Source organism: Tripterygium wilfordii, chromosome 21, assembly GCF_013401445.1.
Source record: "Tripterygium wilfordii isolate XIE 37 chromosome 21, ASM1340144v1, whole genome shotgun sequence".
In the NCBI taxonomy this organism is placed as follows: Eukaryota; Viridiplantae; Streptophyta; class Magnoliopsida; order Celastrales; family Celastraceae; genus Tripterygium; species Tripterygium wilfordii.
In genome coordinates this window covers 5,878,105-6,107,885 of record NC_052252.1, presented here as the reverse complement: position 1 = coordinate 6,107,885, position 229,781 = coordinate 5,878,105, and the positions used below count along the sequence as shown (strand labels likewise).

Below are 229,781 nucleotides of genomic sequence, written 5' to 3'. Positions count from 1 at the left end.
CATTAGCAATGTTGAATCTGACTATGAAATAGACGAAGAAATTGAGATTTTTCCTGAGATATTAAGACAAGTCAATCAAGAAGAGAAAATAATACAGCCGCATCAAGAGTTAACTGAAGTCGTGAATTTGGGAACTGAAACGGAGAAAAAGGAAGTCAAGATAGGAGCTGCCTTTGAAGGAGAAAGCAAAAAGAAGTTGATAGATTTATTGCATAGTTACCAGGATGTCTTTGCATGGTCTTATCAGGACATGCCGGGTCTTGATACAAACATTGTTGTTCATAAGTTGCCATTAATTCCAGAATGTACCCCTGTGAAACAAAAATTGAGGAGAATGAAAGTAGACATGTTGTTGAAGATAAGAGATGAAGTGAAGAAGCAGTTTGATGCTGGTTTCTTGGCAGTGGCTCGATATCCAAAATGGGTGGCGAATATTGTACCTGTCCCCAAAAAAGATGGCAAAGTTCGGATGTGTGTCGACTATAGAGACCTTAATCGCGCAAGCCCAAAGGATAACTTCCCTCTTCCTCACATTGATGTTTTAGTGGATAATACAGCCAGACATTCTACCTTCTCTTTCATGGATGGATTTTCGGGTTACAATCAGATCAAGATGGCACCAGAAGATCGCGAGAAAACAACTTTTATTACTCTATGGGGAACCTTCTGTTATAAAGTCATGCCTTTTGGTTTGAAGAATGCCGGTGCCACTTATCAAAGGGCCATGGTCACTTTGTTTCATGATATGATGCATAAAGAAGTTGAAGTATATGTCGATGATATGATAGCAAAATCCAAAGAAGGTGAAGATCATATTGTGAATCTCCAGAAGTTGTTTGATCGATTAAGGAAGCATCAATTGAAGTTGAATCCAGCTAAGTGCATATTTGGGGCAACCTCGGGGAAGTTGTTAGGTTTCATTGTAAGCAGGAAAGGAATCGAAGTAGATCCTGATAAAGTGAAGGCGATCTTGGAGATGTCACCCCCTCGGACAGAAAAGGAGGTTAGGGGTTTCTTGGGAAGATTGAATTACATTGCCAGATTCATTTCACAGTTGACGGCTACTTGTGAACCTATCTTTAAATTGTTGCGTAAAAGTAACTCTACTGAGTGGAATGAAGATTGTCAGGTAGCCTTCGAAAAGATCAAGCAATACTTGAAAAGTCCTCCAGTGTTGATGCCTCATGTGGCTGGCAGGCCGCTTATTCTCTATTTGACTGTCTCAGATAGTTCGATGGGATGTGTGCTCGGACAACATGACTCATCAGGAAGGATAGAGCATGCCATTTATTACTTAAGCAAGAAGTTTACCAGTTGTGAAGCAAATTATTCGATGTTAGAGAAGACTTGTTGCTCGTTGGTTTGGGCTGCGCATCGACTTAGACAATACATGCTTTATCACACTACATGGTTGATTTCCAGGATGGATCCTATCAAGTACATTTTTGAGAAACCTTCTCTTTCAGGGAGGATAGCTAAATGGTAAATGTTATTATCAGAATATGATATTTTATATGTCACACAGAAGGCAACCAAGGGGAGTGCAATAGCAGATTATTTGGCAGAGGGAGCGATTGATGATACTCAAACTATGGATTTGAAATTTCCAGATATTGATGTCATGACTGTGTCGATAGAAGAAGAGAATCAAAAGAATTTGGCAAAATGGACTATGTTGTTTGATGGCGCTTCTAATATTATAGGATGCGGAATTGGTGCAGTGTTAATATCACCTGAAGAGAAGGTTATACCGTTTACAGCTAAGTTGTATTTCGAATGTACCAACAATGTGGCTGAGTATGAAGCATGTACGATGGGAATTCAAGCTGCCATTGATATGGGGATTAGGAGGCTACAGGTTTATGGTGATTCACAGTTGGTGATTAGGCAATTGAATGACGAATGGGAAACCAAAGATGACAAGCTTATTCCATACTACCAGCATATCAAAAAATTAATCAAGTTTTTTTGATTGGGTGGAGCTGGATTATATCCCAAGGGGAGAAAATCAAATAGCAGATGCTCTGGCAACTCTGGCAGCAATGTTTGATGTAGACCCAAAAGGGGAAGTGCAGGTGATTAAAATCGAGAAACGAGAAGTTCGAGGTTACTGTTTAAATTTGGAGGGAGAGCCTGATGGTAAACCGTGGTATCATGATATTCAACAGTACATTGAGAAGAAGGAATATCCATCAGGAGCATCAGAAAATGATAAGCGTACCATCAGGAGATTGGCGGGATCTTTCTTCTTGAGTGGAAATGTTCTTTATAAAAGGAATGATGGGATAGTTTTCTTACGATGTGTTGATATTGCTGAGGCTAAGCAAATCATGGAGGAAATTCATGAAGGGATATGTGGGACTCATTCTAGTGGATATGCAATGGCAAGGAAGATTATACGTGCAGGGTATTATTGGTTAACCATGGAGAGGGATTGTATAAGTTATGCAAATAGATGCCACAAGTGTCAGATTAATGCAGACAGGACACATGTTCCCGTTAATCCATTACATGTGTTGACGTCACCATGGCCTTTCTCTATGTGGGGATTAGATGTCATCGGTTCAATTGAGCCAAAGGCTTCTAATGGGCATCGTTTCATTTTGGTTGCCATTGATTATTTTACCAAATGGGTGGAGGCTGCTTCATATTCTAATGTGACGAGTAGCGTGGTTGTTCGATTTTTGAGGAAAGAGATTGTTTGTCGATATGGAGTCCCGGAAAGAATTATTACTGATAATGGCACGAATTTCAATAGCAAAATGGTGAAAGGTTTTTGTGACCAGTTCAAAATTCGTCATCATAATTCGACGCCATACCGACCAAAGATGAATGGGGCTGTTGAGGCGGCGAATAAGAATATCAAGAAGATCATCAGGAAGATGACAGAGAATTACAAAGATTGGCATGAGAAGCTCCCTTTTGCTCTATATGGTTATCGGACATCAATACGCACATCTACCGGGGAGACTCCTTTCTCTTTGGTGTATGGTATGGAAGCAGTTTTGCCTATCGAAGTGGAGATTCCATCCCTTCGAGTAGTTCTGGAGGCAGGTTTGGAAGAATCAGAATGGACTCGAACGAGATATGAGCAGTTGAATTTGATAGAAGAACGAAGATTAAGAGCAATTTGCAAAGGGCAATTGTATCAAAGAAGATTGATGAAAGCATATAATAAGAAAGTTCGGCCTCGCAGCTTCAGGGGGGGAGAGTTAGTGTTGAAGATGATTTTGCCACCTCAAAAGGATCACCGAGGGAAGTGGGCACCGAATTATGAGGGACCATATGTGGTGAAAAAAGCTTTTGAAGGAGGAGCATTAATATTGACAAGAATGGATGGAGAAGAATTGCCTAATCCGGTGAATGCAGACGCCATCAAAAAGTATTACCCCTAGCAAAAAAAAAAAAAAAAAAAAAAAAAAAACTCGCTAGATTGAAAACCCGAAAGGGCGATCTAGGCAAAAATTAGAGTAAAAAGCTCGCTAGATTGAAAACCCGAAAGGGCGGTCTAGGCAAAAATTAGAGCAATAAAAATCCCGCTGGAGTGAAAATCCCCCGTGGGCGCTTCAGGCAAAAATTAGGGAAAAAAGAAAAGTCTCTACTATAGTGAAAACCCTTCATGGGAGCTTCAAATAATATTGAGATCAGAAGGGTGTGGTGAAAGCAACTAAGGGGAATGAGGCAGAGGCCTTTCGAGGATTTGAGATGAATATAAGGAAATACAATGAATGACAGATGGCGAGGCTGTACACAGGTGAATTGGCTATGTTCAGGGGTATGCATGATGAGGCTGCGAAGGAGACGAGTGATATGAAAGTAGTCAGATTCAATAATTGCAAAATGGGGGCACACAAAACTGGGGCAGTTTTGTGCGGAATCGGAATTATTTCATTCATACCTTGCAAAGATTTCTGCTATTTCCTTTGTTTCTAACCTTCTGGAATCATATACGTACCTCGTCAGTTTCTCTTGTTATCTATCCATTTTAATAAAATGCTCTGAGGTCATTCATTTCTGAGTTCCTAATTCATTGATTGTTTTCATCAAAATTTTGATTGCTTGCGCAAAATTCTCATATAGTACAAGCATCGCCATGCTATTGAATTTATTTGAAATTGAGTAAAGTAATAAGAGAATTATGACAAGTGCATTAGGATATTGTTCTTCACAGGGACTTGAAAGATTTTGGTGTTCTTGGCTATGACGGAGCTAAAGGAAATTAAATGATGCTAAAAGGCATGGGGGAGTCGGAGAGATTGTGGTGTTCTTAACTCTAGGAGGGCTAAAAGAAATTAAATGGCGTTAAAAGGCATTAGTGGAGGCCAGGGAGATTTTGTTTAGCATTAAAGATACGTCGGATTTGATGGAAATCAGATGTAAACAGTAAATCGATGGGAAGATCAGACAAAAGAGAATGAAAGATACAAGAATAAGGGTAACATGGCAGATTGAAGATAGGATGGAATCAAAAGATGTAGTCTTCTCATGAGGGATAATGGCAGGATGATAGGGGTGATGGTGCTGACGACAATTAACCGAAGTCGAATTTTCAAAATGAAAAAATAAAATACAATTTCTCTTCATACATTCATACACTCATGGATATTTTCTTGCATAAAGTTCACACAAACATTTGGCCAAGCCGGGAATAGCCTCGTGATCCCGTGCCCTTTATTTTTCTGCACCAACATTTGGCCAAGCCGGGAATGGCCTCGTGATCCCGTGCCCTTTATTTTTCTACTACCAACATTTGGCCAAGCCGGGAATGGCCTCGTGATCCCGTGCCCTTTATTTTTCTGCACCAACATTTGGCCAAGCCGGGAATGGCCTCGTGATCCCGTGCCCTTTATTTTTCTGCACAAACATTTGGCCAAGCCGGGAATGGCCTCGTGATCCCGTGCCCTTTATTTTTCTGCACCAACATTTGGCCAAGCCGGGAATGGCCTTGTGATCCCGTGCCCCTTTATTTTCTTGCACAAACAGTTGGCCAAGCCGGGAATGGCCTCGTGATCCCGTGCCCCTTTATTTTCTTGAACAAACATTTGGCCAAACCAGGAATGGCCATAGTGATCCCGTGTATTTCAATTCTCGTACGAAACTCGGTTGACTACGCCTTTGTTTGCCTTTTATTTCATAAAGGACATACAAAGGGGGGCAGCTGTAGTAACCGGAGCCGAAAAAGAAAAAATAGGAAAAAGAACACAAAAAATGCAAAAGCTCATTTCTTTGACCTATAAGCACATAGATATTCATAATCCCTTTCTTGGATCCTTAAATACTCAAATCTTGACCCAATAAGATCAAATCTTAGAAAATATCTAAAAATAAGAGAATTGTTTTAATCTTTTTATTGTTTTTGCTAGAAGAATGGAAAAGTAAAAAATAAGAAAGAAAAAGCCAAGAATAAAAAGAAGGAGACAAAGAGAGAAATGTGGCACAAATTGGGGAAAGAATAAAAAGAAAGAGACAAAGAGAGAAATGTGGCACAAATTAGGGAAAGAAAAAGAATAAAAAGAAGGAGACAAAGAGAGAAATGTGGCACAAATTGGGGAAAGAAAAAGAATAAAAAGAAAGAGACAAAGAGAGAAATGTGGCACAAATTGGGGAAAGAAAAAGAATAAAAAGAAGGAGACAAAGAGAGAAATGTGGCACAAATTGGGGAAAGAAAAAGAATAAGAAGAGGGGAGAAGAGACTTTGGGCGGGGAGAAAAAACAAAAAAAGAAGAGAGGAAGAGAGGAGGCGTGAGAGAGAGGAAGAAAGGAGGAGACTTTGGTTTTTTGGTGAAGCAAAAACAAAAAAGAAGAGAAAGAAGAAAGGAGGAGATTTGGAGAAGCAACCGAGCAAAAGAAGAGAAGAAGTTTGGTTTTCTTTGTCTCCTTGAGAAGGTAATGACTCAAATTCCTTGATTCAAATTTGGTTTTATTCTATGTGTTTGTTCGGACTCGTTGCCAATATGTTTACGTTATTGTTCAAACCTTTTGCTCATAGATTTGGTTCATGATGTGGGTTTTTGTTTTGTTCGATATTGATGATGATTGACTAAGGTTATTCCTTGTTTTTACCCTGCTAGTTGTAATAGATTTGCTGGTTTTTGTGCCGGATTTGGTCTTGTAATTTTCAAGTTCTATATAGAATGATAATCGGTGGTATTGGTACGGGATTTGGACTTGGTTTTGCAATACTGGATTTGGATTTGACTCATTCATAATCAGTCAATATGGCATGCTAATATACTGAATATATTTGTTGTTTGTTTGAGTATATTTTGATGTCCGGTTTGAGTATAATTGATGTTTTGTATATATGTTTTTTTGTTCAAAACCCGGCAACATTAGGAATAAGTTGTATAGGTTTTTTTAGAGATTTATGTTTATATGTGTACGGTATGTGTGTATTTATACATGGTTTGGATGTGTGTATATGCATATATTGTATATATGTTTATATGTATATGTAAATCTTTAAGTATGTGTTTGGTTTGATATTATATTTGAATACCCATATTGACCCCCATTTTTGTGTTTATTTGTTGGGTTTGGATTGAGTTGAACATTATTTGGGCCGGGATCAAGGAGAACTTGAATAATTTTAGGATTTTGCTTAAGATATTCTTTATTCTTTGTTTAAGTATGTATATTTGGCCCTTATGTTGAGTATATCACCCCCATTAACATGTATAACTTGGACATTAATTATTTGGATTTTTATTTATTTATTATAAGTATATGAGTTTAAAATTGAATATAGGTCATTTCAATTAAGAAAATCATGAGTTGATTCCCTTTATTCGAATTATGGACCTTATTTGATTTCATTTATTAATTTGCCATAAGTTGGCAATAATAGATTAAGTTGATAGATGACACTTTTCCAAATAATCATTTATACTATAAGTTGGTGTTTAAAATTAAACCTACCAAAAGTTGGTAGGACATTTTATTAAATAAACCATAAGTTGGTATCTAAAATTAAACCTACCAAAAGTTGGTAGGACATTTTATCATTAACACCATAAGTTGGTGTTTAAAATTAAACCTACCAAAAGTTGGTAGGACATTTTATCATTTACACCATAAGTTGGTGTTTAAAATTAAACCTACCAAAAGTTGGTAGGACATTTTATCATTAACACCATAAGTTGGTGTTTAAAATTAAATCTAGCAAAAGTTGGTAGTGTGGCTCCAAATAAAAACTATCATAAGTTTTAGTAATATTACAATTTTTTTTTAATGCTATCATAAGTTGATAGTATTCTTACAAATCTTTTCCCAAAACTATCATAAGTTGATAGTGTTATTTCAAACCTATTTCCAAATAAAAATCATCATAAATTGATAGTAATATTCCAAGCTTTTTTTCAAACACTATCATAAGTTGATAAGTGTGTTGAAAGTAATAATTCAAACTTTAACAATTACACCTTGCAAAGAGCAAGTTTCCATAAGATAGCCATTAGATTAATCCGGGTAACCGTTTTCAAACGGGAGTTGTGGGGTGCCTAACACCTTCCCCACACTCAATCGATCCCCGTACCCTTTTCTCTGGTTCGCAGGTCTTTTCGGTGTCCAATTGCACCTTAAATCAATTGGTGGCGACTCTAAACATTTTTCATCCTCAAACGCCGGTCCGCGTCGTGACCCCGGTTGCGACACTTGTCATTTCACTTTTGAAAACACTTAAAAAGTATAGTGCGCAAGTTATTAACTTGTGGACATTCGCATAAGAGAATTTCTATATATATATATATAGAGGGATTCTCAAGTGCGGGATCCCACACTTTATTTAAAGTACGGGATCCATCTAACACCATTCATGCGTGGGCCCCATCACATGTGGGGACCACACTTACACATAATGAATGGTGTTAGATGGATCCCTTATTTTAAATAAAGTGAGGGATCCCTCACTTGAGAATTTTCATATATATATATATATATATATATATATATGTTAATCTCCTAATCTTGATACGGAAGCACTACGTATCCCTAATAAATTCAGTCATAATCGGCTATAACATGTAATTAGACAAAATAATAACGAAAGTTAATGTAATTAAATAATGTAATATTATTATGGGCGGTTATAGAAGAAATTGTTAGGGATATATAGAGTTTTCGATCTTGATAACTTGGGTAATTTTCTTCTGGAGCTTTGAGTGTCCCATTCACAAAGCCAATCTTGTGAGTTACTTGTGTGGGTGCCAATTTACATTGTGGCGCAACTGATTGGTTCGATACTGGCTAGCGAAACATTAATATTGGCACTGGACGTGACTCCTAAGGATTATTTTGGAACAATACCAGTTGGATCTAATGGACGGTCTCTGGTTATGGAAATCATCACCACCTTCTTGTCGTTTCTGCTGTTGCTACCGATAACAGAGTGGTTTGTATTTTTTGTCCCTTTTATATTATTCAAGTTCATTGCTCACTTCTGCCTTAGACTCTTTTGTACTTGGACATTTTGACTTGCTATGTATCGTTGCAAAATTATTATAATTTGAAGAATTTTCGAGAGAGAGGAGGTTTGAATCAACCACTTGACGATAACTTAGTCGATTATTTCTTGGATTTGAGGCGTAAGGAAGCTCGCCTGAGGTAAAGAGTTTGATCCAAAGCTGACGCAGTCTTTTACAAGTGGTTTGGACTACACTTTAGCCCAACTAACCCGTCGGACGAGTTATGCACGAGCATAACTCGATCAGAGTTTGGGTTTCATGGGCTATCCAAAGAACAGTACTCCTCTATTGAGTCTCGGTTTAAAAAAAAAAGAGTTTGAATCAATTTACTTGAGGTATTGTCCACGCTTTGGGTCCAATCCCGTGTGATTTTGTCTTTCAAAAGGTGCCTCAAGTGTTTAAGGTTGAGTTCACACCTATAAATCACATTGTTGGCTTACATCAAACCGATGTGCGATTTTTTTTTATTTTTTATAAATCTTAACATTTTCTCACACTTGTAGACTTGGTTATGATAAATCAAACAAGTGGATTATACGAAAGGTCATTAGGATCGAGTCTATACTCCTATACATACAATAATTATAATTTGAAGAATACAAGAGCAATGCAAAAAAAAAAAAAAAAAAAGAAGATGAAAGGTTTGCCAAAATCCACTTTAGTCATTGTCCACAACTTTGACCCAAGTCACACGTGATTTTGTCTTTCAAAAGGCATCTCAAGTATTTAAGATTGGATACATACTTATAAATCACATCATTGGATTACACTAAACCGATGTGACACCTTTTACGAGTCTTTTACAAAAATTAAACATACATAGTTCTTTGATTGGATTCCCTTCCAATTTTTACACAATTATGTTGACATGATTGTTGATTCTTTTTAAACTCACTTGTAATACCAAATACCAACAATCTTGTATTCGCTGCTACAAATAAATTTACTTTTCTTTGCAGGTAGGACACATGGGAGGGGTTGCTGTTGGAATGACTATAATGTTGGATGTCTTTGTTGCAGGGTAATTAAGTTATATATATATATATATGTTTTGAAGATGTTAGTAATAACAAATTGATTTAACAACATTAATTATCCTGCAAGGAGCATTGCACCAGCTTTGTTAAAGCATGTTTATACAGGACTATGGGTTTACATAGTAGGACCAATCGTTGGAGCAATAGCAGGAGCATTTGCCTATAACTTGATCAGATCCACTGATAAAACCACTCCGCGACTTCGCTAAGAATGGATCCTTTATCGCCTGCCCGAAGAACAGTCTTGAACGTTACAGTCATTTAGTTAATTGTTTCTATCAATTAGCAGACCTTTTTTTTTAAAACAAATAAAGCCTTTTGGATGGTGAATTGGTGATGGCTCTCTTCTTCTTCTTGTTTTTTTTTTTCTCTCTCTCTCTCTCTTACTTTCAATAGTCATATTTGCATTAATTGACAAGATAAAATCATTTGACCTTTTCATTGGTTGGTTATCACTTTGGATTTATGAAATTTGGGGGCTCCGCAATTTCTCAAAATCTAAAATTCAAATATAATGATGGAATAAACACATCCCAAACCATTAGATTTAAGGACAATGTTAAAGACTCCCAAAATTTGATCCCCTAAAGTCCCCCAAATTTATGTGGCATTAAAATAGTCATTAATTAAAAACACACGTCCACTTCACATCAAATAAGGGTCTTTTGGGGGTCACTTTTTGAGGGTCTCAAACATTATTCTAGATTTAAATTATAGACTCTACAATTAAATGAATTATGGAGCCCCCAAATTTGGATTTAGGACCTACGCGCTACAGTGCCCGAGGTTGAAAGTTGGAACTAACCAATTGAGATATTTTCTGGAGGAATTATGGTTTCATGGGCTTGTTCCACTTTCGGGACCCTATCTTTATGGACTTCGACTCAGTCTTACATGTCACCGACGTTGTATGAGCTATTCTAACGGTCCGAGGTTTGCCCACTCAACTATCTGAAAGGTATGCTGGATTGGATGATTCCTCGGTTAAAAAAAAAAGACAAGATAAGCATCATTCACAACTAGTTATATATAAAATTTAAAAAGAAAAAAACAGAAGATTAATTAAACTCAAAAACTGTCACAATCCTCAGCTGGTACTTCGAATCAAGAAGAATTAGATCACGAGAAAGAAAAGAAAAGAAAAAAAGCAAACCTCACAAACAAAACCAAGAATTGTGTCTATATATAGTTCTAAACCACAACAAGTAGTCCACTAGAATTCCTTTGCATCACTTGGGCTCAAAAGCTATTGTTCACTTGATGAGCTGCTGCCATACTTTGAAGTCCAATACTTCTCAATCTCTTCTGCACTTCTTCCTGGTATTCTCCCAGCAATCAAACCCCACCTATTAATCCATCCAACTCCATCAAAAAGAAAGCCCAACAAAGAAAAAAAAAGCAAACCTCACAAGCTGTCTGTGGATGAAAATATTAAGAAAAAAGGTGTTAGTCTTGTTTCAAAATGTGATTGCCGTATTAATTTTCCTCACGCTGAAACTGTGGAACATGTTCTAGTGGAAGGGTCCATTGCTTGTCAAGTATGGTCCTTCTTCTGTATTGAGACTTACAACTTGGTGGCAGCACAAAAACAAGACATCAGTCATTGGGGCTTTGGCCTGCATGATTCTTGCTTTTGTTTGTTGGAATTTATGGTATGCTCGCAATAAATGCAGGTTTGAACAAACTCAGCTTACTGGTGGGCAAATTATTGAGGAAATTATTGATCAAATCAGAGTGCAATTCCAGTGCAAAGCCAAGACTTCGAATATGGAACTCAAAGATTCAAATGTTAGTCAACTCTTCCGTATTCCTATGAGAGCCAGCAGCAAAGGTAAGGTTTATATTCTTTACTGGAACCCTCCTCCTCACAATGTTACCATAATTAATTGTGATGGCAGTGTCTTGAATAATCTTGGAGATTCAGGGGGTGGAGGTGTTATTAGAAGTAGCTCTGGCATTTTTGTGGCTGCTTTCTCTAATTTTTATGGCTCTAATTTCATTACCTTTGCTGAGATGATGGCTATATATGAGGGTATAAATCTTATTGCTTCCTTAGGGCTCTCAAACCTGCTTGTTGAATCTGATTCATTAATTGTTATTAACATTCTTTCTGAGAGCATGAGTTGCCCTTGGAATCTGATCTACTTGAAGAGAGCTATAGCCAAAAATTGTATGTCACTGGACATCAGCTTCAAACATGTAAACAGGGAGCTCAATGGTGCAGCAGATTCCTATCTTCCAAAGCTTCCAATAGTAAAGATTTTGTAGTCTATGACAGTTTTTGTAATCTCCCTCCGACTGTTAAAGGTCTGCTCCAGATGGATAGGTTGGGGATCCCAGCTTTTCGTATTAGAAGATAGGCTTCTTGTGGGTTTTCTCGCTTGTTGTTGTGTGGTTGGTTGTGCTTTTGTCGTGTTTTTTTCTTCTTGTTGCCGAGATCAGGTTCATGCCTCCCTCGTTTCTTGTAAACCATCGAAGAGAGACTTTTTCTCTTCCTTGATTAATAAAATTCCAGGCTAAGCCCTTTTCTTAAAAAAAAAATAAATTCACATTGATTAGTTACACAAAATTAAAAAAGAAAAAGAAGAAAAACCTGGCTACCTTTGTCCAACCAAGCTAAACATTCTCGCAATGAGATCTTCTTCATCTTTAGAGAACTTCAACTTGGATTCCTCTCCTTTTGAATCTAAAACAAAACAAACCCATCAATAAAGAAACCCAAACCTAGCTATCACGTAATACCCAATTCGAGTATCTGCTTTAACCACCTCTGTTGAGGGGTTGTTGGTCTTAATACGTAATCTACATACTGCCTATGCATAAAACTTAATACGCCCAACTCTTTCCATGGTTTGAACCTGTAAACATAAAACTTAATGCACCAAATTGTTTCCATGATTTGAACCTATAATGCTGGATTAAAAGAAGAAGGAAAAAAGAAAGCATATATAAGTAAGTACCTTTAGTATTATCTTTACTGGAGTCTTGGGATGTATCTTGCAAGTCACCCATTTTTTTCCCCTATGAGAAGCTCCTCTCTCTCTCTCTCGAATATTAAGAATGTGTGAGGGTCTCAGTAAGTAGTGTTGGAGTATTTGATAAGGGGATATATAGGTCGTTAAAGTGAGTGGTGGAGCTTAGACTGGTCTTTGATAAGTCAAAGAAGCCTTTCTATTGTGTTGAGTGGTGGTGTTTTATTCAGAAGTGATAGGGATCACAGTAAAAATTATATCAGTCATTCCAGTAGTAGATGTGTCACTCTCTGGTTCAATCATAATAATTTATAGACCCATATACTTATATCAATTAAGGGACAAGATCCACTATTAAAATAATTGAAATGCTTTTTATTGAGATCCTTAATATTTTTATTTGTAGTTGATTGGGATGTAAGCCTCTTGTAGGCTGTAGCTAAAAGAAAATCAGGCTTTATCCGTATCCACGTAAATAGATATCCATGACATTTTTGTGCTTTATTTGGAGTTGGTTGGGGTGTGAGCCTTTTATAGCTAAATGACTAATTAATAGATTTGCATGAACACCCTCACCGCACACTTTTCACTATTCATTAAAAGAGAAATCAGGCTTTATCCGTATCCACGTAAATAGATATCCATGACAATATGGCATAATTGAGCCTTGTCATGCACAAAGTTTTTAAAACCGGACCGGTCATCAAATCGGAAAAGTTTTCGGTTTACGGTTCGAAGGTTCAACCGGGGTTCAAACCGGGTTCGAAACGATTTTAAAGTAATGAATTATTTATATATATATATATCTATATTATATGCATGTAATATATAAGAAAACTTCATAAAAATACAATATATTCAAATAAAGTATCATTTTAAACAAAGAAAGTTTCATAGCCTAGTGGTTAAAGCTTTTTTTAATGAACAAAAGGTCATGAGTTCAAACCATACAAATAACAAAATTCAAAAATATTTTATTAACTTTAATAAATGAACCGAACCGGTCAAAACCGGACCGATTCTAACCAGTTCAACCGAAAATATCCCGGTTCAAAGATTACCGGTTCTGGCACCTCAACCGGACCGGACAAGTGCCAGTCACCGGTTGAACCGATCCGACCGGGTGGTCCGGTCTGGTTTTCAAAACTTTGGTCATGCATGGTAAATCACCGACACAATGAATTTCCGTCTCACCGACACAATGAATTTCCGTCTTACAGTATCATAAATCTACACTCCTGTATACGCTAATAATATAGTCTACTTTGGATTATTCGATTCCCGAAAATAAATCGGATCAGCATGACTTTATTCCTCCTTAGTTCAACTACTAATGGTTGAAACCCATGAATCAAAACCCAACTCAGTTGAGTTACGAAAAAGTCTTGTTTGGTTAGTAGGGGTGGGCTTGGTTTATTAACCCCCTTTGTTGGGCAAGTCCTAGTCGATGTGGGACTCTTTTTAACTTAAAACACTCCCCCGCACTTGTGGGCGGGGTTATGTCAGATCCAATAAATGAAGTAGAATTGCTCTAATAGCATATTAGAAATCTACATCCCCATATACGACAACAATATTGTCCGCTTTGGATTATCTGGTTTTCGAGGATACATCGAGCTCGCACGACTTTGTTCCTCTTTAGCCCAACTCACTTGAGCTAGGAAAAGGTCTTGTTTGGTTAGTAAGGGGGTAGACGTTGTTTATTAACCCATTGGTTGGGCAAGTCCCAGTCGATGTGGAAAAGTTAATGTCCGCTCTGGGCCTAAGATCCGCATAATTTTATCCTTAAAAGGACACTCTTGATTTAGAGGGATCAGATATTTACTTATAAATCACATTGATGGTTTACACCTAATTGATATGCAATACAAGTTGTAACACTCCTCCGCACTTGTGAGCTCAGTTATACGAGGCCCAACAAGTTGCCATGGGTAGAGTTCTTTTCAAGATCGAGTCTTTACTTCGATACCATTTTATAAATCGGATACTTGCGAGAGTACCACCATAAATTCAACCCAAATAACTCGAAGAGGTATTGTCCACTATGGGCCTAAAACCAGTATGATTTTGTCATTAAAAGTGTCATTGTGGTTGAGAGGGATTGAATATTTATTTATAAATCACATTGGTAACATCCACCTAACTGATGGGCAATGTCATAACATTAAACATTTTTCTCTTTCGTTTATCATTTTATCCTCAAATCTATGTGGCATGTGAATAATCGTTGATTATAAAAACACATGTATGACCCAGATCTACACACTTTCATATTGATTGGAATAAAATGATGATCATGTTTTGGGAGTACCAAACATTATTCTATTTGTCTGTCTTGGTTTTGTGAGGTTTAGTTCCTGTCCTGTTCTTCTTGGGCTAGCCTTGGCCTTTGGTTTGGGCTCTTCCTTTCTTAATTCTAATAAAATTTCAGATTTATCAAAAAAAAAAAGGGAAAATCACCGGCCGGTACCAGTTTAAAAACTCATGGACACTTAAGTCTAGCCCAAAACAGTTTATCCCTCTAAGATACCACTTCTTGCTCAAGTACATTCCTACCCCTCATCCAACTCCAAAACCACAAAAACATCATAATGGCTCTTCCATTCTCTACAACTGACGAAGATGAACACTACCTCCGATGTTATGCTAGCTTACCAATTCCATTGATAAACTGCTACAAATCCAAAACGTAAGATTGTTATACTTCTCTTGTTCGTATTTTATACCATCATGAGCGGTTCTTCTTGTATACAAAAGCTTGAAATCACACTCTTCAAATCACTACGAAAGTCAAAATCAATCTTTCAATCATTCCACTCTGTTCTTCGTGTAGATTTTGTGTTTTGAACAAGCTAGAACATCAACTTCAAAGATCTGCCCTTAACGTTTTTATATGAGTTGTCCTCGTTCAGGGTCCAATTTCAGAAAAATCACAATGATTCATGAAAAGTCTGCTTTGATTTTCTGGCAAGGTAATTGATTCAATTGCCCAACTACTAGTGTGGTCCACCAGTCGTTCATGAAAGAACGTAGGGCGTTTATTGTCGTCACGCCGGATGTGGGTTCAAATTGTTCGGTTGTCTACTAGTGTGGTCCACTAGTCGTTCATGAAAGACTGTAGCTCATAATTATTGCAACATATAATTATGTATGATTTGGCAAAAAAAATGTTAGGTGAGTATCATTAATTGTAACATATATGTGGTGTGAAAAACATGTTACAATTCAAAATCACGAGTAGCTCATATAATACTCATATTTATGGTATCTCATGGAGATCTCGAATTCGAGCCTCCTATCCTCTTCCATTGTAATAAAAAAGAAAAAGAAAAACATGTTACAATTAGACTTGTGGACACCAAAGATAGTTGGATTCAATTATGCCAATTTTTGGTCAAGTTTATGTGTGGAGATTGATCCAAAAGACACATAATCCTTGTCCTTGTTAGTAAATTGTTAATCATGCGCACATTTGTTTTAATATATAGTCTAATATTGATAACTTATGGTGTGTTTGGATTGAAAATTTTGGGGGAGGAGGAAAAATGAAAATGAGTTTCCTTTCAATTCTCTTGTTCAGTTGTTTGTATAGTTAGAAAAATATAAAGACATGGATTTGAAGAGAATTGAATGGAAGATTTCATCAAAATAATTTGTCCCTGAATTGGGTCATTTGAAGGAAAGGGAGAGCCGGGGAGAGTTATGTTATCTATAACTTAAAAACCTATTTTACCCTTACACATAACACTTTAACAAAAAAAAAAGGATAAATTCATAAATTAAATAAATTTCATCTCCTTTCTCTTCTTTTATAATGGCAATCCAAACAAGAGATATAATAAATCATTTCCTTTCTTTTTATCTATCCAAAAAATAGGAGAGGAAAAAATGTAAATCATTCTTTTCCATTCTCTTCTCTTCCCCTAAATTTCTTAATCGAAACACACCCTTAGTTACTACTTTAGAGAGTTTTTATTGGGTTGTTATCTATATTGCTTCCAAAAATCAGCTATAATGGAATAAGCAATCACTAATACAATAACTATAAAAGGTTACTCAAAAACCATGATCAGAAATTTGATTTATTATAAAGTCCTTTATTTCAATTTTGATTTACCACGTGCCAATGAAGTGAAGGGCACTAAAGGGCAATAATGTAATTTTGAAAATAGATATTTCTCTAGGGTTTATCTTTGGAAAGTTGTCTTTCTTTCTATGGAATGGTACTATGAAGCGTAAAGTGGGCGGCCCAAAGTCGGCCCGCGAATCTCAAAACATAAGGCCCGGCTTGTTAATCGTCCAGCTCGGCCCGGCCTTTTCTTAATTCTTTTATTTTCACTACGTTTCAGAGATTTTATACAAAGTTATAATATGCAGCTTATCTGCTTTTGTTCTCTCTTGTCAATCTCTCATTCTCTTGTATAGTTTTTACCTAAACATTGATATTTGAGTTTGAAAAACATAAAACCATCCCGCTTAGAACTATGTGAAGTGACTGATTCTTCCATAATTTTCGGAATGAACAGCGTAGGGCTGGTCTAACTGTTTTGGTACCCAAAACGGTACCATCAAATGATACCCTATCAAAAGATTCTTCAAAGTGAGATGGTACTCATGTGTCGTGTGCATGAGTGTTGAGGCATGAGGGAGAGGAGAGGGAAGATGAAACTAGTTAGAGTGTTTTTTTGACTGATTTTGGGTTGGGCCACTGGATTAATGAATTAAGTGTAAAAAAGTCAAAAAAATTGTTGTGCGCCCGGGGCTTGGACAAGCATTGATTGTAGTGCCCTAGGCTTAGACAAGCATTGATCATGGACAGTCTATTTGGGCTAGGATCAACCTTGGACAAGCATTGATTATGGGTAGTCTATTTGTTCCAGTGGGCTATTACATTGTGTATTCTAGTTGTGTATTTTCTCCCAGTAGTTATTACACTCTACAATTGGCAATATATTTAGCCCAATGGGTTATTACACTGTGATTTTGATAGTGTATTTATCTCAGTTGAGTATTACTCTGTGCAATTGACAGTGTATTTATGAAAACTTTATATATCCCTAACACTATTACCAAAGAAATCTTGTAGTTTATCCCATTTCACATTGTAATAAGGCACCATGATTAATTACATTGTCCCAACACTCTACTGTTACCAAAGACACTTGATAAAGGATTACTATTATTTCACCAAAATTATTATTACATTGTAAGTCCTAATAGTATAATAACACACTACAATGTTACACAACAAAAAGAAAGTCATAAAAATTTGAACAAAATAATGTTACACTACAATGTTATCGAAGAGCCAAAACGAAGGCCCAACCCAAACTCAACAACCTCAAGGAAAAACAAGAAAGAGAGGCACCAAAACCAAAACAACCATAACAGTTAGCACCCTCAGGCAGAGAAGCAAGATTAATCAAGACCTTCAAACAACTTTGCATTGCAAATCGTATTACATTGTAATGGAGATAGTGCCTAACTACATTGTCACATTTAGACAGTGTATTTAATTGCACGGTCCTGTTTTAATAGTGTAATTAGGTACTTTCTTCATAATTACATTTCGACCACCGCCACCTCCAAAAAAAATCCCTGTTGATTAGGAGTGGAACCCAATCGACCTCAGTCACCAACAACCGCTCAGTCAACCGGAATTACGTCGCAAAATTTTGGGTACCGTCGGAAAAACTAGCTCGATTAGACCGTTTTTTACGACAGTTCATCACAACGTTAGTGCCAAACAACTCATCGAATAGAGGGCTATAAAAAAAATTAAAGAGAGAGATTTGGATAGGTTATAAAAAATTAAGGAGAGAGATTTGGGAGGAAGATTTCATTAAATTTTTATCAAAGTTCTTTCTCCTAAAATGGAGACATTTGGAGGGAATGTATGACTAAATAAGTTATTTATAAGTTAAAAACTATTTTACCCTTATACATAATATTTTAACATAAAAATCGAAAGATAAATTAGTAAATTAAACCAATTTTTTTTTTTAACATTAGAGAAGGAAAATAATTATCTCTTCCCTTTACCCCATATATCCCTCAATCTAAACACACTTTTACGGACACTAAAATTATGTATGACTATCACTACTGATTATCTTTTTTTCTTTCACATCGTACATGAAGATTTGCTATAAAATCTAGTTTAACCTAAATATAAATGCTTCACCCTTCTATTTAACGTTTCGACATGAATATAAATTATTTTCCCCCTTTTCATCAAAATTTTAATCTCAAGAACCATAATATCATTGGTTCAAGCTTAAAAAGCTTGACATATTATTGAAGGGAACTATCATATGTAATGATTTTTTCCCTCCAAAATATAAACAAATATATATTTTTCTTTCACGAAAAAAGAGTAAGAAGAGAAATATGGAATAGCTCTAGATGACATTCATGTAGTTAGTATCTTATACAGAGGCCCTGAATTCCACTCTCCCTATTCACTTCCCATTCAAAAAAGAAGAAGAGAGTCGGCACACAAAGTTACGACTTACAGCATTCCTATTGGTTTCTGTAAAACCTCATTTGTCCATAAACTATCGCTTGACTCATACAGATTATATCCAAAACACACCTACATTGGTGTCTGTTACGAATACGTATAATACCGACAATCATTAATGACTCAACAACTCTAGCGATATTTTAGTTGAATTGAAACAAGAAATATTGATACTATATTCAGTTTTGGTGAGACTTGCAAAGACATGTGCTGAAATAATATCTTCAAAGTATTTGATTTTATCCATTAAAACTATCAAATATAATATTTAATCTTTATTAAAATATTAAAAATATATGCAATTGTTAAAATAGGAAATTATTAAATTAATAATATAATAATAAAATATAACTAATAAAAGACATGCTAATAACGTATAAATTATAAACTTACACACATACGAAAAATTTAATCGTACAACAATATTACGAGAAAATAAACGTATTGAACAAAAACGTTACCAAGCATTGTTATGAATGTTCCACAAATGCTCCACAAGGTCAGCTTGAAGTTGGGTATGTATTTCTCTGTCCTGGATGCCACTGCATTGGTTAACAAAGTCTCGAAACTCACAAGTTCGTAAGTGATCCAATACGCGGGTAGGAGGATCATCTTCAGCCTGATCATACATGCCTGTAATGTCAGGTTAAACGTGTAAATGCCGTTCATCTTCAACAATCATATCATATCCCATATATAAAACGGAAAGCATGAGAATGCTTCCCCGCATTTGTCGGTGCCACGTAGGAAAAAGCAAATAGTTTTGATAAAAAAAAGTCAAATACGGAACTAAATAAGATTCGCTATATCTCAGTCACGTGGATTTGAGTTTCAATCAAAATAAATTAAAAAAGAATTGAAAATAAACATAATTAAATTAAAACTAACCTACGCGACTCTTCAATCTTCCCCTCACAGAGATCCCACTCCCAGTTCATGCATCTGTATTGAAAAACTGGCGATCAATTAAATATAGGCTTTCAGTTTCTCACCTTCATGGAATCGATGGAGTTCATGTATCAAACAAATTTAATTATCCAGATGAAGGGTCCGACGATTCCGGCTTGATGAATTATCAGAAATACCCTTAATCCCTTGAAACAACATGGATTTTATTCAAAAGCTATCTTTCCCTTCCCGCGACATCTCCTTTCACCTCGTTGTGTAATATTATGCACGTCAACATTATATCATGAATTGTTGAAGGTTTGAAGTATCAAGCTAACCCGCGTACTATTGCAAACCTTGCTTGAAGAACACCGAAGACACGCTCGACATCCTTTCGACAAGATTCTTGCATTCTTTTGAAATGTCTAGCCTTATTGGTTTGTGGCATAAGAATTGTTTTTGACAAAAGTCACCCATGATGGGTAGATACCGTCAGCAAGATAGTAACCCATTGAGTAATGGTGACCATTGACATAATAGTGCATTGGCGGGAAACATCATTGAATTAGATCTGAAAACACAAACGAACAATCCAATACATTGATGTCATTATGAGAACCCGACAATCCGAAGAATGCATGCCAAACTCAAAGGATGCATACCAAATTCGAGGAATGTATGCTAAATCTATAGAGATACTGATGCACTAGTTGTTGAATAGAAAATTTATAAACTGTCAAAAAAATGATATTTTATAGATAAAATAAATAATTCGTTAAAAATATCAATGCGAATGCTCTTACAACACTTTGACACTCCAAAGTCCAAACGGCGTGAAACCCCAATTTCCATTTTACGACATCGTTTGTTTACATGGTCTGTCGCTTACATTCCGTCTTCGATTTGTGACAACGGAGGTTCCCCGTCTCTTCTTCCGCTCGAAGAAGCAATCCCCTCCGATAATCTGATCAACTGGTACGTGAACTCCCCTTTCGGATTTCGCTATTGTTTTCTCTTCAGATTTTGATTTTAGTTTTTACAATCAACGCTCCTTAATTCTATTGAAAAAACCTAAGGTACCATTTTTAAGATCTGCATTGTTGAAGCATCGACTGTTAATTCTATTGAAATCGATTTTTGAAGATGACGTTAAGATCGAATCCACCGTTGAGTGAAGGAATCGTGTTTGAAAATTGTCGAAACGATGTCCCTGATAGAATTAGGAAGGAGGATGGGAAAGAAAACGAGGAGGAAGATGAGGAGGAGGATGTTGATTTCAATCCCTTTTTAAAGGAAACAGCTTCACCGGAAGCTTCATCGAGCTTGAGCTCGGAAATTGAAGGTCTGGATGGTAATGTTGTTGGTAGCAATGCAAACCTAAATCCATGGAACCCAGCTGGTGAGGTGGATAGACGTGATGCTGCAGATTCTGAACATGGAGAGGAGGAGGTGGTGATGCAAACTGCCGATTCTCCGGAAGCTGGGCGTGAAAATAGTAGTAATCCAGGAAAAATGAATACGAGAAAGTCGGTTTCGTTATCTCATGCAGAAGTCGAAGCATCTAGCCAAGAAAATGATGCTGATGATGTTATGGTTAACGATTTGGGTGAGACTAATGTGACGGATACCGAGGGAAAGCTCATGACAGTGCATTCGGATGATGAGGATGCTATATGCAAGCGTACTAGGGCACGCTATTCTCTTGTTAGCATCACTCTTGACGAACTCGAGGCATTTCTTCAGGAAACTGATGACGAGGATGATTTTCAAAATGTTGATGATCAAGAGGAGTACAGGAAATTTCTTGCAGCAGTTTTACTTGTTAAAGATGGTGATGGCACATCAAGCCATGAAAATGAAACTGTTGATGATGATGAAGATGAGGATAATGATGCAGACTTTGAGATAGAACTTGAAGAGGCACTAGGGAGTGATGTTGATGAAGGTCCATCAAATAAGGCACAGAAAGAGGAGAGTGAAAGAAAAGGACGGCGGCCGGAGACCAGGTTGAATAGATGGCAAAAAGCCAGTGCTCCACATAAAAGGAAATTTTTAGGTCAGGAAAAGAGGCCATTGCGTCCCCTTATACCAGTCCCGCCCAGTGGTTCAGTTGCGCCTTTTCCTTCTCTTAATGGGAGAATTTTGATGCATGAGACTACTCCAACCAGTCTGGCTTCCACGGGGGAAAATGGTTGTATCAACGGATTCACTCCACATCAACTAGGGCAGTTGCATTGTCTGATTTATGAACATGTGCAGCTTCTTATTCAGATATTTTCCCTTTGTGCTCTTGATCCTTCTCGGAAAATTATTGCCTCCCATCTACAGGGCCTAATGCTTGAAATGCTTCAGAAACTTGATGAAGTAATGGCATGCAAAAGCGTGCCATATCCCAGTATTTGTTTTCGCCCTCAATACATGTTTTCATCAGTGCCAAATGAGGTAACCAAAATTTACCCTGCTCAATGCACCTTTGAATCATCTCATCTTGGAGTCCGCTCTTCTACAAACATTCAGAGGCCAGCATCGCAAAATATTTCCCCGTCTGAAGGAAGAAACGATTATTTTCATAATGGGCAAACTGTTGAGAGCTCTTTCTGGGTTCCTACTGTCCGTGGTCCAATATTATCCATCCTTGAAGTAGCTCCTCTTAATTTAGTTGGGAGGTATATGGATGATGTTTATACAGGTATGTATTATAGAATGTGTTTGAAATGATGTGCTTGTTCTGGGGTTTGAAGTGTGGAATTGTCTTGACAGCTGCACAGAAGAATCGGCAACTTTATATGAAGTCTAGTTGTGATACTCGTCTTGAGAAAGAACCTTTGTTCAACCTTCCTTGCTTGTCTTCATCCGCCTACTATAAACGAAGCAGCGATTCTCCAACTGCCAATGGGGTGCCACCCACACTTGGTCAACAACCTTTGAGGAAGACGTTGGCCGCTTCAATTGTTGAAAGTGCCAAGAAGCAGTCAATTGCTTTTGTCCCGAAGGAAATTGCGAAATTAGCACAGAGATTTTTTCCTCTCTTCAATCCAGCATTATATCCCCATAAACCACCCCCTGCTTCTGTTGCAAATCGGGTTCTGTTTACGGATGCAGAGGATGAGTGAGTGACATACATTCTCTTTTTTTTTTTTGTTAAAGTATTGTTAACTGTTTATATGCTTTTGTTGAACTGATTCTTGTAGTTTTTTCCTGCTTAGTACTTTTGGATTACTTAATATTTCTTCTCCATTTAGGTGCATTATGGCTTATAGTTTTAGCATATTCAATAGAAAAACATAAAGTTTCCATTGGGCTAGCGGCGAAGTGTTATCTTTTGGCTCATTATCGGAGCATGTCTAGGTTGGAGTAAATTTAATATGAATGCTAGTTCAGCGAATGTTCGGTGTTGGCATTATTTATGTTTCGTAATAGATGTATGAGCAATTTTCATAATTGCATACTCTTGCTGGACCTATCTGAAAGAGAATCCAATACTTCTTTGTCATTAATAGGAGGAATAGCCCCATCAAAAACAATTCTTGAATGAGGTATTGGATGAATCGAAAAAGAAATTTTTATTGGTTCTACCTCCTATTTTTATGAAGAGAATGAATCTTTTTATCGAAGGGGAAAAAATGGGTTCGGATCTCCTGCGGGAATGATTTGAAAGATCCAAAAGCAAAAAGAGTGGTGTTTGCTAGCAACAACATAATGGAGGCGGTTAATCATTATAGATTGATCCGAAATCTGATTCAAATCCAATATAGCACCTGGTTAGAATGTCAGAAAAGAATTATTAGAGTTGAAAGTTTCCAGGTTTTCAAGAAATGCATTAAAGTGTGCAAACTTCGAACCACAGAGCAAGCAAACATTTCAAATACATTCTAGAATAAGTACCTGTATAAGTATAAACATCATCCATATACCTCCCAACTAAATTAGGAGGAGCTAGATAAACGATAGATAATATTGAACCACTTACAGAAGGCACCCAGAAAGAGCTCTCAACAGTTCATCCATTATAAAAATACCTGTTTTTTCCTTTAAAAGGGGAAATATTTTGCAATTCTGGATCTGAATTTTTGAAAAAGAGCGGACTCCAACAGTTCATCCATTATAAAAATTCCTGTTTTTTTCTTTTTGTTGCAATGATTACATTCAAAAGCCAATATAAGTTTTCTTTGGTAGATTTATGAGACAATGCTTAGTGAGGTAAGTTTTGCTATATTTTGATTTGATGCAGATTATTAGCACTGGGAATGATGGAGTATAATACAGATTGGAAGGCTATTCAACAACGTTTTCTTCCTTGTAAATCTAAGCATCAGGTAATGCTCCCGACTTCCCTACTTTGTATTGGAACATGTATTCTCCTGATGACTAGCATTAGAGCTATTTATGCCATATTTGTGCCAAATTGTACATTTTCCGTGAAGAAATAAAAAAAAAATGTTTTGGCCCTCTTGAAGAGCTTATTTGTATATGGAACATTTGCAAGATATGGATGAAATAATTGTGTGATTTTCTTATGTTTGAATAGTGAGAACCATTCAATTTATAATTCAGTGACAGTTTGAGTTGGCATTGTGAAGCATGCGTTAACGTCTGACGTATTCTGCATTAGATGATAATGATAATGTTACATTAAGACATGGGAGATGCATAAAATTACTTGCAAAAGACTGGCAAGAGTATCAACTATAAGATGGCAATATTTGAAAATTATGTATTTTCTTTTAGTTGATTGATTCAGCTGCACGCTTGATAGATAGACTAGATGTAAAAGGAATGCATGAATAATTGGATTGTTCACTTCCTTTGTACTTGTTGCTAAGGAAATTGATATAGCCAGCATGTGTGAGGTATTATTTCTTAGCCATTCAGTTTTCACGCACAAATGAATACGTTTCATAGCCAGGGTGTTCTTAGTTGCCACCTGTACACCCTCTAGCGTGTCCTTGAACAATGATAGGAACTCCCACAACGGAAAGATGGAGGAGTTAAGTGTCCTTTTTAAGGAGGGCAAATGCCACTCCTTAACATATCCAATAGGTTTTCATAAGAGCCTATGAAACATTGGTATTATGGAGGCCTATTGGACTACAGTTGGTCCATGGGTGCGTGCGTCCATGGATGTGGGCTGGGTCTGTTGGACTATTAGAGGAGTTTGGGCTTGGACTCACCTGAGCCCATGAAACACTGGTATGGAGGGGTCCTTATCAATGGTATCGGAATTGTTCGGTCCTCCGTGTGTGAGTGTGCCTATCTCCCTTTGTCCGGGTGATCCTTGGACTGCGTTGGGCATGCCATGGGTGGTGCTACCTAAGGATACGGGTAGGGTAGGGAGTGCTTGTAAAGCCCGTGAAGGCTTGGTGGCCGCAGAGTGTACCAACGTGGGTGTTGGCTTAGTAAATCGGAGGGTATTGATAGGAACTCCCACATCGGAAAGATGGAGGAGTTAAGTGCCTTTTATAAGGAGGGCAAATGTCACTCCTTAACATGTCCAATAGGTTTCACAAGAGCCCATGAAACATTGGTATTGTGGAGACCCATTGGACTACAATCGGTTCATGGGCTCGTGCACCCATGGATGTGGGCTAGGCCTGTTGGCATGGGGGTTTGGGCCTGGACTCTCTAGAGCCCATGAAACACTGGTATGGGTCCTTATCAATGAAACACTGTGGGTGAAAGGATAATATATATAACTGAATTTTTTTTCCCTTGCTTGCCATTCACACTATAAATACACTGATCATCCAATACGTTCAGAATATGACATCTTGTTCTAGAATTCTTTGTTCTTGTAACTTTCTGGACTCTTTGATTTTCTCAGTTTTAAGGTACTTAGCAAGTTAGCATTCCAGTAGCTGTCCCTATGAACCTGCTGTGACTTGAACTATAATGTTTTAGTCTGGTGATTTACTTGTCGTTGTTCCAAAATATTATAACATAAAGGAACCTTGACATGCGTAAAGTTCTGTTTATTTATGCTGGTTAAGATAGTGAACTATTCTGCTTTACAGATAGTTTTCTCTTGATTTTGTAGATTTCATGAATTGCATGGTTGTTGTGATATGTTTTGTCCTTCTCGCTTACTTTATCCCCAAATAGTGAAGATAACGACATGAATACAATCTCCTTCATCAGCATTTGTTTGAATGACTATGAAAGAAATGAGCCATTTTTATTAGATTCTTGCTGACTACATTACAGATTTTTGTTAGGCAGAAAAACCGTTGTGCTTCTAAGGCGCCGGAAAATCCCATTAAGGTTTGTACTTTATCTGTACCCTGCTAGAGATAATTCCTTAAGACATTTTTTTTATGCTTAAGTATTGGTTTCAATCTTCATACCAAAGAAAACAAAACCAAATGATGAGTGGGTGCGTGCTACTGGAATTTCCCCTTTTCTCCTGATCAGATTGACAGATTGATCAGATAGAGAATAAATTACAACCAAAGGGTTTATTTATTTTTGGATACATCGATTATGATAGCATTGCCTTTGAATGCACTATCTTTAGTGATATCTTCCCTTTATGCAGGCAGTTCGAAGGATGAAAACCTCCCTGTTGACTGCGGAAGAGATAGAGCGTATTCAGGAGGTAAGTTTCCAGGACCTTTCAAAAATCATTCCTAATGATTACATTTGACTTAGTTATTTTTTAAATTTGACGTAACTCACTCCAGGGCCTCAAGTTGTTTAAACTTGATTGGATGTCAGTATGGAAATTTGTTGTCCCTTATAGAGATCCCAGCTTATTACCCCGACAGTGGCGTATTGCTCGTGGTGCGCAACGGTCCTATAAGCTAGATGCTGCTGGAAAGGAGAAACGGAGGTTGTATGAATCAAAAAGAAGAATATCCAAACCGGCTAAGTTGGCACTTTGGCAACAGTCTTCAGACATTGAGGTGGTTGTCATTTCATTGCTGATATATTCCCATGTTATTTGATGTCATTATGCATGACAATACCATGCTTTGGTAAGTTTTGGAGGATAAAACAACTTGAAATCTCTGAAAATTGCTCAAACATTCATCCTAAAACACTTAACTGCGCATTCCTTTTAAGTTGCAAGAGTTTGTGGGTCTTGGAGGCTTGTTTCATAGGCCCTGAAACTCAGCTTGGACTCATTTGTAGGCAAATTATATTTTTTTATTTTCAGTAATGTTACTATGTATATTAATTCACCGCAGGATAATTCAATTGAGAATGCTGTTGGGGAACATAATAGCGGAAACGCCTGTGTAGAGGAAGCCTATTTACATGAGGCATTTTTGGCAGATTGGAGGCCAGGTGGCTCAAGCCTCAGTTCTTCTGGTCATCCTTGCTCAAACTTTGCAAACAGAAACTTACCTGGTGATAGAGTGTCAGGAGATACTTCTTGTGTTAGTGAAGACCTAAATAATCATGGGTTTGCGGAAGCTCAACCACACAATCATAATATGCACAAGTTTCCATCTTCATCCAAGTATCCTCTACACACTTCATCTCATCCTGCTCATGTTAGATACTTTCCGTCTAATATCATGCGGCAGAACCATATGGTCTCCAACGTGTCACTAGATAAGCCTAAATCCCCAATACATATGCGGCCATATCGAACTCGTAATATTAAAGGTGCTCACTTGGTGAAGTTAGCACCAGACTTGCCTCCTGTGAACCTTCCACCATCTGTCCGTGTAATATCTCAGTCAGCCTTCAAAGGTAATCAATTTGCAGCATCTGCTAAGGTTTCTGCCTCTGGAGCTGATAGTAATAGTGCGGGATTACAAAATGCAGTTTCTCTATCCCATCATGCAAAGTCAGCAACTATCAACTCAGTAACACCTGATGGCGATAGAAACAGTACAGTGAAAGACATTGTTACAAATTCATTGCCTAGAAAACCTGGAGTTGTTACTGATGAGCGTGTGTTGGAAGAAAGAGGCAACATTTCAGATCTTCAGATGCATCCTTTACTGTTCCAAGCACCTGAAGTTGGACGCCTACCAGATTACTCATTGGCTTGTGGTGCCAGAACAACTAGTTCATTTGGTTTCTTTTCAGGAAATCAGCCTCAACTGAATTTGAATCTCTTTCATAGTCCTTTCCAAGCAATTCATGGTGCTACTTGTTCCAAAGATTATTTGAAGACAAAAGAGTATACTTCAGCAGCAGGTGGCATTGACTTCCATCCCCTATTGCAGGCAGCGGATGATGAAAATAGTGACTTAGTAACAACAATGTCAAATGTGCACCAGTCTGTTTGTTTCGAAGGCACAACTGTTCAACGTCAAAATCCTTCTGATACTGTGAAAATTAAACCATCAGTTCATGAAGGCGCATTTCGTGCCAACTGTAAACACTCTAGTCCTAATGAGAAGGCTAATGAACTAGACCTGGAGATCTATTTAAGCTTCAAGTCTGGGAAGGAACAACGCAGGAGAAGTGGAAATGTGGTTGCAAAAAAAAGAAAAATGTCTCCAATAAGTGCCTCTGATTCTGGAAATAGTTTGGAAACCCAAAAAACTGGCAGTTCACAGGATCAGTGGCAGTGCATTGAGAATTGCTCTACTGTGCAGAGAGATTCTGTTCCACATGTTCAAGCATCAGCTATAGCAAGCAATAACATCAGCAGATGCAATCGTGATGATGTAGGTGACTCGTCTCATCCAGGGATTGTGATGGAACAGGAAGAGCTGAGTGACTCAGATGAGGAAATGGATGGAAATGTGGAGTTTGAGTGCGAGGAAATGGCGGATTCTGATGGAGAGGAGGCTTCAGGATGTGATGGAATTGCTAAGTTGCCAGATAAGGTAAAGTTGCCTTTTCTTTCTGTTAGTGTTGAGTCCCCTCTGGGTTACAAGAGCCATTTTTACTTTTTCTCACCATGTCGGTCTTTCTTGTTCCACTTCAATCTAATTGTAGAAATAATCCGTTGCATTTCTGATTTCTCATGGTGAATTTCATAATGTTGAGCATATTCCCATGTACCATCAACGAAATTTTTTCCAACTGTAGCGAATGATTTCTTTAAGAATAACCATAGATCTTTTTCCAAAGCATAGCACAACATTACAGTTTGAATTTGCACTGACATTCTATCTGGGTTTTCCATTGATTCAACTTAAACTTTGGCATCATGCCATCAAGTTTGCTATTATTCGTCATATTTTTTCATTACCTCTCTAACTGAATTGGTTAATGTCCAGTTTTCTTGGGTATAATCTATTGTCATATTTTCCTATTGTTTCGATTCGACTATTAATGGCTGATATTTTTGAGCTAAATGTTGTGTGCTTTTGTCAATGTGCATGTATTTTTTTCTTTTAATATGCTATATAACTTCCCATTTCATTACTTCGTAATAGGGGGAGCCCAAATTTACGGCAGCAAGGGTTGCAATGGACGTGAATTATGATGATCAGGAATGTGAATTAGAGGGCCCTGTTTATTCTCAACGAAATAATTCTCTTCTAATTAAGAGCAGTCCTTCCTTAAAGTTGAGTTTGACAAGCCTGGGGATGGATCCTACAAAAAATGCATGGCTAAGTTTGGAGTCAGGGGCCCCTGGTCACCATGAGTGCAAGCATGAGAATATGATCAGGGAAGGATCCCATGCCAAAAATTTTACGGGCCTTTCCAATAGATCTTGTACGAAGACAACAGAAGGCACAAACAACGATGGTACCCAAAATCATTCTGAGGATATGACCCAACAACTCAGCTTGGGTCCAATTGTTTTTCCCTCTTTGAGGAAGCCCAGGAAGCGTTCTCGCCGAACAAATGCAAGTCTGAGTATGGAAATGACATTGGAAAGCACACAAAATGATCAGCTAAATAAGGCAAGTTGATTGTGCTTTTGTTGAGGTGATGGATTCTTGAAAATGGCCAAAAGTTGGATCTTGCCTGGCCAACCCAATTTTCAATCCCTGCAACTGATGGCAAATCATTTCGGAGGCACAAAAAAATGTTGATCTTGCATCATGGTCTCCTGTGCACTAGTAATTAGCACTTTTAACTCTGAACTCTTTGATTTGTACACATGCTGATGGGGTAAAGAAGTTGGCTATCGGTTTTGTACCTTGTGAATTCTTTTTTTTTATTGTGAATATCTGTTTAGGCAGTTTCTATACTTATTTCATGTTTTTTTCCTTAAATTATTTTCGTATGTGGCAAAGTCACAAGTACATGCTATTTTCCTTGTATATTTGGCGATGCTCCTACTGGAATGAAATGGCATAGAGATTGTTTTTCTCCCTTTGTTTATGTGTGGAGTGTCTTGTGATGAAGTAGTAGAACTCTTTTTTTTTTTTATCATTTCTTAAAGGTATTATGTTATTTTCTTTCTCCTTTGGCAAATGAAATGTTGCCAGAATGATCAATGAATTGAAGGAGCACATAACTAGCCAGGAGTTGCAGTAGCTCTAGTTATGGACTAAACCGCATTTTGAATGAGCAGAGATTCTTCTTGCATGATGCCACATCAGATTGGACCCCACTTTGATCAAAAATTCCTGCCCCCCAAGCAATCTCGAAGGGTAAAAATCCTATACCAAAACCTCATCCACTCCCTCCCTCTGTCTCCACTCATTCCTTCTCTTTTTCATCCAATTTACCAGAACTACTGCACAACACATGAAAAAGATAAGCCTCTACCAAGAACACATCTTTCTTCTCTTCTCCTACTCTCTGAGCAATTCAGTCCCTGAAAACCATGTCTTGCTCGAGTCTAACAATGTGGATTTCCTCAAAACCCTCCCTTTCTGACCCCTCCTCCCTCTCCTTCCGTTCATCTATCAGCCAGTTTCAACTTCCCAGCTACAATTCATTCCCCAGCAGCCCCTCCAGATCCTCCTCCTCCGCGACTCCGATTCAGTGCAGTCTTCGAGAGCTTCGTGATCGTATCGATTCAGTTAAGAATACCCAGAAGATCACTGAGGCCATGAAGCTTGTTGCCGCTGCCAAAGTGAGGAGAGCACAAGAAGCTGTTGTCAATGGAAGACCCTTCTCTGAGACCCTTGTAGAGGTTCTTTACAACATCAATGAGCAGCTCCAGACTGAGGATGTCGATACTCCCCTCACCAAAGTCAGGCCTGTCAAGAAAGTTGCGTTGGTGGTTGTCACCGGTGACCGTGGTCTCTGTGGTGGTTTCAATAATTATATCATCAAGAAAGCAGAAGCCAGGATTGCACAATTGAAGGATCTTGGTGTTCAATATACAGTAATAAGTGTTGGAAAGAAGGGTAATTCTTATTTTCTAAGGAGACCTTATATTCCTGTAGATAAGTTTCTTGAAGGAGGGTCATTGCCAACAGCTAAAGAAGCTCAGACAATTGCAGATGATGTTTTTTCACTCTTTGTTAGTGAAGAGGTTGATAAGGTTGAACTTTTGTATACAAAGTTTGTGTCATTGGTCAAGTCTGATCCAGTAATCCATACTTTGCTGCCATTATCACCAAAGGGAGAGATCTGCGATGTGAATGGAAACTGTGTTGATGCTGCTGAGGACGAGTTCTTTAGACTGACAACTAAAGAAGGGAAATTGACTGTTGAGAGGGAAGCAGTGAGGACTCAGACAGATAATTTCTCACCAATTCTGCAGTTTGAGCAGGACCCAGTTCAGATTCTTGATGCCTTATTGCCTTTGTACCTAAACAGCCAGATTTTGAGAGCATTGCAGGAATCATTAGCTAGTGAACTTGCTGCCAGGATGAGTGCAATGAGCAATGCTACTGATAATGCGACGGAACTGAAGAAGAACCTCTCACTCGTATACAATCGGCGGCGCCAGGCCAAGATTACAGGGGAGATATTGGAGATTGTTGCTGGTGCCAATGCTCAAGGCTAGGGAATTGTGGATCTCCACAGTCCTCACACCATGCAGGCCTCACAAGTTACTTACTCTGCTTCTTTAGTAGGTGATTTTGTGGATGCTTCCTTAATTCATTCAAAATATATGCTTTATTTAAGAACAACAGTATATATAGAATTAGATCAAGATAATTTTTGCATTGTAGCAGAGATGTTGTGAGCTTTGACATTTCATAAGAAGTTGTCTACTTAGCAGCACGATATGGTTCTAGGTTCTCTCATAATGGCTGGAAGTTAATCATGAATATAATAAGTTTTGCCCTTCATTTTGGTAATGTTTTGTCTGAACCGTTTGTGGTTGTGGATGCTTGTATAAGACCATCCAGGATTCTATATATATACTAATGAATTTTGCAATTGAATGGTTAAACCAATTCAACCAACTTAAGGCTTAAGGCTAAGTTTGGGAAGAAGGTTCACAGTGGTTGGACTTGGAAGGGTCCCCTCCTCAACCGCTGCAGGAACTCTTGAATTCGACAAAGATGTACTGATCCTCAGGCCATCCATACTGCTCGTTGTATATATCTGTTGTTTATAAAAAAAAAAAAAAAAATAGTGCAGAAAAAGTCTGAAGGTTTTAGAAGTAGAAAAATACAATTATGAAGTGATATGACACACTTCAAAAAAAATAAAATATTATATTGAAATCCCAGATTCCGTAGAATTGCAAAGCCCCCAAATCTCTAAATTTAGGTTAACTTGCATGAAAGATGAAATGTTGCTTGTATTTATACATTCATTGGATATTTAGGGTACACAAATTTGTGATGTTATACGGAATTATAATACACATATTTATAATTTTTTCTGATTTTTTTTTCTTAAAAAGATTTTGAGTCAATTTAACACACATAAAATGGTATGCAACTTTGCTAGATTAGTTTTGAGATATTGATGTAATTGTGTAAGTTAAAAAGGAGTAAAAAAAATCAAAATTTTTTTTTTTAATAGCAATTTTTTTTCTTTATATTCATAAATTATACTGTTTTTTTTTTGAAAGGATAAATTTTAAAAAATATTGAGATAAAAAAATAAAAGAATTGGAGGGGCTGATATTTTATAATAGCAAGCAGCATATCCAATCCCTCTTAATGTGTATAATTAATGCAAATGGAGGCCTATTTATGGTCAAATAAGACTAATGTGAACAAAGAATTACAATACAGTGAGACAACAAATAATGCTACAAGTTGAGAACCATGTAATTGAGATGACACTCATGTATGTAGTATCTCATAGAGGTCCCGAGGTCGATCCTTCCGTCCCCTTCCCCTATATTAAAAAAAATGATGCTACAACTTTTCCATTGCATGATTGCTTGCAACATGAAGAGCCCAGAAGTGTTCTTTGATTGTGGTAAAAGTAACCACATGGATCATATAAGAGTTTGTTGAAGCCCCAATCAACAATTTTGAAGATTTTCTTTTGAACCTTTTGAAGAAGAAGAATAAGGTAAAGTGAATTTGTAGTGGCTGCTCCTCCTTTCTCGTGCTTCAACTAATCCACTCTGGCTGTCAGAGTCACACCATCCAAATGAGTTCAGCATTTAAGATAAATAGATAATAGATTTCAAGAATGCATATGGACATATACGGATGGTTATGTGTATATGGGTCATATTTTTACAGCCTCAAATTGTGAAAATTTAGGATCTTATGTTGAAACAATTTTATTTATTTTTAACTGATATCAGTTAATTGTCCTAATATTCAACTTATGCATTTATGGAAAAACAAGCGTTTAATAAAAACTTAAGGAGGACGCGTTATGTAAATTAGAGTATTAATAGTGGCAGTTAAGGAACTCCATTTTTCTATTGTATGCACATCTCGCTTGCCCCCCAAAAGGAGGGAAAAGAAGTGAGCTTTGTGTCTTGCCCAGAATGTGGCAATTGTTGTCTTCCTCTTAAAGATCAAATCTTTAGTCTGGGTTTTTATAGGTTTGTCCTCTCGTTTAGTGAAACTTCTGTAATTGTGTTATCTTTAGGAGTCATTTCAGTGAGAGTGGAGAATAGAAGAAAATGACTGTGAAGAACAGAGTAGAGTTTACTTCAAGGAGTGTCATTTCAAGGAACTGGGCGCTTCTGTTTTGCCTTGCTAGCTTCTGTGCTGGAATGGTCTGTACTAACAGGTACTTCGGATTAATTGGTTTTGGTTTTTTTTTGGTTTTTTTTTTTAATTTTGCTAATTTTGATGGTTGTTTTCACTAAATTCTCTGTTATTGCAAATGGGTGTCAGTCATTTTCATGAGTAGGTGGGATTTTGCCCTCTTAGGAGAGACATTTGAAGAGGTTGTTGTGGCTGTATCTATTTATCTGGTTTTAATGGGTGTTTTTTTTTCTTTTTTGTTTGTTTGGGTGGTATCTGGTTGGTTTTACTTTTTAAAGAATGTTGATTCCAAATGGGGTTCTCTATTTTCAATTTTTTTCTTTCTTGGGTAACCGAGACCCGAAAGGTTAGTTGGGCGGAGACCTGGCGCAAACCACTATGAAATAACTGCGTTAGTGTATAATCGAACACTCGACCTCGGATGAGATTATTTATGCCCTAAGTTCAGATATATAACCGGGTAGGTTATCGCCAAGTGATTTTCTCTATTTGCCATGCTGTTGTGTGAGACAAAAAAAAATGTTGAAGTTGAATGTCAAGATGGTTCAATTTTACTACTTTCTGCATGCTTTGTTAATCAAGAAATTTTATGCAGGATGTGGACAGTCCCAGAAGCTAAACTTGATGGAAAATCATCTAGTATCAACATACAACAAATAAACTCAAAACCCGAATCCTGCAATCAAAAACATGTAAGTGCTGTGCATTTATCCTAATTCAACTTGATGAGTTTGTGAGCTGTAATTTAATTCGTAACTTCATTGAATTTAACTGCATCATGCCCTTGCATCAAAATCCAGGTCGTGCACTCTGTCGCCTCATATTACTGCTTCGCTTCATATTAGTTATGATCTTTACTTTCTTTCTCCTCCTTTTGAAGGTTTTACAGAGAAAATTGAATGAAAGTCTAGGAGAAGAAGCAAGTACCCAGCAAAACATTGAGTAAGTTCTGTTGATGCCTCTTTTCAGACCTGTAATATTTTGTCTTCTTTGAAATAAAACTGTATCTGCAACTCCATGCCATGTGTTTATACAGTGCACTGGAAAACAAGATTTCCAGTTTAGAGATGAAATTAGCTGCTGTCAGGACAAAGCATGAGATTAAGTCGAGTGCCTCTCCTGCCGAGGAAAATTCAAAAAGAAAATACTTCATGGTTATGGGTATTAACACAGCTTTTAGTAGCCGGAAAAGGAGAGACTCACTTCGTGCTACTTGGATGCCTCAAGGTGGTTTAACTGGTTCCATAGATATACAATTTTGCTTACATCCTTTGTGTTCCATTGGTAGAGTTGCAAGGGTGCAACCTAGAGGTCACAGGTTCAATTCCTGAAAACAACCTCTCCACATATTGTATGATAGTAATGTCTATGTACATCCTGCATGTCCTCGACCCACCAATTGCAGGAGCCTTGTGCATCAGAGTTGTTTATCTTTACATTTGTGTTCCATTCTAAGTCATTATTGTCTTAGATGTATGGTTATACATTCTCACTACCAACATTTGACTAGGTGAAAAAAGAAAGCAATTGGAAAAAGAAAAGGGAATAATCATTCGCTTTGTCATAGGTCACAGGTGATATTTTATATACCTTACTTATGTTAACTAGATTTGTTGATGCTGTCCTAATATATTATACTATGTTCTGCACCCACTAAGGTCATATAAATGTTTTGCCACTTTACTTGCTAAATGTGGAAATTTTGGATATGAACCTGAGTGAATAGTAACCATTGGCCTTTCTTATGCAGTTCTACATCTGGTGGAATTCTTGATAAAGCCGTTGAATCCGAGGAAGAAGTTCACGGAGACTTCTTGAGGCTGGTTATTCTTTTTTCCCGTCCCTTTGATGCTGTTACTCTAAAATTCATTATTAACTTTTGGATCACGTGAAAGTCGATCAAAAGAAACATTTAATTGGTATACACTTGTGACTTTTCTTTCCTTGTAAGCAGGAGCATGTTGAGGGTTACTTGGAATTGTCAGCCAAGACAAAGATTTATTTTGCTACTGCTGTCAAGTTATGGGATGCAGAGTATTACATCAAAGTTGATGATGATGTTCATGTAAATATAGGTATTTCACTTCCTTCTCCTTGCATTCCGAGCTCGTTAATAGTGTAGTTTCTTTTCAGATGAGTATCTATCCTTTTTTGAGGTTAAAGGAACATTTGTTGGTGATTATTTTCAGATTCCAAGAAATATCAATTAGCATATCTTTTTTCTTTTTTTTCCCTTCTTGAAATGATGAAGAATAGTGAAATAGCTAACAATCAAACTTAATTATTGGGTCGGTTCTTAAGAGGCTTGTGTTAAATCAGACAATTGTCTTTATCAAGGCGTTAATCGTAAGAATGATGCCTTATAGGCTATTTATCTTTTCTATTGCTTAGTATTTCAGCTTTGCTCATTGAGTTCATTTCCTTTGAATTGATGACAGCAACGCTTGTGAGGACTTTGGCTGAGCACCGTAATAAACCCCGGGTTTATATAGGTTGCATGAAGTCTGGACCAGTACTTGCTAGGGAGTGAGTTGTTTTCAAATTGCGATTCATTCTTTCGGCAGAATACTCGCAAGAGCTTATTTTGAAGAGTATTTTCCATGTAACAGGGGAGTAAAATACCACGAACCAGAATACTGGAAATTTGGTGAGGTGGGAAACAAGTATTTTCGTCATGCTACTGGACAATTATATGTGATATCGAAAGACTTGGCTACTTATATATCGATAAATCAGTAAGTTTCTACAAAAGTCTACTTTTTATGCTTAACATGAAGGAATTGAGTAAGCCTGTGATAATTGGATGAGCAGACAGTGACACATTCAGTTTTGAAGTTCAAGAGCTTGCAGAACTATTTAACCTTGCTCTCCAAGGTGTATCTATTAAGAATTTATCCGTAAATTTTTAAATTGGATTGCTTCTGATGGTAAGTTTACGTTACGATGTCACAGGAATCTGCTGCACAAATATGCCAATGAAGATGTTTCACTGGGATCTTGGTTTATTGGTTTAGATGTCGAACATGTGGACGACAAGAGTTTCTGTTGCACTACACAAGGAGGTAAGCGTAGAAACTTTTCCGGTGGTTATTAATACTGCTATAAGCCAGTTTTGTTTTTGAATAATGAATACACACCAATTTCATAACTTTCTCAGTCCAAGTTTTTATCTGGTTATTTATGTACGAGTACCGAAAGATATACTCAGTTGGGTGGGTTAGTTGATCCGTCAAAACCATTAAGATTCTAGATTTAGTAAACAAGCTGGATATGTCTATGAATCGTACATGAAAAGTATTCTTCATTAGGCTTGAATGAATTGTAACATCTGAGTAAACTCTAGCGCTTGTTTCTGTGCTTTTTTTTGCAATTGAAGTATTGAGTAAATTGTTGATTTGGACCCTAAGCTCATACATTATTAGTCCGCACTCAGATAACGTTCCATGGTATTTGCTCCTGCAGTGTGTGAAGGGAGGGCTCAGGCAGGCAACTATTGTGTTGCTTCATTTGACTGGAGATGCAGTGGGATTTGCCGGTCTGTCGAGAGGATTATGGACGTTCATGAGAACTGTGGTGAGGACAAGAATGCGCTATGGCATACCAGCTTCTAAGATACTCATGGACTTTTTTTCCCTTCACAATATCTATATGATATAGAGAATCAATGCAGTGCCAATATATATATGACTGTAATTTAGACGGGACTGAGAAGATAGAGACCTCGCCGCAGAAGGTATGTGAGAGAACAAGAAAGTCTGTTAACAATCCATTCTTTGAATGGTTGGAGCCTTGGAGGGCTGTATTGAAGGTTCTCTGGCCATGACCACTGATGCCATAATCACTACTGTATATATATATATATTTTTTAATTTTTGGTCTTGCTACTTAGATAATAATCTTGCAGCATAAATGTGTATTATGCTCTTATTATATGATCACAGAGAATTCTTCTTTTCTTTTCTTCATGGATGAGGTTCGCTTTGATTCCATTTGAATGTTACTGAAACCATAGTTTTTATTGCTCTATAGCTCCTACGGTTTGTTTACATGTATATAAGAGTGTTGAATTATAGGGATACAACATGAAGTTACACATCTTACCAAAAAGATGTCTTGATTTTTTTTGGTAACCGAGGAGTCATCATGCCCTTTCGGACAGTTAAGTGGATGTAAACCTCTTAGTATAGTTTGCATCACGTTGGCGACAAGTAAGATTAGGTCAAAAAGCCTATATGGCATACTCACGACCTTAGCAACATGCATCCGTCCTACGTCTAGAGACATAACCAACTGATCTATTGCTTCGTGCTCGAAAGATGTCTAGATGAGTCTAATCTTATGCTTCTTTTGGAAAGTGCTTTGATTTGAATTTGCAAACGAAGTTCTTAATAATGAGAAAAAAAGGAAGAAAACCGAATCTTGCACCTAATCATACCATTTTTGTCAAAGAAAAAGAAAAGAGAAAAGTAGTGGACCTTTATGTACAATACCAGCAACTAATCTACAGAAAGATCAGTTTATGCCCTTACCTGACCCACAAAACAGAGCACAAGGCTCTTGCTGCTATGGAGTTTGTATAGGAGCAAGGACAGATTATCCCTGCATTGCAACATGGGGGGTTGATATTAGCTGCAAATCATGTCACTGTTGAGACTTGGTGAACAATTGCCAAAGAGTATGGAGAACCTGCACACACCCAAAAAAAAAAAAAACACAAAATCTGATGCTTCCAATCAGAAGAAGAATGTCTAGCCAAACAAACTCTCAACTCCAATCAGAAGAGAAGAAGTTTTGATTATACTGTTCATCAGACACAATGAAAAGAAGTGATAAGCATCAGAAGCAATTGATAAAAAACGTGATATTGGCACGGCTCAATCAAATAATAGAACTTCAAATTAGAAGAAGCACTGCTCTCTGATTGAACCGCATCAATATCTCGTTCCTCTTGTATATATATGTAGATGAACGATATAAAATTGAACATAGAGCTACAAGATTGAAAAATGGACATAAACATATGCATGTATACACACAAAGGCAGTCAGTCAGGCAGATGATGAAGAAATGATCATAGGAAGACAGCAGAGATATAGAGAGGTGGAGGAATAAGAATTTTGTGAAGATATCAGAAATATCATTTGGGATTCTCATATTTGAATGAGAGTGATAGAGAGAGAGAGAAGAGGCCTTGAAGATGCTGGCATTGAATTAGCCACCAACCCATCAGCAAAAAGGAGGTGGGTATACTAAATTTAAAGCATAGAAACAATGGAAAAAGCCAAAGGTTCTCTGAGGCAAAACCCCTCAGAGGCCTCATGAGCTTTCAATTTTGTGTATTTATGAGGTTTCAGAGGGTATGTTGGTATGGTATGGTGCCTTCTGCCACCAACATTTCAATTTCTATAAAGTAGACAGAAAAAAGAAGAGAAGGTCCTCTCGTTGGTCGGTAAGACTTAAATTTGTAGCTGATATTCTACGAAACATATTTTTGTTGCAAATCTGGTTTGAAAAGCCCAAAATCATGAAAACTGTTCAGAAAGTTTATTTGCAATGAAAGCACTTCACAAAAAATTAGTTGCCCACAAAGCGTTTGCGCTAGCTTATAAGTTATAAGCCAACAGTTGCGCCAAACGAGGCCAATAGCATGTGGTATCGTTAGATTATAAGGGTTCATTTGGTAGAGCGGAAATATTGATTTTCAATGTTAACGGAAAACATGTGAGAAAAAAGTTTAGCTTAAAACTGTGTAATATGTTGTGTGATAAGTGTTTGGCGAACTAAAAGCTGACGTTAGCCGAAATACTGTTGAATTAAAGTATTATCTTAAACTTTATAATATCAGATTTTACGATTTTTATAATGAATTTTGTTATTAAATTTAATCTAATAAATATGATTTATTATTATAATTAATTTTAAGTATAAATTATAAAAAATTATAAATATTTTAAAATTTTGAATTAAAATTAAAATGACTAACATAAATAGTTAATAATACTATATTTTTATGTTTTTTAATTAATTTATGTTTTTTATAGATATTTTTATTATGTTATTGTTATTTTATATTAATAACAAAATATTAACTAGTGAGAGAATTGGAAAAAAAAGATGAAGAAATTATAAACCAAATTCGTTGCGTAAATGCCCTATTAATATCATATTACAATATTACAGAAGTGGGACCCGTGTTTTTGTGTTTTAAAAAATAAAAAATTGACAAATCTTGGAATCGATTAGTGGACCCATGTGTTTAAAAAAAAACTAAAACTCAAAAGAAGCTCCTACTACACTGAATTTCTTTTGAGCCAGCGGAATAATTGGCATATTTCTACCGTTTATTGGAGCAGCACCGCTAGCGGATCCGTTTTCCGCATCGCTCCGCCAAACATGCCATTAAATTGTGATACCGTTAGCTTAATACAAGCTTCTCAAGTTGAACTTATTTTAGAGAGTGTGTTGTTTTTTCTTTTCTTTTGCTTTTCATCTTTTTTTATACAAGATAATATTATATATAATATAATAAAAAATAAATATTAATTTCAATTTTATTTGTATAAAAATATCTTGTAATTATAAAATTAAACAACTTAAAATTAAATTTAATAATAAAAAAATTTACCAAAAAACTTAAAAAATCATAAAATAATAAACTACAGTCATTTGTAAAGTTGTTATATTTTTGTATAATTTTTATTCTATGTAAACATTTTGCATTAAATGCTCTTCCCAGTGTTCCCCAACCCTCCTGGAAGAGGAAAAACTGTTTGAAAACTAAAATGAATGCGACCCTCTCTGCCTTGAATCAATTCCTAAGTCACAAGAATTCAAAACTACTAGTTTCTTCAACAGAACAGGAGCTGCCCAGCCCACCTATGGCAATCAAAGCACAGGGCTTGTAAGGTATTAGTGGAGATGGAACCCACACAGGTAAGGCGACTACTATTTTTTGTACTCATCAATTATTGATTTTACTGCAGATTCCCCCAAAATTGTAACTAATATTTTATTTTTTTTGAAATATGCATTAGAGGGGAATCATCTATGGTCCTGTTGTATATTTAATTTAGAAATTTTGGAAAAATGAAAAAAGCAATTTGATAGGGTCAAATCCACGAAGTGAAACCAAGAATACTGTTGAATATTTAAATAGAAAATTTGGAAAGACCGAAAAAAGTAATTTGGAAAGGGTTGAGGCCACTAAGTGAAACAAAGATTCACATTGATACTAGTGTTATAAAACACCAATAGACTCTCTTATCCAATCTTGATTATCATTGTAAGACATCGTCTGTTTTTAAAAGTCTAAACTCATCCCATCAGAGGACTTATAGGACCTTTCAAGACTCACGAGTTTAAAATATGTGTTACTAAATTAAGGAATACACGGTCTTATATACTGCTCTTATCATATCTGGGCAAGCCTGGATTGTACGAAATTTTTGGTTTCCTTGAGACTGTAGAGGCGCAGTTTCGATATTATAGCATGTCCTTGTTGCTCTAAGAACTATTTATTCTAAATTACTTGAAACATCATTGTATCTCTTCTTTACATAGTGAAAACTGCGGCGACTCTCGTGGACGCAATATATATTGTCCCTGCTGATTTAACTGTTGGCCAGTTTGTTTAAGTTGACCGGAAACGGATCAAGCTCAGTGCTGAAAGGCTATCTTTGTCTTTGTGGACGCAATATATATTTATTTCTTGTTGTTTTTCTGATTTTCTTCTGTTGTTACAGCTGCATTGATGTCTGCAATTTATGGTGAAAAAACGAGGACGAAGATGGTATCCTTTACATTATGGTGCAAAATGAAAACTGATCCATCCGGACAGTGAAAACGATCGTCGAATGAAAATCACATTATGGATGATTATGCCAATTCACTTGGTTTGTTTGTGATGTGATGACATTTTAGCTAAAATTTTATTCTATGAAAGAAGTAGATGAAGATTGTAGATGATGGATGATGTGCATGAATGTAAGGTGCTTGTTCTGTTTAAGCTTCAATCTAAAAGGTACTTTTGCAGCAAACAACAGATAAAGACTATCTGAAGATCTTGATTCAGCATAATACATAAGAAAAGGATCTAATTCATCTATATATTCATTTGGAAGAACCTTTTTTCTGGCATAGATTCTTGACCCATTTGAAGACACTGGACGCCCCGCAGATGATCTTCTGTGCTCCTACTGATGCTGCTGCTTTGGCTTTTCCAAATCCCTTTTTAGAATCCGTCTTCTTGCTGTGTCCGTCTTGCTTGGTAGTAGTGTTGTCATCTTCCATGGCTCCAATGCCTCCAGCACCCCATTGATCAGCCCAGCTAGGTGCCTCAGCAGCCATGGTCTGTAATCTTTTTGAGGAACATATTCATAAACTTAATAACCCTGATAGCCCACATAAGTGAAAAACATCATAGATATGAACTGATGAACAATGATTTCATAATTAAAACAATAAGAGATCGAAAACTTGCCAAGACTTCATTTGATACTACTTCATCAGAAGCAGATAAAGATTAAGGCTTTTCAAGTAACCTATCAGACTTGAACAACAAATGCATGGGAAATTTTAATCCTTATGTGTGTGTTACAGAGGAAGATTACCTTGCGAGATGACTAGGCAGGGCTTAAATGGAGAATTGATGACCGAGTGAGAGGGGAACAAATGATCAAGAGATGGAAGAGATTTAAGCCAAATAAATAAAAAGGTCCAATCATGTGGGATGGGGCTGTCATTCACCCCATTTTTACACTTTTTAAAAAGGAACTTGCGAACTCATTTGTTCCTTCCCTGCTAAGTAAACTATTGTGTTTTACAAGGTTTCACTTTCATTACCTGATACTGCCCTTTATTTTGCAAAAGGAAATTGACCCATCTTCCAATGATTGTGGCAGAATATGAAGTCCAGTTGGAATTGGTACCAGTAAAGCTAGTAACATAAAAAACAGAAGAAGATTCAAGGAGAAAAAAAAATACTTGTTCTTGTCATTGGAATGGCAATCAGATGTTGGATTGCAACCTAAAATTTCATATTCAGACCATGGAAACAAAAGAAGGAACTTGAGAAAAAAATATGAGCAAAAATTGATGTCGATCAGTAGCAGAGCAAATGTTATCAAATCCCCACAAACAGAATTTCTTTAATTGACCAAATTGATTGAGAAATGGACAATATCTACACAGTATTTCCAAACTCAGATGTAAAACACTTGCAGCTTCATTCATGAACATTCCTTCTACTGTTCTACATTCCTACCATAAGTTTTTCACTTTCTCCTTTTTATATCCTCATTTTATGAATTTCGGTTCACTTGGATTTCCTGGTAGACTTGGATTTCTTCAGTTTGTTTGATTTGTCGTCAATGCTTGTCCACTTATATCCACTTGGTATAACAAAAGGATCCAACTGCTGCTGTTTGCTCCCAGACCCAGACTGGCTGTTGTTTCGCCATAGCCAAGCCGATGAAGAAGAAGAAGAAGACGACGAGGATGACGATGATGAATTGAATGATAAGTAATGGGTGTCTGATTTGTGTTGATCATCTTCTGAGTAGCTCTGTTTGATGGGGCTTGAGAGGGGAGTGTAGAATTGTTCAATTGGTTGTAGTTCTACAAACTTTGTGAATGTAACCACCACTCTCACTGTAGGAACCACCGGTATAGCCACCTGCCCCACCAAAAAAAACCTCAAAAGTCAATCACAACCGTTAATCGAACTTTTTGGAAAAATCAAAATCAATTGCATCAAGCGAGGGTCCCTCCCTCCGTCATATGAAATTCACAAAAAGCAAAGCTGAACCGTTGATTGGCCATCAAGCTTGTCCCTTCCACAGTTAAGTGGGACCAAGGGAAATTAATGGGACCCTCATATTAATCCTTGTTTGGAAACAAAAGGAAAACCTTGGATCATCCGGTCCCACAAGCCATCACCACAGGATTAGAGAGGACCAATCAAATCAATCCACATCATAAGCAACTTTGTTTGCTTCAGCATCAAAAGACCCAAAAGGGAAAAGAAAAGGTCAAGAAACCCCACAATTTTGAAAATTTTGCGAAATTACCCTTACCTTAATCGGAAATGTGCCCGGAGGAAACTTGGTGGTGAGCAGCTCTCGCATCCTCCGCACTGCCTTCACTTTGTTCGCCAAAATATCAAGTAACGGCAGCAACTCCTCTGTCTTTAACGGAAACTGCTCCGTTAACCAAACGGACGGCCGCAAACTTCTTATGTATTCCTTCTCCTTGCAATGCGGCGCCGGTGCCACAGCCACCGCAGCTCTTCGCGGCGGAACTGGAGCTGCAGAACAGGGGATTATATCGACACTCTTCCTCCCTACTGAAATCCACTCCCTGTCCTCCCTCACAAAGCTACTGTGCCTCCTCTTATCAGGAGCTTCGAAATTCAGATTCTCTGCGACCAGAAATCCATCATCATCTTCGTCAAGCTCCAAAGGAAGCACTTGCTCGCTCCCTGCGACGTCGTTTTCCCTGTTTGTTACTTTACGTGACCTAAAACTGAAAACCACATTGTGGATTTCATAGACCTTAGCTTTCCATTCGCCGACACTTTCCGTCTTCTCTTGCCTCCTCCAGTTAGTTCTAGATACCAGCTCTGCCTTTGTAACATCCATACCTGGCCGATACACGCTCGTCTGAGAACAAAATCCGGCGATGTCCGACTCGCTCATTGGAGCTCCGGCGTTTTCGAACGCGTCAAAAATCGTGCGATTGTCGTGATTGAGAACAAGTAGAGAGCCAGCGGGAACGTTATGGCTCAGGTCACCGTCTCCGAGGAAAAGGAAGCTCTGGTCGGCCCGCTGGATTTTCAAACCGTCAAAGCCCGCTAGTGAAGTGTCCGCACGAAGATTACCATCGCGTTTCCAGATCTTGTACGTGTCAGACGGTGCAATCTTGCCAACGAAGGGGATAACAGAGCTCTCGAAATGGAATGAAATCTCCATGTAGAAGTCACGCATCCTGCGTAGCACCGCAATCACCCGAGGAAGGCGGCGGCGCCACTTGGCCCAGGCTGAGCGGTGATGGAGCTGGAGGAGAATCAAGGCAATTTCGGAGTTTCTCCGACACAGAGCCTCCTGGAGAGGATTCCATCCGGAGGAGTTCTGGAGAGACGAGTCCGCTCCCGCAGTAGCTAGTGTGTTCACGGCGAAAGAGTCATTGAGTCGTACCGCCAGGTGGAGAGGTGTCTCCCTGTTGAGAACATCTCGTCGGTCAAAGACAGCAGAGATCTGGTCTGCCACTCTCTCCTGACTCAGTGATTCCGACTCCGTCTTAACCTGACCAGGATCGGCTAGTTTAGGCACGGTAGAGACAAGTCGTGACAGAGTAGTATGATCCCCCAATGCGACGGCGTAGTGGACAGGACTGTGGACGTAGTCACCAGGCTTTATCGACGGAAACGACGTCGTCACGGAAGCCGACGTCTTGGCCATTTTCGATGGAAGAATCAGTGCCGAGCACGCGTGTCGTATTCTATTCTTGATGTTTTTTTTTGTCCTCTGGACTGGTGAAGGAATCAGGAATGTTATGGGATTAAGGGAGAGAGACGGTACAGTAGGGGTAGATACGTCATTTCGTGCTCAAGATTTGGTTTTATCGGATAGCGTGCCATGAAGAGTGGGACGAGATACAAGCTATCTGGCGCGGCTTTTGCTGGATACTCACAAAGACCAGTCATGGATATTTCTATGGCAGGCAGGCAGGCAGGCAGCAGGTACTCTTTTGTCTTTTCATTTTGTTTTGCTTTTGCGACTAATAACAGGAGGGGAGCTTGTCCATGAAAACAGATTTTCATTCTTATTTCCTCTGTTTTTATACTCACTTCTTGCTTTGTTTTCAAGTATTACTTTCCTCCAAAGAAGCTTTCATTCCTTCCATAAATATTACACCATGTCTGTCGAAAATTCTTCTCAATTGAAGAAAACATCCAAGCTATACACTTCAAGGTCTGATTTGTATTGTATCTGTTCCAATTAGCCTTTTGATGCACCAAATGGTGTATAATCTACACACAAAAAAAGATGGTGTAGAAAGCCTACTTAGTACTTACTTACCTCTGCCCATTTATGGAAGTGGGCCTAGGCTGTTCTTTCTTTAACATGAGTTGTCAAATAATCTTTAGATATGCAGGATCTCATTGCCGCCCATACATCATAAACCAAGCATGAATTCTCAAAGAGTTGTTGTTCCAATCCCACGTTGTAGAGAAGCTGTTTCTGTGATTTGCAATTCTCACAAATACTCACCAAAACATATTTATGACCTGTATTGGTAATCACTCTCATTTCCAATAAGAACATGTTGTAGAGAATTGCGTGTACCCAAGTTCAAGCCCCCACTCCTATTTACCTACCAAAAAAAAAGCATACATAAATTATGTACATGATAATGCATAGAATTCATGGTGGAATAGGGATCAATCTGCATCCATGTCATGATATTGTGTTGGCTTTAATGCAAATTTTTTTTGACCAAAACGGTAAAGCAATAATCATAAAAAAGATTGGCTGTAGCAAGTAAAAATATTGCATTTGATTTATTTTTTCCCCTGTAGATGGAATGGCCAGCATACCATGAGTTCCCAATGTTTTAACAATTTATTTATCTCTGGTGCTAGGTACTTACACTCTCTTTTACATAGACTTTGAAGCTTCTATAGCAGAGCCTCGATGCCAAAATGCTTTAACACATTTGCAGGTCAGTCTTTCTTCAGTTCCATAATGGTGTAGGTAAACATGTTACTGACATACATTTTGATTGTCAGGTTTATTTTGTTCAGGGTTTAATTTTTGTTTGCTTGTTTGTTTCCACTCTGTTTCTTTTGTCTTGTCAATAAAACTCTTAAAATGTTATTTTCAACTATGATTTGTGTGCATGGTTACTTAACACCTTCAATAAAGAATTGGTTTGAGCATTTGCTCTATTGCAACAATCCCTCTGAATAAGTAGCCGGATTCCTCTTCTTCTTTTTCATTTATTGCAGGAGATTGCAACATTTATTCGAGTTAATGGTTGCTACCCGGTGGATAATACTACATAGATAAAGCCCTCCATCCAGTGTTAACGTTGTCATTTGGGTTTGGATTGCCGACAGCAACCATGTGGCATACATTGGTCATCAATTATGAAAATAATAGCTGTGCTCTTGCTCAATATGAACTTGTTCATATTACTAACTTGAGTATCATCTACAATCACCATATTTTGTAGGTTTGTGTTTTCTTTACATTCATGGCAGTTCACCATATCCTTTTCTGCTGTGTTTTAATATTCTTGTGTTTGAATGAGCGATGCCTTTGTGAAGCAAGAGGACAGGTGAATCCAGGGTTTCAAGGCCATAGATACAAACCTTTTTCACCTTCCAATTCAGATCTTGCCCAAGATGAAGAATCCCAGGTTCGCTCATTGAGTTTCACTAGCAAAGATAACGATTTGGATTCTTTAAAGGTACCTGTGAGAGAATTAGCTGCCGAAAGTTTTGGTGTCACAGTTGGTTTTGGCACTCCCAGGCAGGACTTTAACCTGTTTCTCGACACAGGCAGTGATATCACTTGGATAAAGCAATGTAAATCATGTTCCCAAAGTAACTGCAACAATTCCCAAATGTCCATTTTTGACACTTCTACATCCTCAACTTTCTCCAATCCTTGCAGTAATTCTTCTGCATCAGAATGTGAATACACCATGAAATACAACGACGGCTCATTGGTTCGTGATACCTTGACTTTTTCATCGTACTTTACGTTCATGACTTTGTCTTTGGTTGCAGTGTAAGTAGTGGTGGTGATTTTGATGGAGCAAATGGGTTGCTAGCCATTGGACCTAGAAGTGATTCTCTTATCTCACAAGCTACAAGTGCAAATTATAATGGGCTCTTATGTCACTGTCTCCCATCCTCAAAGAGCTCCACAGGTTTTATCATGTTTGGTGTTTTGGCATTTTCCGCCTTGCAAGTTTGACCCTACATATTTCATATCACTTTTGGGGAACCCTAATGGTGAAAATTCTCAAGTGAGGGATCCCTCACTTTATTTAAAATAAGGGATCCATCTAACACCATTCATTATGTGTAAGTGTGGTCCCCACACGTGATGGGGCCCACGCATGAATGGTGTTAGATGAATCCCGCACTTTAAATAAAGTGTGGGATCCCGCACTTGAGAATCCCTCCCCTAATGGAGAACTATCCCACTATTAAGTAAACCTTGTTGGTATCACTATTGGCCAAACAAGATTGGATATGAAAGCCTACATGGGTTCTTCACTACTAAGTATTAGAGTTGATTCTGGCACAACGATCAGTCGTCTACCTGGATCAGTCCATGAAGCTCTTAAATCAGAGTTCAAGAAACTTATGTCAGGATACTCTGAGGCTCCACCATTGTCAGAGAAGTTGGACACATGCTATAACCTTACAGAACAGAACAGTGTGCCAGTTCCAAATATGGTACTGCATTTCGAAGGCTCCCAGGATGTGCAACTAGATTCATCAGCTGTTCTCTGGCGAGAGATAGAGTCTCAATCTTGCTTGGCCTTTGCAGGAAACAAGCATGATACAGACTTGAACATTATTGGTGGCCATCAACAACGTTCACTGAATGTTTACTATGATGTTTTGAACAAGCACATATCGTTTGGGAAAGGTAGTTGCTGATACGGACAAGTGCTTTGTCTTCCTCTGTATTCCTGTGCAAGATGGGTGAATTTGTTTATGTAAAATTTCATATTCTATGAGAACTAATTGTTGTCTGTTTATGTCGATTGATCCACAAGGAAAACCAAGCTTGTTGAATAATATCACAGTAGCCTCTGAAAGCATTGTCTTGGCAAGGATTCTGGTCATAGTTTTGCCAGAAACGTCACTCCCCGTACTCAAGTTGTGAATTATGATTGGAACTGAGAAGACTAGGGCTTTGTAATACAAGTCAAAGTCTTCTCTCTTTTACTGAAACATCATTGTCAAATAATTTTTTCTCGAGAACAAGTGTTGTGTCCTTTGGACAACTCACTAAACACAAACTTGGATCGGACTAGACACGTGTAAACCCGTTCGATAATAGGTTAATAGTTAGCTTTTTAATTCTTTTGGACCCATAATGTCACAATTATCAAGTGTACAAAAAATAGAATTTTGGGCCCTCAAAAATATGGGGCTCTAGGCGGCAGCCTTAGTGGCCTAGGGGTTAAGCTGCGATGATTTTCGATCGCGATGATTTGTGTATCGAACAAAGAATATACCGCTAGATATGTCATTCACAATACTACACATTTATGAATTTTTCAAAAAATTTCTAGTGTACCAGTACTAAGCACTGGTCCTAACCCTAATCCGAATATCCCAGTAGCCTCTCTAAAAGCACAAAGTCTTGGCAAGTAAAGTGGTCATAATTTTGCCAGAAACGTTACTCCCCGTAATCAAGTTATGATAGCAACTAAGAAGACTTGGGGTTTGTAATACAAGTCAAAGTCTTCTCTCTTATCCTGAAAAATCTTTGCTAATTTTGGAAACTCGAGTTCGCATTGTACTAATGCAGAAAAGAGAGATGCTCTCGGATGTTCAAGCAGTGGAACAGAGTTCTGATCTCAAGGCCATTACCATATCCATAGGGTCCATAACCATATTACACAAACATACTGGGTGCAATCTGCATCTTTTGTCTTGTCAGTAAAACTCTTAAAAATGTTATTTTCGATTATGATTTGAGCATGTGGTTACTTAAACACCTGCAATAAAGAATCGGTTTGAGAATTTGTTCTATTGCAACAATCCCTCTGAATAAGTAGCCGGACTCCTCTTCTTTTGTGTTATGGTGTGCATGAGTGTTGAGGCCTAATCGAGAGCAGAGGGATGAGGAAACTTATTAGAATTTTTTTTGGCTAATTTTGGGCTGGACCGTTGAACTAATGTGTTAGGTGTAAAAAAAAATTTAAAAATTGTGATGCGCTAAGCCGATTAGTGCTTAAAGCCCTAGCTTGGGTTGCTTTGAGCAAGGGCCGACCCTGGTTACTATTGTCAATTGGGATCGGATTGCTGAAAACAAGTGACAGTTTAATCTTCATTCTTGTTACATGCGATCCAATCCAGTTGAAGCCAGAGATGGAAGAGTTGGCATTGATCAGTTCGAGTTTCTTCATGCAACTTGCACACTAACGCTAGTAGACAAAACAAGACTTGCTAAGTAGACTTCATAACAACGTAAACTTTGTGTTGCACCTTCTTATAAGTTTTCTTTATCTTTTGCACCTTCCAAGCATCTTCCTAAAACGTAAAACTAATCATAGATTACTTCTTAACATACATTAAACACCTTCTATTAGAAGATCAAAAATGTTAGGGATTCTAGTAAATGGGATCTCAGTCATCCCAATAATTCATCTTATCCCTTGATTGATGTAAGTGTAGGGATCTACAAAATCTAGTGATTGAACCAGAAAGTGATAGATCAATCATTGAGATGATTGACTGCGATCCCTAAGGGCATACCTCTTTTTTTATGAAACATGGACCCTTCATTAACTGCGATATGGTCATCAATTATGAAAATAATAGCTGTAAGCAATTGTTTGCTAGTGAAGACTTTTGACAAGAGACTTTAGATGAGTCAACACGTCTTTGGCATTTTTATTGAAAAGATGCTGAGCTCTTGCTCTATATCAACTAGTTCATACTACTAAGTTGAGTACCATCATCTGCAATTAATCATCACATTTTAAAGTTTGTGTTTTCTTTACATTCATGGCAGTTCACCATATCCTGTTCTGCTGCGTTTTAATGTTCTTGTGTTTGAATGAGCGATGCGTTTGTGAAGCAAGAGGACAGGTGGGGTTTCAAGGCCATAGATACAGACCCTTCTCACCTTCCAATTCTCATCAAGATCTCCCGCAAGATGGAGAATCCCGGGTTCGCTCATTGAGTTCCGCTGGCGATGAGGATGGGGAAGGGCTAAACGTGCCTGTGAAAGAACTAGGTCCCGGAAGTTTTGGTGTTACGGTTGGTTTTGGCACTCCTATACAGGACTTGAACCTGTTTCTGGACACAGGCAGTGATTTGAGTTGGATAAAGCAATGCCAATCATGTTCTCAAAATAACTGCCACAATTCCCAAACATCCATTTTTGACACTTCTGCATCCTCAACTTTCTCCAATCCTTGCAGTAATTCTTCTACATTAAACTGTGATTACTCCATACAATACAACGACGACTCCTCCTCGGACGGCTCGTTGGTTCGTGATACCTTGACCTTTACATCCTCCTTTGCGTACGCTAACTTTGTATTTGGTTGCAGTGTGAGTACTAGTGGAGATTTTGATGGAGCAGGTGGGTTGCTAGGCATTGGACCTGGAAGTGATTCTCTTCTCGCACAAGCTGGAAATTACTATGGACTCTTCTGTTACTGTCTCCCATCCTCAAAGAGCTCCACAGGTTATATCATGTTTGGAGTATTGGCAATTAATACCTGCAATCTTGACATTGAAAATTTCATACCACTTCTGGAGAACCCTAATGGAGGACCATCCCACTATTCAGTAAACCTTGTTGGTATCACTATTGGCCAAAAAAGGTTGGACATTGAAGCCTACATGGGTTATTCACTAAATATTATAGTTGATACTGGCACAACGATCACTCGTCTACCTGGATCAGTCCATGAAGCCCTTAAATCAGAGTTCAGGGAACTTATGTCAGGATACTCTCAGACTCCACCATTGTCACATTTGTTGGACACATGCTATGACCTTACAGGACATAACAATGTGACTGTACCAAAAATGGTACTGCATTTCGAAGGCTCCAACGATGTGGAACTGGATTCATCAGCTGTTCTCTGGCGAGAAAACGAGTCTCAAGCTTGCTTGGCTTTTGCAGGAAACGAGAATGATGGAGACTTGAACATTATTGGTGGCCATCAACAACGATCATTGAATGTTTACTATGATGTTCGGGGCAAGAAATTAGCGTTTGGGAAAGGTGGTTGCTGATACTGACAAGCGCTTTGTTTTCCTCTGTGTTCTTGTGGAAGATGGGTGAATTTATTCATGTAATATTTCAGCCGCTAAGGCTATGAGTACTAATTGTTGCCTGTTTATGTCATATGATGAAGGAAAAGAAATTGTTGCCTGTTTATGTCATATGATGAAAGGAAAAGATCTTTTAGATTACTAAATAGTCCTAAACTAAGCTAGTAGAATGTCACAGTAGCCTCTTCAAAACCAGGGTCTTGGCAAGGAGAGTGGTCATCTTTTTGCCAGAAACGTTACTCCCCGGTAATCAAGTTATGATAGCAACTGCGAAGACTTGGGATTTGTAATGCAAGTCAAAGTATTCTCCCTTGTCCTGAAACATCAGTGTCAAATTTTGAAACTTTTTTGTTTTATAACCGAAAACAATTCAACAGACGTGTACTTTGGATAGTCCACTAACTCATAATTGTCAAATTTTCAAACTTCTTTGTTTTATAACCGAAAACCATTCAATAGACGTGTCCTTTGAATAGTCCGCTAACTCAGGCGAGACTATGCATGCACAAAACCCAACCAACAACCCAAACCACTTAAAAGTAGCTGCTAGGTGAGATTCCTTAAACTTTAAATCTAGAGAAATAACCAACTAGGCTATCATCATGCGATTCAATTTTTGAAACTCGAGTTAGCATTATACCTTACTTAATCTATTGATAGAAACTACTACTACTTATGCAGAAAAGAGAGAGACTCTCGGGTGTTCAAGCAGTAGAACAGAGTTTCTAATCACAAGGCCATTACCATAGGGTCCATAACCATATTACACACATACTGGGTGCTGTAAACCCAAAGCTCTAATTTATTCATGCGTGTAGTAGCAAACTCCCCGCTAAAGATAGCCACAATATTTCCCTTCATGCAATCACTCCTGCTTGTGCAGTTCGTTCAGAAAATCTTCATTGTCAACCAGGACCTGCAATAACAAGCACGCAGACCGAACCATTTAACTTGTACACTAAGAATATAAGAATTAGTCGCATATACTGAAAAAATCTATTAATGTTACGAAAATATCCTAATTGCCTAGTTGAGACAGTAGCATGAGGCAATTAGTAAGAAGAGATTAAAACCAACAAATAAACATCAGAGAAGCACAACAGGCTACATGCTACATTCAATTCAATTGGCTCAATGTTGCAAGTTAATTATTTCTGTGATGATCAATGGAATCAAATAATTTAGAAGTTGGTCCGTTTGGTCTGTTTTCTATTTCTATTTCTGTTTTTCATTTTTCATTTTCTGTTTTTAGAAACAAAACAGAAAACATGTTTGGTTTGAAATATTCAAAAGATTTCTATTTTCTATCAATCATATTATTTTTTAACTCAATATAATAAAATAAAATAAAAATATGGAGTTTTTTCCTCTTTGACACTTCATACAATATAAGCATTGTTTTATAATACAAGACTGATATCTATAGATGTTTAACATTTTTTTTTTGATAAGCATATGTTTTAACATATGACTAATATTTATTTACCACCATACTAAAACAACATATTAATTTTAAAACACCCATAATGCTATTTATGTTACATCATGGATTTCCCCCATTTGTCCTCCCTAACTTCCTCCACTCTAGAGAAAAAGCCAAATAAAGCTCCGGCCTTTGATTTCGTTTGATGATACCAAATCAGACAAAAAAAAATGGAGAAAAATTACAAATTGTGGGACCCAACAAACGACAAGGCTAGAAAAGAATGTGACCCACCATAGTGGAAGTCACATAATGGTGCTGTTTGGGAGTGCTGTGAGGTGCGGTGAGGTGTGGTGCGGTGCTGTGAGTTATAAAATTGTGGTGCTGTGTGGTGAGTTGAAACGCAAAAGCTGTTTGGCGCATCACTTTCAAAACTGTGGTGAGGTGCTGTCAACCGTAGTTTTGCGTTTTGTGTATATAATTCATTAATAATATTAATATAAATTAATAATATGAGATAATTAATAATATTAATATTATTATAGATTAATAATATTAATTTAAATGTTTCAGTAGATAATTAATGGTATTAATAATATTAACATAAATGTTTCACTAGATAATTAATAATATTGATATAAATTAACAAATGTTTACATTGCATAGTAGTTTAACACAAAGTACTTTACATAATTTGATGACGTTGGACAATTAAGGAAAAAATGTAATCTAATACGATGCAAAAACTTCAGCCGCAATCATATCGCGGATAGCTGACATCTGTATGTCCTCACTGATAAATGGTTGGTACTCCGAAGTACTCGCTCCAACTCCGCTGGTACTGGCTTCCATGCCTGAGACATGAACAATGTCGTCATCCTCACTATATGCAGTGAAGTCCGGGTCATCCAATACGCGCAATCGTATGAAATTATGTAAAACTGCGCAGGCAACCACGATCTTCACTTAAGTGCGAAATGAGTAAGGAGGCATTGTTGATAAAATGTGTCACTTATTTTTTAGCACACCAAATGTGCGCTCAATAACCGAGCGGAGAGATGAGTGAGCATGATTGAAGGCTTCCCGTGGCGTCGATACATCTGGACCATTTCGGAATACCTCTAGATGATATCTCTGTCCCCTATACGGTGCTAGATATCCACTTTGATTCGGATATCCTGAATCAACCAAGTAATATTTTCCTATAACATATTGAGACAATTAATGTTACTTACTAACGAAATTTGAATTAACAAAGTAGTTTATGATAAATATTTTCATATGCGTTACCTAGTGGAGGGTGGGGAAACTTTGAGTTCCCATTAGAGCGAACCGTATTAAAAATTCTCGAATCATGCGCCGATCCCTCCCAACCCGCACACACATATGTGAATATCATATCGAAGTCACATGCCGCCATCACATTCTGCGTGGTCACACCTTTTCGCCCAATGAATCTTGTTCGATCATCATTCAGGACTGAGGCATGAATATGCGTACCATCAATTGCCCCGATGCAATCCCTAAAGTAGGGAAAATATCTGTCTTTTCTTCTATGTACTTCGGGACTATAGAATATGTTGGATCCCTTGGTCTAATAATATCGTCTGACATCCGAATCAAACTGCTTAATACATTATGAAACTGGCGATGAACTGTTTCCCCAGAATGTTGGAATCTATCCTGCACATTCCGATTGCCGACACCATTTCCTACAGTGTAAACAAACATCCCGACTATCTCTTTTACACTTAGTTGACGAGATGGTTCGAGGCTATACCTCGTGCTCAATTCACTGCACAATTCCCTGAACACCCTCCTATCCATCCTCAACACAGACAAACATTTTTTTCTATTACCACGTAACAAGTCCGTCATATATATATGGCCTGTGTAACATGATGTCCAACAAGGTGTACGTGAAATATGCAACATTGCCTCACCAGCCGCAACAATTGCCATCCCCGTAATAGCCGCTAGTTCTTCCATAATAAACTCATCATTTTCATCGACATAGATATCCATATCCTGTTAAAGCAAATCAAATTAACTTCTTGTTAAAAACTACTCATAATATATTGACAATATAGAGATTATAGCAGAAGCTTGCCCAAACCATTATAGGTAAGGCCAAACCTTAAAAAACTTAAGTACAATCCCAAATAAACATAACAACTACAATTAAAATCATCCTTGTTATCAATAATGTCCCGAATTTAAATCATATAACAGTCTAAACTTATACTAAGTGAAAATGATAAAAAAAAATTTTAAAATTCTTCAGGTGCTGCCTCCTGCCCCACCCCCCGTTGCATCCGCGTACACCATCTTCAACCACGCAAGCTGCCAGTCCCTGCGTAACATTGCAGTGAAGTACTCACGATGATCTTTGTTCTGAAACAACTTGAGAGCAAACAATAGTAAATCTCCCATCTCGGCAGTCTCAGGAATTTCCTCCAAAATTCTCATACACTCAGCTATTTCAGCTTTTACAGATGAAATAGGGGGACTGGCAATTGCATTTGTCCAGCTGCTCACTGCTGACACAAGATTGCCTAAGGACTTGCTAATGTCTTCGTGATAATCAGACGCGGATGCCCTACGCTTCTTCTTCCCACGTGTCCCTGATTTGCTTGACCTCCTCTTAACTTGACGAGGTGTCAGTGTGGGGGAGCTAGTCACTTCATTACTCTGCTCAATGTTTACTTCAAACTCTTGATCACTGGAAGAATCAGAGCCGAGATGGATAGAATGCACATTTTCACCAGTGCTGGTCTTTAGCAATTCTTCATTAGTTTGGACTGGATTTTGGTGTGATGCACCTACAAACATTGCAAATTCACCAGTGGCAAATTGACCATCAAATAGTGCCTCCAATTGCTCAAGGTTTTCTGGTCCTTGGATTCGAAACTTTGCAACCTTCTTGTCTTCCTAAAATGTATTAGAATGATATTATTTATTATAATGCTTATTAAAGTGCAAGTGTTGAATCCAGTATTGATATACATATGTGTATGCATAAGCAGAAACATTGAAATAAAAGTCATAAAGTGTCCTACTAAAAGGTCCAGTTAATGCATATCAGTTTGATTATAAGAACATAAGGTATAGTCTGGATACATAAACATCAGACAGTGTACCTTTCACATGCTTAATAGATTGTATAAATTGACTACCACTTCACACAGCAACTTATATACATTCAAAGCATCCTAAACAATGATAAAACTTTAAGATAATTGACCTATTTTTGAGATAGTGGCATTAAAATTAACATATAGCAAGAAATTGATAAAATTGATAGATTTACCTTAATTCTTCTCTCCCACCAGTCATTGTCAGCAAGAATGGTGTTACGGACATTGTCCCATCCAGTCCCAGTGTCATGAAGGCGCAATTTCTTCCACAATTTGTAATCCTTCTTCAAATTGTCCCATTTGTTCTTGAATTGTGGCTGATCATATCGCTTCCCTGTTTTCTCAAAAAATCCAGCAGCTATCTTCTGCCAGCCTTCTTTGGTGAAGTGTGAACCAGGTCTACGTCCTTCATTTACTTGTTCGACACAAAGATCAACAAACACTTTGGTTTGGGCAGAGTCCCAATTGGCCTTGTCTGGTACAGGGGTTGATGGTGCAGGAGGTGTGGTATGACTCATACTACGTGGCAAGACCCATTTTTTAAACTTAGACAGAAATTTATATGCTAAGGCACACAAAGGTATAATAATCGAACCATAAAAAGACTAATTATATTGACACACAAAGGTTCCTAAATATAATCTTTAAGAACATAATAGAACAATTAAAAGAGATACATATCAAGCTAACACAAGCCATACACTCAAGCTAACAGAGGCAACAGGGAATATAAAAACATATCAAATGATAAAATAATTTGTCTATTCTGTAACATCATTCTACTGCAAGGATGATAAAATCAGGAAAAAAAAAACAACAACAACATAGGTTATCCATTAGATTCGACAATGGGGTAAAGGTAAAGTTTAAGAGCTATTCCTCCTGTAATGTGTACTCTTTTAATTATTCTAGTAAATGTTTTTCAAATGCTTCCACTGAATACATATATCTGAATACATATATCTGCACATATATGGAGTGGAGGAGGTAAGGCCAAGGATAGATTTCTAGGTGGAGGAGATGCCAAAGTCATGGAATAAACCTTCCTCTCACATTGTAGTGTGTGCGCAAACCAAAACAGTAAATCCCAAGTAGACATGAGGGTAAATTGTCTTGAACTTTGATAAAGCAAAAAACACCCTCCCTATTTAATTCATGTAACAAAATGAGTCCATCACCATATACAGTAAGAACCCCTCACCCACCAAACACTAGTAAAAACTCTCTAGTCCCAAATCCACACAAAAAAACAAATAAGTCTTTGAAACCAACCAACGATCACCACTGCACCTCAAAAAACAGCACTCACACTGAAACAAAGGAGAGGGTTAGAAAAGAAGTAGAAAAAACACACACACCCAAGGAAAGAAAGACAGAAGGTCTTTTAAACTCAGACAAGGAACAACACAACAAACAAGAAGACATTGTATTCAGAACTTATTTCACACGGAACAGCAAGTGATGCTAGATAGAGTCTGAATTTCACTCGGATACAGAATAATATTAGCACCAAGTTGCATTAAAAAAATCATAAATTTCTTCACGCATCTGTTTCTGAATGTTAAAGCAGCAAAAAAGATGCCTTAACGAAGTCATCAAAGTCTTGTAGCTTTTAGAATACATGATGCATATTCTTTGTTTTCATGTACAGAAACAGGGAATGGTGAAGGAAGGACAGGAGGTGGCCCTTGTTCAAAGTGGCAAACAGCCCATCTGGAGGTTTCAATCCACTCACAACATCTGGGTCAGGAAAATCTAGGCACAATGAAGTATAAATACCCATTTGTCCAAGGCATCAGTCCTCCCTCCTAACAAGCTACTAGGATTCTTCAGGCTTCTGTTATGGATATGGCATAAGGTTTGCACTGTAGGTTGCTAAATACATTTGCTTCTTAGGTTTTATTTATTATCATTTGTACTTTTGTTTGGGATATGCATAAGCTCATGTCCTTGTGCTTCATCTTATTATATTTGCAAATGGGTCGAGCAAAACCTCACTTGTTCCCAGCCCCATTGGAAGATATTTGGCAGATAAATATCACCATTGGAAAATTAGTGGGAATCCATATAAAGGATGGTTCACAGAAGGTGGAAACATCTACTTTTTGCCAAACAAGTAAACAAGTCAAGGTCTTTAACTGCATCACTCTGGAAAGTTGCCTAAGTACAATAAAAGAAAAAAAAAGCTCAATGGATCCACTTAATTTCACAAACTAAGATGACAATATAGAGTTCTTAGTGAAAATACAAGTAAATCTCAGCTGCAAACATGCTGGATTATTCACTAAATTTAATTATGGCAATGATCACTCAAATACTTGCAATAATCAAGCTAATCAAACACTTGTATACTGAATTCAAATATCCACCACTGAACAATAACTTTAAAGGTAAAAGGATCCTTGCTGATCAGCGACGAATCAAGCATCACAGATTAAACAAGAACATACCAAGGAAATCATAACTCACACACTTGCATAAAAAAGGCATAGATCGAAGTAAAACCTAAGAGTGACTAGATCTCCTATCAGTTACAATAAATGAGTATAACTATAAGAGCACAAAGGGAAAGAGAAGTTACTTCTCCTATTCCAGCCTAATGGCGGAGACTGAAGAAGGAGCGGACCGTAACCCGGATATGTGAGGAGAGTGAGGAACAGAGGGTGACGGAGAGTAAGCCATACCTGATTTTAGTTGAGTTGGTCGCGAATCCCATAGTGGTGCTCAGTCGTAGCAGCGGATGCCGTGGAGGTCGCGAGGGGAGATCGTCTTCGTCGAGTCACGAGAATGGAGATTCACGAGTGAACGAGATCGGCGTTGTGGGCTAGAACGTGGGTTGGAACGTGGTTATGAACTCTGTTGGCTGAAACACAATGGGCTGCACAACCAAACACTTATTTGGCCCAACGGGTGTAACCGTGACACAAACGTAGTGTTAATACGCACTACCAAACCGAGTCATTGTCGATAGAACAACTGCGTTCAAGGTAGCTGTATTTCAAAACCCAAGAATATTTTTTTTTTCAAATATATTGTCTTTTGGAAATTTTTGACCAAGCGGCATACCCTCCGCGTTTTCAGATTTTTGAAAACGTCTATGTTTTCTATATTTTCAAAAAATAGGGTTTCATTTTTGAAAAATAAAATTGAAAATGATAAACCAAACACCATTTCTAAATTTTCAGAAAAGAAAAATAGAAAATACTCAAACCAAACCGCCCCTAAGCTATCAGCACACAATTGGAAGTTAAAACCTTAATATGTTTCTACAAGTAGTAGCTAGCGACCATTTCTACCAATTAAACCCAAATATTTCCAATCACGAAAGACAACTTACAGTTTTCCAGCCATCAGGATGTGCAACAAGATTCATCAGCTGTTCTCTGGCGAGAGATAGAGTCTCAAGCTTGCTTGGCCTTTGCAGGAAACAAGCATGATACAGACTTGAACATTATTGGTGGCCATCAACAACGTTCACTGAATGTTTACTATGATGTTTTGAACAAGCAAATATCGTTTGGGAAAGGTAGTTGCTGATACGGACAAGTGCTTTGTCTTCCTCTGTATTCCTGTGCAAGATGGGTGAATTTGTTTATGTAAAATTTCAGATTCTATGAGAACTAATTGTTGTCTGTTTATGTCATATGATCCACAAGGAAAACCAAGCTTGTAGAATACTATCACTGAAAAGCAGTGTCTTGGCAAGGATAGTGGTCAAGTTTTGCCAGAAACGTTACTCCCCGTAATCAAGTTTTTTTTTTTTTTAGTACAAATACAATATACGACACACCATCAAATCAAACCTATAAAAGTACAGGTGTCAATAGGCTCCACGCACGCAAAAGGCACAAATCAAGCCCACCAGGGGCAGACTATCAAGCCCACGCAGAGGCAGACTAAGCCCACACACCTCCTTATAAATATTCGGAGGAGGTGAGACTAGAACCCATGACCTGAAGTCAAGGATATACAAAGTCATTGTCACTCAACCAATAGCTCATTTGCCCCCGTAATGAAGTTATGATAGCAACTGAGAAGACTCGGGCTTTGTAATACAAGTGAAACATCTTTGTCAAATAACTCTTTTTTTTTTTTGGTATCCAATAACAAGTGTAATTTGGATAGCTCACTAAGCCCAAACTTGGATCGGACTAGATACGTGTAAACCCATCGACAGATTAAGAGTTTAGAGATTTCTTTAACTAAAAGACAACTTAGATCATAGGTTAATAGCTATCTTTTTAATTATTTTGCACCCACAATGTCACAATTATCAAGTGTACAATAAAAAAGAATTTTGGGCCCTCAAAAATATGGAGCCCTGGGCAGCAACAACCTTAGTGGCCTAGGGGTTGAGCCACCCCTGCTAATCGCAATGCCATTACTATAGGGTCCATAACCATATTATAGTCACATACATATTAAGTGTTGTCAACTCAAAATCAAAAGATAGTTGATGTTCTAAACCGTCAGATATAAACTCAAAACATCTAATTTTTTATCGCGATAATTTTTGTATCGAAAAAAAAAAATACCGTTGGATATGTCATTCAAAATACTACACATTTATGAATTTTCAAAAATTTTCTGGTGCACCGATTGTAAGACCAGTGCTAATTGCACTGGTCCTAACCCCAATCCGAATATCCCAGTAGCCTCTCTAAAAGCACAAAGTCTTGGCAAGTAAAGTGGTCATAATTTTGGCAGAAACGTTACTCCCCGTAATCAAGTTATGATAGCAACTAAGAAGACTTGGGGGTTTGTAATACACGTCAAAGTCTTCTCTCTTATCCTGAAAAATCTTTGTTAATTTTGGAAACTCGAGTTAGCATTGTACTAATGCAGAAAAGAGAGATACTCTCGAATGTTCAAGCAGTGGAACAGAGTTCTAATCTCAAGGCCATTACCATATTACACAAACATACTGGGTGCATTCTGCATCTTTTGTCTTGTCAGTAAAACTCTTAAAAATGCTATTTGTTCTATTGCAACAATCCCTCTGAATAAGTAGCCGGACTCCTCTTCTTGTGTGTTATGGTGTGCATGAGTGTTGAGGCCTAATGGAGAGGAGAGGGATGAGGAAACTTATTAGAGTTTTTTTTTACTAATTTTGGGCTGGACCGTTGAACTAATGTGTTAGGTGTAAAAAAAAATTTAAAAATTGTGGTGCCCTAAGTCGATTAGTGCTCAAAACCCTAGCTTGGGTTGCTTTGAGCAAGGGCCGACCCTGGTTACTATTGTCATTTGGGGTCGGATTGCTGACAACAAGTGACAGTTTAATCTTCATTCTTGTTACATGCGATCCAATCCAGTTGAAGCCAGAGATGGAAGAGTTGGCATTGATCAGTTCGAGTTTCTTCATGCAACTTGCACACTAACGCTAGTAGACAAACGAGACTTGCTAAGTAGACTTCATAACAACGTAAACTTTGTGTTGCACTTTCTTATAAGTTTTCTTGTCTTTTGCACCTTCGAAGCATCTACCTAAAACGTAAAACTAATCATAAGACTTGCTAAGTAGACTTCATAACAACGTAAACTTTGTGTTGCACCTTCTTATGAGTTTTCTTGTCTTTTGCACCCTCCAAGCATCTTCCTAAAACGTAAAACTAATTATAGAACATCAAAAATGTTAGGGATTTTAGTAAATGGGATCTCAGTCATCCCAGTAATTATACATGTGTAGTATTAGGTCTAACGAATCTAACGATATATTTCTTGTTGAAAACAAAAATCAAATTCATCAGGAAAAAGACACAGAAAGTTTTAAGTTTATATCCAACGGTTCAGAATTATTATATCTTTTTTATGTTGAATTTGATTTTTGTTTCGGACAAATGATATATCGTTGGATTCGTATAAACGATCAAAATACAAAAATAATTTTTTTGAAATTTTTTAAAAATTTACTCTAGGTTATTTTGCAATTACAGCAGGGGCTGCTGTAAAAAGACTACAGCAGCCCCTCAAAACCTTTCATTAGAAGATCAAAAACGTTAGGGATTCTAATAGATGGGATCTCAGTCATCCCAATAATTCATCTCGTTCCTCGATTGATGTAAATGTAAGAACTCATAAAACTAGTGATTAAACCAGTGAGTGAGATATCAATCATTAAGATGATTGAGATTTTATTTACTGGGATCCCTAAGAGCATACCTCCTTTTTTTTGTGAAACATGGACCCTTCATTAACGGCGATATAGTCATCAATTATGAAAATAATAGCGGTAAGCAGTTGTTTGCTAGCGAAGACTTGGTCAAGAGACTTTAGTTGAGTCAAAGTCTTTGGCATTCTTAGTGAAAAGATGCTGAGCTCTTGCTCTATATCAACTAGTTCATACTACTAAGTTGAGTACCATCATCTGCAATTAATCATCACATTTTAAAGTTTGTGTTTTCTTTACATTCATGGCAGTTCACCGTACCCTGTTCTGCTGCGTTTTAATTTTCTTGTGTTTGAATGAGCGATGCGTTTGTGAAGCAAGAGGACCGGTGGGGTTTCAAGGCCATAGATACAGACCCTTCTCACCTTCCAATTCTCATCAACATATCCCGCAAGATGAAGAATCCCGGGTTCGCTCGTTGAGTTTTGCTGGCGATGAGGATGGGGAAGGGCTTAACGTGCCTGTGAAAGAACTAGGTCCCGGAAGCTTTTGTGTTACGGTTGGTTTTGGCACTCCCAGACAGGACTTGAACCTGTTTCTGGACACAGGCAGTGATATCAGTTGGATAAAGCAATGCCAATCATGTTCTCAAAGTAACTGCCACAATTCCCAAACATCCATTTTTGACACTTCTGCATCCTCAACTTTCTCCAATCCTTGCAGTAATTCTTCTGCAAAAAATTGTCATTACTCCATAAAATACAACGACGGCTCCTCCTCGGACGGCTTGTGGGTTCGTGATAACTTGACCTTTACATCCTCCTTTGCGTACGCTAACTTTGTATTTGGTTGCAGTGTGAATAGTAGTGGTGATTTTGATGGAGCAGATGGGTTGCTAGGCATTGGACCTGGAAGAAATTCTCTTCTCGGACAAGCTGGAAATTACTATGGACTCTTCTGTTACTGTCTCCCATCCTCAAAGAGCTCCACAGGTTATATCATGTTTGGAGTATTGGCAATTAATACCTGCAATCTTGACATTGAAAATTTCATACCACTTCTGGAGAACCCTAATGGAGGACCACCCCACTATTCAGTAAACCTTGTTGGTATCACTATTGGCCAAAAAAGGTTGGACATTGAAGCCTACATGGGTTCTTCACTAAATATTAGAGTTGATACTGGCACAACGATCACTCGTCTACCTGGATCATTCCATGAAGCCCTTAAATCAGAGTTCAAGGAACTTATGTCAGGATACTCTCAGACTTCACCATTGCCACCTTTGTTGGACACATGCTATGACCTTACAGGACATAACAATGTGACTGTACCAAAAATGGTACTGCATTTCGAAGGCTCCAACGATGTGGAACTGGATTCATCAGCTGTTCTCTGGCGAGAAAACGAGTCTCAAGCTTGCTTGGCTTTTGCAGGAAACGAGAATGATGGAGACTTGAACATTATTGGTGGCCATCAACAACGATCATTGAATGTTTACTATGATGTTCGTGGCAAGAAATTAGCGTTTAGGAAAGGTGGTTGCTGATACTGACAAGCGCTTTGTTTTCCTCTGTGTTCTTGTGCAAGATGGGTGAATTTATTTATGTAATATTTCAGCTGCTATGCCTATGAGTACTAATTGTTGCCTGTTTATGTCATATGACGAAAGGAAAAGATTTTTGTGAATGTAGCCTGGTTGGTCAGGTTGTTTGCTCAGGACCTTGAGGTCCAGGGTTTTATTCTCACCAGGGGGCTTGGGATTTGGGTAGTTTTCCATCCGCAGTGGTGGCCTTCATGCCCCTCGGGCATGGCTTAGCGTGTGTGTGGCATGTGGGCCTTTCAAAAAAAAAAAAAAAAGAATGTCACAGTAGCCTCTCCAAAAGCAGTCTTGGCAACCATCAGATCTAATAACCTGTTCATTGGTCAACCATCAGATCTAGAAAGATCTAAGAGTGTCCCTTAATTTGACTTTTTTCACCTTCAAGTTAAAAATTGGGGAAACCTTCACTCCTTCCCTATCCCACAATTAACACCGCATCTTCGTCAGAGCAAGGCAAGTACTGGCGACACAGAGGTTTTCATATATGGCAACAGCCAAGAGGGCTGTCTCTAGAGGGAAGAAGAGCTCAACAGCATCTCCGGTGCCGTCAAATGTGTTGTCCTAAGGCTGTCTTTGCAGGTTATGCTAGCCTAGTGATCAGGGAGATCTACTGGGAGATGCTGATATGTGTCCCAAAATCGAGATTTCCGACCCATCTCCGGCGCCGTCAAGGGAGCCATCCATTATAGTGCAATCAAAGTGCATGCAACCATCTCTAAATGCATGGAGGCCTGCTTCACTTAATGCCCAATATAGCTTATAGTGACATCAAGATGTTGTTTCACAAGTAAATTAAAAATGGGTTGCAGGTTTGGGTTTGTTTTCAATTGGATTTCTACTTGATTTCCTGTATTTACTACTTGATATGTCCGGCTTTGTCTGTGTGGGTCTATACAAGAAAAGCATCAATGATTGCAGTTCCTAATTTTTGTCTATTCAAGGGAAGAATGGAGGTTTGCCTTTGGTTACTGATTTGGTATTGTATTTCAAAGAGTAGATGAATGTGAAAATGCAGATATGGTTGTTTAATCCAGGTTTTTGAAAAAAAAAACCGTTAAAAAGGTTAAAAAAAAAGAAGATGAAATTAGGGGACACCGTCAGATCTTGCTCCCCAAGATCTGACGGTGCACAACTGAACAGGTTATTAACCTGCTCAGTTGTGCACCGGCAGACCCCCGGAATCATCCAAGGAGAGTGGTCATCTTTTCGCCGGAAATGTTACGCCCCGGTAATCAAGTTATGATAGCAACTGCGAAGACTTGGGATTTGTAATACAAGACAAAGTCTTCTCGCTTGTCCTGATTCAAATTTTGAAACTTTCTTTTTATAACCGAAAACAATTGAACAGAAGTGTCCTTTACATGTCCTTTGGATGGTCCACTAACTCAGGCGAGACTATGCATGCACAAACCCACCCAACATACCAATACAAACCACTTAAAAATAGTTACTACGTGAGATTCTTTAAACTTTAAATCCATAGAGATAACCAGCTAGGTTATTGCCAAGCAATTCAATTTTTGGAACTCGAGTTAGCATTATACCTTACTTAATCCATTGATAGAAATTACTACTAATGCATAAAAGAGAGACTCTCGGGTGTTCAAGCAGTAGAACAGAGTTCTAATCACTAGGCCATTACCATAGGGTCCATAACCATATTACACACATAGTCACATACTGGGTGCTGTAAACCCAAAGCTCTAATTTATTCATGCGTGTAGTAGCAAACTCCCCGCTAAAGATAGCCACAATATTTCCCTTCATGCAATCACTCCTGCTTGTGCAGTTCGTTCAGAAAATCTTCATTGTCAACCAGGACCTGCAATAACAAGCACGCAGACCGAACCATTTAGCTTGTACACTAAGAATATAAGAATCGCATATACTGGAAAAATCTATTAATGTTACGAAAATATCCTAATTGCCTAATTGAGAAAGTAGCATGAGGCAATCAGTAAGAGATTAAAGCCAACAAATAAACATCAGAGAAGCACAACAGGCTACATTCAATTCAATTGGCTCAACATTGCAAGTTAATTATTTCTGTGATGATCAATGGAATCAAATAATTTAGAAGTTGGTCCGTTTGGTTTTGTTTGTTTTTTATTTTCTATTTCTGTTTTTCATTTTTCATTTTCTGTTTTTAGAAACGAAACAGAAAACATGTTCGGTTTGAAATGTTCAAAAGATTTCTATTTCTATCAATCATATTATTTTTTAAAACACCCATAATGCTATTTATGTTACATCATGGATTTCCCCCATTTATCCTCCCTAACTTCCTCCACTCTAGAGAAAAAGCCAAATAAAGCTCCGGCCTTTGATTTCGTTTGATGATACCAAATCAGACAAAAAGATGGAGAAAGATTACAAATTGTGGGACCCAACAAATGAAAAGGCTAGAAAAGAATGTGACCCACCAAAGTGGAAGGTGCAAGTGAAGATGCGTCACATTGTCAATAGAACAACCACGTTCAAGGTAGCTGTATTTCAAAACCCGCGAATATTTTTTTTTTTCAAATATATTGTCTTTTGGAAATTTTTGACTGAGTGGCATACCCTCCGCGTTTTCAGATTTTTGAAAACATCTATGTTTTCTATATTTTCAAAAAATAGGGGTTCATTTTTGAAAAATAAAATTGAAAATGATAAACCAAACACCATTTCTAAATTTTCAGAAAAGAAAAATAGAAAATACTCAAACCAAACCGCCTCTAAGCTATCAGCACACAATTAGAAGTTAAAACCTCAGTATATGTTTCTACAAGTAGTAGCGACCATTTCTACCTATTAAACCCAAATATTTCCAATCACGAAAGACAACTTACAGTTTTCCAGCCATCAGGATCAAGAAAAGAGACGATTTTTGTATTAATTCCAGGAATTAGTCCAGCTTGCCGAGTAATCTTTCCTCCAAGCTCTTGCGTGACCACGTTAACCACCTCACCACTTTTGTACACATCATCAGTACTGATAGCAATCTGTAATAGATACCACAATAAGATTAAAAGGAAAGATATGTCTGTTAAATGGAGAAAAGTATCATTTGAAATTGTACAAGGATGGGGATGGAGCTGACCTGTGCATATGCATTTCCTTTGGTGTAATCAGTCACACCATGGTTGTAAGTAAACTGAATAACAGTGGACTCAAGCTCCTCTCCATAGCCCAGCATGGCCATTGTGTACTATGAATTACATGCAACAAAATGAGGAAACTAGTTAGACTTCTTCAACCCTCAACTAAGAGAAAGTGTGGTTGTCACTTGTAACTAATATATTAAATGAAATCTTAACAATAAAAAAAAGATTAAATGAAACTACGGAGAGGAAAAAGTAAACCTTGTATTCAGGTCTATCGGTCTTCTTTATTAGCTTCATCCCCAAGGCCTGAAAAGAAAGAATAACAGAAAACAACAAAATCATATGAAGAATCTTTGGGTTGAGTTGGTAAGGCAATCCCTCCCCTGCCAAATATTGGGCGTTACAACAGAAAAATAAAATAAAAATATTTCTTCCGTTCAGTTTATGGAAAAAGATAAATTTATCATGCAAGGTTTCTTCGATTACTATTAGATAAGAATATTATTAAAGCAGCATGATGTTCTAATCTAGGAAACAAAAGAAATACTTGACAGTACAACTGTACAAGACACCCATTCATAGCACAATCTCAATCAAATTAACCATCAAATTTGTCCGCTAGTTTGTGGGCATGACGGAAATCATTTGCAATTTTATCAGCTCTAGAGCAGGTTTTCTAGAAACTTGGAAACAAGACAAACAATAAGAATCCAAACAAAACACTTCAACATCGTATTACCTTCTCGTAGAATTTGGTTGACCGTTCCAGATCCCCAACACGAAGCATTATTTGGCATAGAGGCTCAGGTGTGCTACCTCTTTGGACGAGCTCAAAAGTATAACCATCAGGATCCTTCACATAGGCAATAACAGTTGATCCACCTTTAACTGGACCAGGCTCCCTAGTGATATTGCCACCCTTAGCACGGATGTTCTCAACCATTTTGTAAATCTGGAAGCCAAATATTTGTAGTTCATTTCAAGCATCAAGACAAATCCAGACTCTAACTCAGTAGAGCGAAACTTACATCTTCGGTTGCAATCGCAAAATACCCAAAACCAGTTCCAATATCATATGAGGTTACCCCATAATCTGCACAATTGAAATAAAAAAAAAAAATTCTCAGGACATCAAACAGTGAATGCATCATACTCCCAAGAGTAAAATGGCAACCTTCTTGTGAAGATTGACAACTACAGCATCAATGCCGTAGAACTTTTTGCCAAATTTGAACTTACCTTAAAGTAAAGCAATGACCCACAAAAAAAAACAGAAATAATTGCATGTTCACCAACTGGTCAATTTCTCACAAGCTGATGCTACTAGTGTTCTAGATATAATACAATGAGATACATCTCTACGTGCCAAGGCAGTCCATCTAGAAGTAACAGTAAAGAAAGTACACAAAGCATGTTACTACTTACTAGAGAATGGTCAACTAATCAATGATGTAATAGAAACAAGAAACTATAAGGAGAAATCATGTATGCAACGATAAAGTCTGAGTAGCATACTGTATGTTAGCTCAACAACAAAATGAGATTCTTCTGGGCCAAACCCAAGAAAAGCGTTGGAGTACTTTTCCTCTGGAACATCTCTTTTCCTCAAAAGCTTCATTCCAAAACATTCAGTATAAAACCTGACACCGAATTGCGATAGAAGCATCAGAAAATCCAGGCATTGAAACTAAAACTTCTGTTGATAATTTGACAAGCAAAAAGTGGATGCATACTTGATTGTGCGATCAAGATCACCAACACGGTATACAGCATGAAGGAACCGACGCTTATCTTTCTTTACCCATTTCAACAATTCGGCATTAACTGGTGCAGCCTCAGCCATGTTCAGTCAAATTCTTTACTCTGCTTGCAATAACGAGCAGATTATCGGTCACAAGGCATTATTAATTAATAGCAAATACCCACAGTTTTTTCCCCCAAAACCCCCCGCACTTACAAAAGGGTTTGTTCATTTTTCGAAATCAAATTTGTAGTCACTGTGGATTCGTGCCAATTCGGCCCAAGTAAGACCTTAAAAAAACTATTTTGCATCAAAAATTCTTTTAAGCCAAAAAAAATTGAATTTCATGCCCCCTAATTGACCAGGTGATACTTTAAACAAGCAGGGTTTAAATTAGGCAGCACACAATTTCCTCAGCAATCAATAAGACCACCTAAACATTTTTATACCCTTAAAACTAAAAGATAATACGGCAAAGTTAGCAACTTTCGACTCCATTAACAATCACACTCAAGTCACACCCACTATCTCAAGTTTTGAGTTGAACTAATCCATCAACAAGAAAATTAATGTCATCAGCTGCATAATTATCTACACAGAATCACAATAAATCAAAAAAAAATCAACCTTCAGTATCTAAAGTAAACTCACACAAGAAAAGGTACATGACACCATAAAATCACCCAAATTTCAACACGATTTCAGTCGATCTGAAGCTAATAACATGCAAATGCTTGCAGAAAACTCATACTACTCATTGTCGAATTTGAGAAAAACCAATAGAATGACAAAAACTAAAGCCTCGAATTCGAAACCCTGGCTTATTACCAACAGAAAATGAGGTTTCCACTTACCAGATAAAAGGTAGCGAAGTGTGAGTGAGAGTAATGGCAGAGGCTGAGGCGATCATAGCATCCTTGTTAACTTTTTATATAATATTTATTTAATAAATAAAATTATGCCGTGACAGCCTGTCACACAATGTCCTCATTATACATACCCTCTCGAAAAACGTGGTGATATATCATACGTCTGTTTTGTTAAAGTAAACGAAACGCCTGTCATGAGCCTCTTTTTGAAAGTAGTGCGAGCACGTTTACCTCCTGAGTAAATTTAAGGGCCTATTGAGTAATGAGGCCCATCAAATCTTCGTGGGCTATTAGCCCACAAGTTGCAACTGCCCCGCGTTTGAATCTTTGATACTTGATAGTGCTCTCACTCTATAAGCCCACAAGTAACAACGGCCCCGATTGGGCCTGATTATTGAAGCCGATCAAGGTCTTGGTGGACATAAAAGCCCGCAAGGTGCAATTATGCTTCAAGTGGCAAAACCCTGTCAAATCCGGATGATCAAATTTGTCCAACTCGGATTAAATCAATTTTGCATATTAATTATATGTTTGAAATTAAATTCGGGTCTAAATACAAAAGTCTTGTCCGATTTAAAATCATGTCCAAATTTAGTAATTTGGACAAACGATACATTACATGTGAGTGTAAAAAAGCAAAAGTTCATTCTATAGGCCAACCCACATATATTCCACAGGCCTCAAGCCCTTATCAAATGCTATTTGACATTTGTTTTTTTCTCCTCTCCAAGAGAAAAAATTTAATCATCATCCACTACTCGTCTGCCAAGGGTGGAAGTAGGATTTTATGTTAGAATGGACAAAGCTAAGCAGTGGTTCAGGGGAGCGCCTACGATATTTTTTTTTGTTATCTATTAATTATACATTTGAACATACAAAAATAACACTAAAAATCAAAATTTTATAAAATATGATAAATAATAATTGTCACATATATTCTTTTTTTCAACCATTTGAGCATAATTTTTTGCAAAGGGGTCTAAAGTGAAAATTCATGGAGTCTTTTGTATAATTCACTATATATTTAAGCTTAATTAAAAAAATTTAAAGGGAGTCGGCTGACCCCCTCACCATCAAGAGGCTTCGCCTTTGGTTAATTGTTATTCTTTATGTTAGACATTTTATATTTACAAGAACCACCGATGGATAGTAATAAAGACATGAAAAACCTAGAAATTTTGAAGTCTGTGTTAAACCTGGTTTGTTGGTTTCTGGTTTCACGTTTTACCAGTTTCTGGTTTGCCTTGGTTGAAGGGATGAAGTGTACGAGTTTGAGCTTATTTGCCTTAGTCTTTTGGCTTCCATTATTGGGTTTCGTTTTGGGCCTTACTGGACCTAAGATGAACCAGTCTTTAACTTGCTCAGCCCATGTTGCATCTTTATGTTACTAAATCTTGTACAATAACATTTGTACTATTTTCCTGTTCATCTGCTACTGTCAAATCATGACAGTAGCCGTTGCTTGTTTTTCAAACTTGTTTATGTATAGGCTATCTCAGCCATTGTAAGATAACTTGAACATATGAATAAAAACATATTTCAGGTTTCTCTCTACTGTCTTTTTCTTCTATCTTTCTTCATCTTCCATCTCTAATTCTTCTATTCCGCTATTATATCGAAATTCTTCATGGTATCGGAGCAAGTTCCTGGTGTGGGTCAAATAAACCCATTACCTTCTTCAGCTGGTGGAGTTCCACCAATGGATGTGACAACAGGCACTGGAAGTTCCGGCCTGCAATCACAAACAAACATATCAGCAAATGATATGGCAGTCTTAATGAGGACTGTTCAAGAGCTATCAGCAAGAATAGCAAGTCCAACTACAAGTTATGGACCTTCAGTTCCAGTAATCATGCCTGGAATTTCAGGAACATCAACTGCTTACAATCCCAGAAATCAACCTCCATTATTGCCTAACCCTACACTACCTAATCCAATATATTCCCAACCACCAACATTTCCTACTACTTCCTTGCACCATATGCATCAAACAAACCCAATCACTCCAATAAATCAAAACAACCAAAGTTTTTTTATGAACCCATACAGTCTGGTCTCTAATGATTTGTCTATTACCAAACTGATTTCATTGGAACTGACTAGCAACAACTACCACATGTGGAGTGCACACTTCACTAATGCATTGGAGGCAAGGAACAAAGTAGGTTTTGTTGATGGAACTCTTCCCATACCAGAGGTAACAGACCCAAATTTTGTATTGTGGAAGCAAGCAAATGGGATGATAAAAACTTGGATCAACAACTCAGTTTCAGCTGCAGTCCTAAAAAGCATTTCAAATTGGAAGACAGCAAGGGAATTGTGGATTGATCTCAAGGACAGGTATTCAGTGATGAATGAAACAAGGGTTTTCGAAATTATCAGAGAAATATGCAATATGAGGCAAGGTGGTGATTCTGTGACTGACTACTATGCAAAGTTAAAGAGTCTTTGGGATGAATTAGAAGACTATGATCAGCTGCCTTCATGCAGTTGTGGAGGACTAGATCAAGTCAAATTAAAAATGGAGAAACAAAAGGTTATGCAATTCCTAATGGGATTGAATGATTGTTTCAGTGCTGTGAGCAGTCAAATACTTATCAAAGAGCCATTTCCAGACTTGAACAAGGCTTATAATATAGTGAATCAAGAGGAGAGAAAGCAGAAAATGGGAGACAACACTGCAAGTGTTCCACAGGAGGCAATGGCAATGGCAGTGAATAAAGGAAACCTCAGTTCAAACAACAATTCCTCAAAACCCTACTACAAGAATAATCAAGGGAAAAGGGAAAGTGACAATTCCAGATCACAACAAGGAAGCAAAGAAAATTTATTCTGCACACACTGTAAATTGACCAACCACACGGTGGATAGGTGCTTCAGGATTCATGGATATCCTAATCCTAAACCACCTTACAAAAAGCAGAGACAAAACAGTTCAAACAATAAGTCTCATGCAGTCAATCAAGTCAGTGGAAATGCAAGTGATCAAGCTGGAGCAGGAATAACTAGTGCTCAATATCAGCAACTCATGGCTTTACTTCAAAACAAGAACAACCAAGAAGATCAAGCTTCCACAAAACATTTTCAGCTTGGAAATGTGGCTTCAATAGTATCTACAACAGGTAATTTTTTAAATAAAAGCAAAAAGGATTTACAAAAATGGATTATTGATAGTGGAGCTACTGATCATGTCATATGTCATCCATCCATATTTACATCATGTCAAATTGTGCATCATTCATATGTTTATCTTCCGAATGGTGATAAGCATGCTATATCTCACATTGGAGAGGTCAATTTAACTGAAGGAATACTGTTAAAAAATGTCTTGTGTGTGCCTAGTTTTACTTACAATCTTATTTCAGTTAGTAAGTTAACTAGACAAGGAAATTGTTCATTAATATTTACAAGAGGAAAATGTGCCATGCAGGACATGGTCACTATGAAGAAGATTGGGCTGGGGATAGAGCATAAAGACCTATATCACTTTGACAGAGAAAAGAAAGCTGAAATGAAGATTGAAAATTTTGTTAACTCTACTATTAGTTCAAATATATGGCACAGAAGGCTAGGACATCCTTCTAAGAATGTATCTAAGCTCATTAAGAGCAATTTTAATAGTGTTTTGGAAAATTGTAAGGAATGTTCTTTGGGAAAAATGAATAGAAAGTCTTTTGGTATTAGTGAAACTTCTACCACTGAATGTTTTGAGCTGGTTCACATGGATATATGGGGACCAAACTCCACTACATCCATAGATGGTCACAGATACTTCTTGACTGTAGTGGATGACTATACTAGAATGACTTGGGTGTATCTTATGCACTCCAAGTCACAAACCAGGACCTTTATACAAAGTTTTATTCAATATGTCAGGAATCAATTTGAAAAAGGAGTCAAAACAATCAGGACAGACAATGGTTTGGAATTTAAAATGGGAGAATTTTTCTTACAACAAGGAATACAACATCAAACTTCCTGTCCATATACTCCACAGCAAAATGGAGTAGTGGAAAGGAAGCATCAACACATCATGAATGTGGCTAGAACTATTAAAATACAAAGTGGCTTATCTGAAATGTATTGGTCATTTTGTATTCAAACAGCAATATTTATCATAAACAGACTTCCTAGTAGAATTCTAGATGGTAGGTCACCCTATCAGCTTTTATACAATAAGTCAGTGGACTATACAAAATTCAAAGCCTTTGGTTGTTATTGCATTGGAAAAACAAACAGGCCTGCAGGTTCAAAATTTGAACCTAAGGCTAGACCTTGTATTTTTTTGGGATACCCATTGGGAACCAAAGGATACAAACTTCTTAATATACAAACTCAAGAAATATTCATTTCTAGAGATGTTAAATTTTATGAAGATGAATATCCCCATAACACAGAAAAGAATTATGCTATTCCTGAAGAAAATCACACAGCAGATACACATAATGAATCTGAAAACAACACAGAACCTGAGAAAGAACAAACAGAGAATAAGAAAAGTAGAATAAGGAAAGCACCTGGTTACTTGCAAGATTATGTTTGTGACACTGCATCAATTCATGGCCATGCATCTCACAACAACATCATATCCTCTCATGCACATTTCCTTGCTAATATATCTGTGCATCAAGAACCTAGGAATTATACAGAGGCTTTGAAAGATGAAAATTGGAAAAATGCCATGAATTTAGAAATGGAAGCTTTAGAAAAGAATAAAACTTGGCATTTGACCACTTTACCTAAGGGAAGAAGGGCCATTGGGTGTAAATGGATATTTAAAATAAAATACAACACAGATGGATCAGTTGAAAGGTATAAAGCTAGGTTGGTTGCACAGGGTTTCAACCAAACTGAAGGATTTGACTATAAAGAAACTTTTGCTCCTGTGGCTAAGATTACTACAGTGAGGGTTTTCTTAGCTTTGGTTAGTATGCATAAATGGCATGTACATCACTTAGATGTACATAATGCCTTCTTAAATGGGGATTTGAAAGAGGAAGTATATATGAAAATTCCTCCTGGATATGATACAAACAATAAAAAATTAGTGTGTAAACTAGATAAATCTCTTTATGGCTTGAAGCAAGCTTCTAGGCAATGGAATGAGAAATGCAAAAAAGCACTACTAAATTTTGGATTCACACAAAGCAAATCTGACTATTCTCTTTTCTATTATCATAAAGGACATAACATTGTTATGCTTCTCCTTTATGTAGATGATATGGCCTTAGGTGGCAATAATTTGAGTTTAATTAACAATGTTAAGGATTACATTTCTAGCTGTTTTAAGATCAAGGATTTAGGAGGACTTAAATACTTCCTAGGTCTTGAAATACATAGAAACAGAGAAGGATTAATTCTTTGTCAGAGAAAGTACACTTTAGATCTAATAAAGGATACAAAATTAACAGATGCTAAAATAAGCACATCTCCTACAGATACTACTGTCAAGTTATCAAAGGATTCTGGTAAACCTATAGCAGAACCCTTGCAATATAGAAGACTTTTAGGAAAATTGATGTACCTAACAATCACAAGACCAGACATTACCTTTGCTGTTAATACCTTAAGTCAATTTATGACAAGTCCTACTGAACAACATCTTAATGCTGCTAACAAAATAGTAAGGTATCTCAAAGGTACACCAAACAAAGGTCTTTTCTACTCCAGCACAAATCATTTGCAGGTTCAAGCCTATTGTGATGCTGATTGGGCTTCATGCATCAACTCAAGAAGATCAGTTACTGGTTATTGCGTGAAGCTAGTTCAATCACTCATTTCATGGAAATCAAAGAAACAACATACAGTTTCAAAATCATCTGCAGAGGCAGAGTACAGAGCAGTCGCAAATACTATTAGTGAACTCATATGGTTGCGCAGCCTATTCACAGAACTAAAGTTTCAAATTGGTCTTCCTATGGTTCTTCACTGCGACAATCAAGCGGCGATACATATTGCTAATAATCCGGTGTTTCACGAAAGAACCAAACACATAGAAATAGACCTTTATTTCACACGAGACAAGATCGAGGAAGGATTACTGAAATTGTCTTACCTCAGAATGGATGAGCAACTGGGCGACATCTTCACCAAAGCAGTCTCTCCACGTCGTCTCCAGAATATTTCCTCCAAGTTGAACATGATCAATCAAGTCGATTATGCTCAACTTGAGGGGGGATGTTAAACCTGGTTTGCTGGTTTCTGGTTTCACGTTTTACCAGTTTCTGGTTTGCCTTGGTTGAAGGGATGAAGTGTACGAGTTTGAGCTTATTTGCCCTAGTCTTTTGGCTTCCATTATTGGGTTTCGTTTTGGGCCTTATTGGACCTAAGATGAATCAGTCTTTAACTTGCTCAGCCCATGTTGCATCTTTATGTTACTAAATCTTGTACAATAACATTTGTACTATTTTCCTGTTCATCTGCTACTGTCAAATCATGACAGTAGCCGTTGCTTGTTTTTCAAACTTGTTTATGTATAGGCTATCTCAGCCATTGTAAGATAACTTGAACATATGAATAAAAACATATTTCAGGTTTCTCTCTACTGTCTTCTTCTTCTCTCTTTCTTCATCTTCCATCTCTAATTCTTCTATTCCGCTATTATATCGAAATTCTTCAGTCTGTTCAGTTTCGATGTCCACAACTTGTTGCTATGGCACACGACTTATTGAGTATTCTCATTTCAAGTGTTGTCTCAGAACAAGTATTTAGTGTTGGAGGTCGAGTACGCACACCAACTTGCAATTCTCTTGCTTATGATAGTATGGAAGTTATAATATATATGCATAATAAATTGGGTGTTAGGGAATTCAGGTAATAGCTTTGTATTATTTTAGTTTATGGATATTACATATTATTTGTAATTTATAGTTAATATTTTTTAAGCAAGAGTGAACTATTTCAATTTTGTAGAGAGAACCAATGAGATAGTGGATGAGATAGAAGTACCTTTCATAATTATTGATATGGGTCTTTTAAATGTATCTTCTCATGATTCAAACCCTATAGAGGTTGATTGATATTTGGTAGCATATGATGATTTCTACGGGGCAATCTGGTTTGTAATTTATGATCATTTGATGTCATTGATTTACTGTAATTTTCTTTTCTTCTCAACTTGAATGTTGTGTCATTATTATTTATTTATTTTTTGATAAGCAATGTTCTGTCATTGTTAACTTGTTTTGTATTTGGAAGTCTATAACTACTTGTTTTGTATTTTATTTTATTTTAAGGTTATATGGATTGTTTTAATTAATTGTAATTTTATTTTAAAAATAAAAAAAAAAACTGTATATCGGTCATCCACATAAATATCACACAAAGGGGATTGACACTTGGACAAATTAAACGGGATTTAAATAAAACTTAGTTTGGTCAATTAAATATGTTTGAATTTCAATCTAAATTAGGGTTTGGACATATAAATATTTCGTAAATTATTGATACTCTTCAATTCAGAACCGACTCGAAACCCTTTTGTTATCTTTTCTTGCAACCCCAAAATTTATGCATAGTATGCTTGTGGAAGTCAGTGGAATAAGGTAATATTTTTTTTAAGCCCAACTTGCATTAAAGGGTTTGGGACTTTAAAGTATTATAATGGGGTTGGTGGGCATAAAGAATCAACTAGGGAGAGACCTTCTAGTCTTTTGTTGTGTCTTATTAGATTCAAACTTGTCACTCCGCAACTAACTTATTCGATAATTATTCAAATCTAGCTATTTCATCCCTTCTTAACTCTAAAAGGTCACAAATCAATCTCATACCCATTTCTTTTTCTCACAAAATTTGTGTGCCACTTGATTTATCAATTAATTCATTAAGCAATTTTGTGTGTCCACAAACAATCCTCATTTAGTTTTGAGGCCTAGAGAGACTGGATTATCATGATCTCACTTGCCCATTTATCTTCTTGGAATAAATAAATGGCCAATACTATCCTAGCAATCCATTTTCAATTACAAACGAAATTAAAGTTTATTAGGACCACAACAAAGATAGGTCACAAATTCATAATACAAAAATTTTGAACAAATATTAATTTCAATTATGATTTGATTTTTGTTCTAATTTCGATTTTTTCAGTTTAAATTACTAGAATGACAATATCTGGGAGAGTACCAAGTGATGTGGTTTATAAGTCAAATTCAACATATGATCAATACTTGAGACCATTTTAATAAGGACAAAGTCGTGTGGGCCTTAGGCTCTAAGAGAAAAATACCTCGAGTGATGTGGGTCAACTTCTATCTCACCTCCTACTTTATTCTCCTAATTCTCCCTACTTTCTTTAAATTATAACATGGTATCGGAGTATATGCTCGATCCTAAAAAGATCTCCATCCATTTGGGTCAACTATTGGCCCTTTCAAATGTTTTTATGCATAGACCACTCATAAGGCGAGAGTTACCACATGGAACCTAACTCATATAGTTCACTTGTTAGATCTTACATAACTGAGTTCACAAGTATCATATGTTGAGTCTTTCAAATGTTCTTATGAATAGATCACCCACAAGGTGAATAGTACTACAAGAATCCTAACTCGAATAGTCTACTTGTTGGGCCTCGTTTAACCGAGCTCACAAGTATGAATGAGTGTTAGATTGATAGTGTTAGGAAACAAAAATGGACTCACTAGCCCAAACTTGACTATCATTGTAAGATACTATCCGTTTTTTGAAGACCAAGTCCAAGTCCAAATCCAAATCCAACCCATCACAGGGATTCCAGGGCCTTCAGGACCTTCCATAGCCTTTTAGGACTCACGACTTTAAAATGTGTTTTATTAAGTCAAGGAAATCATGGGCTTATAACATGTCCATTATATCTTTATTTTAACGACGTGAGACTTTTTTCTCCACAATCTCCCCCTCACTTGTGGGCCGGGCTCAAGCCCCATTAAGTGAAACTAGGAGTCACACATGTACACACCCACATTCAATCTAAACAACCTCCCTTTGATACCACTTGTTGAAAAATTTGTCATGATCTTCCTTAACAAAAATATCACACGACAATAGAGAAAATTGAAATAGAAAAGTGCAACAATCTCAACACAAGAATATATGTGAAAAACTCCAAAACTAGAGAAAAAATCATGGGTTTTGTCAAAAGACACTCAAGAGAAATTTTCACTATGTAGAAAATTTGTATAACCACACACTTATAGTTTTCTCTCACCAAGAAATCTAGGCAAACCTCAAAAATAAAACCCCTTACTCTCTTTCAATGCTCACCACACACAATCTTTGTTTCTCTACCAAAAACACTAATGAACCACTAGTATTTATAATAGAACAAAATCTTAGAGTTTAATATCTAGGAATCCCTCTTCAAGATGTTTTCAGTTACAAATATGATAACAATCACGTTCCTAACTGAAGACCAACTTGAAAACTAGTTTCGTCAAAACAGAGCCTCTTTTTAGCACAAAGAACTCATCCAGAATCGAAGTTGTCCAAACAATCATGCCTCTGTGTGCCTGCTATAGCTGCTATCTACACCAGCCTTCAGGACAGTTTAACACTAGTCCAGACTCCAGATTCTTCTGTCTTTTACACTAATTTTTGATCAAAATTCAACAATTCTCCACATTGATCAAAAAATTCATAGCCTTCGCTATACCATTATCTTCACCAACAGTTATACTTCACCATAAAGAATATACCCACTCAGAATTCACCATTCCAAGATTTTTCTTTGGCTCATGTCGAAAAGGAAAAACTTGCTGAAAATTATGGTGCAACCCCCACGCTGGGCTTTCCCGGGAGTTCCTCAGCCCTCGACATATCTGTTCCACCACACACTCTGCATCACCGCCAAGCCAATGCTCGTGTGCAAACCCTTGAACCTGCTATCAGTAACACATCCTCTTCCATGTTACTAGTGGCATGCCATGAGGATGTACATGCCCTTTTAGATGACATCACATGCGTCTTCTTCTGAAAATGAACTGTAACTTCACCAAAGCTACTTCTCGAATCAGCTCCTTCTTTTTGACAATCCTTGTGTAACCCATATTGATCCTTGACTTGCACTTAACACAAGCCAAAATTGATTCTCTTATCAAACCTCTCGATGTCGATTTTAACACCTAACATGTCTGTCCGTTTTCTCAAGTCCAAGCCCAACCCATCACAGGGCTTCCAAGGCTTATAATTAACATGTCCATTAGACCTTTATTTTAGCAATGTGAAATTTTTTTTTCTCACCAGTTAGAATGATAATATCTCACATCGTTTGGACCATACCAGGTGAATTTTAACAAAAATAAAATCGTGCGAGCCTTAAGTCCAACATAAATAATACCTTAAAAGTTTGGGCTAACTTCTAACTGACCTTCTATTTTATACTTCTCATCCCTCTCAAAATTTTCAAATTATAATATAACTAAAATTTTATGATTTGATAAGATTTATCTCTTAATGGTTGGAAATCACAGCAGATCCTGGAAATTACCTAGAAAGAATCAAACTAAAATTTGACATTTCTTTACTTTTCTTTTTCGGCTTTGACACAAATTCATGTCCTGGCAATCCACGTCTCGAGTCGCATGGACGGCACATGACGAAAGCAGTGATAAAAGGAAATAAAAACTCAGCCAACTATTTGAGCCACGTAAGCAAATGTAGGACCACCTAACACAAACCAAATCACGTCCAGGTTCAATGAACCAAGTAGGGCTCCGTTTCACGGGGCCTTATTTATAACCTTTTAGATTTCCTCAAGAAGCAGAGAGGAAGAAGAAAAACAGAGTAATCGTATTAGTTTGCGAGAGACAAGGCAGAGACTTTGAGAGAATTTCGATAATGGCGTTAGCTTTTACCTCATCTTCTTCAACTGCGATTTCTGGTTCCAATTTTGCACGTTCTGGTGCCTCGCACGAGCTTAAAGGTTTGAGTTTTTTTTGCTCAAATCGTTTTTTTTATGGGTTTTTGGGAATGTTTGTTTGATTTTGAGTCTGATTTTTTGTGGGTTTTTTGCAGTTTTGCAGATTGGTTCGTTCCGGGTATCGGACCGGCCGCGTGCTTCGAATCCGTCTCATCGACGGTTGTCTGTGAAGGCGGTGAATGCAGAGCCCAAACGGAGCGATTCGGTTGCTTCTCTTGCAGCGATCGCCCTTGCTGCATCTGCTGGTGAGTTATACGGATAATAATTAGTATTGTTAATTCAGTTTCGAAAATTTAAACGAAGAGTTTTGATGGGATTATGGTTTAATTGTGTGTTAATATGTGCTGAATTTACAGAATTGGAAGAAAGAGTAGAGGTGGAGGACTATGGTCAATTGGCCAAGGAGCTCGACAACGCATCTCCCCTCGAAATCATGGATAAAGCCTTAGAAAAATTCGGCAACGACATTGCTATTGCTTTCAGGTAATCCGTTAGTTCATGATCTTATCAAAATTTAAGGAGTATATTTGTGTGTGGTTACGTGTTTGCATAATTGTAAACAAGTTTGAATGGGAATTTTTGAATGTAAGTGTCAAAGTGGTACTTCCATCAAGTATATTCCTTACTTGATGAGAATATAATTTGGCATATGCTATTACCTGATTAATCATTGAATTGCATGATTGGTGGTTATTTTAGTTGAAAAGATAAGGAAAACTGTAGTTTTCAATGGGCGAATAGTGTTGACCTGCAAATTGTGTTTTACAAAACACATAGGGTTATATGATCAGAGTATTTGTTTCTCAAATTTTGATGATCCAATGTGAGATTTGAAGGCTCCATTCTTTCAATATTGGTAGGATGGATTGATCATAGATTGTTGTTTATTGTGTCCATTTAAAGTCTGGATTTGGTTAGTAATCAATATTGTCATGTTTCGCTGCAGTGGTGCTGAAGATGTTGCTCTGATAGAGTATGCACATTTAACTGGTCGGCCTTTTAGAGTGTTCAGCCTGGATACTGGTAGGCTGAACCCAGAAACTTATCAATTCTTCGACAAAGTTGAGAAGCACTATGGCATCCGCATTGAGTACATGTTCCCTGATGCCGTGGAAGTTCAAGCCTTAGTAAGGAACAAGGGCCTGTTCTCTTTCTATGAGGATGGACACCAGGAGTGCTGCCGTGTGAGGAAGGTGAGGCCTCTTAGGAGGGCTCTTAAGGGGCTTCGAGCCTGGATCACTGGCCAGAGGAAGGATCAGTCCCCTGGTACCCGGTCTGAAATTCCCGTTGTCCAGGTTGACCCAGTGTTTGAAGGTCTGGATGGTGGAGTTGGCAGCCTAGTGAAGTGGAACCCGGTGGCAAATGTTGATGGCAAAGACATCTGGAACTTCCTTCGAGCCATGAACATTCCTGTGAATTCATTGCACTTACAAGGATATGTCTCAATTGGTTGTGAACCATGCACAAGACCAGTCCTTCCAGGGCAGCCTGAGAGAGAAGGACGATGGTGGTGGGAGGATGCCAAGGCGAAGGAGTGCGGACTTCACAAAGGAAACCTTAAACAGGATGATGCAGCCCAACTTAATGGCAATGGAAATGGAGCTGTCAAAGCCAACGGAACTGCCACAGTTCCTGATATTTTCAACTCACAGAACTTGATCACCTTGAGCAGGACTGGAATTGAAAATTTGGCGAAGCTTGAAGACAGAAAAGAACCATGGATTGTTGTGCTCTATGCACCATGGTGCCAATTCTGCCAAGCAATGGAAGGATCATATGTTGATTTGGCTGAGAAGTTGGCAGGCTCAGGGGTTAAAGTAGGGAAATTCAGAGCTGATGGTGAACAGAAGGAGTTTGCTAAGCAAGAGTTGCAGCTTGGAAGCTTCCCCACCATACTGTTTTTCCCTAAACACTCTTCTAGCCCAATCAAATACCCCTCTGAGAAAAGGGATGTTGATTCATTGATGGCTTTTGTAAACGCCCTCCGATGATTGAATCCTGCACCAAGCGCTCAGTTGATCATATGATGATAGGATCCCATTCATTATCATGAATGAGGGTGCAATTGATAATAAGATTACAGGATCCCATTCATTATCATGAATGAGGATGCAGCAACCTCGATGGAATATAGATGAAAGGTGGTTAGGCTTCATCAGATTTGGTGTCTGTAGTTTTTGTTTCTACTCAGTTAAGCAAGAATCTTTGTTTTGCTAGAGTTTTTGTCCATTGTAGCAAATGAAGGGTCATATTTTGTCTTTGTGGTCTTAATATCAAAAGTTAGGTTGCTACCAGTTTCTTCACCAGCAATTCTATGCTCCTTTTATAGCTTAAGGAAATTCAAGTACTTGGTTGCAACAATGGCAAGGCTCTATCTGTTTGGAATACTATGCTGGTATTATTGTTGACTTTCATGTGTGGGTGTGGCTAGAACCAAGGGTAAAACAAGCAACCCAACCTTTTACCTGCAAAGCAGACCATGAAGTTGCTTGCCACATGAAGTTGCTTGCCACAATATAAGACTTGTAGGCCATATTCAATAATTCTAATTTCTAACATGATATCTCTGGATATCCCAATAAACTTGTCATGGTTACATCAGTTCTTTTGTGTTAGTAGGGATTGGGGATGCGGGAGTTTTCCGTGTTAGTAGGGACTGGGGGGCGGGGGCGGAGCTTCGGTGGTATGGTATAGTATTATTGATGAGTATCGGTTATTTTAGTATATAGGTATAATTATATTTTTTTGGTACAACTGCCAGGGTAACTTGCTATAAATTACTATAAAAGGAGAAATTCTAACTCAATCGTATTATTAGAATTCTCATAGTGAAAACAGCCATGGACTCTGTGGACATATGCACTCTTGTCAAATCACGTAAATCTTGTGTTCTTTTTTTCTTTACTGTTTCGATTACTCTGTCTTTTATTGCTTTAGCATATGTTGTCTTCGAAGGACAATTTATTTGGGCTTTAACAATACTTGTTGACTGGGTCAAGACTTGATGATGCATTGCACCCAACAGTAGTGACAATGGTGAACTCCCTACATTTTAAGAGCTCTCTATCCTTAATGGAGATCAATTATGTTGATTACTTACGAACACTGTAACTCAATTCTCCCTCGTAATGGAGATCAATTATGTTGATTACTCTCATGTCACGGTTGTGTTTCATGATCAATATCACTGTTATATGTGGCAATTGTCATATATACAAGCCTAAGTTTGTCCACCTAAGTGATATCGGATAAAGAATCATGAGGTTCTCACACTCCCCGCACGATTGAGGTGGAAGTGACATTCAACAACTCTACACGTGGAGGATAATGTACCTCATCTAAACTTTGGACTCACTCCGATTCCATGTGAGCCCAAGCGATGTGTGGTAAAGAAGCATGAGGTTTTCACAGCAATGGCAAATGGACATCACCAAATTTCGCCGGTGTAAGCCGTGTCAGTCGCCGAGTTTTGAACAAGTCACTACAACGACTTCCAACAATTGTGGAATGAACCCAAACATGGATTTTGTTCTTTGAACAGCATCCAATGGTCAAAAGTCAAAACATTTTCAAACAACCAAAGCCGTTCAAATCAAGACTTTTTTCTTGCGCCGCCAAGACTGCCTCCACCATCTGCATTCTTAACAACAATAATCAAGATCTTGAACAAGCTTTTGCAGTTTAGAAATCCAATAACTTGGAAGAGTAATACATCAAAGAGAAGTGAACAGATTCTTTTGGAATAAAAGAGTTAATATTGTTTCTAATGTTTCCATTACATGAATATATAAAAGAATTTCTAGTCAAAACTATACAAAGAATGAATAATTTTCACAAAATCTACAATCAAAACAGCTTGCTGCCAAATTCATCTACCGGAATTCCCTCCATATGCGAAAATCTTGATTTCATGGCAAGTTCTCTGAGCTGTGACAAGCTTCTCCCCAACTTCGTAGCCACTTTCATCTCAAACAACTCCCCATTTTCTCTCTTCTCCAAATCTTCCTCTTCGAGCGCAGACTCAATTGATTCCTCCATCAACTTGAAGAAACCAGCAGAGTTTCTGTACATCTCAACCACCATACCGACTTGCCCACCATGCTCGAAAGTGCTAACAACACTAGCCAGAGCACCGGCTGTTGCGGCTGCTGTCGCTCCCCATGAACCACCAAAGGCAGACCCAACAGCTGCAATGCCAGTGAGTAATGGCCCTGAAATGGCTAAAACCCTGTTCAACCTCAATGCCAAGTTACCAAGTCTCATGTAATCTTCACTGTCTTTTGTCTTTAACACTTCGAGGACCTCTCTCATTTCCTCTTCCAGCTCTTCGCTCCATCCATTGTTTCTTGTTTGAGTCTTCTTTTTGCTTTGTTGTTTGTGTTTAGGCCACCAAACAGCAGACTCAAAAGTTTCAGGGAACTTTTCAAGCATGGATCCTAGTAAAGGCAGAGGATATGCTCTGTCAATTGACAATACTTTCTCCATTTCATCCATCACATCTTCTCGAGTCGGATTACTTTTAATGGCAAGTGCTGTTTGTAATTCTGAATGAAGCTGCTTGAACAATCTTGTAGCATTTCTTTGCTCCTCTGTGAGCTGTGAAGGCTGAATCTTGTTCATCACAAGCAGCAGCCCAGTAGCTGCAGAGAACAATAGAGTGGAAGATAACTTCAGAGACAAAACAGGGGCCCCTGCACCACTGGTGGCTAAAACACCAGCCATTGTTGCTGCTGTTAGGACGATCATGTTGATGGAATTTAAGAGAAGAGTGTTCCAGTTGTCGCGTTGGTCCCCGATGTTTTTGTGCATTTCTACTCTATCTGCTACGGCTTCCATAATCGCGCAAAGCTGAAAAATCTCCATAGAAGTGGTGGGATTGTGGGGTTCCTCCTCTACATTTTTCTTTATTGGTTCTGTCTTTGTGAACCCATTAATATTTCTCAAGTTCAGTTCGTCAACCAAGTTTGTTCTTGGTTTTAGTTTTGGAACGGAGACTTGGATTTTGGGGAGTTTAGGGAGATATATAGCAGCATCGATTCTCCTTGAAGAAGAACAACATGAAGAAGAAGAAAAGTTGAGACTTAAAGATTGTAAAGAAGCCATTTGAATGGAGAAGATGAATGATTTCTAAGTTGTCTGTGTGTTTGTTGATAATGGAAGAGAGAAGCCTACTCTGTGCTTTTTATAGCAATATAATTGAAGGGGTGTGTTGAAAATATTGGCTGTTGAATAGAGGGTTGACTTGGCATAATTGGATTGACTGGACCTATTCCTTTCTTTGATTCTTTTATAGTTTTCAAGTTCAAAATTTCCACTCTTTTAAATTTTTAGTGGCCTGGGTCTCTAATATCTACTTTGATGCAGTAAAACTTGATTAGTTTAGTGACATGGGCCTACTTAAGATTTGCTAGCCATTAACGGGCCGGCAGCCCATGGTCCAAATGCAGCTCATCATAATGTTTTCAAATATTTGGACGGGGCTCTTAGCCCAAAATGGATACAAGGACCTGAGTAGAGACTTTACAGTCGTCAAATGTATACCACGTGAATATATCTTCAGCTAGAAGACAAAATCAGAATCTATCACTTGAGTTCGCCGCTAGGCCCGCTACCCGTGAACTCAAGTTAAATGTCAGCATCCCATCGACCATAGATCCTCATGACACGATAAATATGTGCGCTCCTCTTTACACTTAAAGGCAACTGAAATTGATATTACCAAATTGACAACACAGTCATACGTCGACACGTGGTGCTCCCTTGTCAACAAAGGAATAGTAAGGAAGTACCTCAGGATCGACCGAGTTACATCATCATCACCAATCCGATCAAGATAGGTTCCTTCACAACCCTGAGGGGTAGCTCAGCTGGTAAGACCTGGACAGTTATACTGACAGGTCCAAGGTTCGAGCCCCCAAAGGGTCACTGGAGGCTTACATGGTCGTTAATTTCAGGGCTCGTGGGATTAGTCGAGGTGCGCGTAAAGCTGGCCCGGACACCCACGATAATCAAAAAAAAAAAAAAAAAAAAAAAAAAGATAGGTTCCTTCACCCAACTGAGATGGGTCATCTTCTACCGATCAAGATAAACTATACTTGTTCGACAGAAGTGAAGTAGTACGGCTTCCATAAATTAATCGCTCTAAAATAAGCTATGTTTTCATCTAGTTATGTATTCGACTTAAATATGTTTAGATTGAATGAAATGTGAACCATTAGATGCAGAAATTGCACAAAATTGTAAGATTAAAAAGTCTAGGGATCTGAATCTCATGAATATAAATTACCAAAAATATTAATGATTGAATACCATATGCATTTAAAGGTCTAGATATAAAAAGTAGTAAGAAACAGCAAAAAGTTATCTGGTAGATTTTTTTGATTATTGACTGGACAGAGTAGGACTGTAGAATGACTGAATGAGTGACCCACGAAGCCGATGCGTGGAATTACAAAACACAGGAGCATCTGTAAAAGTAAAATTGATTCTCTTGAGAAATCATTGAATAAACCGACCCAGTTGGATATAGGATTCTTGGAATTGAATTGGGGGTATTGCCCTATGGAGTACGGTCCCCTAATAAATACCCATGTTTATGTTACCTTGTTAATTTTTGTACCTACTTCTGATATATTTTATAAAGAACAAATCGAGGAGACAGACATTTATACTGAATCAAAAAGCACCTTAGTTAGAAGAAAGGTACTGACTTTCTCTCTGTCTCTCAGATTTCGGAAGGAATTGTGGACAAGGAAACAATGGGATCGATTGCAAAGCAAGGATTGAAGAAGTTCATGTTGCAACTTCAGCAACATCCCCTGAGAACAAAGGTCTCTTCTTTCGATTTGGGGTTTTGTGCTGTTTGTGTTTGTGTTTGTGTTTTTCTTTTTCTTTTTATTTTTTTGTGTTTGGTTGCTGAGAAAGTGAAGGAATGGGAATAAAATTAGTGTTTCGCATAGAAAAAGAAAATGGTGGGCGTTTGAGTCCCTCTCTCAATTTTAGCTTCACTAACATTTTCTTATTTTAACTTAAACAACAATATATTATTATGAATTGGGTACTTCATCTTGATTCGTCTTCTTGAAAGGAATTTCAGCAGTTTATATATATGATAAGTTTTCTTGGGATTCAATCAGGCGATTATGGCAGCTGTGTTAACAGCGATCAGTGACATAGTTTCACAGAAGCTCTCTGGCATACAGAAGCTTCAACTGAGACGTTTGCTACTCAAAGTGGTAAAGATTCTTGGATCTTTTTTGTTGATCGTGTATGTATATGTCAATATATCAGTTTGAAGGTTGAAATCTATGCACATATTTCTGGCATTCATGTTTCAAACAATTCGTCCTAACATAGATAATGCAGATTTTAGGTTTTGCTTATTTTGGACCTTTCGGGCATTTCCTGCATATGCAACTGGAGAAAATTTTCAAGGAGAAGAAGGACCCTAAAACGGTAGCCAAGAAGGTATATCCTACAACCAATATATGTTCAATTAAATTCTTACTTCTTTCTTTCCCTTTTCGTAATACTTCATCAATGGATAGATTTTGCAATGATAAGCTTTCTGCAGATTTTTGCTGTGTTCAATTAGTCAGATGGGCATGAATTGAAGTAATTTTTGCATACAATTGGTCATAAAATCAGTGACACTGCTGTTATTTTCCTTGATGAAAATATGAAGGAAATGCCATAACGAGACTTTGAATCGATCTTTTTCAGGTTCTTGTGGAGCAATTGACATCTGCTCCTTTGAACACCCTGCTTTTCATGATTTACCTTGGTGTGGTTATTGAAAGTAAGTACTTGGTAGAACTCAAAACAACAGTTTGCCTGACTATCTATACATTGATTCTTTTACGATACAAGTGAAGCGCGCATGATTAAATCCTTAACAATATCTGGCGACTAACCAAAATCTGGATCTTTATTGTTTATATGATTTTAGGACATTTTTTTTTTCTCAAAATAAGACAGTAAAGAAACATAGGTAAAGTCGTAAGTTCCAGTCATTCATTGTAAAAATTTTCCTCATAATCTTACATGGTCAAACATAGTCGGCTCAAGAAAGAGCTCATGTGCAACATATGAACATAATATAGCCGGTATCCTGCAGATAATATTGTAAAATGAATTGTAGACAGTGCAACAGACAAGAAGATAACGTTGTCTTAATCTTATGAAATCATGGAATGCAGGAAGGCCTTGGGTGGATGTGAAAGCTAAAATCAAGAAGGAATACCCTACAGTGATGTTTACATCATGGACGGTATTTCCTTTCTTCCCACCTCAATCATGTTATGTTAATGCATAACATGAATCCCTAATTTTAATTTATTTGAAATGTAGTTCTGGCCAGTTGTGGGTTATATAAACCATATGTACATGCCGCTGCAATTCCGTGTTGTTTTCCAGATTGCTGTGTCATTATTCTGGTATGCATTCTGTCTTCTTTTGATATACTTCTCTCTTGCTCTTCGCTGTATCTAATACCCCGTCGCGAGTTTTACAAACAAGAGAATACAATCAAACATATATTTCTGATCTTTTGATATACTTCTCTCTTGCTCTTCGCTGTATCTAATATCCCGTTGCGAGTTTTACAAACAAGAGAATACAATCATACATATATTTCTGATCTTTTTTTTGCAGGGGAATATTTCTGAATCTGCGAGCGAGATCAACGAGACTGACTAATTCATCAAAGACTAAATAAACTAGAGATATGTAGAGTATGATCTCCAGTGATTGATTGCACCCATTTTGGGCTTGTCTTTATTGGTGTTATATCATGGAATAACATTTTAAGTCTTGGATCTGTTTATCATGTACACTTGAATTGATCAATGAAAGTTGTTTTATCTACAGTTCTGCGCGCTATCAAGACTTTTTGGACCGGATTTGTTTCTTCAATGGTGAAAAATATCAAGACTTTTTTGTTCTTGCACTGAACAAAATTACGCGTGAGGAATATAGCTGCTCAAAGATCAGTTCTTTTGGACCAGATTTGTTTCTTCAATGGTGCATGTGAATCATGGATTTAGATTTGTTAAGTTTGGTTATCTTTTGTTCTATTCACCACCTTTTTTACATTTATAGATAAACTGTCTTGGTTTGAACACTAAAAAAGGCGAAGATAATGGCTTGGTTTCTGGAGAGTAGTTTGAAGAGGGTAGGACGGTGGGTTGGTAAACTCCAAAAACTACCTAAAAATTGGAGAATAAAGTTGAGCTTCAATAATAATAATAAAAAAAAAACTGTTTATAATTTTGTTTTGATAAGTATAAAAAAATATTTTTGCTTAGTTTAGCTGATTATCTCTCCGGTCTTAGAGCATAAAGGAAAGGATATTGTCCGACGTCAGAAGTTCCATTCTAAATTGATGTCACTATTTCTAAGTGATTTGTGTTGGGTCTTGACCCAACTAATCTGTTAAACGTGTTTGCTCATATCTAGCCTAGCTCGACTTTGGATTTAGTAGGCAACATGTTCAAAGGACACGCCTAACGAGTTGTATTCAGTTACAAAAAAATATGAAAACTTAAAAGATTATTAAATAGATGGTTGTTGCAATGACATGCGAATCTCTTGCACAAAAAATACGTTATAAATCAGATAAGGTTAATAATTTCATAAATGCTAGTATAATATTCTGAATGGTCAGATGAGCTGACCTGTACACACAGAAAATTACAAACACAGGATCATCTACAGATCTTGAGAGACGCAAGGGCAAGGATTCTTTTCTTTCCTAATTCAATAAATAAAACAATTTCAATAATTTTTACATGTCAAATTGCCATTTTCAAATATTTGTTTAGAAACACATGAGCTGTGAAGACAATAACCAGGACAAAAAGATTATGTGTCCATGGGACCAAGGCCTTTGAAAAGTCAAAGAAATGAAACTCTCACACTGTATTAAGTAAAACCCCAAGAACAAGAACAAGTTTGTATTTAATTCCTTATTCACACTTTCAACCATTCAAAATTGACTATTTCCATCATTTTTTATATCTATACATACATAATACAATACATCAAGTTACATTAATCTTCCAAACTAATTTTCTCTCAAAATCCTGAAGCCATTCACAGAAATAACAATGGCTGCCTTACAAGCTTCTTCTGTGTTACTTTCTTCTTCTTCCACTAAGAGTCACAAATCAGGGATTGTTCAAGCAACAATGAATGCCAATCTATATCTTCCAAAGCTTCAAAACAGGTCTTTTGTACTGGAGGAGCTAAACATGGGAGAGGATTGCATTATTGCTACTAAAGAATTATCCAAACCATGTATTGATGGTGATAATCAGCTGGTGATTATAGAGAAGCTTCATGTGATCATGGAAGCTGTGGCAGATAGAGTGGAGATGCATAGAAATATTGGAGAACAAAGAAATAACTGGAACCGACTCTTGTTGAATTCGATCAATGCTATAACTCTCACTGCTGCAACCATGACTGGTTTTGCTGGTGCAGTTACAGGAGGAGGATCATCTGAGGCTCTCAAGGTTTCATCTACAATACTTTATGCAGCAGCTACTGGAATGCTAATTATCATGAACAAGATCCAACCTTCACAGCTTGCAGAAGAGCAAAGAAATTCCGCTAGGCTATTCAGGCAACTTCATTCACAGATTCAAACAATGATATCTATTGGAAATCCTACAATGAATGATGTGAATGAAACAATGGAGAAAGTCTTGGCACTTGACAGGGCATACCCACTTCCTTTGTTAGGAACTATGTTGGAGAAATTCCCAGCATCTGTAGAGCCTGCAGTTTGGTGGCCGCGACAGCCGAGACAACGACAAAGGTCTTTTTCCAAATTTGGAAACAATGGCTGGAATGGGAAGATGGAGAATGAAATGAGACAAGTTGTTGGTGTTTTGAAGAGGAATGACAAGGAAGATTACTTGAGAATGGCAGAGAAAGCTCTGAAACTCAACAGGGTATTAGCCATTTCTGGTCCATTGTTGACAGGGCTAGCCACTTTAGGGTCTGCATTTGTGGGTCATGGTTTATGGGCTGTGATTGTGGGGGTTGTGGGAGGAGCATTGGCTAGTGTTGTGAATGCTATAGAGCATGGTGGACAGGTTGGGATGGTGGTTGAAATGTACAGAAGCAGTGCTGGTTTCTTCAAGCTCATGGAGGAGACAATAGAGTCAAACCTAATTGAAAAAGATGTTGAAAGAAGAGAAAATGGAGATCTGTTGGAGTTACAGTTGGCTCTGCAGTTAGGGAGAAGCCTAACAGAACTCAGAGACCTTGCAACATCTTCTTCTATGGAGACAACTCAAGAATTTGCAAGCAAACTCTTCTAATTCTTTCTAGTTTGATAATTATCCTTAAAGTAATTAACCTTCTTAATTGTATATAAACTAATGTAGTTTAAATTTGTTCATTCTTCATTCATAGATGATAGATCTAGCTTCCAACTCTAATTATTATTAGCTCAACTAAAGCTAATGTCTCTACATTTAATCCTATCTCCATAAAATAATGCTACTTTATACTAACAAGACCCAAAATGAGGTTTACTTTTAGCTTTCTTTAAAACAAGAATTTTTAGAGCAGCTCCAGCAGCTTCTCTTAACAGAATCTCTAAAATACAGTAAAATGAGTCATTTTACAGTTTTACAGAATTACAATTTAACAACACTCCACATCAGCTCCTTTAAAACCATCCTCTATAACTTAAAATAATCATTTATCCAATCAGTTTTTTATATATTTTCTCTTTAATTTTTACCTATTGTATTTTAGATGAAAAAATATATTTTTTGACAACATCATTTCTAATAAAATACTAATATCAAATAAATATTTAAAATATAATGATGTATACAATTAGTTATCAACTAAAAGTTGTTATTTGGCTTGTATACACATTACACTTAATTATCAAAAAATAAAAATACAATATTAGAATTTTAGACCGAACGGACCTAGAAGCACATGAGCTCAAAATCCCTAAAAGAAACTGATTGAGGGACAAAAAAAATTTAAACTTAAATGAATTTAAGTCAAATAAATGGCTGCCATTAAAAAAAAAAAATAATTGGATATCATAAAGTCAGGTCTTGTACGTCTCTGTCATTTAAATATTAAAAAATGTTTAGAAGAGCTACAGTGCTTCGCTAGATGTAGCGGAGCACTGTAGCATCACTGTAATTTAGAGGGCCACGTCCTGTATTATACAGGGACCACTGTGGCTTGTTTTTATGACTTTTTTTATGTTTGCTCTTGTAAAATGGCAGACAGTAGCAGTTTACAAGAGCTGTTGTGGGTGCTCTTAGCAAGTTAATTTAGTCATTCGCTAATCTAACATTAGCTAGTCATGGTATGGGACTAACCAAAAAGAAATAAATTTTTTTTATGGGAATAACTAAAAAAAACATGTGACTCAGTGGTAGAATTGTAGAAGTGTAACTTGGAAATCATTACTTCAATTCTTAAAAATAACCTCTAGACATATATGATTGAGGGTTTAGAAAGCCTATCTCCATTGATTTGAGGGCCAATGGTGTGCCTACTAAAACACTATTACATTGAAGTTGCTATATATAAGTTTTCACTTTTGGACTAAATTATATTTGAGGAAGTAAAAGGTAGAAGTTAGGTTAACATGCGACACCTTTTAAACTTCTCTCGTGTCTCATTTTCATCTTGCAATAAAAGTGGAAACATTAGGGAAAAAATGTGAGCTAATATGTTAGAAATATATTACTTTTTGAAACATTATGGTAATTGGTATTTTTTTTTTTGGGAGGGGGGGGGGGGCTGGGGAAGATGGTGGACTCAATGCAAAGTAATCATAAAAGTAGGAAAATTTTAGAAATAACTATACAAAGGGGTTATCCATGCAAAATCTTCTTTCTAATAATTACGATGACTAGAATAGAAACTTCTAGTCAACTTTGAACAAAATATTTGAATATTGGACAAAATAAGACGGCTTGAATTTATGATAAAAACTTTCAAATGGCATTATAGGTCAAAGATATTATTACTTTTTCAATATAATGTGATATGTTGGAACCATTAAAAACATATGATATATTGGAGGTTAATTTTTTGGAATTTTAACTTCATTCAAAACTGAATGAATTTTTTTTAACCGAGAATGATACCACACAAATTTGTTCTTTGAATATCATATATGAGCCTAAATTGGGACAGTGAAACCCGCGTGTACATAAATTTCTCACATGACAACAAAATAGGTTGGGTTAAAGTCTTAACACGTGAACACAAAGAGTATTGCTCCAATAAAAATCAAACTCAAAATATCTTAAGTTCATACGGTTTGACTCAGATAGATTCTCCAAACTCAATGAGACATTAAATCACAAATTAGAGCTACATCTTATAATAAGTACACATGCTCATTAACAGCCATCATATTGCTTCTATAATCAAATTAACATGAAAGTTTGTGCTTTACTATAAAAGTACCCCTCAAAAGGACCCAAATCTTAATGTTTGATAAATTAGGTGCTTTTCATATCAAAATAACCCAAACTCAAGTGCCCATCAAAAATTTTGACAAATACTTTGAAGAAGACTCGCATATTAATATATTAAGCATTAATGAAGTCCCAATCTTTCTTTCTTCTTCGACGACTCTCAAATCTCAATTCACTTCTCCTTATTTACACACACCAATCTCCTTGCTTAGAAAGAACCTTATAACTCTGGTGTTTTTCTTTTTCTTTTTCTTTTTCTTTCACTCTCATTGAGGAAGATGATTCAGCTTTTGTTTACAGTGATATTCTCTGAGATGGTACTGGTATTGTTGCTGCTGTTCAAGACCCCATTGAGGAAGCTAGCGATCATGGGCTTGGATCGCTCGAAGCGCGGTCGCGGGCCGGTCGTGGTCACGACCGTCGCTGGAACGGTATCTGTGGTGCTAATGTCCAGTGTGTATAGTATGGTGAAGATCCAGGAGAGATGGATCGATGAAGGTTCCATCAGTAATCCGACGGACCAGGTCCTCATGGCCAAACACCAACTCGAGGCCACTCTCATGGGTAATTTCTTGATTTCTATGCATTCTGTTGTGTTTTGTTTCCTTGATTTGTAAATTCTTAGTGGATATTGTTTCCTTGAGAATCTCAATTGTCTTTGTGTCTTAAAGTATCGTACTTTCTGAGATTGGTGTTCTCTCTTTTTGTATGTTGATTATAATGTGTTTTGCCTCGATATTTTGGGAAGTGGGTTTTGTTGAATTTAGTGTTTGGTTCTGTTTTACTGCTTATGGTGATTGACAAGTGGATAACTCTGTGTCTGAGTTATTGCGATTGGCGGTTTCATGAAACTTCTCCATGAGAAATCACAATGACTTCAATGATCTGAAATTCCAAGATCTAATAGCCTCATGCTCATGAGCAAGCATTTTGAGAGACCATGAAGTTTTATGGTCTTGATACTCACGATGTCCTGTCTCAAAGGGAGAAGATTTATATAAAAGGAACTTCTATTCGGCTGAAAGAGCTATTAATTGCTGGTGGTGCAGGTTTTATTTTTGGATTTTGATATTCAATAGTTCTTGTGATGATATGTTTGTATGGTATTTGACATGAGGATAATTTGAAGACTTCATCTGTTACCTATTCCCACTTTTATCCAGACTCCATAAAGACATTTATCACTTGTCATGTGTGATAAATCTATTCATTTGTTCCATCAACTCTTTGTTCAGCCCTGCTCTTCCACATTCTGCAGCTAAAACTTATAGCTGTGTTTCTGACTGTTCGGGCTACTAATGTCCTTACCAGCACTTATCTTGTTAACTCAGGCTCTTAATGTGCGACGTTTCTTCTTTTCTCCCTGAGTTGTTTGGAAATTTCAACTTTGTCCTTGTTATGCATCTGGTGGGCTGTTTTGATCATGGAGGTTTTAACCTCAATATCGTTATAAAAAACCTCCGCTCAATTACTTAATGTTGGGTTAGAGTATTGTTTGCATGTCTTCTCCAATGTTGGTAGCGACAACAAGGATAACATAATTTTCTTTCTTTGACAATGTTGTTCTCCCTTTCAAGCAACTCATTTGAGTAAGATAGTTTTAGGCTACATTGATCTATATGTGAGCTTTGACTCAGAAGTCTCCTTTCCTGTTGACATCTCGAATACGGAATAATTCTGTTGGCCTTCATACCTATGCTAATGTCGTGTATCTGTTTGCAGGTTCAATACTATTTCTTGCACTAATGGTAGATAGATTACACCATTACATTAGAGAACTCCACATTCGAAGGAAAAGCATGGAAGCCATAAAGAAACAAGCTCGAGGTTTTGAAGATGGGAAATCTATCAGTTCAGAGGAAATGAAAGTTTTGGGGGAAGAAAGGACTGCAATGCAGGAGAAACTTAAAAATCTAGAGTCTGAGTTGGAAACAAAGACAAGAGAGGTGAATGCTGCAGAAGCTAATCAGGTTGCTTTAAGAAATCAATCTGAAGGATTCCTGCTTGAGCATGATCGGTTGCTCTCAGAGAACCAACAACTACGAAGTCAGCTGCAGTCTTTAGACTAGAAATTGTCACATTTTTGAAGATGGACTGACATTTTCCCTGAACTGTTCATTCTATATCCGTTCCAGTGTAAATCATCTCGCTCTGGATTCCCGTGGTGAATTTGTCAGTTTCGCCCAAGTTCTCATCTATGGCATCTTTGTTTTGAAGTTGCTAAATGAAAGGATGGGGAAGAGAAAATAGGATTTTACGTTGGTCTTCAATTTAACTCTTTTTTTTTTCTTTTTTTTTCTTTTGGCGGTGAATATGCTGATTTTTTTGGTCTTATCTTTAGGCGTAAGCATATCAAGTAATATGCAATAAATTATGGTGATAGGGAATCATGGCTAAAAAGGAAAACAGTCACTCTTTCATGGAAAATGATTCCCTTTGAGGGTCTATAGTATCATTTGGGTTTTTAGAGCACTTGCAATGGTGTTATTTTGTCTGGACCAACAAATATGTATGGGGTTTTGTGTTTTGCTGATGTGGTTGTATTGGGTTTTGTGTTTTGCTGATGTGGCTATATTGGAAGATGTGTTTTATATTGAAAGATTGTGTTTTGGTATAGTTTTATTGGGGACAACATGGAGGGCATGGGAATTTGTTGTCCACCATGTTGGGTGGGAAGGAAAATGTATAGGAATTTGTGTTTTGTTGATGTGGTTATATTGGGAGATGTGTTTTGTTGATGTGGTTGTATTGAGAGACGTGTTTGCCTTGACTTTTTATGTAATAGAAGTGGGACCCAATATAAATTTTTGCTGGGCTAACAAATTAACACTACTGAAGTTGCTCTTATAATTCTGTTATCTGTTGTGGGGTTTATGTTTACTTAGCCTCATAAGTCATAATGCGAGACAAAGTTACGGCTTTTTTTTTATTTTTTTTTATCTTCTTCTTCTTCTTCTTCGCTTGTGTCTTGAGGCTTTTCCAAGTTGTTAAGTTGAACTTTGTGTTTGAGGATAACTTGAATACCAGAAACAAACCAAACTGGGTAGCTAGCTGGTTATTGGCTTCAGCCAAAGGTATATGTATGCGGGGTTTCCGTGGCTCAGTTTTCAGTGAGATCTATCATCATTTGATTTTGCGTTGGGTCTCGGCCCAACTTATTTATCTATAGGTTGTCCTCGTGGCCTGTTCGGCCCGAGCTTAGGTCAAATTTGGCTGTCCAAAATAGACAGTCCAGTGGAGTCGCTCTCTGCTCCAAAACAAAGAATAGAAACAGAGAAAAAGGGGGGCTTTTTAGAAAAGCAGCAGTGCAACATAGCTTTTACAAGCCTGTTTTGAGACAGTGGTTTGCAAAAGCGGGTTGGGCCAGCCTAACCCAGGGCTGATCTGGAGCCCTGGTCGAGGATGACTAGGAAGAAGATGGATTTTGCAAATAAAAGACAAGTGGCACAGAACTTGGTGAAGAACTGCATAAAATGTAGAAAACAGAGTATTCTCTTCCAAAAATGTACATTCCTGCATAAAACATCTTTCACACTTTGAAAAGCCATCACTGATTTGATCTTATGCCTACCTTTACCATCACAAATTGTAGCTTGGCTCATACATTTACATGAAAAAACATCAACAACATTAGCCATTTTGGGTTCATTGAGTATAACCAGGTTATCCTCATGGTACTGGCTGTTAGGGCACAAATCTGCTTCTTTACTGCCATTGTTTCTCACTGTGACCCAAGTTTTATCCAGTGACCAATTTGGAATCTTTGAAGACAATTCACTCAACTTCTTGATTCTGTCCATTGGAGAATTTGAAGATCTTTTCTGGGTTGGATTCCAAGTTGTGTCCAACTCATCCTCTGATTCCCAATACTGTTGATCCAATACACTTGTGGGAGTTACCATATTGAAAGTACTCATCATCTCCTCTGAAGCAGACTCTGTTTCCACTAGAAAAGCATGATTGAGAAGTTCACTAGCTGACCACCTCTCTTTTGGTTCTCTCTTCAAACACTTGCTCAAAAAGTCCTTAGCTTGCTCAGACAAGAAGGTTGGAATTTCTGGCACATCGCCGGAGAACCCGATTCGATAAAGGGCCAAAACCGGGTCCAAAACACCCACCCACGGTGCCCGCCCGGTTGCCATCTCAATGACGGTGCAACCAAGAGCCCATATGTCAGCGGGGAAGCCCTGTTGTTCTCCACGCGCCACCTCAGGTGCCATGTAGGCAGGCGTGCCGGCCAAGGGTGTCACCGTGGACCTATCCTCGCCGGACACCTCATCGACGTGCCTGGCACACCCCAAATCGGCAATCTTTACCCCATCACTAGTGAGCAAGACATTTGGACCCTTAATGTCACAATGTACTATTCTATTACCATGGAGGTAATCTAGGCCAAGCAGAATCTTGTGCACATAATTTCTGATCATGTCCTCTCTTAGACAACCACCATGCTTCCGGACAGCATCGGAAATCGAGCCTCCGGGCGCGTATTCCAAGCAAAGATTGTACAGGACCGTACCATTTTCAGATGTAATACAACATCCCTTGTATGCAATCACATAGGGACTACTTAGACCAGCCAGAATTTCTTGCTCCCTATTGAGAAATTGTGATTGTGAAAGCTCCGCAGACTTGACGGCCAAGACGTCGCCGGATCGGCTAGCCGTGGCGATGGAGACCGTGGCGGAGGAGCCACGACCAATGGTTTTTCCCCGGATCCAATTCATTTTTGAATAACTGAGAGATAGAAGAGTGTGGTGGCTTGGTATGTTAGGGTGAACCGGGTGGTTGTTAAGAAGAGCATATTTATATATGGAGGAAAAAAAGGGTCTTAACAGGTTGGTTTGTCTTGGTATGTTTGGCTTTAATGCTGTTGTCATTTTTAAATATTCTTTTTGGCCAATGGACGGCCGCCGGTACACTCTCTCCCTAAATGGGAGGGTGACAAGTGGCAAAAGATGGGGCTTTGTGGAAACTTTGGCCGACAGTTTTGCTTTGCTTTGCTTTGCTTAGCTATGAATTATATGAGATAGGATTACAATATTTAGTAACAATTAAAATCTAAACCCTAAACTTTTTTGGGTAAGTATCTAAACCCTAAAAAATATAACATAAACTCTAAACTCTAAACACTAATTCCTAATTACAAAACTCTAATATGTCATTTTCAAACAAACTAAATCGTGATTTAACATAATTTCGTAAAGAATTGTAGCTACAATTGTAAAAAAAAAATGGAGCACCTCTCACACCTCAAATTATATATCCCACAGCCACATGGTAGCACGTGCTCACGTGGCTGATGAGCATAGGGTTCAATGCATACAATCATTGGTTATGTGGGTTAAGTGTTGTTTATGTATAGTATTTAGTTAAAGTTTAAACTAGATCTATTGACTTCTTAGAATAACCACAATTATCGATTGACATGTAACTATGTAAAAGATAGAGTAAAGAAAAGAATGTGCACATAGAATTCATGCTTTGACGGATTTGTTAAAACTTGTATCTCACACAATCAGGTATAAGTTAATGAAGTCATTGATGTGCGATATGATTAATAAGTAAAGATCAAATCCCTTACAATTAAGAGGATCATTTAAGGACAAAGGATTTTAAGCACAGAGTAGACAATACCCTCTTCGTTTAGATTTTGTCTTCACTTTAATTGAGATATTAGGGCATCTTTTCAATATGTTTATTTTCTTTTAATTATTCATTTTAAAACAAAATTAAAATTGATGATGAACTGTCTATGCTTGTACATTTGTACTAGAACAATGACACTCACTAAGCAATATTAATTCTCCAAAATGAAGGAATGAATAAAATGTTTACATTTCTTAGATTGTATGAGAAGATTACAAGAGACATCATTCATCATCATTCATCACAAGACAAAAACAAAAAAAACTCAAAGTAAAAGATGAGCTAGCACCTTACAAGACTTTGTAACCAACACACAAGAAGAACAAAGGAATCACTTAGAATTTAGAAGTTAAGACAGTTGGAATTTGGTTGTTAAAGGAGCAAAAGGCATCTTTTTTTCTTTGTTTTTTCCAGTGCCACACACATATCTCATTCAAGTTTATTACCTATGGCTTATACTTGCTTTTTAAAAATGTTATAAAACCGGACCGATTATTAAACTGGAAAATTTATCAATTTATAGATAGTTCAATTGGAATCAGACCGGATTGAACCGGCTCAATATAATAAATTATAAATATAGACTTTTTACATATAAATAACAATTAGAACATTTACATATTTCATAATACTTATAATAAATATAGATTTTTTTCCTGATTTATATACAACCGGCCAATCGGTTCGATTTTTGCAAACTTGGTTTGGACTGACTTCGATAGTACCTTTCTGCGGAGAATGATATGGTACATTTTGATGCTTCTCATTCAAGTAAACTCAAAAATCATTAGGAGTTTGCTTCCTTCATGTGCTAACCCCCAATGGATGTATTCATGGATTCCTTCGAGCTTTTGCCTTTCGGTAAAAGCTTATAAGATCACATACAAAGTATACTGAACATTGCATATACTATTCTTTGTTGTGTAATTATAACTTTCCACACTTGAAGACAAAAAAGAAAAAAAAAGAAGAAGAGGGTTTTGATGGCCGGGCCTGATCAATAGCCCAACAAGGCATAAGGCTGAAGGTTCCTGCTTGGGCCTAGTCCAAATAGGCTGTAGCTTGAAAATATTGGGCTATGAAGTCTAAATAATGTGGGCCAAGGCCCACAGACAATATGTATGGAGAAGCCGAGGCCGAAACTTAGAGATCGGCAGATCGCTCTCAAATCAAACACTTCCACTGCTAACAGGACTGCCTTGCTTGTCCATCGTTTTTGTGAAGACTAGTTTCTTCTGTGTGTCAATTGGGTTGTGGGGATTTGATCGGAAAGATGATGGACGGTGGACTCTCAAGCATAAAGAAGTGGGTAGTACTGTACCCGGTCTACATCAATTCCAAGAAGACTGTAGCTGAAGGGAGGCGAATCGGTGTCGCGAAAGCTTGTGAGAATCCGACCTGTGCCGAGATCGCCGATTGCTGTAGTCACCTCAAAATTCCTTTTGCTATCGAGGTTAGTTTGTTCATCCGAATTCGTTTGGTTTTATTGTGGGTGTGAATTTAGTTTATTGACCTGTTCTTGGTTTGTGTTAATGTTGCAGATTGATAAGGCATATCCACGCGATTTCATGCAAATTGGGAGGGTGAGGGTTCTGTTGAAACGGGAAGATGGAACATTTTTCAATCCTGCCATTACTTCAAGTAAGTTTGTTTCTTACCATTCATATTTTTTTTTTCCAATTCTGAATTCTTGCTGTTGTTTCTGTTGCCTTCTCTTAGATCTTTCTTCATTCTGTATGAGTAGAGAAACGGTTGTGTAAGTCAGTTCTAAACACGCAAAACTCATAGAATTATGCAAAGGGCGAGGATGACCCATGGCCATATTGTGCCTGTTACTTGATTGTTGTCTGTTGATATGAACTGGTTACTTGTGGAATCTCCTTACAATTTGTGTGCATCAGTGTAGCCTGTATCAGCATTTTTGAGTACCCGAGTTGCACCCAAGTAGGAATCCTTTCATATCCATACTAATGAGAGCATAGGGTTCATGACGATCTTCTGGTAAAATAGAAGGGAAAAATCATGTTGTGCACTAGCTCAAAATGTTGACGGTGTCCCATCTAATTGTTGTTGTTTTTGAGAGGTTATAAGGTCACCCTGGTTTCTCATCCCAGCAGGATATCTATATGAAGATGCAGTCACTGCACCATGGTGATTTAAATTACATTTTCTGTGTAGTAGGGATGTTTCGATTCCCTCCATGATCCCATTACATGTACCACAATTTAAAAACTAAAATTTTGTTTTCCATTGATGTTCAGTATTCTCTCTAGACTTTTCTCTCTCTCTGTTACTGATGTTTGCTGTTCTTCCACTACACTGAAAAGGATTTGTTTCCACACTCATTTCTTTGCTGGCTCAAATCTTGCATTAAGGGGAAAAAAACTCATTAGGATTGATTTGATTACGGTATTCTCACGTCTTTTGATCGTTTTCATTTGTATAGAAGAGTTTAAAATCTGGTGTATAACTCATTGACTGTACTTCGAGCGCGCATGATAATGTAATTTTTACATCTGCTTATTCCTGGCCCATATTATGTCATAGAGATTAGAAACATGAGAAAAAGGAAAAAAAGGTATTCTTGTATCTCAATTTTTCTTTTCTATTCTCAAATCTTATATGATCGTCAAACAAAAGATTTGAGATCTGGTTGCCTGCATACTTATGTTGCTGGTAGTTCCTGATCCTAATTTGCTATAACATTTACCTGTTAACTTCACCAAGTGTTTGGGACTCCCCCTTTCTTTTTTCCTCTCCATTTTTCCTCTGCATATGAATCATGAAGGGAAGTGAGCTGACAGCTAATAGTTACTGGGAAGTATCAACTTTATTTTACGATTATTTATTTGTTACTGTGACTTTGCAGGAAAACAGCTGATGCTCCATGTTGCCGAGTTGGTTCCTAAACATCCCGGTAGGACTAAGAAACAGGAATCTGTATCCACATCAGCTGCTGGTACATCCAAGTCAGGCAAGGGTGGAAAGAAGAAGAGATGATAATGAACCTTTCAAATTCGTAGGACATACCCATTTTTAGGTTCCAATATCATCTTTTTGAGTTTTCAATTGTAACCTTTATCAAGCACAAGCTTCCTTCCATCGGGCATTGAGTTTCTCAACAAAAATTCAGATGTAAAATTTTGTGGATTTACCCTTTACTGTTTGTGGGGTAGTGTTATGACTTTCAATTTGGAATGGTTTTCTTAAGTTTGTGCTGCATTTGCATGGAGATCTAAAAGGAGGAAATACAGTATATCTAAATCAATGACATCAAATGCAAGAGCAACACCACCTTCATGCATAAATCTCAAAAATCACATTTGCGCAACAAAAGAGAAGATTAATGAAATAAATTATTCATTCGTAACTCCGTCGCAATTTTCTTGCAGAATCACAGTTCGACTCTGTTTGCTAAGTGGTAACAAAATCAAGGATTAAGACCAAAAATTGATGGAAAGCTTTATGAGAATCTCTATAAGCATATCTAAATGTACTGCAGTCAAACATGGTAACCAGTAATTGTAAAACCTCGACCAACGATCTCCCCAGCACAGAACCAGGCATAGCACTCCAGTCCGAACAGCGCAGCAATGCCAGTATTCTCAATCCTCAACTGCTGCCGGTTCTTCCACAGCTGCTTCACAGAATTGACTTCCTTCTGAAGTGCTTCATAACGGCTTGGAATACTGTACATGCAAGCAGGTAATACGAACAAAAAATGCAAAATGCATGTTAATAGACCATACAATTCAATCGAATTTATACACAAACTTTCTATGCTGCCGTGACTAAGAAATTTTCAAGAACCATAAATCATACTATCAAATCTTTAAACATGTCTCCAGGTTTCAAAACGAGCCAACATACAGGAAACTCTCTTCTTCGATGATGACAACGCTAAAGTGCATAGTGATGATAACATGAAACGAGATGCTCAAAGAAAGGTGCTCCTAAGTCCTAACACGCAGCCAAATTTTAGCTAGCCGAATGTTCCAACAACCCTAGCGTTGGAGATACTAAAACCTAAACAAAAGGCTTCATGGTTTAACTAGCCAAAATAGTCAAAGATGGAAGTAACTGATATGCATATACCGTGCAATTCAATCCAGTTACGGCCTCGGGATAATTCATCTCAAAATTAATGAGTTAATGAGTTTCTCCTCAATACTTCTACCTTCTAAAAATAATATGCACAGCCAAACAAATTCTGCTTCAGATATAGTGATATCATACCATTGAGTTCATTCATAAAAGTGCTAAACCACAAATTGTTACGCACTCATGATTCGGAGGACATGTAATCCAGATGTGAACAACCGAATCAATAGATTCAAACTAAGACAAAACACATAAAGTTCAGACCATCAAACGTAAAGGGGGAAAAGAGCTAATATCAAAATTTCACGAAACCAAGGCAATTTTTAGTTGAGTAGCAGGAGTAAGAATGAATTGGATGCAATTGACGAACCTTGCCAAACGAGTATAAAGCAATTGGTTTGCCAAAAGTTGACATTTATCAACAGAGGTTGGCTCCTGAATGTATTGCTTGTTCTGTTCTAGCATCTGCTTGTAGTAGGTACATCCATGCTTTGCCACAAACTGTGAGGCCTGGGTGACCTTGGATTGCAACCGAGCCAGCATCGATGCCATTAATTTCTACACCGATTGCAAGCACACAAGTTGAAAAAGTCAGGCATCACCATCAAACTAGAAATCAAAGCCAAAATACAAAGACTGAGCCTTTTTCCATATGGATCTCCCTAAATTCTATCAAATAATCACAACCAAAACTATTTTCTGAAACAAATTTGAAAAAGCATTATGGTTCATAAAGTACCCCGATGTATTGCAACTAAATCACAATTGTGACAACTCGAAAAAAAACCTAATTAAAAAAGGAATCTTTGCCATCATTTGTTGAAGAAACCTTTTCCATACACAAAATTCTGATTGTAATAATCGATCACACTCAAAAGGCAAAGATTATTTCATTGAATTTCGATTACAAGAACTGCAGATTAACTGCATACTATCAGAAACACCATTGCGAGACCCAAGCACATAAAAACCCTAAGCCCTAATCAATAGGGATTCGTGATCGATCTTTGTTTATGAAACATAGTGTGAAAACATTCCATAAAATTAACAAAACCTTACATTATAGACACAGGAAACCAAAACCTAAAATCGATTACGCACCAAAGAGGGCATGGGGAAGTACATTCATTAACCTGAATTTGACTGGGTTTGGCATCACGTTCCTAAACCACGTTCTGTGTTTAGTCTAGACGCAACGGGCCAGAACTGTTTGGTGCAGCCCAATCACGCGTGTCACGTTGGACCACGTTCCCCAGCCCACGTTTTGTCTCGTTTCAGCCCACGTTCATTCTTCATCTCCGTTCTCACGATTGTTGAGACGAATATCGTACACATCTTCTTAGCAGAGCTCCCACCTCGCGACCTCCACTGTAAATCTGCTGCTACGATCAGCTACCAAGACAGGATTCGCCACAAGCTGAACTCAAATCAGGTATGAGCTCGATTTGGCCATTAATTTCTTTTATCTTCTTGCTGTTCGCGATGTTAGGGTTAGAGATTTCGCAAACCATGTATGCCTTTAGAGTTTAGGTTGCTAGATTCTCACTTCTCTTATCATGTATGAGTTTTTTTCTCAGTTCTCTTATCGTTCGTTTCTCACATCTGGTTCAATTTTCATGTCAAATCTGATCAATCTCTCCTTATTATCACGAACTGTGCTTGCCTGCGAATTGATTCAATAGTGTTTGGTCCAGTACTAGAATTGACAATCTCGGTTTCATTGTAAGAAAAAAACGTACATGATGCAACTATAAGGGGGAGAAAAAAAGAGGTGAGGGGAGTGCGGGAACTGCCCTCACATGAACTACCAAATAAAGTTCTATTGCTGATTGAGATAATATAAGATTTCAAAGTACGAAAAATGATGGAACCTCTCATCTGATCTCCCCAAATCAAGGGACCATTCGATGTGAATAAGAAACTCCATTAGAAAATATGCTTCTATGGCATCTAAGTGAATTTTCAATTTTAGAAATGTGAGGGAAAAAATAGAATCTTCAAAGGCAGCTTTGCAAATATGCAGCATAAACCGAGTGTGAATATCATTGAGAGATTGGTTTGCTGATTGTAAACAGTTTGTCTATTGCCACTTTTTGTGAATTGTCAGGTTGTGAATTAATAAAATATAATAAGGTGATGATGCTCTTGCAACTCACTTGTGAACAAAGGACAGTGTCTGAACTTGCTTGTTTTATACTTGACATTAGGGAGTTTAGGGTCCCTTTTAAAGCAGACCTTATTATCACGAACTGTGCTTGCCTGCGAATTGATTCAATAGTGTTTGGTCCAGTACTAGAATTGACAATCTGGGTTTCATTGTAAGAAAAAAACGTACATGATGCAACCTTTTTGTGAATTGTCAGGTTGTGAATTAATAAAATATAATAAGGTGATGTTGCTCTTGCAACTCACTTGTGAACAAAGGACAATGTCTGAACTTGCTTGGGATTTATTACTTACCCTGTTGAGTTCTATGTTCCTCTTTCTGAATAATATGATATTTTTTAATTGGATAACATGAGTTGTATGTTTTTCTTTGTGCATTAGACAGCTGATATGATATGTGCTTCATGTTTGTAACCTTATTTTTTGTGCTGCAACCTTACTTGGATCTGGTTTAGAGTAGCAATTTTTGGATTATTGGTTCTGAACTCTTTAATATGTGCTATAGTATTTATTACTTCAAAATCTATTGATAGTTCCTTTCATTAACTTAAGATAATATGATGCATGTACAGTTATGATTTCCTTAATTATTAAATTGTGTTTAGAATAGTATATACAAGTTATAAATATTGGATTATTGCATTGTGTTGACAACATTTGCATGATTCTATTGTTTACTGTTAATAATATTTGTTAGCAAACTTGAGCTTGCATTTGTCAGGTGATTATTGTAATTTGTGTGGCAATAGAAGTAGGGGTTATTTTCGGTTATTGTACAGTTGTGTCACTTAACATATATCTTCAATTATAAGTTATAAACATCGCCCTTGTGACGTAGTATGAGTAATACCACCACACCTCATGCACCATCAACCCAAGCTGCAGACAAGGCCAATTGGGACTCAGCCCAAACTAAAGTGTTTGTGGAACTGTGTGTCGAACAAGTAAAGGAAGGACGTAGGCCTGGTTCGCACTTCACCAAAGAAGGTTGGCAGAAGATAGTTATTGGCTTTTTCGATAAAACAGGGAAGCGATATGATCAACCACAATTCAAGAACAAGTGGGACAATCTGAAGAAAGAGTACAAATTGTGGAAGAAACTGCGTATGCATGACACTGGGACTGGATGGGACTGTGTTCGGAACACAATTCTTGCTGACAATGACTGGTGGGAGAAAAGAATTCAGGTAAATCTGTTTGTTATGTACATGTATTATAATCTGTTAATTGTAATTGCTAAGATCTCAAACATATGTCAATTTTGATAAAGTTTTATCAATGTTTAGGGTTGCTGTGAATGTCCATAGGTTGCTGTGTGAATTTATTGTCATTGAAATTGACATTCTTGCAATTTTATACAATAATATGTGAATGAGGATGCAATTTTTGAATGTCTATAGGACACTGTCTGCATTTTATTTCAATATTATGGACTTTATTTGAATTTAGGGCAATCTGTTATGCATATAGGACATATGCAGCAAGTGTAATGTTGGAATGCATATAGGACAATGTTTCAAGTTATGTTAACGATGTTTGAGATTATTGAATGTATCTATTCCACTGTCAATTGTTGATGTCTACTTTAGGAAATTTTGTAAATATTTGGCAGCATAAACTAAATGTATAGATGCTTTGTCTGAGTGTTGATTATGAGTTGCTTCAAGTGAATGCATATGTTTTCCATACTTGATTCAGCTGTTGTATTTTATATGCATTATAATAAATAAAATTATTCTAAAATATTTCAGGAAGACAAAAAAGTTGCAAAGTTTCGAATCCAAGGTCCAGAAAACCTTGAGCAGTTGGAGGAACTATTTGATGGGATGATGGCCACCGGTGAATTTACAATGTTTGCAGGTGCATCTAAACAACATGATGGCAGCACTAATGAAAAACTGCTAAGGACTAGCACCGATGACAATGTGGATGCTATCCATCTCGGCTCTGATGGTTCCAGTGATCCAGAGTTTGACATAAACATTGAGCAAAGTAATGAAATAACTAGCTCCCCCACTCCGCCACTTCGTCAAGGTAGGAGGAGATCAGACGCATCAGGGACTCGTGGGAAAAAGAAGCGTAGGGCATCCGCTTCAGATTATCGCGAAGACATTAGCAAGTCCTTGGGCAATCTTGTATCCGCTCTGAGCAGCCGGGCAACTGCAGTTGCCAGTGCCCCTATTTCATCAGCAAAAGCTGAAATCGCGGAATGTATGAGAATTTTGGAGGAAATTCCAGAGACTGCCGAGATGGGAGATTTGCTCTTGTTTGCTCTCAAGCTGTTTCAGAACAAGGATCATCGTGAGTACTTCACTGCCATGTTACGCAGGGACTGGCAACTTGCGTGGTTGAAAATGATGTACGCAGACGCAAATGGGGGTGGCACAGGAGGCAGAACTTGAAGAATATTATTGATCAAATTTGAATTTTCATTTGTTATATGTTTAGACTTTTATATGTTTTAAATTTCGGAGTTGTTAAAATCCGTAGAGGTTGACATTTGTTTTCCATTTCATAATTGCAGTGTTAATGTTTATTTGGGATTGAAATTCAGTTGTAACTCTGTTTTATAGTTACTTATAATGGTTTAGGGCAATATTGTGCTATAATCGGAATATATTATAAGAATTTTTCTAAACATGTTAATTTCATTTGATTTAACAGGATATGGATATCTATTCCGATGTAAATGAGCAGCTCATTTTTGAAGAACTAGCGGCTATTACGGGGGTGGCAATTGTTGCGGCCGGTGAGGCAATGTATGATATTCAACGTACAGGTTGTTGGACATCATGGTACACAGGACATATGTACATGACGGACTTGCTACGAGGTAATAGGAACAAATGTTTGGCAGTGTTGAGGATGGACAGGCGGGTGTTTAGGGACTTATGCAATGATTTGAGCACGCGGTATGGCCTCGAACCATCTCGTGAACTAAGTGTGAAAGAGATAGTCGGGATGTTTGTTTACACCGTAGGAAATGGTGTAGGCAATCGGACTGTTCAGGATAGATTCCAGCATTCTGGAGAAACAGTCCATCGCCAGTTTCATAATGTATTGAGCAGTTTGATTCGGATGTCAGACGATATTATCCGACCAAGGGATCCAACATATTCGACAGTCCCGAAGTACATAGAAGAAGACGAAAGATATTTTCCATACTTTAGGGATTGCATCGGGGCAATTGATGGTACGCACATTCATGCATCAGTCCCTCATGATGATCGGACAAGATTCATTGGGCGCAAAGGCGTGACCACGCAGAATGTGATGGCAGCATGTGACTTCGATATGTTATTCACGTATGTGTGTGCGGGTTGGGAGGGATCGGCGCATGATTCTCGAATTTTTAGTACGGTTCTCTCTAATGCAAACTCAAAGTTTCCCCACCCTCCCTTTGGTAAGGCATTGAACATATTTATTATAAACTGGTATTTTAATTCAAAATTCGTTAGTAAGTAACATTAACTGTCCAATATGTTACAGGAAAATATTACTTGGTTGATTCAGGATATGCGAATCAAAGTGGATATCTAGCACCATATAGGGGACAGAGATACCATTTAGAGGTATTCCGAAATGGTCCAGATATATCGACACCACGGGAAGCCTTCAATCATGCACACTCATCTCTCAGTTTGGTTATTGAGCGCACATTTGGTGTGCTAAAAAATAAGTGGCACATTTTATCAACAATGCCCCCTTACTCATTTCGCACTCAAGTGAAGATCGTGGTTGCCTGCGCAGTTTTACATAATTTCATACGATTGCGCACATTGGATGACCCGGACTTCATTGCATATAGTGATGATAACTGTACTCCTCATGTCTCAGGCACGGAAGCCAGTACCAGCCAAGTTGGAGCGAGCACTTCGGAGCACCAACCATTCATTGGTGAGGAACTAGAGATGGCAGCTCTCCGCGATATGATTGCGGCTGAAGTGTTTACATCGTACTAGATTATTATTATTTTTATTTACCAACGTCATCAAATGATGTAAACTATTATGTAATATAAACATTTTGTTAATTTATATTAATATGATTAATTATATTAATTTATATTAATATTAATAATTTATATTAATATGATTAATTATATTAATAGGATTACTTATATTAATATGATTAATCATATTAATATTAATTAATCATATTAATATAAATTATTAATATTAATATAAAATAATAATAAAAATATAAAATATTAATATTAATATAAATAATAATATTAATATAAAATATTAATATTAATATAAATAATAATATTAATATAAATTAATAATGTTAATATATTTAATAATGTTAATATAAATTATTAATATTAATATTATTAATTTATATTAATATTATTAATTATTTTTATACGTAAAACGTGAAATTACGGTTGACAGCACCGCACCACAGTTTTAAAAGTTATGCGCCAAACAGCTTTTTGCGTTCCAACACACCACACAGCACCACAGTTTTATAACTCACAGCACCGCACCACACCTCACAACAGTTGACAGCACTTCCAAACAAACCCTTTATCTTTCTCCCCGTCAATGATACGGCGGCCGCCTCGCTGTAAATTTGGGTTTTATTTTTTTCACTTTTATGCAGTCTTTTAGTTATATATAATAATTTAATTTTTACTTGAATTTTTTTTAAATGCCACATACCGAATTGTATTCATTTACCCAATAATTTAGACAAGAGAATTTGAGGCCCCATAAACACTCGAGCCACTATAAAAATTGATTACATATGAGAATTTCAAATAAAGATCCGACTACACCAACAAAACATCATATTACAAACGATACCTGAATATGTCCGAGTAGACTAAACAAATAAATAAGAAAATTACTAAAGCACACCGAATATCGTAGATAAATGTATTTTCTAATAAATTTTGATTATAAGAATGTATATCCGTGATTCAAATAGGAAGTGCATTTAATGATAACTCACAAATTTGTAGAATATAAATTTATTTTTCTCATTATAAAAACTAATTATTAATACAAATGGAATGAAAAGAATGAGTAATCAATATGAGAGATAAAATCAATTCTAATATGTTAGGGGATCGCAAAAAAATAAAAAAAAAGAATGATAGATAGTAAATTCCAACCCATATATATCCCTTATAAAATCTCACATATTAAAATGCACATCCTCACAATTACACAGTAAAATAAATACACCCTATAACGATTTTAACAATATATCCAAATCAAATCCTCGCTGAAATAAAGAAATAAATAGCTCTATTAATTGTTAATGCCAATGCAATATTCATGCATGCAAAATCAAAAATAATATCCATGAAGAAAAGGAAAAATATTATCTAAATTTAATGAGTAAACAGTATAAGTAGAGGACATACACATATGCTACATTCCTCACATTAGCAACAAATCTTGATAGATAGACCAAAACATTTGTAAGAGTTTGTGAGAATTAATGCCAAACCAGACGATGGCTCGATCAATCTGCATTGTCTTTTTAGTGATTTTTGGCATGAGGGCAGCAAACGTGGTGCAGGCTATCAGTTGCACCCAATCTTTGCTTAGTCTGTTGCCTTGCCTACCTTTCTTCACCACTCCCATCCCAATGCCTAGTGTTCAGTGTTGTGTAGCGGTAGCAAGCTTGAACTTAGAGGCGAATACTAAAGAGATACGTCAAGAGCTTTGTAATTGTTTCAAAAGTGCTTTTACGAGTTATGGTGTGTTGCCTGAGAAAGCTAAACAAGTCCCGCAGTTATGCAATGTCCCCGTTCCTGTGCCAATCGATCCAAACATTGATTGCAACACGTAAGCTCTCCCCCTCCCTCTCCTCCTGCTTTCTTATATTTATATATAATATGTGTGTATATGTTGATCAATTGTCACTGACAATTTCTTTTCACTATGATATGCAGGATTAACTAATTAATTCAGTTTCAAATGGGATTAGCTTAATTATGAGGAATGAAGAGTTTTACTTTTATAGAATAAACTTAAGTTTGTAAAGAATAAATGACAAAAATTAATAAAAGTCTATATATTTTTGCTCTTCAAATTATTTGGTTATTTGTTAAACCACTCATATTTTAACCAATCAATTAACCGTAAACTTGCATAATTAACCAAATGCTGGGTTAATTGGTCTTCAAATTATTTGGTTATTGGTTAAACCACTCATATTTTAAGCAATCAAGTAGCCCATCAATTCTATCTCTAGAGTTTGGAATGGTATTGTGATGGTTTTTGCTTCCATTTGTGTGGATCTATTTATAGGCTGAACCAGTTTGATTATTCAAAAACAAATGGAAACCCAAAAATTAGCTCCACGGGAGATTAATCAATCAAATATTGCACGGAAAGTCAAAACAAATTAATAGTTTCTTATATTGAACATATAATATAGTATTCAATTTGGGTTTCCCAAGTCACGCGTAGTTGCCTCCAAGTCTAATTTCTTTGTCTGAGTCAACCATTTCTGGTCTCCTCATTACGTGTCAAACTGTGATAGCCGAACTTGTTGACTTTGATCTGAAGAATATGACTTCGGAAAAAAGAAGACTATTTTTTTGTTTTCTTTCTCGACATTGTTTTCAAGTTTGTTAGAAAGATTGAAAGATAAAACCATCAGAACAAATAATAACATAGCCAAATAGACATAGACGGTGAATTAAGATCATCATGATGAACAGGTAAATAGTTTTATGAAAATTCTTCAGTGAGGGAAAATAAAGTGAGAGATCCATCTGATACCATTCAAATGGTGTAAACATGGCCCCCATACGTGATGGGGTGTTCGCACGTGAATGGTGTTAGATAGAACCTACACTTTATCCCGCAACTGAGAAACCTCTATTTAGCATTTACTAGGATAAAATATTATTCAAAATTAAAAAGGAAGAATGAAACTTTTTTTGCTCTCTCTAAACCTATCAACATGTAATTCTCATTCTGGTCCTCCAAAGAAATTAAAAGAAACCCATAATAAAAGGCAATTAATTTCCAGGGAAACTACTGATTTTGTTGTTGTTGCTTGTGTTGGGGGAGATGTTAGCATTGGTTGCATTGTTGCTAGAACCATTACCTCCATTGATAATAGAGGTAATGGCAGCTGCTAGTGCTGCTGTGAAATTAGGATCAGCAGTGATGGCGGCGGCGGCACTACTCATGGAGTCAGCAAACGGTGAAGGCGGCGCTTGAGGTGCCATAGCTGGTGGCATTGGAGCTAATTGGGAAGTACTCAGGTCTTGAGAGAGTTGGAGTCCGGAGAATTTGGATTGGTTGTTGTAAACTGTTTGACCAAATGCCTGAGACAACTGTGGGTTAACAAAATTGTTGGGTTGCCCAGGAAATGGGACCTGGAATTGTGCAGGAGGTCTTTGGAAGTGTAATGGGTTAGTAGGGGAGTGAGTGAGGTCTAATGTCACAGTAGGAAATGGTGCAGAAGCTGAAATGGTTGCCATGCTTGGTGAACAAGGAAGAACTGCTCTTGCTAGTAAGTTTGGGTTCATTATTCCATCTGGACTTGACATTGAGCCTGATAGTAACATTGTAGCTGCTGCTGTTGTGGTTGATGCCATTGTCATTGCCGCGGGGGGAAGCGGATGGTTATGGTTGCCTTCATAAGTTGTTATCAAAATTGTTCTGTCCTCCGCACATCTTTGAACCTGTAATTAAATTGCACATTTCGACATTAGATATTGAATCGAATACAAATTACTCGATATTCAAATTAGATTGAATTGTTAATGTAACACGAAAATGAGAGATCGACATACTTGTTTGCGAACCGGGCAACCAACTGACATGGTGCAACGATAATAAGCTCGTGGACATGGGTTTCCCTTTGCCATCTTTTGTCCATATTTTCTCCATTGACATCCATCAGAGATCTGCAAATTAAAGACCAAACCCAATGAATTTCATATTGCACTTTTCTGAACTAATGATCAAACTAAACTTTCATAGAAGCTAATCTATCAAACTATGTCGTACCATGGGAGCTTCTGATCGAGCACGAACTGAGACACGAGCTTTCCTCATCGTGGCATCAGAAGTGTACTGATCAACACTACCAGAACTCTTAGCAGAATTGTTCAATTTCTGAGCCTTGTTAGCAGTATTCCACTCCGATTCGGGGCTGTCTTCCCTGCCAACTCTCTTGCCATTATCTTGAACACTAGTTTTAGATGCAACTTCAATGTTATTTCGAGGAGAGCCAGAACGAGTTCTCTCATCAGACGATGAATTAGATACGTTCTCATCAGTCTCAGCTGCTGGTGAAGGTCTTAGATCCATGAACTGCCTTGGAACCATCATTTCAACCTTCTTATCCCCAGATTTTCCTTCAACAACCTGTGTATTCACAAGAACACACGTGTACACAAACATCAAAAACATGTCCACCTACAAATTAACAAAAATGACAAAAATCTCAGCAATTGATGTCCCAGCTACTGAGTCAGATGCACAAGATCTAAGAAAGATCTAAGTGAATTCGTGGACTCTATATGTCTCATACATGATTTATATGAAATCATGGGCATACAATTCTGCAGTTGGGATAACTGAGATACCAACTGTTGGAATCCCTATCATTGTTGAAAACTGACAAATTAAAGTATGATTTAAGGTATAAATGAATAGAATTGCATCGCTTACCGGGTGATCTTGTGTGGATTCATGTTGTCGTTGTTGCATAAGTGCTGCAAGGTGCATCTCTAAAGCATGGTAATTGGTACTCACTTGACCAAGCATATCTCTCAACCTTTGATTCTCTAAATTCATCCTATGAAGGTTTGTTTGCAACTGTGCCAACTAATCATAACAAATGAGAATGAAAATTCCTTAATTGGGTAACCCTAAAAAATCAATCAAAACAAGAAAGTTTTCAACTTTACACTAAATATATATGTATGTATTATATTGATTCTTTACTTCATTCTTGGCTCTCTTATCATCGACATCTGATGATACTCCATCATCCACCGTTGATTGATCACTTCCAGTATTAGCAGTCAGAAGATGCAACCCAGTCTATATTCAGATTAAAAATCAATGAATAAATTCAAAATCGGTTTTCAAAGAAAACCCAGATAAAAAGATTCATCAAGAACAAAACTTTCTTACATTTACATCCAAATTGGATTGAGAATTATCCTTCTTGACGTTAAAACCAACTGTTCTTGCATCATCACCATCATCATCTCGATCTTCATGTTCATGATCAACAATCATGTTCTTTCTATCAAAAAAGTCAACCTCTCCGACCACCATCCGATTCTCATCGGCCGGAGCGCCAAGACTGACCGGAAACTGAGACATCCCGAGCTTGTTATGAAACGAACTACTACCGGAATTCTGATTTGCAGAAAAGAAATAGAAGGGTTCAGAATCAAGGGTTAGACCCCATCCATTGTCCATATAAATCTAACCAATAATCAAGACTGTGTAAATACGTGAAGAGGAGAAGATATATGGATAGACAGATGCAGTAAAGAGTTGAAGAGAGAGAGAGGTCTTATGTGTGAGAGAAGAATGCGTAGTCTTCTTCAACAGGTGCAATTTCTCGGCTATAAAAAGGGTTTGGAACAAAGACCAAAAAGGGTAGGTTGAGTAGCCGTGTGTAGATAGTAAGAGAACAGATAAACAACTGATGTTATTTCTTTCTTGATTTGTGTTTAGCGTCAGACGGTGCGTCAGCTACCAGCTGGCACGTGGACCCACTGAAAGAAATCTGGTAGAGTGGGGGAGAGATTATTTTTGGAATTAAATAACTCCACAATTCCCTAAAATCTATTATTCACAAAAATAAAAATATTATGTAATATGGCATATCTCCTAAACTATATTGGATTCAAGATTCAAATTGCAAACTTTACAATTTTAAATGAATTGTAGAGTTTCCAGATTCATTTTTGGGATGATGGGATAGGGAACTGTAATTACTTTAGCTGTAATTATCCCTAAATTCCCCTCAAATTATGCATTTTTTTTTAGTTTTTTAAGCGTTGTGTATGTTGGTCATTATAATGTTAGAAATATAGATGATTTTGAAAAAAATAATCCTAAATCTTAAACTCCAAATCCTAAGTTCTACACTAACCCTTAAATCGTAAACCCTAAACAATAATCATAACTCCTAAATCTTAATAACATAAACAAACTTAAAAAAATTATTTAGAGGGATTTGGGGCTGTAATTACAGCCCCACTTTTTCCTTTTGGGATTGGGAGAGGACCAATGAAGTGATTCTCGAACCAATGCACCATTTTTGGTGCACCAAAAAAATTTGGAAAAATTTTAAAATATTATAAATGGGTAGTATTTCATATAATGAATTCAACGATATATATTTTGTTTGAAAAAAAAAATCAAATTAATCACATTCGAATATGACAATTTTATACCGTGTGTTATAAATTTAAAATATTCAATGTTTCAATCATGCTGAATTTAGTATTTATTTTGAACAAAAAATATATATTATTATATTTATTATACTAAATACTACACATTATTCCAATATTTTTCACATTTTTTGATACACCAACTAAGAACCAGCAGGGCATAGTGCACTGCCACTGGTTCTCCCCGGATCCCCCGTTTGTGTGGATCCGGATGATGTTTCGTCTCCATTTCGTCAAGGAAGAGATTGACTCATTCGCCAAATCAAAAGTCAACGACTTTGACGGCCCGGCTCTAGTGGGTGACTGGAGACCGGGTGTTAGCCATGGAAAGTGTATGACGAGACACCCACGTTTCAGATCTTGTTGACTGGTTTACCGGTGGGACCGGGTCTCTTGGTGGGATTTCTTGTTACATCCATACATACATACATACATACCCGTATATATACAAATACAAGTGTCTTTCTTTGTGTTGTTTCTCACTAGTACGTGCAATTTCTACGTACATAACATGTACACAAAAGGGCATGAAGGCTTTAGTAAACTTTGACCTTGGCTTTGTTTTATTTGGGATTTTCAACATGTAATTACTTTAACTAATCTCATTCAATATGTCTCACAAGGGTTTGAGACAAAAGGGCATGAAGGCTTTATATTGTATCCCAACATAGAAAAAGCAATCAATAAGAAAAGAAAAGAAAAGAAAACATGTTGTGTACTGATTTTCTTTACCTTGACTAGCTAGCCATAAAGCACCATTTGCTTAATTAGAATGGTAGATATATATATATATATATATATATATGTCGGCGTCGCATTGACTGACCATTTCGATATGATCAAAAATTGTCTAAAAAAGACATATGGCAGGGATACAGATGCATGTGTCTTTACAAAGTCATTGTTGATTCCATTCACTTTGGCCGAACTCATTGGTTCGTGGGCTGGACTATTATCCAACTGATATTGGAATTTTTGACATGTGATTTGCATGGTCTTATGCATGTATATGTTCTCACTGCGAAATTCTTAGATACAAAGAAGAACAACGTATGAAGATGCGAAGAAAAAGGTTGTGTCTTGTTCACAATTTCAACACGTACAATATATTCTCAACAGGATATGCATGCATGTATATATTTGCACCTCCGTAGGTATATTTATCTGTCTGTCGTTCTCTATATGTATATATAGCTTCAATAATACGAAGTTTCTTGTAAGGATTGTTTTTAGGATTGAACCTAAATCTAGCATTGAAGTAGATATCCTACATAATTTGCTATATATCGCCCCAAATTAATATCGAAACTAGCTACTCTTATTGTTTTTATATGTACATGCATATTAATCAAATTGATAGAATAATTTGGGAGCAATACTCTTGTGGCCACTCATATTTTGGTCAAACTTATCTTATCGTCAGGTGAAAAACTCCTGTGTATGGGATTTGACTATTCAAGTTTAGGTTTATATTGAATTTTTAAAGAACAAACTTCTATGGTATCGTTTTCGATTAAAAAAATCAAATTAATAGTGATTCAAATATAAATATATCTTTTGTGAAAGGATGAAATTGTGCACTAATTGGCATGCAATATGACATCAATCAAAGCGATGGGCGCCTACAAGACCTACAAATGTATCCATTAAAGAAAACCACCGACTTTCATTGGGGGGGAATTTATTCAAACTACACAAAACTTCAAAGGAAATTAATACATTCTCAAAAAATCTCAGCTTTGACTACATTTAATTTGGATTGAATTATGGTGTAGTCTAAACCCATTTTTCTCAAATGTAACAGAATTCATTAATAATTTGAAATTTTATTAATTTTAGAGTGACGTACCAAACTCGTTAAATATTAAAACATAAAAAATTGATATATGAGCTTAATTTGCATTGTAGTCAATAGCTGCAAGTAATATTCTCTCAAATATATTTATATATATAGAAAAAAAATTCTCTTATGAGGTCCTAAAATGAAATCTTACAATGAGGTTCTAACTTTTAAGATTCACTTTTAGGGTTCAAAATATTTTTTAAAAATTTGAAAAAAATACTTTTGTAATTTGATCGGTTTTATTAAACCAACGATATTTTTTTGTTCGAAACAAAAATCAAAAGCAACCAAAAAAGTGCAAGAAATATTTTTTGTTTTATATGTAACGATCCAAAATTATCATGCATTTTTCATGTTGAATCTGTTTTTTGATTCTAACAAAAAAATATGTCGTTGGGTTCGTAAAACCGACCAAAATATAAATATATTTGTTCCAAAATTTTTAAAAAAGTTTTGAACCCTAAAAGTCATGATCTCATTTTAGGACCTCATATGAGAATTGCTCATACATACATATATATAGACACACACACACACATATTATTCACACTCCTCATAGTTCAAAGGAGTCGAAATTGACTTGAGGTTCATCTTTCACTATCAAAAATTATGACTACTACTCTCTTGGTCTTCCATTGCAGCCACTGAAATAGGACCATCGATCACCTGTTTCTTGTGGTATGCATCTTTTTCATTCCTTCAAGATAGACTTTAATGGTTTTTATTTTTTTTAAGTAAAGAAGAAGAAGACGGCAACTATATAAGCCATTAATATTTGGTGATCATTGATTGGTGTGAATTAAAAATGTAATAACTAATTAATGACTCCCCATCGAATTCAATATGAAGAATATCATTTGCATTAAAATATTAAAGATGGCTTCTTATATGTTAATTATGTGGCAGATGGAGGAAGGAGCCATTAATTTTCAAAATTATGTCAATACTCCACCAAATTAAACAATCAAAAAATCCAAACTAACAAGGAAAAGAATTAAGAAAAGATGAACATTGAAGAAAAAGACACAAGTTGACTGTGATTTACGCTGACCATTTTGATTCTACCCCAACGTGGTGGCTAGCTTAGTCATATGGTGTAGAAATTTGATGGTGTGGTTAGGTTTAGACAGCTTGGATTTTGAGAGAAAAATGTGCACTATAATTAAGAGTTTCATGCTGTACGTGTAGTAACTATGCATGTTAAGATACTTTTCACATCCGGAGTGTCAAATAAGTTTCAATACTATTAATCTCTCTTGTTTGAACAGGGATTTGAAACAAAACTTACACCTCAAGAGGATAGATGAGACAATTCAAGTAAAATCCAATATAGATATAATTTTCTATTCATTCATGGGATTCGGATGGTCCGAAGGACCACGACTCCTCTCTTCTCGAAAATCCGTATTATCCTTTATCAGTGTATGGAAAGCTCTATATCTCAAGCACAGGTTTAGGTTCGACATTAATAGACTCGCATGCGTAACTAGGATGCATATGTATCCTATTTTCTTTTTTCGACGAAGAGCCCACCTAAGAGTCGGCCCAATCCGGGTAGGGTATGTTAAAATCTTACATCTATTGTGTAAGCCACGTTGATTAATTAACTCTAAAGTTGAAAGATTGGAAAGTATGTTATGAGTTGGAAATGGTGGCAGTGGTAAAGAACGAGCTAATGGTCACATATTGACTTTCCTTCATATATTTCGTGGGATTGGTCTGAAACCCATGAAAATGTAAGCTTTATTTTGCCTTGATGATTCAATTTGCTTGATTTATGAGCCCCAAGTTTTGTGCTGATTTTTCTTCCAATTAAGGAGACCATCTGTGCAGACAATCAGACAGAAAGTAATCGACCAGAGCTCCATGCGCGCCATAACTCCTTGTCAACCCAACTGCCCACTACCCACCAAGTCCATCAAATCTACGTCGTGTACATGTATGTATTTTAGATATTAACTACACCATCTTTTTCATGTCGTCATTTCAGTGACTTTAGATGAGTGAATGCTTCACGTGATTATGATTTATTGAGTGTAGTTTGTATCACAAAAATTAAGAAATGAAATTATTAGATTTACCATAGGAGTAGTAGAAATTGAAAATAAGTGGTGAGAAAATCGTTTAAAATAGTATGAGCACGTACAATGTTGAGATAGCGGTGCGGTGGTGAGCAGAATCGAGAGAATTTATATAGGAGAGATTAAGAAGCGGAGAGAAAGACTTATAAAGACATGACTTGAAGCAATGAGTATTAATGGTTAGTTACGGTCAATTTTTTTTCCTAGCTTTTTAACATGAATTTAATTGATCAATCAATGGTTATTTCGATTTTTTCGGTTGGTTCTAAGTAAACTTTTTTAAAAAATAATCGACAAATAGACCAGTTTGGCGATCAATTCAGTTTCTACAATTTTTTAACATCTTTACTTGAAATAGTAAAAAAAGATTTGAAATCAATACGAGTTGATGTAAGTATGATCTTAAATTGAAATGAATGGCGAAAATGAATACATGTAGTGAATTTCTTTTAATTTTTCACATAAATTGATGTAACCAACTCCAAACTTTGAGGATAAAAACTCGGATGATGAACCCCTCTTGAGTCCTGACCCAATCATCTGGGCTGACACGACAACCCAAGTTTTATAGGTTTCCTTCAGTTGGACCTTGCCTGGGACACCGGTCACAACCCTTGGTTAACTGGGCCACAAAATGGTCATCACTACAAGCCCATGTTCTTAACACGGTACCGGGCCAAAAGGCCCAGAACTAGCCCAAGCATTTTTTGAAGGATGGAATCATGAAGGAAATAAAGCTTCTGCTTCAATGGAAGACACATGATCAATCATTGCCAGTTCAACATCATATTCACTGTTTAAAAAACATCCTCAAACTATATATAAAGCTAAAGCACCAAAGTGTAAATAATTCCTTCACAAAAAGCAAAAGAAAGTTAATAAAGCAAAAAGACAAACCCAATAACCAAAGAACTTGAAGAGATTTTTCATCTCACATTAAGCCATCACTTTACTCAATCTTCAATTTACTTGGATAAATCACTAGACCTGAAAACCATCAAAACTAACCAGCACTATTGTTCCATTAATGGGTTCTTACTCTTTTTGTTTCACAAGCATCCTGCTCACACTCATCTTCACATCATTAGCTGAAGCAAGCCTTTGTAGAACCTCCTGTGGAACAATTACAATACGCTACCCTTTCGGCATCGATGATGGCTGTGGCAGTCCTTATTACAGACACATCCTTGCCTGCTCCAATTCAGGAAATCTCGAGCTTCGAACACCCTCTGGACGATACCCTGTTCGTAGCATAAGCTACTCTGATCCTCACATTGTTGTCACTGATCCTTTCATGTGGAATTGTCGAGATGGGAACGATTTTCGCGCAACGAGGCCTTTTAGTCTCGACACAAGCACACATTTCACACTCTCTTCACAAAATGATTATCTTTTCTTCAATTGCAGTGAAGAGAATGTGATTGTTCAGCCTAAGCCAATCTTCTGTGAACGATTCCCTGACCGGTGCGATTCCTCCTGCGACAGTTCAAGTTATCTCTGCAGACACTTACCAGAATGTGCCTCTGCAATGGATGGTAGTTCCTGCTGTTCTTACTTTCCAAAAGCAACAGAGTCTCTAAGGCTGATGCTGAAGTATTGTTCTAGTTACACTAGTGTCTATTGGAGAAACAATGGTCAAAACTCTCCTTATGATCAAGTTCCTGAGTACGGAATCCGGGTTGATTTCGATATACCTGTGACTACACATTGCCTTCAGTGTCAAGACATGACAAAGGGAGGTGGGACTTGTGGATTTGATACACAAACACAGAGTTTCTTGTGCTTGTGTGGTGATAGGAATGTCACTAGTTACTGTAAAGGTATATCTTTTGCCATTCAATTTCTCATTTTGATCAGAAAAAAATTATGTGATCGGGGTTCTATATATTGTGCAGATCATGAGGTTCCAAAACATGAAAGAGCAGGAGTAATTGCAGGTGATTAGATATTATGATTGCACATTTTAGACAACGATCGATGTTTCGATTGTTTCCGGTTTCAAATTCTTTTCTAAATTTGTTGTTTCAGGGACAGTGACTGCAGTTTCTGCTGCTACTGCAGTAGGAATTGGTGCTGGGATTTGGTATGTGAAAAAATTGAGAGCTACAGCACCAGTGACTTGTGGGGTACAAAGTAATGAAAATAGGCTTTTCTGAAATCTCAAGACAGCATATCAAAGTGAACCAAGTACTTTCTCTTTTGCTTTATTTTCTTTTTAACTTTGTTTTTTGAGAATATTTTTTGATGTAGTACTACTCAAGTTAATCACGAGAACACTGTTATGTAAAATTCAAAAAGACACGAGTTTGGAATTGCGCAAAATTTGACAGGATGATTCGATTTGTGGTTTTTTTTTCCCGATTTTTCTTGTTACTAGGAACTCTGTTTCATATTTATTTAGCGTTATAGTCTCTTATGGAGGCAGCTATTGTTTAATTAATCAAAAAAAAAAAAAAACTTTTGAGAGTGATTTTCTTTCAAATTTTTTTTTTTTGTGTTCTTGGCTTAAATGCTTGCTTAGCCTCAATATTGCATTTTCGATTGCATCACATTTTTCTGCCTTAACAAGCATCCCAAATGTAGGTTTATAATGCAATTAAGTTCCATTAGTAACAATAACTCAATAGTCCAAATCAAATGTCCAAATGATAAATATATATGATATCGTTCTCGGTTATCAAAAAAATATTAAAGCATAATCAATAGTCGATTTGCTTGTAACTAACCATACCTAGTGTTTTAAGTTAGTTACAAGCAAATCGACTAGCAGGATTGAAAAGTCACGAGCTCGAAGTTGTGCGAAACTTGACGTCGAAACTCGATTCGACGTGATTGTTAAAACTAGTAGTTATCATACTAGCCCCACCCTATTTTGGTAAAAATAAACTCCGTTGTCTAAAACCTCAAATGAGCTTTTTAGTGTTTTCAGACATTTTTCGTAATTTGTGTTTTTCTTATCATTTAGGATTGTAGCCATCTAAGATTCATTAACTTGTTGTTTTGAATAAATTGATCAAAGTTTCGAGAATGTTTTCTCTAATATTAGTGTTTTGAGAGTGTTTTAAGTGTTGATTTCCGACTGTGTCAGCCAACAAGAGTCAATTACATTCAAGAGTTTTTTTTGGGTAGTGAGGAACATAACTTGATATAAGCTAGCAAGGTTAAAGGGACATTAATCGATATAAGACATTAAAGAAACAATAGAGGAAGCAATTTGGCCATAGCTTGCTCATGTTGTGACAATGGTGCACATCAATACTTTTATATATAGAAGATGCGGCATGAGAAGGTGGAACAAACGATTTAGGGGCTAATTTTGGTTCTAAACAAAACGTGGTTGCATGACATGGAGCAAATTCTAACACTTAAAAAGAATTACAGATGAATAAATCATATATAATACAAACAAATTCAATCTAGCTATGCGTAGCTGCACATCCCATAAACACAAGCACTCCCTTTCTTGCACCTATTGTTGCAGCCTCCACAGTGCTTCTTTCATTCATGGGCTTCACACACTTTCCTTTGCAGCAAATCTCAGAGTACTTACATTTCCTCCCACACATTCCACAATTCAGTCTGTCTGTCTTCACATTCACACACTTCTTCTTGCAGCAATCCCGTCCAGGACCAAGGGCGGATGCAGGGGGGGACTGCACTGGGCTACACATTCCACAATTCAGTCTGTATGTATATATATATATACATAAATACGTTATTTATAATAATGATATGAATATATACACAAATGAAAGACAAATACACAATACAACCTAAAAGATATATATAAACTAAGGCCCATTAGTCCATTACCCGATATACACATAACTTATGAATTGTCTTTAAAACTAAGGCCCATCTATAAGCTAATACTAATAGATCTTAATAAACTAAGGCCCAACTAACACTAATACATCTAAATAAAATATGGCCCAGCACAACTAAGCTACTTTCACACAACGACACAGCCACACAATTTCTTCGAACTGTGTCATTCTTGTGTTGTTGTGCATCTGGTGAGTGATGAATCCTTTATTGGCTCTGCTTCATGCTGCATGAATTATGCCTTCAGCTTTCGTCTGATTGTTTCTCTGGTTCACAAGTCTCAACTCTCACTCTCTCAATCTAAGTAAGTTCAATTGTCCAAATATGAAATACCTAATTTGCTAATTTTAGGGTTATGGATTATGGGTAACAGGGTAAATTACGATTATGGCTTATGGGGATATGGGTAATCTTAATCTCATCTTGTGTATGGTCTTTTGTTTCATAAACTTCAATATGTATTTATACTAACGTTTTAATGTTATTTTATGCGTTAAATAGGTGTAATATAACAAAATAATCCTAAAAAAATTTCCGGGGGCGCTGCCCTCAGACCCCCGCCAACTTCTAATAGGCCCCGCAACTTTAATTACTGGCTCCGCCCTTGTCCAGGACTACCCTTAACACGGCAAACCTTAGGGTTTTTGTTACACGTCGTCCAAACCCGTTGTCGGAGAAATCGGCCTAGAGAAATGTGTTGTTGATGATCAATCTCAGCATCGTTATGATCATGATCATCAACCCATGGTTGTTCTTGTTCATCAGATGGTGATGCTCGGAGTTGGAGTGCAATGGCTAACATGGCCAACACAAGTAACAGTATCCTTATCATGAGAGTGTTATACTTCATGTTGGTGGTATTTAAGAGAGATGTAGAAGTACAAGATTTGATTGAGAACGGGAGCATATGGAGAGTGATAAATTATAGGGAAGATTAAAGGATGTTAATTAATAATTAATTAGAGGTAAACAAGGAGCAATTGGTGGAAATTAAGGTTTTTGCATGGAAATTGATCCTTATTGGGCTAGTGGGGGTTGGTGTGGTCGAACTTAATGGCTTTTTAGTACGTAGCATTCAAGTAATTATATATTCAATTGTCAATTAGGTACAAAATTGGGAAGAAACCATTAATTTTTTTTTTCATGTCAATTACTACGGCTCAGGTAGTTAATTATTTACAATCATATGTGCAAAAACCAAGAACAAGTGCACAATTGTCAACTACGTAAGCAAATGGATTAATTTTGCAATCAAGGAATTTAATTGAGTAATAAATAGTTGTAATAACTAGTTGCATTAGTGTATTTGATTATATACTAATGCAATATATATAATGATATATATCCATGCTTACAATATCAAAACTAATGATAAATAATTAACAATTTTCAATTAATTATTTTGATTTAAGTAAATTATATGACCGTCATACACAATTCTTTTTTGAAAGCTTGCTTGAATAAAAATTAGACATTCTTAGATAGTCGAACAAGCAAATGCACGACTCCGTTTCCAACCCGAGAAACGTAACTGAAATTAATAGACCCAAAAAGATGAGTTTTTGTTTTTATTGCCCCAATAAAATGATCAAACTCTGCTAGTTGATAATTATTTTATTATGAAAGAGTTAGATTCTACGTACCTCAATTTCTTAAAAACCACTCTCGCAGCATACTTGTAAAACTGGTAACCCTGCCGTCTTAAATGATAACAAAACTCTTTCTTTTTTTCCATGATTAGAAAAACCCTTATGGCAGCATTTTCTTTTATCATTATCAAAAGTTTGACTTCCCTTTATTCTGACTGACTAGAATAACATACTGTTTCTCATATCCACTTGTTTTCAACTTTGACGTCTAATAGTTAACTTAGGAGTTAGGAATTAGAAGTGGTCAGGCTAGTCGGATCACTTTCCGGGTCAAAGCAAGCCCATAAAGAGCTTGCCTCAAAGTCTAGAATGAATCATGGGCTTTTTTTCACTTCTATGGCCCTCTCAGTTACACTATATTTCCATTTTTAGGTAGACTCAAATCCTCAATTCAAGCCTTCAAGTAAATCAAGGGGTTTGATTGGGATTTCACAGTATATATGGAAAATAATTAATTTCCTCGACTTTATAAGTGCTGCAGAAAACCCTAATTCTTTAATGTAAAACAAATCACCCCCCCAAAAGGAAAAAAAAAAAAAAAGCAGCAGGATTTCTTGTAATTCTTGATTTGCTTTGAAGAGTCAAAGAAAATGGAGAGATCTTCACTCAAAGTGGCCTTCTTGTTGGTCCTCTTCGTTAGTAGCTTATGTAAGTACTGATTTAGTTTCTAGCCTATTACTTTGTTTTCAATATTTAATCATTTGATTTAGAAACAAAATCGTGTTTATGGGTGGTGACTGCAGGTTATGTACATGGAACTGATCCCAATAAGCAGAAATGTGATGAAGAGATTTGCATAAGAAAGTGCCCTGGTGAATGCTATACTCTGTGTACTGTTGAAGGGCAGTGTCGGTGCAAGCTTAGTGAAAGGGAGAGTTTTCCTTGCGATGGCTAAAAAAAGACCATCCATCTTCTGTATTCCAATAATAATAAGCACATCAGTTTAGTTTTCCAATAAAACGGGCCGGGACTACTGTCTATATATCCATCTCTATACCAGTACACATCATGTCGATTTTGGCATTATAAGAACTGGATCAGGTGTAGGTGCATCACCCATAAACACAAGAGCTTCGCTCGTCATTGCACTTGTAATGCATAAAGGAAATATAGATCAAAAGTATGAACTGCATCAATACTTAAAACAAAGAAGAAATACTTTGAAAAACGCAGTCTTAATTATTTCAAAGTTACTTGACTGCTCACATGCCTATTTAAATAAAATAAGGAAACCCTAAAAATCGAAAAACATGCAAAAAAACAACAAAATTTGGTTAGGGCCACAAATCAATACAACTGGTAAAGCATTGACGGAACGCGATTCATACATCAACAACAAAAAGCCTAGTAGGATTGAAATGCGACGTTGTCAAAATCACATGAAATTTAACCGGGTGACTCGGATCGACGTGTGACCAAGACTAGCTGCTGCTACTAACTGCACCCTAGTTTTACGAAATTCAACTGTTTATTGTCTTAAATGAGTTGTTTTATGTTTTAGGGTTATTGTCATAATTTTATATTTTGTGTTTCTCAACCTTTTAGGGTTGTAACTGGTACTAGTGGTCATTAACTATTGATTTGGAGGAAATATATAGAAAAAACCTTGAGAGTTTCTCTCAAATCTTGTGGATTTCAATACCTTTTCTTTTCATTAAATGTTGGTTTGATCTTTGTTATTATTTTCGCATGTGTCAACCTTAGCAGAAAAATTACTTTTAGAAACAAAACAACTAAATTTTTTTAATACTGAATCATCATTGATGAAATATGATATTCTTATGGCAATAAGAAGCCTTAATTTCACAAATATTGTTGCAATCATGCAACCGAGCACAAAGAAGTACTGATAGATAAGAAATCATTTATTTATTATAACAAATTGTCTTTGATATTATTTTAAGAATTAAACTTCTGATCATGTGGGGTTTGTCAGTATTCACATGTGGGAACCACCATTGTTAACGAATGTCTTGTCTTTTTTTAAAAAAAAAACAAAAATAGTTTGGTGGAGGGTCACAATTATTATCATGAAAGTATGAAACTAGATTAAGAGAAGATGAATATAATGAATGAATATGTTGTCAGACTTGCGGAATGTACCACTGATCAATCTTTTTGGGTCTAATTATACGGATTCAGAAAGTCTCAGTGTAATTTTCACTTGGAATAATAGTATTGTGATTACACATCAGGCTTTGGCTTAATTTATCATGTCGTTAAATGAAAAAAATTTGTGCTCGAATATCCAAAAGGCAAGTTGTTCGTTCTCGGTTATCCAAAAAAAAAGTAAGAAATCTTTTTTTTTGGTGACTTGTTATACAAACCACGCGGTAATGCAACTTTTGATCACTGAAAGAGCTGTCAATTTCTAACTCAGTCACTGAATGTTCACACGTTCCAACTTGCGAACCCAAAGTTAAAAATTATTCTATGTACACACGAACAAATTTCTCATTGTAATTATATTGATTATTTATGCCACATCAATAGTTTGGCGGTCCAAATAGTCGAAAATTTACCCGAACGTACATACTACAACAATTTTCAATTTTGAATTCTCAAGTTACAACGTTTGAACATTCAGTGACCAAATTGGAATGCATGCCAACTCTTTCAATAATCAAAAATTGCATTACCCCTCAAGCCTTAGTACTATATAGGTGAGTATTCACTATTCATTGGCATTCCTTTATTGACTATTCTTGCATCGATCTTATTATTTTGAACACCCGGGGCTTGGAACTACGTTAACATGTACATCACATGTACATACATACAAGCACATACAAAAAATAGATAGCATCCTTTTATTGACCAACAACACTAAAACATCTTTGGGACCATGGATGGTTAAGTACTGTACTATCTCTATATGTAGTCACACTACTTTACATTAGCTTCAACAACACTATATATCACTAGTCAATTCATAACAAATCATATATCCATATATATATGTTGAACTACGTACTTGAGTTGTATTACTAGTCAGTGGAAATGGGCATTGAATTTCACACTCCATCGCACCTTCTTCTGGTCATCTGGAGGAGTACTTGATCATCATGATCAGCCATACATTGTTGAAGATGACCAGGTGGCAGTGCCTGCAGATTGTGCCATTTGTCTCTGCAAGATTAATAACGCAAGAGGAGAGGAGATAAGTGAACCCAGATGTGGTCATGTTTTCCTTAGAGTTTGCATGGACAGGTGGCTTGCTTTTAAGCACTCAACGTGTCCACTCTGCCGTGACTTTCTACTACCACTCAGGACGTACAGTCGATGAGAGTGGAACTGAAGTGCTCCTGTTCCAGTTTTGTTCACTTAGCAGCAGCGACCGTGACACTTGGTGGCTGCGATAATTAATTGATCTTAATTAATTATAGTATTATTAGACGATTACAATTAAGTCTACTTTGGAAGAAATGTCTGTTATATATGTGTTAATCCCATGTAGTAGTAGTGCATGGTGAAGCACTAATTGTATAAATTTCAGGAAATTGTAATTATATTAGCCACTAGAAATTCAATTTCTCAAAAATTTTCAGCAATCGCAATAGTGGATAAATCTCATAACTACGCGTAGAACGAGTCCGAAATTTAGTAGTAATAGAAAATGTCGGAGAATGATGTGTTTCTATTCCGGCAATTGTGAAGGTACTTACTAACAATCAACGATTATAATCGCCTTAAAGTAACAAAATAAACGCAGTAAAAACATAACATGTTGAGTCACAACAATTAATTAGTTTAGATTTTTAGAGTTGATTAAGTAAAAAAAAGAAGACTGTTTAATTAAACTTCTACTATTTTTTTTAATACAAAATAATGTTGGATTGGTGTCGTGATGTCTGCATATTGTTTGCGTCGTATGTTATGTTGGTACGTAGGTATGCAGACAAGAAAGACAGCACTATCCAAACCAAATCCAGGTGTGTGGCTTGTATATCTCGATAAAAGACTGGTTCACGCATGCATGAGAGAGACAGCATTATTTTTTAAGCTTCAGTTTTTTATTATCTTATTCATTTTTCTCCAAGATAAAAAAAAAAAAAAAAAAAAGTTAAACCTGTTTGGCCTCCTATGCACATTCCCCGTCTAAGATGGATTCCCAATTTCCCATGAGAGAAAAAAAAACCATCACCACATTCCCCATCTCGAGCAGGACTAGAATGCTTTCGGAACAAAAAAAATTTTAGGGTTTCAAACCCAAAGATCTTGCTATTAGGCTACAACAATTCTCACATACGAAAACCCGTAAATTTTAAAGTTTACTAGGCTTTGATCTCAATTGTTGGATATGATCAACGATTGAGATTAGAGCTGATAAAAAAAATAAATAAATAAAAAATTGATGAAGCTACTGGTGGGTTTTGAGGCAGGTACTCATATGAGTTGAATTGAGTTACAACTAAACAGTTTCCGATGACCATTTAGGCCAAAAAAGGGATTCGTTTCGAAGCCCTAAAAACGGCCGACCTACTGGTGGTGTCGATTGAACCGGAGATAGTGGTTCAAGCGGCCTGATCTAGACGATTTCCGTTTGGATAGTTTGCAACCAGCTTCCATGCAATTTTTTGGCTACAGCAATGGTTGTTAATAGTCGGATTTTGCTTGCTTGAGAGGGTCAGGAAAGTTTTGTGGGCTGTAAACAATCCGAAATTGTGACCAGACGACAATTTTTTTATCAGCCTTAATCGCAGTTGTTGATCAGATCCAACAATGTTATGTGAGCAAGCCTGATTAGGCTTTCTCAAATATACCATGTAAAAGAAACGCCGATTGACCTAAAAGCATAAGCTCATGGAGTGATGAATGATTTATATTTTTATATCACCCAGTGGGCCTATTATTCTTGACATCCAACAGCACAACCTTAGAAGCCATGCAAATGTGAGCTCCACATCCACTTCTGAGCATTCTTTACCAGCAAGTGTCGGACAAAATCATCGAACACCCACCTTTGCATTTTGAGGGCCAAGGATAACATTCAAGATCTTTCCACGCACGTAGATCCTCTTTTTGATAGTTTTTCCTTCGAAATACTTGTACAGTTTCTCATCCCGCGAAGCTAATTCGAATGCATCGTCCTCCGAACACCCATCTTGCACCTGTATGGTACCTCTCGTCTTGCCATTGACCTGAACTGGAAGGACAACAGTGGACTCCTTCAGGTAAGCAGGATTGGCCTGCAGATCAAAAAATAGAGAAGATTCATTATTATTTCAAAGAAAATCATCTAGTTCTCAACAACCAATGAAGACTGACAAGCTTTTACCTTCGGAAAGGGCTCATATGCCAAAGATTTGGAGTGTCCAAGGCGAAACCAGAGCTCTTCAGCAATGTGAGGTGCGTAAGGGGAAAGCAACAGAACAAATGCTTCAATAATCGATCTTGGTTGTTTATCCCACTGAAAATATTAAATTGTGAACAATATATGATATGACAAAAGGTCCAATTATGCTTAAAAGAAGACACCAGGAGTCGACTCATGAGAGTTTCACAGTGAAACCTTATATGCTGCATTTAGAAACTCCATCATTGCAGAAATTCCAGTGTTGAACCGAGTGCCTTCAATTTCATCTGTTACCTGGAAATCAAATCAATCAAGCAATCAGTGGATTTATAGGGATATACATGGAATGATAGACATGCAGACCGCATTTTGACAAAGTAGCCTTTAACAAAAAGAAACTAATAAGAGAAAGAGTATGGCAAGAGAGTATTATTCACAACTTGAGACAAGACCTTAGCTTTGCATTTATGAAGAGCACGAAGCTGGTCAGAAGTCGGTTCCTCATCGGTTACTACAGTTCCATCTTTGAATGTACCATTAGGTAGAGGTGGACCAACAATCAGCCTCCAAGTTCGCCCTAGAAATCGGTGGACACCTTCAATACCACTGGTATTCCATGTTTTTGTGTCTCTAAAAATCACAAGACAATTTGAGAACAGCATATGCAAGAACAATCATCCCGCTCTACATTAAAAGCTCTTAAGGAAACCATATATAAACAAAAGGATCACCTGAATGGTCCCATGAACATTTCATATAACCGAAGAGAATCTGCACCATACTCAGATACAACATCATCAGGATTGACTACATTTCCCCTGCTTTTACTCATTTTGTGAGCATGAGCAACCACGCGAATGCTGGGATCATCCTTTAGTACGAAAGAATCCCCAGATTTGATCACCTAAGCAAGGAACAATTTGACTCCTTCAAAGGTCAACAAGAAATGCAAGAATTACACAACATCAATTGACCATAATGACCATATCGAGATGGAAAAGAAAACAAAATTTTGCATATGCATAAACAACATACTTTTTCTTCAGGAATTATTTCTTGACGAAGTTCACCAAACACATCAGCAGAGCTTGCAGACACATAATTTCCATCTGAGTCTTTGCACGCTGTATATTGAACCTATCATTCAAACTGTGAGAAACCATGTGATAAAAGAGGATTGCTTAGCTAAACAAAAGCAACTATGCTTACTTCTCCAAGGATAATGCCCTGGTTAATGACACATTTGAACGGCTCTTTAGTTGAAACGACACCAATGTCATAAAGCACCTGAAGCAGAGGACTTGAATCAGAGAGCTATATTATTGCAGCAACATAAAAGGCAAAGTTGGATGTGATTGATTGAAATTGTAGGCCTCTAAAGGAATCATCCGGTATGAATTGACTGTAGCGAGTCCCATCCTTCAGCGGTCCAGCCATGCTTTACAAGCATTAAAACTGATCTAAAGCTTTAACATGAAGCTAACAGCAGTCTTAAGCATATCCTTAAACAAGGATTGCACAAATTTTTTCTCATCCGAGACAAGTCAAAACAACAACAAGAAGAAGAAACAATGTCAATGATGACAGCAAGGAAGTGGCACAAACAGGTGCTGCAGATAGGACATAAAAATAAATAATTCATGGCTTCATGTATGTATAACTAATATAAGAAGACAGATTACAGTAAGTAACCTTGTGCCAGAACCTTGAATAAAGTAAGTGAAGAACAGCATGTTCAGCACCACCAACATATATGTCAACTGGGCTCCAATACCTGCCAGTGAAAAGATACAAGAAAAGTCTATAAATAGAAGTAGCAAAACATGGAGTATAGGCTTAGCAATTATTGCACTTACATTTCCTTTGTCTTATCAACCAATTCTTTGGAATTCTTTGGATCCATATATCTCAAGTAGTACCTAAACAATGGAAAGAAGTATGAATCTTTAACATTGAAACTTGAAAATACACATACGGACACACCTGCCCCTACACACACTAGTTATCATGACAAATACAGGGAACATGACTATGACTTACGAGAATTTTGAAATCAATAGATATTTATTGGCCTATAAGGATCAATATTGATAAACTTATAGTTTCATTTATTTTCAACAGATTGAGCAGCTTGGCATAGGAAAAGTTCATAGCCTAACATTAAGACTTTGAATAATGGCAACAAACCAGACCCTTCTTCAAATTGGATTGTAGCAGAGAAAAATGGAAAATTACAAGGATATTTGGCCAGTTTAGAATCCCTAATTTCCTATTTAACTTCAAATCAATCAACTTCTATACCGTATGACCATAACATGACCTCCTTTTCATTTCACTTTTTAACTATTCTTCTTGGACTACCTTCAAGGAAGGTTCAAAATTTAGAAGCTAGAAAAAAAAAGAGCCACAGTTAATGAAATTGGAACCTAGTTACCAGCAAGAACCAGCCCATTGCGGCATGGTGCTTGTCTCTCTGCTGGCAGGTTTCCCTGATAAAGGATCTGTGGTTTTGACCTGAAGTGAAGCAAAGAAAGTTTCATTTATCAATTGATGGATATTCAATTTAAAAGAGTAAAGAGAAATTAAAGAAATCAAGGGAGGTAGAGATAGCTATACAAGGAAATAGACCACATATGGCTAGATTATTAAATCAGTAGGAATTCCAAGACTTGCCAAGTTAAATCTAATAGAAGCTAGCACGTTGCTAGGTAACATGGTTTCATATTGGGGAACTATAGTCTCTCAAGATATTGGGAATTCAGCTCAAGGTCATCTTAACTGGTTACTCAGAAAAATAGAAGGGCAGTAAAGCAGAATAGAAATTGATCCAAGCAAGTTAGCAGACTCCTTGTTCATGAAAAGAAAAGCCTTCAAAGTTGATCCTGAAAGTTTTGTATGTAGCCAGTGAACTGGAACCATGAACTCTTAGTTCAACCTCAACTAAATATAATAAATCATCTGGGTGAATGCATCTCAAATTTCTGCGCGAAGAAAGATTTAGATCCAAATATTTGGCAATAAGTGCCATAAAAAGATGCATCAGTACAAAAAACAACACACGCACACAAGTTGGTGCATATGCAAAGATGGAAAGGATAGAGTATAAGAACAAGACATACCCAAGAAACAGCTTTTGATAGCGGTGGCTCTCCCGTCCCAGTAGGAGTAAAATCATCCAATCCGGGTAATGTAAGGGGCAGTTCAGTTTCAAGAACTGGAATACTCTCACAAGTATCTTCTAGGAAGATGACCGGGATAGGCTCCCCCCAATACCGTTGTCGAGCAAAAAGCCAGTCCCTCAACTTGTAGTTTACCTGAAAAAAAACAGGTCTGAGAACCCAAATATAAATACATGCACATACATACGGAATATAGTGAAAATCACGCCTTCTCCACCGCCATACTAAACACTTTTAAGTTAAATGAGAATATAGACCTTTTTCTTGCCTTTCCCAGTTTGCTCGGCCCACTTGATAACTTTTGAAGCAGCTTCTTTGCTTTGCAACCCGTTGATATCAAGACCAGATGTCAAATTTGAAGAATTCATAGTAGTGCCTTTATCTGAATAAGCCTTTGCTGGATCACTAAAGCTTTCATCATTAGGCTTCACAACCCAATGAATGGGGAAGTCATACTTTGAAGCAAACTCATAGTCACGAGTGTCATGTGCAGGTACAGCCATTATTGCTCCTGTTCCATAACTGCATCAAACATTTTTATACCTATCAGTCAAAAAAAATAATAATGAGATTGCCAAGTGCTAATAATCTGGCACTCATACATACGTCCTGTTAAGTATCCCACATCGGTTGGAAAGAGGGCTGGTGTGTGGTTTAAATGAGGGTTTCCTCCTACCTCCTAATAGGCCTTTTAAGGGGTTGGACAAGGGGCCCAATATGTTAACATGGTATCGGAGCCAGTCCAACGCGATGGGCTTTCACGTGGTGGGCTTCTCGGAGTTGGACCAACCCACACGTGAGGGGGGATGTTGAGTATCCCACATCGGTTGGAAAGAGGGCTGGTGTGTGGTTTAAATGAGGGTTTCCTCCTACCTCCTAATAGGCCTTTTAAGGGGTTGGACAAGGGGCCCAATATGTTAACACGTCCCAAGTAATGAAGCGATCATTTCCCACTTTAGACAACACATGAGATAAATTGGCAATAGAGGACACATACTTCTGTTCACAGACTATCTGCATGTCAGAACAGAAGAATAAATCCAGACCCACCTCCCCAAAACGTAATCTGCGATCCATATAGGGATTGCTTCCCCATTAGCTGGATTTCTTGCATAAGAGCCACTGAAGACGCCAGTCTTTTCCTTCTGAAGCTCAGTCCTCTCAAGGTCACTCTTTCTTGAGGCAACCTCTTTGTATTCTTCCACCTGTTTCAAAGATTTGTCACCTATAAATTGCCTAAGAATGAGAAACATCTAATAAGAAGATGGGCAATAAAACAAAATGAACATACACTTTTACTCTGAACCACAGATACTAATGATGAAAGCAAGAAGTGCTCCGGTGCTACGACTAAATAGCTGCATACAGAAAAGGTATGAAATAAATACTTGTCCAAGAAAACTGTATAAAGCATTCTCTGCAAGGTGACACCAATGACATATCACACACACGGCAGGAACAAAGGGTGAGAAGAATACGTTGCACCAAAGATGGTATCAGGTCTGGTAGTATAAACAGTTATTTTTTTGTCTGTTTCCTGTCCATCACCGTCAAGAACAAAAAAATCCATCTCAGCCCCTTCTGACCGCCCTATCCAGTTCCTTTGCATTTCCTTTATACTTTCAGGCCAATCAAGGTCATCCAAGTCTTCAAGAAGACGATCCGCATAAGCTGTAATCTTGAGCATCCATTGCCGCATGGGCTGCTTGGCAATAAACAATTACACTGTAAAATTAGAAAACCATTCAACACTTGGAAATCTCAAAAGTCAGAAGAAGAAGAAGGGGAAGGGAAAAAAAAAACAGTGATTGGAAATAGCATTTGACTAATAAAAACAAAATTAAGCATACTGCTATACCTTTCTTATAACTGGGTGACCACCACGCTCACTCACACCATCCACCACCTCCTCATTTGCCAAAACAGTGCCAAGGGCAGGGCACCAATTAACTGGTACCTCAGCCTGAGGATATAATTGATAAACCATAAATAGTCTTAAAAGGGAACTGACAGAAAAAGGTACTAAAAGAACAACAGTAAAGTACCTGATACGCTAACCCTCTCTTTAGTAGCTGAAGAAAGATCCATTGTGTCCACTTATAATATTCGGGGTCTGTAGTAGATATTTCACGATCCCAATCATATGAAAATCCTAATGATTTAAGCTGCAAAGGAAATGAGCTATCAATACACCAGAAGAGTCATTGTAAAATGTGTCCCTGTGCAGCTGAGTCGGAGTGGTTAAGACTAATGTAGGATAATAGCATGTCAAATAAAGGTATATGCTGTCAATAGCAGGTATGTCTTTTTCTGAGTTCAATTTTTATTCTTATTCCAGAATTTCGACCATTGTAACCAATTCTTGAAACTTCCAATAAATTATAGAATTATATTCAAGCTTTCCACAGATAATATCACCTCACCAACAATACATAGGTAGAGAAGACATTACATGACCTGGGTTCGGAAGCGATCAATGTTCCTCAGTGTAGTGATTTTTGGGTGGGTTCCTGTCTGCAAGACCCATAGTGCAACCATCCAGAATATGCAAATAATCAGTAATGATCCAGAAGGATACTAAAGCGCTGATAATAATGACAATGCAAACCTCAATTGCATATTGCTCTGCAGGCAATCCAAAAGCATCCCAACCCATTGGGTGCAGAACATTGTAACCTTGCATACGCTTCAATCTAGCAATAATGTCCGTGGCAGTATATCCCAGCGGATGTCCAACATGTAACCCAGCACCGCTGAAACCCCGAAAAAAAGTTCATAATTAATCCAAAGAAACAAAATTTATGGATACCCACCTCACAAAATCACCAAAAGGAACCTGAAAACTAAAGAAACCACGAATAACAAATTAAACCCAATTCCCCATCAACATCATTCGCTAAAAGCCACCCCTTTTAGCATTATTTGTCACGTATACACTCTAATAGGTCACTCCCAAGACATGAGAACAAATATTCACACGGAGAGAGAGAACCTGGGATAAGGGAACATGTCCAGAACATAGAATTTAGGTTTAGAGGTGTCGATTTCATCTGGGGTTCGGAAAGTGCGATTATCTTCCCAATAACGCTGCCATTTGGGCTCAATCTCGTGAAAAGGGTACGCCCTCCTTACGACCTCTTGGTTTTGCTCCTTGTACGCTTCAGCTTCACTCACTGAGCTCCTAATTCTACTTCTCCTCGAAACAATAGCCCAATAACTCAACCTATTTGTCCTTTGACTATGTACTCCATAACATAATTTCTTGCTAGAGATAGTCACTTTCGCTGACTCAAGCTTCTGCGATATGAAGAGAAGCTTGGTATGGGAATGAAGAAAAGGAGTAGAAAGATAATGGATTTGTGTATGAGTTGGTTGGGTATTCATACTAACAGAGAGACAGAGAGAGGAATTGCAGCTCAGGAGTCAGCACTCGGAGATAGATAGCGGATAATGTTTGTGTTCATGTGACGTGCTGTTGCCCGTTGGCGCTTAAAACTGGTTGGGCTTTTTTACATTCAAGCTGGATCCTGTTACAGCCTTCTTAATCCGTGGGCCGATCTTTTGGGCCCACAAACTAATCCATATATATTTGTATCCAGTGACCAGCACAAACTTCTTTTTTTTAATATGTTAAGAAATATGCTCTCTCCTTAAAATCGAACCTTAGGCATACAAGTGTTTAAGAAGTCGATTGTCAATCAAACCACCTCACCTCTCATTAGTAAGTCTAAGTCACCAACATTGTGCATGAAAATGGATAAATCATGTAAAAAATCTATTTTGATTAGGCCAGAAACATTATGTAATGTTATTTTACAAACTAATATGAATAAAATCTTATACAAAAAAATACACACAACCTGCAACCATAAAAGCTGCCTCTGAATTGATTTGAAGTAATTTTGGTCTCCTTTAGAACCAACTGCCTCAAAATCCCAAACATGGCTTGCCTCCCCAACTACAACAACATAAACAAACCTTGCTTGTTTGATTTACAATGCCAATGCTACCACCTTCAGCTGGCAAGTTGTCGAAAGCTCAAATTGACAGTAAGGTGTAAGTATATGTAACAAAGGTTTTAAGGCTCTGGACTTTCCTGTACGGTGTCAGGCAAAGAAGGTGATGATCCACCACTAACTTTGCTAGGAACTGGTGTGTTTCGTCGGGACTGCCGTTTTGTAGGGACTATCGGGGCCTCATCCTCCTCCCATTTAGCAGTGCCAATCTTGTCGTCGTCGTCGTCATCCTCACCTTTGAAAATGGGATGCAAATATGCATCCTGAAGGTAGCCCTTAAGATTCAAGTTCGGCTCCCTTGCTCGTTCGAGTGTGTCTTTTATCATGGCTTCCTGAAGCACACAAACAGGAAAGAATTATAAAAACGTCTTTACACTTGAATAAGGAAAGAATCTATGCGATCTCGTTGGAGTTTGCAGATCATGTTGCACCGATATGAAATTGTCAACGAACCTCTAATGGATTTTTCTTGAACGCGGATTCAAAACGGCCTTTGCAATACCTATGGAACCATATAGTGAGCACGGGAAGAGCAATCAGAAATGGTGTTGATTGAGCAGCTTTCTTTGTACTCAACAATCCCATCAAAAGTAAGTGCGAGATGACTAGTGCTGTTATAATACGTCCATGAACACCAGGCCAATATGCTGCAGCACTCTCATACTCTTGGTTGTAAACGTTTATGATCTGCACAAGTTAGGAATGAAAAATCATCACACAACCATGGACGGAGATGGATTGTGCCAAAACATTGAATGTCCTGGACAGAGAACAGAAGAGCAATGCACCTTAATCAAGATTTTCCTCTTGTTATAGTGCAATAGTAGAAAAAGAAGGATACAATTTGAACCAATGGTAATATCACATAATCATGTGTAAGCACAAGACCACTTATATGACGAGATAGTTTGTGAAAGGAAAAATGGGTATGAAGAATACAAAAACCATAACAAAATGAAGTGGTAAAAGATACTCACATTTGGCCTAACTTGGACTGAAATATCCTAATCAATTGATTGACATTTCAATGCGTAAAGAGATAGTAATTTAGACCAAGCATTTCTATAATCAAATCGCCAACTCTTTACCTGGTGACGGAACACAAGATATGCCAAACCAAAGAAAACAATGATGTATGGAAGTAGAAGAGGTGTCACTGTAGCATAGACAAGACCTAATAGAAAGTACAACTGTATACGAGGTTCTCCAGAGTGGAAACCAATACTTCCAGGATCCATCGCCTCCTCCCTATCCTTTTCGGTCTTGACCAAAAAGAAATTCTTCAAATGGTAAAAGATAAGAGGTTTCAACATCAAAATTTCTCCAGCTATACCAGCCCATCCATCAACCATTATATATGTAATGAAAAAAGTAGCTTTTATTGGAATAGCTACACCAATTGTTTCCGGAATTCTGCAAAATAAAAAAACGTATAATATAATTAACAACCATTTACTAAAGTTACATGCAGCATAGCCTCTGTCAAAATATAGAGACTCCAAGCAGGGCCATGAATACAGAGAAGGCGTTAGATCCACAAAAAGAACTACATGAACCCTGTTTTTAGACAAAAGGAACAGGCAAATCATTTGCACTGCTTACTCATGCTAACAAAGTTATTTCTGCATCTGTAACCTAACAATGTGCTTTTGAGACAATTCTTTTAACTAAGAACCCATTAAATGCCCTCTAGGAACTGCAGCATACAATTTCTCCAAGTCAATAGTTATCATTCCGGGATTATTTTGTGTGTCAATGGATATACAAATCTCAAATTTGAAAAAATACAATTTCATAAAGGCACTTCCAGTAAGTCGATTGCTCGCGGTACGGAACACACGCAAACATTCATATTTATGTGTATTCAGAAATGCACATGTCAAACTGCTACCCAAAAAGAAATTGAATCAAGATGCAAGAACAATATGATCCATTTGTCAAAAGGAAGGAAAAGCAACATACTGATTTGCTGACTGCTTGAGAAAAGAATTGAGCTGCTCAAATGCAGTCCCAGTAATTATGCTGCCGAGGAACACATTTACCAAATTAAACAGGTAATATCTCGATGCCGCTCTCCTTTCCAGAGATGACAAGGATATAAATCCTTCAAATTTTGACATGATCATCAATATTGTTGGCAGAAAGATCAGAAAAAGCTTCAGAGCAATCCCAGGTAGAAAACCTTGGATAAATGATTTTATAAATTTGCTGCAAGAAAAAAATATTCCAATTTATCATTCATGAAACTTTGATTTGAATACTTAGTTGAGGTGTCCAGAGTTGAGAGAAAACTCACATCTCAATAAGGGGCCTTAACCATGGCGCTTTTTTCTCAATGCCCTCAATACTTGCAAGAGATTGGACAAATGCAATAGGGATTATAAAGAAAAAGGTCAGGAAGAAGAAAGCAACACCAATAATCAGTCTCCTAAATGAGAGTGAAACGTAAGGGATAGCAAGGTTCTCCCAATAAATATCACGAGGTTCTGGAGCCCACTCTGTTAGCCATAGGGTAGGATTTCTTGTTTGCTGAGTTTGCGCACAAACAGCAGCACCCCATCGAGTTTTAAATGAAACAAATGCAGCTGGCATGATAGCATTAGGGTCACTAGTAACCCTTTCTCTCTCCTCAGCAATCTGAACAAACCAGAAGTCATCATCATTATCAAAGCCTTTCCCTCAAATAGTCTAGGGTTGACCACATAAATCCATAAGAGAGGAAATTTGAATGACCAGAGGAAGAGGGATAGGCTGGACTTTGGAAAGGAATCAAACATGTATATGTGCGTAGTAGGTACTTACTTCTTCTGTTACTTTCTTGATCTCGGACATGTGATAATCAATCGCATCAACTTTTTCTCCCCACAGACCAAGAAAACCAGTCTGGCAGAGAAAAACCATATGAATGTAGAGGCCACAATATAATAATAATAATCGAAGTAATGATAATAATAGTCGTATCAACTATCAAGAACAAGAAGCAGAAGCTTATATATTTAACTGCATTTAAATACCTTCATGAATGGCCTCTTTGATTGATCTCTGGAGTATTTGAGGTGGTAGTAATCAAGCCAATTCTGCAGCTTTTTCTTCTTCTTGACTAATTTGGCTAATTTGTTTGCATCGTATACCAACTGTAGAACATATAAATAACAAATAGGGGTTCAATTCTATCAAACGGGAAAAAATGACTAAACATGTGCAATTCAAGGATTCATAGTTGATTGGAGTATGACAGGTTATAAATTTAAAGATATATTCCAAACATTATTATTTAAACTGCCAGCCATATGAAATTGATTTAGAAACGTCAAGGTGAGATCACCATCAACTACCACAGATTCGAGGCAACACGATGGTCACCGGTCACATCCAAAAGAAGGCCTTTATATGGCAGACTATTTCATGAAATCGTCAATCAAACTCATTCATCAACCACGAATATTCCAACAACACATTTGGTTTAACAAGAACAAACCTGATGTGTGAGATAGTGATCGGGATGATTGACCAGAAAAAAATGCTCCACAAGCTCACTAACAGATTCATCCGGGTCTGGTGGAACATTCCTGACAAGGACCTGGAACAATAGAAAATCAACTTCCATGATACAAGCTTTGCATAGAACTGTGCCACTGAAATTTTCATGGAAGTACTCAAATCTAATTTGACATTAATACAAGAATGAAGCTCATGAACAAATATCATGGGGTAAATGACTAATCTTACAGTGAACTGATCAGGGCGGCGTCTTTCTGAGGCAAGAAATTGCAAGCGCATTGTAGCAACTGTCTCATACTCTCTTAGTAACACATAGCATGTCCAAAAGGTGAAAGCATATGCCATCACTATGTGAGTCCAAAACCTGCAATCCAGAAATGATTGTAATTGTTACAGCTGCTGCCAACATCTATAAAGTCTCTTCCTTGGCATTCAAATTTGTAAATATCAAAATCCAGGACACAGATAATGAGTATACTATCAGACAATCAGTGTGATGATGGTCATGGGAAGCTGAATTTTGATGGTATGAGCGATAATCCAGGTCAATAAACTATAATGACTTCCACAAAAGAAATAGCATATTTCAGATAACTATCATCATCACTCAGAGCCCTTATCCCAAAAGTTTGAAATCGGCTGTACGAGTTTATGAGAAAATCAACGGGAATCTACCACACACAAAAAAACTAGTACTTGCAGTCTACATATAAGAAATAAATGCTATCAATATGACATGCTAGGGAATAAGAAGCCGCGCATGAAGGATGATTTTGTTACCTTTCTGATTTAAGTGGAATGTTCGATATCGAGAGTTTGTCAATGTCACTGGATGCTACATTGTCAAACTTCGCTGCTTGATCCAGAGTATCATTTGTCCAATGAACTGGTACTAGTACCGTCCACGCAAGCAATGCTATAGGAACAAAAATCTTAAGTCTGCATACATAAGAATACATTGATTAGCGGAATCATAATTATTTACCGATAAAACCAACAAAGCAAAACACAGACAAAAAAAAATAACAATCCATATCCAATGACCATAACTTGGGAATTAAGAAGACAAGGCAACAAAGCAATTGAGCATACCCTATCAAGTAAATACGCAAGTAAACGGCAGAATCGAGCCCTGCGTGCTCAATAAGCTCAGGCTCCGGCATTTTCAGGGCCGCTGGCATCCAATTCAAGAAATTTAGATACGATCGGAAATCCAAGTTGACAAACTTGCTCACAAAACTCGAGCTCGTCGGGTCGGTCCTTAAACCCTTGAGATACCATTTAGAAAAGTAAACCCGATCGTTGAACGGTTGAATCCTCAAAATCGCAAACGCCAACAAGAATATGATCGCAGTCAGTATATTGATCCCCGCCGAAACCCCTATATCCCCAAGCGTCGCCATGTACTGTTCCCAACCCAGAAAGCTCTATATTCCCTGCAGAAAGTTAACAAGCAAATATTCGATGAATTTTAACCCCAAAAAAGAGAGTAATATAAGAACACCTAGAAATCAACGAAATCAGAAGGAAAACCGAAACAAAACCTGCACTTTTTATTAGCGGAGAGAACAAGAGAAATTCGGTGGTGGTGGTGTTGGAGATCAAAAGACGAAAAAGGGCGTGTTTTCCAGAGTGCTCAATCAAAGCATAAACATTCTTGAACCTCCATTAATCAATCCCAGAGAATAAGTGCAATACAAGAAACCAAAGACCAATTTATAAACAAGAACAGCTAAGATAACAATCAAAAGAGAGAGGAGTGGAGACAGGAATCGGTAGCAAATCAAAAAGATTTCAACTTTTGAAGCAAAAGCCAAAAAGACAAAGGAAAAGCAGAGTGTTTGTGTGGATAATTAAGAAAAAGTAGAGTGCGACTACTATTTCACCGTAGTCTGATACTCTGATTATGTCTCCTTTTAAACTAATTAACTAATACTCGTTGAAACCTCCGTTGTCAGCAAAGGTTCCACGTGGGCAGCAACGGCTACTTTTCATGGCTTGATAAAGCTTCCCTTGACGGGAGTTTGAAGAGCGTGAAATACAACGTCCAATTAATTGCTAGTCAGTACTGACTTCGAAGAGTCATCGCACATCAGCGTCTGGTTCTGTTGAAGATGTTGAGTCATACGCGGTGGTGCGCTAGCGCGTGAGTTGGGTGTACACAGCGTGGCGTTTGTGTTGTGTCGACAGCTAGAACCGGCAGGGGTTCACAGTTAGTTTTAATTTTAAAAAACTACAACATATTAATCAAAATGAAAATTACTTACATCTCATTTTTTACTAAGTACACATCATTCACCCTTTAAAAACATTAAGTGCGAATAACGTTCATCATTAATCAAATCCAGTACTCCATTTCCGAGCTCAGAAAATAAAATAGGGTTTGATTACGTATAAAATCGGACCGACTCTTTCATTGTTCAGTAATCGGTTACTCGGTTCTATTGTGTATTAGCTTATCATACTACTTATTAAGAAGTTTTGTGTATTAGTTTTATTAAAAATCTCTTCTAGATTTCTTTTCGAATCTGATCTCTAGAAGATTTCCTTCTCCTTTGATGATATTCCAAGATTTTTTGGTCACTTAGGCTCCAGAGGTTATATTGTTGATGTGTATTGGTTTAGAAATTGTAATAGAATCTGTTAAAAATCTCTTGTAGATTTCTTTCCTATTTGGATTGATGATAAGCGTTCTTCGATATTTCGAGAAATTTTGATGACCTAGGGTTTCAGAGGTTATGTTTGTTAGGTGATATCGAAGAGTCTAGGTCCCTAAATGACATATGAATTGGTGAAGATGCTCTACCATCCAATCACCTCTTTCTAAGTCTGTGTCTTGACACTTTTCGAAGACGGTGATGGTCCTGATTGAGGAGAAGAACCAAACCAGCCAACAACATTTCCCAAAACGAATAAGTCAAAATTGCAGCCCATGTAAACCAGTGAGAAGAAGCCAAAATATTAAATATGAAAATTAATACAGAAGAATTAATATACCGATACCGATTCGATCCGAGATCTCTTACCCAAGGTGTCCAATTCAATATCATAAGTGATGCCTTTTTCTCATTTGTCATGATAATAAATTCTCACATCATCTTCCAAGAATGGCGAGTTATAAATAAAAATAATGACAAGGTGTGGCACACCATGATAAATTTATTTACTTAATTTCTCAAGATCTTCATCGTGAAGCACAAAAAATAAATCTACCTTAATTTTTTTAATTAATTCAACCTTCTAAATTTTCTTTTAAACCAGTTGCACATGTGAGAGGCAATTGATTTAGACCCCCTCACTTTGATAAGCATTTATTCCAAGTGTTCTCCCTCCCGCTATTCAATCCTCACTTTTAATACTAAGTCTACGATTGGACTATCACCTATTACCACGGAAACGCTCCTATTGAGACGGTCACAATGAGTTTTTTCCACCCTATCATTTTGTCTCTTTACTTCTCTGTCTTGTCACGTCACTAATTTACATTCTTGGTATCAAGGACTTTACGTCATTTTCTTTAGTTTTTGAAAGTTGCTAAGGATCACCATCAAACACATCATCAAACGTATATTCGATCGTTTACAATTAATTCACCAAGTGTTATTGTGTTAATCGGCTTGAGGAATGAGGAGACCTCGTATTGAGACGGTCACAATGAATTTTTTCCACCCTATCATTTTGTAAAAGGAAAAGACGAGAGAATTTGATACACACGGGAGAACAAGAAATGGCTTAATTGTTTTCAATCAAGAGCTTACAGTTATATAGGAGTATATCTTGTAACAAGCTAAGCTAGTTGTAACTGACTAGTAACTAAGAATAACAAATTACTTCATGATACAACTCTTTGTGTTTGACCTTTATCTCTTCATCAGTTTGGAATGGCTCGTGTTGTTGGTTGTTTGTTTCTCCTTGATTTTATCATTGTGAACCGGCTTATCTCTGATATTTTGTCTCCCTACTTCTCTATCTTGTCACGTCACTAATTTTATTATTGACCGACATTCTCGGTATCTAAGACTTTACATCATTCTCTTTTAGTCTTTGCAAGTTGCTGATGACCACCATCAACACATCATCAAGCATATATTCAATTGTTAATTACAATTAATTCAGCAAAGTGTTATGTGTTAATTGGCTTGAGGAGTTTGGCAATCTAATTGTTTGAATGCTCTTCCAGATTACAAATGTCATCGGGAAAGAGTCAAAGTTAAGTTTTTATTTAAAATTCAGAAGTGCCACACATCCCACCACTTATCATCTCAAAAGCATCCCGTGTTGCACTCATTCATTGGATATGATGATATCATAGCAAGGGTCTCATGGAAAATCACACCGAATCAATGAGTATCACACACTGCTGGGAAGTCTTTGGGAATTGAGATTATACCTTATGCCATCTTTATCATTTTTGTTTAGAATTCGTTCTCCATATTCTACTTCAAAACAGAGTTATCCATTTCCTCGGATTTGGAAATCGCTTGGCGTTTGGCCCAATACCATTTGAGTTGCAGGTGAATCTCTTGCTTTTTGACAGTCTTGTTCTTTTAAGAATCCTGATACTTTGCAAACTATATTCAACACAATTGTCATCCTCACTCGGTTTCCTTAGTGTTATGCACTTCACCTCCTACTCTGTAACAGTGTAACATTCTTTATCATACATTAATTTTGATTCAAGCAGAGCCATTTTCCTGTAAAATTTTTCTCTGTAGATTGAAATAGTCAGAGAATCCAAGAACGCGTATAATAACAGTGGCGTACGTGTATCAAAGCTTACAGTTTCATATTAGTGAAAGAGGCAAAACTGACAAGGGGATTCTCACAATGTGATTCAGACTACCAGTTAAAACAATTTCCCCAAAAGTGAATTGACTCATGGCTTGTGTCACATTGAAATGTATTTCCAGGTCCTGTGTTGCCAGCGGAGCCACCGGGAACCAAGAAGGAACCAAGTTGACCATTGTGCCATTTGGTGGTAGAACTGAACACAAGTAAGTTTCTGGCTTGCTACCTACATTCCTTACACTCCTCCTAACTACTTGGAAACCTGATAAATCTGTTATTGTAATTGAAGGTTGGTTCAGGTTTGCTGGATGGCCAATTGAGTGAAAGCACCAGGATCCAGTAGCAACTTTGATTTCACTTGGATCGACGTCCGGTAAAGAACACAAGAACCCCAAGTAGTCTTCATATTCTGTGTCACAGATAGGTAAAAGAACCAGTAACTTTCATCAATCGTATTTTACTCTCTTTTGGGTATATTAGGTTTGCAGAAGACTTACCTGATGATAGGACAAGGCCAGGATCAATGGCGCGGGATGGCTGGATAAGGCCAGCACCCAAATCAAAGTGTGTTGAGGTATGCAGGCTATTAACCTCATATCCTTCTGCCATTATAGCCTCTCCATAATCATCGTACTTAGTTGCTGTGGTGGAGATTGCTGATGTGATCATGGATGGAGTCCATGAAGGATTATATTGCTTGACTAGTGCTGCAACTCCCACAACATGTGGTGCTGCCATGCTTGTACCAGACAAGAGTGCAAAATTGTATCCTAAGAAAACAGCTAAGCTTATTCAACATCCTCTGCTAGATCACAAGCTTAATGGACTTGAATTTTCATTTCCTTTTTTAACATAAAAACAGAAATCTGAAGTGAGGCGAACGCATCAAATGTGTTGAGGAATGTTGGCATTGACGCGTACCTGTTAGTAAAGGATCCAAGGCACTAATAGGACTCCAAGCTGCCCATATCTGGTGCCCCGGAGCGAGAATATCTGGCTTGAGTACATCTGTGGGTTGCCTTCTATAGTCCTGAAAATCAGGTCCCCTGGAAGAGAACCTGCTGACAATAGGTGATGGCCCTGCAAAAGATGCTACTCTACCCTCCTCTATAGCTGCTCTTGCCTTAAATCTTGTCACAGTTGCAGTGCCTTCTTTGCTGCTTGTTTGTTCTTCATAGTACTCGGATACAATCTGCAAATATGGGACAGTGAATTCAAGCCATGAACTTGAAAAGAACTCTGAGTCTACCAATTTGCTTTTTATGTGCAGCTAAGTACCTGTGCATTAGCAACTTTTGGGATTAATATGCCAGGAAGAGAATAAGGAATGGGTTCTGCAATGAAGTCGCCGTAAATTGGGTTTGCAAGTAAGATAAAACCCATGAATCCCAGAGTTTTTGCTGTGGAAATAATGGCAGCAAGAGTAGATGTCCCATTGTAGAAACCTTCTGAGAAGATGCAGATGACAATACTTCCTCTGACTATGTTGGGATTCAATGCTTCTGGGTATTGGCATTCTTCTATATACTGAGGGGTTTTTGGGTATGACCCATTTGGTCTCACTGCATCCTTAGCCAAAACCAGTTCATGCAGAAACAACCCACCTCCAAAAGTTGGTCCTAGAATACTCATGTTAGCAAAATCATCACCAAGGAATTATATGCTCAGACCATGAAAACATTGCCTCCGCGATATTACCTGATAATCCCACACCTTCAACTCTGATACCATTGCCAAGAAGCAGCGTACGAGGGTACCTTCTGTCGGTGGTGCAGGCAGCTACACCGACAGTCCAAGGACTGTAAGAAGTGACAGTTGAAGGTGCTGGTCCCTGATTACCAGCTGCTTGAACCACATGAACTCCAGCTCGCCGCGCAAACAACATGAAAACATCAAACACGCTTAAGAAAGTGAGAGTGTCTTCTGGTGGTTCATCTGGTCCAATTGAGAGTGTTAAGATGTCCACTCCATCTAGCAACGCCTGTTCGAAATCAATCTCAATTTCAATTCTTGATAGAACATTGAAAGAACAAACACTTGGGAACTTGTGGTAAATTACTTGATCAATGGCAGAAACCAAATCTGTTATAGTTCCAACTGTTGGATAGATGGCTTTATAAACAGCAATTCTGCAATCCAAAAAGAAGGTAAATTTACGTTCTCATCATCATCATATCAAGTCTGATACATGATCTGATCAATCATACCGCGCACGTGGCGCCATCCCACAGGCGTGCCCATAAAAGAAGCCATCCACAATAACCGGCACTCCAGCATTTCCAGCTGCGATGGAGGTCACATGACTGAATATATGCCAAAATTCATCCTTATCAATATTACAACAGCAAGTCTCACGGATCCCAGTATTTTTGTTCCAATTATCTGAAATACTGAAATAGATGCATACAATTTTATATGGATCATGTGCGTCCATCTCAATATTTAGGATAACTTGGACAAAAAACATAGCATCCTTTAACATTTTCAATATTATAATTAAAAATCAGCAATCTCATGGATCTTAGCATTTTTTGTCTCAGCTATTTATCTCAAATAATGAGATGGACGCACACGATTTCTTATAGGGCATATGGGGCCCACAATTTCAATTTGATGATATGTGACCATTTCAATATTTGGGATAGCTGAGACAAAAACACCATGATGCATGGCATTTTCGATTAAAAATTAATTCGTATGGTAATTAAGGTAAAACCATGCATGCATGCATGGCCATTGTATCAATATTCGCGTACCTGCCATGTCCACTTGCATCAAAAGGGGAGAGTAAGTCAACTGAAGAATTCAAGGCAGCAACAGCTTGAGCACCGGCAGAGAAAAACCTAGCGGAGACAATCTTTCCATTGCAAGAACTTGAAGGAAACCGAGGGCCAGTCTCACATACACCAGAAAACTTAGACTTGTAAGGATCCAAAGGATCATAAGCAAAGCTAGGATGGAGAGGATCAATGCCGGTATCGACGAAACCAATCACAATCCCTTCACCTGCATTTCTAACTCCACCTTCTTGACTCCACACTCCTTTAGGTAACCCTAGATATTGAGGAGTGTATGTTGTCATCAGCTTTGTTCCTCTGTCTCTCTCCACCATCCTCACTCCAGCGGCATTTTTGAGTTTTGCTGCCTGTCATGATAATTTTGGATACTAATCATCATCTTACATTTTTTTTTTGATGAAGGGTTGGAAGAGATTGATGAGGAGGAGGACCTGGGAAGGGGTGGTGTGGACAGCGAAGCCATTGACGATGTGCTTGAAGCTGTGTAACTTCTTGTAGGTGCCAGTTTCAAGGGTGCTTTGCAAGAGTTGGTCATGAGAATGGACCAACTTTTTTGCATAAGCCTTGTTTACTTGACTGATATTAACAAAACCCAAAAAGAAGTGTTATATGTAAGGGAAGTCTAAGGTAAGGGAAGTCTAAGAACTGAAACACTTGGTGATAGTCTCGTTGGTTCTCTCCGGACTTAAGACATACGGTGTCAGATGTCCAAAATTCGAATCAACCAATTGAGATATTTTCTTGTAAAATCTTGGTTCTGTGAATTTTTCCCACTTCTAAATCCCTACCCGCATGCGCTTGTTCAGTATTATCTGTCACCAGTTACTCAATTGTCCAAAGTGCATGCTAGGTTGGGTGATTCTTCGATTGCCAAAACAAACAGAAATAAAAAAAGAAGAAGAGAAGTCCAAAAACTGTAAGATTAATGAAAAGTTGCAATGATTATTCATCCTTACTTCTCAAATTCAATTCTTGATTCATGAGAAGGTGGTGGAGTTCCATTGCGAAAGGCGACTGGTTCTCCTTCCATCAAGACTAAGTATATGGCTCGCTGCTCTTCGCCTAAACAAGCAATTAAGAAAACTGTTATGACAAGAACAGCGACACATCCTGCCTTGTTTACCATCTTCACAAGAGAAGAATACAACGTTAATCAATGATCTTGGTTAAATTAGTAACATCGATCAATTATGGCTGATTTTTTTTGCAAGAAACGCATTTAACCTACTTCTTATCAAATACTTAGCCACATTATTAGTGTGAATAAAGCGTTCTTGGATTGTGAGCGGTAGTTAGGAAAGTTCACCACTCAGTTACTATTTAACTAACCGTTACTTATCTTTTCTGCCTTTATTGTTGCAACTGTATGTGCATGAAAATTAACGTAAAGCCTGCCGTAGGCCAACAGCTGCATCTTGAACACTCCCTCACGCCATACAACTTCAATGACAAATTACTTGAGGGGATTTTGGTTGCTACTTTTTTTGCTAACCGATAACAAGTTTTTTGAACATCCGATATGAATCTAAACACATACCGTCAAACCTGCGCGCACATAACTCTTGGTTGCTACTTCTTGGACTTCATACTCGAAAAACAAGAGTTTCACATATGGAAACAAAAGATGTGTTCTTGAGGGCCAAAAGTTATAGTACAGTCATACAGCACGTGTTTGATATGGCAGTATTTCAGAAAACTGGAAGCATATATTCTGCTATTGAAGAACAATATATATATATATATATATAAGGCTGCAGTTCTGAAACAGTCAGGCGTGTGAGGTGCATCACAATGTTAGAATTTACTGGAAGTGAAAAAATGGCAGGAACTAGGGTGGATTCAAATATAGAGCATCTCCCAAAACAGAGAATTCTTTGTTTTGCCTACTCTGAAATGCAGTTGAAGGTTACTGATCTAAATGGAATTAATCCTTTTGCCTATCCTTGGACATAGATTATAACAGAAAATCTGGGCACATCAACAAGCACCACAAACACATAAATAAAAGTAGGCCCAAGTTTGAACAAAGCACGCCATTGTTTTGCTGCACTATACATACAAGTTATGCAACAAACATCCTACCAGCTAATTTTGCAAGCAGATGTCTCCTAGTACATTCTTTACATCAGATGCACTTTTATCTCTTCCGGCGTTTGGCTTCCACCTACATAGCAGAGATCTTATTAGCAAATCATAACTTTAAATCATGTCAAGAAGTTATGCAAGTCTCCATGTGTGAATGCCAGAGAACAACTAGTTCTTGTCATCAGAACAGATGTGCAACATACGGTTTGGCCAAAATCAAGAATATACAGAAAACTCAAAGACGACCTTAACAAAATCCAATTTCATGTAAGACATCCTACTATGCTACCAAACAATGAACTTTTATCCAAACAAATTATAAGTACTAGAATCTCAGAAAACTGAGTAATATAAGAGTTGATTATTAATTATATAAGCAAAGGAGAACCTAAAAACTGCCACCATCGAATTCAAAAAGTAATCAGATAACTTTATCAGCCTTCAAAGAGCAATTCATTGATGATTATTGATTACTAAAAAAGAAAGGGGACTATAATTGGAATTTTCCGACCCTAACAAAATTGGGATAAAGGCTTTAATGATGATGGTGATGAATAAGAAATTAAAAGGTGTTGAAAGCATTATGAGCTTCACAGCAACTTAAAATATTTGAAGCAAGAACCTAGGAAGACGAAGATGCACCTAGATACAAGTAAAACCTGAGCTTCTTTTCAAGTACGAGGCAAGGTTTAGCACTACCTGAAATACAACATTAATCATACATAGCAAATATTGCGAGATTTGCATTTCAATAATGACTGAAAAATAAAGAAATGTGGATGAAAAGAAAGTAAAAGGGAGCAAACTCAATCATGCACTAAAAAAGATAAATGCATGTTTCACAAGTAACTGAACTTTTACAGATGAAAACGAGAGCCAATTAATCAATTCAGCTGCCCAGACATGATAAACTCAGTTTTCTGAGTTTCGAGGACTTGTAAGTAGTTTGGATATTCAAGTTCATATTTTGTTTAGCAGAATCAACCTTCATCTTATGTAAGTTCCACTTCACTTCTTTGGGGACATACACAGTGCATCGGGATTCTGATTAAACTCAACCAACACTTGCAAAATAAATAATCCTAAATACAATTGAGTAATTACACAAAGCTATACAGACTTTTCATCTAAACACTTTCAGCAGCAACGTCAATCACTATAGCACTATAAGTCAATAACACAAGAGTTAGAGATAAACGAAGGATCAATTTCAAGGTCCAAATCAATATCAAGGTCCTCAGAGATATTTTATGTGAAACTATAGCATATTAAGAAGGCTTTCTTATGTCCCATTCATAACATTGATAAATCAGCACTAAAAATTCACATTTATGGAGATAGCATCCCTTAAGTTCTGCAACTCTGTTTGAAATAATACATATAACCATGTATCAAGGTCCTCTTTATTCCCTTTAAACATAATAATCACCAATACAGCACACTTCTGATTAAGAAACATCCCCAAAAGTTGGTATCATTATAACAGAAGAAGCGGATGATATTTTATGCTAAAAGGTTTGAAAAGAAAAAATTGTCTAACCTTGTTTTCTGCAGCTGGCAATTCATGGTATCCATTCTGAGACTTTTTCATTTCTTTCTTGCAATCCTCACAGGTAAAGCAATCTAAGTTTTTCGCTGCTTCAATACTCATGCCCACACAAGCAGGATGGTACCTAATTATGGTTGAAGAGAAAATTTTCCTTAGCTAACATAAAACACGTTAAAATATAATATCAAATTTCAGTTATGATCCCCAAAGAGAATGCACGAAAGACAGGTAATTTAAATCAATACTCAAACAAAGTCCTTCCAAATAATGCACCTACTTTTTTTTCAAACAGGAAAAAAACAATTTCATGAAACTAATCTGTCTCACCCTTCTGACCTCCAAACTAAAAAATTTTGGTGTCCAAAATATAGCAGGTTTTATAGCTTAAAAGTTTATCTCTAAAAGCAATTTTACTTATTTTTCACTTTTTTACTAGTGAGATGATCCAAAGTTCAAAAGTAATCATCCATTTATCCCACATCAATACACTGTTAAATTCATATCTTCCTATGAGCTTAAGTTTTTAAGGAGGTAAAAAAGAAATGTTTTTAACACTTACCAATTGCATCAAAGATTGAAATACATTAAATATCATTTTGGGAAGGTTCAACAAACTAAAGAATCAACATTATACTTGACATCAACCACACTCAAGACCACAAGGAATGAACTCCGCATCAGCAATAACAACAACAATAAGAAAGAACATTACCAGTCCTTGCATCCCTCGCATTGCACCATCAGGTCATCCGGGTTATATGGCATCTCACACTTACAATACCTTCAAAATAAGGTAATTCACAAGACCCCATACAAAATTCAAGTCAATACTACCATTATCCATACACAAGCACCTATTCCAAATAAAATCTAAGGAAAAAAAAAAGGACAAGGGGTAAGCACTCACACAGCAACCCGGTCGGGTGTGAATGCTCCATTGGAAGCCTTATATTCAAACCTACAGTAGTAATCCTCGGCCCCAACATTCTCCAGCTTAGTGTAGTTCTTGAAGGAGTGGACAGTGCACTTGCCTTCAATGGTGTGCGCGCTCTGCACGTCATAGTGGTCCGATAAAAATAGCTCCTTTGCTCCATGAAACTGCCTCCTGCCTCCAAGCGATTCCTCGGGCCTGTAGTACCAACGAACCCTAACCTTCACGTTGTTTCGGTGGTCAGACTCGATCTTCTCCACCCTCGCCACGTATGGTGGCTTCCCGACGTCCGATGGCCTCATCAGCACACATTCTCCAGCTACAAAATTAACAAAACGACTCCGTATCAAACACACATGCAAACTCCCAGAGATAGAAACTCACAGCTCAAATTAAATCTAACGCATTACCTTTCACAACCTTGTTCGTTCCACGGATGGTATAGGAATTGATGTCTTTCTTCCCCGGTTTGGGATTTGAAGAGGACAGTCCGGGTCGGGTTTTAGCCATGGAAAGCCTGTATGAATTCCTTCAAGTGGTAGAAATGGCAAAAAAGTCTGGATCTTTTCTTACGATAGATGAGAAAGGTTGAAACTTTAGCTGGCAGTGGTCACGGCGGAGAAAGTGGTGGGGATGGTGGTGGTTTTCAAGGACGATAGAGAGGGAGAGAGAGGACGCTTGACCTGTGGAACAGTGTTACAGTAGCTTTTCTATGCTTATTGAAAATGGCGTGTATTAGTACTAAATTAAGCTAATGATTAATTATTGTTTATAGTATCACGGCGAGTGGGCTGCCGCCACGTGGACTTTCGCAGCAGCGGTTGCACTTATCCGTCTTATCGGTGCCGGTGTAAAGGGGTACTTCTGTCATTTGATTTTAAATTATTTTTAGATTATTAACACGATTAGATGATGTCGGAGATAAATTGTTAAAATTGTACTGATATAGAAATGTTAAGAGAGTATAGATGGAAATCAAATTGAATTGCATGAAAGAATCAACAACGTTGAGAATTCCAACAAATTTTTTCCTTGTGGATTTGTGTAACCTACCAACCCTAAATTGTTCGAGAAGAACACAAAGTTTAGGGTTGAGAAGAACACAAAGATAACGACCATGAATATAGGTATCTAAAATTGTATTATTGAAATAGAACAACTTGGTGATAGATCAATGGTGAATATTTTTGGGGTTAATCAGTATGGACTCAACAAAATTTTAAATTTGATTTTCATTATGAACAATACATTTTTATTACGTGCTAGGCTTTGATCCGACTTATATTGTCATTAGATGAGAAACTTCAACGAGCATGATAGGAACAATACATTTTAATCACGTGTTGAACTTTGACCCAATTTATCATGTCTTAGATGAAGAACTTATATTCACACGGATCTGATAACCCAAGTTTAAATCTATATCCAAATGACAAACTTATATGATCTCAGTTAAAAAAATATTATTGAAAAGGAAATACTAAGGTGCATGGAAGGAAAAATGTACCACGTAATGAAACCCAAGAAATGCACAGAGTCCTGTTAATCGTTGATTAGAGTCTTTCTATTACTTGAGCATAAGCGAGGGATTTGCATGTCTAAGAAATGCAAATCCATATTTTGAAATTGAACAAAACTCAACTACAAAAGCCTGCTAATACAAGGAATGGAGATCCACCCACAACGTACACGAATTATTTTTCACCATCTCTGCTACTGGGAAAAGGGAAAGAAAGCCATACTCTGAATTAAAGGGGATATAGCTAAGCACATAAAGTCACCAAATTTCAACGGTTAATTGGAGTGTGCATCCGCTCAACAATCCTATCCACTGCAGCACGGGACATCACCAATGTGTCGTGCAACAAGATGCTGTATACGTTCAGACCCTGCAAAAAGAGGCAGTATAACAACCATAATGCAAGGATGGAAGCGCAAATCCAATAAAACCCATCATATACTTTGTTATTCCAACTCATCATTCGATTAGGAATAAGGATCAGAACAGAGACTTACAATTGAGGGTAGTACGTTGACATAATGTAGATTCTGTGTAGCTAACTTCAGCTTTTCATTTATGGGGCCCCCGTCCACAAGCAGCAATTTCTTGGTGTTCTCCATTTCGTTGACATGGTTAACAATGTTCTTGGTTTTATGAGTCGGGACCTCCAAGTCATCGAAAACCAGAAGCTGTGATTTTGTGCAGCCTCCCAAGTTAGATCAAATAAATCACATGTAATAAATGAATAAACACCACGGAACAGAAGTGCAGAAAATAATATAACATATGTGCTAGGACAAATACAGAAGAACGCCACAGGCAGCAGAGAAACTTAAGGGATTTGGTAGAAGGCAGCAGTGCTAGTGACAATGTTGTAAGGAACTCTTACAAAATAAAGAAACAGAGAATGCAAAACGTATGAATTTTATGGACACGACAAGCCAGAGACATAACTTGCACCACTGCAATAATTTTCAAAGAATAAAATCCATAAATCAACGAATCCAGCTGTAATTGAAATAAGACCAGCCAAACGACAAACTGGGAGACATTTTGAGATTTTCAAAATAAAGAGAGCCAGAAACTGAGAGGTATAAGAGATACTTGCCTTCCCTTCTGCTGCACGAGCAGTAAGAGCAATCTTCAGCCCAAGGCGCCGAACCTTCTTATTCAGCTTGATTGCATGACTTCGCGGCTTAGGGCCGTGCATAGTAGCACCACCCCTAAACTGTTAGCAGTCGCTTAAATTAGTCAGACTATTAAAAAGTCATCTCATTCTCTTCTTCTTCTCTTTTTTTTCCACTTTATCATTTAACTAGCAACACAAAATGATAATCAGGAAAATGAAGCAGAAACCTGAGGTCCACGCAATGTCCCATGCCTCGCTCTTCCAGTACCCTTTTGGTTATATGGCTTCTTCCCAGTCCCACTAACCTCACTAATAGTTTTTGTTGAATGTGTCCCCTGCAGACCAGTCAATTAGTAGAACTCCTACATGCATTCACTAGAACAAGAGTCACAACACTTCCTTTGCAGGTTGGTTTCACAAGACAAAAGTATAAATACGCTAAGCAAATTAAATAGACCAAGAAGGAGCTCATAATGAGACCCAAAAGAACGACATATAAGCAAAAGGAACAATGGGGTTTTTTTTTTTAAACCAGCAAAATAAAGAAATCAGTCAGCTTCCTTACTTCAACAAAAGAAACTAAACAACTGGAAACAATGAAACACAAACTTTGGAAATACTCCTAAAATTGGACAACAAGGAAAAAAAACAAACCAAAACAAAACATGAAAGGCATGACCTTAAAAAGAAAATCAAGAAAGAAGAGAGAAACAACTGAACCGAACCCGTAACTTGGTCCCCAATAAACTAGGCCAGCCAGAAATTTTTCACACAATCCCATTCTTTCTAGAGCTATAGCAGGAGATAAAATATGGAAGATTGGTATACAATTTAAATATGACAATTAAAAACAACCACAATGCTTATCCAACAATTCATTCTCCCCTTTTTTTAGTTAATAACATAAGTTTTGCTACAATATCAGTAATTAATTTATCTTTCCAAAATACTATTAATTGTCAATGTCATCTAGCTACATTCCTTCAAACATCTAATCACAAATACGATTATTACTCATCACCTGTTGCCGCTTTGCAAGTTGCCATAGCACAACACGATGAATGATATCCTTCCTTATAGGTACATCAAAAACATCACCAGCCAAAATCATTAATCCCTTCTCCTCATTAAGAAAATTTGTAACAGGAATTACCAGGTCTTCATAGAGTCCTACATCATGAGATTTACAAACACATCAACAAAAAAATTTGACAATTTAAGCACAAATGCACAATAAAGCTACATCAAAGAAATTCATCATTTCATATAAGGTTAGTTTTAAGTTGATGAATGTAAAAGATCTGCCCTCCCAGCTAAAGTGAGGTTTTTAAGATGAGTGATAAAGTGTTCCACTCCAATGAAAGCTCCACTATCTCTCTACAACCAAAACCCCTCCAATCACCAATCAAGCGAAGTTTTTTTTTCTCTACTTTCATTAGTTTACAATTTTGCGGGCAATGCCCACAATGCCTTATTGCCTTTTAAGTTTACATAATATTCTATGAGAGCAATTTTCTGGTATGTATTCATATATGAAAACAAACATGTGCAGCGTATCAATGCTTCAACAGTTCTCACCTACTTTACGATCGGGCATTAGTATAGACCTTTTAGTTGAATCGACGGGAAATGAAGAACCATCACCAGTTCCAGGAGTAAGGATGGTAGTTGAAAGCCTTCGAAAAGGCACATCCTACACCAAAATACATTACTTATTGAGGTGAACAAAAGAAAATCAAAGCCATCTGCATGTTGAGCATATAACATGCTCCAGTTATCAACCAAAAACTAAAAAGAAAAAAACAACAAGCATGCAGAGAAGATAAGTACTCTAGTACTATCATTTGGTAGGCACAAGTAGTGAGACCTTAGATATGCAAGTAGATAACAATATCATATTTTGTGCATCAAATATGAATATTTACCTTGACAAAGATTGAGGACTCCGAAGGAAACAAGTTTCCAGAGACATTGCCATAAAGATCTGTTAGGCAGGGCAGACAACAAATGGAAACACTGAAAATTCACTTCTACAATATGAATTGTAGACCTCGATACCCAACTAGCATTAACAATAGAGAATATAGACATTCACAATAGAGAAATAGATGTCTTACCATTAGAACCTCGAAATGACTGACTGTGAAATAAACCAAATGAGCGTAAAATTCTTCTCGAGCCAGACAGAGCCATTACTCAACAAACTGCAACAATGCCAAGCAGTGGCAGCAAGTGAAATTCAAGTAAAGAACATAATACAATTTGGATGTGGTATCCCGTTAAATAACTATTACGAACTTGAAAAGCTCTCATTTTTAGGTTAAGATTCTTAGAACTAGAGAAAAAATCATCAAACGAGCGACGTTCTTTAGATTTTCAGCCCAAATCACACCAATCGAGCCACATATGACGAACTCAAGTTCCTCACAAATAAAAACTAAATCCTCAGAAACGAAAATTGATGAAACATAATGTAAAAGGAATAAAGATGGAAGAGATACTTGGTGCAGTTCAGTTCTCTGAGACAAGAAGCGGAAGAGGTGAGAAAGTGGATATATATGTCGTCTACAGTAGGAGTGGCGGCGGCGGCGGCGGCGGCGGCTCAGAGAAAGGATTTAGCAATGGAGGGGCAGAGGAGGACGACTGCAGCTGCGATGCTCCAACAGGGCAGAAGTCTGAGCTTGCAGAGTTGCGAGTGGACTGGGGCAATATTTCCCGATAAAGGGAGCGTTTATTGGGTTTGGCCCATTGGGGCTATCGTAATGGGTTTAAGACATCTAGTCGAATTCTCTTGTAAGTTGTAAGACTAAGAGCCGCTCCTCTTTCTGGGGGTCTTCGTCAGACCGGCCAATCCGGTACTTTTTAGGAGTTTCATGGTCCGACCGACAACCCTCTCTTAAGGGTTTTCGGATTGTGTAATGTTACATACTCAAAAATCAAAATGCGCATTTTTTTCGCATTTTTTTTACCCTCAAATATATTGTGGCATGCAAATAGCATTGATTATTATTTTGGACCGGGTCCGATTCAGACAGAAAAATAATTTTGGACAAGTCCGATGAGCAAGTCGGGTCGGGTTTCAAAACCCGGTGTATACCTCTAACTCTTATTGCAGATCCGGCCTGATAAAAATAATTTCGGGCCAATACAATAAACACCAGGTCAGGTCGGGTTTGAAAGCCCGGTATACACCACTGTCTCTTATTGTAAGTTTCGTTATTAAGCTTGGCCCATTGGGCCAAGCCCAATCGATTGAAGAAGATTTAGCCCAGTGGGCTAAGAGTGATGACACGGGTTCGATTCCGGTAAGGGAGGTCTTCCACCCTTTTTACTTGTAGTTGTCCATATCAATGAGTCAATGACCACCAACATTATAATTGAAGTTGCAAGATTGTTGAAGAGCATACATGCAAGAAAAAGATCACTAACTACTAGCTCAGAACACAAATACCAGACAGGCAGAAATATATACAAAGTGAACATAATGATAATGAGATTACAGCGTAAAGTACAAATAGATCACTAAAAGATAAGAGTGTTTGCAATTAGATAATTGAATGTTTCAAATTTCAAAAAATATATCATTCCGATCCAATTATGATCAATTTCACGGTTGAAATTTCCGACCTCATAATTTAAGAATAAGTCACTGAAAGATATAATTAGATCACTCAATGTTCCAAATTTCAATAAATAAATCACTCCGATAAAATTGCAGACCTCTCATAATTATTTACTGAGGTGAAATTTTGACCAATCAAACATATCCACCATGAAATTGATCGGAATCAAACCAAGACGATCTATTTGTCAGAATTTGGAAAGTTTTCCAGTTAATAACCTAAATGCAAATACTCCTCTTTTAGTCATCTATCCATACTTCACCTATAACATTACATTTCCCAAATAGATAACTCATACAAGAAACAATTACCTATTTTCTTCATCAATCTGGTCATACATTAAATAGACATAGCCTCGACATTGGGTACAATTGAATATAAATGACAACATCCCACACAGACACAGTCGTCAAATAATACATACGGAGATCTACAAAGGCAGAGTAGCATACATACTTTATATAGGAAGTACAAACATTGATGTTCAAAGTAGAGAGGAAGCAGAGAAGTCCATGGAAAATGGGTTGCCTAAAACATTGTCCATGTAATTATAGTAAGGATGGGTTGCATCCATCACCATATACTGCATATCCTCCGAAGGCTTCCAGTGACGTTTCCTTTGGTTAATAAACCAGTTGTTTATTTGCTTCTGATCCAGACCCGTCGACTCCGCTAGGACTAGCTTCTGTGACTCCTGTTAATTATTAACACATGAAATCAATTTAACAAAAATAAGAACACAATCAGCAACAAATTAAGGGTATATATATATATATATATATATGATCATACGGATGGATACGGCCATCTGTCATGTCTGCTCCACCAATCCAGCAATTGTTGCCTGGCTTCTTTGGGCAGCTTCCCTTTCTTCCTTTTCTTCGTAAACTCCTGCTTTAGACTGCCTAAATATCCACTGTACCTCCGCAAAAGCTGGCCTTTCAGTTCATGATCGTCTGCTTGGGCATCTGTGAAGCTGTTGTTCACATCGACCTCTTCTTCGGAAGTTCCATTCCTCTCAAGAGCTTCCCCAGAAGCTGACAGAAGCACAAGGTGATAAGCATGTCAGTGTTGCATGAACAAATCAAGTTGTTCTAACATTGCGACAGTTTATTAGAATGCCATAATGATGTAGGACTAGTGGCAATTTATTACAAGACAAACCGGCTAGTAGTATCGAAAAGTCATGCTATCGGAATCGCATGAAACTTGGCCAAGAGACTCGTTTGAAACGATTGAAACAAGGCAAACTCTAATACTCTTGGTTAAGGATTCATATAGACAACACAAATTTCTGATACTGAAGTATGTTGTTCGTAAATATATATATACTACATGCACTACTGCACGCAAAGGAAATATCGGTTTTAGGGCACTACATCCAGACTTGCAAGTCCAACCAGAGATCCACCACACACAAGGAAGAGAAACCTATTCTAAATTGTACCTCACTAACCAAAAAGACAGAATGTACCAGCAAGGAAATGAGCAAAAGCAAAATAAACGAAATAAACCTGAAGGAATAGTCTTCAAGCAATTGAATATCATATATAACATGAATTATATGTCATTGTCTCTATATTGCTTCCTTAAAGCGTCGAAATGATGCAACATTTCACAACAACAATAGTATGTATTATAAACTCACTGGCACTAAAGTAAGAACAAAATCATGCATCTACACCAGAAATGCAAGAGGCCACATGCTTTTAATTTCCCCCATATTCAGACTCAACAGCTATACCTTCAATAAAACCCTAAATTCCAAATTCAGAAAACTTTCAGCAAATTTCTTTCAATAGAGACAGTAAACAATATTGGAATCAAGGAGCTTAATCACAGGAGACAATACATGAAGAACATTGATTTTACATTCACTCATCTGGCTAATAAACATTATAGGATGATTTAGAACTCTTCATACCCTCAGCTGGAAAGTAATATCACAATCAAATTGCATGGGTAAACTTTCATGCACTAGAATCCCAGCTTTTACAGAGCTAAGATTAATCACCAAAGTTCGTAAAAGATCCTGAAGTAATCAAAATCCAACAAATTTTTCCAACCAGTAAAGAATTGAAACAATCAACATCATTTGTGAGGCACAATAGAATGCTTCATATATAGTATATCCTAGAACATTGATCATTACAATGCCCGCTCTCCACAATGTCGGTACTCAATCCATTAGAAAACCCTAACACAAAGAGTTTGGTCTCTCTTAATTAAGCAACAAATTAATGTGACAATTACACTCTTGACAACAAATTTATAAGCAAGACTTCAAGCATTTCAATCTCCAGAAGGCTTTCTACATATCAAATGTTACTTCCCTTCAAGACATGGTAATCTAAAGGATGCTATATGTAGCCTTGGAAAGGCAAAGTATCCACATCCTAAAAGACAAAGAATTTCACAAGAAAGCAAGAAAGCTCGGTAGCATACCCAAGAAGAGAATAAAAAAATAAAAGCAAAGAGCCATGACCTATCAATCAAATATGTAGCAAGCACAACTATCCCTAACCCTAGGACACAAAAACAGTTCCAAGTACATCAATATAATATGAAAAAGAACTAGCAAGAAGAGAAAAGATGAGGAAGATATATATAAACAAGCCATTAAAATAAGGAGAAAACAAAAACACTAATGAATCAAACATGCATCCACCTTGGGAACACAAGATCTTCTATATTCTTAATAAATTGTAAAAATGTATTCTTGGAAACACACAAATGCATGACTGATTATTTTATTGCAAAAGAAAAAACAAATCAATCCTCAAAGCCCAATACACACATCTTCTAGACCTAGAGAGAGGAGAGGGGGGTATTTACCAGCGCCAGAAGTAGAAGAGGAAACTGAGAGACCTTTAAATTGGCACTCAACGCTTTGAAGGAAAAGCATGGCTTCCATGAAGGGTTTAGTGAGTTCTTGCTCATACTTGGTCAGCATCTCACAATATGCCTCCATGAACTGATCAAGAGCCGGATCTTCACCGATACATCCCATAACCGCCGGATCTATTGCCGCCGCAGATGCACATGCCTCTTCCAATCTTGCCACTACTTCAGGTGGTGCTCCAACCTAATAAGTCCAAAAGGAAACAAGTATTTGTTGATTGATCATCACAAAATACATGGCGTGAAGAAAAAGCAAGTAATTGATAGGCTCACGTCTCCATCACTCACATAAGGGTTTTGACTCCCCTTCCCTCACTTTCTAATTGGATTACACAAACCAAAGTGGAGAGACTCCAAAACCAAAAGTCTAGACAGGACAAAGTACGTGCGGGAAGAACCTTCGTCAAAGAAATAAGGCCGAAACTGCTGGATATGGGAGTTGAAGCGGGCATTTACATCATTCTACTCATCTAAAAAACTCTCTCACCATCCTTTACTAAAAGTGATGAAGAAGTTCAAAAGGTCTTAACTTAAACACTAGCACTTCTCAGATCCGGAACTTTCAAACAAAACTCACAACAGAAGAAGCAAGAATTATAGAGTAATTAGGGTTTTAGGGTTGCAATTAATCACCTTTTGACAATTGATATATGCGTTCAAGAGGCGGTGGTAGTGGGGATGAGCCATAATCTTAGCCTTCACAGAAGAATCAGTGTCACTGTTGATGATGTCGTTGTTCTCCATGAAGTAACTGATCTGTTGATTATTGTTGGTGAAAGGGAGAGGGAAGAATAGGGTATTTGAGTCTGGATATTGTTGATGTTGATGCTGTTGCTGTTGTTGATGATGATTGCTATGATGTGAAGTAGTCACGAGAGGAATCATCATGAATGGAGATAGCCCTCCTCCTCCTCCAACTCCAGTATTCCTCTCTCTCTCTCTCTTACACTATCTTCTCTCTCATCCTTGTGCTTATGTTTGCGTTTCTTACTCTAATTCTCTCTCTTATACACAATCAACCGATTTTGCGATGAATAAAGATGTAAATAAATAAACACCAGTGATTGCTCTCCCGATATTTATGCTACAAGGATCAGGCTTTTTACGGGAAATCCTAAAATAATAAATAGTGATAGTATCATGGTAGTAGTGAAGATTGTAGTCAGATGGATTTGGGGGGTTTTGTGGGTTTTACTCTCTTAGTATTTTTTTATTTTTTTTTTGGTCTGCGAAAGACTGGCTGACGACCCTGCTCACCAGGCTAGGGTTCCCTTTAAAATGGGTGTTGTGCTGTGCGAAAAACTTTCTGATCATTAACACTGGTCTGCATTCATTACACTTCTAAGTTCTCTCTGTCTTTGTCTTTCTTAGAAGGGGGAGAGAGAGCATGCGGTGATATTGGTAGTCTGGTAGATGATGATATTTGTTGCGTGAGTCTTGAGGGAAGATTACAGAGGAAAGGACTTTTACCTTCCCGATGACAACTCTCTCCCTCTTTTCTTGGTCCTGCCATTACACTGCTAAATTGAGAAATGAAAGCACGGAATCCTTTCATACAACCTTTCTCTCTCTATTTTTCTCTCTCTAAATGTGCGTAATAGTAGTCGTAGTACTGTGGCACTTTCAGTCTAGTCTACTGGGGCCTTGACAGCGATCTGTCCACTCATTTAATATTCCCTCCCACTTCTCTCTCTCACCCTAACTCTCACTCTCTCATTGTTCCTGAATTTAAATTGAAAGAGAATAACTATTCAATATTCATAACTTATTTAGTTATTTAGGTCACCCACAAACCTTAATCCTAAATTATAACCCTAATTCACTAATCCACACACATGAAATGATATAACCCTAAACATTCTCTTCAAATATATGAGTAGCAGCAACCAGTAATTTAAGACATATATGTTGTTCTCTTCTCTCTGGCTCTCGTAATCCACATTCTCTTAAATATCTCTCTATATTTTAAAAATATTGATTATTAATTATCTAAAGCATGTTTGGTAGGGGTGTCCATGGTCGGTTTCGATCGATTTTTTTGACATAAATTTTCAATCGTTCGGTCGTTTATTGATGAATTGATCGGTTTTTTTGTCGATCCTCACTAACATACATTTGACAATAACCGATCAAAAGGTCAATTCGGTTTGATACAATTTTTTTTTGAACAGCTCTAACATTTAGATCGTCTTACCCTTTCCAGATATCTTAAGAATTAACTAGACTATGACATTTAAAAACAAGAAATATTTTCTTTGAAAAAACCTAAATCTATTAATTTTGTCTAACCAATAACCATTCTTTAACAATACCCACAATTTAGTTGTTGTGAAATTGAAAAGGTCATCCAATTACCATTAGATTTGGCTTAGTTACCAATCACATTCTAAATGAAATATATCCCACGATTTGATATGCACAAGTTGCCATTTATGTAGAGCAAATTAAGCATACAATGCTAGTTTGTAACAAGCGACTCTTCATATCATCTTCTTGTTGTTTAACCACTTCGGTGATAGTATAGTGGTAAATTTTTTTGAGATGAAATTGTATGAACTCGAAAGGTCATGAGTTCGATTCCCACTAAGAGCAAATATCAATACCTTTGCGATCATACACTTGGGCCAACTTATCCTGACGTCAAAGTGAAAAACTTCAATGCATATAGATTCGATGTCCCGAGTTTAGACTCATATCCAAAATGTAATCTTATATAGTATCCTTCTTGGTTAAAAAAATAATTTGTATTCACTTGTTTATTTAGGTTTTGATGGATTGAGACATGGACAAGTGATCACTTGTTCCAGAAGTATAGAATAGAAGCTGGCCTATCTTGATTAATATTATAGTCCATCATATAACTATAAATTATTTAATTAAAACGGGACAGTCGGAATGTCTCTTCCATCTTTCTCTCCATACTGAAAAGTAGCAGTAGCAGTAGCTCACAGTCACTACTAAAGATAGCCACAGATTTACTGTTGAGGAACCATGTCAATGAGAATCAACATGTGCAAGCAAGTTGTCACCTTTTACACTGGCCATACATATATTCCTCATCCATATCATTTGTTTATTAATTAATCTTTAATACCATTTGTTTATTAATTAATCTTTAATGCCTATATATGAGAGGGAAGGTGTCATAGTTAAGACCTATATTAGAGCTACATATATATAGAGACGAAGAGAGAGTATCATATTGACCGGACCTCTATTTTGAGGTCCTAATACCATCTAATTAGAGGATTGTAGTATCTTAAGTAATGTATTTGTGTTTAAATAAGTTGATTTTACTCTTATGGTTACCTTTCATTGGTTTTGCATAAAATATGACTAAACCGACAAGGTTGGAAATTTTAGGGACTGAAGAAAAGTGCACAGAGATGAAGAATTGTCCGAACACCTTCATTGGATGTTCGAAAATTTGAATCCAAGGGCAAAAAGGTCAAAGAATCATAAAGCTACAGTCAAAAATGAAAATTTGCACAAACTGTCCAAACACTTTATAATCTGTCTAGACAGTTGGAACCAGAAGGTTTAATCGTTCACACAGATTTCTCAACTGTCTGGACAATTGCCCGATTTCTGCATTCCGAGAATGATTAATTGAGTTGGGTTTTTGGGTATTTCTCAAATGTAACCAATGAGAGAAAGCTTTGTAAGGATAAATAGTTAATTATACTTGTAAAAAAAGGGGAAAACCCTAAGATTTGGGTTTTCTTTCTCATTCATTCACTCTTGAACATCTAGCCACCATAATTTTTCTCTCTCTAGGGTTTTGCTTAGTTCTTGTGATCTTGATTGTAAACCTTGGTTTTTCTCTATAAAATTGATGTTTATTCTTATTATAATGAGTGGCTAAGTTCTCTTTCTAGTTTCTAGTCCCGAACGGTGGGTGTAAAGTTTCGATTACTCAAGCTATATTCAAAGAGTCGTAGCTTCGATCCATCTCTTTTAATTCCGTGATAGTTTTGTGATTGGGTATATGAGAATGACATATTTGATTGTATTCTTGGATTGTCTAGTCTAGGGATTGCATCTAATGTGTTCGATTGAGAAATGTTAAACCCATTACATGATTTCCTTAATTAATCGAGTTTTCCATTGCATAGCTATTAATTATGTGTATTGATGATAGGGTTTTGGGTTAATTTAGGAATGTGCATGGAAGAGTTATGGTTAATTAATCTTTGAGTGTGAAACTAGGGTGTTAGCCAAGCCGAGCCCCAAGGGGGAACATTAATCCATAATATTAGGTGTTTATCCTTTTGCGTTCATCGTAAATTAAGAGACCCGATGAACTACATGTATGAATTGAAGTCTTATATCTCAATTCTCTTTGCATATACATGATTGATAGTATCATACAATGCATTGTGTATGGTTGTGTGTGTTTGCAATGTTACCTTGAGTATGAGAACCGAGTAGCCACCGAGAAGGATTAGAGACTATATGTTTTTAATTAATTGTTTTAAATCCAATTCTCACTTGCTTTGATTACAAAAATCGCTTATGCTACCGAGTCATTCTCACTTGCATGGTAAACCAATGGGTAGCGGGATCATCTGGTCAGCCCTTGGGGGTTAAATTCGATGAATATTATATGCACTCTAAATTAACTAAGTACACCATCAGAAGCCCATGCTTACCAAATCGTGTATTTGGCGCTCTGACGGTATGGTTCCCACTTCTTGAACTAAACTCCAAAAGATTTCACGAAAGTTGTTTTCCCTCTAGTGGCACAAATTCACCTCAAATCCTACGAAAGGTAGTAAAAAGCTTTTCACTTTAGGTTTCCTAATCTTTGACTTCTTGTTATCTTTTATGAGAGCAATTAGTACTGAAAGTCTTGAATTCTTTTTGACAGTTTATCGCTTGTGTTAAACGTGTTAGGAAGATTTTCTTGCACAGCGCCTCCATTCTCACTAGAAACAAATAAATCAAACTAGCTTCTCCTCGATCTAGACAACAACAGGCTTCTCTTGGATCACCGTCGAAGAAGTGACCGTCGCAGGTGTCTCCTTCTCTGTCGTTCACGCCTCCATCAAAGATGAATAGAGGATTGGGTGGGTTTAATTTTGATAGATGAACCGGAACAGAGAACAGAATAGAAGAAGGAAGGAGAAAGATGAAGGACTTAGGGCTTATGTGGTAGGGACAATGGGGGTCATAAGATTGACATTTTTTAGCGATATTTTGAGGTAAGTTTAGTAAATCATGAGGTGTATATAACGCTCATCATCGTTAAATTTATGTGTTTTGTAATTATAATTGCCGTTCAATTATTGGTGTAAATTCATGTACTGTCAAGTTTTTGTACCCTTTGGCTTCACATTCATGTCTAACTTATATTGTTAGAATCTGTCAATCTGTTAATCATGATAACTATTTCAAAATATGATCAAATAAACTCATATACTTAAAAACCGTAAGAAGTCCTACATTGGTAAAAGATGTGAAAATATTCCCCATAATAAGGGTTAAGCCCACCCTTCAACATCAATTAGACATTTTTTTTAATTAAATGAGTCATTGAGTTGGGCCTTAACTCACTTGCTAGTTAGGGTAAACAAAGTCGTGCGGGGTCGATGTATCAATGATAACCGAATAACCAATTAAGAGCCCGATGTATTCTCATGAACCGGATAACCCAAAATGGACAATCTAATTTGTTGGTGGGGTATAGGGATTTACAACAAAAACCACAAATAAATTTGTGTATATGATAAATCATAACTCTGGTTTATTAGGAGATTTCAATTAACCATATAACTAATTGTAGTATTATTATAAGAGTCTTGTTCTCTCTCTTATTTGAGAGTTCTTGTGCTGTGAATACATTTAGATATAATCTAGTACCATATTCGAGGCCTGAACGAATTTGAGGATCTCTTGGCACGTACAACTCTTCATCTAATCCGGTGATTCAGATGAAGTAAATTGGGGTAAGTTCAACAAATATCACATATATATGACATGATAATTAAATTGCTTGGTTAAGAGACATGCATGGCCAGTGCCTTTTACGAAAGGACATCACTTCCTACCTTTCTCCACCACGCCAACAAGTTGAATTTATTTATTACCTTGATTTCAAAATTATACCTTTTTTGGTTTTATGTAATTCGTTTTGGTCCCAAAAGAATTATTAATCCAACTTTATTTATTTTTTACCTTCATTTGTTTAAATAGTTTTTGACCAATTCAATCATAAAAAAAAAACACTCAAAAAAGAAAGAAGAAGATGACTTCCACTTTGAATTGATTCGCCATTCAAATAGATCACTAAAAAATGGGGATGTTTGTAATTGAGTCACCAACCCAAAAACATTTAGAACACTTGGTGACTCAATAGCAAATCTCTTCGGGTTCGTGACCTAAATGCAAACGCATCCATTCTTTTAATGACTTATTTGGACTGTACCTTCAACTTTAAAGTTCAAAATGTGTTATTATTATTATTACTTTCTGAAAATCTGCTTTAATCAATGAATATGACAACTATTATGACTTTTTCCTCCTCCTGTTCTAGCCCACAATCCATATGGTTTAACTTATCAAGAAAATATCATCTCAAGTATCCATTGTGAATATCTAGCGCTTAATTTATCAAGAAAGTATCATCTCAAACACTTTAAAATTAATTCATTGTGGATGCTCTAATAGACTAATACATGTGTCAAGTACAGTAAGAAAATATAAGTGGTCATCTCAAAAATAGAGGGGCAGATCAAGAAATACAAAAATACACTTGGATTTCAAAAATATTAGAGATCTCAATAAAAAACACCCAATTATCCCAATAGTAGATCTTGTCTTTTGATTGATGTAAATGTAAAAACTCACAAAACCTTGTGATTGAACCAAAGAGTGACACATCCACTACTGAGATGCTTTTAACTAGAATCTCTATCACTTCTACCTGGATGTTGACAACATATTTTGTAATTCCCAGGCTTCATTTGTTGCGCTGGGTTTAAGTGGTCTTCTTGTAATACGAATTTCTGGGGCTGTCGCCCTTTCAAAAAAAAAAAGGGAGAAAAAAGTTCAACAACTAGAGTCAACAAACTAGCACAAAACAAGCTTGACAAGCCGCCTCCTTTCATGTGTATAAAAAATAAACATTTGAAGTTCTAAGTTGATGGGATTGGTACTTATTACAATAAGCAACTGAGAAACGACTTAAAAGGGTGGACAAACATCATGCGACTTAGGCTAGAATTTCTGAATGACTACAGAATTGGCAAGGCCGGCCTGCTCTATGGTCTGGGTAGGATCGTTAAGAACTTTAGGAGGGAATCCGACCAGCTGCAGCTGATAATTCCGAGCACCCCCTGGCCTGGATGCGTCAATGAATGCACGAATGTCGTTGATTGTGTGGTGGTAATTGAAGCGAGCTATCAGGCGTGAACCATCAGCCAACCTAAGCTGAACTGAAGTTAATGGCAATGCTTCATCGATAGCGAGGCCCGTGGAAGGGATGTGAGCAGAATTTAAAGAAGCTGAAGTAGCAGTTGGTTCAGGGGCTGGTTGAGTACTGCTGCTACCAAGAGTTCTTCCCACTCCCTGAAATGGAACATGGCATTTCTCTGGTTCCTGTCAAGTATGAGAAGTCAGTCATGGAAAACAAGCTCAAACAGTCAATTATACCATCAGAAGTGGCCAAAGGGTTTTGGATGGATATTAGAAAGAAAATACATGCTTCTGGTTAAGAAATAATAATAAACTATAATACAGGAGGCCTTGGCCAAGTATCCATAAAAATTCAAAAAATAAGTTTTGACCATGGTATTTACAAAATGTTGGTGGAAAGCAATGCAACTGGTTATACACTAAAATGAGAGAGGAAGACTCACTGGACACTTCTCTTCCCTCCTAATCAAATTGACATGAACTGAGGACCTTCTGTCAGCAGGTTCAAGCTCTTTTGGACACTCAGACTTCCTGATGCTCTGCAACATAAATGTCACAAAATCATAATTGCATTTTTACGATTAGTGTAGAATTATCAGATAAGCAGGACAAGTACACCTTAAGTTCTATTATGGTATTACCTCTAAGAAAGATGCATTTTCAGGATCATCCAACCTCCTCAAAGGACCATCATTTACTGTGAAACCATTGCTCCAGAAAACAATGTTGTGAACAACAGCCTCAGGCTGCTGAGGAGCAGGTGGCACAGCATCGCCTGAGAGTCTTTGACCAGTTCCGGCAAAGCTTCTAGAGCTTGACGATGGATTCAACTGATCAATGGGTCCCTCTACAGCTCCAAGCTGTCTAGCTTGATTAAAAATGGCATCAACATCATTATTGCTACCTTTTGAAGGATCTTGGACTAGCATGCCACTGCAAAAATTATTAAAAAACATATTAGACATCCATTACAAATTCCACGCAACGTAGTAACTACTGTAATGAGGAATTCCTCTAAGCTCCAAGCTGTCTAGCTTGATTAATAATGCATGCATAAACACAGTAATCAGCACCTAACTCAAGAAGTCCTACCCCAAAAGATTTTATGCTTTACTTTTTATGTATTTATAAATTACGGTGGACCCTTGGCTAATGGTTAGGTCATGCTAAAGCAAACTAGAGGTCACAGGTTGTACCGAAAACCACTTCTCCGAATTACATGGGTAAAACTTCATATCTATTGCCCTTCCCCAACCCCACCTCCACTACCTAAGCTTTGTCTACGGGAGTTATTTGCTTTTTTTTATTTATAAATTCGAAAATGGCAAAGACCATTGGCAAGGGGATCATAGTTCATACATGAATGCAAATAAGCTTTTTTTCCTACATCTAATCACATGCAATGCTGTGCAAACCTATATTAATTTTCTAATCAAGCCCTTGCTGCAGTAGCAAGAAAGCCTGCCTCCACTAAGCAGAAATTTATTTAAGCAAAGCACTTACTGCAGCTGAAATTTACTGGAAGATAGAGCATGACGGTTTTATCAATATTGGAAATACAGTAACTACTCCGTAGAAGACTTTCATCGGAAGTTATCAAAATAATAGCTACTCGGTAGAAAGCCTACATTAGACAGATCCTATGTGGGAGCACAGAATTTGCTCACTCTTCATCTACAGACTACAGAGACATGCAATAAGAGATTCTCGACGTTCTTCCCAGTTAACATCTTAAAGTTTCTTTTTAGTGAAAGGTAATTCATTGATAAAGGCAACAAGGGAGTCGAGCCCCAATACAATCAACTACAAGGAAATAAATCAATAACATCCAAAAACACACTCCCATCTACAACACTCTGCACAACATACCACACACAAAGGACACTCAAACATCCATCTCAAAGTTTTCTTATAACCTAACTTAAGCTTCTCTGTGGTATAGGCATTTTAGCAATTTATGAACAACTAGTACTAAAAAAACTAAATCACAAGTTTCCACGCTAATTAGAAGTGCCTCTACTTAAAGAAATACAAATGAGTTCTTGAAATTTTCCAAAAAAGCTGGTTATGTTTCTTACATTTGTTGGGCATTAGATGTTTCAAATTTAATTGAACATCGACCATTTCAACTAATTAGTCACTTAATTGGATTGAAACGGAATATGTTTAACATCAATAATCAAACCATTACTTAACACAAAAAAAGATCCAATCTTTTGTTTCCCTTCTATCTCTCTGCAAAGCCATGACAGCCAAAGAAAACTAATTTGCTAAAAAAGTCATCATACGAACACGCTGATCTCCCAATCGAATTCAGCACCGAATTAAATTTAACAATTCAATGAATAAAAATCGAAGTAAAATGAGAAAAGACCCTCAAAATCTCAATACAGGGAAAAAAATCTAGGGTTTAAGAGAGTGGACCTCTTCTCGCCACCAGTGTAGTACTCCTGAGGCGCATCGTCGTCGCTGTCAGAATCCGGAGCTGTGGGGCGGTTGAGATCGGAAAGCGTGCGGATTCGACTGTCTCTGCTGCTTGAAGGCTTCGCAGGTTTCTTGTCCCGTGATGCCATCGATTGATCTCCTGAGATTGAAATGAAAGGAACAGAGAGACAAGAGAGGGAGACACGATTCTCAGCTTGGGCGATTCGTAATTTTATTCGCTTTCTAGTTACGTCGGATATAATACCACCTCACTCTCTTCGGAAGCGCGTGGACGAATTTTATTCGAATTATTATTATGATATTCCTTTTTTGTGGGCAAATTAGGGTCGGAAATTGAACCGTGACCAGTTTTACTTTTGCCCGAGTACAACGTCTTCTTACCACGACCCTTGGAGAAGCAGTGACTCGTATTCTATTAAACATGAATTCTCCACCAGAGAACGCCATGATTTCTTCAAGCTCTTGCAGCGGATTAGGGTCTTTACTGGTAGACGGCAGAGTATGTCCAACATCAACTCTCGAGGAAGATTGTTGAACATATTATTGGTATTATCCTTATATAGCACGACGATTAGTGCCCTACTTAGAGCATCTGCATCAGTTTCTCTTAACAGATTCCCTAAAATACAGATAAAATGCCACTTTCCCCTATTTTACAGATTCCCTATCCAATCAACACTGCATCAGATTACCTATCATATTCTCTATTGCATTAAAATAATATTTATTTCTCTTTCCTTTATTTATTCTATTCATATAAATTACTTCTATTTAAAATAATAAATTAATTACATTTAAAACAATATATTAATTAAAATAATAAATTAATGTTATTAAAAATTAGAGAAAAAAATTGAGGAGAGAGAAAGAAGAGAGAGAAAAAGTGAGGAGAGATAGAGGAGAGAGAAAGGAGTGAAAAAGTGAGGAGAGGAGAGAGAAAGAGATGAGTGATGAGAGAGAAAGAAGAGAGAGAAAGAAAGGAGTGAGGAGAGAGAGAGGAGAGAGTGAGGAGTGAGAAAGAGGAGAGAGAAAGAGGAGAGAGAAAGTGAGGAGAGAGAAAGTGAGGAGAGAGAAAGAAGAGAGAGAAAGGAGTCAAAATGTGAGGAGAGGAGAGAGAAATAGATGAGAGAGAAAGAAGAGAGGGAAAGAAAGGAGTGAGGAGAGAGCGAAAAAGTGAGGAGAGAGTGAGGAGAGAGAAAGAGTGAGGAGAGAGAGAGGAGTGAGAAAGAGAGGAGTGAAGAGAGAGAGGAGGGAAAAAATGAGGAGAGAGGAGAGAGGAGAGAGTAAAGTAGTAAAAAATGTTATTTTATGTTTAGGGAAGTGAATAGTGGTTCTCTAGATGTAGGGAACTACTGTTCATATTCTGTAAAATAGGGAACCTCTAGGTAATCTGATGCAGAGCTCTATTTTGACAAAATCTCTATAATCTTTCCCTATTTTACAGACAGATTCATGTTTAGGTAATCTGATGTGGATGCTCTTATAATGCAATTAAGTAGATGAGATCGTATCTCAGCTACACATTTTTACAAACAGGTGGTGTGCACTGAAAATGCCAATCGAATAGACAATTGAGAAGTCCCTATTTTTACCTGGCAGCAAGCACCCATTGTAGAAATCATATATGTGCTCCTTGAGGCTAGATAAAGTTCAATAGCTCAAGTGAAAATATGAGATGGGTCTTATTTGTCCAATGACCATCTTAGCTTAAGTCTAATTTAGCAGCAGTTCACAAAATACTGCATATCCTAACTGTCCAAGACTTATATTCTAGTGCGTTGATGTTACCTGGAAATTAAGACACATATAACAGTTTAATTCAAGGGTGTCAACAGAAAGATCGAAATTTTATTGAAAACAAAGAGAAATTCATCATTGAAGCAAAAAAAGACAATGCCACCAGTATCAGATAACCACAACTGACTCCAAAAAACCTAAAAATCAAACATTTACTCCAAACAAACACCTTTTGTATGAAGTACAAGAGCCAATATACAGCATCAATGACTTTGAATTCAGACTTATCTTGGCAATCTTAGTCTTCAAGTGCTCTTTGTCCAAGACTCCCTCAAAGCTACTCAAGATCCTCTGGAAAAGTTGAAAGATGATGCAAATTGAAGAATTTCATACCTCTATTGAACTCCATTAATTTCTGTAGCTTTCTTGAAGGATTGTTGTTCAAAGAACCATCTTTCTTATAGTTTCTGGTGAAGTCATCCTCTTTGGAATTTCCCATTCTAAATTTATCATCTTCTTCGGAGTTTCCCATTCGAAATTTATCAATCTCAATCAGTAATTCATCCATTTCGTCTGACATTGAAGTATCATGCTCAACTGGCTCTGCCAAATTTGAAGAGATTCTTACTCTCACATACTCTTCACAACACATAAGCAGTAAAGCCATAAAAGAATCTTCAGATGAAGGTAATACTGCTGGAGGTACACGCTCGATGCTCCCGTGAACACATTCCATAAGGTTATCAGTGAAAGCACAGGGAAACAGAGGCCATGACAGGGGAGGAGGAGGAGGACGAAATGGGTTTTTGGAACTAGAGAATTTATCCATTTTTTAGTCAATTCAATGTTTTTGGGAAACCATAAGAGAAGAATAAGAACAAGAACCAAAGAAATCACAGTAGAAAGAAACTAATAGAGTGTACGGTGAAAATTAGGATTCAAGAATTGCAAGAAGAAGAAAAGAACAGGGATGCCACGAAGAATGCGGTACTGTTTCATCAGAGAAAAGAGAACGAAAACCCTCATTAAAGAACAAGAATACACCGAAGGTAGTTCTATTATCAGGTGATCGTGTGAATGCTACCTGGTGTTTTTATAATACGAGAAGCAGAGCCTCTGCACTCTGTATGTGGAAGAAGCGCTTTCCGAACTCACGATGCGCACTGGTTTAAGTGCTTGATCCGCACCGTTTTGAGTTAATTAATCATAATTAAAAAATTTTCCTTTTCAACTTCATAATTAAAATGCGTAGAATGAAAAATGTCAAAACCTCATCAAATATATCCACTTAAGCTGTATATTGTATAGGAACTGTATAGGATTATGCATGTTATATCACTCTAGCTCCAAGTCTAGGTAAAATGCACTGGAAAATAAGAAAATCTGTACATAATAATTAATATCCCTGTAAAAAAGTTTAATCATGCTAAATCCAGGGGAGCCTTTCTTGTGCTAGATTGAGGTTCCAGTATTCTCTCTTCCTCAATCCAGTGGAGCCTTTCGATGTATTATTGCAGAGGAGGAAGAGACCCTTGTTCTCCATTTTGATTTGCTTGTCCTCGAATTAACTACCACAGCCAAATCTACAAGCATACATAGATTGAATGAGTAAGTTAATTACCTTTGCTGCCCATGATCGCTCTGCTTGTTGACAGATATCTCTTCCAGACAGTGTGCCTGTTTGGCACAGCGGTGCCGTAAAACGGGACCGGTCCCGCTTTACGGCACCGCTGTGCCAAACAGCATGATTTCCTAATACCGCTCTCAAATCACAAGCTCCAAAATGGAGCTTGTGAGGGTGGTAACCGTTCTCAATTTTTTTTTTCAATTTTTTTATGCGGGCTCCACGTATTTTAAAGTTAAACTTTCCCTTTTTAAATAAAAAAATATGATGGGACCCACATGAATATTACTAATAAACCAAAACTAATATATATTTAGACTTAATAAATTAGATTTATAATTATAAATATATATTAATAATTATAATAATATATATTTTTAATTTGACATTTTCTTTCATGTATATATGCAGTATATATTATATTAAAAATTTATTTAAATATTAAACTAAAGTAATTATTATTTTAACTTCATAAAGTATATTTATAAATTAATAATCATTGTTTATTTATTAAATTTATAATTAATTTTTTTTTGAAACAAAAAAAATTAAAATGAAAAAATATAAACAAAATATATTTACCCAACCTAACCGCTAACAACAATTAACAACTCTACTAAACACCTCATAGCTTATTTCACAGCTTTAAGCTTAGCTTTTTTTCCACACCTTAACCATTAACGTTGAAAATCAACACAACCGCTCTACCAAATGGCGCCTGAATATAGCAAGGTCAATGAACCAAGTAAGCGACAGCATTGCACACTTGAAGCATATCCAGCAACTTTGACTTGAACAATTGGGCTACTTCAGCCAAATACAAAAAGAAAAGAAAAGATTTTCCTACAACACCTTTTCCTCAAACAACATTTTTCAACATTTTCTAATCTCAAAAGTCAAATCAAAGCTCATAATTTCATGTACAGTAAAGTAAATAGAACCGTTCAAAAATTTTCAAAAACTGAAATTCCAATACAAATTGAAAATTTGTATTAGGATTACTAGAAACTGATTCCTGATGCCCATTGGAGTGCTACGGGAAAAAAAAATATCATTAGAACGGTGCTTATATTCCATCTTCCCTGTGAGCAAGCAAAACTGAAGTAAACAAGAAATAGCTTAATCTCCATTAAAATGACACAACAGAGAAAATCACATCCATAAACACCATCAAAACCAAATAATTATGAGTAATTTGAAACACGAGTAAAAACTGACGACACATCGAGTTAACAATATATTGAGCTCAAAAGACTGCGGAGCCTACTGTGGAATCGAGAACGGCGACGGTTACGCCAGCCGCTAGGGAGTAAGAGAAAGGTTTATGGTTTTAGAATTGATCTACGCACCGCCCTCGCTAATCGCCCCAAAGCCGCCATTTTTTTGTTCGCTTGTGTTTGCTGCACGCAGAATACGGTGCCACACGAAAATAACCGAAGACTCTATTGGGCCGGAGTTCAGTTAGGACGTCCCTGTCCATTAGCACTAGAAGGCCCAAACAATATTTTCCAAGCCCAAACTATTGGACAGGGATTTAGGGCTTCTGCTTGGGCTACTTTGTTCTGTTTAGGGCAGAAGGGCTTCTGCTAGAGTCCAAATAACTTTCTGGAACACACCCGCCCCTCCACATTAACAATAATTTATCCGCTTTGGGTCGAAATTTCATAAGAAAGCCGATTATTCATAGTTAGGAAGTTTAAGGGCTCAATTATATTTTACACTAAGTTCTCATATATCTAAGTGATGTGGAATTGTACCACCTTCCAAAGCAGAAATCTGATTATGAGCATTGGTACAAGTGTTCTCACCTTTGGAAACAGAAAATTTAGCTCATTCTCTACATGTAAACATTTCTGAAGTAGATAAACCTAAACCTCCCTTAGTTGTAATGTGATTCATTGAACCATATGTGAGAATCTCAATATTTCGATTACTGAGTCAATTACATGCCAATATGAACATACCATAGAAAAGCAGAACCCAATGCTTAATTCTGCATTTCAAGACACTACTTTTGACAAACTCTCTCTAGAGATCTAAAGAACATTAAAATATTAAATTGCAGAAGAAAAAGAAGACCCTATACCAAAAAAATGAAGAAAAAGTGAACAAGCTTTCATCTACCTTTCTCTGATTAATAAAATACAATACCCTTTGTTTATACAGATAATCAAAAACATATAAAATCAAACACTACTAAACAATCCTTCAAAGTGAAAAAAAATATAATAAGAGTTAATCGATTATCAACATTCAATAATAGTTTTAATAAACCTTTTTAGTGAAAAGGCTACGCAAATTGAAGAGATTGGCACTGCTTCCCAGATTGTTGGTGTCCCCGCCGTCACCACCACCTCCACAATCACGGCCAATCTTGTTTCCTCCGCTTCTCCCGATGGCTATAGAGGGGTTGTCGTCGTTTCGACAACTCAAATGGGTTCGATATCCAATACACATGGGCACATTCAAGTTCAAAACTTTAGTTTTGCCATTGGTGGTGGCTCCCTTGCCACGCCGAGTTTCGGCCGATTTTTCACCGATTCGATCTACAGGGTCGGAGCTTCTCACTGGACCACGGCGCACCTGCCAAACCGGGCTGCTCCTGCCCAGATGGACCCCCGCCCGACTAGGACTACTAGGCCATTTCCTGGACGTGGACTCACCCGCCGAGTTGCTCCGAGAGCACGGAGCACTACTCACTTTCCGGGTTGCGGATGCACCGGATACCCATCTGGGTCGAGTGGCATTCCCAGCGGATCCGCTTCGTGAAAAAGGCCAGATATTGATATTCAACTCCGCCCCACCCGGTCCACTATGACTCTTCTTCTCCTTCTTCTTCTCCTTCTTCTTCTTCTTCTTATCCTCTTTCTCTTTATCATTCTCTTTTTCCTTCTTAATTGTCTGGCTGTTCTTCTCTCCTTTCTTGAAAATGTCCTTCCATCGCTTCGACACGCCCAGCACTGTCGTAGACTCACTCGTAATATGAGGCCCAGGTTCCTGCTCTGGATCTGTATGAACTGCTTCCGGGTCGGGTGGGTCAAGATAGTGTTTTTCTTGATGGTTTACCTCAGGATTTTGCTCTGGTTCTGGTTCCGGGTCAGGTGTTTCAGGGCGGCGGTCGAGGAGTTGCAGAGGGAGAAGGACACCGTCAACAAAGAGTTCATCAGCGGAGAGGAGATTGGGCTGAGGGAAAGATGGGTTTCGGAGCATCCAGAACTCGAATTCGGGGGAGTTGGAATCGGTGCTTGACCTCCTTCGGCCGCTGCTGCAAGGAGAGAGGACGCGTGGGTGTTGGTGGTTGAGAGCGCTAGGACTGTCCATTTCAGAGAGAAGCAGAGGGGTTGTGAACAGAGAAGTGAAGGTTCTCTGGGGGTTCTGTTGGGGTGGAGAGAGAGAGAGAGGGAGTTTCAGCGTTTTGATTGACCCTACCTATACAATAATAAAGAGGTTGGTGAGGTGTGTTATTAATGGATTTATTACCACAAATACTTGATTTTCTCATTTTGGTGTATATGGAGACTTACTGTGCTAGTTTAGGGTTGTTCTAATTTGACTTAGTAGCTTACATTTACTAATTTTGTAATAGTTTGACTCTTTGTACTCGTAACACCTTGTTCGTATTGAGCCAACTCATACTTATTCGTACGATTTTGTATATTGTTTTAGGGTTGTTCTAATTTGACTTAGTAACTTACATTTACTAATTTTGTAACAGTTTGTCCATCTGCACAAGTAGTAAGGTCATCCACAGCAGATACTCTAAACAAAAACTCTAAATTTACAGTAAAAGTACACTTTCCACAGATTTACAGTTTCTCTAGACAGTACCACCACGCAGCAGATACTCTAAACCATACTCTAAATTATTTAAATATTCATTTCTATAATCAATTTTTATTAATTTAAACTCAATTTATTTTACAATTATCATAACTTATAATACTACCATATTTAAATAATGAATTCATTAACATTAATTAGTAGAGATAAACACCCATATTGAAGGCTACATTTTTTATATATTAGACAACACTATCATATTGACATATTTTAATAAGCCCAGAAACCTAGCCCATCTAAATTAATAAGCCCAGAAAACCCCAAATTATTGTTTTCTGTCTTCGTCTCCCTTCTATACTCTGCCTTTGCTATTCGCCGATGACGGCCGTCAGCTGTATTTGGTCATGTTCAAGATCGAGAAACAAAAAATGAACTGATTATTTTGATTAAAATAATCATCCAGTATGCTACAGTGAAACTGTTGTTCCACAGTTTCACTGTAGCACTCTGCAGTTTTACAGTTTCATATCCAGTAACTGCCGGATGCCAATTTTGTCAAAATTATTACTGTTTACTCCAAATTTACAGTAGAGTATCACTTTGCAGTATTTGCTGGGGATGCTCTAATACTTTATCCATTTTGGGTCAACTTATACTGATCCACATAGCTTTGTATTCCCAACATCAATCCATACTAGTTTGAATATAGGAAATATGTTTATTACTAATTAACAAGTGTGATTTATTATATTTTGCACTTCACTTTTTCCATTGAGCAAAAGGGGATTTAGAACAATAAACCCCTTTGTCACTCGTTAATTCGCCCAGTATCACAAAACTTATTACTACAGAGACTTGTGGCTCTGCTCATTCGAATCAAGAACTACTATTTTAATATCCCATGTTTGTTTCTTCATATTCCATTGCTTGCTCGCAATAAAATCCCGACAATACTATCTTGTAGATATTTTGATTGATTTTATGAATATTTATGATTGCATAAATCAATCATCATTAACACATAATCACATGATCCTAACTCTAATTAACACATGCGGATCCTCTTCTATAGTGTAAAAGGCACATGAAGAGTCTGCACTACTTCTGTAAATCATAAGAGTGACACGTATATATATATACACACACTCTTAAACATTCACACAAAATTCATCTCTACAACTACAATTTTTATTTTTATTTTTATTTTATGTGTGTGTGTGTCTCTGTCTATACATATACATATACATATATATATGTGTGTGTGTGTGTGTGTTATATGCCTCATAAAAGCGATTCATATGTGAGAGAGTCTCATACGCAAAATATACAAGTTGGTTGACGAAAAATGGCGAGGATGTGAGTGATGTCATTTCAAATTTTCAATGGCTTAGCATGTGAAGATGCATGTGGTGGTGTTCACATTCATTTTTATATGCAATTTGGGCATCGACACTTCCCTTCACCCCCCCTCCGGCATGTCTAAGAATGTTACCTCCGAATTATATCCATTTCACGTGCATGCACACATGTACAGTTTTTTAAATTGAGCAACCACTTAGATCAGCATGTTGTTTGGACAGTTGAATAAATGTAAAATTCATATTATCAAAATAACTCGCACCGCGTTAAAGACAAGTAAAATTGAGCCGCAGTCTATGGGAGTTTGAATCTTAATTGATTGGTTCAAACTATCGACTTTAGACACTAAATCCGAATAAATAACCAATCATACTATCGCGAAGTGGTTCATTACATGCATGCACAAATACCAAATCTTCTTAATCAATTCCTCCTTTTATTTATGCTACATACGTGAAGTGTAAACATATCTTGTGTGCTTTGTGTATATAAATTGATGGGATAACACACGATTGGGACTAAACAATATAATATACAACACCACCTTTTTTCTTCCAATCATGGATATTATAAAAACGATACTTCATTAATGGAATCTAGTTTGTTGAAGTAGAAGACAATATGGAATATGATTCAAGTACAAAACTGTGTATCTCTATGTTCCACAAAAGAGAGACACACACAACTATTATTGATTAATGAAAGTGAATTTTGTAAGTGTTCTTATACATATAATGCATTTGTGGGTGCGATTCCAGGAAGTAATCGAGTATCCAGAGAGAAAAAAAAGAAGGCTAGCTGGTGCTAATTACGTGAATCTTGTGCAACACGATAAAACAAGACACCATTGCCAATAACTAGATATTATTCAATGTCTTGACACATCATATCATACGTTGATGTGGTATACTATGACCAATAATATGATGTCAATTCACGAGCTGTTGATGATAATACATGGAATGAAAATTATGTAATTTTATTTAAAAAATGCACCAATCGTCCATAAATTGACATTGTTCCATTGATTTCGACACACCACATCAATCTATGATGTGATATACCAGGACCATTGAATAATTACTGGCTAATAATAGGAACACACGGAAACGGGACAAAAAATACAACTACCGAATCATCGTCATTCTTTCTCAGGACAAAAGCCATGGGACAAAAGAATCAACGGCGGAGAATAAATCATGTAATTGTTGTAAATCTCATCCAATTCATACTAATACTATCGTCCGGTTTGAGTTGTCCGATTCTCATGGACACATCATGTACTCACGACTTTGTTCTTCCTAGGCTCAGCAAGTGGCTTAAGTCTAACTCATGAGGCCTTAGAAAAATGCATTGTTAGTAGAGCGGGGGTTTATCCTTATAAGGAATATTATATCCACACATCATTTCGAGGTGGGACTCTAACAATAATGATTATTTTCCTTATTTTTGAGATTTTTAAATAAAAAAAAATTGGTCAAAGCGATTGATGTGAATTACCATATGATCAAAAGAAATAAAAATTAACATCTGCAGATTGCAATTTGTGGAAATATCAAAAACTTCATTTATAAAGTGACAATCATGATGAGTGGTTGGCTTTGCAAGCTAATATTGGTGGCCATTGTGGGGACACTTGGCTAAGAATCCAGGATGCATATACAAGAGAATGGTTGCAAGAATTACAAGGAATTTTAATTATTTTTTTTGGTTATTTTTCTATCTTTTTAATGGGTTTTGTTTGTAGGCAAAAGGATGACTCTTGTAGTGGCATAAACAGTTTAATTTCAATAACACTCATGGGTCCCTTGACTCCCTTCGTAAGGGCCCATCCATAATGATCCATTGCTGTCTGGACCAAGCCAACCTATAGACCATTATGGTTAAGAATTTCTTTGATTTATTCCTCTACGAATGTGACTATCAACTAGTAGGTCGGCTTGGCTCTAGGAGACTCAAATTGTATAGCCTGTGGAGAGTAGTAAACTAATCTGACATATCATTGTTGCCACCGGTCGGAATTTAGTCCAACTTATCCTATCGTTATGTGTGGTGTTGTCCACGATCAACTTTTTGACATAAATTTAATCGATCAATCGATCTTTTTTTTTTCGGTTTTTCAATTGGTCCTCACTAATATACATTTGACAATAACCGATCAAATGATTGATTTGATCATCGGTTCAGTTTAATACAGTTTTTTGGACAACCCTAGTCATATGTGAAATTTTTGTGCTCAAAGGCCTAATGTCCCAATTTAAGTTTATATTATATATTCAAAGAGCAAGTTTGTATGATGTCGTACTAGGTTATCAAAAAGGGGTAAAACTCATCTACTATTCGTGAATTTACACAAAATCAAAGCACGATAATATATAAAAAATTAATAATAAATATCAAGTACGTATGTGTGTGACATAAATTTAATATTGCCTTTTCTTCTACAAATTAAAGTGTTGTTAGAGCATCCACATCAGATTACCTAAACATGAATCTGTCTGTAAAATAGGGAAAGATTATAGAGATTTTGTCAAAATAGAGCTCTGCATCAGATTACCTAGAGGTTCCCTATTTTACAGAATATGAACAGTAGTTCCCTACATCTAGAGAACCACTATTCACTTCCCTAAACATAAAATAACATTTTTTACTACTTTACTCTCTCCTCTCTCCTCTCTCCTCATTTTTTCCCTCCTCTCTCTCTTCACTCCTCTCTTTCTCACTCCTCTCTCTCTCCTCACTCTTTCTCTCTCCTCACTCTCTCCTCACTTTTTCGCTCTCTCCTCACTCCTTTCTTTCCCTCTCTTCTTTCTCTCTCATCTATTTCTCTCTCCTCTCCTCACATTTTGACTCCTTTCTCTCTCTTCTTTCTCTCTCCTCACTTTCTCTCTCTCTTCTTTCTCTCTCCTCTTTCTCTCTCCTCTTTCTCACTCCTCACTCTCTCCTCTCTCTCTCCTCACTCCTTTCTTTCTCTCTCTTCTTTCTCTCTCATCACTCATCTCTTTCTCTCTCCTCTCCTCACTTTTTCACTCCTTTCTCTCTCCTCTATCTCTCCTCACTTTTTCTCTCTCTTCTTTCTCTCTCCTCAATTTTTTTCTCTAATTTTTAATAACATTAATTTATTATTTTAATTAATATATTGTTTTAAATGTAATTAATTTATTATTTTAAATAGAAGTAATTTATATGAATAGAATAAATAAAGGAAAGAGAAATAAATATTATTTTAATGCAATAGAGAATATGATAGGTAATCTGATGCAGTGTTGATTGGATAGGGAATCTGTAAAATAGGGGAAAGTGGCATTTTATCTGTATTTTAGGGAATCTGTTAAGAGAAACTGATGCAGATGCTCTTAGGCGGTATTAATGAATCCCCCAAAAGCCTAAAAGGTGGTCTATGTCAGTGGATTAATGGACCAGTTGGTGCCATAAACACCCTACCTAATGTACAACATCCAACACCCAACACCGACTATTAATTAACAAAGTAATAATCAAACCTTGTATATATTGGGCAACTATTTATATTAAAACTTCATAATGTAGCCAATGAGGTGTTGGTTCGGTGGTAAGGGGTGTACTAACCATGCTGTCTCATCAAGGTTCAATGGTCTCTCCGGAGACGTGAACTCCCACGTGGATTTTTGGACGAGTTTGTTTTTAATTTGTGAATTATTATGCAGGTTCGATGAATTTATCCAGAGCGTATTGTGGCTGCGGAAAACTTCAGTCTATTTAGCCAAAGTCTTACGAATGATAAGAACCAATAATTCATGATGTCGTTATGCATGCCATTCATTATTTGTTATAGTCATGATTCATGAAGTTGACTTTATAAATATGGAGGGTTAGGGTTCCGACAATGATGAAAGTTAAGTGAAATTAGACCCTTGATGATTCAAGTACATCGGTAGTCAAGGCGAATTTTATTGCATTTTCATCATGCATTCATTGCATTGTATATATGTCCAAAATTGTCTTAGTCGAGTCCTATAATCTATAATCTATTATCTATCACCTATCACTATTTTTTTTATAAAGAAACTAATAGCTGAATTATTGTGGAGCATGAAATTATGAATCATTTGGGTGATAATCAACCGTAAATTTTTACAGGTCAAACCGTATAGACTCAAAAGTCTTGAATTTGGCTTTTACTGTGAACAATATCTTCGTGGTTCGCGCTGGACTTAGCACAATATACATTGTCGTCATGTGAGAAATTTTTGTGCGTATCTGCTTGACAACCCGAGTTTAGGCTCATATCAAATGTTTAAAAGAAAAACTTTGTATAATATTGTTTTCGATTAAAAAAAATAGATTATGATGTTCGAATATTCCAAAATGGACAAGTCAAACCACTTTTCAGACGAAATTGAAGGTAAAAAAAGTCGGTTGATCTAATTGATTTAATTACCTAACAACAGTTGTTATTCATGATAAATCTATGTAATCATATTTTCTTACAGAAAAAAAGTAATAAACAACTAAACCCATATCTCTTCTTCTCTAACCTCCTCAAAAATTACACAAAAGAAATCAATTAAAGGTTAAAAGAAGTACACCCCATTGGCATTGAATTCTCTCATACACATGCATGGCACATGACTAGACCCCAGCTAGAGAGGAGGCCCCATTGTCTTGTTCTAGCCATTGATGTCATCCCAAACTTTAGTGAAGTTTGATTAAATTCCCAAAATTGATTCATTTTGCTTACCATGCAACCATTACAGATGATGGATGGTGCATGATGACCTCTGCACAAGACCCGATTACTTACACAGGGAAGACAGTGAAGTTCGATAGAGAATATGGCAGTTTTCATTGATGGAGATATAAGGTGGTCCACAGCTCCAACAAACAGTCAGTATTACAAGACAGTGGGCACCATCAGTGGTGCATTCTTAAACAAGGCACCTATTGATATCATGTCCATGTCCATAGCCCAATGCCATAATTAGCTCATACCACTAAGACTTGACTTCAACGGCTTCTTAGCTGGTTTATCTGTCAAATGTCATGTTCAAAAGGAGTTGGGGGTTCTCCAACTTGTATTCCTTCCAGGTTTGAATTTATTTTGTTACACCTGCAACTCTGCAAGTTTCTTTTTTGGGATGGTGATGCTTAACTGCTGTTTTAATGGGGCTTTAAAGAGATTGCAAAGGCATCTTCTTTCTCTCTTTGGATTGGCAGTTCTGGGACTTAAAAAAGTATTGTTCGAATAAGGCCTTTCTTGTGTATGATTGATTGAGATGGTGAACTTGAATGTACTAACTCTTAACGCATGCGAGAAGGCGAGTTCAAATCCCATGTGTTTCCCCTTGCTTAACCAACGTGTGCAAATGACACCCTACATTATCTTCTTGCACAGGACCCTGACCCAAATCTCAACTGGTTCACGGAAGTTGCGAAATATTTCATGTGACCTAGGATTTATCAATCAATTGTCCAATGAACAGTTGGGTGGAAACCAACGCTCATTCGCATTTCGCCACAACTATTATTTGACTGCCATGAAAAGATAACTTCAATTCAATGTAAGAGTCGACAACATTTCACTCCAATAGCCACAATTGGACCCAAAAAAGGGCAGAAAAGAGGGTCTGAGTAAAAGGACTATTTAAGGTGGTCCTCTCCATAACCATGACATTGCAACAAAACAGGAGCCTATAAATATGCCTAGGCTTGGGCTCCCAACTCCAGTAGCAGGGTGTGGTTAACAGCAGTAGATGTTGGGCCATTGAATTGAATGGGACCTGCACAAAATTAACAGTCTCAATTACAAATGAATAATTCTGCCAAATGCGAGCTTTTTACAAGGTTTTAACCGACATCCTTTACGTACTCCATCTCGGCAAATCATTTTAGAAATGATGCTATGCTAAACCAAACACAGTTTTTTTATCAACAAGAATACTGACTTGTTGCGAAGTCAAAACTTACCGGGAGAGATGTAGCAATTCTTAAGGGCCCACTCATCGCGCATGGAGGCAAACTTTTTGAATGGTGCTCCTGAAATGTTAAAAGGTGTAAAATTGATATAGACTCTATACCTATCTGCAGTTCATTGGCCACTAAATTAACCAATAAAAGGATGAAAAGTTCAGATGAAAGTGAATTTCTTACCTTCAAGCTCCACCATTGCCTTTTTAATCACAGGCTTGAATTTACCTGTGAACCATTTTTTATCATTAAGGTAAAAGGCGAAATCATTAAGTGAAAAGTAAATAACAAGAATGAATAAACAAGGAGCTACAGAAGTTTAATCCTAGAATACTCCAAGAGAAGTCCCATAACCCTTTGCAGCCTATATTAGATTTGCATGAAATAGCATTCGTAGTAACACCACCTCGGAAATTTTTTTGTATGGGATGCAATTAAGGATGTATAAGAAAAGAGGAAAAACAAGATTCTATTAGTTTTTCCTCATTTTAACTTTTACTTCATAAAAAAATGGAAAACTTTGGAATGCCTTCCTTCACTGGTGGATTTGGTTGTCTTCTGTCACTGAACAAAGAATTGGATGACTATAGCCTATTAACACATACTTGTCTACACTCCTAAATGAGAGAAACAATTTTGTATACCATGTCTCCTTTCTACGTCCATAAGAGAAGTCAAAGCAGTCCCACTAGCTGTCCATTCTTCTACAGGAGTGCTCAAATTCCCTACCTGGAGATGCAGTAAAATTTTATTCCTACAAGTTAACTTAGCAATGACAATAACAATCTTTGACATAAAAAAAAGGTAATGCACTTGAAGCACTATGGATTTTGAAATGGAGCCAGAAATAAGGGAGTAATACACAAAAAATCAAGACATGCAATGAGTCAGGATAGAATTACACACTGATGATATCAACCCAGTTTTCCCACTATGAAGAAGAGCTCCAGCAGTATAACCCAAAGCATAGCAGTACGAAGCATCAAAGTTTGTAGGCAAACCACATCTTCCTTCATACCTGCATATTGGAAATTACAATGCAGTCACCACAATGCAAGTTATTAAACCATTGATCTCATACATTTGCCAACAAACATGAAAATGATGTGAGTTGATTTCTCAACAAGGCAAAAGGTTATAGTTGCAGCCTTGCAGGCAAAGATGATATTTACCCAAAGAAGTGCGACTGTCCCTTAAATTGGCGTTTATAGACACCTTCCTGCTTCTTTTTCTCCAATTCAGTCTCAACCATTTGAATAAGCATCTTCTCTGTTTCAATCTTGGCAACCTGAAATGAAGACATATATTACACTATCCACGCATGCAGCAGAAATGCAGACAAGTGAAGAGCACGAAAAGAAAAACCAATACAGTACGCACCTGGACATTCCCATGAGGATCTCTTTCAAGCATCAATTGTTCCTGAATTGCTTGGGGTAAAAATTCAAAGAGCTTAAGTGATTGATCCGTAAGTTTCCTTTTCCAGAGGCCATCTTCATCTACGACTTCATGGGCCAGTATCTCATTCAGTTCAGCAATGAGTGCCTGCACCTGCAAATGAAAAAACAAAAGATCAAGTCATTTACCTAGTCATCCTGTGATTATGTGGATATTAACCGCCCAAGAAAAATGCCCATCACTATAAACGAGGAACAGAAAGTAACCCAAGTCATGAAAGTAAAATAATACCTCAGGAATGAAATCAATTAGACCTTCAGGAATAAGTATCACACCATAGTTATAACCAAGTTCGGCACGTTTACAGACCACATCTACAATGTAATCAGTAACATTCTTCAACGACAGCTTCTTGGCAGCAACCTACCAGAAGATACACCAGTCAATCAACAATTAACAAGTATCCACTGTAACAAGAATTTTTACTATCTTCCTCACCAAACTAGACATTTCCTACAAAACTCATGGCCTGATGCAACATTGCAACCAACCATTAAGCTGAACTTCCCAATGCCAGCTAAATGATATCCCACCTTTGAATACAAATATAACAGACACAAGAGATCAAGGAGGATACCTCTTCTCCAATGATAGTAATGTTTGGATGAGTTTGCAAAGCGCACTCTAACGTAATGTGTGAAGCTGAGCGCCCCATAAGTCTTACAACTGCAAATAGAAACGCCCAAGCATAAAGCATGTGATGAGCGAGCAGACAAATCTTTCATCATTACGTTATGTGTCATACCAAAAAAGTTCCCTTTTTTGATAAAAAATGACATGTAACTTCAACAATGATGCTGGTTGATAGGACTAGCTTTGTGCTAGTGCACAGCAGAAAATACATAACAGAGACAAAGATATCGAAATAAATGTGTGCCTACTGGAGGGAACATAGCTGTCATTCAGCATTGTTTTCATAAAAGGAATTCGTTGTTACTAATAAGCCATTAAACAGTTCTAAGAAGGCAAGGATAATGCATACAAAAGGTTGGCTGAGAAGGTCTCGTGATGCACAAAATGCCTAGTATAAGCTGGATAAAATGATGTTAGATTTTAACCAAAAAAACCTGATTCATTAAAAGAAAACGGATACATTGTTTTAAGACATGCCCATCAATGAAAAATTCACATAACAAGAAATTTAATCCATAAAAAGTTAAGGCAAATCATCTGCTTACAGTGATAGTATTTTCCAGTAGACCGAGCATCTATCATGACATTCCCAATCATTTCTGCATAAATCTGCAAAAAATAACCATAACAGTATCATTCCTGAACCATTCAGTGGTATTAATATATTCCTAAAAAAGATGTCCACTATTTACTTCACTGGGATCCAACCATAATACCATATATGCACATGAAAAAAAAGTTCTATAAATATTTGAACTGATCTACAAACACCCTAAACCCTAGAGAGGACAATATGTCGAGAAATCAACCTGTCAGACAACAATGCATTGCCCATATGCAACAATGAAAAGTAATCATGAGCCTATACAAAAAAAATATTGACTATCAAATAGCAGTTTCAAGACAGGAGGGTGTTTATCAGAGATGGAACTTGGGCAGGCTGCAGAGAAATGATTCCAAAAGAGTGCACGAGAAAGTAATCCTTCACAGGGTTAAACACAATCAGAAGCAAATTAAGATGGTTCCAACTAAGAGAGGCACATAAATCTAGCACTCAGAATGTGTTTTCTTGCCCACAAGTATGAGCTTGGCACACACTATAATTTGCACCATCATTATGGACACAATTGACTTTAAACAGAAGTAAAACTGAAAAAGTCGTGCAATGTCTTTCCACAAGATGAAATAACCAATTCTAAGAATATTTCGTGAACAACCCCTGCAAAAATCACATTCAAGGCATAGAATGGAAATAGCAAAAGGTTGTTGATAACAGGAGGTTATCCTGCATACCATCATAGAATACACAAGTAAAAAACATGAGACTATTACTGTACAGAATGTCAAAATGCAAAACTATGATCACCTTGCATGCAGTATCAAATCCAAAACTGGTAGGAACCTCTTTACATTTCAAATCCCCATCAATGGTCTTTGGGCACCCAATCACCCGAGTTCTAATATTGTTGCTCCTGATTGATCAAAAAAAGGAAACAAAAGTATCGCAATTGATTTTTCGAACAAAGATAATGCCAAAAAGAAAAATGGAAACAATCCTGAACCCACGCATTACAACCCAAAGGAAAAATGGATGCCTAGAAAACATACCTGAAGTTTTCAGCGAGGAGGCAAGCATTTGTGTTGGAGTCATCTCCACCAATAACAACAAGCCCATCCAAATCGAGTTTCAAAGCTGTTTCTTGAGCTTGTTTGAACTGAAAGTTGAGCCCATTTTTTACTAAGCCACATTATGTAAAACACCACACGCAAAACTCAATATACAAAATCCAAGACTCACCTGCTCAGGAGTTTCAATCTTGTCTCTCCCACTGCAAATCATATCAAAGCCACCCTGGGAAAAGGAAAGTAAAGGAGAATCAGATTGTTTTGGTTCAGCAACCAACAGGGCAAAAACAAATGCATAGCCAACATGGTTGTCCAGACAGACTTACATGATTAATGACTAATTCGTACAGTATTAATGAGTAATTCAATGTATTACGCCCCTAACTACATTTTAACATGTTTAGCTGCTGCATGCCATATCCACATTCATTTAAAGACTTAAAAAACTACTACTTTTGTAGCTAGTTTAATACTTACCACTGACACATCCTTCCTTAATACTGAACCACAACAAACATACACGGCACAGAGAGTCAGAGACTTTGAGAAACAATTGTAAATACATAAAAATAGACAACAAACATTGAGGTTTTACATTCCATTGCATTATCAATATCAAGGATTTGCAAATTCAATTTGAACATATCAACTTTTTAAAAGATCACATAAACAACCGTCAACCAGTATAAATGAATCTATACTCACAAAAACAAATCTTACTAAATTCTTAGTCCAGATTCCACAGCTGCTGCTCATTTAAGGATGAATGCAACAATCTTCACATAGAAAAAGTTGTACTCTTTCACAACTGTAAAATCAAACCAAGAAATCCGAACCTGATTTCTATATGGATAAATATAATCCGTTGTTAATTCTACATATTTGCACTTCATGATCCCAGCAGGACCACCCTTGAACCCGAACAGGGTGCTTCCTTTCACACGATCCTGCAAGTAATCTATAACAAAAAGCAAGAAAGCAAAATAAACGTCTACAGCATGAGCAAACATGTAACAAATTGATCTCAATCAATGACAATATCCTCACCAAAGATGCCAGAGATCACATTATGACCTCCCGGAGCTTGACCACCAGACAAGACGACGCCGATCTTCAGCTTCAGATCCGAAGACAGTGTATCAACCTCGTTAGGCACCAACATTGCTGAAGGCTGCCCAAACAGATTTGGGAACAGCTTCGCAATTTCACCTGTAAACACAGCATCGTAAGTAAAGCACACTGACTACACTATACTGGGGTTAGAGTGAAGTCAAAAGAGGGGATAATCACCTGAATTTCCAGCGGAGGAACTTACTGGTCCATCGACGATTTTGAAGGGATTCCTGAGTACAGAGGGGAGAGGGAGTGAGTGATCTATACGGCTTGTCTGCACTTCACTGTAAACTGAGGCCACACGTCCCGTCGCCGGAGAAGACTTTATGTCGCCGTTATTCACGAGAGAAGGTGCCATGGCTGTTGGTGGTTGGAACTAACCCGCTCTCTAGATCTCAACTCTCGAGTGTTATGAGTACAAAAACGGCGTCAATCTATCAGTTTTGTCCAGAAGTGGGACAGTGGTGTACTAAACGGTGTTTTAAAGGGTAATGAAGTCTTTCTAGGTTTGGATGATTGGAATCTCCGCCTGATCTGAATCATCTGATTAGGTGAATCATCTGATTAGGTGCAAGTTGTTGCTAAAATGGTTTTGACTGCACTAGATCCAAATTGGTGATGGTAGGTGGGCGCGGGTACCCAGACTCCGCAGAATATTCGTGGTCACATTATATCCGTCCCGCGAAAATTTGGTGACTTTTGGGCTCTGGCCCATCTAATTTTTGGATTGGGCCTTTGAATTAATGGTGCAACTGCTAATACAGGTGTTACCGGCCCTGATCTTAGGCCCGATCTGGTGATGCTGAATTGGAAGAACGTAAATTGATCCTAGTTTTTGGGGCAATGCAGGTGAATCATATCGACCGAGTAGGAAGTTATGAAGTGTTTTATATGAGCTCAATCACCCTTAAAAGTCTATAGGTGTCAGGCTCAAAATGAATAATATTGTGATAGTGGGTTAGGCCTGCATCAGTTTAATATCATAGTTGAGAATCGGGTGGGATGTACGAGGACATGTGTATTTGAGGAGGGGAGGTAATGATGTAGAAAGTCCTCTAGTGGAAGATGACTGGTCATTCTTCCCTCCCGCATCGCCTGGATAAGAAGTTATGATGTGTTCTATATGAGCTAACTCACCCTTAACTAGCATGATGTGTTTCAAAGTCTTGTGAGTGTGAGACCCAAAGCGATTGACATCATGCTGATGTGTTGGGTCTGCATCAATTTAATGATGCGAGAAGGTCATCTAGTGGAAGATGATTGTTTGTTCCTCCGTCCCACATCGTTTGAGTAGAAAGCTACCTAATACTTTGTGGACTAACACCCACTCTTAACTAACATGATGCATTTTAAAGTCGTGCGGGTGTGATGCCCAAAACAAACAATATTGTGCTAGTGGGTTGGGCTGCATCAGTTTAATAATGCAAAATGTCATCTAGTGGAAGATGATTGGTCATTCCTTTGTCCCACATCGTTTGAGTACGAAGGTATGAAATACTTTATTAATAATGCAAAATGTCATCTAGTGAAAGGTGATTGATCATTCCTCTGTCCCACATCGTTTGAGTACGAAGCTATGAAATACTTTATCACGGCGAAGTCCTTCTTCACTTCAAACTCTCCCATGTTTATTTTACATAAAAATCATCATCATAGCAGCATGTGCAGTTGTGTTTACTTAACACGCTTAATTACTAGTTTAATTAAAGAGGTTGTTAGTAGCATATAGTTAATTGTGTTTAATATGATACAGGATGAGAACAGGATTAGTGATTCACAATAGGTACCACTGATTATCACATGCCAAATACTCTACTTGTTTATGTCAATCCTTTTGCGTACTATCCATTAAAACAAAGAGAAAAACCAACAAAGAGATTCCATCTAGATTTGTAAATCTCTGCAAGTTTTTTCTCCATCATTAATGGCTTCTGCAATAGAGGAGGAAAAGGGCTACGCATGCTAGACATACAATTGTCAGAAATTACACATTCATACCACGGAGCAATAGCTCACTTGATTATATATAAGTTTAAGGCGGATGACACTAAGGTTGAGAGTTCGAACCAATTGTAAGTATTTCTATGAGGTTTTCCCAGTTCCGTGGGCTTGTCCACTTCCCCACTTCTGAGGAAGGGTTAGGAACCTCATTTTCACCCGTATGAGCTTTAGTCTAGTCTTATATATTGTTAGCGTGATGCAAGCTATTCTAACGACCCAATATTTATGCTCAATCAGCTATCCAAAGGGTATGATGAACAGGTAGGTCACCCAGGAAAAATAATAAATAAATAAGGAGACCAAACCAAAGCCCTTTTTTTAATGCAAGGGGGGAAGAAATGTGGGGGATGAAACTGTAAATGTTTTCCTTAATTTATTTGATGAGAGAGTTTACCTTTGCATCAGCATCTGCAAGTACAATTAGAACTGATCACTCTCAAAAAAGCATGTGAAGCCAACTGAAGCTCAGTTCAGCTAGCTATGGCTTTCTCATACAGATATCTTTAAGAATCCTATACCTCCCATTAAAAGTAGTGGTTTCAAAAGCTTGCCACCTAACACACTACTCCATAGAGGGAATTTTTATCTTTAAAGGTCTAATTCAGACCAATACCACAGACTCAATTAAAACATAAATGTTCCCTCATTTGCCTTCCAATCTTATATACTTATTCACTATGAATCTTTTTCTTTTTAAATGCAAGAGTGAAGAGACACAATCATGTATAACATGACCCACTTGCCAATTCTTGCATAAACCACAAATTTTCCTTCAAAAGTTCCATTTTTGATGCATGCTTTAGGATGAAATCCTCCAGAGAAAACAAGAAGCAGAGGCCTGAACATAGCAGATGCAGGGCCTTGTGTTGCAGTTGCAGGGTTAGTGTCTCTTCTTCTGAGGAAGCAGAGAGCTCCAACTCCGACTGTTTCCCATCAGTCTCAATCCTAGCACATGCAATGGTTCAAGAAAAACTGGACCAGATGATCAAAGAGAGGCAGGAGGCAAGGCATAGAGAGAAAAGAAAGCAAAGAAGTCATGGTGGGACTAAGTTCATTGTGATGGTGGCGATGGAGAAGTGTTCATATGATGCCAGAGAGGATTTTAGAGAGTCCATGGTTGAGATGATCATGGCGAACCGGATTGAAGACCCCAAGGATCTTCGTAGTCTATTGAATTACTATTTGACAGTGAACTCTAAGGAGTATCATAGAATTATTTTAGAAGTGTATTATGAAGTTTGCTGCAATTTGTTTCTGTGTTGTAAATGCCATTGATGAACGTCTTGAGATTTGATTAATTAGATAGAATTTGATCTGTTTGATGGCCACGGATGTGTAAACAAGGAAGCTTTGGTTGGAGTGATGAAATTAATTGTGATAAGGTCGCACAGTTTTGATGCTATTTCACATACATTATACATAGATAAGCATGTTTACTTGTTTAGGGCGTCAAGAGCGAGCTGCCTCTAAACAAATCCGAGCTAGCAGCTGTCTGGAGGCAGAAACTGAAGCTTTTTTATTTGGAACACAACTTGGTGGCCTCACTAATGTGCAGGGAGAAATGTTATTGAAGGAGATGCTCTGGTAGTTGTTAATGCGATCAGGGCCAATCAAGAAATCTTGGCTCCTCAAGGTTTAATTATTAATGAAATCCATAGATTAGGGGCGATAGGCGATTTAAATCGTCATGTTAAAAGATCTGCAAATGTTGTAGCAGACAATACTGGCTTCGCTAGGGAGACTGTCCCCAACGGCAAACTCAATAATGCCTCCTGTTCTATCTGCTTATGCAGCTGAACGTTCTTTATCAGCTTTCGTTGAATGACATTAGTTTTTTTCTCAAAATAAAAATGTAAAAACTATTCAAGAATACAAAGGGACCGTTCCAGGTCCCACCTCTATCATGTCCTACTTTCATCCCGTTCTTTTCATAACCATCGATTTTAACACAGCAGATCATGAAGTGTTAATACAAGAGAGGGAGTCGGACATCCATACCGAATATGAAGCCAAAAATAAATCAAAGAAACCTGAGATGGGTCTGTTGGGCCACACATTTTAATGCTGAGAAGACTGCACCATTCACATTTTCTGCAAAATGAAGGAACTTTCATGGACCAACCAAACGCAGCTCTAGACTATTTGTATGCTTCTTTCACTTCCTCTGTTGCAATCAAATACAATGAGACTGGAAACAAATGATGGGACAAATATGCAATAAAGTCTTTCCTTTTCCGGGGTAAAGAAAGTGAGAAGAAGTGCAGTGGCTGAGACAAACTTGGCTCAGTCCTGGCCACAGCAAATTTAATGGCCAGGACAGGCTCCTACCCAGTACAATATCAGGGGCTCTGTAATGCCTTGTGGAAACAAAGGAGGTATGGCATTGATTTTGAAATGCAGTAATGACAAAATCAATAAGCTCAATGGTCCTCGACTTCGGCAAGCACCGAAAATTTGCATCATCTTGATAACTCCTCGGTATCATTCCAAAGATTTTTTTTTCCAGAATTTCAACCCTATCTATATAATAAAGACTAACATCGGGTAATTTACCTTTTCAATCGTAATGTGCCAAATACCTTGCAGCCAGGCATTTTTATGTATTCATAAGACGAGCATAGTATTTTCCGGCTTCAGGCCGGTGTGGATTAAAAATCAAGCCTATCTGCTGGTGAGAAAAAGTTAAACAAGAAAATTTACGTAAATGGGAAATGCTAACACCGGAGTCCGGACAAATAAATCCCGCAAATATAAAGAATTTATGGTGCCCGGATGATAAAGCAAGAGCCAAGAGGAATCCACGCACATGATACAGATCCAAAAGCTGACGTCCCAAATTCCTAGACAACATCTACAGGAAAAGGGAATTATTAATCTCTTTAGAAAATAAAAAACTTGGCCCAAGCTTCTCAAACACCTGGTATCACCATTAAAATGCAATCAAGGAGGGTTTCTCGTGTCGTGTCCTGTGTCCGTGCTTCTTAGTTTATAAGTGATATTGCATGGACAAATCATAATCAGAATACAGACTACAAGCTCTATTACCATAAAGGAATCAACGAGCACAACCAATAGAAGTGAAACCCAACTTAGTAAAAGCATCAGGCCATGCTTATCTATGTAACATGGTCATGCTTAAACTTATGCATGCAAAGGGCAACATTAATCTGTTCGCGGGAACCCACATACCAAAAGCATAAAAATACATTTGCATGACCAAGAATTGTACCAAATATACTTTACAAGCCTTCCACATGTCAAAAGGAAATGTCAAATTTGCAACAGAGATGCTAGTATTTCTATAAAAACATGAGACATTGAGCAAATCCAAAATCATTTCCAACATGAACCATATTTTTTAGAACTAGCTCCCAACTCACATGGACACCAGATTTTTCAGAGCCCGAGCATAACATTAATATGTTCACAAGAACCCACAAAAAATGCATAAAAATACACTTGCATGACCAAGAATTGTACCGAGTATACGTCCAAGACTTCCACATGTAAACAATGCAAAAAAAAAGGTCAAATTTGCACCTAACAAAAAGAACATGTACAGAAAGTTCCACCCAACGACTCATGTCTAGCCAAAAAAAGCCTCTCTTCATTGCATAACGTTCAAAACTTCCATAAATTCACTGTAGCCATGCTCAAATTTATTCCAGCGAAGGGCAACCACCCATTGCCAATATCATAAGATATCCCTTTCAAATGCAAAGTTATGGTTGACGATAAGACCAAATTGAAGATCATTGTGCAATAAAGAGGCTACAATTTGTCCAAACATATGCAACATTGAGAGAATCCAAAATCATCATCTACATGAACCATATTTTTTTGAACTAGTTGTTAATTCAAATTACGGACACCATATTTTCTACCTCAAACACAGCATCAAGTTGCTTATGGAAACCCACAAAAAAGGCACAAAATTCTCACGACCAAGAATTGTATCGTTTACATCGTCCAAGACTTCCACATGTGCGAAAAAAAATGTAAAATTTACTCATAGTAGAGAGCACATGTACAGAAGGTTCACCCAAACGACACATGTCTAGACAAACAAAAGCCACTTTTATTGTGTAACTTTAAAAACTTCCATAGATTTACCGCGGCCATGCTTAAACTTATGCATGCAAAGTGCAATCCCCTTGTCAGTTTCATAGGATATTCCTTTCAAATTCATGGTTATGGTTGCTTTTAAAACCAAACTGAAGATCATTATGCAATAAAGAGACTAGAGTTTGTCCAAACATAGTTTTGTAATTCAACATTTTCATGTATTGAATGTTTTGCAAATAGACTAGTGTTTAATTTTCAAATTTCTTGGTCTGAATCTCATGGGCTGCCTGCAAAATACAGACTAAATACCAGCATTTATCGACGGATCACCGCGATCAACTAGGACAGTTTATAAGGGCAGAACTTGTTGAGATCATACTGCACACAAAACAGAATTCCCCAAGACAGCTTGCTTGGAGAATGAGAAAAAAAAGAAAGGAGAGGTTTGTGTAGCAAAGCTACACCTCACTTTATCCACGATGTTAGAGATTGTCTCAGGAGTCAGGACTATAGCAGTAAAACTCACCTTATATGGAACATAATGACCATGCCAAGCAACTACGTTGAAAGGTGAAAAATCTTGTCTTGCCGTAAAAAGTTCTCCACCAAATTTTTGTACTATAGTATAACCTGGCTTGTAATCTTCTTCAAACCAGGCTAATGGAACAAGAAAATCCCTTGGAGCAGCAAGACCATTAGCACCTACATTAATCAGAATTGTGTCCACAGTGTGGTGGACTTCAAAAGAAAACACAAAGGTATTGATATACAACAAAAGAAAAAATAATTCATTTCATTCAGTTGTAAATCACAGCTGACTGAGATTTGGTACCTATTGGGCCAAGATCAGGAAGTTTAAAATGGGTGCCGAATATCTCAGCGACATAACCACGTGATGGGCCATCTGGCAAATCTACAGCAAAACGAAATCCTTGAGGCAAGATGGCAATTTCACAAGGAGAAACTTGCAATTTTCCACTTAAGTAGTGATCCAAAGCCCTACACAACCAGTATGGAAGTTTAAAATGTAAGTCTTAATTTATATTATTTTCACATGGTAAGAAGAGAAGAAAGTGCAGTCATAAAAGGCAAAACTGAATGTGTCTGAGCATCTGTGCTTAAAGCGAAAGATGGAGCATTTGCACAGGGATAAGGTTGTTCCATGGCCACATTGGTGCCATGGAAACAGCTTTCTACAATACAGGTCAAATGACCCCCCAACATTTTGGAACCTTTGTATGAATCTCATGGGCAGCCTGCAAAATACAGACTAAAGCTTTACTACTATCTATACAGGAATCAACCAACACAACCAATCGAAGGGAAACCGAACTCAGTAAAAGCATCAGGCTATGCATATCTAGGAAAAAGCAAAATCAACGATAATTAGGCACTACAACATAGGAAAAAAGAATTCGATATTAGAACTCAACCCATTAACAATAAAGAGAATGGAAAAATTAGCTGGAAGTCATCCAGCCGCTCGCAACTATAGCACTACAAAAGGCAAAGTTGAATTCTCAATCCATAGAAACTTATAAGTCAGAGATACTGGTTGGATAGGCATGTTAAAAAAAAAAACAAAAAAACTGGGTGAATAATATTAGAATACTTACAATGCAAATATGACTGCGTTAATCAAACCAACTTCGTAATTGCACACAACTGCACAAAGAATCAACATGACTTGAGAACTTGACCAAAAGACAAAAACTGGTAAAACTTCTACCATCCAAATCACATATTGATGCCGTGAGATGCCACTGTCAATGCGGAATATGAGTAAATCATGCATACCTGCGAGTATGATACATCGTAGTGACAAAGTTAAACCAGAAAATTTAAGTAAATAAGAAACTTGACGATAACATGGGACAAATAAAATCTGCCAATATAAAGAATTTATGATTGCTAAGGAAAAAAAAGAGTGATAATGCATGAGCCTAGAGCAACCCACACAGATGCTACAGATTCCAAAAGTAAATTCCCTGAACAAGATTCACAGGAAAAGGGGAGTATTTATTTCTTTTTAGAAAATCAAAAACTTGGTCAAGCTTCTCGAACACCTAGTAACACCATTAACAGGCATTGAAGGAGGATTTCTGTTTAATTACCAGGTTTATAAGCTATACTGCGTGGACAAATCATAATCATAAAACCTACAGAAGGCAAGTTGAATTCTCAATCCATAAAAAAGAGATAATGACTGGATAGGCATATTAAAAAAAAACTGGGTGAATAACATTAGAATACTTACAATGCAAACCAGCTTCGTATTTGCACACAGCTGCACAAAAAATAAAAAAGACTTGAGAACTTGACCAAAAGGCAAAAATTAGTATAACTTCTTCCATCCAAATCACATATTCCCTTCATAGTTATGGACCAAATTGTGCAGGTTTGGAACCGATAGTGATCTTTTTGAGGAACAAACTGCTAGTCCTCTGTTTTTTTTTAATATGACTGGATAGGCAAGCATATTAAAAAAAATGGGTGAATAACATTAGAATACTTACAATGCAAACCAGCTTCGTATTTGCACACAACTGCACAAAGAATTAAAAAGACTTGAGAACTTGACCAAAAGGCAAAAATTAGTATAACTTCTACCATCCAAATCACATATTCCCTTCATAGTTATCGACCATCCAAAGACTTAGTATAACTTCTACCATCCAAAGACTTGAGAACTCAGTGATCTTTTTGAGGAACAAACTGCTAGTGCTCTGTTTTAAAAAAAGAAAGAATGAAATTGATTGTGATAGCAGTTTTGTAGAGGCAACATGTTTGGCATTATTCCATTGCTTCAGCAGATTGCACTATAAGACATCACAAGACATTAAAAATAAGGGGGAAAGACATCCCTCCAAGATCAAATACTTGTTCCAATTTTATCAAAACATAAATAAACGAGAATGAGACTAACCTCGAATCTTTCTTTGCAAAGGCCTAATGATTGAACAACTTCCCTACTTCCCATTACAATAATTACACAAATTTCTCTGTACCAGGAGAAAAGCAATCAATCTCAGTAGCAAAATGAAAGTATACTAATATTGGGATTCAGGAGTTTGGACAGAATCTAGTTACATTCTGCAACTTGTCCTGGCAACTTATTATGCAAATCTAAACATGACATGCAGATCTGGCATAGCCAGATAACCTGAAATGAAATGATATCTGAAGAGGTTCCAAATATTAGTCTAGAAATGTTATGTGTACTTGGCTTAACAAGGCAAATACTAAGACTCCAGTAGCAAATACGCCTACACAAGCAGAGGTTATGACGTTGCACAAACCAAAACCGCCCACATCCATCACAGGCTAAACAAAAATAATGTCACTTGAACAAATCAAAATACGAGTCCACACAAGTACAACACGAAAATAAGGATACTATACTGGACATCCTAGAACTCAATAAAAGTTAAAACACATCCTAAACCCAAAGTTTAGGATAATCACTGATTACCAAATCATTGTGAATGCATCACCCATCTCAGATCATACATTCCCCTGCTACAAACAGCTTATCCAGAATTCCAGATTAAAGTACACAGGCAATGCCTCGAGTATCTCAAAGTGTGAGGGCATTAATTAGATTCACTGTCTTAGAGTGAACCTAGTATCAGCTTTTCATTGCTTAGCAAATCATTTTAATGAGATATATATTGTCTAAGAAATCATTGTAGTGACTAAATATTGTCTCTCGGCATTGTGTAGCCTTCTTCAATACATGCTCAATGCAATTTAAAAGGTGTTCACCTTCAAAGGGAAATCTTCTCCAGGCAATTAGATATAGGACTTTAAATAGTGCTTTGTGTGCCAGGAATTAATATGTGCATTCAAGCCAGTAACATAGAAATCATATCATCTGCCAACATAATAACTAGTTACCTAGTATAACCTCAGCGGGGCTCTATAATACCTTATGGAAACAATGGAGCTATGGCATCAATTATCAATTGCAATACTGCCAAAATCAATCAGCTTAATGGCACTTGACTTCGGGAAGCGCCAAAAATTTGCATCATCAGGTAAAAAAAATTTGAATTGTAAATACCTTGCGGCCAGGCAGCTTGAGGCATTTAGAAGACATAGTGAAAAGGTTAAACAAGAAAATTTAAGTAAATAAGAAACTTAATGCTAACACTGGACAAATAAATCCTGCCAATATTTATGATTGCTAAGGAAAAAAGTGATAAAATGGAGCAAAGAGCAACCCATACATATGCCACAGATTCCAAAAGCTAAAGTCCAAATTCCTGAACAAGATCCACAGGAAAAGCGAGTATTTATTTTTCTTTAGAAAATAAAAAACTTGGCCCAAACTTCTCAAACACCTGGTAACACCATTTAAATGCATTCAAGAGACACCAGATTTTCCCGCTAAAGTACAACATTGCGAGAACCCACATATAAAAAATATACTAAAATACATTTGCACGACCAAGAATTGTACCAAATGCACTTTCCAAGACTTCCACATGTAAACAAACGGAAAAAAGAGAAAATTTGCACAAAGCAAAGAGAACACGTACAGAAATAAAGTTATGCCACATGTTTTGACAAACAAAAGCCTCTTTTACAGCATAATGTACAACACTTCCAGAAATTGTACTCAACAACCCATTGCCAGTTTCATAAGATATTCCTTTCAAATTCATTGACATGGTTGATACAACCAAATCGAAAATCATTATGCAATAGAGATGCTAGCGTTTGCATGAACATATGAAATTGAGCAAATCCAAAATCATCCCCGACATTAATCATAATTTTCAAAACTATTTCCCAACTCAAATCACGGACACCATATTTTTCAGCTAAGGCACAACATTAAGTTGTTCACAGGAACCCACAAAAAATGCATAAAAAACACTTGCATGACCAAGAATTGTACCGAGTAGACCGTCCAAGACTTCCACATGTAAAAGAGGCAAAAAAAGAAACGTCAACTTTGCGCAAGCAAAGAGAACACATATAGAAATAAAGTTATATGTCCAACACCACATGTTTTGACAAACAAAAGCCTCTTTTACAGCATAATGTTCAACACTTCCAAAAATTGTACTCAACAACCCATTGCCAATTTCATAAGATATTCCTTTCAAATTCATTGATATGGTTGATACAACCAAATCGAAAATCATTATGCAATAGAGAGGCTAGTGTTTGCATGAACATATGACATTGAGCAAATCCAAAATCATCCCCAACATTAATCATATTTTTCAAGACTATTTCCTAACTCAAATCACGGACACCATATTTATCAGCTAAGGCACAACATTAAGTTGTTCACAGGAACCCACAAAAAATGCATAAAAAACACTTGCATGACCAAGAATTGTACCAAGTAAACCGTCCAAGACTTCCACATGTAAACGATGCAAAAAAAATAAAAGTGCAAAGAGAACACGTACAGAAATTCCACCCAATGACACCTGTCTAGACAAGAGAAGCCTCTTTTATTGCATAACGTCCAAATTTTCCATAAATTTACTGTGGCCATGATTGAACTTATGTCCACAAAGTGCAACAACCCACTACCAGTATCATAAGATATTCCCTTCATATTCAACATTATAATTGATGATAAGACCAAATTGAAAATCATTATGCAATAAAGAGGCTACAATTTGTCTAAACATATGCGCCATTGAGCAAATCTAAAATCATACCCCACATGAATCATATTTTTCTGAACTAGTTCTTAATTCAAATTACGGACACCATTTTTCCACCTTAAGCACAGCATCAAGCTGTTCATGGGAACCCACCAAAAAAAAGCACAAAAATTCTCACAACCAAGAATTGTATCATTTACATTGTCCGAGACTTCCACATGTATGAAAAAATGTCAAATTTACGAATAGCAGAGATAACATGTACAGAAGGTCCACCCAACGCCACATGTCTAGACAAACAAAAGCCTCTTTTATTGTGTAGCCTTCAAAACTTCCATAAATTTACCGTGGCCATGCTTACTTATGCCCGCAAAGGGCAGCAACCCATTGGGAGTTTCATAAGATACTCCTTTCAAATTCATAGTTATGGTGGATGATAAGACCAAGTGCAATATCATTATGCAATGAAGAGGCTTGAGTTTTTCCAAATATATGCCATTGAGCAAATCCAACATCATCCCACATGAACCACATTGTTCTGAATGAGTTTTTAATTCAAATTACGGACATCAAAATTTTCACCTCAAGCACAGCATCAAGCTGTTCATGGGGACCCACAAAAAAAGAGGCACAAAAAATTTGCACGACCAATACATGAACAGAAATAGCTCGAATCATGTTCACATGACAAAAAAACTGTGGATATAAACACAAAATACTAACTATTGCAACAAAAGGAAAAACCTTCGAAGACAGCTGGAGTTTATTGGGCCAAAAAAATAACCAACATGAATACAATGTTCTACAAAAATTATCTAATTGGTTGAAACCCCAAGATCTTGTGAATCGATGATGGAGAACACATATATATGAAGACAACAATCAAGTTCCACAAGATAGAAAGACCGAGGAAGGAAGGGACAGATACTCACATCGAGATGTGAGATTTTCGCCAAGAGCGAAGACGTGAATGAGATCGCAATCATCATACTTTCTCGGCGGCATACATGCCGTTCCGAAGAACCAGAGCTCGTTGCGCCTCCAACCCTGACCATCTAGGTCAGATCATCAAAACCCGTAGTATCACAATTCAAAGTTTCATATACCCATAAATCAATCCGATGCTCTCTTTTTCTCTTGCCAATCCCTTCGCTGTCAAAAAACCCCAACTGTAATCGAACCAACCTCTGGTTCTGTAGGTGCCACGTCCCACACAAGCCCATGTCTTTTCCTGACTCGTTCCTTCTCCATCCCTTTAATTTCACCAGAACTATGTGATTCCGTATACCTATGTAAACATCTGTAACAAACAAACAACTCTTAACAGCTTTTTTAGGAAAGTTAGGGTTTCAGTGACTGATAGAATCTGATGTGAGGAGAAGGAAGAGATGTCGTTCTAGTTGAGAATACATACAGATTGGCAACATTCGTATCATCGGCTCGAATCGCATCGGCTGCATGAAAAAAAATCAGGTCAATGTTCGTTCTCTTCGCGCAGCCACGCACCAGTCATCGTAAACCCTAGACAGGCGTAAGAGAACCAATGTGAGGATTCAGAGCTCAAAAGCCCCACTGGAAGAACGGTCTGGGATTTACCTTTGTAATCAGATACGCGTATGATTTTAAGGAAAATAGATAAGAGGATTCTCAACCGCCTCAACAAGAAAGGCAGGATTAGCTAGATTCAGGGTTTCTCGACCGCCTCAACAACGTTTCTTTTTTTGATTTTTTGAAAAGCAATCAAAACTTCCCTGTAAAAAGTAAAAAAGCAATAAAAATTTCCAGTTTATTAAATAGTAGTTAATTTTTTTATACAAAAATTTAGGAAATTAGAAAGATAAATGAAATTCAAATTTTGTTTTTATCTACTCTCATTCCACCGACTTCATAGTTCATAACCGACACCGTGGATTTTTTTAACACAGATCATGAGTTAATAATATACTTTCTCTACTCTGATAAAAAAAAATTATATATATATATATATATATATATACACTTTCTCTAGTCTTTTTTTATGGCTTTGTTGCGTTTGGTTTTTCTGCAATATTTTGTCACCTTATCAATGATCATAATTTACAGCTTTCAGTTTCTTGTCCACGTCAGCACTGGACCCACCAGGTGGCACCCCTACGTGTACTTTTTTATCCAACGTGTCACACACTTTTTCTAAACTTGCTAACCGAAATCTGAATTTTCAGGATCCAAACACATTTGAATTTCCATCTTGATAACTCCGACGATCAAATGAGTGAGATGACTGAGAGATTTTAGTAAGAGAAAACACATCGTTTAGGAGATAGAGAGATTGATACATTCAGAATGGATCCCTTTTAAGGTGGCGAGATCTTTATATTTATAAATAAATCTCTTACTCATGTGTCCTACCGATGACATGTGGGCGTAGAATTGGATGAGGTTTTGGGTCAATGTTTACTGGATGAGACCATGGGCCATATGTCTGTCAGGTGCAAGGTAAGACTATGGGGTAAGAGAGCTTCCTAAGCCATGGGCTTGTGTCGGACCGACACTCGTCCATGTCGTGGTCTGTTGGGCTTTCGAGGTGGTCATGGGCCTGCAATTTGATTGTATAGGACGTGAGCCTGAGTTGAGTAGGCAGTTGGCCAGGTAGAATCCGTAGGCTTATCGCGGGCCCTAAACCCGTTTTGAAAGGTTGGTCGCCCAGTTCATGGATCTGTTGGACTTTGGTGTGGATTTTGGCCCATACAAAGAACACATGCCAAGCCACTTGTTCAAAGTCATTGTTTCATATGAAATCATAGCATGGCTTTCATTATTCGTCCAAAAGAAATAGCATGGCTTTCATCATCATGGAAAGCTGGCAAAAACTTCTTCATTCTTCATTTCTTCTGGCCTGGGGTTAGGTGTACTTTGTTTTGTAATTTCTCTCGTCAATAGTTTTTTTAAATAACTTACAAATTGAACTACGACTCATAATTATACGTATATCATATTTATACGTAAGTCCACATCACAAGAACAATGGAGTCTAGTCTGTCGAGAGTCTAACCAAAACAAAATTCATATTAAACTTTTGCATCACCTTAAAACGTGGCGGATTGGAATTTGCCCTCTTGGATTGTCTAAAGGAGCAGGGAACTCCACAAATCCAGTTATATCAGTCGTATTCATTACCCGAATTATGTTTTTTTAAACATTATGAAAAAGTACGGTAGAGTGAAGGAAATAGTAACATTTGAGGGGAAAAAAAAAGATAGTAATGAAGACGACATGATATAATCCTGGTCCTGGGCGGAAATCAAAGGTCGAAACAACTACTTTCTCGCTGTTTTCCCTCAAATTGAGACTCTCAATTATTTTATGTATTCATCCTCTGATACTCAGATTCTGACTAATACAAAGTTTCCAAAACTATGGAAGATGAAGAACAGCTTTCTAATTACAAGGCAGACATGGGTGATGGCTTGACTTTAAACCGTGATGGAATCGAATCTAAGAGCTTTCGATCACTCCTCAGCTGGGTTTGTCTCGATCATTCCAGTCTCTGGAAATCTGGCCTTTCATGGTCTGTCTTCTTTGTTCTGGGCATAGGTGTTCCTCTGGTTTCCCACTTTGTTTTCTTGTGTTCGACTTGCGATTCGGAGCACCAACGCCCGTACGATGCAGTTGTGCAATTATCGCTCTCTTCGCTTGCAATCGTTTCGTTTCTCTGTTTATCTGCCTGGGCTCGAAAGTTTGGAGTCAGGAGGTTCCTCTTCTTGGATAAATTGTCCGATGAGAGTGACAGGGTTCGAGAAGGATATCAGCGGCATCTGCAGGTGAGCTTGATCTTCTCTGATTCTTTCATGGATTTTGCATTTTCGAGCTTGAATCTTTTTGGTATTTTTTATTCTTTCAATTGGATGTGATATGGTTCAATTCATGAGGAAATTGATGCAAAAGATTGTTCATTTATTCAAGTTGGTGAGGAAATAATTAATGGTACGATCCCCTCTTAGAGTTTTTCTTTCCACAAATTCACTCATAAATCAATGATTAGGGAATGAAATTAATTAATCGATCAGTTTAATTAGTGAATTTCGATTAAGATCAAGTAAGAGTGTAAAATTTATGATATTTGCAGAGATCAATGAAGCTTCTTTGCATATTTGTCCTCCCCTGCTTTGCTGTTGAGTCTGTGTACAGAATATGGTGGTATGCAACAGGAGCCTATGAAATACCCTACTATGGAAACATGTTTGTTAGTGACGCCATCATCTGCATAATGCAGCTGGCGTCGTGGCTGTATCGGACATCGATCTATATCCTTGTTTGCATTCTGTACCAGCTGATTTGCCACCTGCAAATTCTTAAGCTTGAAGACTTTGCTCAAGTCTTCCAGCAAGAAACCGAAGTGTGTTCCATCTTACAACAACATCTCATGATCAGAAGAAGCCTCAAGGTTATAAGTCATCGGTTTCGGAAATTCATTTTGTCGTCTTTGATTTTTGTTACTGCTAGCCAGTTGATGTGCCTGCTCATCACAATTCGGTCTAGTGCTAACAACAACATATTTGAGGCTGGAGAACTTGCAGTAATCCTCTCATCCTAATCCTTTAAATCACCTAGTCATTTTAGTGTAGGTTAGTCCTTAATATCTTTTGATGGTGCAGTTGTGCTCCATTAGTCTTGTCTTAGGCCTCTTCATATGCCTGCGAAGCTCGACAAAGATCTCACACAAAGCACAGTCCATTACAAGCCTAGCTGCAACATGGCATGTATGTGCAACAATCAATTCGTTCGATGAGCCAGATGGGGAGACTCCAACAACTCAAATTACTTCAGGCCAAGTGTATCCTGTCAACATTGATTGTGAATTAGATGACGAGGAAGATGATGCAGATGATGATTCGGACAATTCCAAGTTGGTACCAGTTTTTGCACATACAATCTCGTTCCAGAAGAGGCATGCTTTAGGTTAGTAGGGGGAGATAACCTTTGCTATTTGCATACATTTTTGGATATGGTAGTAATCATTATCTATTTGTAAATTGCTGCAGTTATGTATCTTGAAAACAACAGAGCTGGGATTACAGTGTTTGGATTCATGCTGGACAGAACCGGGCTCCATGCTGTATTTGGAGTTGAACTAGCTCTTCTACTCTGGCTACTCAATAAGACAATAGGTATTGCCTTACCTTTCTTTGCTGCATTAAGAGGATAAATTTTGAGCCGTCGAATTCATGGTCGAAAGGAATCATGCATGATTAGTTCACATCCATAGGGCTTTGAATCAACTGACCATAGATGCCATGAAGGAATAGGTACTTTAGAGCAGTATCTGAGTCAGATGGCCGGTACTATGAGCTGATAGATGAGACATTTTGTGTGTTTATCCAAATTATGTTCCTTCCCTTTTCTTGTTTCTTTCTTATACCCACTATGTTCTATTGACAGTGAGTTGGACCTGAAAGTGCTGAGATTTGAGTATTAATCGAACTCAATCCTAGTTCACCACCATTATCTGAAGCAAGGGAAGATGGGCATAAAGGAAGAAAGTTTACTCCCAACGATTGAGCTAGGATGCTACGCTTTCGAAAATCGATGGGTGTGTGACTACACCCTGTCATATTCTGCACTTATTTCAGTTGCATCATTCTGTAAACAAGCTTGGTTTTGTGATTTATTCTGCTTCGTGTGAAGAAATGAATCTTATAACATTTTTCTTTTTCATTTATTAGTCCTTAAAAGCATTTTTCAGATAGTTGCAAAGCTTCTTTGGTAGTAGCTTGTGATTTCAAGCGCTCTACTGCTACACAACATTGAGCGGTGAGTGTTGGGGCAGAACAAGTAACGAATAACCAAATAACTTGAAGAGCAAAAATGGAGACTTTTATTCATTTATTCTTTATAAACCCAAGTTTATTCTATAAAGCAAAAAACTTCATTCCTCATAAACTAATCCCATTTGAAACTGAAGTATTCAGTTAATCCTGCATATGATAGTGAAAAAATAATTATTGTTAGTCACATTTGATCAACATATACACAAAATATGAAAATACACACAAAAATATAAATAAAAGGAGGAGGAGAAGGGGAGAGCTTACGTGCTGCAATCAATGTTTGGATCGATTGGCACAGGAACGGGGACATTACATAACTGTGGGACTTGTTTAGCTTTCTCAGGCAACACACCATAACTCGTAAAAGCACTTTTGAAACAATTACAGAGCTCTTGACGTATCTCTTTAGTGTTAGCCTCTGAGTTCAAACTTGCTACCGCTACGCAACACTGAACACTGGGCGTTGGGATGGGAGTAGTGAAAAAAGGTAGGCAAGGCAACAGACTAAGTAGAGATTGGGTGCAATCAATAGCTTGCACCGAGTTCGCACTAACGCCAAAAATCACTAAACAAACAATGCAGATTGATCGAGCCATGGTTTGGTTTGGCATTCTCACAAACTCCTACAAAAGTTTTGGGCTATGCCTATCAAGATTTGTTGCTAATGTGAGGAATGTAGCATGTGTGTGTACTCTATTTATAGTGTTTGCTAATTGGCATTAGCAATTAATAGAGCTATTTATTTCCTTATTTCATTTAGGATATTTTTGATTTAGAATTGAATATATATTTATATGGTTTAAAGGGTGTATTTACTTTACTTTGCATGTGTAAGGATATGCATTTTAATATGTGGGATTTTGATTGGAAGGTAGATTATATATATGGGATGGAATTTACAATCAATCATTCTTTTTCATTTTTTGGTGATCCCCTAACATATTAGAATTGATTTTATCCCTCATATTGATTACTCATCCTTTGCATTCCATTGTATATTAATTTGTTATAATTTCAAATGATAACACTACATTTATATTCTACAAATTTGTGAAATATCATTAGGGGTGGCAAAACTCTATCCAGTCCGAATGATCAAATTTGTCCGACCAAAATTAAATTAAGTTTGGACATAAGTTATATGTCCGAAATTTGGGTCCAAAAAATTATACTGCCCGGTTTAAAACCGGGTTCGGGTCTAAACACAACGGTTTACTTGTTCGGATCCTAACCGGGATTAATTTATTCTCCGGTTTACTTGTCTGGATTTAAACTAATCTAAATTTGGTCAATTAATTAGTACGTCTGAAATCCGATCCGGATTAGGGTCCGGGCATGTACATGTTTCATAAACATGTAATGTCGTCCAACTTGGGATCGATTTTTTGCCACCCCTAGTTATCATTAAAACAAATTAACTTTCCATAATATTAAGTAATAAAATAAAATTATCAATTCACACCATGATATTACTTAATAAATTCCTAAAATAGATGGTTGAATGATAGCCTCAATCCACACCTTAAGGAGCCAAACAAAGAAATAAGCACAATTGAGATGCCATGGAGATAAATTCCAAAACTTGACGAGGAATCAAGCACCTTAACATAATATGAATTGAACTTTCACTAGACACCTTACAAATAGGACAAGATTTGCTGGTCCAAAAAGAGAGATTATGGAAGCCAAACTTTCTCTAGTTGGAAGAAATATATCCCACACCCATTTCCATACGATCAATTGAAGGTAGGCGTGAACATCTTCTCCCACTCCTTCTGGGGTAGGGGACTATAATAAGCAAGGACAACACCATTTTCATCAAGCATATGATATGCAACTTTAACTAAGAAATCACCTTTAGGTTTAATGCAACTTTTAATAACTAAAAGAGTTGTCACAATCCAATTCGGTCATTCATAGTTCAAACATTCCAATATAGTAATTCAATATTGAAATCCTTCCAACATAATCACTCACTCGGGTAGATTTTAGCCCTCTTATGATAGTCAACTCGTCGATGTGACATAAAAAGTCAATATTTATATTTTTAGTTGATATGTCATGACAAAATGGTGACTTTGGTATTTTTGTTTTTTTTCAAAAGTATATATAATGACACATAGAAAAAGCAAACGCAAAAAAAATTAAAACACCCAAATTCCAATTATTCTCCTTACACGGTTGCCACCATCTCGATAGCCAAAATTATCGTCTGACAATGATTTCGGATGACCGACCATTCAAGACACTTTTCCCAACCTCTACAAGCAAAACCCGACCATCCTAGACTGCCAACAACCATCAATTTAGCTGAAAATTACTTGGAAGTCGTGGACTTTCTAAATGAAAATTTCCTCAATCCGACTGCCGGTGACAACTGACACTAGAAGTAGGTCGACAGGCTAGAGGGCTTCTAAACTCATCGATAGGGCGGTCTAAACAGTCGTTGAAAATCACGGACTCGGTTCTGACCCATTTAGGTACCCACAACCCAAATTCATTACTAAAATTTAAAAGTGTCACAATTTTAATCGTTGATTTGTTGTTTTTTTTTTGTCTTAGGATGGTGGAGAAGTTTGAAGAATTTTGGGGCCTTGGGTCCGTGGTTCCAGAGGCACTTGAGGATCAGATGATGCCATTGACAAGAGCTGGTTGTCCATTGAATGGAATAGGAGTGGCAGAGCGATGGTGAAGTGGTGGTGACAGTGGTGTGTGAGTACCTTGACCGTGGAATCGTTTTAGACAGCGACTTGAATTAAAATTTAGGTTTTTTTAGATGGAACGGAAGATAGATAAACTTACAATTTTTATTATTTTTTAATTTAAAAATTATGAAAAATAAAAAAAAAGTATTCACATAATCAAATTAGGGATAAGCATAGTTTTGTAATTTTAGAGGTGGATATTAAAATTGACATTAATTCAGTTAATTAATTGAAACTACACGTTAACCAATCACAATCATATTAAAGCCCCCGGCCGGCCGGCCCGCGCCCGCGACAATCAAAGTAATCCTTGAGGCTAAAGCGACGTCGTATTACGGCGACCACCTGTCGCCTTGATTGAAGGCTTGAAAGTGGAAGCACAGCGCCAACAGAAGATTAAAATTAAAAAAGCGATAAACGCTCTTTTAGATTTCAAATTTCTCATTATCGCTTTTCAGGTACGCCCTGCCCTCTTTCCTTTAAATTTTCAAATTTCAACATCCGAAGTCTCTCAAGCATTAACTTCATTCCCTAATCGAGAGTAGAGATCGGTTACTGTTAGAAAAATGGAGATCGCTTCAGGTCCCTTGAATTCGTGCTCAAAGGAGCACCAACAGATCTACCAGCAATGGTTCAGTGTAGCCGATTCAGGTTTCCATCTCTCTCTCGCTTAAATACTTGTCTCTGAACATTTATTTTTGTTTTTTTGTTGATTTGAACATGAATTGATTGATTTGTGTAGATGGAGACGGTCGTATCACTGGAAACGACGCCACAAATTTCTTTGCTATGTCGAAGCTTTCTCGGCAAGAATTGAAGCAGGTAATCGATACTTATAGAAACTCAAAACACCGATTTCATATCTGTTTCTATAGATCGTACGACATTTGAAGAGTTCTGGTCTTTACAGTTGCTTTCTGCGATGTAGATGATACTGTTGATGGTTAATAGTAACTCAAACAAACTAGAATATAGTGTTTTGAGTTATTTGTGACTGACATTGATGTGAATTTTGTGGTGGTTTTGATGACTTCGAGTTGATTTCATAATTGTTATCTGTTGCTTGTGGTATTTTGAGTATATTGTTGGCGTGCCCTTCAGTGTTAGTAGACTTTATCGTCTTGACTAAGTTTCATATCATATTGCCTCTGATTTGTTTCCAAAGGTTTGGGCCCTTGCTGATTCTAAACGACAAGGATTTCTAGGATTTTCAGAGTTCATTGCAGCAATGCAGGTTGTGATATCAAGTCATTTTCCGCTGGATCTTATTAATAGTAACGCGTGCGATTTTGTCTTTAAATTCGTAATTTTGTTAATGTGCAGTTGATTTCTTTGGCACAAGCCGGAAAAGAATTAACTGCAGATGTCCTTAAAAATGGAGGCAAGCACAAGGAAAAAGATATTTTGCTTTTATTCACTGCTATTTCTTGTATATGATTTTGTTTGACCTAATCAATTTACCTTTTTGGTTGTGACAGATTTCACGGGGACCATTGAACCTCCATCGATGGAAGGTTTAGATGCCTCGCTTGCTGTAAGTAGTCTTCCTTGCCTGCCTTTGTAAAGTGAAGTATTTGACAGGAATCACTCAAATGTATTGTTTTCTTGCCTTCTTCTTTTCCAGAAACACAAGCCAGCAATATATGTTGAGCCTGAAATTAATGGTCAGACATTTTCTTATATTTCAGCATTATAAGTATAGGCTACATTGTTTAATTACTGTTCAGTTAAATAAGTCTCCTTTTGAATGATGTAGGTTCTAGTCCTCTCAAACCATCACCACAAGCTCAGTGGTTTAGTTCCAAAACTACAAAGAGGGTAATTTTTCTATCTCAATGTGTGTCTGAATGGTCCTCATTATTCCTCTTTTCCTTCATTTTTTTGGTTTCCCCTCTTGAGAGCAATTGCATCTGGTCTATTTACTTGCTAACTTTTGTCTTCTTATAATGTTATACATTTGGTATTTTGGTATACTTTTCAATGTAACTTTATACTAACTGTGCTCCATTCATGCACTCGGGTGGTTTGCAATGTAGCACTATTACTTTCCTAGTGCTCTTTCTTTGTACCAAGTAGGAGTTGATGAATACGTATGTTTCTTGGAAGAAATTAATTTGATGGAAAACATAATATACACTCTGCATTCCTGAGTATGCTCTTTTTTTTTTTAAATTTTCTCGAAAAATTTGTTGCCTGATGAGTCCTCTTCTCCTTTTTGTCCTTTTTCTATATTTTTTCCTTGTCAGATATCTCTGAATGCAGTGACTTCCATAATCGATGGCTTGAAGAGATTGTACATCGAAAAGCTAAAGCCATTGGAAGTTACCTATCGTTTTAATGATTTTGTATCTCCTCTACTGGTGAGTGGACTAACAAATGATTTAAATTTTCTGCGTAATACATTCTCATTGGTTAAATGCAACAGTCTATTCTAGGAGAATATAGGCTTGTGGCTTAGCTTGATGTGTTTTCTATGTAGATAATTTGAAATTGGTTTGGGCTTTTGCCTTGCAGACTAACAGTGATTTCGATGCCAAACCGATGGTTATGCTTTTGGGTCAGTATTCTACCGGAAAAACAACGTTTATAAAACATTTGCTTAAGTGTGACTACCCAGGTTAGCTTACTATTTTAATCTTCTCTCTCTCTTTTTGATTTGAAATTTTAAGGCACGGCGAGGGTATTGCTGCTTGATATATAATTGTCTTCTTTTCCTGCAGGAGCTCACATAGGACCAGAACCTACAACAGACAGATTTGTTGTTGTGATGGTATAAGAATCTAAATTATACCGAACTTCTTTTTTTCCGGTCATTTCAGTTGTGAGATTTACACCCATTTTAGTTTTAAATTTAGAGAGGTTTTTGTTTAGGTGTAGAATGTATCAGGTTCTATATCTTTGATGATGAGCTCGTTTGTTGTCCCTTTTCGGACCAATTTGTTTGTGATTGTAATTTCTAGGTTTTGTTATTGTTTCAACTTCCACGTTGATGAATTTTCTTTTATTATCATTGTTTGAGTTGTTTCTTTATATTTGAGCCTATCTGCCTCATCTTTTTGTATTGTTCTAACAAGGATCCTCTTTGGACAAAATTCTGAATATGTCCATTTAGAGGGCTCATATTTGTTATTGCCGGATTGAAGTAGATTTTATTTCTGTTGTGTTCCCCGCCCAAATGTTTCCTTTTAGTTTTCTATTAGGTATGGGTCACATCCCATTGTCCTTTTGATTGCAGTCTGGAGCTGATGAAAGGAGTATACCTGGGAATACTATTGCTGTTCAGGCTGATATGCCATTCAGTGGTTTGACAACATTTGGTGGAGCTTTCTTGTCGAAATTCGAGTGTTCTCAAATGCCACATCCGGTTGGCTTTCGCATCCTTAATTGGATTGTTCTCAATTAGTATATGTACTTATATATACAATTTTTGGCATTGCCAATGTATGTGCTCTGCAGTTGCTAGATCAAATTACATTTGTGGACACTCCTGGGGTGTTATCTGGTGAAAAGCAACGGACACAAAGGAGCTATGATTTTACTGGGGTTATCTCATGGTTTGCAGCAAAATGTGATCTAATTCTTCTCCTGTTTGATCCTCATAAACTTGATATCAGTGATGAATTCAAGCGTGTGATTTCGTCTTTGCGTGGCAATGATGACAAGATACGCGTTGTTCTGAATAAAGCGGACCAAGTTGATACGCAACAGGTATTAGTTTTATGCTCTTTTCCCTTTGTCCTTGATTCTAAAATATTATGCATCAATTCCAACCTGTTTAATAACCAATATCACTTTATAGTTGATGAGAGTTTATGGAGCGCTGATGTGGTCACTTGGAAAAGTTCTGAATACTCCAGAGGTTGTGCGTGTTTACATTGGGTATGTGCTCTGCTTTGAGATGTTTGTTTTAACTTTTAACAAACTTAAGTTATTAACTTGTCATGTGGGAAGCCACTGTGATGTTAAGAGTTTGTATTCACTTTTGTGTAGTGAGATGCATCATGCTTGTAATGTAAGTGATAAAAAGGCTCTATTGTTTCACTGTTAATGTTTTTTGTTTATCACACAATATTTGGTTTGACCATTCAACACTTCATATTGAGATATTACTGGGAATATTTTTCAATTTCTGTTTACTGTGTTTGGTTCTAAATTCTAATTACCTACCCAATTCCAATGGAAATTGCTGATTAATGTTTGATAGCACTATTCTTGACCTTTTTTTGCTTGCTATAAATTTGCGACTTTTCACTTTCATGCATATCTAATATCAATTGTTACATTCTAAGTGTCCCTATTTTTGGTTTCGCAGCTCGTTCAATGATAAACCTATCAATGAAGCAACTGTTAATCCTATGTTCCGAGAACTCTTTGAGAAGGAGCAATATGATCTCCTCATGGACTTAGTCGATATCCCAAAGAAAGCTTGTGATCGTCGTGTATGTTCACCCTCCACACCTAATATGATTGTTTTGTAACTTATCCAAGCATGTGCATTTGCCAGACATGCTTGTTTTTATATGTTACCTCTACATGCTTGTGAATGGGTCTTCTACATATCTCTGTATTACAGATCAACGAATTTGTAAAGCGTGCTAGAGCTGCCAAGATGCATGCCTATATAATTAGCCATCTTAAGAAAGAGATGCCGGCAATAATGGGCAAAGCTAAGGCTCAGCAACGCCTTATAGACAATCTGCAAGACGAATTCGCAAAGGTTTTTCTCTTTCTACAACTTACATTGTGCTGTTATTACGTTGTGCAATAGCATATGCATGCTAACAACTATGACTTACGCGTAACAGGTACAAAGGGAGTTCCATCTACCAGTTGGGGATTTCCCAAATATTGAGCACTTCAAGGAGGTTTTGAATGGTTATAGCATAGACAAATTTGAAAAGTTGAAGCCTAAAATGATTCAAACTGTTGATGACATGCTTGGTTATGACATCCCGGAGCTCTTGAAGAATTTCAGGAATCCTTATGATTAAAATGATCTACAAATCATATTAAGATCTTGAGCTTTATTTACTATTGCTATTTGTTGTTTTGCAAATCAATTTTTTTTTTTTTTGTGTTCCAACATGTACATTATCCAATGTTGTTAGTACCTAAATCGACTTGGTTGGGTAATGTGGTTGGCCATATATATGCAATAGCCTTTGCTCTCGTGTTCCTCTTTAGAAATGAAGTCGCAGATTACTGCTGTTATTCCCAGATATTGAATAATTTTCCTTTCCTAATGATTGGCTGCTGGACCTTTTCTCTATAGCCAATCATTAAGAAAGGTACAAGGTAAGTAAACTGGTAACTAATCAGTCTAATCCTCTCAGTGGCCATGTGCTAGGCCGAATGCCCAATTCAACTTGTACTAAGGAGGTAGTGTACTGTACTTGTTTGATGACTCAAGTTTAAGTCTAACTTGATTGTTCAACGGACAAGTTTGGTGGCGTCAACGAACTAAATGCTCAAATGGAGTTTTTTTTACCAAAATATACCTAATATTAAAACTACATTGGGCTTAATTATCCAAAAAAAAAAAATTGATGCTTAATTATGGCTGTAGTAGCTGAATTGAAGCACAAAATTTTTTTATTCCGAATATATTCGGATATACCACTTACTTGCACATATTTTACCAATTTTGTTCGTGAATCCCAATGAAACGACTAGTGGCATGGCCGGTCTTATCATCGAAAGACAGTTAGACAGAACAGGAAGCTTAAATAAATCAACATATTTTTGTCTTTTTACAAAATATATAGATAAATCAGTCCCTGTAACTCTGTTTATTTTGCAGTGAAAGGAGAAAGAGATGGAGAAGACGAGTAAGATTGGGAGGAGATTTGAAGGCAAGGTTGCTATCGTGACTGCTTCGACTCAGGGAATTGGGTTCGGCATCGCCCAACGCCTCGGTTTGGAAGGTGCCTCTGTTGTTGTTTCTTCGCGTAAGCAGGTATTGGGTCCTTTTTTTATTGATTCCCCTGTTCAAGTATTAAGGCCTGATTATCTGGGTTCCTTTCTTCTGTTTCGCTAACAACTTAAATTTGATCGATATGGATCAATACTGGTACTTTTTTCAGATTTTCTATGTTCTTTGTTTCTTGATTGCATATATGGTTTTAGGTATTATGGGACGATGAAAGATATCAAATTTGTTAAATAATTAATCAAGTGTAGCTTCGTGGAAAGGTTGGGGATTGCGATTTATATTAATTTGGTTTTTCGATTTCCACTGAATAAGAAGAAATTCGATTTGTTGAAGCTAGTTGGCTAAATTGGACTCAGTTGGGTGGAGAAATTTTGATTTTATCTTCATGTCTGGATAATTCGCTTGCTATCAAGTTTGGATACCTTCTCCTTTGTCTAGTTAATGTGAGAACTTCATTGGCCTTGTATTCTAGTTCAATGGAAGTTTGGTATTCTTGGATCAAAAAATTTGGAGACAGAACTCCATAATATTCCCACTTCTCTTTCATCTTCTGACCTTTATTGGATGTTTTATTTTGCTTTTATGTAGCTTGGATGTCTATATTTTGTTTTTATTTAAAGCTGATTTGTTTGCGGTTAATCAAAATGTTCCAGGAAAATGTAGATGAGGCAGTTCAAAAGCTCAAGGCTCAGGGTATTGAAGTGTTTGGTATTGTCTGTCACGTATCAAATGCACAACAAAGGAAGAATCTTATTGACAAGACTGTTCAGGTGAGAAATAATGGCTTACTTTTTAATCTTTTAGGGTATCCAAATCTAGGGAGAATATGTGTTCACATCAGAAGTCTTAGGCATCTATATCTTCTTACATTATGACTTAGTTGGCCAGTAAGTTTTGGCTAATTGGCTTGATCTGTTTTGTTTAGTCACTACTTGGTGAAGGGACCTCGATAATGTACGAGATAGTATCTAATCACATTCTTTGGAGGGAAGACTCTAATATGATTTTCAGCTAATAAGTGGATGCATGTGACATACATATTCTATGGATTCAACCATTTGGCTGGGGTTTTCTCCACTTACCCCGGGGTTACTGTGAATTATTAGTTTCTTTGGCTTTAGTGTTTGGTTTAGTTGTCAGTTCTTTTTTTGGTGTGAAGATGTTGTAGAAGGTAAGACTCCAGTCTTAACCGACTGTTATATGTGGTTAATTGCTTTGATCTCAGAAATATGGAAGAATAGATGTGGTTGTTTCCAATGCTGCTGCCAATCCAACCATTGATCCCATCTTGCAAATGAAAGAATCTCTCATTGACAAGCTATGGGAAATTAACGTCAAAGCCTCTATCCTTCTTCTACAGGTAATTTATTTTACATTTAGGAATCAAAAGTGAGCAAATTACTATGCAACGGGCATGCTATTAGCCTTTTACTGGATGCCAAGCCAATGAGATTGTTAGCAAATTATCTAGATGTCTTTGCATGGATGGATCACATGATTCACATCAGATATTAGGATAGATAACCCATGTCAAAATTAGCCTGATTGTCGGGTAGTTTGTCAATCACAGTCCTCAATTTTGTTTGTTGTTTTTTGCTACTTGTAATTGTTGAAATTATCTGCACATTCTGCAGGATGCAGCTCCTCACTTGCAGAAGGGTTCCTCAGTTGTTCTTATTTCCTCCATTGCTGGTTATCAACCGCAGACTACCCTGACTATGTATGGGGTGACTAAGACAACCCTTCTAGGACTTACCAAGGTCTGGCATCTATTTTTATCCCTCTTTCTTCTTTCTAGAACTTAAAAATCAGAGATAAGAATCGTGCTGTTTTCTCTTTGTTTCTTTATACGGTATGATGTTTGTCTAATATTCTTAAGTTAGACATATATGTATATACTGTGCCAATGATTTCTTAATATTTTTGTTTTCTATGACAATTCATAGATTGATTGCCTTTTCTCTTAAGATGATAGATCAATTTTCTTTTGTGTTGATTATTCTTTAGGCACTTGCAGCGGAGATGGCACCTGATACTCGTGTAAACTGTTTAGCTCCTGGTTTTGTACCTACTCATTTTGCTGATTTCCTTATAAAGGATGAAGCAGCGGTGAGTACATATTTGCTAGCTTGCTTATGACAATAATGTCCCCAATATTACCTTTCCTGTGGCTGGATAAGTGGATATAAATTTGTCTCTTGCAGAGAAATGAAATCGAGGGGAAAACCTTGCTTAATAGGCTCGGTACCACACAAGACATGGCTTCTGCCACTGCGTTTTTGGCATCAGATGATGCTTCTTACATAACCGGAGAAACACTGGTGGTCGCTGGAGGGATCCCATCCAGACTCTAGTCACTTCTTCGCGCTTATTTAAGAAATCTTCTCTTGTTTGAACCAGCATAATAATACAGTTCACCTATCCTGTCTTTTCCTCCATTTAAGTATATCAAAGTTTGTTTCTTGACTTTCTTCTGTGTCTTGACATTGATGATGCAACATATATCGCTGTTGTGAGACTGCGAATGGTTATGAACACCAATTTCCTTGAATTGCATATACAAAGACATTCTTAACTTTTGAAGATAAAAGTTATCTTATGGTTAATCTCTACGAAAATGATAAACGTCTGAGTAGTGGTGGATCACTGGATCCCAATTATCCCCGCTATTGTGTTTGAGATACAGAATCCAATAGTTGGTATAACTGGAATACTATCCAAGCCATAGTTTGGTGAAGAGAAAAGATGACAGTAGCATCACCAGCTACACATATGCCTTGCACAACATAAACATACTTGGGATCCTTACTACTTACAAGGAAGCTTTAGACAATCAAACCATACGAACCTCGCAGTATATACATGAAAGCCAAAACTAGTGGCGACTATATGAAAATACAGCATATTCTAACTCCTTGAGCGGGATTACCCTTTCTCCTTGTGGATTCTAGTAGGAATCCCAAACGCATAACACCATCATAGATTGTTGCATGATCTTCGGTCTTCCAGCTCTGCGTCGTCCGTTTTCATACACTTGACTTGAGAACCCTTACAAGAACAGATGGTGTTCGAAGCTTCCATCAGTTACGTCCTTTTCATATGTACTCGTAGCACCAAGTTTGAAACAAATTAAAATGGATACGTAATATCTACACAGGAACAACATCAGCATTCTGATTATCATCACATATCAGTACAAGACCTTCAACGTAGGTTGGAAGGAGGCCTCGGAACCACTGACAACCAGTTGAGACAGGCTCTTGTGGTGGAACAATCATTAGAACACTATCATGGCGACGGACAACACCCATCACACTCACAGTGCTTCCTTCCTTGATATATCTGATAACAAGAAATGCACAATTACCAGCATTGAAGTTGGCATTTATTATGAATACGGAAAAAAAAATCAAGGAACTAATCAATCATTTCCCATGCCCTTTTGCTGAATATGAACTTAAAACGGCAGACAATCGACATTGAAACCAAGATGACAAATAACAGAGACAATTTTTTTCAATTTCATACCCTTCCTTCAGACGCATCATTCGGTCATCGTTAGAGAGGCTGCGATTGGCTAACCACTGTAAGAAGCCCGGGGACAAATCTCTGTTCTCCTTCCTTACATCAACTACTGTAGCTGGTTTGATAAATGGTGCAACCTTAGCTCCATAGCCCGCTTTAACTAATGCTCTTAACCCAGACTGAAAGTCTGATATGTAGAAATCAGCCACATATTTCTGTTCAAAAGAAGCAATAGATAAGCTGTCAATATGAAAAAGAACTAGTTGGTCAATTCCCTATCAAAGACATCTCAGAAAGAATAATTTAATGTTATCCATAGATAATCAAATACCAACAGCCAGTGTGACATTCCATATTGCAACCTTCGCCAAACTAAGGAAAGTGAAAAAAAAATAAAAAAAAACTGCATTATCCTTAAATTTTAAGATACGCCGTTTTTACAACAGGAAGAGCTCCGCAGGTTAACATTAATGGTTTAACATACAAAATTGAAAAATGCCATGTGACACTGTGCCAAAGCGTGATCAAGGTGAATGTACTAGCTACGAAAGCCAATGGCCAGCCCAGAGTTTAATATTATGCAAATGTTCATATTTTGCTAAAAAGGTGAAAGATGAAAGGCATATAAATGCAAAGACGTTCGCGAGTCTAAATGATTTCTAAGTCAGGAACAACGCAAAATGAGGCCTCAACAATGGTGTTAATATGAGTTGTTTTGGGCCTTGAGCTTTCCTAAAACCATGCATTACCCTCACGTACGCCATGCAATGTATGTTAAATGTTCTTCAATACCTAAAGTGAACCCAAATTTCTTTTTTTCCTTCCTTTGACATCTTGATCATCATAATGCTAAATGCAAATTAATTAACTTGAAACTAGATTCCAATTTACCAAGCTTCCAATTACCATTTAGAATTGACAATGTGAGAAGTTCAACAGACTAACCTCCGAGTGTCTAGACCCCCACGAGAAGCAGCGGTGCTTGGGATTCGCAGATTTTCCACCCCATCCTTTATATTCATATAACTCTGTGGAAACATATACACACCTAGGAACTTGCTGGTAAGACGATTCCAAAGGAATACTGCCACAGGTGACAACCTGTGACAAGAAGTTCCAAGATACATAAATGATATGGTTCCTCAAAAGAAAGTACATAAAAGAATCAGGAGTCCTGTTAGGTATTTTATTTGTTTCCAAATTGATTCAAGCCCAACTTTTTTTCCATAGCGCCTTCAACGAGTGAGTTACAAAAGCTTAGTTCCTGACAAGTTGGTCAACTACTGGTAAAATCCACATCCCACGAATACAGAACACAAGTTTGTGTTGAAAGAGGTCAATCACCCACCAATAGCTAATCAAATTGAGTTAATTGAACAGAAGCTATAGCAACATGAAAAAAAAGTGAAGTTTTCACATTCATTGCATGTACTACACGAATAACAGAGAACTTCATCTACCATCATCTAATAACGTAAAATACAATTCTGATTCTTCCTTGTTCAGTTCCTGCCAAGCTTTTAAAAGCTGGGTTAGGCGCCATATGTGATCATCAATTGAATCGTTTGTTCAGAGACATTCAAAGAGGCAATTCAGTATGGACAACAAAATTGCCGATATTTTCATCTAAAATATTCCTACTGCAAAGTGAATTAACTTGAGGTGGTGTGTGAAATACAAATATCAATTTCCATGAATCATTTAATGATTTCAAATCATAAACCATACTCCATAACGACTGGCAAAAGAAAACTAGAGCTAAAGAAGTCAAGCTGAGGGCTCTAAATCCAAATTACTTCAATATCAATCCAGCATCATCTTTGGAAACAACCTGTATAGAATTTTATCCTTTAACCTTGAAAGAAGCAAATTCTGGTCCCCTAAAGATTCAAATCACAACATCCAATCTCCAGCTTCCCTTTTCGATAGTTTTGATTGCTTAACAAAGAAACCTTGATTAAGCTCGATAAAAGGTCCTTGTTCCCATTGCTGACAACACTAATCATTTAACTTGGAATATTTAATCACACAAAAAGTTCTAAATACCAGAACTAGACCTCATCCTTCAAAGGTATTAACAAAGTCCTCTCTTTTTTTATATTGACCATTTATTATTAATAACAAACAATGAGCATGAACCAATCATTATATCTAAATTAAGCTCATTATACATAATTAAGAGTACATAAACTATGAATGGAAAAGGAAAGCACTTTAATGGCTTACCCCAGTGACCTTCACGAACTGTCCATCAATGGCGCCTCTAAGCTCCGTCTCAGGGAATCTCTTAACAAACCCTAACAACCCTCGCATTCCCCATGCACAGTTCCAGACGATCCCCAAAAAAATAGGCACCAAAATAGCCCCCACAGCCACCAGGATTATGACCTTTTTAACCGCCACCATCAAGAACGCACCGACAAGGAGCGCCGTAGCCACCGCCACTATCACCACCCACACCACCGCCCTCGAAACCCTAAACCCCACTTTCACGTCCTCCGTCAGACTCGTCACTGCCGACCCATAAACCACCTTGGAAGACCCGGAAACAGAGCCGGAACCGTCGAGCTGCCCCGAGCGACGGAGTGGGCCAGACCCCAATGGGTAGGAAACCAGAGGGCCGGAGGTGATAAGACCAGTGGGCTGGAGTGGAACCGCCATGGGGCCAGAGGACTTCTTAATTGGGCCAGAACTGGGCCCGGATCGGAGTGATCCACTGTTGCTGGACGAGGAGTGACGAGAGGGTTTCGAATGTGGAGGATTGCGGTTCTCACCGACGGGGATGTCGAACATTTTACCTAGCTCACCGGATTTCTTAACGTCACCGCCGGTGTATGGTACTGCCCGTGAACCCATTGTAGGCTGCCTCTCCTTGAGCTGGTCTGGCCGGCCCGAGACATAAAGGCCGTTACTTAGCTGGTGTGATGGGATCCTAGTCCCCATTTCGGGAAGTTTGAGAGGTACTGTTTAGTGAGAGTAACAAAGATAACAGACAGACAGGCAGAGAGAGAGAGAGAGAGAGAGTGAGTGTGTGTGCGCGCTTCTAGTGTTCTTCTTTAGAATGGGCTTATTATATCATTTTAAACTCTTTGTGAATGTTAGTGACACAATTCTTTTTGGCAAGTTTTTAACTTTTTATCCCTATTTTCGTATTTGTTTGTTATAATCTTAAGAATTTTAGAGGGATGAGGAGAAGGAAGAGAGAAGTAGAAGTAGAAGGAAGTGAGAGAGATTTGATTCAATCTAATTAACTTAAGGTATTTTTCATTCTACCCCCAAGACTCAAAAGGGTTTTGTTTTTTAAGGGGATTATCAAGTGTTTGAAAATGAAATCATGCTTAGAGCATCTCCAATGATACATGTGTTTCAACTCTTAATACTTGTCCATACTTTGGACTCGGTTATGTGATATCCAATAAGTGAATTATATATGGATTAGGGTTTTTGTGGTATCCTTTAAATCATGGGTGATCTATCCATAAGAACATCCAAACACGGAGGTGAGAAGCAGAATCTTTTTTGTTATGCAACTGTGTTTTACTCATATGAGGCAATGAAATGCAAGTCATGTTCGTTATAAAAAATGTAGAGAGAATCGTCCATTATATATTCCACAATCGGACAATGCTTAGAGGTGGTCCTGCCAAGTGTGGGTAGATGCTCCAGCAGACCAGATTTTATTTTGCCAGAAAATCTTCTGGGCTGTATCAAATCCAATGGTAGATCTACGGTCCATGTCAACCATTGAGGCGTTATTTCCCAGATCATCACCCCTTATTTGCATAAATTGTTTTTGTTTTCCTAATTATCTCGAAATAGTCAAAATCTTACTCACCAAACCCTAGATTAGGCCCAGTACTAGTATTATCCGTAAATAAGAATGGGCCCATTTTCCTGTGGATACAGCCCACCGACGAGATCGGACATGGTGAAGGCATTAAAATTTAGAAGGACGAAAATATCCTTGTATTAACTCATTTGAATAGTCACTAGCTAGTACTAGCCTACAGACTCAAAGTTAAATTTGCGGAGCTGCTAAATGGCTCAACTAAAATGGACCCAAGTTTGCCCAAGTTGATGTGTCATCATAGTCAGCATGCCAACATGGCAAATTTAAAAATTTAATTTGAATGGAAGCTCGGTAATCGGAGAGCATTTAAAGCTCACAATCACCACTTCATACATTGAAAACATAACCCCCAAGACCCATTTCTTTTCTTTCTTCCATTGCATTCTGTGAAGATTTTGGACGAGTTTCTACAGATCTTCCATTGCTATGTTTTTTTGGTAAGGTTTCTTAACTGATAAAAGACCATGGGTGCATTACTTTGTTTATTTCCATGGGTTTCACGTGCTGTTTTTTGGATTTTGGATGAGTTTCTACAGTTCTTCAACGTCAATAATGGTGAGGGGAAGTATTTGATTGGTTTTCGTCGTACGGACTGATATTTCAGATGAAAATCAATGTAACGAAGCAAAAAAATTTCAGGTAATGTGTTCTCGGAGAACTCCGACTTCGTATATGTGCGATTTTGACTACTACGACTGCGTATATGTGCTGTTGTTGAATTGTTTCTTTGTCGAAGACCCATTTTTTGTCTTTGATATTGTTTTCGTAATTGGTTGACTGATTCCTCCAACTACAAATTGCTGGTCTTCCAAAATTTTCCTATTACGTTGTATTTTATGTGGGGTTTCTTTATTGATTGAAGACCAATTTCAGCTATTCTTTCATTATTTATGCATTGCATTGTTTATTTCCATGACTTTTCTGATTGGTTAGACACCCAGTTCATCTTTGACCCCAACGTATATCAACTGCATTGTTTTTGTTTGGATATTTGAGTGATTCACACCCAGGTGAGCTATGCCCCCAAAGCTATGTCATTGCATTGTTTTTAAAGTTGGGTTTGATGACTGATTTGCTGAAGCAGACCTCAATTGTGCCGCCCATTAAATTGTTTTCTATTGCATTGTTTCTCCGTTGAATGACTCCACACCCAGATGAGCTATGCCACCAATAATATGTTCATCACATTGTGTTTCTGGTGCTACAGGACCGAATAAATACAAGTTTTAATTATGCCTCCAATTGTTGTGCAATTAATTGTTTATTTCCATGGGTTTCTTACTAGTTAGACACCCAATTGGACTTTGTTGCCTGATTCTACAACAATTTGACCTAAACCCCCATTATTGTCCATTGAATTATATTTTTGGTTGAGTTTGTTGAATGATTCAAGACCAATTTCAGCTATTCCTCAAATTGTTGTGCATTGCATTGTTTATTTCCATGAGTTCACCCAGTTCATCTCTGGCCCCAATCTATCTCAACTGCTTTGATTGGATATTTTGATTGATTCCACACCTAGGTCTAGCATTGCCCCCAATCATATGATCATTGCATTGTTTTTTCCAATCCATTATTTCTCTGTTGACTGCTTCCATACCAAGTTGAGCTATGACCTCAATTTTGGTCCATTACTATGTTTTTTGGGTAGGGTTTCTTGACTGATAAAAGACCATGGGTTTCATGTGCTATTTTTGGATTGGGTATTTTGATTGATTTCATTCCCAACTGAGCTATGCCACTAATAATATGTTCAATACATTGTATTTTTGGGTAGGGATTCTTGACTGGTGACTGGTATGGCAGCGTCCAAAAAAAAGTACCCGCTTCAGTATAGATCAAATCTTGGGGCAATAGCAACGCTACTGAAGAATTTGTTTTTACGGAGGGAGCATGAAAAGTGGCTGAAGAAGACACATGTTGGAATTTGTTCAAACAATAGGTGGAATGACAATATACTTTTTTCTACAAAACAATGCAATGATGTGATGGAACAATGTAACAAATATGCCCAATCAGATACCATAAGTTCACATGGGTTTTTGTCCATTACATTGTTTCTATGTAAGAGTTTCTTTACTTTATGAACACCTCGTTGAACTATGCTCCATTATTTGTCCATTGTATTGTTTTTTTAACTTCGCTTTGATTGCTTATCCCACCACCAGTTCAGCTATGCCACCATCGTTAGGCTATTGCATTATTTTACTGCATTGCATTAGTTGACAAGTTCAGTTATGTTCCATTATTTGTCCATTGCATTGTGTCTTTGGCTGGGCTTGATGGCTTATTCCACCCTCAGTTCAGCTTTGCCCCCATTAATTGTCCATTGACTTGGTTTATTTGACTGGGGTTTTTGGGTTATTCCACACCCAACTGACATGTGGATCCAATTATATGTATATTGCATTGTTTTCTATGTACATTGCTTTGAGTTTTTATCCATGTTCCTCTGACTGATTGAACACTAAGTTCAGCTACGCATCCAATATGCAATTATATGATGGAACAATGTAAATAACCAAAACACAATGCAATTTAACGTAAAACAACTTAATCGATACATATCTGATAAAACAATACATTTTGCACTTCAACCAAAATAATCTATATATAAACCATTGTTTATAAACATGTTTGATCCCTCTATCTCCAAGTCCTCCCACAATGGATATGCCTCATCATGCCCTTCCATTTCTTTAACAAATCAAATGCTTGCCCTGCAATTACATGGTTAAGAACACAATGTAATTCACCTCGAATGATAACCAGTAAACTAAAACACATTATTCTCATAAACAATGTAAACCAATAAAATCAATAAAGCTCAAGTACATTGTTTTCATTAACAATGTAACAACATTGTTCCATGTCCACTATGAAAACCTCAAAAATCTTTCAGTACTTTCTCTCACAATAAATCTTCATGAAATCAACAAAAACAAATGCATAAACACAGGAATGTCATGTGCAGATTCAATAATCCATAATCTTTGTCCATATAAATCAATGCAAAACCAATTTAATAACCCATACCTCAACGATGTCACCCAGCAAACCTTCACTTCCTCTCTACACTAGAAACTTGTCGCACCATCAACAATGCCAAAACTCGTCGAACTTCAGCCAATCAACATCAACAAACAAAGACCCACTCGACCAAGACCGGAACTTTCTCCGGCAACACCGATGCAAACCAATTTATCTAACTATGAAAACTTAGCCTACCTAGGTTACAATGCCGAAGACATCCAGTGTATCTAAGCATATCAAGATTTCTTTGAGAAAGAATCTAGGTTAGGGAGAGGAGAGACATTGAAAAGTGTAAGAAATTGGAAAAAGAGGGAGACCTATGTGAGAGAAGCGGGAAAATGTGGGGATATTTGAGGAGAGACATTGAAAAGTGTGAGAAATTGGAAAGAGAGGGAGACCTATGTGAGAGAAGCGGGAAAATGTGGGGCTAAATATCAGAGTTGTTATTTTTCCCTATTTAATCCATGCTGATATGCTGACAAATCAATCCACCTTAACGCCACATAGACTTGGGTTTTGTTGGGTTAAAAATACTTGGGCCATTTAACATTTTCGTTAAATTTGAATTGTTTTGACCATTTTGGAAGAAACAAAGTTGGTGATCTTTTACTTTCTTAAGGCGACATTACCGGACGAGAGCCTTTGCAGCATTACTCACTCAGTTGTCATCACATATGTCCGATCTATTTATCATATTCAAAAAATTATATGAATTCTACACTGATAAACAGACTCGACGTATATGATTAAAACTGCAGTTTACATATGTCTATTTGTCAAATTCAAAAAATTGTGTAGACCCCACACTAATAAATAGATTGGATGGTGATTTCTAGTGCAAGACTCTTAACCCATGAGATATATATATATAT

The 229,781-nt window shown here is 37.3% G+C and overlaps 37 protein-coding genes, 3 long non-coding RNA genes and 1 pseudogene across 51 annotated transcripts; 18 read left to right on the top strand and 23 right to left on the bottom strand.

The window, feature by feature from the left end:
- Positions 1-10,549: 10,549 nt before the first annotated feature.
- Positions 10,550-12,558, bottom strand: LOC119988640 (transcription factor CPC-like). Its single transcript, XM_038833754.1, has 3 exons — positions 12,460-12,558; positions 12,101-12,185; positions 10,550-10,845 (listed from the first exon to the last, which is right to left on the bottom strand). Exons 1-3 carry the CDS (start codon positions 12,509-12,511, stop codon positions 10,746-10,748), a joined length of 237 nt encoding a protein of 78 aa, XP_038689682.1. The 5' UTR covers positions 12,512-12,558; the 3' UTR covers positions 10,550-10,745.
- Positions 12,559-20,699: 8,141 nt separating this feature from the next.
- LOC119988639 lies at positions 20,700-30,112 on the top strand. 3 transcript variants are annotated; one of them, XM_038833753.1, is made up of 9 exons: positions 20,700-20,857; positions 20,959-22,571; positions 22,643-22,991; positions 24,114-24,198; positions 26,099-26,140; positions 26,415-26,474; positions 26,560-26,781; positions 27,067-28,668; positions 29,224-30,112. In XM_038833753.1, the coding sequence occupies exons 2-9, from the start codon at positions 21,026-21,028 to the stop codon at positions 29,704-29,706; spliced, it is 4,389 nt and encodes a 1,462-aa protein (XP_038689681.1). In that variant the 5' UTR covers positions 20,700-20,857; positions 20,959-21,025; the 3' UTR covers positions 29,707-30,112. The 3 variants fall into 3 exon arrangements, with proteins under 3 accessions (XP_038689681.1, XP_038689678.1, XP_038689680.1); XM_038833750.1 differs by having other exon boundaries at positions 26,084-26,140; XM_038833752.1 differs by having other exon boundaries at positions 20,708-20,857; positions 21,026-22,571; positions 26,084-26,140.
- Positions 30,113-30,423: 311 nt separating this feature from the next.
- LOC119990212 (ATP synthase gamma chain, chloroplastic-like) lies at positions 30,424-31,923 on the top strand. The gene has a single exon (XM_038836091.1). The coding sequence runs from the start codon at positions 30,570-30,572 to the stop codon at positions 31,701-31,703; it is 1,134 nt and encodes a 377-aa protein (XP_038692019.1). The 5' UTR covers positions 30,424-30,569; the 3' UTR covers positions 31,704-31,923.
- LOC119990211 (probable beta-1,3-galactosyltransferase 2) lies at positions 31,664-37,858 on the top strand. 2 transcript variants are annotated; one of them, XM_038836089.1, is made up of 12 exons: positions 31,664-31,773; positions 33,725-33,856; positions 34,430-34,526; positions 34,715-34,776; positions 34,871-35,061; positions 35,345-35,408; positions 35,585-35,657; positions 35,789-35,909; positions 36,273-36,360; positions 36,444-36,569; positions 36,787-36,896; positions 37,297-37,858. In XM_038836089.1, exons 2-12 carry the CDS (start codon positions 33,747-33,749, stop codon positions 37,443-37,445), a joined length of 1,191 nt encoding a protein of 396 aa, XP_038692017.1. In that variant the 5' UTR covers positions 31,664-31,773; positions 33,725-33,746; the 3' UTR covers positions 37,446-37,858. The 2 variants fall into 2 exon arrangements, with proteins under 2 accessions (XP_038692017.1, XP_038692018.1); XM_038836090.1 differs by having other exon boundaries at positions 31,681-31,769.
- Positions 37,859-41,866: 4,008 nt separating this feature from the next.
- LOC119987660 lies at positions 41,867-42,547 on the bottom strand. The gene is made up of 2 exons (XR_005465498.1): positions 42,444-42,547; positions 41,867-42,190 (listed from the first exon to the last, which is right to left on the bottom strand). It is a non-coding gene; the product is annotated as an uncharacterized LOC119987660 (long non-coding RNA).
- Positions 42,548-42,900: 353 nt separating this feature from the next.
- LOC119988094 (ankyrin repeat domain-containing protein 13C-like) lies at positions 42,901-45,562 on the bottom strand. Its single transcript, XM_038833008.1, has 2 exons — positions 43,908-45,562; positions 42,901-43,507 (listed from the first exon to the last, which is right to left on the bottom strand). Exons 1-2 carry the CDS (start codon positions 45,288-45,290, stop codon positions 43,148-43,150), a joined length of 1,743 nt encoding a protein of 580 aa, XP_038688936.1. The 5' UTR covers positions 45,291-45,562; the 3' UTR covers positions 42,901-43,147.
- A 1,526-nt stretch (positions 45,563-47,088) lies between these two features.
- LOC119987794 (aspartyl protease AED1-like) lies at positions 47,089-47,816 on the top strand. Its single transcript, XM_038832708.1, has 2 exons — positions 47,089-47,591; positions 47,627-47,816. The coding sequence occupies exons 1-2, from the start codon at positions 47,089-47,091 to the stop codon at positions 47,814-47,816; spliced, it is 693 nt and encodes a 230-aa protein (XP_038688636.1).
- Positions 47,817-55,332: 7,516 nt separating this feature from the next.
- LOC119988611 (L10-interacting MYB domain-containing protein-like) lies at positions 55,333-59,499 on the bottom strand. The gene is made up of 3 exons (XM_038833711.1): positions 59,122-59,499; positions 56,611-56,956; positions 55,333-56,231 (listed from the first exon to the last, which is right to left on the bottom strand). Exons 1-3 carry the CDS (start codon positions 59,151-59,153, stop codon positions 55,581-55,583), a joined length of 1,029 nt encoding a protein of 342 aa, XP_038689639.1. The 5' UTR covers positions 59,154-59,499; the 3' UTR covers positions 55,333-55,580.
- A 3,348-nt stretch (positions 59,500-62,847) lies between these two features.
- LOC119987793 (aspartyl protease family protein At5g10770-like) lies at positions 62,848-64,092 on the top strand. The gene has a single exon (XM_038832707.1). It carries the CDS (start codon positions 62,848-62,850, stop codon positions 64,090-64,092), a length of 1,245 nt encoding a protein of 414 aa, XP_038688635.1.
- A 1,552-nt stretch (positions 64,093-65,644) lies between these two features.
- LOC119988473 (lactoylglutathione lyase GLX1-like) lies at positions 65,645-69,903 on the bottom strand. Its single transcript, XM_038833521.1, has 9 exons — positions 69,828-69,903; positions 68,966-69,095; positions 68,748-68,872; positions 68,261-68,325; positions 67,972-68,184; positions 67,491-67,538; positions 67,229-67,336; positions 66,978-67,130; positions 65,645-65,968 (listed from the first exon to the last, which is right to left on the bottom strand). Exons 2-9 carry the CDS (start codon positions 69,073-69,075, stop codon positions 65,918-65,920), a joined length of 873 nt encoding a protein of 290 aa, XP_038689449.1. The 5' UTR covers positions 69,076-69,095; positions 69,828-69,903; the 3' UTR covers positions 65,645-65,917.
- A 10,673-nt stretch (positions 69,904-80,576) lies between these two features.
- LOC119990033 (5'-adenylylsulfate reductase 2, chloroplastic-like) lies at positions 80,577-83,126 on the top strand. Its single transcript, XM_038835843.1, has 4 exons — positions 80,577-80,742; positions 80,835-80,984; positions 81,096-81,222; positions 81,686-83,126. The coding sequence occupies exons 1-4, from the start codon at positions 80,658-80,660 to the stop codon at positions 82,728-82,730; spliced, it is 1,407 nt and encodes a 468-aa protein (XP_038691771.1). The 5' UTR covers positions 80,577-80,657; the 3' UTR covers positions 82,731-83,126.
- A 1,326-nt stretch (positions 83,127-84,452) lies between these two features.
- LOC119988689 (probable F-box protein At4g22030) lies at positions 84,453-85,851 on the bottom strand. Its single transcript, XM_038833825.1, has one exon. The coding sequence runs from the start codon at positions 85,840-85,842 to the stop codon at positions 84,586-84,588; it is 1,257 nt and encodes a 418-aa protein (XP_038689753.1). The 5' UTR covers positions 85,843-85,851; the 3' UTR covers positions 84,453-84,585.
- Positions 85,852-87,319: 1,468 nt separating this feature from the next.
- LOC119988691 (peroxisomal membrane protein PMP22-like) lies at positions 87,320-89,861 on the top strand. Its single transcript, XM_038833827.1, has 8 exons — positions 87,320-87,569; positions 87,876-87,974; positions 88,105-88,206; positions 88,462-88,537; positions 88,938-89,008; positions 89,089-89,174; positions 89,392-89,471; positions 89,608-89,861. Exons 1-7 carry the CDS (start codon positions 87,498-87,500, stop codon positions 89,453-89,455), a joined length of 570 nt encoding a protein of 189 aa, XP_038689755.1. The 5' UTR covers positions 87,320-87,497; the 3' UTR covers positions 89,456-89,471; positions 89,608-89,861.
- A 952-nt stretch (positions 89,862-90,813) lies between these two features.
- On the top strand, positions 90,814-92,211 carry LOC119988690 (probable F-box protein At4g22030). Its single transcript, XM_038833826.1, has one exon. It carries the CDS (start codon positions 90,846-90,848, stop codon positions 92,064-92,066), a length of 1,221 nt encoding a protein of 406 aa, XP_038689754.1. The 5' UTR covers positions 90,814-90,845; the 3' UTR covers positions 92,067-92,211.
- A 2,225-nt stretch (positions 92,212-94,436) lies between these two features.
- Positions 94,437-96,678, top strand: LOC119988268 (B-cell receptor-associated protein 31-like). The gene is made up of 2 exons (XM_038833240.1): positions 94,437-94,775; positions 95,934-96,678. The coding sequence occupies exons 1-2, from the start codon at positions 94,490-94,492 to the stop codon at positions 96,278-96,280; spliced, it is 633 nt and encodes a 210-aa protein (XP_038689168.1). The 5' UTR covers positions 94,437-94,489; the 3' UTR covers positions 96,281-96,678.
- A 464-nt stretch (positions 96,679-97,142) lies between these two features.
- LOC119988267 (mitogen-activated protein kinase kinase kinase 18-like) lies at positions 97,143-99,039 on the bottom strand. Its single transcript, XM_038833238.1, has one exon. The coding sequence runs from the start codon at positions 98,936-98,938 to the stop codon at positions 97,580-97,582; it is 1,359 nt and encodes a 452-aa protein (XP_038689166.1). The 5' UTR covers positions 98,939-99,039; the 3' UTR covers positions 97,143-97,579.
- A 1,953-nt stretch (positions 99,040-100,992) lies between these two features.
- Positions 100,993-103,070, top strand: LOC119989120 (signal recognition particle 19 kDa protein-like). The gene is made up of 3 exons (XM_038834440.1): positions 100,993-101,313; positions 101,402-101,501; positions 102,730-103,070. The coding sequence occupies exons 1-3, from the start codon at positions 101,134-101,136 to the stop codon at positions 102,858-102,860; spliced, it is 411 nt and encodes a 136-aa protein (XP_038690368.1). The 5' UTR covers positions 100,993-101,133; the 3' UTR covers positions 102,861-103,070.
- Positions 103,071-103,182: 112 nt separating this feature from the next.
- On the bottom strand, positions 103,183-110,743 carry LOC119989121. Of its 4 annotated transcripts, none has more exons than XM_038834445.1 (3): positions 110,659-110,743; positions 104,332-104,524; positions 103,183-103,549 (listed from the first exon to the last, which is right to left on the bottom strand). In XM_038834445.1, the coding sequence occupies exons 2-3, from the start codon at positions 104,511-104,513 to the stop codon at positions 103,363-103,365; spliced, it is 369 nt and encodes a 122-aa protein (XP_038690373.1). In that variant the 5' UTR covers positions 104,514-104,524; positions 110,659-110,743; the 3' UTR covers positions 103,183-103,362. The 4 variants fall into 4 exon arrangements, with proteins under 4 accessions (XP_038690373.1, XP_038690370.1, XP_038690369.1 ...); XM_038834442.1 differs by lacking the exon at positions 110,659-110,743 and adding an exon at positions 105,021-105,081; XM_038834441.1 differs by lacking the exon at positions 110,659-110,743 and adding an exon at positions 105,021-105,081 and having other exon boundaries at positions 104,332-104,519.
- Positions 105,240-108,723, top strand: LOC119989118 (L10-interacting MYB domain-containing protein-like). 2 transcript variants are annotated; one of them, XM_038834438.1, is made up of 3 exons: positions 105,240-105,393; positions 106,966-107,314; positions 107,879-108,723. In XM_038834438.1, the coding sequence occupies exons 2-3, from the start codon at positions 106,967-106,969 to the stop codon at positions 108,527-108,529; spliced, it is 999 nt and encodes a 332-aa protein (XP_038690366.1). In that variant the 5' UTR covers positions 105,240-105,393; position 106,966; the 3' UTR covers positions 108,530-108,723. The 2 variants fall into 2 exon arrangements, with proteins under 2 accessions (XP_038690366.1, XP_038690367.1); XM_038834439.1 differs by having other exon boundaries at positions 105,264-105,393; positions 106,940-107,314.
- Positions 108,761-110,145, top strand: LOC119989117 (protein ALP1-like). The gene is made up of 2 exons (XM_038834437.1): positions 108,761-109,530; positions 109,617-110,145. Exons 1-2 carry the CDS (start codon positions 108,795-108,797, stop codon positions 110,087-110,089), a joined length of 1,209 nt encoding a protein of 402 aa, XP_038690365.1. The 5' UTR covers positions 108,761-108,794; the 3' UTR covers positions 110,090-110,145.
- Positions 110,744-111,596: 853 nt separating the features above from the next.
- Positions 111,597-112,048, top strand: LOC119987792 (non-specific lipid-transfer protein 1-like). Its single transcript, XM_038832705.1, has 2 exons — positions 111,597-111,931; positions 112,039-112,048. Exons 1-2 carry the CDS (start codon positions 111,597-111,599, stop codon positions 112,046-112,048), a joined length of 345 nt encoding a protein of 114 aa, XP_038688633.1.
- Positions 112,049-112,790: 742 nt separating this feature from the next.
- Positions 112,791-115,714, bottom strand: LOC119989859 (probable WRKY transcription factor 31). Its single transcript, XM_038835599.1, has 6 exons — positions 115,250-115,714; positions 115,058-115,156; positions 114,782-114,937; positions 114,116-114,475; positions 113,899-114,012; positions 112,791-113,787 (listed from the first exon to the last, which is right to left on the bottom strand). Exons 1-6 carry the CDS (start codon positions 115,541-115,543, stop codon positions 113,116-113,118), a joined length of 1,695 nt encoding a protein of 564 aa, XP_038691527.1. The 5' UTR covers positions 115,544-115,714; the 3' UTR covers positions 112,791-113,115.
- A 5,719-nt stretch (positions 115,715-121,433) lies between these two features.
- LOC119990032 lies at positions 121,434-122,836 on the top strand. Its single transcript, XM_038835842.1, has 3 exons — positions 121,434-122,273; positions 122,349-122,390; positions 122,482-122,836. Exons 1-3 carry the CDS (start codon positions 121,481-121,483, stop codon positions 122,607-122,609), a joined length of 963 nt encoding a protein of 320 aa, XP_038691770.1. The 5' UTR covers positions 121,434-121,480; the 3' UTR covers positions 122,610-122,836.
- A 1,037-nt stretch (positions 122,837-123,873) lies between these two features.
- LOC119987789 lies at positions 123,874-125,128 on the bottom strand (annotated as a pseudogene).
- A 1,310-nt stretch (positions 125,129-126,438) lies between these two features.
- On the top strand, positions 126,439-126,931 carry LOC119987650. The gene is made up of 2 exons (XR_005465497.1): positions 126,439-126,575; positions 126,671-126,931. It is a non-coding gene; the product is annotated as an uncharacterized LOC119987650 (long non-coding RNA).
- Positions 126,932-130,709: 3,778 nt separating this feature from the next.
- Positions 130,710-137,880, bottom strand: LOC119990077 (leucine--tRNA ligase, chloroplastic/mitochondrial). The gene is made up of 20 exons (XM_038835897.1): positions 137,395-137,880; positions 137,011-137,155; positions 136,860-136,916; positions 136,448-136,567; positions 136,261-136,365; positions 135,881-136,104; positions 135,694-135,760; positions 135,453-135,607; positions 134,660-134,924; positions 134,343-134,537; positions 133,658-133,737; positions 133,080-133,142; positions 132,916-132,997; positions 132,433-132,510; positions 132,259-132,360; positions 131,955-132,127; positions 131,676-131,853; positions 131,440-131,517; positions 131,206-131,337; positions 130,710-131,116 (listed from the first exon to the last, which is right to left on the bottom strand). The coding sequence occupies exons 1-20, from the start codon at positions 137,784-137,786 to the stop codon at positions 130,874-130,876; spliced, it is 2,934 nt and encodes a 977-aa protein (XP_038691825.1). The 5' UTR covers positions 137,787-137,880; the 3' UTR covers positions 130,710-130,873.
- A 280-nt stretch (positions 137,881-138,160) lies between these two features.
- LOC119989191 (calcium permeable stress-gated cation channel 1-like) lies at positions 138,161-143,805 on the bottom strand. Of its 2 annotated transcripts, XM_038834551.1 has the most exons (12): positions 143,464-143,805; positions 143,012-143,355; positions 142,700-142,858; positions 142,148-142,283; positions 141,897-141,998; positions 141,433-141,552; positions 141,221-141,301; positions 140,715-141,055; positions 140,381-140,626; positions 139,507-139,831; positions 138,872-139,105; positions 138,481-138,750 (listed from the first exon to the last, which is right to left on the bottom strand). In XM_038834551.1, exons 2-12 carry the CDS (start codon positions 143,320-143,322, stop codon positions 138,481-138,483), a joined length of 2,325 nt encoding a protein of 774 aa, XP_038690479.1. In that variant the 5' UTR covers positions 143,323-143,355; positions 143,464-143,805. The 2 variants fall into 2 exon arrangements, with proteins under 2 accessions (XP_038690480.1, XP_038690479.1); XM_038834552.1 differs by lacking the exon at positions 143,464-143,805 and having other exon boundaries at positions 138,161-138,750; positions 143,012-143,322.
- A 2,840-nt stretch (positions 143,806-146,645) lies between these two features.
- LOC119988474 (subtilisin-like protease SBT2.4) lies at positions 146,646-149,846 on the bottom strand. Of its 2 annotated transcripts, XM_038833523.1 has the most exons (8): positions 149,464-149,846; positions 148,915-149,010; positions 148,767-148,836; positions 148,406-148,688; positions 147,986-148,326; positions 147,629-147,899; positions 147,205-147,477; positions 146,646-147,116 (listed from the first exon to the last, which is right to left on the bottom strand). In XM_038833523.1, exons 1-8 carry the CDS (start codon positions 149,817-149,819, stop codon positions 146,704-146,706), a joined length of 2,103 nt encoding a protein of 700 aa, XP_038689451.1. In that variant the 5' UTR covers positions 149,820-149,846; the 3' UTR covers positions 146,646-146,703. The 2 variants fall into 2 exon arrangements, with proteins under 2 accessions (XP_038689451.1, XP_038689450.1); XM_038833522.1 differs by having other exon boundaries at positions 148,406-148,836.
- A 1,478-nt stretch (positions 149,847-151,324) lies between these two features.
- Positions 151,325-154,792, bottom strand: LOC119988412 (chromatin remodeling protein EBS-like). Its single transcript, XM_038833442.1, has 5 exons — positions 154,481-154,792; positions 154,047-154,389; positions 153,852-153,920; positions 153,131-153,263; positions 151,325-151,669 (listed from the first exon to the last, which is right to left on the bottom strand). Exons 1-5 carry the CDS (start codon positions 154,578-154,580, stop codon positions 151,643-151,645), a joined length of 672 nt encoding a protein of 223 aa, XP_038689370.1. The 5' UTR covers positions 154,581-154,792; the 3' UTR covers positions 151,325-151,642.
- Positions 154,793-155,607: 815 nt separating this feature from the next.
- LOC119988444 (50S ribosomal protein L4-like) lies at positions 155,608-159,430 on the bottom strand. The gene is made up of 9 exons (XM_038833485.1): positions 159,202-159,430; positions 158,818-158,904; positions 158,626-158,684; positions 158,279-158,393; positions 157,722-157,870; positions 156,928-157,035; positions 156,680-156,799; positions 156,087-156,260; positions 155,608-155,959 (listed from the first exon to the last, which is right to left on the bottom strand). The coding sequence occupies exons 2-9, from the start codon at positions 158,891-158,893 to the stop codon at positions 155,858-155,860; spliced, it is 903 nt and encodes a 300-aa protein (XP_038689413.1). The 5' UTR covers positions 158,894-158,904; positions 159,202-159,430; the 3' UTR covers positions 155,608-155,857.
- Positions 159,431-160,667: 1,237 nt separating this feature from the next.
- LOC119989870 (homeobox protein SHOOT MERISTEMLESS-like) lies at positions 160,668-164,191 on the bottom strand. Its single transcript, XM_038835609.1, has 4 exons — positions 163,858-164,191; positions 163,159-163,408; positions 161,116-161,360; positions 160,668-161,017 (listed from the first exon to the last, which is right to left on the bottom strand). Exons 1-4 carry the CDS (start codon positions 164,110-164,112, stop codon positions 160,808-160,810), a joined length of 960 nt encoding a protein of 319 aa, XP_038691537.1. The 5' UTR covers positions 164,113-164,191; the 3' UTR covers positions 160,668-160,807.
- Positions 164,192-170,273: 6,082 nt separating this feature from the next.
- LOC119988271 (plant UBX domain-containing protein 4-like) lies at positions 170,274-173,289 on the bottom strand. The gene is made up of 4 exons (XM_038833243.1): positions 173,065-173,289; positions 171,282-171,573; positions 171,084-171,179; positions 170,274-170,823 (listed from the first exon to the last, which is right to left on the bottom strand). Exons 1-4 carry the CDS (start codon positions 173,211-173,213, stop codon positions 170,443-170,445), a joined length of 918 nt encoding a protein of 305 aa, XP_038689171.1. The 5' UTR covers positions 173,214-173,289; the 3' UTR covers positions 170,274-170,442.
- Positions 173,290-178,546: 5,257 nt separating this feature from the next.
- On the bottom strand, positions 178,547-179,887 carry LOC119988198. Its single transcript, XM_038833157.1, has one exon. It carries the CDS (start codon positions 179,765-179,767, stop codon positions 178,712-178,714), a length of 1,056 nt encoding a protein of 351 aa, XP_038689085.1. The 5' UTR covers positions 179,768-179,887; the 3' UTR covers positions 178,547-178,711.
- Positions 179,888-187,040: 7,153 nt separating this feature from the next.
- On the bottom strand, positions 187,041-192,795 carry LOC119989990 (pyrophosphate--fructose 6-phosphate 1-phosphotransferase subunit beta). Its single transcript, XM_038835778.1, has 16 exons — positions 192,539-192,795; positions 192,296-192,457; positions 192,085-192,206; positions 191,421-191,474; positions 191,231-191,337; positions 190,989-191,094; positions 190,168-190,231; positions 189,567-189,655; positions 189,221-189,352; positions 188,912-189,082; positions 188,704-188,819; positions 188,438-188,549; positions 188,176-188,260; positions 187,715-187,759; positions 187,532-187,600; positions 187,041-187,344 (listed from the first exon to the last, which is right to left on the bottom strand). The coding sequence occupies exons 1-16, from the start codon at positions 192,717-192,719 to the stop codon at positions 187,268-187,270; spliced, it is 1,692 nt and encodes a 563-aa protein (XP_038691706.1). The 5' UTR covers positions 192,720-192,795; the 3' UTR covers positions 187,041-187,267.
- Positions 192,796-196,261: 3,466 nt separating this feature from the next.
- LOC119987788 lies at positions 196,262-203,100 on the bottom strand. Its single transcript, XM_038832702.1, has 9 exons — positions 202,867-203,100; positions 201,650-201,751; positions 201,354-201,396; positions 200,944-200,973; positions 200,685-200,714; positions 200,044-200,092; positions 199,260-199,426; positions 198,954-199,165; positions 196,262-197,213 (listed from the first exon to the last, which is right to left on the bottom strand). The coding sequence occupies exons 1-9, from the start codon at positions 203,098-203,100 to the stop codon at positions 196,959-196,961; spliced, it is 1,122 nt and encodes a 373-aa protein (XP_038688630.1). The 3' UTR covers positions 196,262-196,958.
- A 1,622-nt stretch (positions 203,101-204,722) lies between these two features.
- On the bottom strand, positions 204,723-205,783 carry LOC119988161. Its single transcript, XR_005465562.1, has 2 exons — positions 205,472-205,783; positions 204,723-205,357 (listed from the first exon to the last, which is right to left on the bottom strand). It is a non-coding gene; the product is annotated as an uncharacterized LOC119988161 (long non-coding RNA).
- A 1,446-nt stretch (positions 205,784-207,229) lies between these two features.
- Positions 207,230-209,782, top strand: LOC119988234. Of its 2 annotated transcripts, none has more exons than XM_038833200.1 (5): positions 207,230-207,857; positions 208,310-208,612; positions 208,692-208,995; positions 209,079-209,204; positions 209,476-209,782. In XM_038833200.1, the coding sequence occupies exons 1-5, from the start codon at positions 207,453-207,455 to the stop codon at positions 209,487-209,489; spliced, it is 1,152 nt and encodes a 383-aa protein (XP_038689128.1). In that variant the 5' UTR covers positions 207,230-207,452; the 3' UTR covers positions 209,490-209,782. The 2 variants fall into 2 exon arrangements, with proteins under 2 accessions (XP_038689128.1, XP_038689127.1); XM_038833199.1 differs by having other exon boundaries at positions 207,233-207,857; positions 208,163-208,612.
- A 219-nt stretch (positions 209,783-210,001) lies between these two features.
- LOC119987787 (non-specific lipid-transfer protein-like) lies at positions 210,002-210,460 on the bottom strand. The gene is made up of 2 exons (XM_038832701.1): positions 210,129-210,460; positions 210,002-210,011 (listed from the first exon to the last, which is right to left on the bottom strand). The coding sequence occupies exons 1-2, from the start codon at positions 210,458-210,460 to the stop codon at positions 210,002-210,004; spliced, it is 342 nt and encodes a 113-aa protein (XP_038688629.1).
- A 2,422-nt stretch (positions 210,461-212,882) lies between these two features.
- Positions 212,883-217,786, top strand: LOC119988270 (EH domain-containing protein 1-like). Its single transcript, XM_038833242.1, has 17 exons — positions 212,883-213,027; positions 213,115-213,220; positions 213,312-213,391; positions 213,735-213,803; positions 213,893-213,950; positions 214,048-214,103; positions 214,194-214,233; positions 214,326-214,387; positions 214,816-214,929; positions 215,084-215,186; positions 215,290-215,339; positions 215,805-215,933; positions 216,026-216,277; positions 216,369-216,448; positions 216,882-217,008; positions 217,143-217,286; positions 217,375-217,786. The coding sequence occupies exons 2-17, from the start codon at positions 213,136-213,138 to the stop codon at positions 217,558-217,560; spliced, it is 1,635 nt and encodes a 544-aa protein (XP_038689170.1). The 5' UTR covers positions 212,883-213,027; positions 213,115-213,135; the 3' UTR covers positions 217,561-217,786.
- Positions 217,787-218,322: 536 nt separating this feature from the next.
- On the top strand, positions 218,323-220,971 carry LOC119989692 (tropinone reductase-like 3). The gene is made up of 6 exons (XM_038835356.1): positions 218,323-218,525; positions 219,155-219,271; positions 219,727-219,861; positions 220,136-220,261; positions 220,509-220,610; positions 220,706-220,971. The coding sequence occupies exons 1-6, from the start codon at positions 218,385-218,387 to the stop codon at positions 220,853-220,855; spliced, it is 771 nt and encodes a 256-aa protein (XP_038691284.1). The 5' UTR covers positions 218,323-218,384; the 3' UTR covers positions 220,856-220,971.
- Positions 220,972-221,182: 211 nt separating this feature from the next.
- Positions 221,183-225,078, bottom strand: LOC119989690 (uncharacterized membrane protein At1g16860-like). 2 transcript variants are annotated; one of them, XM_038835354.1, is made up of 4 exons: positions 224,253-225,074; positions 222,972-223,127; positions 222,030-222,241; positions 221,183-221,843 (listed from the first exon to the last, which is right to left on the bottom strand). In XM_038835354.1, exons 1-4 carry the CDS (start codon positions 224,967-224,969, stop codon positions 221,651-221,653), a joined length of 1,278 nt encoding a protein of 425 aa, XP_038691282.1. In that variant the 5' UTR covers positions 224,970-225,074; the 3' UTR covers positions 221,183-221,650. The 2 variants fall into 2 exon arrangements, with proteins under 2 accessions (XP_038691282.1, XP_038691283.1); XM_038835355.1 differs by lacking the exon at positions 222,972-223,127 and having other exon boundaries at positions 224,253-225,078.
- Between the last annotated feature and the right edge of the window lie 4,703 nt (positions 225,079-229,781).

What these genes read in the sequence shown, in the direction of transcription:
- LOC119989118 (XM_038834438.1), top strand. Translation starts at nt 106,967, where the DNA reads ATGAGTAATACCACCACACCTCATGCACCATCAACCCAAGCTGCAGAC. An exon ending in GGTGGGAGAAAAGAATTCAG is followed by an intron (nt 107,315 to 107,878) that starts GTAAATCTGTTT and finishes AAAATATTTCAG; the next exon opens with GAAGACAAAAAAGTTGCAAA.
- LOC119989117 (XM_038834437.1), top strand. Translation starts at nt 108,795, where the DNA reads ATGGATATCTATTCCGATGTAAATGAGCAGCTCATTTTTGAAGAACTA. An exon ending in GTTTCCCCACCCTCCCTTTG is followed by an intron (nt 109,531 to 109,616) that starts GTAAGGCATTGA and finishes AATATGTTACAG; the next exon opens with GAAAATATTACTTGGTTGAT.
- LOC119989859 (XM_038835599.1), bottom strand. Translation starts at nt 115,543, where the DNA reads ATGGACAATGGATGGGGTCTAACCCTTGATTCTGAACCCTTCTATTTC. An exon ending in AATCCAATTTGGATGTAAAT is followed by an intron (nt 115,157 to 115,249) that starts GTAAGAAAGTTT and finishes ATCTGAATATAG; the next exon opens with ACTGGGTTGCATCTTCTGAC. An exon ending in GTTGCCCGGTTCGCAAACAA is followed by an intron (nt 113,788 to 113,898) that starts GTATGTCGATCT and finishes ATTTAATTACAG; the next exon opens with GTTCAAAGATGTGCGGAGGA.
- LOC119988611 (XM_038833711.1), bottom strand. Translation starts at nt 59,153, where the DNA reads ATGGGATTCGCGACCAACTCAACTAAAATCAG. An exon ending in ACCAACTCAACTAAAATCAG is followed by an intron (nt 56,957 to 59,121) that starts GTATGGCTTACT and finishes CTTGCCACGTAG; the next exon opens with TATGAGTCATACCACACCTC. An exon ending in GGTGGGAGAGAAGAATTAAG is followed by an intron (nt 56,232 to 56,610) that starts GTAAATCTATCA and finishes AATACATTTTAG; the next exon opens with GAAGACAAGAAGGTTGCAAA.
- LOC119990077 (XM_038835897.1), bottom strand. Translation starts at nt 137,786, where the DNA reads ATGAATACCCAACCAACTCATACACAAATCCATTATCTTTCTACTCCT. An exon ending in ATTCAAGGTTCTGGCACAAG is followed by an intron (nt 132,511 to 132,915) that starts GTTACTTACTGT and finishes CCTCTGCTTCAG; the next exon opens with GTGCTTTATGACATTGGTGT. An exon ending in TTCTAAATGCAGCATATAAG is followed by an intron (nt 131,338 to 131,439) that starts GTTTCACTGTGA and finishes TAATATTTTCAG; the next exon opens with TGGGATAAACAACCAAGATC.
- LOC119988094 (XM_038833008.1), bottom strand. Translation starts at nt 45,290, where the DNA reads ATGGCCAAGACGTCGGCTTCCGTGACGACGTCGTTTCCGTCGATAAAG. An exon ending in CGGGCACATTTCCGATTAAG is followed by an intron (nt 43,508 to 43,907) that starts GTAAGGGTAATT and finishes TTGGTGGGGCAG; the next exon opens with GTGGCTATACCGGTGGTTCC.
- LOC119988412 (XM_038833442.1), bottom strand. Translation starts at nt 154,580, where the DNA reads ATGGCTAAAACCCGACCCGGACTGTCCTCTTCAAATCCCAAACCGGGG. An exon ending in AACGAACAAGGTTGTGAAAG is followed by an intron (nt 154,390 to 154,480) that starts GTAATGCGTTAG and finishes TTAATTTTGTAG; the next exon opens with CTGGAGAATGTGTGCTGATG. An exon ending in TGCCAGCTGCAGAAAACAAG is followed by an intron (nt 151,670 to 153,130) that starts GTTAGACAATTT and finishes TCTGCTATGTAG; the next exon opens with GTGGAAGCCAAACGCCGGAA.
- LOC119987792 (XM_038832705.1), top strand. Translation starts at nt 111,597, where the DNA reads ATGGCTCGATCAATCTGCATTGTCTTTTTAGTGATTTTTGGCATGAGG.
- LOC119989121 (XM_038834445.1), bottom strand. Translation starts at nt 104,513, where the DNA reads ATGGCATCGATGCTGGCTCGGTTGCAATCCAAGGTCACCCAGGCCTCA. An exon ending in CTTTATACTCGTTTGGCAAG is followed by an intron (nt 103,550 to 104,331) that starts GTTCGTCAATTG and finishes TTGCATGTACAG; the next exon opens with TATTCCAAGCCGTTATGAAG.
- LOC119988198 (XM_038833157.1), bottom strand. Translation starts at nt 179,767, where the DNA reads ATGGACAGTCCTAGCGCTCTCAACCACCAACACCCACGCGTCCTCTCT.
- LOC119987788 (XM_038832702.1), bottom strand. Translation starts at nt 203,100, where the DNA reads ATGTCAATGAATTTGAAAGGAATATCTTATGAAACTGGCAATGGGTTG. An exon ending in TTTGCAAAGAAAGATTCGAG is followed by an intron (nt 200,974 to 201,353) that starts GTTAGTCTCATT and finishes TTCTTTGTGCAG; the next exon opens with TTGTGTGCAAATACGAAGCT. An exon ending in ATACGAAGCTGGTTTGCATT is followed by an intron (nt 200,715 to 200,943) that starts GTAAGTATTCTA and finishes TTTTTTGTGCAG; the next exon opens with CTGTGTGCAAATACGAAGCT.
- LOC119990211 (XM_038836089.1), top strand. Translation starts at nt 33,747, where the DNA reads ATGACTGTGAAGAACAGAGTAGAGTTTACTTCAAGGAGTGTCATTTCA. An exon ending in GGAATGGTCTGTACTAACAG is followed by an intron (nt 33,857 to 34,429) that starts GTACTTCGGATT and finishes AATTTTATGCAG; the next exon opens with GATGTGGACAGTCCCAGAAG. An exon ending in AGTACCCAGCAAAACATTGA is followed by an intron (nt 34,777 to 34,870) that starts GTAAGTTCTGTT and finishes GTGTTTATACAG; the next exon opens with TGCACTGGAAAACAAGATTT.
- LOC119987794 (XM_038832708.1), top strand. Translation starts at nt 47,089, where the DNA reads ATGGCAGTTCACCATATCCTTTTCTGCTGTGTTTTAATATTCTTGTGT. An exon ending in GATACCTTGACTTTTTCATC is followed by an intron (nt 47,592 to 47,626) that starts GTACTTTACGTT and finishes CTTTGGTTGCAG; the next exon opens with TGTAAGTAGTGGTGGTGATT.
- LOC119990032 (XM_038835842.1), top strand. Translation starts at nt 121,481, where the DNA reads ATGGGTTCTTACTCTTTTTGTTTCACAAGCATCCTGCTCACACTCATC. An exon ending in TGTCACTAGTTACTGTAAAG is followed by an intron (nt 122,274 to 122,348) that starts GTATATCTTTTG and finishes TATATTGTGCAG; the next exon opens with ATCATGAGGTTCCAAAACAT. An exon ending in AAGAGCAGGAGTAATTGCAG is followed by an intron (nt 122,391 to 122,481) that starts GTGATTAGATAT and finishes TTGTTGTTTCAG; the next exon opens with GGACAGTGACTGCAGTTTCT.
- LOC119988267 (XM_038833238.1), bottom strand. Translation starts at nt 98,938, where the DNA reads ATGAATTGGATCCGGGGAAAAACCATTGGTCGTGGCTCCTCCGCCACG.
- LOC119988444 (XM_038833485.1), bottom strand. Translation starts at nt 158,893, where the DNA reads ATGGCTCTGTCTGGCTCGAGAAGAATTTTACGCTCATTTGGTTTATTT. An exon ending in GGACATTGCGTGGACCTCAG is followed by an intron (nt 156,800 to 156,927) that starts GTTTCTGCTTCA and finishes GACTGCTAACAG; the next exon opens with TTTAGGGGTGGTGCTACTAT. An exon ending in CTCGTGCAGCAGAAGGGAAG is followed by an intron (nt 156,261 to 156,679) that starts GCAAGTATCTCT and finishes ACAAAATCACAG; the next exon opens with CTTCTGGTTTTCGATGACTT.
- LOC119988473 (XM_038833521.1), bottom strand. Translation starts at nt 69,075, where the DNA reads ATGGCTGAGGCTGCACCAGTTAATGCCGAATTGTTGAAATGGGTAAAG. An exon ending in TTGCGATTGCAACCGAAGAT is followed by an intron (nt 68,185 to 68,260) that starts GTAAGTTTCGCT and finishes TTTGGCTTCCAG; the next exon opens with ATTTACAAAATGGTTGAGAA. An exon ending in CAACCAAATTCTACGAGAAG is followed by an intron (nt 67,539 to 67,971) that starts GTAATACGATGT and finishes CTTTCTTTTCAG; the next exon opens with GCCTTGGGGATGAAGCTAAT.
- LOC119987787 (XM_038832701.1), bottom strand. Translation starts at nt 210,460, where the DNA reads ATGGCTCGATCAATCTGCATTGTTTGTTTAGTGATTTTTGGCGTTAGT.
- LOC119988690 (XM_038833826.1), top strand. Translation starts at nt 90,846, where the DNA reads ATGGCTGCCTTACAAGCTTCTTCTGTGTTACTTTCTTCTTCTTCCACT.
- LOC119990212 (XM_038836091.1), top strand. Translation starts at nt 30,570, where the DNA reads ATGTCTTGCTCGAGTCTAACAATGTGGATTTCCTCAAAACCCTCCCTT.
- LOC119989191 (XM_038834551.1), bottom strand. Translation starts at nt 143,322, where the DNA reads ATGGCGACGCTTGGGGATATAGGGGTTTCGGCGGGGATCAATATACTG. An exon ending in TTGCGTATTTACTTGATAGG is followed by an intron (nt 142,859 to 143,011) that starts GTATGCTCAATT and finishes TTATGTATGCAG; the next exon opens with ACTTAAGATTTTTGTTCCTA. An exon ending in GCCGCCCTGATCAGTTCACT is followed by an intron (nt 141,999 to 142,147) that starts GTAAGATTAGTC and finishes CTATTGTTCCAG; the next exon opens with GTCCTTGTCAGGAATGTTCC.
- LOC119988639 (XM_038833750.1), top strand. Translation starts at nt 21,026, where the DNA reads ATGACGTTAAGATCGAATCCACCGTTGAGTGAAGGAATCGTGTTTGAA. An exon ending in CGCCGGAAAATCCCATTAAG is followed by an intron (nt 26,141 to 26,414) that starts GTTTGTACTTTA and finishes CCCTTTATGCAG; the next exon opens with GCAGTTCGAAGGATGAAAAC. An exon ending in TTGCTAAGTTGCCAGATAAG is followed by an intron (nt 28,669 to 29,223) that starts GTAAAGTTGCCT and finishes ACTTCGTAATAG; the next exon opens with GGGGAGCCCAAATTTACGGC.
- LOC119990033 (XM_038835843.1), top strand. Translation starts at nt 80,658, where the DNA reads ATGGCGTTAGCTTTTACCTCATCTTCTTCAACTGCGATTTCTGGTTCC. An exon ending in TGCCTCGCACGAGCTTAAAG is followed by an intron (nt 80,743 to 80,834) that starts GTTTGAGTTTTT and finishes GGTTTTTTGCAG; the next exon opens with TTTTGCAGATTGGTTCGTTC. An exon ending in CGCCCTTGCTGCATCTGCTG is followed by an intron (nt 80,985 to 81,095) that starts GTGAGTTATACG and finishes CTGAATTTACAG; the next exon opens with AATTGGAAGAAAGAGTAGAG.
- LOC119988271 (XM_038833243.1), bottom strand. Translation starts at nt 173,213, where the DNA reads ATGGCATCACGGGACAAGAAACCTGCGAAGCCTTCAAGCAGCAGAGAC. An exon ending in AAAATGCATCTTTCTTAGAG is followed by an intron (nt 171,180 to 171,281) that starts GTAATACCATAA and finishes TTTATGTTGCAG; the next exon opens with AGCATCAGGAAGTCTGAGTG. An exon ending in GGAGGGAAGAGAAGTGTCCA is followed by an intron (nt 170,824 to 171,083) that starts GTGAGTCTTCCT and finishes CATACTTGACAG; the next exon opens with GAACCAGAGAAATGCCATGT.
- LOC119989690 (XM_038835354.1), bottom strand. Translation starts at nt 224,969, where the DNA reads ATGGGGACTAGGATCCCATCACACCAGCTAAGTAACGGCCTTTATGTC. An exon ending in AGTTCGTGAAGGTCACTGGG is followed by an intron (nt 223,128 to 224,252) that starts GTAAGCCATTAA and finishes TTCTTGTCACAG; the next exon opens with GTTGTCACCTGTGGCAGTAT. An exon ending in GGGGGTCTAGACACTCGGAG is followed by an intron (nt 222,242 to 222,971) that starts GTTAGTCTGTTG and finishes TCTTTTGAACAG; the next exon opens with AAATATGTGGCTGATTTCTA.
- LOC119988270 (XM_038833242.1), top strand. Translation starts at nt 213,136, where the DNA reads ATGGAGATCGCTTCAGGTCCCTTGAATTCGTGCTCAAAGGAGCACCAA. An exon ending in GTTCAGTGTAGCCGATTCAG is followed by an intron (nt 213,221 to 213,311) that starts GTTTCCATCTCT and finishes TGATTTGTGTAG; the next exon opens with ATGGAGACGGTCGTATCACT. An exon ending in TGTTGAGCCTGAAATTAATG is followed by an intron (nt 214,234 to 214,325) that starts GTCAGACATTTT and finishes TGAATGATGTAG; the next exon opens with GTTCTAGTCCTCTCAAACCA.
- LOC119988691 (XM_038833827.1), top strand. Translation starts at nt 87,498, where the DNA reads ATGGGATCGATTGCAAAGCAAGGATTGAAGAAGTTCATGTTGCAACTT. An exon ending in GACGTTTGCTACTCAAAGTG is followed by an intron (nt 87,975 to 88,104) that starts GTAAAGATTCTT and finishes TAGATAATGCAG; the next exon opens with ATTTTAGGTTTTGCTTATTT. An exon ending in CTAAAACGGTAGCCAAGAAG is followed by an intron (nt 88,207 to 88,461) that starts GTATATCCTACA and finishes GATCTTTTTCAG; the next exon opens with GTTCTTGTGGAGCAATTGAC.
- LOC119988689 (XM_038833825.1), bottom strand. Translation starts at nt 85,842, where the DNA reads ATGGCTTCTTTACAATCTTTAAGTCTCAACTTTTCTTCTTCTTCATGT.
- LOC119989870 (XM_038835609.1), bottom strand. Translation starts at nt 164,112, where the DNA reads ATGATGATTCCTCTCGTGACTACTTCACATCATAGCAATCATCATCAA. An exon ending in CATATATCAATTGTCAAAAG is followed by an intron (nt 163,409 to 163,857) that starts GTGATTAATTGC and finishes TGGACTTATTAG; the next exon opens with GTTGGAGCACCACCTGAAGT. An exon ending in ACAGATGGCCGTATCCATCC is followed by an intron (nt 161,018 to 161,115) that starts GTATGATCATAT and finishes AATAATTAACAG; the next exon opens with GAGTCACAGAAGCTAGTCCT.
- LOC119987793 (XM_038832707.1), top strand. Translation starts at nt 62,848, where the DNA reads ATGGCAGTTCACCGTACCCTGTTCTGCTGCGTTTTAATTTTCTTGTGT.
- LOC119988640 (XM_038833754.1), bottom strand. Translation starts at nt 12,511, where the DNA reads ATGGGTGACTTGCAAGATACATCCCAAGACTCCAGTAAAGATAATACT. An exon ending in CAGTAAAGATAATACTAAAG is followed by an intron (nt 12,186 to 12,459) that starts GTACTTACTTAT and finishes GTTTTGTTTTAG; the next exon opens with ATTCAAAAGGAGAGGAATCC. An exon ending in TTTAGCTTGGTTGGACAAAG is followed by an intron (nt 10,846 to 12,100) that starts GTAGCCAGGTTT and finishes ATGGATTAATAG; the next exon opens with GTGGGGTTTGATTGCTGGGA.
- LOC119988268 (XM_038833240.1), top strand. Translation starts at nt 94,490, where the DNA reads ATGATTCAGCTTTTGTTTACAGTGATATTCTCTGAGATGGTACTGGTA. An exon ending in ACTCGAGGCCACTCTCATGG is followed by an intron (nt 94,776 to 95,933) that starts GTAATTTCTTGA and finishes ATCTGTTTGCAG; the next exon opens with GTTCAATACTATTTCTTGCA.
- LOC119989120 (XM_038834440.1), top strand. Translation starts at nt 101,134, where the DNA reads ATGATGGACGGTGGACTCTCAAGCATAAAGAAGTGGGTAGTACTGTAC. An exon ending in AAATTCCTTTTGCTATCGAG is followed by an intron (nt 101,314 to 101,401) that starts GTTAGTTTGTTC and finishes TTAATGTTGCAG; the next exon opens with ATTGATAAGGCATATCCACG. An exon ending in CAATCCTGCCATTACTTCAA is followed by an intron (nt 101,502 to 102,729) that starts GTAAGTTTGTTT and finishes GTGACTTTGCAG; the next exon opens with GAAAACAGCTGATGCTCCAT.
- LOC119989990 (XM_038835778.1), bottom strand. Translation starts at nt 192,719, where the DNA reads ATGGCACCTTCTCTCGTGAATAACGGCGACATAAAGTCTTCTCCGGCG. An exon ending in GATTTGATACTGCATGCAAG is followed by an intron (nt 190,232 to 190,988) that starts GTGATCATAGTT and finishes TATTTTTTGCAG; the next exon opens with ATTTATGCAGAAATGATTGG. An exon ending in GGACAGTCGCACTTCTTTGG is followed by an intron (nt 188,550 to 188,703) that starts GTAAATATCATC and finishes TCCAATATGCAG; the next exon opens with GTATGAAGGAAGATGTGGTT.
- LOC119988474 (XM_038833522.1), bottom strand. Translation starts at nt 149,819, where the DNA reads ATGGTGGAGAGAGACAGAGGAACAAAGCTGATGACAACATACACTCCT. An exon ending in CTTGGATCCTTTACTAACAG is followed by an intron (nt 147,478 to 147,628) that starts GTACGCGTCAAT and finishes CTGTTTTCTTAG; the next exon opens with GATACAATTTTGCACTCTTG. An exon ending in TGGCCTTGTCCTATCATCAG is followed by an intron (nt 147,117 to 147,204) that starts GTAAGTCTTCTG and finishes TCTGTGACACAG; the next exon opens with AATATGAAGACTACTTGGGG.
- LOC119989692 (XM_038835356.1), top strand. Translation starts at nt 218,385, where the DNA reads ATGGAGAAGACGAGTAAGATTGGGAGGAGATTTGAAGGCAAGGTTGCT. An exon ending in TTATTGACAAGACTGTTCAG is followed by an intron (nt 219,272 to 219,726) that starts GTGAGAAATAAT and finishes CTTTGATCTCAG; the next exon opens with AAATATGGAAGAATAGATGT. An exon ending in TTATAAAGGATGAAGCAGCG is followed by an intron (nt 220,611 to 220,705) that starts GTGAGTACATAT and finishes TGTCTCTTGCAG; the next exon opens with AGAAATGAAATCGAGGGGAA.
- LOC119988234 (XM_038833199.1), top strand. Translation starts at nt 207,453, where the DNA reads ATGGAAGATGAAGAACAGCTTTCTAATTACAAGGCAGACATGGGTGAT. An exon ending in GATATCAGCGGCATCTGCAG is followed by an intron (nt 207,858 to 208,162) that starts GTGAGCTTGATC and finishes TGATATTTGCAG; the next exon opens with AGATCAATGAAGCTTCTTTG. An exon ending in TTGAGGCTGGAGAACTTGCA is followed by an intron (nt 208,613 to 208,691) that starts GTAATCCTCTCA and finishes TTGATGGTGCAG; the next exon opens with TTGTGCTCCATTAGTCTTGT.